The sequence below is a fragment of the Hippoglossus hippoglossus genome, chromosome 2, assembly GCF_009819705.1.
Source record: "Hippoglossus hippoglossus isolate fHipHip1 chromosome 2, fHipHip1.pri, whole genome shotgun sequence".
Lineage (NCBI taxonomy): Eukaryota > Metazoa > Chordata > Actinopteri > Pleuronectiformes > Pleuronectidae > Hippoglossus > Hippoglossus hippoglossus.
The window spans coordinates 7,331,558-7,595,961 of record NC_047152.1 but is presented as its reverse complement, the minus strand read 5'-3'; the positions used below and the strand labels follow the sequence as shown (position 1 = coordinate 7,595,961).

Sequence of the window (264,404 nt, the reverse complement as noted above, 5' to 3'; positions counted from 1 at the left end):
AGGTTCAAGGTTTTATTCCTGCAAGAAATTAACTTGTCAATCCGGCGTGTTTCCAAAAGGAAAAAATAACCACAACATTTCACTGAAAACTGTCCTTCGATTCTTCCCGGAGACAATTATTTCATCAGGGTCGCAACACTTGCTTCGCCTGCTCGGAGCGAGTTACGGCGACCGTCTGGATGTGCAGGCGTGTGTGGAATCTCTGTAATTATCTTCTGCTCCGAGGAGCCTTGAATGATTGTTGGTGTAAATGCAATGATGCACCGCTCCTCCATTTTCTATTCTTGCTCCGAACCGACGAGGATTCAGCTGCTTTTTCCATGCGCTCGCACTCTGCTCTGCAAAGGTTAAAGAAAAGACTCTGCCCTTCTTCCCCGGCACACACACACAACCATCCATTGCTTATTCATACACACACGCAGACAAGCAAACACACACACACACACACACACACACACACACACCGGCAGCAGAAGACGAGGGTCAAGGACAGGAGGGGACCTCAGAGAGACATTGTCGGAAGCTGATGTCCTCTCCACAACAAGCAGAGGCCGGGATGCAGGGAGAGGGAGGGAGGCAAATGAAAGAAAGCTATCAGCAGCAGCAGCTGGATTGGTTGTGACAAGGTAGTGATGGGATGGAGAGGCTCCACCAATATAGAAAACCCTGCCGTCAGCAGTTCTGTGCCTTCAGGTAATGGGCAAATAACATGAATTCACTTCCTCCCTGATGCACTCACTGCGACAGTGTGGCACTTTGATTCCTGCGAGAGTGCTTTCCTTTGTCGCCCTGCGAAGCAACAAGGGCTGGTGGGAGAGGCAGAGGCATCTGGCCGCATCGTTCCTCCCAGCAGATACACCTCGCTCTTTGTCTTCCTTACTGCCGCCGCTGCCTTGCATGTTTTTCTGCTGAGCATCCAAACTGAAAATAATAACCCCCGCTTCTGTTCTGCACTTCACAAAGTCGACATGAAATCACTCTGATTCACTTTCCACACCGCAGATGGAGGTGAAGCGCCTTTTCCCATTTGCAGCTACCAGCCGGGCTTCATTCAATTACCCGGTGGCATTTTCGTGACCTTGCACAAGATAGTAATGACCTCGTCGTCCCGCTGAGCTCGTCCTTTTTATTTTTTTCCTCCTTTTTTTCCAGGACACTGCGAGTCTTCCATCACGGCGTGGGCTGATGGATGCTTTGGGTGCGTGACCTCATGTTAAACACGGGGATGACAGAAATTCCATTATCAAGTCTCTGTTTGAACACCTGTTATTTTAATTGCTTTGATGATTTTTATACTTCTTGGAAAGATTGAATTCTAAGTAAACTCGATTTTTTTCCTGACAAACATTAACCAAACACAGACTCAGTTCGCTTCCTGTGGATGTGAAAAAACAAACCTCTGCTGTGTAATCACAAACATAAGCCGCAAATAAATTGCTGCTTTGCGAGTGACGACATGAGAACGGCTCTGCTGAGATGTTGTTTCACACAGAATAAAGCTGTGTTTAATACAAGTGGAAATCAACTACCGCAGATTATTGAAACAATCAGGTGCAGTCGTGTAAAAACTATAAACGGTTTATAAAAATCACGGCTGTGATGAGTGGAGCCTGTGATCAAAGTCCTGCGGACACACACTCTCGACCAATCACGAGTCAGTCTCATCTGATAATGTAAATGAGTAGTTTCACAGTCAAACTACCGAAGCTAGTAGTACAATGTGAACAGAGCCTATTGTGCAGTGCAGTTATGATGCATATAAGCATCACGCGTACATATATGTGTGTACATATGTGTATTACTCACAGTAAAGGTGGTTTTCCTTGCAAGGAGCAGCAACACAACTTGATACGATTAGCTCACGTGCAAAAACAAATGGCATTTCCATTTGTCGAGGTCTCATTATGACAATGTGTTTTTGCTCTGTTTGAGATGAAGCTCTGTCCTACTTCACACAAACAGCTGAAACTGAAGCTTTCGCAACAGAGAATATTTTGGGAAAAAAGCAGAACTTGATCTTTGACCCTGATGTACAAATGGTTGTTGATGCTGCTGGAGGAGCAGAAATTCACTCGCATGTCAAGATGCATGAGGCCACGACAGACATTCCTGACACTAACATGTCTATTCCCCGGAAATAGAAAGTTCCAGCAAAAAAGCTGCAAACAAACATATTTACTTGGAGCACCCGGCGGTTGTTTTTACTGTTATCGTTACTGGACCTTGAATCGCAGACAGTCTCTCACCTTGGTGCTAAAATAAGATCCCATAATTAATGAATGTGAACACAGGACAAAAAAAAAAACATCCAAAGTCATTTGGGGGGAGCTTCATGTTGTCCTGACACCTGCACCGTCCTCATGTCGAGGTCATTCTCACGCTGAGGAGAAACAAGCACTCACGTCCTCTCAAATGACGTATTCATGCGCACAAGTAAAACCACTTTTTCCACCGTGCAAAATGTGCAGCTATGCATAGAGTGATTATGGGATTATTTTCCATCATGTGTCCGTACATCTTCCAGTTTCTCAGAAGGAATTAAATACTAATCAAAGCATACGAGGGCCCAGTCACTCATTTGTCCATTTCCATTCAACCAGATACAATCTATACCATGTATTCATCTCCACATAGTAAATAAATTATAATTCTATTATTCCATTTTGCAGTTAGTTACCTATATAAGGAAATGAACAAACCATTGTATACAACAGTAAAAAAAAGAAGGAGAATTTGTTATTTAAATATCATTTTCAGTTACACAGGCTTCCACAGACGCATTAGATCATACTGGACATGTTATTCTCCATTTGTGTTGTTGACATTGTGCAAAGAGCGTATATTGATCCTAGAAATGCAGCTCAATCAATCAGTTTCTTCCAATAGGAATACATCCAATCAATATCCATGCTTTCTCCTTCTCCGCAGGCACAACCAGGTGCAGTGTTTATCAGAGAGAGACACACACTCTGGTTTTGTTTACAGTCACTCCAACTCAGCGAGTGGGTTTTTCTCAGTCAGCTCACATTAATGCTCTTAGATGCACTTCATTACTGCTTCATCCTCCTCACATTATACACACCACACGGCGTCAGGCGGCGGCGGCGTTACACGGCCCTGCTCTGATGAGCGGTGACAGTGAGTCGCACGCGCACCTACCCGCCTGACGAGCAGGGATGTGAGCAGCGACAGTCATTGCTGTGCTCCATCTAATGAAGTACAGCGGCTCGGCTCCATATTTAAGATGTCAGCTCGTCTGCTTGTGTGTCATCCTGCGACTAAACTGTTCTGACGGAACACAGAGGCTTGATACAGTGGTTGTGTGTTCAGCAGGGCTGCACTGACACCCTGAGGCCTCTGTGCCACTCCTCGTGCACACGCTGATGATGAAGTCATTCACAGCCCAACACATGCTCATAAATATGCAGGAAAAAGACGCAATGTGAAAAAAACCCCGGCAAATATCAATTAACATTCATATAATGAATAGTAATATTGTGTCCATGTGGTGCAATAAAGCAGCACACACATTGAATTCACTCGGAACTGATAAAGCTAAATCGTTTAAAGACAATAAGGGACCTTATCAACATTTTTCCAGAGTCGGCAGAACATTGGCTCCGTGAGATATCATTTTCAGCGTCCTGGGGGGAATATGCCTCTGTTCATGTAATGTTCGCTGCGACACTTCCCTCAAAGAGGCGGAAAACAAAGGCGGCCGCGAGAAAGGAAAACACAACTCGTGTTTCATTAAATCAGCGTGAAGCCAGAAAGCAATCAATGCAGAACACAACTTCACCATTTTCCTATGCAGCGGCTCAGAAACTGAAGAGGTGTTGTGATTTGAAAGAGAGCGAGTCATTCAGTTTGAGTGACGGCTGCTGCAGTGTGTACATGTAACTGCACCTCCGGTAATAATACGATTCTCACACATGGAAGTACAAACCAAGGTTCATCTCTTTGTTACATTGTTTACATTTGGTCTGGTTGGTTTTTGTTCCACGTTTTAAATTGAGGGGCGTCACCTACGTGGGCTGCATCAATCGATACTGGACATTGATTGGTTTGTAGACGAGCAGCTTCCACTTCTACATTCTATACCGACCTATGATTAGGAGTCACATCATTGTAAATACGCTGCTCCTCTCAGCGATCTGTTGACGTTGGGACATAATGGGTTTTTCCCGAAGGCAACAAGGTGGCAGCTTCTTCATGACGTGATTTAAAAGAAGTTTTCTGCACCTCAGAATTCACGTTTTTCCTCAAATCTCAAAGGAAAATGAGATGAAATCCAATCTGTGTTTGCAATTCTATATAAAATCCAGGATGACGGAGCCGTGTTATTATTGTCTGCACAGTATTTGTAATATTTCAAAGGCATTTCTGCTTTGCAGCGTTCACTGAGCGTCACAGCATGTGACAGCAGGCTGTGGAGACCACTGTGCTCCGCAGTGACACTCTGTCCCCTCGCATCAACAGCAATGTCCCCGACACTGACCTGTCACTGTCCTGCCTTTAACCACCTGCTCGGGGGGGAAACAAAGCAGCCATGACAACACCTGCCCACATCTGGCCTCTGCAGCCACCCGGCCACTGTTTTTACGGGTCACAAAATGATAGCTGGTCCTTTTTGTGACGGCACAGAACCCTGGCAGGCTGCTGCAGCGGAGCAGGGGTTAGATGAAGTGCTGCTTCTTGTGCAGTTACACTTAGGAAGCCACAGGAATGATGCTAACAATGGAATATTACTCAGTGGAAACACCCATTCATTATTGGTACGGATGTGGATTAAGGGGTGAATGCAAGAATTCTTTTTCCATTTACAAATATCAAATAACTTCCTTTATCCTTAATTATTTCTGCTGTAAGAACAAAACAATCGTGTGTCGGCCATTTCTACAAAGCCACATGAAACTTTTAAAAAGTCAATTAGTGCAGCTCTGATGTCTGCAAAGGAGAATCAAGGTGTATTTGTGTCTCATTCCTGCACTTTACCTCTCGTGTGGTATAAATAACTTCAGTGTCAAACACCAGGCACAAGTCTCCGACGCTGCCTGATCCGCCTCTTGTTGATGACTGCAGCGCGTGATGATGATTAAATTACAGCAGTTATCTTCATCATCGTCACAGTTGGCGTCTGCATTCATCCCCAGATTAAATAAATTCAAACGCATGCTTCGCAGAGATCAGAGAGAGTCGTGCTGTCAGACACACATGGAGAATCAGACGCCGGGAGATAAAAGTGTAAAATGATCTGATTTGCTTTGTAATGAACTGGGACATATAGAGCGTTGAATCTATCTCGTCAGGTTGTATCTGGAGTTACTGCCACAATCCTTCACATTTCTGAAGAGGAGAGAAAAGCAATTGCATGCATTTCATTTTTCTTTATGTCTGGATGCACTTTTCAGACTGTTACACCAACATTTGTCACTGAAAGTCTGCATTTAGTCCAAAGACAGAGTGGCAGTAGATGCCTTCTTCTTAATTACAGTTTTGTCTTTGCATCGTGGGAATAAATCATCAAATAAACGACTTGTGCAGCGGCGTGCTTTGAATGTTCATCCCACATTGAGTGGGAATAATAATCTCCAGCCCTGTCTTAGAAGCTATTAATAAACATAAAGTGCTGCCAGTGTTTACAGAGGAGGGTTCAGTATTCATCTTAGCACACAGAGGAGATTTCGGTTTGGGAAACACACTTGTGTTGCTGCTAGTTTGGGCCGACACCCTAACATCAATCTAAAAGTTCTGTGCTCACGAACAAAGTTAAATAAAAGACGTTGCGGAGCTGGAATCAGCAGTCGGCTGCACAACATCAAAAGATAAACTTCTATTATTCCGAGGCGCTGAAGCTTTTTCACTGCTTACATAATGATACTTGGAAATCGAGCAATGTGGCATAAAGTTGAGGAAGAATATTCGCTAGGATTACCTCCAAACGATAAAACTCTCAGGCAAACATTGCCAGTGTATATTTAATTTAAAACGTTTCCATTTGGAGAATGTGAGAGCAAACACTCTGTGCAGGCAGGTGAAACAGGACGGAGACAGAACGAGGGCGAAGTCTCTGGTTACACATTTAACATAACATAACTTGTCCTCTTTGTGTTGATGGGGTGAAGGAGGCAGTGGAGCTCACTTTGTGCATCAGTTTCACTCCCAGTTCTGTATCACTTCAGCCTCTGACTGCTACTTCAGAAGAAGCTGTGCGACTGGGAGAGCAGATTCAGCGATTTCACACGTCACTCGTTCGAAAAAGAAATTCATGAAATCTAATTTCCGAATCTAATTTCCTTCACAAAGCTCAAATCCCCCGGTGACTAGGACACATTAGACGGAGCCAAACCAGATGTGCAGCAGTGAAGGAGAAACCAAGGAGATTACATTCTCTCTGTGAAATTCCAAAACAGCATTTTAGGGAGGTATGTTTGTTTTGTTGCTTTGAAATCACTTTTTTGTATCTTAATGGTTTTGAATGGTAGTATTTTTCTAAGTTCTGCATCTGTCACATGTTAGAAACGTCATGTGGGAATTTTCTGGACATTTTACTTGGGGGGGGGGGGGGTTGGCTGGAAAAGTTGTGGAAAATGTCAGACTTGGACATTTGCGTTCTCACATATATTGCGTTTGGGAAAATGTCCAGACTTCAGTGTATGAGTGAAAGCAGCCCTTATGTTCTTAAAGAGTTATAATGTAGTACCATTCATGTTGGCATTGTACCAAGACTGGTGACTATATATAAAAGAAAGTTCTGAAGGTGATGTCTGAATCATTCCCCTTTTTCCTGCACTATATTTACTGTCTGCCGTTTTATCTGAGCGTCTGAATTCTGAAGGTGTAAATTTATCCCCTGGCGTAGCCGTGGCGATGGAGGACGACCACCCAGAGGTTTAATGCATAGCAACACTGGAAAAGAATGAAGCTGCAGTATCGTGGTTCTTATTCTCTCACACGAGGAGTGAGTGGAATTTAAACTTAGAACAGTGTGGTGTGTACAGTAAATAAGTCAATAAGTACATTTATTAAGTGGTATCTAAGGGCTCTGGAGATCAGAGCGACCTGCAGCTCTGCAGCCCTGTCTTCTCCTGCTGCTCCTCTCCCCTGTGGGACCCACTGGGCCAGTAATGAGTTTGTTATTAAAGACCGGTCGAGTCATTTAGTCTGACAAAGCCAACGTGTCGCAGCATTTTAGGAGAAACAGTTTAAAGGGCTGGTAGGATGAGGTGGTGGTTTTATATAAACTCCATCATGTACAACCCCAGATGCCAAAACACTGGAGGTGAAAACACCAACGTGTAAATCAGTAAGATGCTTAACTCCCACACAGCACCTGTTCTTTGACTCAGCCTATCTACTGGCTCACTGTTGAACAACCTCTGTGTGTGTGTGTCTGAGGAAATGTGAAGGTATCAATGCCTCACACACACACACACATATTCACCACAAGTCGCAGGGCGAACCTCCTCTCCGACTTAATCCTCGTTCGTTTGTCTTCCAAGCCACTCCGACGACTCTGTACATCTGCGTATGGGAGATATGCGGCTTGCTTTTGTTAAACCACCATCCTCTGTCTGGAACAGAAAAACTCCCCCTATTTGCCGTCCAAAAAAAACTACAAAACAAAAACAGGCTACACAAAAGCAAAGCCACAAAGCGCCTGAAGCATCCGTCTGGTTGCTTTTATCATGGAAAAGGCTGCAGCTGGACTCCAAAGTGATTGCAGACACTTGGACATTTCTGGATGACAATAGCGACAGAATACAACTATGTGCTGATTCTTAATTAGTCCTCTGCTCACACGGAGTTATAGTTCCATGGTGTGTGTCTGTATCCGGTCTGTCCTTTCACCACCAGGCTGTGCCACCATGTGAGCCAAATAATCTCATCAATTCTGCTTCAGTTTGCCATTGATGTCGAGGCCTGACCGGACTTTAATGTGCTCAGAGACTACAAGAGCGGAAAGACTTCCCACTCCTAAGAAAGGGCCCCAACATTTCATATATATCATGGATACAGGCCAAAAGAAATGGATACTTAAATTAAGACTTTGGGCTTTCTTCTCTTTGCGAGCCTTGAAATAATTAAGTTAGGTTATCAGAACCTTTTCCAAAAGCATATTTCATTGCAGAAGAAACAATTTACTGCTCTAAAATACATGCATTAACAACTAAATATCACTTTGCTAATGGATTATAAGACAGTGAGCACCTGGCTGCAGTAAAGCTCATTTATTATGAGGTAGCACCATATTTGAATCATTTAACACTGTAGTGATATTGCAGAGGGGTGTATTCAGTTTACAGTAGAGTGGAGGTGAGACTGTGTTTATGCTTTTCCCAGTCAGACGTCCTGACATGGATAAAAACACTTCATCTTCTCTCATACATGAAAACACACACATCCCATTACATCCCCGGGCCTTTCCGAGGACATCGTCAACAACAACCAAAGGGCAAAGTGCGTGTGTGTGTGTATCCACGTGTGCACAGTGCATGCATATGCGTGTGTGTGTGTGGGTAGAGGAGGACGTCACGTTTACACAATCTGACAAGTAAATCTATGGCGGAGGAAAAATGCTCAGCCATCGGAGTAAAAGTCTGCAGCCTCAGAATTTGAAAAGATAAGTCTTCTATAAAAAAACGCATCGCAGATATGACAGATCTGGGTCTCCACCAGTGTGGAAACAGTGAAGTCACAACAACTCGCTGTCATTATTTCTTCGCTCCGCGTCGGCGTCACAGAGTCGGTTGTGTTCAGGATTTTGGGTTTAAATTGGTCGAGGGGCTCCTGCTGTGTTTGGAGTATTTCTAGACACAGTTGTACTGCACAGTATACAGCACACTGCTCCATATCCAGCTTTGAAAACTTTTTCTTACGATTCCTATTTTAGCTTCTTCTAGTAGAGTATGAAACATTTATAATCTCTGCAACTTCCAACGTGCAAAAAGAAAAAGCCTGCTCTGTCAACAGTGCAGTGAAAAACACGTACACACACACAGACATGCGTCATCAACAGGACCCTGCACTATGCACCACATTCGGTCAGTGGGGCAACAGGGTGTGTGTGTGTGTGTGTGTGTGTGTGTGTGTGTGTGTGTGTGTGTGTGTGTGTGTGTGTGTGTGTGTGTGTGTCTGTGTGTGTCTGTGTGTGTGTGTGTGCAGCTAGTGTCCTCAGATAGAAAGGGCAGAAAAGTGACATATTTGGGTTATTGGGGTTCTGGATGTTTGAAATCTCAGCTGGAAACGTGTTTTTTTAAGTTCTTGGAGAACCTAAGATCCTCATGAGGTTTAGGAGATTGTTTTCCTTGCATTATCATTATGGGATGTTTAGTATATACTGTTAGAGGTAAGAGCAGAGGGGAATAAAGCCAGAGTTCCATTTCATTTTATGGTAAACGGTCTTAATAGTTGTCTTGATGACCATTCGCCCATTCCAACATTCACACAGAGCATCTTTGTGCTGTGGGATTAAACTTAAACTCTCCCATGATCCTCGTGAAATAATAAAACAAGCACCACACAGACTCACTGCTCTGTTTCAGATTTCCTCTTCAACTGAGTTCAAACAGGCTCTGATAAACCGAATTCCCTTTTGCTTCTTCAACTCCGCAGCACACTTTTCCAACATGTCAGCAAGTTTGCCCGTCGTCGCTCCGTCAAGAGTCACTCGAAAAACAAGCGTGCTCGCTAAATCCCACTGAGTGCCCCCCCCCCCCCCCCCCCCCCCCCCCCCCCCACTCCTCGCCTCAACAGTGTGTAGGAAGCGTGTGGAAAAACCGAGGACGATATAAGTAATGTGTCAAACCTGGAGTGAGATCAAAGCAGCCGAGCTGACAAAAAAAAAAAAAACCTCTTACACGGCAGCAGCAGCAGGTCGGGGATTTACATGTTATGCAATATGGTGGCTGTCGTATTATAAAACATCCCCTTAAGTTCTAAATTAAACGCTCCCCTTCGCCTTCCCTTGAACTCGACAATCTTCAAGAGGCCGCGTCGAAGGAAGGACTGAATCCCACGCAAATCTGCAGCCGTTTTTTTTATGGGATGTGTTTTTTCCACTTGCAGCGGTGCAGGAGTTTGGTGTTAATTGATCTTCAGTGGTGCCGCGGAGGGATTCTTTTAAAGCAATTAAATGCTTTTCAGTTCCTTGTCTGCAACTGACGGCTAATTGTGTTTTCATCGGAGGCGGGAGGGACGGAGCCGGGATGCACCTGCAGCATGTTTTAATGAGTCATTTTGCTGAGACGCTATTAAAGAGAGTAATCTATGGAGAGATGCTGCCGTCCCTTGATGTTTACCACCTCACCACAGCGAGGGTTTATGGAGAGGTAGAGGAAAGGATGCAAGGTTTTATTTTTACTTTAGCACACGTCACATGAGTTTCACCTCAACTGAAGAAAGTTTTTCCAATCGTTCCCTTGAAAAAAAACAAAAGCAAAAGTGCCCTGTCTGTTCCTGGAAGTTTGAAAAGCTTCAACTGACTCAGCACATGGACATTTTCTTTTACCTTTCACTGTGTATTATTAATGCAGTGACACTTGGTCATGTTTCGAGTGAGTACATTTACCAACCTGAGTAATATCAGCAGCTTCTGTCTGGCTGGAGTCGGACCAGGAACTCGATGCGGAGTAGAAACCATCACTCTGGTTCCTGTGAACTCAGTGGACAGGCTGCTGCTGGACGCGTTCATCACTCTGGTCGGAGGCGAGGACCCTGAAGCAAACACAGAAGCAGGTTCAGACTCAATAAATGCTGTAGTGCACGGAGGTCGGTTCACAGGAATCAGTCCAGGAGAAGCCAAAGTACCAAGAAATAGCAGATTGTCTCCTCACAGCAAGTTTTACAGCAGATTCCAGAGACAAGTTAATGTCGAAATAATTCTCAGCCTAAAAACTGTCATATGGCGACCCTTCGAAATGATCTGACGCCCCGTATGGGGGTCGGGGCCCCCAGGTTGAGAATCAATTTAGTTGGTAGCCTCCAAAAAGACGTCTTTTGCTTTGGGTGAGCTCAGTAAAAATGTAGCAACTACTCTGTCACCTGCAATGACTTTGGAGAAAGAAGCAATAGCAACCAAACGTCCAATCAATATCTAATCTACAGTGTGTTTTTATACTTTTTTTCATCAAAACACACTTTTAAAGGTCAGGACTAAAAGGGAAATGGAACAAGAAACAAACTGAACACAGACTCAAAAGGCTAAACTCAGAGAAAACACACATCACAGTGTCAGAAATGGAAATTTACACCTTTGCAGCGTGTGCGCAGCTTTCTTTTATCCTGGGATGTCGTCACGTCAGACGATCAATATTCTGTGAACTGTCTGTTCAAACATGTGTCTAACCTTTTCTCTGTTGTTTGTGAGAGAGCCGTGTGTACACTTATTCCAAGATCCTTTTTATATCATACATATTTTTCAGTTTTGTAGTTTTTTTTATATGACCTACAACTTAATCTTTCTCCAATAAATTCCATCAATCAAAAAATACTAAGAAGGAAGTGGAATTCAAAAACACAAAAGCAAAGACGAGGTCAGAAACCAAAACTTGATTAAAAACTGACAGAAAAACTGACGAGACGAACCTGCGACGAGGAAACAGAGACACGCGCTAACAAGACACAGGTGGAGGTCATCAACACAGGAAGGAAACCAGACGAGAATGGGAAGTATTGAGATATTTTTTTTAATTTAAACAGGAAATAATTAACTGCAAGTGAAAAGAATTAAATCCAAGAAATAAGCATGAGGTCAAAGTCCATAAACACAATACGTCCAACAAAGGATCCACAAAGAAGTGATCAAAACAGCAACACATGCTCCACAGGGGCAGAGACATGAAGAAAGAAAGAAAGAAAGAAAGAAAGAAAGAAAGAAAGAAAGAAAGAAAGAATGAATATTGATGTAAAAAGTCTTTCTTCTGCGATGGAGATAATGATTTTGTGATCTGCATCGTTTTGTTGGCTTACAGCTTTAAGGCTTGATTGAATTTCAGGAAACTGTCGGGCCTTGTCGGAGTTATGTGTTCCACCGAGTTCACAGGTTTCAAATCAAAGCTGAAAGGAGAGAACACAGTCTGAGGAAGAAATTGGTGTTAACTAGTTTATGCAGAAATGATCCGCTCATATCACATTAGATCGTGAAGCAGATCTCAGGTTTTAAATCGAAGATAGACCCCCGGATGTTTTACAGAGACGAGCCCCTGCTTCTCCATCCTCTGTGTCCTCTTTGAACTCTGCCAGCTTCGGTCCCAGCTGAGAGGAAGGAAAGACAAAAGAGAGGGAGGCCAGAGGAGAAAAGAGGAGGAGGGGGCGGCCGGTCGAGCTGGAGAGGAGGGGTGGGGCCCTCCAGCTGTTAAGGATCTTACGAGATGAGCTCAGCGAACACACACACTCACTCGTGCTGCGGCAAAGTCCCATTACACACAAGGTCAAAGTGTAAAGAAACACATTACTGCAGCTGCATCGAGGGTCTTTAAGTTATACATCCAGTGTGTGGTGTGGCGTCCTGTTGGCCTCGGTGACAAGGAAGATGGATGCTGGACTCATCCATGTGTTCAAGGTCTCTCTTCCCTGATCTCACATTTATCATACGTGCTGTTGTATCAATGTCAAATTCAAAAAACCTTTTCTTGTGATTATAAATGTGTTTTTTTTTTCCCGCAGATGATCAAATATTGATCGTGTGGTTCAGTGGAAGATAAAATGAGTCGAGGCAGGATGTGGTCAAACAGCTGTAATATGAGACAGGAGGCTGGAGAGGAAGTGGCGGCATTGATTCCGGTGTGTGTGTGTGTGTGTGTGTGTGTGTGTGTGTGTGTGTGTGTGTGTGTGTGTGTGTGTGGCAGTCCTTGGGTTTTAGTACTTTCCTTTATCACAACACTGACTATCTTTATACAAACTGATTTGATTCAATGCTTGAGATAAATATGAAATCCATTAAGATGGAAGATTAGTTTTGCCTTTCATAGAAAAATCTGTCCTGGGCCACATGAGACCCTGACATCCTCTGACCTGCTACAGTTTCATAACGAAAAGGATTTTAATTGATTTAATATTATATTATATTTAATATTAACACTGACTGCCACATTTTGACATTCAAATTACAGTGCAGTACAATAACAGCACTCACTGGATGTTTTATCCTGGGATCACAGTTTATTCCCCAGTTCCGATGTTTGATGTGAACATTATATAGATTCTATAAACGGCCACTACATGATTCAGTGTTTGTATATTTCCTTTACATCAGCAGCCTCCCTTCAGTATCTGAACCAGCTCTTCTCTCTGTTTCATTTGAGGGATTTGTGAATATGTGTCACCTCCACCGACACGTTTCAGGACGGACTCTCAGATCAATGCTGAATAAAAGATGATTTTTTTCTGCCCTCTCCGTTCCTCAAGGTCACATATCACTGCTCCTCGTGCTGCAGAAGCTTTACATGGATCAATGCAAAGCCAACATGGATAACTGCCTGGGTACATGTAACTTTGATCCATTATTAATAATGCTGAGGTGCAGCTTTTTTGGTGTGTTTTCAGTTTGCTCAGGGGAATCGTTTGTGCACACAGCAGAAACTCAACTACCAGACAAACTGTCCTTGGTAAAATCCCGGGAAGAAACTTTTACTATCATGATATTTTGGCTTTATATTAATGTATCTGTTGCAGAAAACCAAATTATGAATGTCATTACCCTGTCTGTGTGATGTAAAAACACATAAACTCTTCAAAATAAAAGCCTCCTGCATTCAATCTAAAAGATGAGTTGCTGTCGAAATATAATACAGATTGACTCACAGACCAAACACAGGTTCAGGCTGACATAGATGAGATGACAAAATACAAACCTTAATCTGTCCATCGTCCTGTCTGACGCAGGTAAACACACGCCTATGAATCAATCATCTGTGTAAACACTAGCTGAGGATTAACTCTGCCTGCAGACGCCCGTGTCAGGTAATTGTGTTGGCGCAGGCAGAGATAACACCTGAAGGCTCGCTGATGAGAACCACCATTATTTTCCCTATAAGAGAAGAGGAATAATTTGTTTGTTTTCCCCGCAGACTTCATAGAGAAGATGGAGAAAGCCCAGATCACCTGCATGTGAACGCTGCCGTCTTACGAGTCTCTGCAGTGATCGGGGAAGAGATCGAGATGTTTGTAGGGCACCACAGAGACACACACTAATAATAATAATACATTTAGGCTCATTCCCATTTCTGTTGGTGCTGGTTCGCACATGTTTGAAACTTTTTAAAGAAAAATAAATAAAAACACCGGAAAATCCTGTCCCTTCACAGCAATTTGGCACAGACCAAATGATGCACGGTGCAGCCGTTCTCCCAAGGACACACGGCAACAACACAGTAAAGCCATTTTTCATTTAATGGGACTATTAAGGTGCCTCTTTGAACGTTTGATATTAAAGCAATTTTACATACTGGCAGCAGGAGATAAGTGCTTGAGACGTAATGAGTTCTGTTGGCGGGAATCACATTGTGACTTCAACACACGGCACTTGGCACGTCGGCCGTTACGCTGCTGAAGCACACTTCAGGAACAATCTGGAGCAGTCAGATTCATTTCATCACCAAAATAAGTTGCACACAATGATGAACATTTACTGTCGAAAAACAAGTGAGATTAATAAAAACTAATACTGTGGCAAGAAAGGGTCTTTACTGAGGTCCTGGAGGAGGATTGGTCCACAAGCCTGAGAAATAGAAACATGCATGGAATTCATAATTAAAACTCCACTCCCACTTTAACACAACCTGAACATACAACTCAAATTCATACATATCCCATAAAAACCAAACCAGAGCATAATAAAAGTTAACAATAAATCCTTTGTCTCACGTCCGTCGCATGTAAGAAACGTCATCAACACGTCGTGAATCCAAACTTCAGAGCACGTCATGTTTCCTTAGTCGCTCCTTCACTGCTCATCTCATGTGTGTGTCTATTCTTGAATGACTTGCTCATGATCTTTCAGGTGTTTTCTTAACGATACCTGATTAGTCAACGCCGGATGTTCCCTTTTTTCCGTTGGGTTGTTTCTTAATTTTCCAGATGGCGTGGGAAATCCCCTGTGTTCGCCTTGAAATGTGCAGGAATGACAGGCGGGGGTCCAGTCTTCCCCTTGTTTAATTGAGTTTCAGGTTTTTTGGGGGCCCCCTCCTCGCCGGGCCTCTGAGTCATCCTTAACCTCGCGGAGGTTTAATTGCTTTTGGCTGTGGAGCACCTCTGGGAGAAAACTGGCTGCTGGACAGGATTCCTGTGCTGGGAGGTGCTCACACTCACTGTCACTGGACTGAAAGGATCATCCAGCGCAGAATCATTTTTAAATTATGTCAACTGGTTGATACACTGATCCCAATTTGTTTTAGTGCTACCAGCATCTCTTCATTCACATTAGTGTCAAATGTGTTAATATCGCCTCTCCGTCTGCTCGCACAACAAATTAACATTTCCCGCCCACATAATCCATCGTGATTACATTTACATTTGCTCATTTGGAAGTCACTTCCTCTCCAGTGGTACAACACTAGAGGTTCAGACGCTTTCAGACACTTTCAGACGCTTTCAGACACTTTCAGACGCTTTCAGACGTTTTCAGACACTTTCAGACGCTTTCAGACGCTTTCAGACAGGCACTGACACATTCCTGAAGTTTGTTGTCCGGAACTTTTCCTGCCAGCCCCCGAATAAAATGTCAGAGTGAGCCCATGTGAGAATACAACAGGAAAAATGTGTCGACCGTCATTTGAGCGACTGAGAACAGCTTAAGATAAAGAGATCATCATGTACAGAAGTGCATATGTTCAGGTGTTAGGGGTCTTAGGAGAGGAGACGCTCACGTCCACCATCACACAGCGTTACACCCCCGTTACATAGCAGCAGAACTATTCCAGAGCCCATAAACGTCGTCTTATAAATCCACTAATGACTAGCTGCTTGAAAAAACAAGCTGCCTCACTCCTTTGTTTGCCGATGAGAAAGAAGAGCCTTGATTTTTTTTTATTTTTTACTCTTAATGGCTCTTCTCTGCACCGACGCCAGGAGAGGTTCTCACTCAAAACAGACCTGATGCAAAGCAAAAGGAAGGATGCACTCTCTCTCTCTCTCTCTCTCTCTCTCTCTTCTCTCTCTCTCTCTCTCTCTCTCTCTCTCTCTCTCTCTCTCTCTCTCTCTCTCTCTCTCCCCTCTCTCTCTCTCTCTCTCTCTCTCTCTCTCTCTCTCAGTTAGTATGTGTGTGAATGTTTCTAATAAGGTTTCTAATAATAGCGTTGCTGCGGCCTCTTCCATTTCTGTGATCATCCTCAATCTTGGGCTTTGCTCACAGATGACTGATAAGTGAAGAGTCAGTAGGCTGCACACAGCTGATAAGACAAGTCGGCACAACCCTATGGACTCGCATCTAATCTCCACACAGTTTGATTCCAAAGGTTTCTGTGTGTGTGTGTTGGGCCACCTAACCTTCACAGATTCACTTCTATTTTTCCAAACCAGGCCGAGGAGATATTATCTTGGATCGACTCTCCAAACCTCTTTTACTCCAAAATTAGCGTTTAAACGTGTTTTTTCCAAACCCACTAAAAGAAGCGATTGACTCACTCACCAGCAACTGAGGCTCTCTCTTGTTTTCTGCTTTGCCAAATTAGCACATTCACCCGGGTGTCACGGTTCCCTCAGTCGTGATCGGTGAACCAGGGGAACGGCCCGGGAGTGAATGCCGATTGAATCCATTCAGACTGCAGACAAAACCACATGTTAGTGGGTTTCTTGACCCGTGGAAAAGGGGAAGCACACGTTGAAACAAAGGCTCCTGAAGATCAACAAACCTGCAGCGAATTGCATTCGCAGCTTCGGCAGCGAGCAGAAGGTTTAGCTGCTCTGATAAAGAGTCTGTTGTGCTTCCTGCAAAAAGGAAAATCTAGAACTGGACCTTGACAAGTGAGATATTTTGTTTTCTGGTGATGATGATGAAATCTGTGAGGGTGAAGAAATAGTATCACCTATTCTTGCATCTAAAAATCTTTAAATAATTCGGATTCTAAATGAATGCAGTGTGGTTTAGCCAAGTACGGAGCTAAGTTGCCATGGCAATCAAAGTAATCCTATAATTGATTTAGAGACTGGCACCTGATTGGTCCATCTGTGACCTTGGCAGGAGGTTGATTGGCTTTGTAAACAGTTATGCTAATGAGGCCGCGGCTCCACCCGCTGCTCCATCAGCACATAAAGGATCCCAGAGGAGTCCTCCTCCCTCTTCCTCCCTGCTGAGACTCCAGTCCCCCACAGTTTAGGAGCATGCGGAGCTGCTACTGCTTGTATTTGCATTTTCCCCGTAATGAACCCCTGAAATGATGCGAACGTGTATTTTTAAATTCAACGAGCGTGCAGACTGTAAATGATCATTCAGAAAAAGGCTTCTCCTTGCCCCCTTCGCACATTTAGTATTTGAGGGGCTCTCCGCTGAGCTAAAGCACCTTCATACATTACAGTCCATTAACAAACAGCAGCAGCAGGGATGTAATTGTGATTTAATGGCCTGAGACAGGAGAAGCAGCAAATGGAAAACACCAGGTTGATTAAGGAGGTGATAATTAACCAGCTACAAAATGTGCATGAATGATATGTTGAGATTACGTTTAGCTTCAGGCCGTTTCCCTAATCTTATAAAAGCATGAATTCCATATTTAGCGTATCTATTTCTGTGCACAACACGCGTTTGAAATCAAAGCAGGCTCCACACACACATGGTCACACAATGATCTCATGAGCTCGGGATGCAAACATCTGTAGCTTCCTTTTCAAAAACAAAACAGGACCTTCGGACATTTACAAGAAGAAGAAACAATGTCCGTGAGGATAAAAATGAGATTTTTATAGGAATCGAGTTGCAGCTCAGCAAAACAAACGCACTGCAGGGTTTCGAGGCACCGAGAGTGGCTGACAACTGATAGGCGTCTTTAGGCTCGGTGTAGCATCAGTGGCACAGCGGGGGGGGGCTCTGCGGTTGGGGAGGTGCGAGTGTGTGTGTGGGGGTGTAGATGGGTGGCGTTCATGCCAGGGACCCATCCAGAGCTGATTCATGCTAATCAGGGCAGGTGGGAGTCCTGGGTGCGTTTTTTTGTTACTGGGGAAGTAAACACACTCAGCAGGGGAGTCGCTAACACCACACAAACACAGACACACACACACACACACACACACACACACACACACACACAATGGCCTTGTTTGATGCTTGTTTCTATAGTCTTTAGGGGGTCCGACACTCATGGACAAACTGTAAATTAACTGATAAATAAACACACACCCACACACAATTTGGATTAGGTTTGTAAAATGGAGTATTAGGGCCTGAGACTTTGAGAAAAATAAAGTTGTAATATTACGAGAATAAAGTCTTAATATTATGAAAATAGTTTTAGGACCAAATCGAGGATCACAGGAAAAGTAGGGAAAGAAAGAAGGAAACTATTTGAGGTGTAAATTAAGCAGCTGTCCGGCCAGTGCCTGAGCGTCTGTGAAACAAAACACAAAAACTAAATCATTGGCTCCTGCTCACCTGCTGTTACTCTTCGTATAAAGTATAAAGGAGCCAGTGAGGACGCTCTCCTGAAATCGTGTGGGGACATGTGTTGAGTCAGCGAATATTTGGCCCCTGACCAAAAAGGCCAAGTCGGGGAGCAGATGGTCGGAGAGGAGCGATGCAGGAGGTCAGTGGTCTCCATGAAGCCCACACTGAGGATCAGGCATATGGCAGAGCAGACCCCAGAGAAGAGGCTGGTGGAGAACGATGAGAGAAAGTAGTTTGTCGGATTATAAAAAGTCAAGCATTTAAATGCAGTTTAACGTCACGTTCAGACGCCGAAGCAGCTCCGGGGCTTTGAAGTCACAACCAAAATCCACCAGAGAAACCTGGATGTAACGGCAAACTCCACACCTAATAAAACACGAGGCAGGGACGTCTCTGGTTTGTTTTGATCCACGGTGAAGTTCACCACAGAAAAGAAAATCCTCCGAGCATGAAGAGATTTTCCTGTCGTTCCCACAGTCCTCCTCCCAGCACAATCCCCCACGGTGGGCAGCAGCGAGCCAAAGTGAAATGAGTTTTCCAGTTTAGAGAAATAAGAGCTGATTGCATGAATGTTAAAGTTTAAAAATCACACACCAGTAGGTTGCACATTTCTTTGAGGATCAGAATCACAGTTTTTCAAGTTTTATGGTTATTTCACACTATAGATTTCTTTCTCTTTCACTTTACTTTGGTTCTATTTGCATAACTTTACCTTTTTTACTTATGACGAAAGCTGCATAACATCGATAATATCATTAATGCAGCCTGGAAACATTTGCATTAACTGCATATTAATGCATATGAATTAGCATAAACAGCCTGAATTCCTTTCAAATGTGTGCCAATTCTATATGAATTCCTTCTCATGTTTTTTATTTGAATATCCAAAATGTGCATTTCAGCATTTTCCCGTGTTTTCTTCTAAATATTGAGCAGAATTTTCTTGCTCTGCTTCCCAAATTTCAGCTGAAACCTTATCTGAGGAAAACCCCTTGTGCAAACCACAGCTCTGTTGCTTCGCCTTGTTGTGTCAGCATTTTGGATTAATCCACATTTTTCCCATGTTGCACCACTTCATTATGAACTAAAGGCTCGTCATTAAGCCCCAGCCGTCTGAGCGCCTCATTGCAAGAGGGAGCATGTTCCCCTCTTCATCCTCTTTTCTCCAGACCTTCACAGTCCTGCACAAGCTTTTTCTGCAAAAACAACCTCCATTGTTTCGCTTTCAGCCCGCTTCTATGTTACAGCTGTGCATGACTGATCGTCTGAGGCAGGAGGATTCAGGGGGAAACAATGCACCACCAGTGTAGACCTATTGATCCTCACGCTCCCTGTCTGTGTCCGTCCCAGCTGGTCCTGAAGGAAAATAGGGAAACTGTGGGTGGGGGGGGGGTTTGAGGTAAAAAGGCCTCACACACACACAGACATGATCAGACATTTACATCCAGAGTACTTGAGGAGTGTGTGGGAATATTCAGTGGGGGAGCAGCGGTGATTTCTGCTTCCCTGACACATAACAGCTCACTTTCCACCTCACTTCACCCGCTTCAATATCAGACGCTCGGCCGCACGTAAACACCAATATGTGCTTGATCGATTATCGCTCCCGCTCAATCGAGTTCCTGCTCTCGCCCCTGACACTTCATCCGAGCAATTTTATTTCTTAATCAAGATGAAAAAGAGCCTGTCACTCGTACAGGGACAGTGATGAATAGAGTCTGTCTCTCTCTAAGCCTGTTACGGCAGACGAATTAAGAAATGTATTTTCTTCAGCAGTGTAGAGTGGGAGAAGGATCTTTGGCGTAATATTAAAACTATTTATCAAAACTGTACATTGGGGAAATCTGGAGTGACGCTTCGAAATGGTCTTTGGATAGTTTACAGAAATGCCCTTTATGAATCAAACTCAAATAGGCAATCGCAGTGACAAAAACCGGAGCTTCTTCCTGCTGTGATCCACTTATTTGTCTGAAATTGAGAAAAATGTCCAATGAGGAACGACATCTTCACGCCTGGCAGCTCCGTTCTCCGGGCTCACAGTTTGTCACCTGTCAGATTAATGGAGGCAGGTGCAAACAAAAGAATACGATGACGAGATCCGCTAATCGCTTTTCTTTCCTTTCAGATAATTTCTGTCTTTTGGGACTCGGCTGCCGTGGGCCACAATGGAGCTCGACCTTTTCACATGCGGCAGATAGGAGTGGCTCCTTGTCACATTTCACTCACAGAAATGCCACCACTGTGTGTGTGTGTGTGTGTGTGTGTCTGCGTGTGTGTGTGTGTGTGTGTGAGATATGTTTGTGTCTGACTGTGGATGCAGTAGCAAGAACAAAGCTCGTTCTGTGAGTTTGTGCAAGGAAAAAGAAAAGCCGCTAATATCATGCAAACACTGGTGCAACGTTTATTATATTCAGCATGGAAAGATGGATGAGGCGTCTCCACTTCCTCCAGTTGTCACGTTACATTTCATTGCAATCCACGAGATACTTTGAGAGAATTAACTAAAGTCAGCCGGATTCAGCCTCTGCAGACCATGAATGTTTGTGAAGAGAAAATCTGCAATCTGTCCAATAACTATTGAGATATTTCATTCTGGACCAAAGTGGCGTATCGAGTGACATTTTCCTCCCGAGAGCAAAGCCACTAGCACGTCTAAGAAACACAGCTGCAAGTCATAAGAGCACGAGCTTGGGAGAATGGGGGAAATCACTCGCAGCACATCTGCAATCAATGGATTAGCTCACCTCTCTCCCTCATACTTACACAACTGGGTAAAATGAGACGTTACAGGACACTTACAGTAGAGGACAGGGAGGACTGCAGACATGCAAAACGGATTTTCTGCCAGGTCAGTCCACCCATGTGCAGGGTTTGAGACGGGTGTTAGTGGGATTCCTGCCTTATTACAGTATCTGGGTCAGGCTGAATACCAGTACAAGCTCAACCCAGTTAGGGTTGAACAGGCTCAGAGAGGCTGTGGGTCAGTGTCGGTCCACCACCGCCATTACAGCCAATCAGTGGGTTAAATGTTTCAAGGTGTAAACACATGTGAAAGAGCAGCTGCACGGTCTGACACGTCAGGATGTGAGCGTCTCTTTTCATTTGCACTGAAACGTGTCTCAATGTTTTTCTAAACCGTGTTTGTGGTTTTCCTCGTCTCCACCCTGCCTCATTCCCACAATGCATCTGAACAGGCCTCAGTGAACTTGCTTGGAAATCACCTCTGAGGAAACTATCTAATATACATGTGACAAAGCACAAGGACAAACCCGAGGTGCACGTCCATGAAGAACGTTCTCAGGCTGAAAGTGAACTGTGAGAGCTTATTTCTTGAACTCTTACAAATTTGATTAAGTAAAACTAATAAACTTGAACAAAGCATCGACTTCAAGGTCAAACCTATTATACATTTCCATTCTTTGTCTGTCCACTTATAAGAATGATCAAACTTCCTCATTAGAAATGAAAGAATTAAGTCTCAAATAGACTTGGATCAGATATTATTTCTTCCTCTATGCAGCCAGAATAAACACAATGGTGCATCTTTCCACTGTGACATTTATTTCCCAGCTGACAGCCCTGTTCCCCCCCCCCCCCCACCTCATATGTCTCAGGCCTCATGCATGTGATGAAGTCACCACATGATATATAGGTTTGCCATGTGAGAAAAAGCAGTTTGCATGCTCAGCGGGCCCCGGGGGGGGGGATTTAGCCCGGCCTGTACGACACCGTCTGCCTCCGGTGATACTGTAATGTTTCAAACCGCCGAGGAGACGCAGTCTGACTCACACAGAGCTTTTTGTTCCACTCAGTGGCTCCAGAATGAGACGTCAAGGACTCGAGTCCAGCTTGTTTTTCTGAAAGGGGAGAGACTGCTGACACACTGCATGTAAAAACTCTTTTATCCCGTTGAGTGTGGCACATTAATTCATGTCATTTATTTAACTGGAGTCTGTTCAAGTGTTTCAAGCTAATGTAACGTTAACATAAGATCTGGGTTAGGGTGTGTGTTGGTGAAGCCACCGAGACTTTACGCAATGATTCAAAGGATGAAGACAGAAACAGGCTGGTCTCAAATCAGCAGCAATCAAATCAGGATGAATGACTTATCTGCTTTTTGAAGAGCAGGGATCAACAGAGGATTTACAGCATTGTTGACAGGACTCGAGCTTATTCCCCACCCAAAGTTTCCAGACTCCACATTTAACTGGGTCGTTAAAAGTCTCACTGAACATGAAGTCCGACTCCAGGCGTGTCCCCTGTGTGGAAAATGGAAACTCACCATCACGGCTTTTACGGAGCAGGAAACAAACCGAGTCGGACTCACCTGTGCAGTCACGGACAGAGGTGTCCTTTACCCAACTGAGATCATGTAACAGGAAGGAAAACTAAATATTTCTCATAGAATCTTATGTTGCTTCATTTTTCCTTCCTTCCTGTATTTCATGACCATTTCTTCCTACCTACGTCATTAAGCCACGGTTGCAAAGCTCTTACTAGGAACATAGATTTGTGCCTGGAGTTAAGTTGTTTCCACCACATGTGCAGAAGCCCGTGTCTGATCTCTGTTGAGAGCATGTTTTCACCTGCTTCTAACGACTTGTATGTGTATTCCAGTTGGAAGGTGGAGCACGTCTCTAATGGAAGTGAATGTAGAAGATTAAAAGATTCAAGCCATCTCTTTCTATCTGAACTCAAACAAAGAGAAGATCCTTGGTTTCAGCCTCGATGCAGGAATTCAGTAGATCCATCAACTCTTCTTGAATAAATCTCGTTCTCACTCAATGACAAATAAAGACACTTTTCTTCAATTCCATTTGCATTTATTCTAAAGGGAAAATATATAATTCAATAAATATTGTCGCAACAACATTGGCAAAGACATTTTGAAGGTGAGATCAACATTCAAGAAAACATGACAATGTACATGGGAAGGAGACAACAGCTGAGAAAATAATAAAGATTAAAAAAATAAAAATAAAAAAAAAAGAGTCTGGCAACAGTTCACTGGCATTTGAACAAGCTAATTGGGAAGTTTTAAAAGTTCCATTAAAAGTGCATCAATAACTAGATTCAAACAGTCTGTAAATTGCACAGTTAAGACGAAAAACCACAAATTCAATAACGCTGGAGTCTCATTTTCTCATTTGTTGATTCGTTTAGTTGTGTTTCAAGTGGAGGCCCGAGGCTCGTGGAATGAGCACGTAGGAAAAATAAAATCATAACAGTTCACAGTGTTTATTCAAAAGACGTGTGAATGACTGAATATATTGATAACCAGTTATCAGAAGTTAAAGTTAACACTGCACCACACATCATATTCGGGCCTCCACCAGGTTTTTTTTTACGTGCATGAGTGAATTTACGACTTCCAGCAAATCCTTTGGAAAGAAATCGATGTTGCTGGGACTTTGTGCTGAGCCTTTACGAGGAGAAATTACCCAACGGATGAGTCAGAAAACTTCTGATAAACAAGTTAAAGTTCTTTCAGCTCAATCGCTCACTCCTCGAGAAGATGAGAACGGCCAAATTCAATGTTTATTACATGGACTAAAGGATTTGTTGTCCAAACCCTCGAGGCTCAATCCTGCCTCTTTGCAAATGGTTTTCAAGTTTCATGTCGTGTGTGGAGAACGTCTTCAGAAAATCAGCGCACATCTAAAGCTGTTGAGGGGGAAATGTCTGCCTGACGGGTACAAACGTGCAGTTTAAACCTCGGACAGCTTCTAGCTTCAGCTCCTCGTGGCTGCAACTCATCAGGATTAAGCTTAAAAATCAAACAATGACGCAGTTACACACCAATGACTTCACATTATACCGACAACATTTCAAAAGACAGGGGGACACACACACAGCGCCAGGATTCCTTCACGCAGCGCGAGGAAACGCCTCTTCTGGTCTCCTCTGCACACAGACAGTTACTACAGGAGCTACAGGAGCAGGGGTGAGAGTGAATCAGTTCCAAACCACAGTGACGACTTGTTGTATAAGCCCTCCGAGCAAAAAGTCCTTGATCCGGCACAAACAACAGCAGCTCCACTTTTTTTTTTTCTTTCTCCCAGGCATCCAAACCCCTAATCGCAGGCTTTGGTTCTCATTCAGAAAGATCACACGTTCTCAAACCCTTCCTTTACAAATGAATGCGTCCTCATGACATCACTCCTCCTGCTCATTTCCTGTCGGCGTGGAAAGCCTCCACCGCGTCCGCTTTGTCCTCCCAGAGGAAGCAGGTCACTTCCTGGAGCAGGTAGCCCTCTGACAGATTGCTTCCTTGTCTGATAGGGCAGGGGGCCAAATGGATTGGGACGCTACGACGCTTTGAGTTTTCGCCGGTGCAGAGTATTCCAGTAACATGTAGATGAGTTGAAGCTTACAAAAGCCCTCTCCAGACATATCGGGGGCCTTTAGCATGCAGGAAGGAGCGCTGCCCCATCGTTTCCTGCTTGCACTGGGTTCTGTCCTCATTCTCCTCAGTCTAATCCCCCTCAGTCTGGTCAGTCACATGATTGAGCAACTTTTGGCTTTGTCCTTCCGGAGGTCCGAAGCCACGGCCGCCAGGTCGGGCCTACTGGGCATGTGTGAAATCCTCTTGTTGGCACGGGTGGCTTTACTGCGCTTGACGTTTTTGTGGTTTTTGTTGATGCAAGCCAGCGTGGCCACGTGGAAAATGTCTCTGACGCTGTTCTCCGACTGCTGAGCCGAGCACTCGATGTAGGGCGCCGAGATCTGCTTGGCCATGCTGGAACCCTGAGGGGGGAAGAGGTCAAATATGGTCAACGCCGGAAGAAACGGATCGGAGGTCAGGTTAGCCGGGAGGTTAACACATTTACTGGCATCAACAATGACGAAAGGATTCCGGCTCTTATGAATCAGTTAAATTTGGCTTGAAGTACAATGAGCTGTTATTCATCAGAGATTACAGTCACACACACGGAGGTTAAACACTGTTAATCTGCCTACCTGGTCATAAGAGACTGGTGTCTGTCTGTGGTTGGAAAGCTCCACCAATGTGCTCAAGTCGGTGCGCAGGTCGGATTTACATCCAACCAACAGCATCTTGGTGTTGGGACAAAACTCCTGGATCTCCCCTTTCCACTGTGGAGAAACACAGAACATCTCAGTCATGCATCATCGTACAATGTTGTCTCCTAATGCAAAAGGGAAATTATCTGTCAATACATCAATATCATACAACAATTCCCAAATAAATATAAACCAGGAGTTTGAAAACTACGATTTAAAGTAATTCCGTGTTAAAAATGCATGTTCGTGTCACAAGAACCCACGAGTTCCAACCCCCCCCGTCACCCGCCTTCTTGAGTCCAAAGGTTAAAGCTGCCACTTCCTGCAGCCCCCTCACACATTGAACCCTGGAAAGGAACAACAAATACTCCCCACTTTTCCTCCCTGACAACAATAAACACTCTGTGATCGATGGCATTTCTCCAGGGGTCTTAATCTGAGGCTAGCGTGCCTCAGGACTCACTGGCTGGTCAGCGGATCAAGTTCGAGCGACATCCAAAGAGGAAGTTGTTTGGTGCAAATAAATACCATCGCTAATGCTAATGTACAGAGTCATTGTTTTAAGGGTGACCTCTGACTGACACCACATTAAGCTGAGATCACAAGTCTTGTGCAATTTCAAAAGACATGAACCACATGTTTAAGAAACTCCGAATCACTGCTAATTGTGTGAAACTGTTGTACAGGACGTTTGCATTTAGACCCACAATAAAGCTGCAGGACAGGTTCATACATGTATTTCTAAATGAGGTCTGTTTAAATATGACTAATTTAGGCTGTAGAAATAAGGCCAGGGACATTTTATCTAGTCATTTATTCAGTCAGCCTGGTAAGACATGTATTATATATCACATTATGTAAGATATCTATTAAATAAATGAAGAATGACCCGAATGGTCCGATCACATGGACGTCTGTGTCCACGTTTGTCAGAGCACATGTCAGGTTTGTTTAATTTCAGAAATCTGAGACTCAATCAAAACCTTAAACCAGTACATGCTTCTGACATGTGGTCGTTACAGACACCGCTGCGGTCATCAGACGTCCAGCGGCTCCATGTGAGTAACTGGTGGCTTAAAAACACCTCAGCGGGAGTTTGAGGAAGTGGAGAGCGGTGCTTCCTTCTCCCAGCTGCTCCGAGGATTTAACCCAGCGACCTTCCACTAGTCACACTACAACATCACAAGATCTGACCAAGGCTGCAAAAAAAAAAAAGATCTAAACTGTCGACTTAAACTCTTGATCCAGTTAAATGCAACATCCGATGAAATCAAAGTGAGCAGACTTTAAAGTGCAGGAGTGTTCGGAGCTTAAAGGCTGAGACTTCCACCAGAGGCTCGACGGATGAAGGAGTCAGTGAAGAGCTACAAACCTTTTTCATGACGCTGTCGAGGGTTTCCGGGCGGCTGATGTCGAAGCAGATGAGCACAGCGTCGGAGTCCGGGTAGGAGAGAGGCCTCACGTTGTCGTAGTACGGAGATCCTGAAACAAAGCGGGAACATCAGGATTTAATCTGGCGGCTCTTCCACAGGGACACAACACACCCAAGTTCATGCAACAGGACGTGTCAGTGACCTCATTATTCACTTCACCCTTGGAAATGAATGACCTGCGTGTAGAAATCACTGCTCCGCTCTTGACCGAGCTTCACTCGCTCCCACACACATCCGAAGAACTAGTTTCCTGTCCAGGCAACGAAGTTATCCAAATCCAATTTGCTACGTCGGGAAAAACCTTGATGTCAGAGGACATTGATCAATTTGTGTCACAAGTGTTTTTATGTGTCCCCTCTGTCCACGTATTGAAAAGCAAACTTGCTGCTGTGTTCAGGTTTTAAAGGAATGAGGTAGAAATTATCTTTGCACTTGAAAATGCTCGCCTTGGGAACGTGGAGATTTAAAACTCTGTGGCTTGTCTAAAAAGGAAATACCTTTATTCAAATGAGGGGCAGCAACAGAATCTACCGCCGACCACAAGATATTCCCTGAATGCATGAACACGGGCAAATCATTTCTTTAAACTCGCAGACGTTGACACTTCTCTGCAGCTCTGCAATAATCCATAGCAACCGGGTGAGCAAAACAAATAGCATCAGTAGGAACGATTATGCTGACTGCGACAAGATCACTTGTTGAAGAAAATCCTCTGCAGAGAAACAGAACTTCAGAGCGAGGAAATGACTCCCCCCTCAAAAATTGAGACCATGTGTGAGGGGTGACGCCCATCTTCCCCCCCCCCGCATCCCCGAAACCAGCAGACGGAAACATCTCCGGAGAGGAAGGGCGAGGAGGGGGAGGGGTGGCGTCATGTCAAGGTGAGTCAAGATCACATGACGAGCACAAGCTGACCACACGCAACCGGCTGCCAAGAATGTGGAAAATTTTGGTGAAGTGAAGGTTCCCCTGGGAGGTCTTTCCTAAACACAGTGTGGAGAAGGGCCAGGAATTCACCGTCACACACACACACACACACACACACACACACACACACACACACACACACACACACACACACACACACACACACACACACACACACACACACACACACACACACACACACACACACACACACACACACACACACACACACACACACACACACACACACACACACACACACACACACACACACCTCGAATGCTCCTAATCTAAACAGTCTGGATGGGAGACGACACCGTTTACACGATCCACGCTTCCTTCCAGGCCTGAAGCCGCCGCGCACAAGAAAGCGCGACGCGGGCTCATGCATGTACCACTCCTGCATAGAGACATCTGAACCGACTCTACGTGCATCATCACATGTTCCACCTGTGTGAGCCAGGATTGTGTGTGAGGTCACTGCATCACAACGCCGTGACAACAAGGTCCTAATAACATAAATCAACAGTTTCAAACTGCAGGACTATTTTATTGGGGTTCATCAGTTTTAGTTGTGAACCTAGTGAACTAAGTATTTCTTACATCTGGTTTTATGCAATGGTGAAATATAATTACATCTTCATTATTCTAGTAATTACATTCAAAGCAGAATTAATATTGATGTCCAAAGTGGATATTTAATGGTAATTATTGTGTAGCCGTCTACTTATGGTTATTATGACAGATCCGTTAACTGATTTCCAGTTTGTCGAGCGAAAAGCTAAGTCGGCTTTGTTCCGTGCCAGTTTGCAGCTAATGACCTTTCCAAAAAAGTGAAAGTCAGTTAAGTTTGGACGCCAGGAGCAGCACAGAATAAATTATCATGATGTCTTGATTGTAAACATAATGCATTTCACATGGGAACGCACGGGCTCGCCATTTCCCAGCCGCTCCTCCACTCCCTCCCCGAGAACCCCTTTGAAAACCCCCCCGATAGGTGACACCACCTAAACCTCCCGGCTCCACGCTGAGCGGCTCTCGCAGACGCAGCACAAGGCGAGCTGGAATGTGGGAACCCCCCACCCCCCCGCAAGAATGTATTTTTATGGCCGTCTCTCGACCGATCACAACCACAGTGCAATGTTTGATGTTTTTTTTTCACAGTCCTCGCTGCCTGGAACCAATCACAGGGGAAATAAGACCCTGCTGACATTTTTACAATGAATTGATTGTTATTAATCAAGCCAACGAGATGAAACGCACATATCGGTGTGTGCCGGCTGAAGCATGTGAGGTCTTGTCTTGTTGATATGTCTCCGAGTCGGAAATATTCCTGTGCATCTACCTGGAGATTTAAGTATTTATAGCCGCAAATCCTCTCAGTGCATCTATGCAAAACACTTCAAGCTGCACAACATAAACAGGAGAATAATGCAAATTGAGGAGCGTGTACTGAGATTTTTTTTTAATAGACGACATTTTCTTTCTCGTCTTGTGTTTAGAGCTGCATTAACCCTGCGTCAGAAACGCCGCTTGGAGGTCGTCTTCCTGCCGCCTGGAAAGATAAGAGGAAATCCCAGTGCTAACACCCCCACACACACAAAGACCTGGTGACTGTCATCTAATTAGCTCCCGTCATTGTTCTCCCACAGGATCTCTAAATCTGGAAAGCTACACACACCCTGTCCTCCCTCTCTGTCCTTTAAACGCACTGACACACACTCCCCAGGCCTCTCGCCCTTCTCTTACACATAGCCGCTGCTCGTGTCGTTCTCACAGCGACTGAGTGACGAGACAATGAAATACGAAGCTCTGCCAAGATGCAAAAAAACTAAAAAAAACTTCTTCCTTCCTGGTTTCTTAATGTGCTTTTTCAGGCTGGTTTCCACAACAGCTGGGATGAAACGCAGCTCTTAATGGAATGAAGATATACATGAAACATGTTGGAGAATACATTCTGCTCTATTCATGCCATGTGACTCATTAAATCAGAATTCCCAGATGTTTCCTGACTTCCACCCGGAAAAAAAAAGAGAAAAGAGAAAAGAGAAATTCCCTGCGGTTGCCGGCGCGCGATAGAGTTCTTAAGTATTCCACGATGTTCGAGACATCCCACTTTCTGTGGAAATCCTTCACGTATTAACGGCTCGCTGACAGGAAAATGTACTTTATCTCACACCGCCACATGCGGCCCTGAGGTACGCCAGCTGCAGCCGACAGTCTGGAGGTATGGCAACAGGTCTGCAGGCTCGCTGATTTACTGCATAGTTAACATTGCTGAGCTGAGGGGCGCTGAGCGTGTGTGTGTGTGTGTGTGTGTGTGTGTGTGTGTGTGTGTGTGTGTGTGTGTGTGTGTGTGTGTGTGTGTGTGTGTGGAGAGGCTCAGTTAAGCCTTCAGGGACACCTGTGGAAACAACACACGGCGACAGGCACGTCCACGGAGCTTCAGTATATAACATCGGACCAGTCAGAAGTGTTCCACACAAACAGAGCTGGTTTAAACTGAAATAATATGAACCGCTATCGTCTGGTGTTGCTGTGGTAACAGTCAGGTAACTGCCGATGCTTAGGGTTGTGTGATATGACCATAGAGTGTATATAGAGATGGACGACGTGTCCAAAAGCTTGTTATTGCACCCGAACCAGCCCTGTTTGATACATTGCTTCACTCTTGTAAGAGATACGTGTTCTGTGCAATAAGAGGTCTACAATCACCACTCAGATCTCACCCAACATCCTGAATTAACCCAAAACACAGCAAAGAGTCACCCAGACAAGCTGTGGAGGTGTCAAAGCCACACGGACAACAAAGTGAGTCAAGGACGACTCCATGAATGAAGTTCAACACGTCCAAACAGGACGAGCAGGTGAAAGTCAGGCAGAGGAGTCACAGGTTCCTACTCGAAGGACCGGCTGGATGTTAAATATGCATCATCACACAGTCCTTCCATGACATTAGCAGACAGGAAGCCCATTAATCCCTCCCAGGGTTCCTCTGTCCTTCAGCACGCACGTACGCTGTATCACCAGCAGTCAGCGCCGCCGTGATTCAATTTTCCCTTGGAAATGAGGTAGGGGGCTTTAGCGTCTCTTTCTCTCCACCGAGGATCTGGGGCCTGCTGCGTACAATAGGGGTCTTTGTGGAGGAGGAAGTAGAAACCTTTAGTCTGAGGAATGCCAGACATGCGGCTCCACTTCGCAGAGCCCAGAAATGTGATCCAACGCAACAATGGCCGCCGACACAGGAATGAAGGGGGCACGCAGTGTGGGAGCAGCAGAGGAGCTTGACAAAGTCTCATAACGAAGCAGCACATGCAACGCGCTCTGGAGACGACACAGGGAAATGATCTGGGACGCTCATTACGTGTCCTCCTGTGAAACTCTTTTATCTGAGTCCTCTTTTCAAAGTAGGTCGTCTTTTAGTTTGCAGAGGTAAATAAAAACCAATCCCACGAGGTTCCCTGGGATAAATATCATCAAATGAGATCCATGGGGTCCAACACACACACGTCTCCTTGGGAGAAGTTGATGTGAAAATGCCTGAGATCCTGTGGTTGAGATTTGATTACAGCGCTCACTTGTTCTGGCTTTGGAAAATTTCCAAAGAGAGTTGGAACAAACATCATAGACTGATGATTTCTGAAGGAAGAAAACATTTCCAGGAGAATGTGCAGTATGAACAACAACCTGTTTAATACAGACTACCACAGCTATATTAAATCAGCCATTTAAAGATGCTCTTATCCACAGACTGTATATAGAAATAGACGTCGACTATGCATCCAGAAAGTGAAGCCGATTCGGTGGTGTTGTTGTTTTGGAGATAAATGCACCAAATGGCACCAAAACAGCTGAGAAAGTTAGCAACTAGTCAGTGAACAGCTACAAATCAATTCAAGCCAGTGTACAAATCTATAAGTTGTAATAATTGTATAAATAAGAAGTTCTTAGAACTGGTTATAGATACAGCTTCTTAAATACTGAGCTGTTGATGCTCCGTTTGCTCCATAGCATTGTTAATTAAATATCTTTGTGTTTGGGCTATTTTGAATGTTGCAGAAGCAATTTAAAGACATTAGCGCAGACTTAACGAAGTAGTGATGTGTATAATTTGTCATTTTCTCACATTTTTGAAATTAAATAGTGAAAAATTAAAGTAGTCTGCCTGAGCTTCCTTCTTAAAAATAGACTCTGAGGTGCATTTTTCCTCTTTTCTCCTGTGGAAGAGGCAGGCAGGCGCTGAGCTACAGGGATTGTTCTGTTTACCTTTGCCGTCTTCCTACCCTCCTGTTTGAATCTCTCACACACACACACACACACACACACACACCTCTGCGGCTCATTCAGACGTGCAGGTAGGCGGGCGGACAACGTAAACCTGCTTCCTGTGCCGGCGAATGAAGTGTGAAGCATCAAAGGCTGCGGCCCGGACCCCGGTGGATCCCACCCCGAGGGCTGGGAAGCAGAGCCACGCAGGGTGGGGCCGGGGGACCAAATGGAGAGGAGCACAACTGGCAGGCATTTACCTTAATGACCTGAATTACTCTCACCACCCTCCCTTTTAACACACACACACACACACACACACACACACACACACACACACACACACACACACACACACACACACACACACACACACACACACACACACACACACACACACACACACACACACACACACACACACACACACACACACACACACACACACACACACACACACGAGGCTGCTCATTAGGCCACTCGTCACTGCAGAACAAAGACCACCACAGTGTCTGTAGGTGTGCGTTAGGGAGGGGGATGGCAGGCCAGTGTTTGTCTTCATGGCTGCGTCCTGGTCTTTGTCCGAGTGCATGCTGGGGTCACACACACACACCTCTCCTGCACACCTCAGGAGATAAGGTCGATGGTCGTCTCTACAAAGGGACTGGTCATGCTGAAAGCTGTATCAATCAGTCGTTGGGTGTGTCTGTGTGTGTGAGTGGGGGGTTAGGATTGAAGGTGGGTGTGGGGGGAATTGGCTCCATCTCAGTCCCACTGATCTAATAGGAACCACAGCCCCCCCCCACCCTCGCTGTTTTATGAAGCATAAAGAGAAAAAAGAAAAATGGCTGCAGGCGGTCTGCCAACACCGCACAATAAAACATAATTCTCACTCTGGCCGGTTCTCATTTCTTCCACTTTCCACAACACACACACACACACACACGGTGTCGGGGTGAAGGAATTTGAAACCGGAGCTCCTTGTTTTGCTTTTGCTTGTAGTGATACCGAGCCTGGAAATGAATTTCTATCTGCTGACGCATTTATTTTCATTTCCTCTTGAGGCAAAACCGAGCAAAAAAGGCCCAGAAATCGAGCTTCAAGGCGCTCGCTGTGATCGTGTGGAATCAGAATGTGTAAATGGATTGTGTAGGTTGTTTCTCCTTGGGAGGAGGACTTAAAAATGTGTCCTGCTGATCCTAGCACGCGAGAAAGAAAGTTCGTCATTCAAACCCCAACATCGCTGAGGAATTCCAGGCCAGAGACTTGCAACAGCTGGCTGCCGGCTTGTCTCCGCCCATCGCACCCACGACACGCACACACACACACACACACACACACAACATACGCCTCACTCACGCCTGACTGCTGTGCTATTCACTGCTCAGGCATTGATGGATGGGGAAAATGGGTTGTTTACACACACAGGGGACGCAGCAGCTGGTTTGAACCCAAAGTCCAACCACCAAGCGATTAAAAAAAAAAAAAAAATGGAGTTCCAGTCCACGTGTTGCACAACCAAACTTTCCCAAAAATCGCAGTGAGGAAACAGAGTGTGTTCTCCAGATGTGAGAACATGAACAGCCTCTATCATTAGCTCTGTTCTCCTGTTCCCTGCTTCAGCTGCTCTCAGCTGGGAAGAATTCATAATGAAATCCATTCCTCTCCTGCATTTCTGGGAACGCTGAGAGACAACACAACATTTCCATGTGGGTGAAAGGTGAGGCCTATACCTAATCTGAGGGGAAGTGTGCCTGGCGTGTAGCAACAGCGTCCTCAGACTAGGAGAGAGGATTAACCCAGCTTTATTGATTAAAAATGGGTCACAGATTAATTTCATTATTCATAAACGCAGCCCTGCGCCTCTCCACATCTCGTGATTCTGCCATTTTCAAGGGAAACACCCGAGTGTCAAAGAGGTGGTCAAACACGGGGTGAATTGAACCTCTCTGGTGGTTTGACACGTTATCAGCTGTTTGCATGTCCACAGAGGGGTTGTGCAAGCAAGCTGCGCGTTTGAACACGTCTGGACACTTCACCCTGAACTGATATCCTGGGACACACACACACACAAACAAACACACACAAACACACACAGCATGGAGCAGGCAGGGAGGTGACACATTGTGATTTTTTTACCTGAGGTGTCCCACAGGCTGAGCTCGATCCTCTGCGTGTCGATTTCGAAACTGGCCGTGTAGTTCTCAAACACTGTGGGGACATAGCTCTGCAGGGGACACGGGGACAGAGAGCAAGGATTATGGGAAACGAAGTGTTTAGATGTCAGATTATGGTTTTAATGGCTAAAATGAAGGTTACATGCAGAGAAATACAACACTACTTCAATTAGTGTTATTATTAAGATACATTTACCGTAGTAACACAATAATACATCTCTGCTGCCACTATTGGACATGCATGCATCGTCATTACTGAAGCATCTGACACATAAAGCGCCATGTGACTATATGTAGCATTAAAATCAGGTTTATTTGCAGCAAGGTCACTGGTGTGCAGGGTGCAGGGTATGAAGGGTGAGGGTGGGTTAGGGTGTAGGGTGTGTTAGGGTGTAGGGTGTAGGGTGTGTTAGGGTGTAGGGTGTAGGGTGGGTTAGGGTGTAGGGTGAGTGTGCTGGTTACACGGTGCAGGGTGTAGGGTGTAGTGTGAGTATATAGGGTGTAGTGTGGGTGTGCTGGGTGTAGTGTGGGTTAGGGTGTAGTGTGGGTGTGCTGGGTGTAGGGTGTAGGGTGTAGGGTGAGTATATAGGGTGTAGGGTGCAGGGTTTAGGGTGCAGGGGTCTCACCTCCGGGAAACAGTCCTTGGCGAACACGTGAAGCAGCGCGGTCTTCCCGCACTGGCTGTCCCCCACCACCACGATCTTACACTTCACACTGTGACTGGGATCCATGCCGGATTTTAGAGATGGCTTCTGACACGAGCGTCTCTCCTTCATTGATTTCAATCGGGAAAAAGTGTAGAAAAAAGGCAGTAATAATAAAAGAAATAATAATAATAACAGGAGTCCGGTCCTGATTGGTCCTGGGTGGTCCTGATTGGTCCAGATGTGGAGGAACAGATGTGGTTGCTCACGGCGCCTGTCCGGTTCTCAGCTGCTTCTCCCGGTGTCTCGTCCTGCTCTGAGCCGGTGGAGCCATTCCCCTGTATATATAAGCTTCAGCAGCCAATGGCCGCGGCCTCCTCCTCCTCCTCCTCTGGATGAAGATCCTCCTGCTGCCCTCCACCATGGCGCCCCCTACAGACCTAACACGTCTCTGTCACATAAAGAGCAAAGTAACATTATAATACACAGAAGAACAATTCAGAGTCTTGCTTTGTTTTTATTTGTTCCAATGTGTTACTGAATGTAAGAATACTATTTCTTATGTAAATTATAACATCTGTATTAGCTCAAATTAACATGACACCAGACGTAGTATTAAAAACCTAAAGCTTTGGCTTATTATTGGATTTACTAGAACTACTGTGTATTTATATCCTCTGAACTGGGTCAGGTTATGTACATTTTCAAATAACTAAAACTTTTAATTTGGGGCATCTTCCTCCATCTTATGTATAAATATGCAGTATAGGAGGAATACGACTAAATATAGAACATAGAGTACATGAAAAAGGATTATTTTATAAATACATCTGCATCTATGAGTGGTAGTGGTAGAAATATGTGAATGATATTTCTGTGCCTAACGAACACTCACAGCCCAACTCCTGTGTTTCCCATGTGTGAGAGGACTTCAACCAACATGGAGGAGGATGAAACAAAGCCTGGAGAAGGAAGAGTTTCTAAATCACTCGTGAACTATGTTTTATTCATAGAAGAATAAAGAAGAAGAAGGAGAAGACGAAGGTTGTAATGCTGCTGATTAACTGCTGGTTCCTGCACAATAGAGGCTCCTGTAACTCACCTGTGATCCCAGGATGATACAGCAGTGCAGCTTATTATCATCGCTCCCTGTGTATCATACACATTTCACTCCTCACGAGAAGATACAGACAAAGGGGGGAGAAATAGAGACTGGATTTCCCTGTGGGGTTGATGATTTGCCACAATCATCTTTTTTTGCATTTTCAGAGTGTGAACAGGAACCTCCCTGCTCCTCAGGCCTCCTCTCTCAGCCTCCGGGCTCCGTCCCCAACGCAGCATCACCTCTTATAGTATGAGAACAACAGCGTTCCGCATCAGCTCTCCCCTCTGCGACAGAGTGAGTGGACTGTGGGTGTAGCTGGCAGCGTTTCCACAGTGAGACAGCTCCACCCTGCAGGCTGTGTGCTGGGAGTCCCGTCTGTTGTGTGGGAGCTCTGCCTCCAGGACGCAGCGCTGCCAGGAGAGAAGGGACTGGGGGGGGGGGGGGGGGGGGGGGGGGGGGGGTTTACACACCACGGCTCTTTCTATCTGGCTGCTATCTCTGTACCATATGCATTTGACCTCATTCAAATTCTGGCTGAAACAGGAAGATTGTGCAGCTTTTACCTGCAGATCATTTTGTACATTTATCGTGTGCACGTGATTAATCGTGTTAATCTGATGCACTTTGTCTGATCTTCATGTCCAAGTAGACCTCGCTCGTCGATACTGAACAAGCTGCAGTAGAGGAGAAAGTGCATCCACATTACATGAGGTGTTTCCACATTATGCCTGAGCTCTTCCCTCATTTTATTCAGTCTGACTGCCTCTCTCTTTCTCTATGTGTGTGTGTGTCTGTGTGTGTGTGTGTGTGAGTGTGAGTGTGAGTGTGTGCACAGCCTGCAGCACTGCCAGTCTCACTTGGGTGCAGCCACACATTTGGGCCAAAGTGAGACTCTGCAGATTGACACAGTGCAGGAAAATCTTAAAGGGGAAAACGTCCACCTATTTACTGATGCATTACAATCGGCCTGTAAAGATTCAGCCAGGAGATTTCCTACATTTCCCATAATGCTGCACAAACACTTGCAGGGGGGTGGAAACGCAAGGAATTGGTTCCATTCCTCTTCGACAACATAGGGACAGAATAAACCAACATGGAGACATTAAACTGGTCTTTCTGTGATGGTGCTGTCAGACAAGTGCTGTTACCCAAATACTGTGCACAGTTCCCAGGATAGAAATACGACCACCACCTGTTTCTGGTCACATGGTGCTGTCGACATCCTGGAGATGTTTTTTAATGTACCTCCTCACACCAAAATCCTCGTCTCACACACTTCACACTTATTTTTTCCCTTTAGATGCTTTTTCACTGCAGGAAATAAAGTGGGTCAACACAACACATAGCTGTGTAGCATCAGTTGTGTGTGAGAGGTGCTTCTGTGGCGTCCTTGACTGAAACGTCGATGAGCTCGAGTACTTTATGTTTCCTTTGGGATTCTCTTCACCGCATGTGCCGCTTCCTACCACCTTCAGCGGCTCACACATACAATACAATGACAAAGAGATGCCCTTGGAAAGTCAGGGATCTCTGTTATACCTCTTGAATGTATGTAACAACTGTGGAGGTGAATTTATAACAACATATTTGTGAAATACTGTACATTTAAATGAAATTAATACAATTTAAAGCGTACACACTGTTGCTACTAGATAACTGGTGCCGTCCTAGGAGAACAAAGGGATGGATATTTTTACAGCTATAAATAATCTGAAGTGGAGCAATGCTGTAGTTTCCAGTGATAAATCCCCATTCCTGTGCTTTGTGGAGTGACCCATCGCTATCTGGAACAGTTCAGGTCTGGGTCACGCACCGGTGCACACGATTCCTCCTTTGCCTCGTCGCTGCAGCGATTTCCAGAAACGTTCGGCAATTGCACGGAGCCAATTTGTCAAACAGGTCGGAAGATGATTAAAAATGAGCAATGAAAGCGTAGGAATTTGACCACAGGTCCGAGGAGGTTTGCTTTTAGCCAGCAGGCCGGCAGTGCTGGAGGTGTGTGACGAGTCTAGGTCACTGGGTCTCTCCCTCCCCGTCCTGACGGCACGCTGCCCCACAGTTATCTCTGTCGACGTGCGTTCAATCAGCGGGGCGCTGACATTTACTGCTCGGGCAAATGCAGCACACGCTCGGCTGTTTCACTGGGAGAAGGGTTTCCTCGACGGTTAGTCACCGCGACTGGGAAATCAAGGGCAGTTCAGGGAAACACAGCAACAGCGATATGAACTGTATATTCTCACACTGCCTTGGCCCTTCAGTCCTAGTTTTACTTTTTAAATAAATAACCTTTCAATCACTGTCATATGAAGCTAATCTGTGGCCATCTTTAAAAAGAAGCCCTTTAACGGCTACCGTGTCCCGGCTTTGGCATTTGTGCTAAGGGCTTAAATGAAATCTTCAAAGCTCGTCTGTAAAATAAAATACATTTTGTTGAACAGGGGATGTCAGAGAGCTGCTTGCCCTCTCGTAGCTTTCTGCCTAACTACCTCAGCCCCCGGCCTTGATCTCCAGGCTGACAGCAGCGGGGGGGCTGCAGTCTGAAAGGACTCCAGAACGAGGAAGGATGTTATTTCACACCGGCTGGGATATAGTGAGTGACCCTTAATGACATACGTGTGTGTGAATATACAGGTACATGCAGATTAATGTTCCACCACTGAGTTTATTTCAGATAAACAGATATTTACAGATTTTTCTGATTGAACGGCTTCATCGAATCTTCCACAATTTCACAATAAAACCCTGTAGTTATGACATCACTTTGGTTTCGTGGCTATATATGGAGTTCAGTCACGTCAATGTGAAGAACATTTTGTCTGCCCGATGAATCAGATCTAATATAATAAATATGCAATGTGGACGGGAACATCACTGAACACATCTGGGAATATTTCCAAAATTCCTTTCAGCATTAAAAACGTCTTGAGGAGTCATTTTTCCAGTTCATCCTTTTCTCCTCTCGCTTCATTCACAGTGACGGAGAAGTTTAACACCAACAATAAGTCTATTACTTATTTAATCTGGGATATATTTCAGTGATGCTCCTTTTAATGTCTCCCGGCAGTAATTCTGAGTAACACATCCAAGTTCCCAGTGTCCAAACATTTCATGGGAGTTCACGGTTTTACCAAATACTTTATGAGTCACCTGGTTTTTTCTACATCAACATTACATCAGATGAAATGTTAGCCAGAGCAGCAGAGCCAGAATCCTTTCACAGGTAGAGCTGCCAGAACAGCTCATCAAATCAAAAAGAGTCATTCTTACATTCTGGGCTTTCTAGTGCATGAAACGTGGTAACTGACTGGAACCCCCTAATGAATCCTAATGAGCTTCGAACCCCCACATCCCCTCAGCTCACTAACACATGACATTTCCCTTTAATAAACCATTAGCGTAATATCCTCTGCTGAATACACTGCGGGGCAGCGAGGGCACGGCACACGCGTGACCATGCCCACACAGGAGCAGGAAGGCAATGACACGTATGACGGAGTACAGTAAGTCTGTCAAGTGTCTCCAGTCAGTCATTAGGTCTGTTCAGGCATGGATACACACACACTGATGTAATGAGACACAGTGGATGTGTTCAGTCTGTGAGTGTGTGTGTGTGTGGGCTTGATAGATTGAAGTATGAATCATTCCTGGGATGACCTGATTCTTCAGGGAAGTTCGGGAGCGTGTGTGTGTGTGTGTGTGTGTTTAGGGATTAATGGTGCATAAAATTCTGACTTCATTAGCAACTTCTTAAGAGAAACCACATGACGGGACAATAATCACATCTGTCAGTTACATGACGGGAACAAATCCTTAAATGACGACTGCGAAAAGATCATTAAAAATATTTGCATCTGTTTTTGTACCTGTCCTGATGATAGGACTGTAAATAAAGATGTACGACGCGTCTCCACTTCCTCCCGCTGTACAGAACTGAAGCCAAAGTATCCCAACGCTGGTGCCATTGTGTCATTCTTTGCACTTTTGGAGAATTAACTTTATTTATAGTCTTGTTTCATCTTGGAAGAAAGAGGTAATTGGTGAAGTCAGTGCTTCGCTCCTGCAGTCTGGGATCCAAACCGGCGGCTGCTGTGATCCCTCACCATCGGAAGTGTGCAGCTGCTGTGCACGGATGTGGGGTTTTTTTTATTACAGGAGCGAGTGCGGACCTACCGCAGCCACTGGGATGACTGGGATCCCATCACAGGAGCGATGCAGAGCTGAGATGGTGTGTGTTTGTGTGTGTGACGCGTGAGGTGGCGATCGGGGTGACAGCCACCAAGCAGCCTGTAGTGTCATCCAGCTCCAGTGACAAATGAGCGGCCCCATATGCGCGGCGAGGAGTTTAATGTCGGGACTGAAGCGCGCCCTCAGATTAACGCTGACACGACAGGAAGGGCTTGATGGGCTCTTATGGGGCTTTCAGGTGACGGGCCCGCTGGCTGCTGTGTCCCAGCTCCTCTCTCGAAATTTACAACCTGAATTTACAAGAGGCAGTTTTAAATCATCATGAAGACAATTGAAGACGAAGCCCATAATGTTGATGAGGGCGGTGGAGGTCTCTGGTAATATACTGGTCATTAAACCTCAAAGATCGAAAGGACACACGACCTCTAGATGACCTTATGGTGTTGTTTCTGTCACATTTGATTTGCTGATGAAGGTTTGTGGCTCCGACACTTTCGATAAGCCCTCGATCTGCATCCACGCTGAGCCAACCTCCTCAGATTCTTCATACTCAGGCTAAATATAGCCCCGCTAACAATCAGGCCATCTCTCTGGCCCATATACCAGGGCCTATATGTGCTAACTCTCCAGCAGACTGTACGTGAGAGTGCCAGACGAGGCTGATGGGAGGACTGAGAGCCTCTACAGGGCTGTGATGTGCTGAAGTACAGCGTGATGTTAACTCTTAACAGTCCAACAAACCACTGCAGTCAAAAAAATCTGAATTTTTCTGACTCCAAAAAGCTTTTAAATCCAGACGGTGTTGGAATAAAAGATTTAAAACTTTTACAACAGAAGTGATTCCCTCCAAATGTTTATTTCTGTTGAGAGAACACTGTTAGATCATCTGGGTTCCTCACAGTTAGATCACAGCCCCACTGAGCTTCCTAATAGCTCTGACTCCTCTTCTCTGTGTCAGCACCCTGAATGAGGTTCACGATGACGTCTGGGCTCAGCCTGCAGCCGCCCACTGGCAAGGCTCCGCGCTGTGGCCTGGCAAACAGCGGCAGAAGGCATGGCGACGATTGCCTGGTGTGGCGAGCTCGAAAACCAAAACGCTGCCCAAACCGGTGGAGGCAACAACAGTGTCTGTGTGTGTGTGCGTTTATCTGCAAGAACAGCAAAAATATCCCCCATGTTTATTTTAAAGGTCGGGACATCCCAGAGAGGAGTATTGGCCTGAGGATGGAAATCAAACAGAGGAACACTGACCCTCCTCCAGCAGCGACGGGCTGTGATCTATCGACTGAAGCTGAGGCCTCGTTGCAAGAGGAAAGTGTTGGGGTTGCTTCGAGCGACCGGGGGGGTGTCGGGGGAGAGAAAGCTCATTCCATCGTTTGTTTGATGTAGTGAAGCGGCCTGGGGTCTGTGTGGCCTGCTGTGTGGGTCGAGGGCCGTCGGGGCGGAGGTGTGCATGTGATGCAAGATGTAAAATCAAGGTAACACATAAAAACATCGCACTGAAAGGTAATTGTTTTAATGAGATGATGTGTCAGGTGAGATTTATATGAGAGGCAGCGTAGTGAATAAATCATACTCACATACTCTCACTGCACAGGACAAAGAATCATCTATCTGTCTATCTATCTGTCTGTCTGTCTGTCTGTCTGTCCGTCCGTCCGTCCATCCATCCATCCATCCATCTATCTATCTATCTATCTATCTATCTATCTATCTATCTATCTATCTATCTATCTATCTATCCATCTATCCTTCTATCCTTCTATCTATCTATCTATCTATCTATCTATCTATCTATCTATCTATCTATCTATCTATCTATCTATCTATCTATCTATCTATCCATCCATCTCCTCAGACTGATGAGATCACCGGCTCAGTTCGGGGCAGTGAACAAATAGACCTCATATCTTGCAGAGGTGGTTAATGCAGAGAAAGTGGCTTCCCATACGATGGAGTCAGCCTGAGCAAACACAGAGGAGCTCCCAGTTAAACAGGGGTGATATCACACACACAGCACAGCGACACATTACCAGTGCAGCCGAGAGTCGAGGGCCGAGGGCGTAGCTAACGGGAGGGAAATGTCACTTGTCTCTCCCCGTTTTCAGTCTGCCTCCACTTATAAAACCGCCATAAAACCAATAATGTCGTGCAGATGTAGACGTTTTTGCCCGTGAGCGAAACAATATAGAAGTCGCAGTATGTTGGGAATGTCTTTGATCAGAGCTTTATGAAGGAGACGGCCCCTTTGATGATTCCGCTGACATTTCCAGGAGACTTTAAAGACTCGAGTCGGGCTAATCAAATCAGGGTGCTCTCTCCCGCTCTGAGGTTAGGTAGCAGGGATGCGGCCGGGCCTCTGAGGAGCGTGGCTTTCTTTATGGTTTGGAAAGGAGGAGACGTTGTGTCTAAGTGCTTTTCGAACGAATGAAAAGACGTGTGCGACCTTTTACACTGTATGTGATTAGAGCTGCTTCCACACGTGCACTGAAGTCCGCACAGTTTCCGGATATTTTTCCAGAGGGGCTGCACGTGAGAACGCACATGAGACATTTCCCGCTACTTTTCCTTCCAGCCCCTCGAGTAAAACGTTTGGAAAATTCACATCGAGCGAGTGCACGTGTTGATGATGGAGGTGGAATTGGAAGGACACAAATATCTCAGGATGAAAAAGAGGAGCCATGCACGTAAAAGATGGCGTCAAAGGGCCGACGCATGTGCTGCAAACAAAAACACGTGATTTATACGTGCAGATATAAACGTCATGTCCTGCCTCCTGCATGTTTTGGACATTTTCAAGAGTTCATGTCTGAAAACGGCTTGAGATGCACATTTGCACAGCTAAAATATAAACTGTCCTTTCATATATTTACATATTATCATCACGTGTACGTTTTGCATTGCATATTCTGGTATATATTTATCTCTGACCCTCTGATTCTCATTATTTCTACAGTGGACTGTGGATACGGTTTTGTCCTCAGCATTTCCATTTCACTCCGCTGTCATTCATCTTCACCACGCTGCTGATTTCTGACGCTGACAGCATATAAATGCACTCATCACACACACACACACACACACACACACACACACACACACACACACACACACACACACACACACACACACCCGCGTGCCGACATGTCCTGCTAATGTATTCACAACCTTTTCTCACATGTTGTCACGTCTGTCCTCTTCATCTGTGCCTCCTCTCTTTGCCAGACTGGTCCAGACAAAAACTAAAAAAACACAGATGAAGCCTGAAGCCGTGAATAACAAAGGGATTCAGTTTACGTGATTGGCTCCTGTTGTAATTATGTAAATCCCTCCATTGTCAAGGGAACTGGATGTTTTTTGGGGGATTTTTCCTGTTTGCCACACAGTAAAACGGCTGAACTGAAGTAAACCTCGTGATTCTCACATAATGTTTATCAGCAGCAGTCTGGTGTCCTATCGTGGTCGGTACAGAACGTCTGGAGGGGATGTGATGCTGATACTGATGCTGTCGCGGGTTCAATTCTGACCGGGCCATTAAATCAGACTGGCGCTTCCACACAAATCACACAGGCCTAGTTTCTGCGAATCATCCGATGCCACGTGGTGTCACCTGAGAAATGTGTGTGTCCCTCTCTGGTGTCTTTTGTCAGTTAATGGAGCTGAGAGACGAGGGCTGAAATTGAGAGGCGCTCCCACCGGGCGGCAAAATCCTTCATATGATATTTCGGAGGAGCAGCAGAAGCTCGTGAACCAGTTTGACTAGATCCTCCACGGTATCACAAACGTTGTATTTTCTCTATACTAGTATTGCTTTCTCCAAAAAAGACTCAAAAGCAATTAGGAAAAATTGATAAAATTGTCCAAAGCACGTCTGAAAGCAGCACACCCCCAATTTCTCCTACAAGTCTCTTCCATCACATCTGCTTAATACCCATACAACATTTAGGCAGAGCAGTGTGTGTGTGTGGGGGGGGGGGGGGGGGCAACGACACGTATCCCTCATCACTTTCCCCTCTCGCGGCCCGGGTGATGATCTGTGAGAGGAATCATTAAGAGGCAATTTGTTACTACAGACACAGACACACACAGACACACACACAGACACACACGTCGCCTCAGGAAGGCCATCCATCACCAGCAGCCTCATTCCTCACTGTGAAAAAGACGCCGAGGCTTGTTGCTCGTCTGCCTGACCTCCGACCTCAAATACTTGTGAGCCTGCACATGAACGCACAAGTAGACGCTCGGAAACTCAACAAAAGGTGGTCGTGCGGTGGTGAGAAGCAAACAAGGAGAAACAACGTCTCTTCTTCAACGTCTGATTGTTGAAAGAAAGAAAGAAAGAACCTGGCCCAGGACCCTTGTGAGGCTTCGGGCCCCGGGGCCTGCACTCGCTCAGAAATTCATTTGTGGTCCAGTCACAGGTTTGATCCCCAGCAGAGCCTGGTGAAGACGCCTACCGCTGTTTTTGACCTCCATCATGAAAGTCACACGCGCTTAATATATTCAAAACGCAATTACCTAATTATACTTCATGCATAATGAGGAGACACAGTGAAAGGGGACGTAATGGAGGGCCGGAGCCGAGAGAAATAATTCATGCTTCTTGCTTGTTGACCCTCTTCCCTGCTTTAAACCCCCCCACCCCCAGTAAAAACATGGCTGATGGTTGAGGACGAGAGGGGAAGAGGGGCCTTCCTCCGTCCTATTGGATGTTTTCATTGTACTCCAGAGCCCCCCCCCCCCCCTAACAACGCCCGGTGCTGCAGCTCGCTAACCTCTTCCACTACGTTCCTATGGTAACAACCCAGGGCGTGTGTGTCGCCGGGGAGATGAGACGAGATTGTTTGTGTGTGTTCATTAGGTGTTTTTTTTTTTTTTTTTTAACCTAATGAATCAATTATCAAGGCTGCGGACGAGCTCATTTGAATAATCAGACCCCCCCCACCCCAAAAAAAGCATGATTTTACTGAGCAGCTTCACACATCACATCTCTCCCTGTGTGTGTGTGTGTGTGTGTGTGTGTGTGTGTGTGTGTGTGTGTGTATTATGGGACGTCCAACTGGCATCATTTGTCTGCCAATCTGCAGCCTGCTCGCCAAACCCAGCCGCCATAATTGCCTCAGTGAGCAAAGCTATGGCATCTACAGTGTCTCCTTTTTTTTAAATAGTCCATTATGTGGCTGAAAGTGTCACATCGCCCCCTACTGTCCACTGACGGTGCAGGATTCTGATTAAAGGAAAATGAATAAAATAAGTCACAAAAGCCTGAAAACTAATTTTCAAGTTATTCAATTATTAGTAATATAATAATAAAATAAAATAATAATATTATTCCTTCTGGCATCAGGATGTTTGTGCACACGCAGACAAACTTTTATCTTATTCTCTTTATATTCGTTGCAATTATTTCTAATTCTGACATCACAAATAGTTAAAGGTGTCGATCGTGGTTCAATACACAACAAACTAATATCACAGTTTTGTTAAACTTGATGTTCTCCACGGGAGGACGTCTGTTTTTCTTTTGTCAATCTGCCACAAAATATGCAATCAAAATAAATGTTGAACCCATGTGATGATGGAGCGAATGTCTGGACGACAGAATAAACAGGAAGTTGTGATATTGAGCAACAGGTTGGCGTCTCTCAGTTTGGTTTTTAATTAGCAGAGTCTTTGTTTTGAATTCAGATGTGAGGAGGTTAATGAAGACGTATCTCTGCTGCTGTGAGAACCTTGTTTGGATTAAGACCTGGGGTTTGAAAGAGAATAATTATCGATCCATGCCTGAACAAAGCTGCAGAAACAAAGACAAAGAAACCGCCCAGGAGGATGTTTTTTTAATTAAAATCTTTGTTGATTCTTTATCAACAGAATATTAATTAATTTCTAGAAATATTATTTGTGAATCAAATGAGTTGCTGAGATGCATCTACACACTTTTATTATTGTCAACAAAATAAGACAAATGACTTCAAACTGCAGGAGCTGCTGTTATGAATATGCAGCACAACAGCACCACCCTGTGCTCACTGATTATTACATCTATCTATTTCAGCTCCAGTCCCCCCCCCTTATAGAACAGGAGACTGGAAACTGAAGGTCTGACGAATGATTCTCTCCTGAAATCCTGTCTTGTGTTGGTGAAATATCGTCTATTGCTCCCTGGAGCTTTGTGTGCGTCCATCCTCTGTGGACAAACCCTTGACGAGACATTAGCCTCAGATTGGGGGGGGGATCTTCTGGGCCCGACAGTGGCAGTAGTGGAATGAAGCTGTCTCAACGTCTTGTCCGTCCTGTTCCTCCTTTTGCACCAAGATTTTTCATCTTATAACGATGCTTCCAAATCTCACGTGCACAAAATCTGACTCCACCCATCACTTCGTACACACGCATGTGTCCTTTATATTTCACCTCTCTACACACTGCAGCTTTAAGTGATTCCAATGGGAACCAAACACAGCAACATGTTTATTTAAGGTCTTTCAGGGTTTTTATTTCTAGTAAATAATATTAATAAATAAATCAAATTGTGACTGTGAATCCTGACCCCTGCAGCCATGAAGTACGCACATCCCGGCTCTTAGGGTTTTTAATTTTATTTATTTTTAAGATAATAAAATCTTAATACGAGATAATGAAACGTCAAAGTGGCCCCTCCTCTAAAAAGTTTATATTTTTAACGTCGATATTTGATCGTTCTTCACAGAGCAGTGGTTCATTTGTTTCCACGTTCACCTGAATGTGTTTTTCTGTTCTCACCTTAAATCTTGAACACTGGTGATGTCATTATTTTCTCAGACTGTAAATAAAGATGGACGACATGACAGGCCCCTAAAAGAGGTCTTTATCGCCACCTGGTGGCTGGCTGCAGCATTGGAGACCCTGCCTCCCTCATGTTAGTGGATGGGACATGGAGGGGTCCCTTGAGAGGTCGCAGTGATACACACACTCAACCAATCATGATGTTTCAACCCGTTTCATAACGTACATCATTACGGTATTAACTAATACTTACGAGCTGCACTGCAGCAGCAGGTGGAGGTTGAGACATTTTGGCTTCACACTTTGGGGCGTCGTCATGTCAGCCATCTTTATATTGTTTATTTTGTGTAAAGACGCACATATTGAGATATAGGTTGAAAATCCAGATGCTAATATTATATGATCTTAAATGGGTTTGATTAAATTACATGAATTAGCTTGTAGCCTGACTTTAGCTACAATACAGTTTTTGTACCTTGAGCTTTGTCCAGTGACGTAGGCGACTCCGGCCATGTTGGGGGGGGATGTGACCTCCTCGGCTCCTCTAGAAGTGAACGGTCAGCTTGTCCACCGTCTTTCAGGTGGGCAACAGGTGGTCAGGGACACCGGACACAAACCACCATCCTGCTACTGTCCCGGAGTCTGTCCCCATCAGACAGTTCACTCTGCCTGAAGATGTGTAATAACCACTGCAGTGACACCCCTTGGCCACTGAGAGTCTCTGTTTCCCCACATTTGACTCCGTCTGCAGCTTTAAATGCAAACTGGCTCATTTATGCAGCTGGAAATGAGGCTACAAAGAAAAACAAATATGTCTGCAATGCCCAACAGGCACAGAAACAAGCTGCACGGCAACATCCACAGAGAAGTTGCCTCATCTGATACATTTTGTTAAAAACATCCTCCTACAAGGAGACGTTCAATTAGAGCGTCCATTTGCTGGCTGTGAATTAATACTCGTCCTTTTTTTTGGGCTTTCAGAGAAAGTTATGTCGACACGTGTGGTGAAAACATTTATTAGAGTCGAACAAGAATAAAAAGAAAGGCCACGCCGGACACAGAACTCCTCTTATGAGTCACACAAAGAGGAAAAACCCAAAACAAAATGAAGTAGTGACAAACTCGATTGCATTTTTCTTGTGCATATAAACATTTTTAATTAAATATAAAAGAAAGTGGCCTGGCTGAGTGCAACAAACAGGTATGAGGGGTTTAAAAGAGGAGAATCCAGGCCCCGTCTGATTCAAATCAAATCTCCGTCCTTGATCGTCACTTCAGTGCAAACGCAACATTCACTGTGTAGAAACGTGATGTTAAATTATTCAGGTAGTGGATCTATTATTCAGTGTTTATTATTGTATGGGCTCACATGGTACAAGTGCTGCGGCGTGTTTTATTGTCGGGAGCATGTTATACAAGAGACGACACCCGTTCATGTGATTAACTCACTTTCAAACTGGAGCACGGCGACAAATTTACTGATCTAAGTCGATTAAATCACTTAAATTAATTGAATTCGATATGGAATGCGAAATTGAAACAAAATAATATCCTCTAATTGTCTAAAGCGGGCACAAAAACCTTCTCGAACCAGACTCCGGTTGATTATGTGTATGTCTTGCTGGATATGGTGCTGCTGTCACACTCGTACACCTGCTATGAGAAGAGCCACAGTGGAGACACAAACATCTTAGCTGGCAAATAAATCCTAAAGCTCTCTGAACACTTTTAAACAGCAAACTTGCTTTTTTTTTTTTTTTTTTTTTAAGAAAAGAGGAAGCCTCAAATTGAACTCAGCAGCCATTTTTTACTAACGAACCCCAAAGTGGTGGGTGCTGCTGCCTGTTTGGCCAGAGAAGAATTAAAAAGAAACTAAAAACAAAATAAAAAAAAGGAACATTCATTCTTCAAACATTAGATACTGTTTTTGGATTTGGACAGGGTCTGGGAGACGGTCCAGACTGAGGCAGCAGAGGCAGGTGGTTGGATGTGCGTTGATGTGGCGCTCCTTAGATGCACCGAGATCTCGGCGGCTATGAGGCGGCTTTCTCCCGAGTCGCGCCGCTCCCGCTCGTGTCTGGTGTTTATTGGGAGTTTAAAAGGAAGCCCGGGGGCTGCGGTGGTGGAGCGCGGTGCTTGGGACAGCGTATCTGGAGGGTAGCATGGCAAAGACAGAGTGTGATGAGGCCAGGTCTCTGCCGGGAGCGTCTCTGGTTGTGTTGCGCAGCCGGTGGTCCGACGGCCGCGGGATCAGTTCGCCCCCTTCACAGAGCTCTGCCAGGAGGTGGTTGGAGTCTGTACAGCTGATCCCCTCTGGAGGATCTGTCACTTCCAGGATGTGAGTGCTCACTGCAGACACACACACAGACACACACACACACACACACACAGACACAGTGAGCAGCAGTGCCAGTAAATAAAAACAACTGTCATGGGTGAAGAGAAAAATCAGACCTGCACCATCGGGAGGCTTCAATAAACTGCTGCAGTCGGCTTTTAAGTGTTTGGGTCGATCGGCGGTCAAACCTGTTGCAGCGCGCTCAAGCAAAATAATATAAAATATATGGTTGGGGTTTTAATGCTTCTTGGTAGATTAAAGATTAAAAAATAGATTATGTTATAAAATAAGAAATAACTAAGAGGCGGCTGCATATGAGCTCCTCCGTGTTGATGGCACTGGAGGGATTGTTGACGCGAGCACCTGAACAACGCAGGAAGCAGCTCGGCGAGTGCGAGAGAAAATTACGCCGCGATATTTGAAATAATCAGCACTTTTTCTTTCAGCAACAATACCGCCAGGGCTGCAGGTTGCACTGCCAGGTGTGGATTCTGCCCCGTCTGTAATTTATTCTGCTTACATTCACAAACACGACGCCTTCCTCCACGGCAACGGAGCGCAGCAAGCATATTCTGACACAATAAAAAAAAAAAAAACGTTATTTCAGTTAATCTGCCGAACAGACGACGCAGCAGCTGGATTTATCACGGGATTCGCTTTTTCTACACGAGTTTCCTTTTATGACTGACGTCTTCCAACCTGATGTTTGACAGCGCATCGCCTGAATTCCCGCACAAAACTAAGGAGGTAAAACTTCATTATATACAAGATTGATATCGGGCGCCTCTTGCCGCGGAGGAGAGGTCTGACTGCCGGCGACGCGAAGGTTCACTGAACTCAAGCCTCCCTCTGGACTTCCTATTACCTGCTTCACCTACACTGAGATCTGAAGACAGAGGTTTTCTGCTGGCCTTCCTCACATGACCGCTACGCCAAACCCCCAGTGGACCCTGAGGACACAGAGGACAGGTAGAGGTGGATTCGTGGGAGGAGCGGAGACCAGTAACATCATTTTATTATAAGATCCCATGTCTTAGCGATAGAAGAGGTTTGGTGTGTGTGTGACTGACCTGGTGTTTGGTCACCATGTGGGCAGTGTGGATCAGCGGAGGTCTGATGGAGGGTTTGTAATGCAGAGGTTGGCCCAGTAGAGAGTAGTGGGCTTCACCTGAAGGTCACAGCAATAACAAATAAAATCATTGGAATTTTAGCAAACAGGAGGTCATGTCTGATTGGCTGCCTTAGTGAGCGTGCACGCTAAATTCAAAGTGTTATGAGAGATGTTATCATCGTGAGCTCATGGTGATAATTTACGATTTTCTTTTATTTGCTGTAATGAAATCATTTTTGTGGGAAAAGCTTCCCGACGAAATATAATTAACTTGCCTGCGAACAGGTTTTTTTTCTGTGATTAAAATGTACCAGTGCAGACTCAGGATTAAGGCACAAACATAATTTCCTCTGTTTTTAATTAGGCGGCCATGTTGGCGAGCATGTCTTCTGTTGAACTGCGTGTGTGTGACTGAGTGAACTCGAGTGGCCCGACCTTGTCCACTGTGGCAGAAGGCTGTAGGGAGCTGCGGGTGGTGGGCCATGACAGGGATGGGCGAGATGCCTGGTGGGAGGAGCCCCTTGACGCTGGGCGGCTGGCCTGGCGAGTGAGTGAGCGCCGGGGACGAGCGCAGGCTGCTCTACGCACAACACACCGACGGGGGCGGCGGGAGAGAACGGGGAGAAAAACACAAAAAAACACTTTCATTCAAAAAAAAGCAAACCTCAGCTCCGGCTTCGTTCCACAAAGTCATTTTGTCGCTCGAGCCGTTGCTTTAATGCACCATTCCCTCCACATTAGTCCCACTAATGTACCATTACAACCTAATGCTAAGGACTATTTTCTCCTCATTTTCAGGTTGCGGCAGTGTTGACTTCATTTGCAGAGCCTGTTTACTCCGACATTAACCTAACTGGCAGCAGGGAGGCTGCTTTTAGCCCGAGGAGACGAGACTCAGTCATATACACACACATTTAACACTCTGAGGTCTGCATTGTCCTATGTGAGCAACCTTTGCTAAGCACATTTATACTTTAACTTGAAATGCTCAGGAAGAAGCTGAACCTCTGGGCCACTAATTCAATTAAATGTTTTCAAAGCCACAAGACAATAAATGAGGTTAAGAGGTTGTAAATACAATCCTATTACTTCGAACCATTATGGGAAAATGGCTTCACTGCATTTTGCGTCTCCTCCTAGTCTTTGCACTTGGGCAGCGTTTGTACCTGGGTGATGTCTGGAAGCGGCGGGAGCTCGGCAGGCCTGCGGCTGCGCTGGTTCTCGGGCCCTGGGTGTTTGTAGCCGGGCTGTTTCCGCTGGCAGGGGGAGGGGGCCCGGGGCTGCTGGCAGGGGGGCGCTGTCATTTGCAGCATCACCATGCCACTGCTGGGGGCCGGCGGCAACAACCCTACACACACACACACACACGTAAAAATAAATAGATGCAAACACAAGCTGTAATATGAAATGACAGATTTGTGTTTGACAAAAGGAAAATCAAGTCAGACACCTTATATAAGTAATTTGATTTAATTCATCCCCTCAACTCGTCAGCTATGCACCAGAGTAAACTCATAAACTAAATGCATTTGGGCCCAAAAGCTGCTTCTCAGCACTTTTGTTCGGCACCGAGCCTCATCAGTGAAAACTCTCACACCGTTAGCTGCTGAACAATTAGGCTTTAAGTGCCTAGATTATAAAAGGCACATCCGTGGTGCATTAACAGACCATTCCCCCTTTTCCGGCTAAATCCACCGCGGTGATCCGAGAGATCCAATTATCTAACGAGTTCCTGACGCATGGCTGTGAATAATGTGACTTTAAAGGAAAAGAACAAACACGTGGAGATGTGACCTCCTGCTCCGTGAACTCAAAAAAACATACAACACGTTTCCATCGAATTAATTTCTCTTTACATAGAAACTGGAAATCATATGGCAAACTTTACACAGCTGACGCCGCTGTTGATTTATGGAATAATACCTAATAACAGTCGCAAGGACAGTGGATATTTGGACTTAATCTGCCGATTATTTCTGGCCCCGGCGCAGCCAATTAAAAATGTTTACTGGTGACGCTGAAGGTAAGGCGGCCGTGAGACCTTCATCTGACCTCATTACTGACGAGCTGGAAATGATGGCTCCCTCCGCTGCCCTGCCGTGATATCAGACATGAATAATAAAGGTCATTAGTGAGGAGACCGCCCCACCCGAGTCTCTGGACAGTGATTCTGTGAGTCTTCTAAAGGCCAACACCGAACAGGCGAGACATTAAAACACTGTCTCATACCTCAAAAAGACGAATCCCTGCAAGACCCCATTCTACCACCTGTATTCTACACAATCTTTTACTAGTTTTGTTCTATAAACAACTGTTTAACATCTTGCGTTGTATATATCTTTGTCGTCCATCTTGCATTGGTCACAAAATACATCTAACTCAGCCAACATATCGTTATCACTTTATTGAAACCCTGACATATCAATACTGGTGTTGGCTTCAATAATCAAGTCAGGACATCACATCCATCATCTACTTATTATGAAAGTAGCTTGGACTGTGGAAATACTTTAAAAATTAAAAGGGATAAAGTTTCTGAGTGAAAAGGTTAATACCACATTTGATCACTTACATTGTTATTTCTTTAATCAAACATAATACAATTACTCCTTTATTCCTTCCATGTTACTTGATGATGGTGACACTGCCACACCAATTGTGTGTGTGTGTGTGTGTGTGTGTGTGTGTGTGTGTGTGTGTGTGTGTGTGTGTGTGTGTGTATATATATATATATATATATATATATATATATATATATATATATATATATATATATAAATACATACCTCTATTGTTTTCTGTCCTCCCCTTTTCCTGCATAACTAATATCAACCACTGAATATCTTTAAAAATAATTTATGAGGAGCTTCTTGTAAGTAGCTGTGCTGCCATCACATGATAAACTACACAGAATCTTCATTTAGGAAAGGAGGACAGTGGGGGAAACAATGAATATAACGGACAAAGTGAAAATGCTCATTTCACCACATGATCCACCTGCAGATGTTGGAATTTTACAGCTTTGGAGGCGAGCGTACCTGCGTACTGTTGGCCTGGGTGCTGCTGGGAGACACAAGGGGACTGGGACTGAGGGAACTGGAGCTGCTCCATCATCTGGGCGGGCAGGAAACTCACTGTTGAACTGTGAACGAACACACAGCAAGTTTGTGTAGTGTTCAGCAAATTAAGACTTTTAAAAGACATTAAATACTTCCCAGTCTAACATAATGCTCACATTTACGGCAGCCTTTACAAAAATCCCCTCTAAACCTGCACAGACGTGAACCTCCCGGAGCGGCAAGATCCTCGCGCTGCAGCTGAGGTATTAAATGTGAAATTTATCAGCGAAGTCCATCTGCAGAGTCGGCACGCTGCACGGTGAGCAGCCCGTCTGCAGGGACTCGTGTGCAGCTGGTGAAAAAGCAGGCTGCAGGTGGACGGTCGATCCTCGTGGGAGAAGAGGGAGCTGTTCCCAACGCTGCCGCATAAATCATCCACGACGACTGCCCTACTAACGCAGCCTCATTTTACAGCTGGGACAGTGAGAAAGTCACCTCTCTGTGCGCGCACGTGTGTGTGCGCGCGTGTGCGTTTCGTTGTTCTCCTGCAGGTGATGACTCCGTGCGCGCGGTTGTGTTGCTGTCTGGTGTTTGTGCACGCACCAACGTCCCAGTAGTGCCCCACTCAACACTATCCAGATTGATTGGGTCCACGGAAGAAGAAACTAATTACATGTTTTGCTTTCTGCGAACCAGTTCTATCAATCAGCTATAATGAGCGAGGGTACGGTGATGCCCACTTCTCCACAGCAGCAGCGGAGGAGGAGGACTGGAGGAAAATGACTACGGCTCTTCGAGAGGGTGTCAGAGTCGACATTCATCAGCTGCACGCAGACCCAGTTCGCCAAAAGCATCCTGGTAATAACTTCATTTTTTCCCCCCACGGTGAACAACGATGACCTTGGCTCAGAGGGGCTGTGGGGATTCACTCATCAGGCCTGTTATGTCTATAAATAAGAGGCACCTTCACAAGTGAGGAACGGCTTCAAGAGCCCGCAAATCGGTTTGTGGGACGAAGCCGAGCTAATAACTCAATGTAATCCCGATTAGAGCGACTTCAGCGATTAGAAGCTGTCATAATACAGGGACGGCCATAAATCAGAACAAGTGTATTATCAGTGTAAACATGTCTTAAGTTCATTTGGGCCGCAACAGAAAACTCAATTAATTTAAATCAGATGCTTTTGGACTTTAGACTGAATATTAAATGCGTCAATGTAAAGTGGGTTAGTACTGAAATCATGTTAACACCCAAAAATTAAGGAAATATTGCTGCTAACAAATTTCTCCCACGTATCAAAACAAATAAATAGATTTTGAAATGTCAGTATTTTATCTTTAAGATTAAATATTAAATGCAAAATGCAAAAGGATCAAAGCCACGATATCGCTTTGATAAATTCTGTCAAATTGGTCATAAAATAAAATAAAAAAGGAGATCAAATGATCGTCCTTCAGCCGTACCTCATGGTGGTGTGCTGGTTCGGGGGGAGCAGGCTGTAGTAGGGCTGCATGCCAGCAACAGCCATCGCCCCCTGTCCCGGCTGGCAGGACACAAACATTGGCTGCTGGTACGTCTGCTGTGGCACAGAAACCTGCTGCAGGAGAAAACAACACATTGTACAAACACGAATCAAGTGAATAACATAGAAAACTGATTTTATAAGCACATGGAGACATTTTAGATCAACTAGGAAAATATGCAACTAGATTTATTCAGGAGAAATAACTCAAGATGTCAATAAAAACATGTCTGTACACTTGATTAACCTTGTTTCTCCTTGTTCCTCTACAAGAACAACATCAGCCTGAAAACAGCAAATTTCATTCATAACTAAATGAGCTGAAAGCTATTTGGTGATTTTATTATATCTGACACTCAAAAGAAAAGCCTCCCTTTCTAAAACCTACCTGATAAGACTGCATTGGAGGGTACTGGACCATCATGCCTTGCATCTGGTTGCCCATATTGCTTTGCTGGTTGCCAGTGAGGGCGAGGTTGGGTGTTGGCTGCACGCCCACTACAGTCTGGTAGCTGGACGCTGGGTTTGGCATCACGGCTTGGTGCACTGGGGCAAAAGGAGAAAAGGCATAACGGCGTGACCGGATGAAAGGTGACTCTCGATTATAATAATATGAAACACAAAACAATGCAATACGATATTCAGGATTCATGTGCAACACAGCAGGAGGAGACTCAAGATTTTACAAGAAAATAAAGACATTTTGCTGTTAAATTTTCTTGTTAAAACAATTAGACTAAAGAGACATTAAATGAAGGAACCTGCAGCAGATTGAAAGATTGTGGAAGTCGGGACTTTGCTCAGGGAGTTGAGCTGTTACAGCTTAGCAGCTTTGAGGCTCTTGGAATAAATGAGAAAGTCAATATATTTGATTTAGCCTGTGGTGGCCTGAACATGCAACCTGAGTGGCCGGGCCACGTCTCTGCCTGGGAAAAAAAAAACATTCTACGAGTGATTTGGTCGAGTGGGTTAACACAAAATGGGGTCGCACTTCTAAAGTACTTCTTAAAAAATGCACTTAGAGCGCCCAAAGAAAACGTCGCACAAAAAGACGACACAAAGTCACACAGGTACAGCCATTTTACGGATTGGCCTAAAATGGCGGCGCCTGTTCCGAGCCTGAGGGGGTAGAGACGGACCCTTAAATGTCAAGGTGACAAAAAAAAGACATTTGAAAATAGTGTCCCTGGTGACACACAGATGTGGAAATCCAAGTGACAAAGGAGAGGACGTCCTTTTGTGAAGGTGTCTTTGCAGTCTGCCGCCCTGGGAGGAAAGTACAGCTAGACAATGAAAATGCTCCGCGAGGAACCGAGGGGGGGAGGACTATTTTTATCCACCCCGTCTCCCACCTTCACTTACAAACCGAGCATGAAATGAGGGTAATATCAAATGCACACAGTTTTATTCCGTACCAGTGGGCAGCAGATGAGGGGAGACTGGGCTGTCTTTATTTAGAAAGTTCCTTCAGAGGCAGGTAATGAGTGTCCGGCCGTCGATCACTGCCCTGCTTTTGGACGGGGACAGTTTGGTGCAGTTTCAGGTATTTGAGGCATCAGCGAGGACGGAGCAAAGAGTTTTTAAGTTACACAACTCCGTCCTCGTTCAGTGACAGCTCCACAGTTGGTCTCCGGTCATACAGACTGACGGGTTCCTGTACGTCCTGCAGGTGAGGAGTGAGGGGCGGAAAAAGAGACCGGTTCACTGTGAGATTCATAGAGGTCTCTCAGACAGCGTCCCGGCCCCGCATCCCGCCTCTCAGACTCAGGACATCTCACACACTGTCCATCCGTCTCAGACCAGAGATTTGTAACCACATCGTTTGTATATATTAATTATTGATGGACAATATTTATTGGATTTCTAGAAACTCGCACATTTCATTATTGGTTAAACCCAGAATCTGTTAAAAATAAAAGCCTCAAGATGTTTTAAAAACCCAAGATGAGGGAATTCTAACATTTAAGAACCACACAAAAAAATATCTGGTTTCTGACTATTTACCTGCATCATTCAACGCATAATTTATAGTGTTCAACCTTTGCATTTGTTTCAATCAATGCTTAAATCAAAGTATGAATTAAAATTAGTTATATTGGAAAGTTGGTTGATTTATCACTGCCACCTTTTCTCTCTAGCAATGGCTGATTCCACAAGTGCCTGTTCAAATAAAATTTTGTTGACATGTCATCATTACTTAAAATCAAAGCTGATTATCTTTCATTTTACAGTCGGTTTAAGTTTCATCAATTAAAATTTAATTGTCAATCTTTTTGATAATCTATTAATCATTAAAAGGCTTTTTCAGCTTGTGAAAATACGCTTCCCCTCATTTAAATTTAATATTTGGTTCTTCGACTGTTGGTTGGATTGATCCAGACATTCTGATGACATCCACTCTGGGGTCGAGGAAATGACGATGGGCATTTTCACGTCAAAGAACCTCTTAATAACCTCTAGCATCACATAATAGTAAAGGCTAAGGGAAGATCCGTCGTACCTTCACATTAAATATGAAAGGCTTTACTCAGAATGACCATGACTGAAGCCGAAGCCCTGTGGTGATGGCGACTGTCTGATGCAAGTGAGTGGAAACATTCGCAGGTTTCTCTGTGGACACCGACTGGGCCCTCAGAGAATTGCCGCTGATCAATTATTTATCATGTGTGCAACCCGTGCTGCCGTGTCTCCACCTTTAGATGGTCTTATATGTATTGTTTTTAATTATTGGAAATAACAGAAGGGAAGCGAGGCGCTGGAGTCATTTTTCCCACCATTTCCCTGAGAAATAATTGCTGTCCTTTGCCTTTGTAGGTCAGCTTCATTTGTCCGCTGTCTATTCCCTGGGTCCCCAGCAGGGAAGCCGCATTTGCAGCCTACAGATGACAGAATAGTGCCGCAGCCACTTAAAGAGACGTGTGTGTGCAGTGTGTGCGTGCATGACCGTACAAGCTACAACTGTACAAAGACAACATCCAGCATTAGGCAAGAGAGAGAGAGAGAGAGAGAGAGAGAGAGAGAGAGAGAGAGAGAGAGAGAGAGAGAGAGAGAGAGAGAGAGAGAGAGTGAGTGTGTGGTGAGAGAGAGACTGAGCAGGAGCTAACAATCTCAGCTCCTGTGGTGAAAAGGAAAAAAGAAAAGACGACAGAGAAGCAGAATAATCAAGCAGATGACTCCCGGGGAGACATCTGAACTCGTAAAAACAAACAAACCGGGAGGAAAGCAAGGGAGAAATATTTGTCCTTCACTAGAGCCGTCGGACTGCGGCTGGCGCAGCTCCCTCACGGAGAAAACAAATAAGGAGAGGAAGAACAACAAAAATGCAATCTAGGCACTCAAAGCAGGAGGTGAACAAAGTCTATTGATAACGCAGGGAAGGCCGGGCCTCGCTGTGAACCCCACGAAGTCTGGAGATTCAAGGGAAAGCTGCTTCCCCATCAGAGACTATGGATCTTATTCATTAAAATACCCTTTGATTTGACCAATGTAACTATTTCAAAGCTCTATTTAAAGCTGCGGTTCCGCAAAGAAATAAAAGGACGACCTGCTGCTTCCTTGGTTCCCCCGGAGCGTTTTGCTTTGCAACTCAATTTTTAATTGGATATAATGACAATAGAGGTGAAAGACAGACTTTTTGTAAAAAAAAAATGCTGTGTATGGCTGTGTGTAAAAATAATTGGACTTTCTAAAAAAAAAATCAAAAAGCAATAGTTAACATGTATTTCTATATAAAAAAAGACTGTTATTACCTTGTTGGGGCAGGTTTTGGCTCTGAGGGCAGTTATAGGACAGCGTGTTGACCGGGGGTCGGTAGTGGTGGTGCTGCTGCTGCTGCTGCTGATGATGATGGTGCTGCTGCTGCTGCTGCTGATGATGGTGCTGCTGCTGCTGCTGTTGATGATGATGCTGCTGCTGCTGCTGCTGTTGATGCTGAGTGGAGCAGTGTGGGTGGTGGGCTGAAGAGCAGTAACACATGGACATCTGTAGGAGACACAGAACACAAATTCAAGGATTGTGTAACACGTCAGCGGCCATTTAATCCATTCCCCAGCAACAAGAGAAACAAGGGATTAGTCATAAAAGCTGGTTTCTGCTGCAGGAACGACACGCGGTGACAAATTAGCACATTTTCAAACAGCTTTGGAGAGACCGCACGATTTGAGAAGCACAGCGGGGGGTCGGTACCTGCTGTACAGGCTGCTGGAAGTAAGCGTGCTGCTGGAGTAACGGCTGGTTCAACGTGGCCCCGGGAAAAGCAGCGGGGCCCGGTGTGGAGCTGGAGTACGCTTGGTTGAGGCCTGGAGTTGGGAGTGAGACAGGATGACCCTGTAGCACCCCTGAGTGTCCTCCTGATGGCCCTGCCATCATGTAGCCAGCAACCTGCTGCGGAGGGGCTCCCTGCAGCATCACAGAGGAGGGGTGGTGGTGGTACAAAGTTGGATAGTGGCGGTTGTCTTGAGCTGTGGCTCCGCTGTCGCTGGGCTGCTGCTGCTGCGTGAGAGTCATGTGACTGAACTGGGCGTTTAGGACGTCGGGCTGGAAGGAGAATTCAGGGTTACATTTCTGAAGAACTAAATTAAATCCAATTTTACACAGCAAACACAAATAAACACACAACACAAGCACTGACGGTGAAACCTGGGTCACAGTTTTTAACTCAGCGAATCAGCTCAGGTTATGTATCAATTCACTTCACCCCCCAGGGACAGTCAACTGATTTCTGAGCTAAGTGCTGAATCAAAGACATTTGTCCAATCGACTTCCACATGAGGATTTAAACAAACGCCGTGTTTAAATCTGACCCAGGTCTGCAGAGACGAGCTGACTCTGTATCGCCAGCGCTCGCCGGTCCAGGTCATCTGACATGTTGTTGGAAGAGTAGTGTTTTAGTCATGGATTATTCAGTGTTAACATCTGCTGATGAATTAAATATTAATGGGACTTTCGACTGGCATAATTAGTCACAGAGGCATGTCTTTCACTAAAACCAGGTCAGAAATGAGGTTAAGTGAATGCATGATCTATATATGTGGGTAATGGCTCCTGCTGGATTTAGATGCACCTTTCCACCAAGAAAAAAAATTAAAAATGGAATAGTTAATAGGAGAAATAATAGGGTCTGTATTTGGAAAGGGGAGAGAATGTTGTGCTTGATTTTACATATCACTACAAAGACCTTATTATACTAAACCTACAGTAACGAGGAGTCGACGAATTGATATACAAGTAAATTCAAAATTTAAAACAAACATAAAAGCCACGTAGATAAAAGTATGAAGACCTGGATCTAAACAGAGCTCTGAGTTTTTCTTAAGCTTGAGTAGAATCTTTCTGGGGTTTTCTAGAGAAACCAGTTTAAATTGAATTTCACAGCTCAGAGAAAAGTGTAGATAAACTCGTAATGAGCCAGGTCTGTCAGGAGATGGGACGGAGGAAGAATGATAAAACGGAAGAAGAAAAAGTTCTGTACCACAGTGTACTGTTGGTTAGGACAGATGGGCAGGAACTGAGAGGGAGGAAGAGGATAAGAGACCATTGGGTTGTGGACAGGCTCAGAGGACGGCTGGAGAGGACAGATCGGCTGAGGGAGGAAGAGGAGGAAGAAGAAGATGGACAGAGGGACAGGGCATGAGACTTGGAGGGTGTTGATAGTAAAATGGTGGAAGCTTCAACTGACCATTTGCTAAGTTGCTGTCGCTGCACATGTTCGATGCGCAGTTTACACAAAAAACGGGCAATTTTACCAGTTGAAATGGAAAGTGGGCGACCAGCTACTTTCGATTCCACTTTTCGAACTCAAAACTCGACTCGTCAGGCTGAGACATGGGAGCTAATTGATGATTGGACGATTGCCTTTTGGGGGAGGGGTTTTGGTGAATGGTTAATTAAACGGCTTAGTGAAGCTCCTAACATCCCACCATCAGCTCCAGTTTCAACACGATAAGTTAGTGAGGTTAAGAAAAAACACTTTTCAGACAAATCCCACGTTCCAGATTCCAGCTGGAACATTAAGCCCCACCCACTGACCTGGGAGTGCAGATGATTGGTGGTCTGCTGCTGGCCTGCGGCAGAGATTGGCTGCTGTGGGGGTTTCCCCTGCTGTGGAATCCTGCCAGCAGCGGGGACGATGCTTGCCGGGTTATAAAGTACAGCGCTGCCGTCGGGATGGATGAAAGGCTTGCCTGTTAAATGAAATGCATAAGGAGACATGATGTGAGCTGTGCACATACTAATAACTCAGCCTCCTCTAAAGGAAAACACTTGATTTATGGTGCTAGTGACAGTGCAGGACACACCCAGTGCACGAGAGGACACACAAGAGGAACTGGCAGCAACAGAAGTTCAGTTTGCAGCTCATGATGAATACTTTCAGATTCCTCTCATCTGTCCGATGCATTTTGATCAGCTTGCTTTGGTCTGACAAACCGAGTGCAGCCGCATGCCAACATGTAATTCTGTCCAGATGCCATAAAGTTTCATTGGGACACCAGATAATTAAAAGGACATAGAGATTTAGTTTGGCTAAAAATACTTTGATTTAATGCAGGAGATTGGGATTGGGTTGAGAAAACGTTTTTAATTTCCTGGTGATTTGTGATTCACTGAGAGAAGCACTGGAGGGACTTGATCACCCACCTGTGTGTGGGTTGACCAGAACACTGCCAGGTGGGATCGCTGAGGGTTCCAACGGCAACACGTAATAGTTGGTTGTGTCTATAGCTGGCGGCGGCTGCGATGGGATGCTCTTGATCATCTCCGGGTGTCCGGGGCCTCTGGTGTCGGCGGCCGGGTGGATTAATTGCGTGTTGAGGATGTTGGATCGGGTTGCGGCCGAAGCTGGGAGAGGCAGCTGGGGACGGGATATCGAGCTGGACGAGGAGCCGACGCTACTGCATGATTCGGAACCTGAAAAAAGCCAGAGCAAAAACATTATCATCTACTTCCTGCATTTCACAGAATGACAAATAATAATGAGTTTATTCATAAAGCACTTTTCAAAACCCAGCTACAAAGTGCTTTTCAATAAAAGATATTTAAGAAAGCTAAGACAATAAAACACACTAAGAGCACTAAAAACTAATGACATTATAAAACACAAAGAGGAAAATGAACTCAAACGCCATAAAGTTAAATCCCTGAAAAGCACTTTTAAACAAGTGGGTTTATTTAGATGAGGCAGAGTTTGTGCCCTGATCTCCTCAGGGAAGTCATTCTGCAAAGGCTCGGTCACCTTTGTTTTTCAATCAAAGGATCCACAAGCAACACGTCTGGGGATCTGAGGGAGCGGGACATACATGGCAGAAACAAATCTGATAGATCGCTTGGGGGCAAAGCTTCTCAGAGCTTTCTAAGTAATCGATACAAATTTAAAATCCTAAAAAATGCCAGTGAGTGAATTTATCCTTTCGAAGGTGAGCTCCTGTTACGTCTCACTGCCTGTTGCAAAAAAAGGTTACTTTAGGGCTGAGGAGGACAAGGCAGCACAGGCAAGTTGTCTCCTCCACTTATACTCCCAAAACACTAAGTGAGGGCAGCCAGCCACCTCGTAAACAACTTTTTAAAAGAGCTACTCGGCCAACAAGCGTAAATAAGAAGACGAGCCCACAGCGGAGAACGCGTTTCATCTAATCTCAGCCAATCAACTTACAAATGTATCATATTGTGGAGTAAGCACTCACAGCTGGGGAGAGGCCCTAACTTCATCTTGGTGACTCGCGTGGCACTTCTACATTATGCAGCAGCTCCTCATTGCCGAGTTTGATACTACTGCTGTTACAACACTTTTTAAGAGCCTCGTCCATCAGCGCGTTGCTGCGCGGTAATTACTCCTGACAGCTGTCCGGCTCCGGCGCCGGCCCACGGACTTTATTGACCACGGCAGGACAACAAACATTTGTTCTCATAACACCTCAAGTGCCTCGAATGGCAGAGGGTTTTGCTTGACAATGCAAAATGTACATTTCTGCCCCCCCCCCCATTTGTACAATAAAATGACTGAATTTTCCTCTTAACGCTGGGATGCAGGGTTTCTCTCTCTTGTCTGAGGAAATGAAAAGAGAATAGCTACACAAATCCCTCTGAATTTAGATTTACAATATAATCACCATCAATCATAGGCTAATAAAGCACGACTTGGTTTCTGTGTGGATGGCAGAATATCGTCTAATACTGTTGTTGTGGTTTAAACTCCCTCAGTAAGATATTTCTACACTGCTTCATTTCATTTTAAACAACCTGAAGTTATTCTGAGAACGTTGTCTCCAGCATCTTGGCAGATTCTAAATATTGTATAACGGCCGTGTGACGCAGCTCCACGTCTGCCTCACTCGCCTGTTTTCGAGAGCCTCCCGGTGCTCTTGCTGCTGGCTGTGCTGTCCCCTCGGACCAGGCCGGGGGAGATGCCGCTGAAGCTGCTGGCCTTGGTGATGGCGGGTCGCGGGGCGAGCCGGTTGGAGCTGTCCGAGCTGTCGGTGCTGCTCCACGGCCGAGGCTCGCCGTGCCGCGGCAGCGTTTCTGTCTCTGAGCTGCTCTGTCGGCTGGCGCCTGACCGGCCGGCCCGTAGCCTGTGGAGGGAAACCACAACAAGTTGAACAATTATTTTTATCAACAGTCCAAAAAGGCAGAAGAGTTCAAATGACAAGTAGATGAAAACTTAAGATTACTTGGAGAATGTGGAACAAGGACATTTTTGACAATAAACATTTATCAAAATAGTTTTAAAAAACCAACTATATATTGTATATTTCTCAATTTATGGCCTCAAACACGGTCCGACACATTCATCTTATCAAAACATATTAATCAATTCTTTTATAGATTTAACAACAGCATGACTGCGTTTTTACCCACAAAAAAAACACATTGATTTAAACCAATTCTTGATCAATAAAAGATGACATGTGGAGAAATGGTTTCATGGTCTAATTGGCCGGCGTTGGTCCGAGGAGCCTGTCCAACATGAAGAGGCTGAAGGGCTGAAAATCCCATTTCACAGAAGCTTTCTCGAGCAGCAGAAAAACAAATCCTCAGATCAGCACTCCTGTTCCTGAGCGAGCCGATTAAGACAGACGCCGATTCACAGGGTTCTCCCCCCCCCGCCAGCCTGCGGTGCAGTCTCTGAAAGGGGCTGAATGATGTGTGACGAAAGGGTGGGCCTACCTGAACATTTGCCGCCTCTGTTGGGTGCTCATGCATGCGTCTTCATCCTGCGCGCTGGAGGGAGGAGAGAGCTGTTACGGAACAGGCGGTGACACAATGAGACATCCACCATTTTAAAAAAACATGACAGAGCCGACGCTGTTCCGACAGGAAAAACCACACAAGTGATTCGTTTCAAAGTGAAGAGGTTCAAAAAGATGCTCAATTAACAATTCATGCAGGAGGTGAAGTGAAGCTGGTGTTCATGTGATCAATGCAGTTTAACAGCTTACCTTCTATCTAGTATATAGTGATCTACCTGTGGGGGGAAAGGAAAATTACAGTCAGTTAAAGAAGTTGAGTTAATTCAAAACATTTGAGGTCTTCTTAAAGCTACGTTTCCAAAAAATCTTGTGTCCTTATGGATTCGATTCTATAATATTTATCAATATATTTAATACATTTTACATTTAATAGCAGTTGCTTTGAAGCCAGTACAACTGCCTGCAGGTCTACAAAGGGGAGCTAACCGTCTAGAAATTCATAAATCCAGCAGTGGTAATTGGTAGCAAGAAATCTACAGAATTTGCACATGAATAGAAATGACACAAAGATTTGTGCAACATGGCGCCCCACCCCCCCCAGCCCGCCTACACTAACAGCTCTCACATCATGTGCAAATATCCTTTCTCTGGCTCGCTGGTACTCCTCCTCCCGCTCCTCCATCGATTTGCTCCTCTTGTCAGCTTTCAAACGCATTCGAATCTGGCAAGGACACACCACACACACACACACGCTTCTTTAGCAGCTATGTATGGGACGCCAGATTGTCCCACTCTTACCAACATGTCAGAAATGAAAGTGACAGCTTGGTAGAGAAAAAAAAAAAAAAATCCCCAACACCCACCGTGCTGTCTTCACGATCAAAGCTGGAGTTGTCTCGTTTGAGAATGTAGCGTTTCTGAAAATCGTCCGCCCTGTCATCCTTGATGTGCTCGGAGAATTTCTGATCGGGTCTGTCGGGGGGGGAATTCACAGGAGTTTTTAGTGGCAGCTTCATTCCAGGCAGATGCTGACAGCAACATATGCTAAGTAACGAGGAAGGGCTGGAAAATAACTCATCTGTCAACTGACTTTAGCAGCTAAGGCTACAGCACATTTACCACCATTTAACAGGTAAAATGATATTATTATGTCTCCTTCAAGTGTCTGATATGTTATTTATGCTCAGAGTTTGTAGGTGAATCAGGAAAGAGAGGCTCACATTCTAGTGTTGGTGGTTTTGTTGATAACCACAGATTTTCCACTGGGATCCACATTGTGGTCCATTCCAAAGTAGGCTGCCACTCGGTGTAACAGCATCCTATGGTAAGGCGTCATGGGTGGAAACTTTCTCTTTTGACTTCTAGGGAGGGAAATAGAAATGTTTTATGAAATTATGAAATACACCCATACAAGGCCAAACACTTGTGTTTAAATTAATATTTCTTACTCGTTATTGCTGATGAAGTCCAAGATGTCCTGTTCCAGTTTCAGAAGCATGCTCCGATCCCTGGAAAAACAAAACGTGTGAGCAGGTTTCTGCTGCCACACTAAAAGCTCGAGGGCCTTTCAAACTCATCAATGTTTAGTTACTACTCATAACAACAGAAAGGGCTTGGTCACACCAGGAAGTAGCACAACGACATTCATCCAGGAGTTCTAACAGAATGTGAGGATCGAGAAGTGGAGTTGTGTTTTAAAGTTGTGTGAGATTATGTGGCCTCAGTTTGTTGAAAAGGTGTGTTTCACAGTAAACTGCTGGTGTGAGCCTTTGGAGGGTCAGTGCTTGAAGGTTAATGTTGAACATACTTGGGGTTGCCCTTCAGTGTGTTGACCAGGAACTCATGGAGATCTATGCCAGTTGAATCTGTGTAGTCTTGACTGGAATCTGAAAAGAGAACCGTTTCAAGTGATCAAAAATAATGCAGCTCATTTCTTAAAAGCAGATTCCATGGTAATTGTTCCCTGCACACTAAGAACTTGTGCACACTACTGCGAGACAACTATGCTTCAAATACCAGAGAAGAACGCTGTGTTCCCAGTAACACTGGGCGAGGCAGATGCCTGTGAATGGTGATGTGGTGCAGTGATGCCAAATTTAGCTGCAAACTTGTAATAAGACCTACCAGTGTGAACAAAATGCACAGAAACCAGTATATAGCTGCCATTGTTTCCGGTAAATGCTCATTACACAAAGCTACAGCGGGCGAAGGGAAATCATTGTTTCCCAAATGCTCCGTATTGCACACTGACAAACATCTGCATTCGTGTGGACAGGGCGTAAAGAAGGAATCTTCATGAGCTCAAACCTCCTGATTTATCGAGCAGTTCCTCATCTGAACCTTCTCAATATGGTTTCCTCTCTATGAATAATAAAGAACTGTTCCACCTCGTTAACCCCCCCGAATTAATGATAAACTGCTAATGAAACGCCCGTTATGAATATTGATATGCAAATCAAGCAGCCTGTCATTCAGCGCTCTGTGAGTGACGAAATAAAAGTCACACTACACTTCGGTAAAAGAGAAACTTCACAATGTGACCAATACGCAGAAGGAAAAGAGAGAGAGAAGTGTGGCAGCTTGAATCAGCAGCAGTGCGCGCTGAGGTGGACGGGTAACGACGTTGACACCGGAAGAAAAAACATGTTCCCGTGTGCCAAACAGAAGAATAGGAGCCGTCAGTGGGAGTCGGGAGACGCCGGCGCTCACTCCCCTTCTGTGGGTGTCTGCTTTCTATAATTGGAGGCTGCCTCATCAGGAGTGTTGCTCCACAGAGGGAAGCAGACACCTTTATACGCCTGTGGGAATCTGTATAATTGCTTCACACCTTGAGCTTGTCGCAATTAACTGAATCACGCCAATTATCGGCCCATAATGAGATATCATTTCAAATGGAGAAGTGCTTTTGGTCAAACCGGAGGGCACGGCGCCAGAGGAGGAAAAAAAAAATGTTTAGGATCGGATTTTCCTCGTGACAAGGTAAAGGATGTAATTATTAGAAGGCTGTAATTTGTCTGAGTGACAAGGATTGTATGATAAGTATCATTAAAGCATTTGGCTTCATTTCCACACTTTGCCATCAGATACCCTGTCACCATGATATAATGGCTTATATGTATTACATTAACGGTGCACGCCACAATTTCCTACATATGAATTCCAAATTCTGGATGTAGGAAAAGCACATGCACTTTTCCAGCTGCTTTTTGGGAGTAAGCAATGTTTATAAATGAGGCCCCAGGTGCTTGTGATGTAAAGAAAGCTGAGGTGTTAATGGAAATATTTCAGCTCCCGTCCCCGCATAAGTAAATCAGTTTCGGTCTCATCAGGACTTTACGAAAGATTTTAACCGTAAAAAAATCAAACCAAACTTGTATAAAATAGATTTAAATTCATTTTTCACTGAAGGTTCAAGGACATGAATATGTTTAAAATGCATCGGAATGAGAAGTCAAGGTTACGATATGCAGGAAAAAATTCTAATATAGCAAATAGGAACCCCCAAAAAATCTACATGTATTTTGGAGAGGAATAGTGCAGCGTGGGTTTAATATCATTTCTCACCTCTCGACAGCCTTTTCCTCTGCGTTTTCTCAGGTTTGTCCACCTTGTCAGAGACGTCCTCTTTCTCGGCTTGGTCCTGCGTTCCTCGTTCTTCCTTTTCAAAGGGCTGGAGAAGGAATCCATCCTGTTCGAGGAGGGGGAAATATAACCAATTTAAAAAAGGTGCGCGTTTGGTGGAATGTGTGAATTTCACCAAGTCCAACAGTGTCAGCATTTTTGAGGACGTCAAAAGATAAACGTGACCCAGGACTCTTCTGATCAATGAGCAGGCGCAAGATATTAATTTAGAAAGGAGGTATTTTAATATGAGGCATTTCATTCTCCATGATCTTGCCTGAGGTTCGAGGTTAATTAGAGAATAGCTCGGAAAAAAAGAGGCCACTGTAAGACACCTAATAAACTCTCCTGGTTTATCTTCGAAAACCTGTTTCCTGCCTGGCAATAATGCGCCTGCGTCCATTAATTCCAAATCACTATGGCAATTAATCTGCCAGATTAGCTTGTTTTTATTAAGCCACCTGAATAATACATGAATCGGAGCCTGAAATCAAACAACACAGCATATTTTCATTTGATAAAACTTCAACAGAATGAGGAGTTTCACTGTAATCCCAAACCCAACTGCAAAAATAAAGAAATAAATTCAAGAAGATCAACTGTGCTGAAGTCGGGTCTGGATGCTTTGAGAGATCTATTAAAAATGGCCTTAGTTTACTCCAGTCGTTCGCCTCCTCTACCACACACACACACGAACACACGAACACACACACACACGCCTCAGAGCAGGATCTGATTTGCTTTTCAGGCGACTCCACAAAGCCTGAAAAGGAGAGCTGAATAGAGGAGAGGGGTTGCCGGTGCACGCTAAGTGGATTAAACACAACTCTGGAAAGCTAACATCAGAGAGAGAGTGTGTGTGTTAAGAGAGAGAAGTGAATGAATGAAGGCGTGAGAGAAGGGGGTGACCCAGTGGTTGGGAGAGCAGCTCAGAGCCCAAAAAGGTCACGAGTTTGATCCCGGTAACAGCTGCGGAGCCAGATAATGAGACGCTACGTTCTCCTTCATTTTAAGACGCGGTGATTATATGTGAAAATGTAATATGCTAATGAGAAGCGTGACTGACTAATTGCCTGAGCGAGCCTGGGAGAAAGTGAAAATGAGTCTAGGATTGCGTGTTGTGGAAGTGACAGCGACTTTGTATATGTGTGTGTGTGTTTTTCAAAGCAAAGGGATTTCTCCCCCCCCCCGCTTCTCCTGGCATGAAGCGGTGATGTTTGCTACTTAATGCCACCCTCGGCATCACGTGGACGCCGCCCGGTTGATGTGCAGCTGTTGCGAGCTGCCTCATTTGTTTCCTGACATCCATTTACCTTCAGATAAAAGAGGAACAGCGGGAAAATGATGGCCTTCTGAATACGTAATGAATGTGCTGTCAGTCTGAAACAAAAAAGTACGCTGGGTATTCAGACACCCGCGACTATTGGGCCGTTGATTCCAGCTGACAGCCCGGCGTGCATTGTAAGGGTGGTGGTGGATGTGGAGACGCACAACCTTTAGATCCATACAGGCCTTTTTTCCTCATATTTTGACAGAGGCGACAATGGTGTAAAATGGTGAACAACGGGAAATGTTTCGATTTGACTGAGAATCTGTGATCTTCCAGCTGCATGTGTACTCCACTAATGTGTTTCCCCCCCCCCCTCCTCTCTTTCTTTATTGCTTTACCTCATCCCCTCTAGGTTAGTTTGCCGCAGAAGGAGTCTCGACTCCGGGCCCAATAACAGTAGCGGGGGAAATATCAGGAGTATTCAATTAGAGCGCTCCACAGCTCTCTGTAGCTGACGTGTGGAAATTGTAATTTCCTGGACATGATTGATGGCAGTAATACAAGACGTCGTGTGAGTGCAGACGATGCGAGACTGTTGTGGGAATAACACCCGCCCTCTGGTTATGGAGCTCGGTGCTGACTGGCTGAAACGCCAGGAACAGACTCACCTGTGTGTGTGTGTGTGTGTGTGTGTGTGTGTGTGTGTGTGTGTGTGTGTGAAAGCATGCCGGGAGCTGTGCAGAGTGGCATGTAATGGACTAAGTTTGATTGGCGAAGGGGGGGGGGGCTTTGTACGGGCATGGGTGTAAAGAGAAGAGTTGAATTAGCAGAGTAACGACCGGCTCGCCGTTGGTGCTCCACGCTTTCTGTTTTGATGATGGTGATGTTTTCATCAGGCGGTCCCGGCCAGGTATTTAATCATAGCTGTCAGACGAAGGACACTAATCAAGCATCAGAGGTCTACCTGCTCGGTTATAATGAGCTGGAAGGGAGAACTGGTCCAGGGTCAGCATAACAGTGCGCTGCATGTGGGCCTGAGCTTAACATATTGGGCTGAGGTGTCGGGGAAGCAGCTAGTTCACACTGGGCTCGATGAGATGAAGGTAAATTGAAGAAAAGGAAACATCTACTAAATATGAACAGAGTGTGGTTTCAATAAGAGAGGTGCCAGAATCAAATATTCAATTTTTAAAAATTATTTTAACTTTTAAGAAATACTATAGGAGCTGAAAGGTAAAACTACCTTCACCATGATTCCCTTAATCAAAGGATTAAAGAAATATGGTTTTGTTCCAACTCAGCTTAGAGTAAAAAAAGGCTAAATAAATTCCCAATTTTTACACTCATACACATTTACTGTTGTAATGATGTAAAATTTATACATTTAATTTTTTTTACTTGCTAATGTTAGCATTGCAAGTTGTGGACGGTACAGCGAGAGCTTTACAGGCAAAGAGCCTGATTCTCTGGTCCTAGTTCTGCCTGTTTGACCGATAAGTAAACTGGAGCAATAGTTATTGCAATAGATGGCAGTTTCAACACAATGCATTGGAAACGGGGTTCACCAGGACATCTCCAATGTGAATGCACTCTGGGTATTTACGGAGACTGTTTACCTGAGGTGCTGCTGAAGGCTCAGGAATAGGGCAAGGGAAGGACTCTTCACACACTGCCAGGCTCCGCACCAGCTTTAGCCTGGTGTTGGACTAAGGGGGGGGGGTGCAGGTAGGTGGGTAAAGTTAAAACCATGCACACACTCGCACAACTGCATCAATATCATCACGCATCACAGTGACAAGCCAAAGTAAAAGAGAAAACAGCCAGCGAGCACAATCAAGTCTTGCAAGCAAAAATCATACAGATTCAATATTTCACATTTTTCGCTGACAAATCTTGTTCCACAGAGCTTTTCGCCGCTGAGATGCAGATCTGTGGCTGCAGATTCTCTCCGATAACTTAATCAGAACAATCTTAAGTCAAAGAAACGGAGTAAGCGTTTTCACATAAACCTAATCCGTCATATTTTTCCTGAGGGAACATCGACAGCAATGCAGCAAGCACACAGGATATGTCCATTTCAAACTATCTGTGTTCTCAGGCACAGCTCAGACGTCAGACTTCACTTCACTTAATGGCATCTCAATATATTGTACTGGAGGAATTTTATACATCCGCAGCAATGTGTACGATGACAACTTGCTTGACAGGAAACACAGGTACAACAACTTCCAACTCAATCCAAGCAAACAACGCAACCCAAGTGCACATGAGACGCGTTCGGAGCGTCCTCGCACGACATGCATTTCGAGCGTACCGTACCTTGGAGTACTTCACAGGCTGTCCATAGGAAGGGGAGGGGTGCAGGGAAGAAGTGCACAGGAAAAACAAATCAAACAAACCACAGAAGTTTGGAAGTGGGAAATGAGGATTGAAACTTTTTTGTAAAAAGTGGAGAAGTTTGAATTAAATATGACTGGCCTACATTTTGTGCATTCACGCACTACTAGCTCTGCAAAAGAGCAGAAACAATTCAAGACGGCGAAAAAAAAAAAACATCATCCCGAACTGCCTGCGTTTTAATGTTTGTTCCTAAAGTGAAACATTTTAGAGGCATTGATCTGGCAAAAAAAAAAAAAAGAAAGAAAATCCTCTTTGCAGCTTGAAATCTCAAGTTGAACATTCACAATTTCCTGGGAGCATGAATTAATTTCTGCAGAGCATATGGTACCAAAGCGGTTGCACTGTAGGGCCACTTTCTCTCCCTCTTTCTCTCCCTCTCACACGGAGCAGAAAACAAAAGCCAGACATTTGGCTGCGAGCGCGTCAGGTCAGTTCTATGCGCAGATCCCGGCTCCATTTAGCTGTCATGTGAATCAGACCCAGGCGCTGGGGGTGAGATGCAGAGAGCAGAGAGAAACCAGCCGCCCAACAGTGTGTGAGACAGCTCGGTGCCTCTGCGCTTTACGCACTAGTGGCTTTGTGTGTGTGTGTGTGTGTGTGTGTGTGTGTGTGTCTGTGTACGTATAAACAGAAGGTCTCTCAGTAAGTGCACAGAGGGGGGGGGGGGGGGGACCTGGCAGGAGCCATTTCAGTCTAAATTGTAACAGAGCCCAGTCCTCTGATTCCTAATCCCAACATGTATCCACACACACTCATGCACACGGAGCTCTGTCCTTCCCACCTGTCCTCTAAAAATCAAAAGGACAACCCCTCCCCTCCCTCATTGAGCTTGAGGGCCAAAGAACGCCTATAAAAAAACTGAAATGGACCACTGCTCGCCCGTCTCCAGCGCCTGTGACCTGCCGCACCCCTTTTCTGTAGCAGGTAATGTGGATGTGGAGGTGGTGGTGGTGGGGGGAGAGGACTGGGACCGTGAGTGCACGCTACACCGGCTAATTGAGTGGCGTGGGGCCGGTGGGGAATGAACAATGCCGGCAGGAGATAAAGGAATGGGAAAAAGGGGGGAGAGGGAAAGGGCTGAAGTCAGCAGAAGTAGGGCAGCCACCAGCCACCTGTCCTGCTGCAGAGGACGGAGCTGGAGGCAGATGGTGGCAAAGTCACCCAGTCCTTTGTAACCCCCTCCTTTCTCCTCTGTCGGAATGCTATTCTGCATCCCCCTGTTCCTTCTCCTCATTCCCTACCTCCTCCCTTTCTCCCACAATGAGGTGTTCAGGCGTTTAACCGTCACCCGTACGCAGAGCGGCAGAATTAGATTCACTTCCTCTGCGGTGAGAAATTACGATCAGAAAGGTCAGGGGCTTCAGAGCCGTCAGCATATGTTGGCATATCCCATGGACACGGTCTAATCATGCCAGGGTGCGATTTAGGAGAAGGAGCAGATGAGTGGTAAGTAGTTAGATAGCCTACATCTGGGGAGGTCACAAGAAACATCACAGGGGGCTCGGACATAAACTACGTCAATTAAAAGGTGAGAGTGGAGCTGGTAGTTAAAACTATATATTTTTGTCTTGAGAATAATGATAAATGGAGGAGGAATCAATCTTAATTCTTATTTTTCCTTTTGCTCCTGCTCCTGCTGACATTTTCTCCAACACCATCATGCTCCTCTACCTCCCTCCTCCTCACCAAACTCTCAACTCATCCCTCCCCTCCTTTCTCCTCCTGCGTCCCCTCCCCTCTCGACTGCGACTCCCCCATGCTGGTGTCATTCTGTTCCCCGGGCTAGCGCAGACACAGGAAGTTGGTCGATAAGCCAGGATTTGGGCTCCAGATTATCTGCTTGCCTGGCTCCCTCGCTCTGCCTGCCTCCAACCACAAGGCCAGATTGGCCTGAATCCTATTTTTAGGCTGCGGCCAAAGAGACAAGCCTTTTCCTTTCCTGGATTTTTTGTTTCCTTGACCACACTTGAGGAATTGTTTGGCCACTTTTGCTTTTTTTTTAGCGTCCATTCCTCTGTGGACTGAAACCAGTCTGCACAGGCTTTACTTTAAAAAAGGCAAATTAACAAGTGAATATTTTCTGCGGTCCCCAAGCACATTTGTTGCAGTGACATAGTGACCTAATTAATTAGCAATTTATTTGAGAGTGATCTCAGCTGTCCAGGATCCCCAGTAGAGTACTGCCTAAATGTCTCCCATGGAGGATACATGAGATTCACACGACCAGATGATTTTTACAACAGCAGCGAGGAGCCGCTCTCCCCCTCTCGCTGACTGACCTTGTGGGAAAGTAGAGTCGTGCGCCACATTATTATTTCAGTCTGTGCACACTCTACTTTTCAGGAATAATTTTGCCCGCTGAAGCAGCCGGGAGAATCATCTCCAGTGCTGCAGGTGACAGGAGATCCCGGAGGCAGTTTGTGTTTGACGCTGACTGTTACTGAATCTTCATGGAGACGAGTTTGGAGAAAAAGTGGAATTATTTGGTAAAGTGTCAACTGTCCTCAGCTCGGTCCGGGTTCGGTCAGGCTGCTGACATCTGGAACCCGACACTTGCTTTAACAAAAGTGCCCAATCATTCTGGCCAGTGGGACAAGGGACTGTCTTCAGAGTGAACATGAATCTCATTGAGTTGCAGGAGACGTCACTGTTTTCTTACCTGTGCGTCCCTTTTACTGTTGCTGCCCTGCTCATCTCTGCAGCTCTGGCTCGGGTCTGAAACCTCAGACTTGGCGGCGTTGTCGTTTGGAGACGACGCCGGGTCGGTGGCCTCGGAAACCTTCGTCGCTTCACTGTCGGCGGTATCGGACATTCTCATTGCAAAGTCTTACTGGGAGGTGCTGGCGAGTAGAGAGAACCTGAAAGGAAGGGGTATGTCTGTAAGGGGCCATGTTCTTGGAAGAAAAAGTTTGAGACTGCACTTGAATCGGAAAATACAGAGTGATACAGTACAAATATGACAAAGATATTGTTTTTTATTGAGGAACCATGTCAGAATACATAAGTTGCATGATAGTTTGTCCACCAGAGTTTATTTTTCAACTGTAATCCTGTAAATACAAGCATCACATTGCACATTTTCATAGAGTGAATCAGATTTATTGTTTCAGAAATACCACAACTTAATAACAAGCAAATTATTTTAGCAAATTCAGAATTAAATAGATTGAAAGGCACGAGTTAAAAACAAGTGTAAAAGCATCTTTCTGTGAGTACACAATAAAAAAATAACACAACAGACGTGGAGGCATCATCATCTTCATGTTTCTTCTCCTTGACGCTGTGACAGATGGAAAAGTTCAGAATTATGCACTTTTCTAATAAGAATTGCGTATTAATTGATAGCTACGACAATGTGGGCCTACATTTTGACAGTGGGTGAATCTATGTGGTCGGCATTAAGGTGATAAAATAGTTAATACATTGATTTACTAGCTGATAATGCAGAAGTAATAAATGAAACTTACTTGCTCTTCATTTGTGGCTGTCCACTTCTTGGCTTGAGGAGTGTTTAACATCTGCACGCATCCACCCACTGCCTTTTGAAAGAGGAAGCTATAATACTGCAGAAGTAAAGACACTGGTTTGCCACGAATTTCCCAGAGAGCAGCCGAGCAAATATGTTTGTGTCACACATGACAAGTGGCTGAGACTCTGTTGTTTATGTTCGTCCCTTAAGAGCTGAGACATGGAGCAGGAGTCGCTGTCTTTAAAAAACAGGTTCAACTAATAACTTTAATAAGGGCTCCATATGTAAATAGGATTCAGCCATTAACAGAGAACAAGGCAGCAGTGTCATCAACCCTGTCTGTGGTCGTCAGTCACTGGTTCTCTTTCACAACTCTGCAGCTGTTCAGAGAGACAATGGACGCGACTGGACAACACGCAGCAGGACGGTTTGCTCCTATGAGATCACACAGATTTAGATTAGTTTTCGTTTCCACTCCTACTCACAATTTATTAATTTTGAATTTATCGTCACTTGGTAGTAAACTGGTGTAAAATATGATTTGTTAGGTACTTTATTAAATTGTGTTTTCATTTGGTTAACGTCCCAAAAGAGATCTTTCTTTTTAATTCCTGGAACAAAACTATATTATAGCTAAAATCCTCAGTGTATATGTCGTAAACTTTAATTCTGCTGAAGAAAAGGAATAGTTTCCAAAATGAAACAACTTCACGTTGTTACTGAACGTGCAACATGATTTGCTTTGCACCTATGGCCTGTTGTAGGAATTATCTGTGTAATACTGTGACCTCCCTGTGTTGAAGTCGTGGTGCGAGTTCATCCTGCTGATATGCCCTCATTATGCAGTTAGGCCCCATGCAGTGAAACACACACACACAGACACACACACACACACACACACACATACAGACACACACGGAGGGAGGGCAGACATCTGGTACATGAGAGCTATGATTAATAGGTTAATTAGAAACGGGCTCATCAAATTCACTTTGTACATCAAAAACTGGATCCGCACATGACAGGGCTTACTCGAGTGTGTACGTGACTGGCTGCGTGTGCGTTTTCAGCCCTCGCCAATCAGCGGGGCCTCAACCCATTTGCCCGGCAGTGATCAGAGTCATTTTCCTATCTGATCGCTGAGCCGCAAAGTGGCCGGCTGAGACCTGATTGTTTATCTCCGTCCCAGAAGAGCTGAGACAGCGAGCGGGAGGCGCTCTCTTTAAAAAAGGTGGCATCCAATTCCTCTGTGTCGGAGCAATTGACTTTGAGTGAGGTCCGCTGCCTGGCAAATGTACCGCTCAGCCAATGCCGCGCGAGGCTCGGAGGTTAGCGCCAATGTAGCTTGGCGGTGGCGAGTCAGATGTTGAATTTCAATGACCTGTCAGAGGTTTGACAAAAGCAACACCAGCTGCTGCTTTACATTATTTTTACATTCTGAAAGAAAACAGCTTAATACTCCAGAGTGCCGCGCACGCCTCTGAATATTTAGTGTCTGTTGCTGACATTTTGATGAGTGAAGTCTCTCGAGTCACTCGCTTGAAGATTTGCAATATTGGACAGATATTTTCAAGAGCCGGGCTTGTGATGGATCGCTATTTTGTCCCTCACCGAATCATTCATTCTCCCAAACACATTTTATCATGAGACTGGAGTGTTGGACTACATTTGGCTCCGGACTTTGATGCATTCGAGTTTCACCGTCTCATCTCTCAAGGCTGAGGTAATTGCACTGTGTGCCTGTTTGGAATCCCTGATGTTTTGCCTGCATAAGTAATATGGATCATCATTTGATCCTTACTGTTACATTAAAGAAACGTCTGAGAATTTAGGGGAAGCAAATTGGTCCCTTATGAGACGGGAAACAGGCAGCAGCATATATTTCCTAAACACATACTGTATATGTAATGTGACATTATGGATTATAAGTGATGATCAGAAGATGCTGCAGGAGGGAAACTTTTAACTTGAGCCACAACCAGTCATAACTGACAGATCTGAATTAATTCCCACTTTCCTCCACAGGTTAATAAAGACACCGACTTGTTTCATTTTAACACTGCACCAAACTATTCCATTGGGGTCGAGAGTGTGTTAATGTTCAAAGTTTTACTTGAGTTTGAAATTAAAACCTTTCCATGACTCAATTGTGCAAATATTATGTGTGGTTTCCTTAAGCTGAAAAATACCATCTGATACAATGACAGTACATCCTATTATATATCGACCAAACATGTATATTTACTCAGTTCTCACATCAAAATGAAACCAAAGAGAAATTCAATCACATTTTATAACAATGTGAGATATTTTTAATATGAAAAAATGAATATTGTACCGTAACACAGCATTAAAGATAATGTCGGGAGAATTCTTAAAATATTATGCTGCCCAATTTCTATGTAGGTGTGTTTCTATCCACCAGTTTGTATGTGTGAAACTAAAACCTCCACTGAAGAGATGAAAATTAAAACATCCGATCTGTGGAGTGATGAGCAAACTGTGACCTTCTTCAAATAAAAGACATGAAACCAAAAGGGAGGTCACACTTTTATCATGTTCTCCACCATTTGAGATTTGACTGGGGTTCTGTTAACGTTGCTTTCTATCTACTGTGTCCCCTTCATCTGCTAAAGGTTTAATGACACCAATAAGACAACTACTTCATAACAGCAGTGGATGGAAATACACATAATTTCCCATTAAAGTGTGTCCTAGGAGATCATCACATTCCCTAAATATTCCCATCAAACAGAAACAAACAGTGGACGTACTTGATTCGAAGCCAGTGGTGGTTGTGGCGAAGGAGGATGTAGCTGGTGAAGTCGATGAGGCTGAGCCTATCGTTGCCATCCGAGACTTCTCTGGCCATGTCTGCTTCAGCTGCTCTGAACAGCGACCGGGGCCTCCGACACCCTCATGACCCCTGCTGACCTGTGGATGAAAGAGGCACGGGGTTAGCACTGTGGCGTCCGGGGTGACAGAGGTCGGAGGTTTGAAGCGCCACTGACAGAGGTCGCACACGGATTGACAGCAGTCGGGATGTCAGCAACTCTAATAAAAATAAAAAACAGTAAAAGTGGGGTGAGTGTGTATTCCTGGGCCTGTGCGTGCCGATGCGCCATTAATAATGGATGAGCGCAGAGATGGGAGTGCGGTGGAGGCAACAGGAGAAGGCACCCCTACCAACCTCGTAAAAAACAGGCATTAGGAATTCAGAGAGCAGCGGGGGGAAGATAGCACTTCTCAGCTGAAAATCCTCCTGCCATTTGGTGCCACACAAATTTCAAATCGTCTAGTGTGCAATCTCTGCTTTCCTGCAAACTGCTTTATAGCTTGACTACAGGGTGACACTGGCTGGGCAGGGCGGACAAATGGAAACACGGACAACAAAAGAGCTGCAGATAAATAGACGTATTGTTGGGACGAAATGTGACAATCAGATATTTTCTGTGCACTTCACTTCACAGTTCTGTCGAATGAATTCTACAATTGGTTACCAACCTCCTCTATATTGTGAAAATATGCTTGTAGTTGCCAAATGAGGCAGCTAAATATGAGATTAGGGCTGAAACTAATGATTTTTCGTTCAATACAGTGATCTCAGATTGTTTACTCCATTAATTCATTGATTTTTTGATCTATAAAATGTCAGAAAACCGTGAAAAGACCATTAAAATTTCCTGGAGCCCAAGTTTATATGAAACGTCTTGTTTTGTGCGACGAGCAGTCTAAACCCAAAAGATAATTAGTTTATGAAGCTATAAAACACAGAAAAGCTCAAAATCCTCTCAACTGAGAAGCTTGAACCAATTCTTGTTTGGGGCTTTTTTACCCGGGAATAAAAATTGAAAGTTGCTGATTCATTTTCTGACAAACAACCTATCAATGACTTACTCAAGCTCAGCATCAGATCGCTTAATACTGTTTATTCTCCTCCATCAAACCCGTGTCCAGGCTTCTCCCTGTCTCCCTACTTCTGTCTCCCCCTCTAATCTCCCGACTCAGTCAGCGGGCGAGGTGCCACGCTGACTCTGGCACCCGACGGTGCCAAGGCCTGGCTGCTGCTCCCAACATGGTCTTGGTGCGACCACCCCCCCCCCCCACCCCCACCTCCTGGTGCCAGGCAAAAAAGGTCAAGTGGAATCCCTGCTCACTTCATAATCTCCTTTCTCATGACACCTCCATTCGCAGCCAGAGCTGACTGCAGACTGAGATGCTGATGATGATGGGTGGGAGAGACGTGCCGAGGAACAGTCGCCATTTGGTGCATTGCTTTTGTTCGGCTGCCTCACAGAACCCAGAGTGTTAATGCTTAACGAGAGAGATAAACACAGATTAAAAAATCTGATTGGCATTTTAGCAAATCTGTGAGGAACATTTCTCCTTGGCTTCAGCAAACGGTCGAGTGCTGCCCCAGGCTGGATACATTCATCAAGATTACATCTGGAGAGTGCGAAAACTAGTAAATGCAGTTTGTCGCCAGGTAATCTGACAATGTATTTTTCTCATTTTAAGACAGAATCACCTCTCTCCTCAATATCTTTTCCCTCTTGTTATAAAATGCTCTTATCGCCACCACTTTGCTCTTTTCTCAACCTCTTATCTCGTTTTAAATGCAGCCTGAGCTTTTTACATCTTTGTTCATGTGTGACAGGACTATCGTCTCTGTGCAGCGGCTCGAGATATTTGCCCTCCTTGCTCCTGGTTGAAGGCACAAGTGTTGCCATTTTCTGTTGCAAGCTAAATGTCTGAAATGGAAAAATGTGTAATTTAGTGCCGCTCCTGCAGCTATCACACAGATGCACACACGCACGCGCACACACAAACGAGCAGAGTGTAAAAGTTGCTCTGACAGCAGTGCGGCTGAGTCTGGCCGTGGGCGCTCCAGGTTTTATGACCAGAGCTGCTGAGCGGACAGTGCAGCCGCGGCTTAGCTGGCTGGCTTCAGGACTTCACACTGAGCCTGTGTGTGTGTGTGTAGCATAGTGTAGACTGTCCAATGAATGCTAATGGTGCAAACAATGCCTACCCCCCCCCCAAAAAAAGGTTTTGACAGACACGGACACAGAGAGACATCACTCTCTGATTGATGCTCAACAGCCTCTCACACACACACACACACACACACACCCTACATCCACACAGACGTAGCAGTGAACTCGTAGTTACGCGCCGTCTGCCTGTGCGTATTGTGCTGTAGCTGACAGGGAGTGGTTCATTGGTATTACAGTCGCCGCAGAGCGCAGCAACCTTAAAGAGGCTCCCTCAGGCATCGTTCAGTGTCACACCGCCTCTTCACACCACCTTTATCGCCTTGCTCGATGGCATAGCAGCAGTAACACACAGATGCACATCAGACCTTAGCATTTGCACACAATAAAAATTCAAAAAAATGTATATACGAATGTATTAAAATTACACATATGCTCACTAAGATGAAAAATGGAAATAATTAATTGCAATCAATAAGCAAAATAAAGACCCCAATAAAATCTAAATACTCTAAAAATCATTAAGGCTGTTGCAGTAACCCTTCAGGCACACGTGCCCACATACAAGTGTCTGCACATTAATTCTTGGTGGAAAACGAATTCTTAAAAAACCCCACAGCGGGACGAGTCATTACGGTGGTCGTCGACCGAGCAGAGCTAATCATACACCGGGCTCTTAGAGGACCACTCTCACAGACAATTATGTTTGATGGCAAGCTAATGAGAAATTTCTCAGTCATTGTGAAGCGCACAGGAGCCTGCCGGTGATGGCACACAAACACACACACACTTTTATTCCTCTTCATACAAGCACAAACACACACCTGCCTCTCTCTCATTCTCACTGAAGCTGACCTTTCCCTCCCACACCTCTGCTCTGTTGTGTTCTGCTCAGCGCTGCGTGGATCAGGGCTCTTGTCTTGGTTATAACCAGCTCAACTGGAGGTGAAGGACCCTCAATCCCTCCCTCTATCTGCTACTCCATCCCCGGCTGTGCTCCTGACAGAACGAGGAGATGAGAGTCAAACGCGGGGTGGAGAGGAACAAGCCATCACCTTCACAAGCTCCTGAGTGATCACAAAGAAAATCCACCCATGATTTCCAAGCGTCTGAGCAAAGAGAGGAAAAAAAATGATAAAAAAAAAAAAAGGAAAGAAGTGGAGGCATCTTTCTTCATGCAGGCGCAGCTTGTGAGTTGGGAAATAATTCATGCTTTATTGCAGCTGATGAGCTTTCGCAAGTGTCACATAAAAAGGACAACGGCAGGAGCGGCGCCAAACATCTGGGATATTGTCTGCCGAGATGTTGAATACTAAACAGAGCTCTGTTCGCTACCGTGAGACAAAAGCACCGACACAAACACAAAAGGTAGTGCCATGTCTGTGGGTTACAGCTTTGTGTCACCGGCTTGCCAATTACCAGGCATTCTTAGTTTCTACAAACACAGCGAAGGCAGCCAAACATTTTTATGGCAACGAAATTGATTTCTGACTTGCACACGCACCCACAAAAAGACGGACAGAAGACAGATTTAGGGTAAGCCAGCCTCAGCAGAGTGCAGGACGTGCACCCTGGCAAATAAAATCAAGCATCAAATAAACTGTTAAATAGCTTGCTAATACTGGTTCACATTTGTGCTCGTGCAATAAAATTGATTTCCGAGTTTTGCTTAACTGAGTTACTAATCTCCCATTTTCTAGCCGTTTCCGCTAATTGCAAAGCAAGAGAAGCACTGACAGGGGAGCTATATAATTGCACCAGAAAACGATTAGTGCAAAGCCTATGAAATTATATCACTTTCATACACTGCTCGCCTCAATTTCAGGGCGACTGAGGCGGTGTCAGTTTAAGGAACCGCCTGTAATAGCTCAGATGGAATTAACAGAAAAAACATAAACAGGCACAAATGAGCCTCTAATTGCGCTGCTCTCTGCCTCCAGGTCACATAAGGCAGTGAGAGTGTGGTGCGGCGCAGCAGAAGCGCACCCAGCCAGCATTAATAAATTAAATTCACGGCAGAGCATGTAGGTAATCCATTACCTATCCCATAGGAGAGCTTCCAGGGGAATATCAATCTAGGCAATTAGAGGAGAAACAATAAACACAGAAAACTAACATGCAAGTCTAGCAGTTTTAATCTACGGAGCCTTTTGAGAGAGGAATAACTCAAAAAGTCCGCCAGAGTCATTAAAAGTCAATTTGCACACAACACCTGCAGAATAAACAGAGAGAGCCGGGGAGACGGAGGATGAGCTTGGCTGGAGAACAATGCGGAGCAGAGCCTCTTATTGGCTGATCTCGGTTAATTATCCTCCTAATGAAAAGCAGAAGCAGCTCTGGCAAACTGGAGGAGAGATTTTGAAAAAAAAAAAAACGCTCTGGCTCGGCTCAGTGAGTAGCACGGCACTGACAGCACACCACATCTCACGCTGGGCTTAGTTTAACAAGCCAAAGAAAAAGACGGCACACTTGCTTACTGACTTGCTACCATGCTGATGATGAAAAGAAACAGAAAGCTGCTGCAGAGGAGCTTCTCTTGTCACTTCTGAAGCAGCCGTGAACAGAACATGTGTTCACTTTGTGTGGCGACAAACAGCAGAAACAACAGCTTTAAAGACAAACACAATATAGAAACAGTAGACAATAGACAAAATAGAAATATTAATGGGAAATCAATAACCAGAAAAAAGGCATGTGAGGTCCATGCCCACTCTCTAGCAAAGTGGCTGGAAAGTGCAGGACCTACCTGCCCGGCAGCTCTGCCCTCCATCCCTTCCGCTACTCGACCGTTTAGTTTCCATTGTACAGGAGGCGCAAATGGCTGGAGAGGAGGCTGGAGTCGCCTCCCAGCTCGCTCCTCGGCAGCTGCCTGCTGCCTCTTGTACGCTCGCTCAACTGAGTGAGTGTGTAAGATGGGGAGAGGGGAGTGTAAAGGGAGAGGGAGAGTGGGTGTCACAGAGTGAGGAAGAGAGAGAGAGAGAGAGAGAGAGAGAGAGAGAGAGAGAGAGAGAGAGAGTGCTGCGCGAGCACAAGTCTACCTGCCACAAGCCATCAAGCCAGCCAGCCTTGGAGACAGCGCCAAATCAACAGCTGGCCCCTGTGTGATGTCAGAGCCTGAACAGCCAGTCACGGCAGCCGAGGCCGGCCGGCGCAACCGAGCGCTGACTGAACTAAAGTCCCCGGCTAAATGGGGCTCTTCATTAGCTACTCTGCTTTAGGATGGAGGCGGGGTGAGGAGGAGGAGGAAAGGGCAGCCAGCGACATGGGATGGATAGAAGGAGAGACTGGGAGGAAGAGGAGGGTAAAAAAAAAAAACCCAGGAGGGTGGGCGGTAGAGCGGTGGGAGAGAAAAGGCAAAAGAAAGGCTCAGAGGAAGCGAAAAAAGAAAGCGAAGGAGAAAGAGAGGCGACAAGCAGCGAGGAGGAGAGGACAGGGGGACAGGAGCGACATGTCCGCAGCCAGCTAGGTGCTCAAAGACCAGGTGGAGAGACGATGGGGAAGCGCTGGCCGCTGAGAGGCCGAGCTGTTCACTGGGCTACCTTCCCATTAAAGCTGGCACCCTGCTTTTCACACAAGGCTACAGCTAATCCAACTGACTTAGAGAGAGAAACACCACCTGAAATATGCCCATCACTGAAACAGAGAAGTGAAATACTGCGATGAACATCTCAAATAAGCTTATTGGTGGATTAAGACGAAAAACACACAGACGAGGAGCAACTGCTTTTTTATGATAAAACCACGCCCCTGATTCTCCTCCACATCATCCACACCTACGTTTAATGACTTTAGAGGATTTAACTGGAAAACAATAAGCGCTCATCGCCTCCTCTTGTCCTCGATTGGCCTGTTAATTTCATTAAAGATCGAGTGCTCAGTGTACTTGCGGAGGAGCGAGCATGGATAAGAGTGATAATTGGGCTCTAAAAATAATCTACTTCACGAAGCTTTCATCGCTAAGTGACTGACGGGCTGTCAAAGACACAGGAAGTCACACACAGGACCTGTGTGCAGCTGAAGTCTAGACTGCCATAATGTGATTGTTTTTGTCCTTTCAGTCACTCAGACTTTAACAGCAAACATAGTGGGCGGAAAAGTTCCTGCTGTCACTAAGCAACCAACACCAGGCTGCGACAACCGATCCAATCCTGCCTCATAATTGTACCATTCGTTATGCCAGGTCTCTGAAGAATTTATTATTGTGCTTCCTTAATCCCACGAAAAGGTCACCGATTGAACAAACAATTTATGGATAGGCGGATGAATTATTTAAACGGCCCTGACCAAATATTATGGGAAAGAGAGATTTTCACCCCCCTGGAAGGCGATGAATTATTTAGTCATCGGGCCACATCTTGGTGAAAGCTATTACACAGCATCCTCAGCCTCCATATCTGATAATGTCATCAGCTCCAAATACGGCCCCAACCTGTGTAATGAATGTCAACAGAGTCGCGGCTGCAGTGGCCCGAGCGGCAGCAGGTGAAACAGTTCCGGCAAACAATTATCGGCATTTTATTTAAAGCCTCGTGCGGCGACCACAAGAGAGCCTCGGAGACGCGATCCGACCACTTCATCACACCGCGCAGGAGAAGCAGCTGCTGAAACCCATCACTCTCCCATTAAGGACTTCCAAATGACTGCAGCTTTCACAAATATCAATTATGGTCACGGCGCTGCAATGAGGGCATGTTACAGTGCACACACACACACACACACACACACTAATAAAGAGTAGGATGCCGGACAGCACGGTTGCCAGCCCCGAAGAGACGAACGCCATCGTCTCCCCTCAGCCGCCGCATGCAAGGACTGAACCAGCAGCCACTCTCCACCCAGCAGGCTCCGCTGGTGCCTTGTTGGAAGACAATACCACTGTGCCCGCTCGGTCTCCGTAGTAAGTTTACACTTCCAATCTCGGTTCCGAGTGTGTGAGGCGAGAGCTGTCAGTGCATGGGAATGACGGTGGATGTGGGTTTCAGGTTATCAGGAACCAAAGTGAGCTGTTAGATGAATGATCTCTGGGCTTGTCACTGGCGTAAATGCTTTTATAACCTCTGACAGCAATCGAGTGGTATTGAAATAGTGCACGTGTCGATGTTTAAAACAAATATTCAGTAAAAAAAAAAAAAGAAAGGGGTCATGCAAATCAAATGATCAACAAAGACAGACTGCATCACATTCATTTCAAGTCAATTTCACAATTCATTTCCCTGCTATTGATCTTTAAATAATAGATTTGCCCTTATTTGGTCAATTCTCCTGCTTGGGTTCGCTTGAATAATACATGTTTGACTTTGGTGTGAGACGTGTTCCTCCACGGGTCCATGGGAAAAAAATAACCCGTTATATTATCAGTCACAGAGGAAGCAGACGTGCAGACAGTCGGTCGATGTTTGCTTTGCTTAATCCTGCAGAACAATTTCAAAATCAATTGGTCTTCCATAGATTTCGCTCGTCCACACCAGACTCCATTGCGAATTCGGCTATTTTACACGTTTTCTCAACATCGACAAACCCTCGGATCACACGCAACACGTCAATCTGAGAGTTTATTGTCCAAACTAAAATTCGGCTGATACCAAATTTAGCCAAACGGCGCATTAATCCCACGGCAGCTATATTTATCGCGGCGGCTCCCAGTCCACCCCAGTACACGCTACTCGTTGCCGCATATCGCCGGAGAGGAGCGGGCCTGGCAGTTACTGAATCACGCTGTGTTTTCAGCCGATTTATGGGTTTTCACAGACATGCAGCAGAGATCGAAAATGGCCGCTTGCAATGTGAACACGGCGTCTGCTTTATTTCTGTCCAGGAGAGAGCCACCGCAGCGGGGCTACGTTAGCGCAGGATCGGGGCTAAGCTAGCCGTTATCCAGCGGCAGCGTAGCCTCCTGCTAACGCGAGAAAAACGGCCCCACACCGGCGCCCTGAGCTGTCACGGGTGTTCGCCGCTAACGATCCCCGTACAAACGCGGTTAGCCCCGGGCCGATGAGTGTTGGACGGGGTGTCTGATGCTGTCTTACCGCGTTGGTTTTACAATCGGTGCACGGTGGTTGTCTCTACCGGGGGGCGAAGGGGAGAGAGGCGGCAGCGGCAGTGGCGTCCTGCGGGCTGGGGCGAGTGCGTCACCTCCTTCCACGGTCGACGCGGAGGAGGGTGTTGGAAATGTGTCACGTCGTGTCGCTGCCGGGTCGTCTCTCATTCGCACGCAGTTTCTCTGACAGTTCCGCCACGCAACGCACCGCACATCCCCCCCGTTCAAAATCACGCAAACACTTGATTCCTTTTAAAGGGAAGGGGGTTCAAATCAAACAGACACGTTGCAGACACCGATTTGCCGCGACTGCCCGGTGATACAAACCGAGTGTACCTCGAGTTTGCCGCGAAACTTTTCAGTGCGGTGTTTACACTCTGCAGGCTAACCGGGGTAGGCTAACCTCACTGACCAAACACTATATTATAATATATATATATCTGTACTTATGAGCTAACACAGCAGTTTTAAAGGTTTGTTATGTGACACGTGACTCGTATCTGCACAGCTCGACCCTGTAGTGTCACGTGTGAACACGCATTAGCATACGCAGCTAGCTTTCTAGGGTTTTTAATAGGGCTGACAGGTAGCTAGTTAGCAGCTAGCTAGCAAAGAGCAGAAAAGCGTTTCCGGTTTGAATATTAAAAATGGCAGAGACAGTTTAAAGGTGCATATGAGCTGAGTCCATCATTTTGAACACGAGTGGGGCTTTTATTTATGCTTGCAGGTCTATTTACTTCCTAGTTCTTGGTTGCTAGCTCTAGCTAAATGCTACTTTAGTTTGTTTACCATTGAATCCCTGTGTGTAACAGTGGAATAGCTTCTTGTAACTTAGGTTATATTGTAAATGCTGATAAATGCTTTTTTAAGTTAATACTTATCCATACATGTAGGATTAGTAAATTCCAGTTTCAATATATACAACAAGATAACTTAATATTAATTGAGTGCACATCTATAATTAGCCCAATTATACTTAAAAAAACACAAATACCTTACTGTTACATGATAGTAAACATAACCATTAAGGGCTGGGCAATATGTCAATATAAGTAACTATTGCAATATCATTTTCATCAAGAGAAATACAACATAAGTCCAATATATCGAAATAATGCTTGTGCACAATAAGGAGGTTTAACATGTGATTTATCTTCCTCAGATTAATAAAATGTTTTGCTGTTTATCATATGTTTGTCATTCTCTGCTCATATAGAATAATTTAAAACCACAACCTTCAAACACAAGCACAGAATTCTACACTTAAAATAATCAATAATGTGACATTTATCGTGACAATTATTGACATCAACTGATATTACATTTTTTATCTTGATATCATTCTTGGACAACACTAGGATTACTGTAAGCTTGCACTTCCTGACAGTGAGGATTCTGTGGGGTTGTTAGTGAACCAGATGGGGCAACACGAAGCAGGCGTCGCTGCTGTGACTGGAGGCGGCTGAGACAGGCAACTTTTACCATCTCATTTACAATTCTGACTTTCCTTGTCCACTTTGCTGCATCACCCAGCTTCTAATAATGGGTACTCCTGTCAGTGCAAGTAGGCAACAGAGCAGTGCTACGCACCATTATAATGAAACATGTTTAAACCGGTATGGTAAAGAAATGTGCTCTTATATGTCAAATAGATGCTGTGGTTAATATTCACGGTTCACAGTTGAACATAAACATGTACTTTTTGTTTTTTTTCCAGCTTAAAATCTGAGCCCAATGAAAGAGCAAGAAGCAAGAAGCTGATGAGGACTTACTAATGGAAATGGATGATAATGGCCTACAGACCTCTCACTGTGACACAAGATGGTCACAGCAACTGTCAGGCCTTCCTCCCAAGCTCCTGCAGCGCCTGATGTCATTCCAAAGAGAGGGCGTGGAGTTTGCCTTGTCGAGGAATGGACGGTAAGCAGCACGGCCGCTCATGTCGGTGACATCACAGCCTCGTTGTTTGTTCATCACATCGTTCGCCTTGGTTATGTTTTTGACGTTTTTTAATGTTAAGTTCTGTGTTAAGTTACATCTGACACTCAAAGATTGAAAATAAAGGTCAACTTGCATCTTGTTTGCAAAGTCAATGATGGCAAAGAGAAGTCAAAGACTTGCAGATAAGTAGATGTATTGTTCTTATTTGAGTGGCTCCATTTGAGCGCAGTGAATCCCCCCCCCCCTCTGGGTTTGCAACCTTACACTTCACCTCTGCAGAGTGTAAATATAGATTTATCGCTATGAAGATGCTTTTAACTCGGGCCTATTGTTGTCGTTACATAGAAGAACATAAGCTTTACTCCACATTCTTTACATTATACTTTACATTGAACATTTTTATTAGGCTTCAGGAAAACTCATAATGCGGCTTTATGGGAAACACTCAAAGTAAGAATAACTATATTCACAAAAAAATCCTGCAAGGCCACCTTCACCATCTACATAAAACACACTCATATTCACCAACCCCTTCTGTGTGTGTTGCTGTACTAAAAGACACTGAAGAGACAGGAACCTCTTTAGTTCTGTTGGTCACTGATGGGTTAAGATGATGGAGATGTTCAGCTTGTGTCCACACTTACAGAAATTCATCTGCGCATCCCTCTCAAATCCGTAGCGTAACACATTCTCCTCTCTATTGCCGCCTCAGTGGGTGATTTAGTCTAATAGAAAGGCATTTTTATGTAGATAATTTGCCTAATGGAGCTTTAAAGTAGGCAGCCCTACCCACCTCCATAGCGCAGTGGGAAAAATGTGATTTCCAGCCATGCTAAATGGCTCAAGAGGAAAGTAAAAAGTCCTGAGAGTGTGTGAATATATTCTAAATCCAGAAGGTCAGATAGAGTCCGATTTATATCTTCGAAAACAATTACCAGGCCAGTAGGAAGTTTCTGCGTTGCCCTTAGATCTGCAAGTGTTTGGCTGCGGTGAGTGTAAGCTGCAGGAATGCAGGGCCGGGACTAAACCATTTCCTCCTCCTCGTCCAGTCGATGTGCGCTTGGGTTCTCGGTAAGGTCAGCACAGGGGGAGCCAATCTGAGCACCGCCGCTGTGATGCAGAGCGGCCATATTGATTCAGGAACACTGGGAGGCACTGCTTTGTTGCACGGGTGGGTCAGGAGTCAATTGGCTCTAGCTGCACCGAGTGGACAGCCACCTCAGTCAATTGGCTTCAGTTTGACAGTAAGAGCAGTGGCCGGCGTCGCTTCTCTCTGGAGAACCAGCAGAAGTGGCATTAGCACAAGGTATTAGGGGTGGAGCAAGATCTGGAAGTAGAATGAACACTGTTCGACGTGTCCAGCTTATTGAATTACAAATATACACAAATGTAGAAAAAACAACTACATTCTGTTTTTACCAGTAGATTTATGTAAAGATGCAGAATCAAACATCGCTCTGATCAGTTTAACAGGGACTTAAATACAGCTTCTTCATTTCTTTATCTTCTCTGTTTTTCTCTCGCTTGCATGTGGTAATAGAAGCTCTACCTCTACAAACAGGTCAGGTTGGATGTGGAGGTCCTCACTCAAACTAAAGCTCTCACCCCAGAGAGTCTCCATAGATTTTAGCCACTTCAAGTCAAAAGTTTTATTCCTTTAAAATAGGAGAAGAAAAAGCTGCTTCTCACACTTTCATTTCACAAAATAATAAGTGTGGCAGATTTACTACTGGGAATTGATGGCAATTGTTTGAAACAATGGGTCCTTGGTCTCCGAAAAAAAAGGTGGGCAGCTCCTTATTACCAGCTGACCGATGGCCAATTTTGCCGGCAGATTTTATCTATTAATATAATAAAATGAATGTTTGCTTCATGAGCTTTAAAAAATGACCTGACGTGACTTGATGAGGGTCTTTAATCTGCATTTAATGGCTGCATGCACGATATTATGATAAAAGCATGTATTGGTAATCCACAAAAATGACATGTGCATGTGAATTTACAGAATCTTTCGTCGAGAGACAAGCTTTAAAAGCTTAAACACATGAAGCCATTTCAGGAAACCATCTTATCCACATTCTGGTTGCTACATTTTCTACAAGCATTAATGGGACATAATACAGCTGCTATGTTTTTATTCAAATGTAGCTCGCATTTTAGCAGATTCTTGTGAAAATGGTGGGGAAAAAAATGAATTAATGCAAAACACAACCCCTGATCCACATCTCTACCCGTGCACTCAGAGACAGACAGACAGCAAGCATGACTTTAGCTTAAACTGATTGTTATTGACAGTAATCTTGATCTGATGCACCCCGCTGTTCTTTATTTGTTCCTTCAGCGTCCTTGGAAAGAACATCAAACCAAAGCAGAAGCCGATTTTCTTTACTGATACTCAACAGACTCATTGCAAAGGCAATAACCTGAATAGACCTGAGTGCAGTGCAGTTTCACACATGTTAGATTTTGAGGAAGGAGTATAACAATTCTGGGAAATGTAGGATGACTACCTGGGGTGGAACTGGATGAGGCAGGCTGTCAGACAAAGAAATAAAAGTCAGAGTGCTTCATTATAAAATAACTCCTGAAATCCACAGAACGTCACAGATTGATGTTAGAGATCTAACGCTGTAGGAGGATCCGTGGGTGCATTTTCTCCTTTAACTCTCACCGTCATTGTGCTTTTTCACAACCGGAGACATCAAGCGTACCGAAGCAAAACATCAAATGTTGTTGCAATACTCACGGAGTCCGCCGCATCCGTCTGTGTAGGAGGGTGAGTGAGTTTTATGGAGTTAGACGAGGGATAATGTGGGACAGTTGTGTCACGGTATGATAATAAAAACCCATGAGAGGTGATTGATTGTGTTGTTTGGAAAGTTGGGCAGAAGTTTGCATCGGATTGCTAAAAAGCAGTAGTGGGATAAAATAGAGTACATTTACTTTGTTAAGCACACTTTGATCTATTTATTTGTACTTTTACATAAATTGTTTGAGTACTTCCGTCACCACTGTTTGAATATACCCAGGGTACATTTGTAAAATGCAGTACTCTGAGTGGGGGCTATATGTACATCAATTAAGTGCTGTTGTAAACTTCGATTAAGATGTCGACTGCAGCTGGAAGCAGAGCATGTTCAGCCTGTTTTGACTCATCCAGAATATTTTTCTAAATGACCGCCCGTGCTTTGATTGAATATGGCCTGCTCTCCTGATGCGAGCAGCGATCAATACGCACACTGTGTTGTCTCTCCTTGTGACGGTCAAATTACTGAGAGAACTCTATTCCAGAGACGGAGCTTGTCCTCTGAACACACACACACACACACACACACACACAAGTTCATGTATTTACACCACACTTGTACTCTCGCCTATGAGCCTATATCGATGACATCACCAGGGGTTGTGTTTTTCTTCTTCACGCTTTAGAAAGCTGCCTCCGAGGCCACAAAGGAAGTTATGGATCTGTTTTCACACACTGAGAAGTGACTAAATTGATCTGATCCTCATGTGTGGAATCAGCGGTGAGCCCCTTTAATGTACACAAAAGGAGATTATGATTCTTGGAAGGGATTCACAAGGATACAACAAAATCACATCTTCATCATTGACGTAAAAATTCGGACTATTGACCTTATTCTGAAGAGGACATTATTACGATGTTTATATGAGTTGCTAGTAAAATATTCCATTCATATTCCTGCATGGTCTGATAATGTGAGACATCAACATTAAATCCTGTTACTTGTTATCCTGAATTCATGCGTCGTCAAGCAGTTGCTAAAGGCTGTGAAAACATAATGAAATTAAGACATGTCTACATAATCCACATGTCTTCATTTGATTATTGATTCTGTAATGTCAGTTATGCAGCTTCCAATTAACTAATTAACTAATTAAAACCAAACTAATCATAAAACACTTCAACAAACATCAGTATGATAAGAGCTACCTGAAATGACGTCAGTATTTGTTTCTTCAATGTGTTCTTACATTTTTTTATCTGGTCCATGTCCTATCAGCTAACATGGAGGGACCTGTACTGCAGCCAGCCACCAGGTGGCGATCAACACGCTTTGGCAGTAGTTTGGCTTCGCAGTCATGTCGTCCATATTTATTTACAGTCTACGTGCAGAGTCTGACTGAAATGTTGTTTTTGTTTTGCCTATGAATTAAATTTGTCATTTGTATGATGAACATATAATTTAATGGGTAATTTGCTGTCTAATGAGGTTATGTATATTTTTGCAAATGTCTTCAATTTAGATGGTTGGAAACATGATGTATTTATGCAGATTATTTAAATGTCACTCTGTGGTTGGTAAAAGGTAGTTAAAAACATTCAAGACAAAAAATTGCTTGTGTGTGTTTGTGTGTAACAATTGTACATCATGCACAAAACTTTATTTTTTTGGAAAAATAGGGATAAAAGAGCTTTTACATGAAGTGCAGAAGAGTGGGCTGAAGTTGGGGATCTTCGATTGCCCCATATAGCTTTTCCTTTTAAAGTCCTACACGCTATTCAAACAAGCATTCATCTTCCATCTTCCACAAGCACGAAAGAAACACCAGCCAAAACCTTTCCTGCTAAAGGCTACTTTGATTTGATTTCAAGTACATTCACACCACACAGCAAAACTGCACTCTGAACCCAGAGCTGTGTGTGAGTGAGCTTAGTGAGTCCGAGCCGAGTGCAGGGGAGCATCCTTCGAGTCAGCCTTTTGTGCAGCGTCCAACCTCTGAGCCGTTTCCCCGCTGACCACGGTGCACCGGAGGTCCGGTCCTCAGAAGAGAACCGGAGCCGGGCTGGAAGATTGGGGTTAGACACGGGGCCACACAACACATCACTGTGCAGAGGTCGAAGCCATCAATTCATCGTAGCCAGCTCTGGTGGTGGGGGTGGGGGGTTGGGGAGCCCATTTTCCTGACACTTTGGGGCTTGTGGGTTTCAGAGATAACATTAAAAAGATGCGTTTGACAGGGACCGTGCCGTCGTCAGGCAACAGCACTGCAGCATCCTCGCAGTCTCAAACCGTCAAGACGACGCTCAGGTTATTTAAAGGAGGATGATTAATGTGTTGAGAAATGGCAAGCACCTGCCCCAGCCACACTCCCTCCCTAGTTTGTGGGTGTGGGTGTGGGTTGGTGTATATATGTGCGCACACACACACACACACACACACACACACACACACACACACACACACACACACACACACACACACACACACACACACACACACACACACACGCACCTGCACATATATAAGTTTACATGTGTGGACCTCCTTTTGTTCACGTGCCTGTGCATTCATTGTGTATTTTTTTGCATGTATTTTTCCTTTGTGTGCATTTTTCACACACATAAGACCCATTTGAGTGTGGTGTGTGTGTGTGTTTGTGTGTGTGTGTGTGTGCGTGCGTGCACACATTGCGCTGACTGGGCCGGTGTGCTGGCAATTAGAAAAACCACCAGTGGCAAGGTGCACATTAATCATGTTCCTCAGCTGAAAGAGAGAAATGGGGCGGAGATGGGGGGAGGAGGAGGAGGAGGAGGAGGAGGAAGAATAATGAGAGAGTGTGTCTGAGGTATTCAGAGCCGCTCTGTTGCACTATTTGCTCTGACATGATGTTGGAAGCGTTTGTGAATAAGCAAGGCAATGACAATGGGCCCAAACCCAGTGGGCAGAGAGAACCAGAGGTTGATCTATTTGCACTTTTTCCACGGGGACGACTCCAGCGGAGGGCATGTGTCGAGCTCTCATTGTTCCTCATAATGTGCTTCGTAAAGGGAAGTAGTTTGCTGCTCTGTGGCTGCACAAACATCATATCAGAGCCCGAGGTGAGCTGATGCTGTTGTCCTCGTTTGAGGTTCAATCGCAGGTTAATCTCACCCTCTTCAAAATATGAAAGTGAAGATATAAAAGGATAATCAGGATTAGCAGGGGTAGATCGCAGATTACATTTCTGTTGACTCATTAATCGATTAATTGTTAATTGCGCTAAAAAAACCTCCGTCGCTCGTGCTGCACCTGTCAGCAACACCAGAAGAATGTGACAGTGATTTTTGTGGGGCAGCTTGTCATGTCCTAAATTTAGATCATTAAAAGAAAAGAACAGTTTTCTGTATCATTTTAATGTTATTATCGTTTTATAATCGAGAATTAAACTGTGATTAGATGTTGCTCTGCATGAGCCACCATGTTACTTTCTTTTCCAGGTAACCGGATGAACCCAAGCGCAGGGAACACTCTGCAAAGTCTCTCCGAGGACTCTCAGCTACATCACAATCTGAAATATTCATTAGGAACAACAGCATTAATATTAAATAGCAGCAACAGTTCTCAAACTCAAACAAAGTGCCAGTGCATCCGTAAATCACAAGTGACAGACTTGAAATTTGTCCAAGAGTTAAGCTGATGGTATGTGTCTCACGACTTTTCACTGTGGCCAGGAAGGTTTGAGAGGTCGGGATGTGACAGGAGAGTTTTGGTATGAATCCTTGGACAAGCTGGGCATGTGTATCAGAATAAATGCCCCCCCCCCCCCCCCCCCCCCCCCCCCCCCCCGATTAATGCTGTTGTGCCCTTGAGCAAAGCCCTCATGCTGCGGGGGGCTTCTGTCCTTTAAAACTTTAAACTATGAACTCTGTCTTTTTATAGCAACTAGGATTTGTCTGGCCTACAAAGTAATTTCCTCGTCTCAGCACCCATCTGACAAAGTTTTCTCTGTTTCCTTTTGTTTTACAGATGTATGATTGCTGATGAGGTAAGCACACACAATGCTGGCTCAGGAAATCTGTCCCCCCCCCCCCCCCCAAAAAAAAAGAAAACTTACCTGAGACTTCGCTGCATGCCTTCCAAATTAATTTGTCAGCCCTGTGCAGCACTCCCACGTGCCTAATCAGTTTTGACACAAGACTCATTCTGAGACCATATTACTCTTGGGCCTTGCATCAGCTCGGCCGTCATATGCAATTTATCGCAGCGTCGGTGCGCAATTGACTTGTTTTTCTCTCCCCTTCGCCGTGTGTTGATTTGCTCGGTCCAGATGGGTCTTGGGAAGACGGTGCAGGCCATCGCGGTGGCATGCGCCTTCAGGCAGGAGTGGCCTCTCCTCGTGGTGGTGCCCTCGTCCCTGAAATATCCCTGGATCGAGGAGCTGGAGAGGTGGATCCCCGAGCTGCGGCCTGGAGACATTAACCTGGTGGAGAACAAGAGCCACACCATGTAGGTCATCCCACCGCAGCACCGACGCCTGCGCCAGGCCACACATCTGTAATGATGTGAAGTTGCCTCGTGGATAGATACAAGCTGCTGGGGTGGATAGTGGGAGGATAGTGGGAGGATGAAGAGACCAGTCCATGATTTCAACCTCAAAGTAACATCTTTATTTTGCTCGTTTTGTCCAATCATCAGGCCAAAAACCCAAATATTCAATTTACTATCATGCATGACAAAGAAACCGAGCACACTTGAGACTGTGAATTTTAAATTCTTCAGAAAATGCCAAAACAATTAGTCGTTATTTATTTTAAAATCATTCAAGGAGAAAAAACGATGCATTTATCGAGCAGATAGGGAGGCATTCTGCACATCCAGACCCAGAGCCTCTGTGGGAGTGCATACCAGGTCTCTTTAGAGCTCATAAATATGTGTGGGATATCAATGCAAAGTACATAATCCACAGGATTATGTTCATCGTACATAGGATTATCTAAGAGAAAGGCTGCAGCCATTATTTGAACTAAAGGGGAGGTTGTCCTCGACAAGGAGTGTGGCAGCGTTTGATGTCAGCACCTCTCCTGCTCTCTGCCTCCACACATTCGAGTGGTAATGATTTACCTAAAGAGATGCTATTAAGAGCCTGAACGTTCTTGGCCACACGGTGTGAAAGTGAGGCCGTGTGACAGACAGAAAAGTTGTGGCTGACAAATTAATCTCAAAATGTCCCACGGTGTCAGGAGCCAGCAGAGGCCGATGTGTGACAGACCTGACAGACAAATCATGTCAAGGCGTCCACTGCAATATTGAACACGAGCTGAATATATTTTTTTTCCAATGCAGGAAGTGGGAAAATGCTGTCGTAGAGAATTGAGACTCATTTTCTCAGCTGTTTATATTGGTTCAGGTTTGCAGCCTTGAAAACAGCCACTTTCATTATCTCCTCAACTTTCCCCTAGTTCCCTTAGTTTTTTTTATTTTTGAATGAAACAAACTTTCTGTATTTGTGGCATAGAGAGAGAGAGAGAGGGGGGTTAAAAAAAAAACCTTCCCACCTCACATCACAGATGGGGTGCAAAGAGGTTGTGAAAGCCTTCTGGGAAAAACGTGTCCTTGAACTGGATGTGTTAATGACTGAACAAGGAGGCAAGAAAAAAATTATGCAGCACCTCCTCCCTGTATTTTGATTCACTTGTTCTTATGTAGAGCAGGAATGGCACCTGAGGTTTATTTCAGCTCGGAAACGTGTGTGTGTGTGTGTGTGTGTGTGTGTGTGTGTGTGTGTGTGTGTGTGTGTGTGTGTGTGTGTGTGTGTGTGTGTGTGTGTGTGTGTGTGTGTGTGTGTGTGTGTGTGTGTGGCGAAGGCGAAGAATTTGAGCTTGACAGATGCTGGAAACGTTTTTTGATTTCTCAGAGATGCTTATTGAGTTTCATGCAGCTGAATGTCGCTTCTGTGTTTGTTTGTTTATCCGTGAATGTGTGTGTGTGTGTGTGTGTGTGTGTGTGTGTGTGTGTTAGCTCGGCGCACAACCTGGATAATATAGAAATTGCAGCACAGCCCAGGAATGGATTTCTTAAGTGCTCCAGAAGAGGAGATTTATGAAAAAGCAGCCGTCGCAGTCGGAGTACGGCAGTGTGTCCACATCTGTGTGTCTTCCTCGGTCTGCCTTCACATTCATCACGTCCACACAGCCATTTTCAAAAGTCTGCTGTACTTTGCCTTAATGGCTTTGTTGCCAAGTCAGTGAACACCAGAACTTCTGAGCAGATTTTGAGTATATATGTATTTAACTATTGATACATATATGTCAATGGTAACATGTTCTATTTGCCACAATATGACACAAACAAATTAGTGAACATATTGAGGGACGGGGGGGGGGGGCATGGTGGTGCAGTGGTTGGCACTGTTGCCTCCCAGCAAGGAGGTTCTTGTTCTGCCTTGGTGGTTCGGGTACTCCGGCTTGTTTCAGCTCCTTAAATGTGAATATTACTACTTGTAATACTTGTATTGTTGTAGATTTAATATATTAGGGGTTTGGAATACTGGTCAAACAAAACAAGCTATTTGAAAATGTCATCTTGGGCTCTGGGAATTATTTATTATCTGAGCAAATGATGAATCGATAAATTGAGAAAGTTAAAAGCTGACTAATTAAACAATTGGTCTTTGCAGCTCCTGATAAGCAACAAGTAAGAACAAATAAAGTAATGTTAACTTGCCATTCTTGTGTTGATCTGTGTGTGTGTGTGTGTGTGTGTGTGTGTGTGTGTGTGTGTGTGTGTGTGTGTGTGTGTGTGTGTGTGTGTGTGTGTGTGTGTGTGTGTGTGTGTGTGTGTGTGTGTGTGTGTGTGTGTGTGTGTGTGTCCCTCCAGGGGTATCAGCAGCAGCAAGGTGACAGTGTTGGGTTATGGGCTGCTCACCACAGACTCGCGCCCCCTCGTGGAGGCCCTGACCAGGCAGCAGTTTGCCGTGGTCGTGGTGGACGAGTCGCATTACCTCAAGTCTCGGAATGCGGCGCGGACGAAGATTCTGGTTCCGTTCATTCAGAGAGCCAAGCGGGCCATCCTGCTCACCGGGACCCCGGCCCTGGGTCGACCCGAGGAGGTAATAACACTGGATCAAATGGAAAGAGAATAGACGTTTAACAGGGGAAAGGGGAGTTGTTTTCTTTTCAGACTGCAGAGACCTTACAGATCCAAAATTATTTTAAACCCCACTTTGGATTTTTTTATGAAAAATCAAAGATGTTCTGTAGCTAATGAGGAAAAAAAACGACACTCAACAGATTCCAATAATACATCCTTGTGAGCCCGAACTCGGGAAGACAGATTAGTCGGCCGACTCAGGGCTCAGCTCCTGCTCTTAACAAAGGTGTTTCACTCCACGGTGCAGGTTGATCGCCATGGTAACTTGCTCCCGAGCAGGTAATACTCGGATCCAACATTCAAAAAGCCAATTAACTCTCTCTGGCATCACTTATCCTCAAGGATCCCGCGGACTTATTTCAATAACCTTTGTTGCAAAAACTTCATTTACAAAGCCCGATATGAACAGACACTGCACCGCAATAAATGAGACAAGTAATAAAAAGAAGCACACGGGGGAAAACTATTGAATTTAGAGACAATAAGAAGGGCTGTTCACAGGACAACGGTGAGTGGAGGAGCACCAGAGCCGTCCCCCTTCCCCATAATGATTTATTATATCATTTTTATATATGTTATATTGAGGATGTAGATTGCGGGCGTATTCCATCACTGCAGCTGCAGGGGATGAAGTGGACTTTGTGAATAGAAAATCTTTTCAGGCTCTCGATGTGAAGACACAATACAGCATCAATAACCAGTGCTCTATGACCACTGTGTCCTAATGACGGGGCACAGATGCAGCTTTGTGCTTTGGCATTTACACTCAAGTCATCCACTGCAGCCTCAGGAGCAGTGCTACTTCTGGCTTTTACTATGTTTTTCTGTTGCTTAAATCATCATGATGATAATCTGCTAAATAATTAAGGGTTATGCGTCGATGTATTTATTGTGTTTACAGAACAAAATATATACGGTTGATCTGAAAAACAATCTTTTATTTTTTTTCCAATTCCCGACTACTGATTGTTTTCAGAAAATTGGAACATATGCAAAACATCCTGTTTATGAATAGCTCTGCTCTCCGGTAAACACACACACACACACACACACACACACACACACACACACACACACACACACACACACACACAAGGCCTTGTAATTATTCATAACCTGCGATGTAGCTTTTCTATGACTCTGTAACTGTTGCACATTGAATATTATAAAACTTTACTTCTACACAAATTCCCAAGTCGAGAAAAGATGCATAAAATAATCATTCAGACAATAATAGTAGCTCAGGCCCCCCCCCCCCCCCCCCCCCCCCGAAAAACATTGAATTGCATCTTTAGTATTTTTTCTACAAGATTAATATTCATGATAAATAAGCAATAATCAAAGCTAAAGTTCCCAAAAACATCCTTGGGTTATGTTTCCAAAATTTTGTCAAAAAAGTCACTAATAGGACTGTTTGACAAATGTCGCTATTTTCTTTTAAATTGGCCTCGTCCACTGGTGGCCGGCTGCAGTGTACGTCATAAATCCAGCCTCTTCCTTATTAGTAGACGGAACATGGACCAGATTGGACTCTGGCTCCAAATGTTCAAGGTGTCAGTGTTTGTTTCTCGGATATTTGGGCTTTATTTCTGGTTAGTGGGAGGAAGTGGAGACGCGTCATCCATCTTTGTATACGGTCTATTGTGTGAACACAAAGGCCACACTGTCTACTCAGCTGTCGTCCTCTGACCTGCTGTAGTTTCAGAACCAAAAAATTGTCCTTGTTTTATATACCTTTATTTATCTGTGACCAGCACCACATATAGATTTTCTATTTTTCTTGCTATTTAAAAAGAGTAAAAATCCTATTTCAGCTCAGCGTCAACTTGTCCAGCTCCTTCTCTGAGGCTTACACACACACACACACACACGCACACACACACACACACACACACACACACACACACACACACACACTGACAATAGACCCATCTTTCATCGTCACTCTGACTATAAACAACATCACATTTGGTCTTTTATGAACAGCAGCGATGCAGCTACGTGTTTATTTGCATACAGAGCGGCGAAGTGAGATCCGATCGTAAGTGGTCACCGGAGACGCATTCTAATGATTCTATTGACAGGTGTGAATACGTACTTAGAGCTGTCTGCTTTTGATCAGATCACCGAGAATATATATAATATCACCAGAGTTATTCTTTAAGAACGACACTTAACGTTAGAATTAGAAATGGGCATTAAAACCTGTTTTAAAAAGGGGATTTAATCATAGGTCACGCTCTGGTATGCATACGATCAGGATCTTAGCAAGTAGTGTTTAAGTGTGAGATCAGGAAGAACAGTAATATGTTTTCATAAAATATTAAAATCAATTCTTATACTGACCGGGAGCCCCTGTGGAATCACAAGCGCTGGTGTGAGGTGATCGAATGTGTTCCAGATTCTGTCCCTGTTGTGCAAAGGTACAACAACGTTTCAGGATTATCATCACAGGTTTTGTGTTGACTGTGTTTAAGTGTCTGTGTGACACACGACTCAGATCTCACTGTCATCCCGCTGCTGTGAGGAAAACTTAATTATTGCCGAGACCCGATCATGATAATTAACTGATGAAATTCAGGCGGCTAATTAATTCCAAAATGAAGTGAAGTTCGTACTTGTAAGAAATCTTTAGAAGGTGTGTCGTCGGGAAAAGTGTGTGTGTGTGTGTGTGTGTGTGTGTGTGTGTGTGTGTGTGTGTGTGTGTGTGTGTGTGTGTGTGTGTGTGTGTGTGTGTGTGTGTGTGTGTGTGTGTGTGTGTGTGTGTGTGTGTGTGTGTGTGTTCCTGAGTGTGCGAAGATGTGTGTGTGATACATGCCATCTTGTCTTCGCCTGCCTGCAGTGGTGAGGTTAGTTTTTTCGATATCTCTCTCCCCGTCTCTGCCACTAGAATCTGAAACTGAATATAACATTTTATCATCTGCAGCACAAACCTGATAAGACCTGTCCCTGCCTCTGTGCCAGTCTCCTCATTGCCATCATTACTCACTGTGGCTCTGACATCGAGTTAGCACACAGCTCAGGGCATGGTGCACTGTTCATGATGTGCCCTCATTCCACCCACCTATTATATCAACAGTGTGAGGGGTGAAAATGCAAAGCTCCTGTTGAACAAGTGATGAATTTAGAATAGCGCTCTCACTGTGGCGGCTTATTCAGATCGCCCAGCCGATGATTACCTGTCATTACTCCAGAAATTGCTGCAAATACTCAAAATTGACACGGATCCTGGGAGCTTTGTTGTGGTGCACGTGATGCCGTCTGTACGTGACATGAGAAAACCACGTATGTCCTCTGACGACAGAAACCGGCAGCTCATAATTTATCGGTATTTCTAAATGAAGTCACGAAAAATGATCTTGTGATGACGCACAATTTTTTTTCCGTGTCAGCAGCGATTTAGCAGCAGCGCGTTGATATTTGATCCAATTTCATTTCCCTCTCAGATCCGTATCTGCCGCACCGCGGTTTGACCTGGTTAATTGGTGCTGACACAAATTACCACCCAGTCCTACTACCCAGGACTGGTAAACTAGGCGAAGGGCAACAGGACCTTGAATAGATTGCACACAAGATTTACTCTGTGACAGTAGACTAATCGTGAGCGCTGGTAAGGTCTGTGTTTCAAGCCAAAAAAAGGTTTTGAGTGATGGTGTGCTCTCACCTTTCACAAGCCAGAAGTTGAAAAGTTGGGAGGTAAAAACAGTCTCCATGATTTACTGCTAACTCTTCCACTTTTGTCTGGGAGATGTTTTTCAAATGTGTATGATATTATAGAAATACTACTTTTTTTTAAAGGGTCATCTTCTGGTACTGCGATCAGGGCGGTTGACGTGATATCACCATGACGATGTGAGCTACGTGGCGTGAAGCGCTCAGATCTATTTTCTGCATGTGTGTTTCCACAGCTGTTCATGCAGATCGATGCCCTCTATCCAAAGAGCTTCGGGACCTGGACCGACTTCGCCAAGAAATTCTGCAACGCCCGCTACAGGTGAACGTTCAGCACCGACCCACAGAACAACAACGTATATAACCTCATATTTTCCAATTGGTCTATGTTACATTTACTGTATCTTACAACTGACAGACCTTTCATTTAAATTTTGTTTATTCTATAATCCACACAATGATATATTTGATATTTTTCTGTCAGAAATGTACCTCTGTTTCACATTTTGGGGAATAATACACAAAACTCAGATTAAAACAATGTTGTGGTTTAACAGGGGGGGTCATGTACCAGACTAAGAATTAATTCATCACATAATCCCTTATAAAACCACATCTTTTAATTTTTAACACTTGCACAAATTCAACAAAATAAGACATAACTTTCCCCCTCTTCTTTCTGTCTTTATGCTAAGCTAAGATAGCCATCTGATGGCTCCAGCTTCAAGTGGAACTATCAATCTTCTTAATTAACTTAAATATATTTTCAAACTCATTTTCTCCAAGTGTAATACCTGATTTCGGTCTTTTCTTGGTGAAATTAGCCGAGTTTCATTAAACCTCACCTACCATTTCATTCTCAGTCTTTATTAAAGTGAGCATTGGGGTAAGGCGGACTCTACCTGAGTCTGGAGTGGCGGAGCTGCTGAGTAGGTTTGTTGTCGGAGCCAGACGGCAACTGAAGCCAAGCTTTAAATGCCAATTGGCTGCTGGTTGCCAGCGACGATCAGTTACATGTGTGAACAAACACATCAAATACATTGTTTTGGATGTCCATCAAAGTCAGCGGCTCGGTTGGGGATGGGCCCGACGCCATTAATGATAACAGTTTGTATATAATGGCACTTAGTGTGGCTGGGGAATACCGTTCTGAGCCCCCCCCCCCACACACACACACACACACACACACACACACACACACACACACACGGATCCATACAACAGAGGAATCACAAGGCGGTTCCATAACGTGTTCCTATTCCCTTCATGATAGTGAAGTCCAGGAGACCGAGCAGCAGCATCTCAGCTGCACAGGTCCTGGTTCAAATTCTCACAACCAGGCATAAATGTTGTTTTCGAAGGAGCGAGTCGGTTTTCTCTTCCTTCAGCAACTTCAAGTTTGAAAATCGAAGTGTGAAACAGTAAATTCTGGCAGTGCCTTGTTAACTTTGTCCACACTTCCAGCCAATATGGCAGATAACCAGCCTTTGTATTGAGGGCCAGTACTATTCTAAAAATCCGTTTGGCGGATAAATTGTGAAAGTTGCTGGTGAGTTTTGGGATGAACCTGCTGCTGTGGCCATTAGACAAAATAGTTTCCATTCTGCAAATTGCCCTTAAGCAAAAAGCTGATCCCCGGACTGCTCCAGCAGAGCTGCTCAGCGATAAACAGTGGAAGGCTGTTGTGCTACTGGGCAGCTCCCAGGTGGGAATGTTTATATGTGTTTAACTATTCCTTCAGGCCAGTGCTGTAAATAAGTATGTTTTCTTAGGAAGTTTGACTCTGTGAGAAACGTGTGTCTCTGAAAAAATAGAAATAAGAATGCCGGCTTCACCTCCCATTCCATGTCTCCCAGGTACTTTGGGTCTCGCAGACAGTGGGACTGTCGCGGTGCGTCCAACCTGGAGGAGCTGCACCAGCGGCTGAGTCAGATCATGATCCGCCGTCTCAAAGCTGAGGTGCTCACTCAGCTGCCCCCCAAAATCCGACAGCGTATCCCCTTCGACCTGCCCAAGGAGGCTGCAAAGGTACCTTTCTGATGCACAGACATTTTGTTTGTTTTACCCATTAATTTATGCTTTAAAAAAATTCATACATAGCCACAAGGATAACTTCAAAATGACCAATCTACTGTGACATCCTGATTAATTATGAAGACACAGTTTCATGCTGGTTGCCAAAATGAAATTCTGTGGGGTTCTCAGCACACGGGGAGTGATTCACTGAACTTTCCCCCACAAATCACACCGACATTTGCTCATTTGTTGTTGTTTGCCTCAGCTAATTTTCAATTCAATTAATGGTTTTTTATTCTTGTATCAATCAAAACCACCAAATATTGGGCTTCATGCAAAAATCACTTGCACAAACTATTTAATTCCTAAGTGGCACACAGCAACGATTTAGAAAACTTGTGTCAGTCATCAATTCTGAGTCATGCACAGACCTTGTCTGCTTTTCTAAGTGATAAAAAAACTCTTGTTTTGATTTTAAATGAATCTTCGTGCTTCAGTCTGAGTTTAAATGTGATTAGAGCTTCAGCAGTTACTCTATAAATTGATTAATCACACTATAATTATTATATTTGTTAATAATATTTTGTATTATTAATTTTGAATCTGGAATGTAAATATCAAATAACTGTAGTGGAATTTAAAAAGTACAATGTCTGTCACTGAATTTTTATTGGAATAGAAATATGATAAAATATTAAAGTAAAGTACTTTTTTGATTTATATTTTAAATCTATTAGCGAGTTTCACCATGGCAATCTTTTACATTTCAGTAGTTGTAGACAATTCTCTTTCTTCAATAATACATATGTCTCTCAGGGGAAACATGACTGATTCATTATGATAACTGACAAAGTAATATCACTGCTTTCCATTTCCACGACTGTATTAACATTTTCCAGTTGTTTCCAAGACTGATACTGTTTAAATTTGTTATGTTTCTATCTGATTTTCTGACACCAGACCTGAATCTCCACCCGGTTAAATCCTCCTTTCCTCCGGTAACATTGTTTCGAATCAAACTTACCCACAAGAACAGAACATTCTCATATGGACACAGTGAATCTGAAATATAGAAAAATAGCAAGATAACGTTCCTGAATGATTTCGGACATTTACTAGTATAAACAATTTACAAGTTATTTAGTTACAATTAATCATCTTTTGGCATCGCAGGCTGGTCCTTCTGCTTGATAAGAACTTGATGTTTTCTGTTTTCTCTTCCATTCACACATGATGGCTACTGTGTCCAGTGTAGAAAACTGTCGACTGCAGCGTCAAGATTAAATAACTCCCCATTAGCCCAAAGTAAGATGCAGCGAGATCCCGCTCACTGTGTTCTCCTTCCTCCATCTATTCCTGGATCTATTTGTAGATGGTGGAATGTCATGTTTCGTGTGTAGGTGTTCGCTTCACTTTTAGCCTCACCCAAAGTTATGGTTGCGGTTTCTGCCTCCCACGCCGTGCTGGATGCGTGGGAATTTACACGTGAATGCTAATGCGGCTCTGACCTGGCCTTCGCGCCTGTCGCTCTCCGCATCGGCTCACTGGTGTCGAGGCTACGAAGGGTTAGATTCCCCGCTGTGTGCGAGAATACGCCGAAGCATCCACGAAATAAAGCCCTTTATTATATTTTGTATCATATCAGCAGGAGTGGAAAAACACTGGAGGAGCTCTTTCAGCAGTAATTATGCACCGAGCCACCGTCCCAGGAAGTTACTCAGGAAAGTGATGATGCAGGATTTTACCCAAGTCTCCCTAAATGTTAAGTGACGCTTTAATTGGGGGCTAAATATGGTCAGTGTTTCTACATTGCGGCGCCAATTAGGCCACCGAACGTACGTGTAGAACTGTGGGAAAAGTTCATGTCATGTCGTGTAGCTCTCGCTTTACTCTCTTATCTGGAGCCGGCTGAAACAGCTGCGTCTGTTCGTGATCTCCTCAGAGGAGTGAGCTTAGAGATCATTTGTCTTCGGTTGAAAACAAAAAAACACCACAAAAGCTGTTCTGCTCTACAGTTTATGTTGTATTTTGTTTTTGCATGCATGTTTTTGTTTCACGGCGTCACAGCGACAATGGAAGGGGTTTGAAGAGATGAGAAAGGACGCTGTGAAGTGGTCAGTCGCCCAAATCTGCAACCAGGAAAATAGGAACAATAGACAACATAAAATACCGAGTGGACCTTATTTTCCTGACGGTATCTCCTGCGTACCAGCACCCCTCACCAGTTCATTCCTCCTATCTCATTTTACTCCCTAATGATGGCTTTTATCATCCGCAGCCAGACACTTTTTATGTCCCTCCTGCCCTTTACTTCCTCAGCCCTGGCCTTTTGTCTGCGTTACTCTAGTGAATATCATCGAGGGTGGAGTGTTTAGCCACTCGTGTTATTTTTCTTATTATTATTATTTTTTTCCCCGGCACTTTATGAAGAAATTCTCGGTTGTAAACTTTTTAATTAAGATAAAACACGGCGAGACAGTCTGAGCTGCGTTTGTGGAGGTGCTGCTTAGTGAAACATCTGAGGGAAGGCATAAAGGAAATGCAGCTTTTATGCTCCTTCGATATGATAATATTTATTCATCCCAGCGTCCTTGACTTTGACGAGGTTTGAATCCACTGAAATGCTAATTATCACAATAAGTGGTGCAGAGCTTCCACATCTCACCACAGTTGTTTCATGGTAGCAGTGTAGAACACAGGGAAAGATGCGGTGTAGTGAAACCCGCCTCGGTTACATGTGTGTGCGCTTGAATTAATAAGACTTCTCTCCTTTTCTCACACGTTTTATTTCCTCCCCTCCGACCTCCTTCACACACCCACCACGATGTGCATGTACTGTATGTGCTTCCTCACACGCCGCTGCCTCTTCCTTCACTTCACCATATGGTTCACAGTTCTCCGCCGTTTGATTTGCGGCGCTTTAAGACGGCGCTCGCTCCTGTGGAACTTTTCCACGTTTTTTTTTTTTGTGTGTGTCATCTTGCAGCCTGGATTTAGACAGATTCCATGCAGTGTTCTTGCAAAAATAGCCGTTAATGACAAACTGGTTTACTGTTAGACAATTTAATAAAGAAGACACGGGGGTTCATTGTCTTCCAAAGCACCTGAAATTATTAGTTATTGCAGGGAAATTGAATCAAACATACGGCATGCTGCTTTTCTTGTCAGATTTCTACAAGACGCACAATGTGCTGAAGCCTGCTGTTAATGAACTAACTTCTATATGAGGCCTGTTTTTATGATAAACAGGCCTAACCTACATGTGGACAACAACGCACGGCCTCTCCCCGCGCGTCTCGTTTCTGAGCACAACGCAGCATATGCTTCCCTTCGCCGGCAGCCGCTCCCACTGCGATCCTCTCCGCTCGACACGCCGCCTTAAATACTCCTCGCCAATCACCTTGAGAGCACGCGAGCCCTCTTTGATTTATTGTACCGGCCCGCTCGCTTCTCCATCTTCGACCCCAGCTTGTCACAAGAAGGCTATAATTGGGAGACGCTCATGACCCACCTAACACAGCAGCCCAGTCAGAGGGGGTGGCATCCTTGGGAATTCTCCCTCTCTCTCTCATTTTTTTCCCCCTCTTCCAGGGAAAGTAGGACACCCAGCAGCACCATTAATTGTTCTGCCCTTTATACCTCAAAAACAGTGGCGAACAAGAAAGAGAGTGAGAGAGAGAGAAGGGTGGATGAAGGAAGAAAGGAAGCAGCCTCACCGTTCTATGTGCTCTCCTTGTTTCCAGGAGGCCTCAGCCAGCTTCGCCAAGTGGGAGAGACTGATGACGGGACTGGGGTCGGGGGTCACCGCCACGGACACCCCCTTCACCGAGGTCATGGGGCTGGTCACACAGATGTACAAACAAACAGCCATAGCCAAGGTAATGGGAAAGCAGGTGGTCTCAGAGTACATCTTGTTTGAGCCCAGCCTATGTCATTATCCTCTGCAGTGTATCTTTAAGGCTGAAGTTCAGCTTTATTTTTCTGAATCCTACTTATGGTGTATCCAAGTATTTTCTATATATTTTATTCATGTGTGATAGAGCTCTATGTTTGTCCCCGAACTTGATAATTAAAACATTTTGAATTAAAAACACATCCGCCAGCCACACTGTTACACTGGCTGATGTGTTCCCTCATTAGCATGAACACACTCGTTTTAAATGAATCCTAAATGTCCTGCTGCTGTAAAAACTCACTCTAGCACCAAATGTTTGTCAATCCCTACCTGAAAATAGTAGTTTGAGTGATGTTGGTTTAAAACTAGTGTCCAACTGCTTAAGTGAGTTATTTCTCCATTTTTCCAACAATGTCACAGATATTTCTGACCCATGTTTTTAAAGATCTTCATTAGGAACCTGTGGGTTTGGTGCTGAGTGACACATCAACCCTCTCCTTTAAACTCCATAGTAGTTTGATGGTCGGATGCTGAGAGTTCATCTCAGGGCATTTGTACCTCATGCACTCAAACCTTTATAGACGGCGAGCTCCAGTCAAAGTCTAACATTAGCTCCTATCAGCTTTATTATCAAAGAGGCAGAAATAGAGTTGAACCTTTCAGCAGTTCAGAAAACGCAGGATTTTGCATCATTTCAGGGAGTGGGTTGGATCTCAAGCTTTGACCAGGGGGTTAAAGTGTGGATCATATTGAAAGTGAAATAAATCAGATTCATGCAGACAGGAAGAAAACATGTGGAAGTATAAGATGGACAAATAGATGGATTTTTGACCGGTTTAAAGAGGGAAAGTGATTTTCTTTTGTGTCTGCAGCCGAGTATCTGTAGAAAGTCCATGCATATTGGGCAAAACAAGGTGAAAATTAAGGTTGTAGATGATAGAGCACGAGACTGAAGTTTCCTCACCTTACAGAAGAGTTTCTCAATTTTTAAAATCTTTCTCCAAATAATAGTCAATAGTCAGGAAACAGGGTTTGTGTCCTGTAAACGCTCCTCCTGTTTAAACCGACTCTTCTGATTGAGTTTCCAATGGCCGTGATAGGGGGATAAAATCCATTAATAAAGTTTATCTGAAGTTATTTTCATTTTCCTTACTCTGTATAGCGGCCTTGGGTACCTTGAAAGGCTCTATATAAACCTAAGTTATTATTATTACAATGTGTGGCATCAGCAGTCTGGGGTTTGACAAATCTGATTTATATCTTCAGACGTTTTTATGCCAAATTCTGTTTGTGTTACTGTCTCCTATTTGTCACACTGACAGTTCATCAGGGCGGCTTCTTTTATTCGCCAGTAACCTTTGTCTGTTTGTCACAACTACAAACGCTCCCCAACTCAAACCATTTGTCATTACCATTTACACAACGCCCATAAATAACAAGGGGTGGCCCCCTGATCGGAATGTTTTGTTCTCGTTTGGTGATGATGTCTGAGAACTCTGGCAATCTGGGCAAGATTAATAATTCTGCAGTTTTCAAACATGAACTCCAGGAAATGTCTGACCCGTTCATGGTGCCCCTCCCATCGCCAAACTGGGAGAGAACAGGCCCCATTACATCATTAGCGCCATTATTGACATGTGGTCAGCAGATCTTCTCCGAGAAACGTTCCCTGTGTGTTAAGATTCCAAATATTCTTTCCTCTGAAAACACAAAACAACAAATACAACCCAAATAATAAAGCTTTAAATATGGAACGTATGTTTTCTCCATTTTCACAGTTCAGGAGAAAGGTGACTTGATGGCACAGCATCACGATCAGAGCGCTTGTCCGACCCCCTCGGGGAGATTTCACAGGAAAGCATCGCCATGGTAACAGGGCCTAATGGTCGCCAGTGAAAGCACTTAGACAAAGTAGGGAGTTATAACAGAGGTATTATTTAGTTGTGTCCAGCCCGGCATGATTACACCTTATCTCAAAGTTACACACCGCAACAGCGTCTCTGTGATGTTGTTGCTATGGAAACTCCGTCAGCTCTCAGCTTGAAGAGACTTGTTTTTTTTTTAATGAGAGAGAAATAAGCAATGTGGGGAGGTGGCCGGATGCATAGAGTATGAGGAAGGTTGGGATCAGAGCAACTGGTGACGAGGTTATAGCAAGTGTTCTCGTTTCCGCTTCCTTTTTCCACCTGTGGTCAGGTCCCAGCTTCTCTTATCTTGATGCTAAGAGGTAGTTCCTGTAGTTGAGTCAACATTTCCTCCAAATATCGTATCCCTCTCCAATCATCTTCCATGTTCCAGGGCTGGCATTCCTCTCAATTAGCCCGACGCCCTCAGCCATGAGGAGCGTGGCCCCTAGGTTAACGAAGACCGGAGATAACCACCGAATCCAATCATCGACGCGCTACTTGCTCAGCCTGCCTCCAAGCTTGGATCTTTTTTTGTGCCTGGCGTTGTTTGCTGATTGGATTTCTGCTCAGTTTAGCCTAACACCGGACCTCCTTTCATTACAAAGCCCCCCCCGCCCACTCGCCCACCTCAAAGCCGATACCGCCGGCCCAGCCTCATTTCCTCTCCTATCGGTTTTTAGAGTCAGGCACACTGTCTTTACTTCAGAGGAAAAAAATAGGTTCTCTCTTCTTCTCTTGGATCATCGGGAAGGGTGGAATGGTGTGATAGATTCACACATCTATGTCACTCTGACGAGCGTCACGGCCCCTGCCCGCCTGCCAGTCTGCCTTGCGACGGAGCTGCCAAACGCCTTTGGGGTATTTTTATTGCTTTACCCGCCAAGCATCTGCTCCCAATTACCCAGAGAGGACAGCTCTGATGCTGGACTTTAAAGCAAGCTAACGGGCCGCTTCAGACAGCCGAGAAGTTGGTGCACTAATTAAACTCAGCGGAAGGAAGCCGGTGAAGCCAGGCCGTCAGTAATGAGGACCCCCCAGATCAGAACGGGGTCGGCAGGCCTGGCGGAGAGATTCATTATCAGGCGCATTGGCTAATTATCAGCAAGGCAAAGCAGAGGTTCTCCCACCAGAGCAGGTGTGATGGCTGCAGAGGTTGTCAGGTTGCAGGAGGTGTGGAGATTATAAGTGTGGGATTCACACCGTGGAGAAAGGCCTGTCTCCAAAACCGTCTAGTAAGGGCTCTGTTCAAGTCAAATCAGACCTCGGTATTTCTCACTAGTTGGTGCTATTCTTGGGAGCTTTCTGGCCCGGGGCTCTGAAATGAGCCGAGCCCGGCTGCTCAATGACACGCTCATACAGCACATCCTCTCCAGCTTTGCAGCCGGTAGCGGCAGCGGCCACAGCCATCACAGTGTGATCGCCGGGCAGCAGTGCACGGTGAATTGATAGATACGGATACCTGCAGGGTACAGTTAACTCACTCGCACTTCTGCAGCTTCCGTGCTTTTTTGGGATTGTTAGCCTCACGCTGTCAATCAAGGTCGGACGCTTCGGCAGAAACAAGCGCGATGCTGTTAAATCGGGGCTGTGATGTTTATCAAGCATTGTTACCTCCTGACTTCATAAATAAAACAAGACTAACAGGTAGACCAAATGCCAGGCATCAATAAAAAAAAAAGGCTGGAGTGGAGCGCCTGAGAAGTAGGATGTTTGTTTTAATTAAATTAGAAAAAGGGCTTTATCTTTTCTTAAACGATAAATTCTGGGATTCATTAAATCGTCGGATCCAAAGGGGACATTTCTTGTATGTGGTGTCGACGACCCCTTCCCAGAGAAAAGGAGTGCACACACCAATCATATCTCCAAGTTGTGACTTATTGATTTGCTCTCACTATCTGCGAGCTGACAAATGCGCCCCAGTCGCTCTGTGTGCTCTATCCTTTTAAAGTCTGGATCCCTGGCATTCAATACTGAATCGATCACACAGAAAGGATGCCGCGGTGATTAATTGACTTCCTCACTGATCTAGCTGATTCCTCTGTGTGCGGTCGACCAGTGAAGTGATGGATTCAGTGGCTCCCTTTCATCTGTGTCTATTTCTGTATGTGCCTGTTTGTGTGTGGCCAGGCGGGAGCTGTGAAGGACTACATTAAGATGATGTTGGAGGCCGAGCAGCTGAAGTTCCTGGTGTTCGCCCACCACCTCACCATGCTGCAGGCCTGCACCGAGGCCGTCATCGAGGCCAAGGTAACCTCAGGCCGTCCACACGATACTGGATCCTCTAAAATACACACGTTAACAGAAAAAATGATTCACTGTACATTACGATTCAGCTTCTCCTGTTTTTATCGCTATGGTAACTGTCTCCAGAAGGAACAGATTCTTCCACATCACTCACACAGCCTCTGAAATCTTTGGTCTCCCCACCCCCAAACTTTTTGGATCCTAGTTAAAACCGTCTCTCACCATATCACACAGCCTCGTTCATCCCTTTGTCCATTTTTCATCCCTACTATTCTGATTAACAGGGAGATACAGGACGCTACGTCTTCATCAAGTTTCCTCCCCTCTGCCACAGCAGCTCTGAACACAATACCCTTCTGATTACAGGGACACGCTTATCTATTTATGGATGTGTGCGTATACATATGGATTTACATGGACCTTTCTATGTGTGAGTGTCTCAGGGAGGACGGATTTCTCTAAATTACCAATACGTGGACAATGCACATAATTAGCCCCCGTTTCACTGCTGGAACTTCACGACACATCACATGTTTCCATCGTGATGAATTCCTGGAAATAAATTAAAACTCATTTCAAGTTCCAGGTGCTCGCAGAGGTCGACCATAGCATCTGAACTAGTACCCCAAAAAAAGAGTATACAGTTATTGCAGTGGCCAGAAATAAAAAGACGACTCAAGATTATAGAACAATAAGGATCACAATGCACGTAGTGAGGCCATGGACTATAAATAAAGATGGAGGATGCATCTCCACTTCCTCCCTCTATCCAGGAATGAAGCTAAAATATCCGACATTCCAACATTTGTAAAGCCCTAATTCTAAATCTATAAATCTAGATTTGACAGTAGAGTCACTAAAAGGATTTGGTGATGAATGGATTAGCTTTGAATTTATTAAATTTTATGTACATGTACATTGATTTAAAGCAGGAAAATGTAAAATGCGAAATCAGTTTTAATCAGCTGAGTCAGAAAGAAATCAGCTTCCTGTTCCTGTGCACTTCGCCCTATACAACAAACTGCTCTTAAAAAGTTTCTTCTCACCTTCAACCTCCAAGACTGGGTAAAAAAAACCAGTCCTAGAATTCATGTTAGTGTTGCACTAATCACTTAGCAACAAGAGGGTTTTACATGCTTGATATTTCATTCTGGCACAAATGTTCATTTCTGTCATTTCCATTTAAGAGATTCGAGTTGTTTCCAGCTGCACAGACCTGAATTGGCCATTAAGGGTAACCTGGAAGTACTAAATGTGCAGAATGTGTTCATATTTCACTCCTGCTTCCTGGATAACCAGAGGTAATTGGGCCCTTACTTGATTTGTATTCCTTCGTCCATAGTCCCGCTGTGTTTATAAGTCAAATCCCTGCCATCCATGATTAACTTAGACAAAGTGCTGAGCTCTAAGTTAGGCTTGTGCTTCAGCAGGGGAAAACACAGCAGATGTTAAAAGTCATGAATTATTTACGTCTTCCACTTATACACTGAAGTCAGGTGCAATATTTAGATAATTACAAATTAGAATTTTTAAACACTGGAACTAAAGTTATTCTCTTAATCATCATCTGAGAGCGTCACGTTTTTTTCTTCTCTTTCCTCCTCAACTGTTCCTCCTCACTGGGAAGAAAGTAAACTTTACTTCCACAACTCATCTGCAAAGCTGCATTTCACAAGTCATCACAAGCAAAAGTCGTCGCTGGCAACCTGTGAGAGTTCAAGTGTGTGGTTGCGTACGTGTGTGGCACAGGGGTCGAGGAGGTGTTGACTGAACGCGGTGCAGCGGTACGACGTGCGATCGCACATTACTCCGTGACACGCTCGTTCTCTGGTTGCATTCGCACTCGTCAATTAACAGAGACGGGCTAAAAAAAGCAGCGACAGGCAGGGCGCCGTGATGAGAGGTTTGTCAGAGACGAGTGAACGCGCCGCTCCGATCGCATGACGCTGTCGCACTTTCGCATTTCTCACCAGGTGTCAAACGGGTTGGAAGGTTGTTTAGGGAAGTTGTGAATTTGTTTTTGAAACTAGCAAATAAAGTGCACTAAATACAAGACAAACAACTTTTGTGAGACAGCAGATGATTCTAAAATTTAGCTTTTCATTAATGACAACTTGAAGTTTGCTTTTATGATTTCATCTGGTGAAGCACTTTGCAATTGTTTTGAAAAGAAAGTGCTACCTAAATAAAGTTGATTATTATTATCACGATTAGTTCTGCGTATATATTTGACATTTTATTTTTTGCCCGAAATGTCAACCAGTCCTCTGTGGTCTCTCGCTCAGCACGGTTCTCCTTCATATTCATGCAGTTACAGTTACATTCACACGTGGGAGCGGCGCCGCACACAAACACACTCTCCCACCGAGGGCCACCGAGCATCTCTGCAGGAGCGGCGAGCCCGAATCAAAAAGAGTGCGGCCGTGCATTAGCAGCACAGTGAATGTCAGGTTCCAGTTCAGGTTTAATGATCATGCAAACCACCGCTGTCTTTGTCTGGCGTCACATAATGTTACAAAATATTGTGTTAGCGCCTCCACTCAAAGGAGCTGTTTTTATTGAACGCTACCGTTTCAGTGGTTTTCTATTCATTGCATTCATTCACACCTCATGTCATTGAAACATCTGCAGAGTGGAAAGTGGGATAAAATAGAAAAGCTCATCTCCTTTAGTGTTCCAGCACCAGCTTTTTAAATGGGGACAATACCATCCCTACCATCCCTCTCTAAATGTGGGAACGTTTAAATGGGAAGTTCAAACAACCTCAGTTACATTATCTACTCCTGTTATTTGCATGATCCTTCCTGAGATGCATGTGCATAAAGGAGAGAGGTTCACCCCCGATCACAGCCAGATCCAGGCCAGTACAGCTGCGACAAAATAATGTAACATCTCTCTTTGGCACAAAAGACCTTGTTTGTCCGGCTTTGAACATTTTGAATTATGTTCTTTATTTTGCTCGAGAAAAGGTTGAATCCGTAACAACTTGGTTTGGTGTCATTTTTCTGTATTTGTTTGTTTCTTTGTGTGTTAGCAGGATGATGCAAAAACTACTCAACCGATTTCCGTGAAAATTTGTGAAGAGATGGGACATGATAAAAGGAAGAACCCGTTAAAATGTTAACATCCAAATTCACTGTGCTCATCCTGCAATTGTCAAAGCTTTACCTGCTTTCTTTTGATAAGAGGCGCAAAAAGCTGAAAGCCTCTAAAAATCAACACCTCATTCACAGACCACCGTGTTGCAGGCATCACTACCTGGTTTCACCACTGTCATCCATCGTGAATTGAGTTTTCCATCTGTTGTCTCCGCTCCGTCAGGCCGGTTACATCCGTATCGACGGCAGTGTCCCGTCCTCAGAACGAATCCAGCTCGTGCACAAGTTTCAGAGCGACCCTCAAACCCGGGTGGCCGTCCTCAGCATCCAGGCTGCCGGCCAGGTATTTACTACACACACATTTATACATCTACATACTTTGTTGCTTGTTGATCACCTCAGTTTTTATCAATTCATTTTAATGTCTTCCAATGATCTTTATTCCCTTTCTGTTGTAACCACTGTAAATATATCCTGCAAATTCACAGCACTCTGAAGTCGCCCAGTCTTAAACTCCTGGAGTTTGTCATTGAAAAGTTACTGTATTTCATAAACAACAAGATTCAAAAGCGTTAAACAAAATGTAAATGTAAATTAGGTGCTTAATTAATTTGTAATTAACCGAAACCCATGAACACAACAGTTTCCTACGGACTGGCAGAGCTGCTCGGTCATTATAAGAGAACCTAATAAATACCGTTGTTCTGTAATGCAACAATAAATGTTCTAATAGAGTCATTTGCTGCGTATTAGCAATAATGACAACTGTTATTGGTTTTAATGAATCATAATCAAGTAGAAATAAATTGTTTTATTTACTCTTAATAATAAACTTAATAAACTCACTGACAGCCATTATTCTGAGTGACTGAATATGTGCAGATATGTGATGCATTCCAGCCAAAGGATATCGGCACTCGAAGCAATTAGCATCTAATGTTCTCTTATCAAACCGGATTTTTTAATCAAATTAAATTCCATTGCGGTGGTTAAATTATGTATTTTTGTTTTCTGATTTGAGTATCGTGTGTGTGTGTGTGTGTGTGTGTGTGTGTGTGTGTGTGTGTGTGTGTGTGTGTGTGTGTGTGTGTGTGTGTGTGTGTGTGTGTGTGTGTGTGTGTGTGTGTGTGTGTGTGTGTGTGTATGTGTGTCCGCTCTCCAGGGTTTGACTCTCACCGCAGCCAGCCACGTGGTGTTCGCCGAGCTCTACTGGAACCCCGGTCACATCAAGCAGGCGGAAGATCGAGCCCACCGCATCGGGCAGACGGCCTCGGTCAACGTGCACTACCTCATCGCCAAGGGCACCTTCGACACCGTCATGTGGTCCATGCTCAACAAGAAGGTGACGTGAGATGAACTGTGTGGCGGCAACAACCTCTGATCTGTATTTCACCAGTTAACTGTTGGTGTCACATTTAACGTGGATAATAAATCCCTGAAATTGGACGTGATCTCACTTTTATTGCTCCTGTATTGATCAGTGGCTTCAGTTTGTTTCACGGGCGATAAATTGACACAGCTTCACACACATGTCTCCTGTGTTTAGCTGTTTATAATGTATGCATGCATGGATAAAGTTTGACACGTCTGTGAAATTGATTTGCAAATAAGAACAGGCTGCAGGGATTTTAATTAATAATCATAGCTGTTATGATTTGTAATTAAAACTGAATTATTCCACACAAACGTGATGCAGCTCATTATAGAAGCGACTTTGATAAACAAGAATCTGAATTTTCCCACGTCGCTCAGGAAACGGTGACCGGCAGCACGCTGAACGGGAGGAAGGGGTACCTGAAGGCCGACGAGGGGGACAAGGACAAGTGGGAGTTCCTCAACTTCGCCGACGCGTGGACGCCGAGTGAGATGGTCCTGCCGCCGCTGGAGGGAAACTCAGGGGACGGGAAAGACGATCTGTTCTTTTCTCATGTGAGTCAGCGGGGAGACGTCATCACAAATGATTTTACCCCTCTTATGTTTTCAGTGCTGTTGTCCTTCTCTTCGTCTGACTGGGCAGGATTACTTAAAAACTACTTAAAGTGTATTGATCGCCCCCTGGTGGCTGGCGACAGTACAGGTTAAATACCCCGACCTTCTCCTTGTTATTGTGTAGGACATGGACCAAACTAAAAACAATTTTTCTCCAAGATGGTTTCAGTCATTTTAGGTCGTTCTTATCAAACTGATGTTTGTTCCGTTTGGTTTTAATTAGTTATTTGATGTTACAGAAACAGAGTGAAACATAATGAGACTGACTCACTATTGTATTTGGTGCTAATTACTTTTTCAGCTCTTCGTGCTAAATACTGAAAGTTTTCACTATACGGATCTTTAATAAAATAACTTTTACGTTCCATTTTGTCTTTATATATATCTGGAGACATGTACACATGTAAAAATCGTATTCAGATACACATTCACAAATCTCAGTACACAAACATATACATAGAGATACAGTATCACTTCTTTCCACAGACATTTGTGAATAATACTGTTCCAGTAAAACCTCCATACCTTAAAAGCTGAAGGAGCTAGAGTGTGAATAAATGTATATACTAAACATACCTTAAAAATCATGAACCTTTTGAAATCTAGGATTATATTTGAAGTTGAGTACTCGTGGCAATCAAGGCAAGTGGGTATTTTTCTCGATGACTAATCAGGAAAGAAAAGAGTTTTTTTTCCTGGAAACATTTGCAACAACCACATCAATCAAGACTTCATTTGTCCTGCAGAAGGCCGTCAGTCACTCACAACATTGACGTCATCGCTGCAAGAAGAAATGAGAAGTTCTTATATTACTGAAGTCAAGGGGGGGGAAAGATGTGAGGAACTTTGCTGGTATGACAGCAGGCGCTAACATTGTTTCTTTATGTCCCTTATTCACTGTAAGTACCAAATATTGTATTTAAGAGTCATGTCCAGTAAAAAATAGAAAAACTCAAGAAACAAATCCCCCAATACAATAAATGCAGGTAAATAAATAATGTCCCACTGGCACAATGTCCCCAGTAAGTTGTCTCCGTCCTCCTTGTCTCCTCCTGTGTCTTCACCGAACTGAAACACACAGTATGACATACTTCTTCTTCTGTGCCTGCTCCATATTCAGTGTCTGTGGAACCTACAGAACCTAAAAGTCAGGTTTTCTCCCTGTGCTGTAAATCTGTTTGAGAAATGATAGCGGAGGAATTGCCCCCTTTAAACTAAATGTTACAACGTGTAGTAAGTCGCACAATAAATTGAGGCTGAACCTGTAACTAACTGAATCTGAATATTCACCTGTCAGCTGCTGAAATGTGCAAAGCTACAGTGAGTCAGAGATCACTCGACATGAACTCCGGAACAAACTGCTCTGTGACAATGATGATAAAAAGGAATTCATCACCATGTTGCTTTATCTTAACTTTGTGCTATGGAGAGTAAAACTTGAGCTTGCATCTTTTTTTTTCGCAGTTTGAAAAAGACAAGCAGCATGACATACGCTCCTTCTTCTCCCCGAGCATGGAGAAGAAGAGGAAGAGAACAGGAGATGAAGAAACATCTCCCTCCATCTCTTCAGAGACGACTGACGCACCGGCCGGCAGTAGCACGAGCTCGGAGAAGAGGAGAGAAAAGTCCCAAACCGCCACCACACCTGACCTGGACTTCTCCCCACAGCTGAAGAGGCTGCGCACCCAGCATCCCAGCCCGAGCCCCAGGTCTCGGTTTGAGGGGAAGAGGAGGTCGGCGGCTGGGGGGATCGGCGCCGGAAGCCCACGCTCCCCGAGCTCCTTCATGGCCCCGCGGAAGCTCTCGGAGCCCGGGCCTTCGACTGGGACGTGGGACTGTGGGTCCTGCACCTACTCCAACAGCAGCCTGTTGCCTTACTGCGAGATGTGCGAGTTCCCGCGCTCTTCTTCTGCCGCACCAGGTATGATTAGGAAGCAATGAACAAATAAGGACAAATCATCTATCCTCCACTAATGTGTGTGTGCGTATCTGCCCGTGTGTCCCTCTCATTTTATCCTTTTTATTAATTCAAAAACCACTGTTTGCAAAACACACGAAAAATGACAATAATTCCATCATCTCTTGTTCTGAAATGCAGCAAACGAAGCTGAAATCCATTCATTGCATTATTTTCCCTCCCGTCAATATCAATCGTAGCAGTCTGTTGACATAATAGTTTTGAACAGCGTTACAGATTTCACCAGATGGAGATGCATGATAGCGAAAAGATGGAGGCACGCTTGCCAGAGTCTGAAATAGCTCTGTTAGGAGAATATTGTCTGTCTCTCGCTCTCTCTCTCTCTCTCTCTCTCTCTGCAGATGACAAGGACACAGCATAATTCTCACCTGTCAAATAGAGAGGGAGAGGGAGAGGGAGAGGGAGAGAGAGAGTGCAGGCGCCTTCTATTGCTGCGAACGAACTTGGGGAAAAGTTGAGCCGGCTCGAGCTGATATCTCTGACAGCCTATGATTGTATTTTGCAAGAGGGAGGGGAGGGAAGTCGTTCTGACCTGGCAGGCTGCAGGTCCACGCTCTTTAGATGTCTGAGATGCATCAGATCATCTCGGAAGACGTCTTAAAAAAAAAGTGTATGATAATTCTGATGGAGGTTCGGCAGCAATACCAGTGAGGCAGAGTGGGTTTTAGTGCTTCTTTTAATGCAGGCTGTGTTGATATTAGAAGCCCTAATAAGTCAGATAAATCGATATATATCTTCACACCTTGCTTCTGTTTTTATGGCCAGACCATTCAATACATATAAACATGACGTGACAACATGCAGACCAAAGCCCTGTCTGAAGAAAACAAAGATCTCAAACTATGATCTTGAAAATAGATGGAGGCGCAAAAACATCACAAAAACAAAAGAAAAAATTCTAATATTTACATATGAAAACGATCTTTCCTCTTCCCCCTGTTTACCCCATCTATCTACCTGTACAATAAACACTGGTGTGTTTGCGGCTTGGTCCAGTTGAAGTGAGGATAACACACTTAAAAAAACACTGTTCAGACAAGAATAAACACACACTCACACACTTTTCAACAGAATTCATCCCTCACACACACATTTCATGCAGCAGATGCTTGATAACTATTCGGCAATCACACCCTCTTCTTTGTCACAGGCGGCTCTCTGCATTCACAGCAGCAGGCCGTGTCAGCTCACTAGACGCAGGGAATTTAACAACCTGCTAAATCTGTAAATGACAGACTGTGCTGAAAAATAACAACTGTATTTATGGAGATATCTCTCAACTTGGCACCGCAACACTCGGCTGGTGGAAAATGCAAGAAAATAATCAGCTCAGAGCCCCGTAGCACGACTTGAGAAATGTTATCGCTTCGGGAGCAACAGTTTCTCACAACAGATGCAAAGGAAGCTGTGACACCGTGTCACAAGTCGTGTCACAAGTCGTATCACTGGTATTAGGAGGTGTTGCAGGAGAATCTGAAAATATCGGCACGTGACAGAACGTCAGAGCTTCGTGTTTAATGTAACAGACGAAAATAAAACAAACCAGCAGCTGTAGAAGAAGAATGCAGGAGGATATTGGTCTGTTTGTGCCGGAGGGAAATTAAGAAATTAAAAGGAAAGACAGATTTTTAATGATTTGATGAGAAAACGTTGGAGCTGGATGTGGGCAGGAATGTCAGGTTAGAGGACGGCTGCCAAATGTCAAAGTGGAGAATTGAGTCGCTGGAGATCACTTTGCCTGATTCCATTCTTGAAATCCATGATAATTTTCGAAATAATTGGTCTTAAAAAATCCTAAAAGTGAAATCCAAAGCTTGACAGCGCTGCCATGAGCAGAGTTGCTGAGCTGTAATTGGACACTTGCCTGTTTGAGTGGAGGAGTTTAGCAAATGGTAAAAGACGTTTATTTAAAATTTTGGAGACGTCCTTGGATAGCTGTCGTTGGACCATGCGATTTAAAAGTTGGCTTTTCTTTCACCATCACTTCTGATACTTGAATTTATTTTTATTAAATTAATTATCTGTGTGGCACAAGTTTTTACATTTTTAATAAAAAATTATCAATTTATTAGGAACCAATTGAATCTTGTGCTGCACTGTCGGTACTGTAATTACTTTGAATAAAGCTGTCGTGGATTATCGGCTCCTTATAAAGCGGTGTCTTTCTCATATGAAGAACCCAGCATGAGATCGTCTGGGTCACACCAACTGGAAAATGTTGTACAAAACCAGTTTGCGTTCATATCAGCCCAGTGCTTGAGCTGCAGCTGTGCACCCACTGGGACATTTTCCTGAGGAAGAGTTCAGGACATTTTGGGGAGAAACTGACTCGGACATTCTCGTTCCCACATACAACCTCTCTGGAAAATGTCAGGGAACTGTCCAGGCTTCAGTGCACGTCTGAGAGCAGCTCGTGCGACCGGGTTTACCGCCTCAGGTGGTTGAACCAGGGCTTTCGAGTTACTGTGTTTGCAGCTTTTCTATTTTATTTTATGGGCTGAGAGCGTGGGCATGGTTCAGTCCTTTGGCTCTTTCACCAGAAGACCAGCAATTTCTCTCTCGGCGACTAGTGTTCGAGGAAGAGGGCAATTTGGTTTTTCTCCTGGCACTCAACAACTCTCAGCCAGCACTCTGCCTCGTCCTGATGTTTAGTATGTAACAACAGAAAGGAGTTGAATGAGCACCCAGTGCTTTCCTGTTCTTTGATATGTCTTTGTCGCCGACTGCAGCTGCTTGGCTCCCTGCAGACTTCAATAAAAGCCTCTCCTGCTTTATTCAGTAGGAGGTTAAGTCACTGGCTCATACATGAACATGGGATCACAGGCTTTTCGAATGTATCTGTGCGTAGTAGTATGTTTGTGTGTGGGTGGAACCTTATCCAGCCCTTATAGACATAATGGGGCTCTTACTGCAGGGGCCCGGGACAAGGGGGTCGACTGGTGAAGTCGAGGCACGGCCCTGCAGGATTTCCCCCGTTAACGTCTTCCTCGGAGGGGACAGCTTAACACAAATTGAGCCGTCTCGCTCGGCTTGTTAGTGAAGGGGGGCAGCGGTGGGGCCAGGAGCCCGGAGACTCGGATGACATTTGAGGGAGCCGACTTAGAGGCTGGCCTTTTGAAGAAACAAGCCACAGAGAGGCGGGATCACTAATTAGCCCTCTGCGTCCCCCAAGTCTCACAACTTACTGTCTTGTTAGATTTCACACCTCAAGTTCAACAATAATGTGAAAAGGATAAGATTTAAATTTAACGAGGAAAGTCGGGAGAGGAAATTGTGCGGCGCTTCCCTCTTGAAGAAGTTTTTACTGACCGAGTGTGAAACTTACATCTGTCTGTTAATGTTATCTTAACATCAGTGCTGGTGCCTCAGAACATGACTTTAAAGCCCAATTTTAAAAATAATTTGAAGTCTATGAACGGTAATGGCTTAATCCCTGCATTCATTAACATTTTTGTGGCTTGGATTTCTGCTTGACCTTAACAGAATTACACCATTCTGCATGAATAAGAATCAGCAGGAGTGGAGGTGCAGAGGGAGCTTGATAGACGGGTCTACAAGGTGCCGTAAGCCTGTCCCCTTTTTTTACAAGCCAGATCTACGATTGGCAGTCGGCCATTATCAGCTGTTCGAGCAGCACCCGGGCGCACAGATGCAGCAGTCACCGATCGTTATTTTGTTTGTATTTGATTGCGCATGATGCAGGCGAGCAATTAACAAAACAATGTGACACAAGCATAATTCATTCTCCCAGCAAATTATATTGGCTGTTTGATCCGAGAGCTGGTGAGAGGAGGGGGTGGTGGCAGGCAGGCAGGTGTTCCATCTGCAGCTCTCTGCTTCGCTGCCGACATGCCACTGAGCAACGACAACAATGTTAACAGTGCACACCTCCAGTTAGAGGTCGACAGGCAGCCGTCAGCCTGCAGATAATGTGATGATTTGAAAAACACACCTTGGATAATGTTTAATGCGCACTCTAAATGATAAAGGTTAACATCCTCCCTAACAGACGTGTGTGTTTACACATTCCACGACATCCATGCTAATGTCTTTCCATCTCACACAATCACATCCCCTAAAATCGTCAGTAAAGGACTTACGACAGCTAATAATATCACTAATGAGCCATATTGAGTTTTACTTTCATGTCGGCGCTCATTTTGTCACACTGGCACACTCCTCAGATGATGGATATCTCACTCGGGAATGAAACTCTTCAAAGTCTGATTAGACTCTGCAACTCGGCCAATAAAGTGATCTTCATCTTTCTCTCCCTCTCTCTCTATCTCCCCCTTTTCTCTGCTGGCTCAGAGCCACCCAGGCCTCAGCAACCCCCCTCAGCCGAGAGGGACCAGACGTGCGTCGTCCTCTCCAGCTCCGACAGCGAGCCGGAGCTCAGCCTGGGAAAAGCCCAGCCTCTGAAACCCTGCAAAGACAAACAGAGCGAGGAGGAGGAGGAGGAGGAGAAAGGGAAGGATGAACTGCTGAAAGACAAACAGAAACTAGGAGAAGCAGAGGAGGAGGACAAGCGGCGGCTCAAAGGCAAACAATCAGCGGGAGAGCGAGGCGACAACGTCGCTGGCGGTGGCAGCTGCCTCCCCCCTGACCACACACCGGGTAATCCCACCTGCAATCTTCTCCTTTTCATATCTAGGGAAATTGACTGGTGCTTCATTGTCACCTGCCCATCTAATGCTGTTTAATATCATCACTTCAAACCAATAAGGGACCATATCTCATTCCATATGGGGCTAGGCGTTATTATTCTTACTATTATTAGTATCTAGTTGGGCATATTGCCTATTTCTGCACTCAAGAAGCTCCAGAGTGCAGCTTGTTGAATCAAGTGACCTGCTTCGAGTACCAAAATACACACAATGCTCGATAACTGTCCAGTAGGTAACTGATGAGCTCCTGACTGGCTGTTTTTAATAAAGTGAGCCGGTGTCTAATTACATAAAAGGCACAGGTTCCCGCCGTGCAACCTGTTTTCCCCGTCCACTCTGGTTATATGTGCACATGTCTGCGAGTCTCTGAGGGACGTGAAGAAACAAATTCCCAATTACACAGTGTGTAATATTGCAAATTAAGACCTCTGTGTTCAAGTACTTGTGTCTCGAAGGGATACACAAAGCAATAAATTGCGCTAATTACAAAGAACTAATTACACCGAGTGCAATATGAAGAGCTCTAAAAAAATTGCCAGACTAGCAGAGTCTAAGAAAAGCCGGTGACCTGGGTGTTGCCTCTGAAAGCAGGCAGACATTTTGGGTCAGAGTTATTGAAGGATGAAACTGAGCTGATAGCAGGTACTTAACATGGGAATGAATATTGCCCGAGCCATTTAAGTTTTAACAGGCAAGCTATCAACCCCTACTCCCCTTTAACTTCCTGAGATTAGTGTGCAACAACTTGGCACATTCCTTTGCCTCTCTCACACACACACACACACACACACACACACACACACACACACACACACACACACACACACACACACACACACACACACACACACACACACACACACACACACACACTTTGACACCTATTAGTGCCCGGAGATTGTCAAGTGTTTGATTTCATCATCTCAGTAGCTGCATTTTGGATCCCTCTGCAGCCCCCCCCCCCTGCAGTGCCTTGCGTCTGCCCACACTCAGGCCCCGAAAAACTCTATAAAGGTGAGCAAGAAGGCTTTTCTTTAGAATACTTTCTTAGCCTTTTTCCCACCAAGGCAGTGGGAGGGCTGGTTCTCAAATTTCTCCACATTTCGACAGCCAAGGAATCAGAGCTTCTTGGATGGGAAAACTGGTTTGTGAGGGACAGCAACTCTTTGCTGGTCTTGAACTAAGAACTGCTCTGAGGCTGGGAGGCAGGATTATTGTTACTATCTATCTATCCATCTGTTCGTCCGTCCATCTATCTATACATCCATCTATACACCTATATATATACATCTATCTTTACATCTATCTACTGTATACATCTATCCACCCATCTATACATGTATCATCTGTCCGTCCTTTAGCCTTGTTGGTGGTTAGTGAGTTTGTTAGTCACATGCCGTTGCCAGTCTGTCTCCAACAGTGTGGGTTTTAATATGAAACACAGCAGTTGTCCAGTAAAAGTGACCTATGGGGTCAGCAGCGGTGTCTAATAATTTTCCTCCACCTGCCTGTGGTTTTAGAAGGCAAACCGCAGCGCTGTCGGCCGCCCCCACCTCTTGATTGCTCTGAGATTACTTTCCTCACTGCACAAACAGGCAATCACTCCCGCTCCACCTCTCCGTCTCCCGCCCTCCTCGCTGTCTGTTGCTCCGTCTATCTGCATGAGCCAAACATTTTAAAAACGCGGATACACGTTTTTCTCGAATGTTAGTTCAAATGTTTCCAGCAGCATCAGCCGCGCCCGGGCGTCTTCCCGTTTGAAGAGTGTGGGATTTTCATATCTTTTTGTTTCGATCCTGCAGAAGATGAGATGACTCAGTCCAATTAGGCGTTGTTTTCTTTCTCTCACAGTAAAATAACGGATAATTCCCTGGGGGTGTTCTGAAGGCACTGTTCATACTGTGTAAGTGACAGTCTAATAAGACGGCTTTGTAAGATGAATTGCCCCCATTGTATAAATGGCCCACTTAATGCTGCTGGCGCGTTCCACCACTGCAAACTGGGGACGTAGTGGTGGTGGTGGTGGTGGTGGTGGTGGTGGTGGGGAGGCGCGCCTTCAACAAATATAGGGTGCACATTGCTGAGCTGCAAGGTTTCACAACAGATGAGGAAGGACAGATATATGAGATTTAGTGAAAATCTATCGTCCTGAGAATGTTTTGGTTCCAGGTTTGTAGATCTATACTTTTTGATATTTCCAGCAGCCGCACGTGCTGAGATCAGAACAGCGTGTGCCAGAGCCGGGGAAATTACACCTAGAAGAATAAAACTGAAAGATGTGGACGTTGTGCAGCATAGGTCAAGAGGAGGAAATGACTTGTTACAATGATCTCAGTGTGAAACAAAAAGATTTTTTAAAACCGTATTCCATCACAGATATTAGCCAAGTCAGTGGTGGAAGCTATCATCAATTCTCAAATGTGACATTTTAAATATGATCCACTTTTGAGTTTGAGGCTGTAACAGTGAAGAAGAAAGAAATGATTGGTATTAATCAGTGAATGAAGCAGGAGCAGAGGGGGTGAGTCTGACAGCAATAAATAAATGAATACAAAATATACTGTATTACGAATTTATCAAAAAAGACAAACATAACAGAAATATTAAAGGATGATAATATAATATATCATTGACTGTTAGATCATGTAGAGCTTCCCAACTGTTTAACAGCTGCACCTCAACATTAAATCTGTTATCTTTTCAAAGTACAGACTTTTGGCTTCATTTCTGGATAGTGGGAGGAAATGGAGACGTGTCGTCCATCTTTATACAGAGTCTATGGTTCAAAGCAGTTGTAATCTGGCTTTCTATATAATGCCATGGTACCTTAAAGTTCAAATGTATGGCTCATTTGGGCTGTCAACCTCGGGAGGGATATCTTTGTTCCAGTATGTTCCAGTATAACCACCATAGACCTCGTCCAGGTACATGGCTGCACTTGTTCCACGGAAACAGTCTTGTCCCAGACTGTGTCGCTATTTTACTCCATTATCAAGCCAAATGGACGCACAGACACACACGCACACACGCACAGACACGCACGCACGAGACAAGGCAGACAACTGGCCACACGAAGTGATTTAAGGCAAGTATCATCAGAGTGTTATAGGTCATTGTCTAAATGAAGCGTGGTCGAGCAGCGGCAGTCTCATTTCCACCGCCTGACCTTTTCTTGCTCGGCGCTGGCAGGATGAGCAAGCTACACAGCTGACATTAATGACCCGCTATGTCTTTTCTCTCCCTCTGTTTCTCTCCTCCTGTGACTGTCATTTTATCACTCTCTCTCTCTCTCTCTCTCTCTTTCTCCCTCCCTCCCTCCCTCCCTCTCGCTCTTTGACTTTCTTGCTGTTCTTCCTGTTGTTCAGCAAATTCTTGGGCAAACTTGTGAAAAATAATTTGGAAGGTGTCTGTCAAAGAAGTGGGCTGCAGTGTTACACAACAAAGTGCGACTGAATAAAGAGAAATTAAATTTCTGCAAACGTCCTGATCGCACTCAGGCAGGTTTAGAACAGGCACAAGTATCCACAGTGTTTAGATCCACACTATGTGTTGTGTTATCAAACTGGAGGGGGTGTTAGTCGATGACGTGACTTGTTGCCTTTGTCAGAAAAACAAAGCATGACTCTGCAAATGCACGGCTCATTTTTTTCCGCCTATTATTAAATCAGAAACCTGAAACTGGTGATCAGGATGTGGTGTGACTGACCAATCAGGTCCAATTTAGGGAGACATCCTGTCTGTATTCCAGTCTGCTGTGTGTTCGACACTGACAATACGGCACATAAGAAATGATTCCTGACATGGATACTGAGATAATTTATTTAAAAACAAAGAATAATTAAAGATATTAGTCATTTTAAGAACTTTTTGTGGACAGAAATTGAAAAAATATGTATTTGTGCTGCTATTAATTGAAAAGAACCAGGAGCAGTGAGTCGAGATCTCCACATGAAAGATGGTACGAGGGAAAATCGACTTTCATTTCTATTTATATGAAAATGTCACAGATAATTACTTCAACATTTTCATTTCATATTGTAATTATTTGATTCTCGTATCCGAAACGCATAAATATAGGATCACACATTCAGACCCGTAATGCACATGCATACTCATTTCACACGATCTGCTAAAAATGTCATATCTTCTCAATATTGTGTTCTGTGTAATTACATTTACAAGCTGCCGAAGTTTAATGTCTCTGCCACCCATTGCATCACCGGCCGAGCAAACACGGGCACCAATAAAGCTGTGAAAGCCAATGATGAGCCGATAATATGTGCTCAGTGCGATATTAATCAGCCTCTCCTCCTCCTCCCTGCAGACCGGAGAGCCGCCGCGTGTTTGTCTTCTGCTGCTGATGCTAATGACGACGATGAGGACAATGATGGCGATGACGGCAGCACTACCCGTCCCGTCTACCCGGGCTTGCAGTTCTGCGCCAGCCAGTACACAGACCGAATTTATCTTTACTCCAAGGTACTGCGAGAGATTGATTATGCATATTTAATCACGCTTGGACTCAGAGATGTTTTACTCATGCTGTTGTGAATAGATGATGCAGGAAATGCTGGAGATTGTGGGACACTTGGGGATTGTGTGTGTGTGTGTGTGTGTGTGTGTGTGTGTGTGTGTGTGTGTGTGTGTGTGTGTGTGTGTGTGTGTGTGTGTGTCGATGCCAAAAAGCAGCAATGTGGCAGTTTGGTCAATACCAGAGTAAGAAAAAAATCAAATCCATGGCGAATGCAAAATGTAATTTCGGCATTTAACGGTATTTCCATCAGAGAATAACAAAACTAGTTTGATGACGTCATGAAGCAGAGCGAGATCACTGGAGTCGTCTTCACCACGAGGTTTTAGCTGCAAATCATGTTCACAGATGAGTTGATTAATCTAGGTTGTATGTATTCTATCATTAAAAATCAAGTTTCATCACAGGTACAACAACTATAGATATAGAATACACATCTTTAGTCAGTGGAAAATTCCACATCTGCACAAGTCTGGTGCAATGATGCCGCAAATTAAAAAAACGTGCTTTTACCGTGCATTACCTACTATAGCTATGTATTTTTACATTGTAGGTAATGTATTATTTTTGTATTATATCAAAGCTGCACCAGGTGATATTTTCCTGCAAAAACCCAAGTCTGTCTCCAAGGTCTGTGTGATTTCTCCTTCCATTCACCGTGTATGCTTCTCTTGTGCTGCAGTGTGACACCCTGTGACCTGGTTGAGTTCACGCTATTATAATATCACGTGTTTTGGAACTAAATATTCTTGCAGCCATTTATAAAGAAGCCAAAGTGCAGAGCTATCCTCTGCAGTGTCAGGAAACAGGAGCTCTTTCTACTTTCTAAATGAAAGTCAGAATTGTCTGATGTGATAATCATTTCAGGTCTCAAGGCAGTAAGAATAAGTAAAGCTGCACAGGAAGGTGGAGTTTTGATACTTTCACCCTCCTTTTTGTTCCTCGCCAGCTTGTTCCTGTCATATTCAGCTGAACACTGAACAAAACATAATTAATTCCTTGTTTTTTTCTGAAAGGGGAAGTCTCTCTGAGATCAAGATCTCTTTGACAAGATTGAGCCGTGAACAACAATGCGGTTATAAAAGCAAGAGACGTGCTGTTCTGTCACACGTTTCCAATTAGCAAACAGGACGGATGTGAGAAAGTACACACAGACGTCATTAAGAAAGTCAAAGCTTAAGAATGAACGAAAATAAAGGTGATTAAAACACCTGGAAATTATTCCAAATTCAATCTGTTTGGCACCGAAACCAACTGTGTTTAATTCACACTTGAAAAAAGCTGTGCAGGTATAGGTTTAGCACTGTATTAGAAAAGATGATGAATAACCTCGACAACCTTGATTAATAATCCTGTCTATTGCTGCGGGAACAAAAACGCTGTCTGAGTCAGTTCAGATGTTTTTCTTTTCTTTTTTTTCTGCCTCCGAGATTGATCGGGGGCTGTTTGGTAAAAGAGGAAAGAAAAGCTCTTTGAATCCATTAATATTCTCTCATTCAATACAAGTGAAAGGTTTAGGAATTACCAGAGGATTACCAAAACGATCGCCAAACTTCTCCTTGTCTTTCACTTCCAAGCCTCCTGTTTTTATCAGCTCTCAGGGGAGACCGTCCACCACGAACCTCCGTCAATATATCTGGTCTTTTTAATAATAATTGAAATGATTAATCAAGATCATTTAAATTGTCACATGACGTCGGCTTGAGACTCATTTCTTGGCTCTTGGTGGATTTTGGTGCCAGTGGCCTCATTGTCCGTCTCATTCTTTCGATTGTTACCATATCTCCAAAACAATGTCAAGGTAGGAAAAACCACAACGGCCACAGTGGCAGAAGACCCCAGACCACAGAGGGAATAAGAATTACATCATAGATTTACAGATATCCTCGAACAAGCTTTTATTAATTAATTATCAAAGAGCTGATCGAGACAGGGCAACAAAGGCCCTGAGCCAGAGAAGAAACTTCAGAGTTTATCTTAAGTAAACTGCAGAGAGTCCCTGGCTGAGCGCTTTTGTTTGAAGACTTCAGGTATTTCCTTCAGATGATCAAGTAAAATGTCCTTTCGGGTGCTTTTGCCATCGAGCCGAGACAAACCATATAATTTAACCCTGGTCCGACAATGACTACACTTGTGAGCATTCTGCGCGCTGCTCCTGAGTGCCACTCGCCAGCAGACCTCTGCATCGATCGCGTTGGGATACTTAACACCCTTTTGTTTCATTCATGAGGGATCAGGTTCCTTCCCCACTAACGTAGATAAGAGACAAGATGGTTTTACATAGAGAAGACCAAAGCACTGAACTGACTCGCCAATGGAATATTACCCTGATGGCAATAGACAAGTGTCATGTACGCGTGGCTGAGACGATAAGCCGCGGAGATAAATGTCCCCCGCTGTCGTTTAAATGATAAACTGGAGGAATTCTGGCTGGAAAGCTGTCACGTCGGGATAATCCCGGACCAGCGTGTTGAATTCACACAGGGGGCCGCTCAGCGCACAATCAGGGGAAGATTTGTCACCGGGGATTGGACGAGAAATATAGAGAGTATTAGGAATTTTATGTCCGTTTTCTACACATCAAATTGTTGTTTTACTCAAGGAGTCAGGGTCCCTGCGTGCTCGGAGGCGGGCGGGGGGGGGTTCACATTAAGACGGGGAGGAGCAGATGGGTGAGGCTTACCACATCAGGATACTCCTCACACATGTTCTACTTCATTTGAAATCCTTTCCTGTGACTCCCCATATTTTGTGGTTCCCAGTATGACTTCACATATGACAAATATCACATATAAATATATATATATATATGTGTAGAATTAGCCACGAGCATCTAGTGAGTTGATAAGAGCCCTGGGTTTTAATAAGGTAATAAGTTAGTGGATAGTTTTGTGCAGAAGCTGGTGAAAAAGTGAAGAGCGCACACACACACACACACACACACAGACACACACACAAATAATCTTTCACTATCTTCACTTTGAGACATCTCATTAGTTGTGACTGCGACTCACTTGCATCCCATGTTTGCTAACTAGATCTTGCATGTGAGTGTAAACATGTGGCACATGCAGTTAAAAAAGAAATGGAAATGTGGGGAGAAGTGCTACATGCAAACATCCACAGCCTGAAAAATTAATATTACTGGTAAATAAACCCGACGGGAGCCCTGGATTGCACAAAAAAATGAGAACGACAACAACGACAAGTTATTTTTTATTATTTCTTTGAAATTTTTCATTTGTTACTTATTATTGAAGTTATTGTTACCTGATTTTTAATGACACCTTGTGTTTAAACACTCATGAGCTTGGTAGTGTCGACGGTAGTATTCCTCCTCTCAGTGGCACCAGAGCTTTAATCCTGCTCCGTGCTGGTGCAGCACAACCCGCTGCACCGGTCCCCTGACTCCCCATGATATTTATTTTACCATAATCCAAATAAACACGTGGGCCTCTGTGCACGGAGGGTGCAGCACAGGAAAAAAACTTCCTGATGTTGATGTGTATCTCCAAATCCACGTGTCGGCTGCCAGTAGGTATTAACCTTTCAGACTTGATCCTCTCTCCTGTCTCCTGCCGGCCCTCTTCGTCCTTCATCTCCATTCCTGACTTCCACAAAGTAGCTTTCACCTAAATTCACTGGTCAGCTTCCTTTTGTTGTGGAATGTTTGACTGTGGTCTGAGTGACGTTACCACTGAGGGTCAGTGGCTGCTTGTGCTTCAAATTGTCAGAAGTTAGCACTAATGAAGCTGTAATAGCTTTTTGCTTATTTTTCACAGGTGCATCCAAGCCGCCGCAGTATGATTATCTATAATCACAGTGAGGTACCTCAGGGTATATTGATTTTTTTCATACCTCTCATAATTTACATTATTTCTGGTACCAATACACGTATACTGTCAAATAAGAAACAGCATCTCCTAAGTGGTGTACATAATAGAATAAAGAGGAGAAAACTACAGAGAGATCATCGACGAGCTCCTTAGTTACCACAAGAATTACCATGGCAACCAATAAAGAATAAAGTGCGTCCAGATTACAGAACTTGAATGTAATTAGACTCGGCAAGTAAGTCATTAAAAATCTGATTGCTTTGCTGAAGAGACTTGTAGCGTCAGTACAAATTGAGCTACAGTGAACTGTGTTGCATGTAAAGGCAACAGCACTGGTGATGTAGCTTCTAATAATAGAGAGACTGCTGTTGTTCTACATGTTCCATACGAGCGTTCAGGCCTCATGTGCTGCACGCTGCTTATTACCAGGTTGCTCGTTGTGTGTTTGTCGGTTTGTTCGGTAGTTTTTGCAGGATTACACACAAACTACTCAACAAATTTCCATGCAAGTTGTTGGTCAGGTGTTTTTGCTCATTAGCCCAAAACACAAAGTATAACCGAGGCTGTACTTATTAGCTTTGCAGGTATTCGGCAATTTATCCATAATACTATTTATCTACAGGGGGACATGAACATTTGTGTCAAAGGTCATTCAGTTGTGAAGACATTTCACTTGAAACCAAAATTCTCAACCTCATGGTGGCGCTGCAGAGCCCATGTCGTATATCAATTAATGATTTAATACAGTTCAACCAAGTTAGTGGTTAAAAAACTTCTAATGCCTAAATTATACATGTTGTTAATGCTAATATTTTACTACAAATTCACAGAAAATAGAATTGCACTCCAAATAATTATTAAAAGTACACAATTATATATGTATAGGCTATATAATTTAAATACTGTGAAGTTGATTGGCCAATGGCAAGTCCAGTTGAGTCAGAGCTGCAGCTTGAGCTCAGAATACAGGGGAAACGCCCCTTTTAATTTCTCATCTTATAATTCTCTCATCCCTGTTTGACTCGTAAAGTTGATATTGAATTGTTAGCATAAAAAAAAGGCGTGTCTGCGATCGATCCATGTTATACAACCTCAATATTACCCTGACTCTTATTCTGGCCAGGCGACTGAAACAATAACTCTGTGTTGCAACAACACTGCGGCGTCACTCGCTCAGAAGAGACGCTGAACGAGGGAAACATGCGTGGTCGTGCTTGTGTTTGCTTTGATTGCACCAGTGAGTCAGCAGCAGCGTCCCACGTCTCACCAACTGTTTGGGCAGGAAAACATGAGGAGCCGGGCAGGAACCTCCAAAGAACACGGAGGGCCTGTGTGTGTGTGTGTGTGTGTGTGTAGTGTGACGGCGCCACTATGTACTTTCACTGCTCTAAAGAACCCCTGAGTGTGTTTTGTGGCTGTTCCTCTCTCTTTACTGTGCTAATGAGGTTATTTTGGCCCAAACTATTGTGCCTCTTTTCTATGCACTTGAAGTATTTGTGATTTTGCTTTAAAAAAAAAACTGACTGAAGATTCATCGCTGATTCGTTTTCCATCAACTAATCATCTCTGTTTGAATTAACTTTAAAGGCTTTAATTACCTGGTGGCATTTAGCTTCTAATGAATCTACAAATTATAAAATGATTTTGCTAATTCTCTTAAAATCAAAGAAAATTAAACTAATAGGTTTCATCTTTTAGTTAATTGTCATTTACGATTATATTGTCCATTATAATTTACACCTGTTTAATCAGAGTAGATGTTAAAAGTATCACTGAAACTGTCTTTATATTTGCTTAAAACTACATTACAGTGTTGTAAACATAAAAATAAATAAATTATACATGAGTCACCATTTGTGTGAATCAACCCCTCAGGTTCATAGCAACATTTTGTGTTTTTGTTTTTGTTTGGTGGAAAGAGAAGTTTGCCAGCATTAAAAATGCTCCACAGACGATCCAGAATAAATCTCAGACGATGATGGTGGTGTTAGCAGCAGTGGTGGAAACAAATCTCTCTGCTTAAGGCCGTCTTCTCCGTCCCTGTCTCCTCGTCTCTTAGGACGGTACCGCGTTGAACCTGAGCTTCATCCCTCTGGACATCAAACTAACCAGCTGGGACGAGCTGCCCGAGGCCTTCACACGGCGCCGGGAAAATCGAATACAGGTCTGTCCTTCCCGCCAGGCTTTGTGTGTGTGTGTGTGTGTGTGTGTTTTGCTGCTCATGAATGTGTGTGGGTGTTCATGTGGATCGGAGTGTTAATATGAGGGAGGTGCTCCCAGTTTAATGTGTCATTACTGTACGAACGCTGGATTTCACTTCTAGGTTGTAAAATGTGCCAATATCTTTCTTCTTCTGGTTGATTACAAAGACGAGACTGGATTGCCACTAAGTCGATCGCATACCAGACACACCAGACGACACACACACTCATAGATATCAGTCGTCTACATCTGCCTGATTCTTTTCACTTCTGCATTATCATCTTTCTTAATTTGTACAATATCGCAACCTCCTACACCGTCGCCATGTTTGTTGACGTCAGATACTCTTGACTCTGTGCTGCCCTGCAGTGGATGTAGTGCTTAACAACCATGCAGACTTATAGGATGAGAGTATGTGGGAAGGGACGGTTACATCGTTTTTTTGTATGTTAGCAGCATAAATGAGCCTTTAAAGTTAATGGGTTCTTTCTTTGGCGCGTACCTCCCACTCCCACCAGCTTTCAAGAAAATCAGTTTTGGCGTAATCCTGCTGACAAACAGACAAATAGCACCGACAACACAAACCTCCTCGGTGGAGGCAATAAATGCAACTGCATGAATCCACACAATTCCCAAGAAGACAGAAAATCCTGAATATCCTCCTGAGTGTCGTGGAAAGTTTCGGCTGCTTTGAGGACGACCTTAATTTACCTTAAAGATGAATTAGTCTCACTCGGATCCAGTGAGGTTGAGGCCATGGGCTTGTTAAAGCTAACAGATATATGTGTGTGTGTGTGTGTGTGTGTGTGTCACTGCCATGTGAATCTAATCACACCTCCGATCATGAGGAGGAAGATCGGGCAGCGCTGCACCGGGAGCCTGACAGATAGGTGGAGTGCGGCCGCCCACCTCCACCACTGCAGAGCCTGGAGGGGGAGCGGGAGGAGGGGTTGAAGGAATTATGGGTAAAGGGGGGGGGGGGGGGATAGAGGGGGCGTTTTGGAGGTCTGGGCAGCCAAGGAGACATGCAGAAGAAAAACTGCAGTTTTATGAGGGTCGTTAAAGGAGACGGCTCATCACCTCAAACGACCCCACACGCCAACCAGCAAATATTAAATCCTGCAATCCGCCGAGCCGCTGACAGACGCCTCACCTATCACGTTGTTTATGCTGGTTTGTTGAACAGAGGCGTGAGTTGCATCCATCCTCTGACCCATCACTTACGCCCCGTTACACTCCCATTGTCCATCAGAATCAATACTGAGCAGCAACACGTCTCGGACCGGGTGGCAGCGGCGCGTAAACTCAACTCGCACTCAGTGAAAACCACGGAGCCCGAGGCCGCTCGAGCAAACATCTCTGAAATAAAGTCATGGTCAATCATTATACAATTGAATAATAACAGAATAATCTATATTTCATTAAAACATGTGCTTTTTAAAGGAATGAGACAATGCAATCTGAGCTGCTATGCAGACTGTGCATTTATGTGCTCCTGGGAAGGTCCTTTTTCCTTGAATTGTCAAGTTGTTGCTCTGATTCTGTCTTTTCATGTGCTTTGAAATCGAAATCTAGAAAAAAAACCCGTTGGCTGGAAGCAAAATGTGTTGTATTAACGTGCTTAGAGCGTTTAAACAACACCTTGACACCTCTTTCCAATATTTGCATGATAACAGAGAGCAGAGAATAATTATTAGGTGTGACAGGTATATAAATATATTGTGTCAAATCGCCTCTGGCTCCAAATGTGCAAGATGGCGTTTGTATTTGGATATTTTAATAAAGTAAAAGTACAATGATGTGGCTAAATAACATATTTAATTGTTCTTTGACAACCTTGGAGCACACAGGACTGAGATATTTTGGATCAGGCTCTGGACACACATGTCAATTCATTGTTGGTTTTGTTCTTTTCATGGGGCAAGAACAGAATATCGCCACCTTTATTCTTTAGGAGATAAAAGCAGGATTAACATAGAACTCTGTACAGCTTCATAGAGCTAAATCAAAGGCTTCCCACTCTCCACCCACTCAATGACTGCTACTCACAAATTAACCCCTCTGACCTTTGAGAGGCTGGAAGATGGAAACACCTCCCACTCTCCTCCTCATGTCAGGACTTTTGACATCCGATTCAACTCCTGGACTTTTGCACAACCCTTTGGTGACCTCTGGAAACTGATCCCGTCTCAGAGTATCTCCAAAGCTTCTCCGTCGTTACTTCCTGTCAGGGAGACTCCAGGAAATCCAGTAAATGTAGAGCAAGGTTCCTTAAAGCTTTCACATGCAAACAGTTGCTCTTTGTGACGAAACTTTCCACTCGCAGTTCAGACTCGACCCTGGAAAAGATAAAGGTTTCAGCATGTTAGTTCCTGACAGAGCTCTCGAGGTGGCTTTTAAGAGGTGAAGTGTTTCTTAAGCAGGGAAAAATTGTGTTACTAATTTAAGATAACTTTACCAGAAGTGTTAAGTATGTTGTGTTATTTCTTCTCCTGCCTTTAGACTGTAACACAAACCACCACTTTACACACTTTAAACAATTATGCGAGAATCTGCTCTGCTTCCTCTATGTGTGTTTGACTCTTTCTACATATTCAATCTATGTCACAGATCAGTGTCTTAAAATACCCTCATTAATAATCATTAATAACGATTTCACCCACATCCCCCGGATCAGATCAGGCTTTTTATCGTTTGCATCTTCTTTTACAACGTCTCCCCCCTCCATTAGAAATGCCGCCGCTGTTTCACGTTTGCGTTTTAAGAGCAGTAAGTTATATTTCTGTCAAAAAAAAATGCATTATTCAACCGCTAAACCATCAACAAAGCAAGCCTGGCTGGCTTTGAAAAGTGTCTGTATAATGCATGCTGAGTTTTATCTTCACTGAAATAATCTTTGTGCGAGAGAAAGTATCATCCGTGGAAAAAAGAGACACCTCTCAAATGTAATATACGTAGGTAAATTGCCCATTAGGCCTTGGTGCTTGGTGAGCTATTTGTTATTTTTGCCAGTGGATTTTCTTTGAATCCTTGACTTGGCTGAGAGCATATACAGCTCTCTCTTGGTTTGATGAGTTTTGTTCAGCTATCTGGAAAACTGTCTCCGTGTGTGTGTTAGTGTGCATTTGTGCTTTATGATTGTTTGTTTGCAGCTCAGGTCCATTTTCCAAATTGAAAAAAGTGAAGAAATATTTTTTGCTTTTAAAGAGGCTCCAGTGTCCAAACTATCAATTTGCATGGAGGCAGAAGGCTGCAAAGGTTTGAGTTTCCAATTGAAATTGAGTAAAAAGTGAGACGTCGTGTCCTCTGCAGGTGCTGCGGTTCGTTCAGGAGTGGGGCAGCCTGGCAGCCATGAAGAAGAAACTGCTTCGTCGCAGCGGCCTCCTCTTCCACAGCCCCACGCTCGGCCTGCAGCAGCTGGCCACCGCCCAGCGCCCTCACTCCAGCACTAAGAGGTCAGTGTCACGCTGGAAACACGCTACTTTGACTTTCAAAAACTTCGCCGTGATTTACGATTCTGGTGCCGATTTACTAAACCCCCCATATCCCAGCAGCTGAAGCTTTATATCAGCTCTGTCATGCTACAGATTCAAGACAAAAGCAAAATCTGAATAAACGAGTGGAGAAACCGAAGGAATGCAGATGCTCCCACACAGGAGCACTGTAGGATTAAACAATTAACATCCAATAATGCTCTGTGGCATGTATGAAAATGCAAAGCAGGCCCAATTGATTCTGATTTTGTATGAAGGCGACAAGAGAGGCTTCATTGTCGGGGCTCAGATGGCAGAAGCTGCCGCCACAATGACGGCTCAACTGGCTGCTGCTTCAATGGGAATAATGACTGAAGTGACATCTGCATGTAGATCTAGTGAATAGATTCGGATCGAGAGTGATGTGGAACAGTAACATCAGAAAATTAGGTCCAGGAGTTTTCCTTTCACATACGAGGAACGAAGCAGGAGGTTGTGAGGGTCAGACACATAAAAGAAGAGGTGAATGTCTGAATGTCCATATTTCAGTGCATGTTTAAAATCAGCTATAGAGAGGATTTCATATCTGGCTGCGCTCCTCAGAACCCACATCTCACAGTGGTGAGAGTTCACTGGTGCAAAAACCACAGGCACTGGTCTGCAGGAAACATGTTATTCAGACAGATGAGTCTTCCTCCACCACGTTCTGGAGAAGTGGGCAAGTGCACGAGTGTCGTACCCCAAGAGGACGGTGCAGGCCTGAATGCCTGACCCCGACAGTGAGGGGCCCCTGTGCCTCTGTTGTGCTGTAGGGGGGGGGGGGTTGTTGGCATGGTCCACTTGCCCCCTTAGAGGTCACTGCAAATCAATATAGAAAGTATACAAAACATTTCATTTCCATCCTGATGGGAGGGGTCTCTTCGAGAATGACAATGCCCCCCCCATCCACGGGGCACGAGGGGTCAATGCTGGGGCCTTGGCAGTCACCTCATCTCACCCCCGTTGAACTCAATCATAGATGGTGTTTCTAATGAAGTATGGGAGCGAGCTTTATTAACAAGCAAGCAGAAATTAGCTCCAATCTGGGATCAACAGTTGTCATTTCAGACGACCAAATCTTCCCCCGTTATAATTCTGAATAAATCTGTAAACACCGCAGCAAGACATCAAATGTGTTTTTTTCCTCCAGGCCCGACGAGCAAAGAAATAATTTGACCTGGCACCCGACTGTGCCGGTTGAAAATAGTGAGATGAATTAATTCCCAACATCATGTCTTGAATTCAAGGGGAGGATGTGTGAGATTTCACAGAGGAACGAGCAGATTTGTACAAACTTACTGCCCCGGGCATCAAGGAAAGGCTCAATAGTGTGCGTTTGTTTGTGTGTGTGCGTTTGTTTGTGTGTGTGCGTTTGTTTGTGTGTGTGCGTTTGTTTGTGTGTGTGTGTGTGTGGGTGTGGGTGTGTGGGTGTGGGTGTGGGTGTGTGGGTGTATCAAAGGGTGTCAGCTGAGGCAAAAGAGAAGATCGGATGAGCGCTGTATATGTGCACTTGTGTGTGTTTTTTTTTTTTGACAAACAAGCATTGTTGCTGGCACACTAATTACAGCTGGCGTAGATAGAGGCAGGGAGAGTTTGCCAATTACAGGGTAGTCTCGTGGATGTGTGTGTTAGTGAGGGAGAGTGTTTCTCAACCGGGGGAGCGTGTTTGGGTGCATGAACCTAATCAAGGTGTGAGTGGGAGGCAATTGGCCCGGCTTGATTTGATACCTGTTTGATTTATTCACTAATCAGAACCAATCAAGCTCCAGCTTCTGCTCAGCGGGGTGATCTCGGCTCACCTTCGCAGCACCGAGACGCTCGGTTTTCAACCGCCTCAAACTTAATCCACTTTGCCCGGGTCTCCGACACTGTGTGTGTTTCCGTCATAAGCCACTCATGGTGATTTACAGTGATTTTAGAAGAGTTGAGAGGATTCTAATCCGGTTTGCTTCCAGCCTAAGCACGCGTCATTGCTAAAATTACAGTAAACACTGGGAATAAATGATTTATTGCTTCTATAATACGCCGTTGTTATAAAAACAGTTTGCACAAACAGTTTGGATAGGCTGAGCAACACGTGGGCTGCAGTAGTTTGTAACATTCAGCCAACAATTTACTATTTGCTCTATAATGCACATATTTGTACACTAATGTTTTAACTTCAACTGTCGGGTTAATGGTGATTTTATGTAATTTCCAATAAACAAAACCTGATTTTTTCACATCTGACATTAAACACAGTTCCTGTCCCAGACGTGTCTCACTGAGGACAGTTCAAGAGAGCAGCCATCAATCACAGCAGCTTCAGTTGGGGCCTGACCGGCGCAGCAGCTTGTTAGTGTGCTTTCACACAGACGAGCGGTGTCTGGCCCCGGTGTCTGAACTGCGGGCCGGCCTGGCCAGAGCCTGAGCTGCTGTCTGTGGTTCTGCGGGGCCGGTGGGTCAGCAACCCGCTGCCACCACAGCTCCGCATCAGCTCTCCTGCAGCTGTGCATCAAATGGCTCCCCGCAGAAAACCATGTCCAGATAATCCAGTGCAAATCGTGTCAGCTGCTGCGTTTTGTCGGAGCTGCTGCAGCCTCCGCCGCTTCTGTGTTTACATTTAATGCAGCTGTCAAAACTATTAAAAGTTATTTTCGCTTAAATATGAAGCTATCACCAGCAGCCAAGGGGTTACCAAGCAACAGGAAGAATTCTAAATTTGCTTCTTCATGCCGGCGACAGACACAGCCGGAGGAATTATATATTTTCAGTTTGTCCATCCATCCAATTCTTGTTAATATGGTATATTAGGACTGTGAGGAATGTATTTGTATCTGGTACTTTTAGCTTCACACTTAGCTCGTTAAATACTGATAAAAAAGCAATTAAGTGTATTTCCTGAGATGGCACATTTTTCTTTTAATGTTGCCCTGTAGAATTTCCTTGTACACAAACTAAATGTTTTTTTAAGCGTTTCTTCACGTTGTGTTTGTAGTGGCCAGAACTCTAAGCTTTAATGGACAATATTTAGCATTTTTATCAGACTAAACGTTTTTTTTCAGGGCACATAACATATATTACATGTTTATTACGATGGGAAAACTTTGCAGATGTCACAGAATATGCCTGGTTTCCCCAGAAGGGTGAACTTGGCCTGGGCCTGTGATTCTGGAGGAGGTTTGGATCATGCGCTGCAATAGGAAGGAGCAGCAGTCATCTTGGTTTACAGAATTACTGGCCAAGCCCCTAGCCGCATAAAAACATGCAAACACACACATCCACACGCTCCCAGAAGCGCAGTTGGACTCCAGTTTAGTGTAAGGTATCTCGTTTCATGCAGCCTCTGTGCTGGGACTGTTTGGAGCAAAGGCAGCTCCTGTGTTTGATGGAGACTTCCCTTCTTCCTCATCTCCCCTCAGCTTCCACAGAAATTTCTCCTCTTTGATGTGTCTCCCTCCTCCACTTTCTGCCTCCTGTCATCCATCTTCCCTTTATTTATTTTTTTCTCTCTACCTCCTACCTTCTTTCCACCTCCCTCCCAAAGAAAGTATTCGGTCCAGATGGAGGTGGTGGTAACGCATGAAAATGTCACTGCATAGCCTGCAGGCCCGAGTGGAAACTCTAAAAGCTGAGTTTAACAGTGGCAGTACCTTCCTGTTAAACTTAAATACCAGAGTGGTATTTCATTAGTAATCAGGACAGAAACACGAACCATAAGTGGAATCAAATGAACTATTTACATTCCACTTTCTTTTTTAATTAAACAACCACAATCAGCTTTTAATCGTTGATTTAGTAGAAAAGAGTATTAGGGTCATATTGAAGAAAACAATTCAAGTCCTGATACTATTTCTTAAACCTAAACTTAACACGATGCTCTACATTCCTCATTTTAACATATATAACGATTTTATTCTCATAAAATTACACCTTTTTACAACATTCATTCTCATAATCTATGTTTTTTTTTAGTGTTCCAGTGGCCAAAATACTCCATCGACATTTCCACTAAACATATATGTTTGTGATTTGATGTCAGTTCCACAAACAACCCTTCAGGAAAACGAGCCAATGTATTTCACACATAGCCACAGTCCATTTTTATTTGTCTTTTACTGTTTGGTAAATGTTCCTTCTCGGTTAAATTGTGTTAGATTTATTTTTCTACACGTCCCATCGTTCTAGGAGCTGTTCCAGGTATTGATTTTATTTCAAAGGTGGCAGAGCGACCGTTTGTGTGGCAGCAATAAAGTTTGAAACTAACTAAGCTCGAGAATCGACACCGCTGTCATAACAAATGTTTGGAAAAATAAAGCATGATTATCGATTCAAACAACAATTAGTCAACGGCTTTAATCACCTGAGTTGATTGTCTGTGAAATAACCCAAACGCTCTCTTCATCCATTTTTCTTTTCTGTGCTTTTTAAAGTCATTTTCTTCATGCGCTGCTCCCCTTGAGATTCTCTGCCATCGCTTCACTGCCAGCGTTTGTTTTATTTTATCTATGATGCCGGTGATTCGGTCACATTACTGATTTCCATAAATGTAATCCATTACTCTCTGATCAATAAGGTAATCAATAAGGTAATAAGGCATGTTGTTGTAATCCCTGCTGTCTTCAACCATCCACAGTGCTCAGTCCTCTCAGTCCCGATGTCATTACACATGTTTTATTACAGAGGTCACATTTTTTAATTAGCAAAAGTTAAGGGCTCATGAGAAATGCTGATTTCGTAATAGCTACTAATAATAAAAATATTAAACATGGAATACGATTGTTATTATAAAAAAAACATTCTCGTAAACAAATGGAATGAACCACGTGACATATTATGGAGTAAGGTTATGGCCCATGACTGGATATTTAGATATTCGTTATAACGAGGTGTTTATGAGAATTTAAAACTTTATACGACTGTGACTCATTGTGAGAAACTGAATGACTTGACGAGCCTTGAAATGGGTAAAAAGAACTGTTGTCATATATTCTTCAAGGGAGCTGATTTTTTTTGTCAGTTCTCTAATTAGAATAAGACTCATGCTGCATCTCTAACTGGGAAACGTCCAAATAAAAGTAACCAACAAAATATTCTACATAAAAATCATCACATAACCTGACTGACTGTCAAATTATACCTTTGTTGGACATCTATTAAATAACTATTAAGACTATGTTGCGTGTTTTGGTGACCTCTTTCCTCTTTGACAACAAAAACACCTGATTTCTGCAGCAGTGAGCCACCCGGACAATCTCCTGCTGTTTTCCTCACATGTGAAAGTCAAGTCTGAAAACGGCTGGACACTCTTTTGAAATGTTCAATGGTACATGAGGACATTTGGTCTCTTTTCTCCACACCACTAGCGTTTCCTTCACCCAGAACAAACAAGTCAGTGATTTTATATATTTTTTTCTCCCAAGCTCCTCTCCTCCTGTATTTCATGGCAACTCTGACATCCTGGGGTCATTTTAATCCTGCCCAGATTGACATGTAGTGTTTGGTGCAATTTTCAACTTGCACACCTAGCATCTGTATTACAAGGGCCATAAAAAACAGTGGCAGGGTAGATGGATTAGATTAGATGATTGACGATGCCCGTGGGGAAATTAGATTGCTGCAGCAGCAATAGTAATAGTAATGGGATTCAGCAGGAGGAGAGGACAAGCAGAATAAAAGCACATCAACAGAATAGAAAATAAGCCATGAAAGGAAGAATTTCTGCAGTTTTTGCAGAGACTGGTGCAAAGAGAAAGTTCATCGGGCACTGAGGCCTTTTGGCAGTTCTGTGGGTGTCGGAGAACTGAACCCCAAATCCCTGTTGTGCCGACAGTGTATGAATGATGCTTGAAAGAAAAAGTGCAGCATATAGAAGTGCAACTTGTATAAATACAGTCCATCGTTGGATGTGGGTTTACTGCAGTCCCTTAAATATTGCTAAAGCTTCATTAAGGGCCCTAACGTGTTGGTCTTAAAATGAGCTATGGTCAGCATTGCTCTCTTGAGGTAGTGGAAAGCAATTGCAAAACAAAAACCTCTTTTTTTTTTTCAACGGTGCGGTGTTTCACTGTTATTTTAAGGATGCATTAACAAGATAGATGATAACGCACCTACATAGGCAGGCACACGACGCATGCACACTCAGAGATACACAGAGATACTTGTGCTTTCACATTGCGGACAGCCGTGCAGCTACTCCCCCATGCTGCACACGTGAATCAGCTCTCTTCATCAAGCTCTTTGGTTATGTAAAATCCTCCATTCCCTCACAGCCCCATCTATCCCATCTCCACAGGTACCTCAGCAAAGATGAAGTAGCCGAGGCCTCCCTGAGCAAAGTCCAGCAGGAGGGAGGCAGCGTCCGACTGGTCGTGAAGGAAAACTTCTTCACAAAGAGGAGCTCTGCCTCCTCACTCACGCCACCTGCCTCAGAGAGGTAGGTCAAAGGGGCGAACACGTGGGTGGATGTTCAGGGCAGGAAAAAGGGGGCGAGCTGTGTTCACATCTTTGAAAGACTTACACAACTGATGAGAATAAAATCTAAACTCACCTCTAGCCTACACATTTCCTATATATATATATATATTCAAACAGCATTTTAACGGTTCATAAATCACGCCGAGGTGCTGCCGAGGTTTTTAAACATGAGGTTTCATGGTCGGCACATGAAGGTGGTTCGTTTCATCGCGCGGATTTTCTCTTTGGAAATCTGTGTATTCTCGTTTTCCTTCCCTCAGCTGTCTCCATGGAGATCCGTGTGCCTTGTGGGAGAGGCACAAAGGCCCAGTGAGTGTGTTAGTACAGTAAATATAGACCATAATACAATCTACTGGGAGAGATGGCCAGCTCACCCCAGGAGGGAATATCTCTATGGAAACCTGCAACACACACACACGCACACAAACAAACACATACACACGTACACACATGTGCACAACACCTGGTGTTACATAGAAAATGGCTTGAACTGAGGACCTATAAGTGCTATGCTAACATGCTGGCAGAATGCATGGAGATTTCTGTTACACATGAAAATATCTAACAAGACGTTTTCTTAAAGAAAATGTTGAGCAACAGTTGATATGTAAATCAAAAGCTAGCATTACTGCATATACGATTATTAGATTATAAGTATATAAGTCTCGTTGTCCCTGGAAAACAGTTTTTATTATTTAATTGTTTGCTAATTAAAGACCGAAATTCTTCTGGTATAAAAAAATATATATTTGTTTTGTTATAGGTTCGGTCATATTTTATGTTTTTGCATCACTGACTGGTGCTAAATTTACAGGATGATCGTTCTTTCTATCTTTTAAGTTTATTGATCTCTAAAATCTTTTCTGTATTTCTTTAGTTAGTTTTTCCCAATTGAAACGTAAAAATGATAAATGCCGCTCCCAAAATATTAGATGGAGGTTGCCCTGGAAAATTCACAGTAACACAACAATCATATCTCCCAAAATCTTGAACTTTACCTTTAAAACCTGGAATTTATGTGATGGGCAATTAATAAATCCTTTTTGCAATTCCTTACTTTGGGAAATATCCCTTGATTTTCCCAGATAATCCTCTCCTGCATCCTGTGTCCTGTGTCCTAGACGCCTCGCTGTGCACAAGAAGCGACAAATTAAAACCTGTAAAACAGACTCTGCCTCCTGATCAACAGCGAGCGAGCACTCCATAGATTGACAGGTGGACTTAGCAGCATCGGATCTCTTTCCCCCTCCGGTGCCTATGGTTTCTTCGGTATGAAGCATCACGGAGGAGCCGCGGTGGTAAACATTATCAGGCTGCGTGCGGCTGAAGGCATGTTGCATGATTCCTGGAGTTTGAAGTTGGGAGTTTTTCGGAGAGTTACCTCATGCTGCGCTTGCTTTGTGCATACATTCATTTAAATGGCTTTGAGGCTACATGCAAAGTACATATATTAATCCATTTTAATAGATACACGTTCTTGAATATGTTTTGATTTCTCTGACTTTATTGTCACAGTCACCAGCTCACCAAGTATTTCTGGGTTAGATATTTTCTCTCCTGCCCACCAATGCCTCCACCATCCTCCGTATGGGCACACCAGTAAAAAGTCTATTTCGGTCTCTCTTTCATCCACGAGACGTTTGCTGGCACAGCATTTGTCTCTTGGTACTTTTCAATTTTTGGTATCTTCTCAACTTTGAAGCGGCAAGGTTCCTTTTTTTAGAGGGTTTTTCTTCTCCATTTCAATGATTAAATCTCCCTCTGTAGCGCTCTGGCTCTTTGTTCCCATCTCTGTCTCTGAATCGTGAACCATGGGGAAAGAGAATTTAGTCCATCTGTCCTCTCCAACGTGGCTATAGCACCCTGCTGCGACGACATGGCAAATGCCCAGAACTGCTTTCCTCTGCCAAAAGGATGGGCACGCACATACACATACTTGAAATGTTCTGCGTCCCCATCACACACACACACACACACACACACAGCCACACACACACACACACACAGCCACACACACACAGCCATATGTCTCTCAACTCCCTCTCGTGTTCGCTCCTCTGCTGATGTTGAAAAAGCTTTGCATTGAGCCTGGATGTTTGCAGCAGTGAGGTCTTTGTCACGCAGGTCAAGGTAAAAAGAATCGTACTATTTGTACATCATACGAAAAAAGTTGCATACGTCGATGTGTGCTCTCTCTCTGCCAGAGCTCTCCCATCTGGCACCTGGAAATTCAATTATAGTCAGAGCTTTCATAGAGGGAGTAAATGTATTTAGCTGCATCTTCACCTTATCTCCTGTCAACCAGTGGATCTGAATAGTGTGTTCTGTCATATTTCCTGTCACTTAATTGCATTTGTTTAATTTATATTCTTCTCTACAGTATAATAACCGAGTCATGCCATGCTCACTACTCTGATGCAAAGAGAAACTCCAGCACGTGACATATAAAATACATCCGTCAGAAATTGAAGCATAGACGTCGAGAGACTTGTGGTGTTCGTCAAAATTCTGTAACACTGGATCCCACATTTCCCATCATGCAACTCACTAGTATCTTCAGTTAGTTAGTTAGTGAGTAGGCAGAATTTATTGTACGCGGGTGACTGACATCATCACAGTCGGACAAACTGGTCTTTTTAAACCGGCATCTCATTGGTCTGAAGTTAAGGTCAAAGGTAACAGAAGAAATCGAGCTTCCCCAGAGCGAACACAACCCTTTTGTTCTAATGTCTGAATGTAATCAATTTCTGTCCCTGCAGGAAGGACAAGGAGTCCGGTGAGGCTGCGGAGGCTGCGGAGGAGCAGGCATCATTACAGTCTGCGTATCTGCAGGCTGTGGACACTGAAGGTGTCCCCCTGTGTCTGTCCTGCCAGCAGGCCTGCTCTACCTCCGGTGGGGCCTGGGACACTCGATTCTGTAGCCACAGGTACAGCGACACTAAGTGCAGACGGCTCAGAGATAAATTAGACGCTTCTGGGTCTTTTTTTGTGTAGTGTTTTTCACAAAAAGTTTTAAAGAAACATGGCACCAACAATTCCTATAGATCTCAGCGTTCCCTGCTCGGAGCACCAGTTGGGTGGAACTTAGTGCCACAGGAGAATTTGGTCCTTGTCGATCAGAGAAGAGCATTTCTTAAATTAACTTTCTTAAACTTCCCTCTACCCGCTGTTCTCTGTGGCAAAGCCCCCCCATCTGGCACCTAGAAATTCAATTATAGTCGGAGAGTTTGTGCGCGAAACCAAACTGAAAAACACGACGTGCACGGCGTTGACTTCACCTTGGTTTGCTTTGAAGCAACAACTGTGTGCTGATGACTTAAGAACATTGCTGTTAGCAGATCAGACTGCAATTCTTCTAGTTATTTTGGTCCGCTGGTCTAATCCTTTCTTATCGTAGCTGTTTCAAGATCCTCGCTTCAAACTCACATCACCGTTATTATTCTTCCAGTACTATGATATTGTAAAGTGGAGGAATGCTGCAATGTCTTTCCGTCCTTGAGGAACAACACTGCATCACTTCCTGCTCCCTCTGAATAACATCTGCTAAATTCTTTTAACTGATAAAACGTGTTGCGTCTGTGCCTCCTCTAGTCTCGCTGCCTATTTAAGTTAGAAATTCAATTTCCTCAAGTGATTCTCAAGAGCCAAATTCAGGTCACTCAGTCAAGGTGAGACACTTCACTCCTCTGTGCCGGGATCTTATCAGAAATTAACACCGTTATCTCTGTGCTCCGAAGAGAAAAGATGACAGCTTTCCTGTGTTTATGAAAAGCGAAGAAATTTTTTTAGCTGTTAATATTTAAAAATGTGAAGGTTTGGCGATTTCAAATCCAGATGTTTTCCGTGTTCTCCCAGATGCCAGGAGGAGTTCCAGTTGCGCTCCAGCCAAACATACATGCGCTCGCGGGTGCTGGAGGTGGAGCAGGGCGTCTGTCAGCTGTGCGGCCTCCACGCCCACGACCTGTTCCTGAAGGTCCGTGACGCTCCGCCCCCCCAGCGCAAGGAGATGCTGGAGAACACTTGGCTCGCCCAGCTGTCACTCAAACAGGTCGGACACCAGCTCAAGCTCGAATGCCGTACTAGGGCTGATGGGAAATGGTGTTTCTTAAAGGCTGCTAAACAACCTTATGATTGTTTAATCCAGAAAATATCATCCTTATTTTCTGTCGTCAATATTTAAGTTTAAGTTTTTATATATAGAGATTTTATATATATAAACTTATAGTAGGTCCCTTAAAAATCTCTTAGGTCATTTTAGGTTGGACACTGTTGGAGGCATAAGGATTTGAAATGATCCACCATCTCACTAGAAGCTAAATACAAGTTTGGGGAAGCAGAACTTTACTTTCTCTCTCTCATTAATCACCGACCCCTCAGATTCACCCCGAGACTCTGAAAAGGTTCGAACCCACAGGTTGATAACCACAGGACATGAACCAGCTAACTTTGCAGAGTAGTTAAAAATAGCTCAACCACCTACAACAGTGCGGTCCTCCTCTCACATTGGTATTAACAGATAATAATGATTGTGTAACCACTTTATTGGATTTACTTCACAATACACACATCTTGAGTCTCCTGGTGCGAGAGCGAAATAACTGACAGGGAAAGACATTTTTTTGCCTTTGTGTTTGTGTAAGTGCAAAAAAAAAAAAAGAAGTGCCCTCTACTCTTCATCCCACCCACTCACACACATACACACACATATACACACACATAACACACACACACACACACGTTGATCTGAACTCCAAGGGGCCAGCTCCCAGTAAATGGATTGCTGGGCCCATTGATTTTTTTTCTCCCAGTGCCAGGCCTCGACCAGTAAGCCTGTTTGATTTGGTTGGCTGTTATCCTGCAAAGCCACCCCCCTCCCTACACACACACAGACACACACACATTCACACACATTCTCCTTCCCAGTGCCGGCGGCAGCAGCATCAGCACCAATCGATGCACCGAGCTTTAGAGGAAACAAACTCAGCCACATGATAAGATGCCGCAGCGGTGGAGAAGCCTCAAGATTATGGGCTCATTCTTTGGTTCAAACCAGGGGTTTTGGTGTGTGTGTGTGTGTGTCTGTGTGTGTGTTACAGCCTTTAGATGCCCATAAGCATAATTCTGGGGTAAGTCTGTAGTGGTGGTGAAGCAAGGTGCTTGGTTTTGGCAGAAAAGCAGGTTCATTTGACTGAAATGTGTGTGTTTGTGTGTGTGTGTGTGTGTACATGACCTCTGCCCCTGCGAGCACGCCTGGTCTTTAAGTCTTCTGGGATCAATTCCAGCTCGCTGCCTTAATGTCGGCAGAGTAGCACTCAAAGCAGGAAAATTGATTTCAGGCCCTGAACTCTTCCCATCAGACTTCTTTGTCTCTGTTTTTTAATTCTCTCATTCATCCTCCGCTCCTCTACTTCTGTGTTCTCTCCTTGTAGTCTGCATCCCTGTTTCTATTTCTGTCTTCACCTCTTTTTTCTTTTAATAGATCTATAAAATATAAGATTACATGAAGGACAACCTGTGGAAACCTTCAGTTGTCATCGAAACTCAAAATGTGTTTAGTTTGTCCAGTCTGGGCTACTGTAAAAAACATGGCGGCCTCCGTAGAGAGGACCCGCTCCAGATGTGTATATAAAGTATTTAAATATAAAGGAACCATTCTAGGGTACATTTTTTACAATTTTGATGAAACACATCACTAGGATTATTTTATATTCATTTTCTACCAGTAGATCTTACACACTGGACGTTTAAAGCTCAAAATCCAACTCATTTCATGTAATTCAGCTGCATGAGTTGAGAAAATTCTCAGTTTTCTCTTAAAAAACTTTCAAATTCCACCTGGATTACTCCAAAAAGTCCTGCAATGTGTGTATCCCATTGTAGCTCGTTATTCCCTGTGGTTTATTTAACCCAATTTCTGTCTTTTGCCTGATCGGCTGATTTAAGTTTCCCTACAGCCGCCCATTAAGTAGGCCAGAAACATTTTTGGGGGAGATTTATATGCCCGTACCTGAGGCATCTGTCGGTGACGAATAATTGAAAGTCAAAGTTCACTGTCATTGATTTGGTGCAATTATTGTTTTCATCAAGCGGACTTATCCTGAAAATCTCACAGGCTTACATTAATCTCAGCATTTAAACCTTTATCGGGCGGCCGGCGTCTACTTGTTGTTTTCATCACTTCCTGTCGTGGATTTGTGTTTTTCAACAAATCAAATCCGATCAAGGAAGTAAAGTCTAGCATAGATGGATGATTTTGGCAGTTTGTGATCACGTCCCAGGGTGGACAGTGAACCGAGATGCTCACCCCTTCCCTCTCTGTGTGCTTCCAGCTGAATGAGATGATCCGCGCCCCGGTCGAAGGGGATTTCTGGCAGGTCGACCACATCCGGCCGGTCTACAGCGGAGGAGGACAGTGCTCGCTGGACAACCTGCAGACGCTGTGCACCGTCTGCCACAGATCTGTACGTGCGCACTCCACATCGCTGCACCAACAACAGCCTCAGCCGCCGCCTCCACAGCCAAAGGGCTTAAAGGGGCAAAAGCAATTTATCCAACATTTAAGGTGCACAGTGCACGGACCTCTCCTTTATCCACGTTCAAGTCTCATCACTCATGTTGAGGATCATGTGCGATGGCAGTAATGTGATACATGGTCAAACACATTGATCAAAAGTTACAACGTCCCTCACAAAGCGATATTTTCTCTATAATAACATCACATGATGTGGTTGTGTGACATGTTGATATATTGCATTTGTAGCAACGTGCTATATAACTGTCTCGGGAACATTTTTCCTTTTTTCAGCTCCTCCAGTCGATATTTCATAATCACAGACAATTCACTCTCAGAAAAAAAAAAAAAAGGAACTGATTTGAGAGCAGAGGTTTCAAAATAAAAGCGCAGCTTCCATTGTAACCTTAAATGTGCTTAACTTCCACGCTAGAAAGCCTTTTTGTCAGAGTGGGTGTCGGTTTGTAAGGAGCTGCTTTATTCGTTGACGTTTATAAAGTGATGTGGAGAACTGCGCGTTCTGATAAGGGGATCCTCTCGCTGTTTATGCCACCGCTCAGACACTTTAATCTAGAGATGCTCAATATATTGATCTCACTTTTCTCTTCTGCGCCGACTGCAGATTTAACCTCTTACATCATGTTCCATTTTTTCTCCACAGAGGACGGCTCAGCAAGCCAAAGAGCGCAGCAGGATAAGGAAGAGCGCGGCAGCCTCCAAGGTTGCATCAGACATCAGTAGGTTCTTCATCAGGAAATGAAATGACATGAAGGTTTAGAGAGGGTTGTGCGTGTGTCAAATTCCCGCCGACATGATTTCTGACGGTTTGGATGAAGATGCATCGTGGTTCTTCAAAGACAAAACTCAGCAGAGTATCAGAAATGCCAGGAAAAGGGCAGATGTTCTCTAAATCCCCCTCTCTGCCTGTGCCTCACTTTCCGATGATATCACCGCCGTCCTGTCGGACTCAGCTGCAGGGGGCTGCTGTAGCAATGAAGAATTAAAAAAAAACAAAATGGTGACAACAACTTCATGCAAATTCAGCCAACTCCAGCTCTCGTCCCCGAACCGTCAAGCGCGGTAGTTTTGATTTATGGCGGCCCCTTTTGCTCGAGGCTGAAATGGAGCAGGTTGTTTAGAAAGATGCTGCTATTTTAAGATTTCGCAAACTTGGTGAAAGGAAGCGGGTGAGAGATGAATTGGGGGCTTTGTGATTAAAGCTCTACGGCAGAAAACGCGACCGAGCGTCCTCATTGGCAACAAGTGGCGCCTTGTAAATCTTTTTTGGAGGACAGCTGAACGCTCCCCGAGTGAAATAAAAACCTATTTTCATCTTGTTTCATGTTGTCTCCTTCTGTTCTTCAGGAGCTTTAACCACAGCTCGGACTGTAAATACACCAGGACGCCGGTTGCTCTGACAGGCTAGCAAATCGCTTCATCGCCTCAAGTCAGGAACATTATTGTCCATGTCCACGCATCTACCTCCTCTTCAGCTGTGCTTGATGATCTGAACAGAGCTAAAGTCAGTCAAGAGGGCTATGTTTAGAGAGACGGAGAGCAGAGTTACTATGGAAACAAGGCTTCAGGTTCAGCACTGTCGGGAATATTGAATCTGTTCTTGGGAGAGTTATACAATGAGCCAGACAGACATCAGAAACTCCAATCAATATCAGCAGGCTCCTGCGAAAATGAGGCCGTCACATTCCTCCGCAGCAGAATTTGACTTTCCCCTCTCGGCGTCGAGGCTCCGTCGTCCATGTCGCGGATGTTGTCATGTCACGATTTGTCTGTCTTGCTTGCCGTGTCAAAACGGTGAACTCAGCAAATCCCGCCATTGCGGGGAAGTTAAAAAAAAAAACAATAATTCTGGCAGGACCCAACTCCTCTCAGCCTATCAGAGCGCTGGGTTGAAACCACAGCTTCAAACTTTCTCAGAGCCCGTGTGGGTGCACGTGTGGGTGTATGTGTATTTCCCCTACGGCTGCTCCAGGTCTCCACTTAATAAGACCGTTGTTCCTCTCCTGTCCAAACCGACAAGCTTTGTGAGTAATGAACATCTCCCAGGCAGCCTTCCAACAACAGCAGGTTTCAGTGTCAGTCCCTGTCAGCAGCCAATGACTCTGATCGGCTGTTTTATTACACCCAAAAGGTGTGTGTGCATGTGCGGGAGACACAAAGTGAGCGGAGAAGGAAAGTCGGGAGAAAGTGTAGCCGAGTGTGTTTCCCTGCATTACACAAATAAGGCGTGTGTGTGTTTGGCTGAGGAAAAGTGTATTGAAAGAGGGACTGTTTGTCAGCCTCAGCCATAATGAGGCAGCGCCCCAGATGAAGACGTCTCATGTTCTTCCCAGAGGGTCTGCTGGGTAAAGAGCAGCGCCGCAGCCGTGTGACACTGTTTTCGTTGGACAACCTATCGGCCCAGACGAAAAACATTACCCCCGCAGGTGATGACAGTAATAAAGATGGACTCAAACACCGACGGACGGTTGCAGAGGTGCGTGTGTTTGCCCTCCGTCTACTCCGCTCCCCCCCTTCCGTTTTTAAAGTCAGCATCAGAGCGGAAACCCAACTCACTTTTTCCATCAAGTGCAATCAACGTCTTTGCCTCCGTGCCACTGCGGCAGAGACATTTCAACAGGTTACATAGCAACGCAGCATGAGGTGCGCGTCACGCGGCCCAAATTAGCTGGGCAAATATGTAGCGGAAATAATAACATATAGTTAGAAAATCACAGTGTAGGCACAGAAGAAAAGGAGGAGAAAGAAAAGAATGAAGGTCCAAGCAAAAAGAATTCACTAACAACACCACAGCAGTGAAGACAGATGAATACACCAGAAATTAATCTGGGAGACTCCAGTCCTGTGAACCCGGGAGCACTTACATAATTTGTCTATTATTTATATGAAGTATTATTGCACCAATATGTTATAACTCCAACGATAAAGATTGAGGTTTGATTTGATCATTCAATCATATTTAATAGATTTTATTTTAGATCCCTCTCGTAACTTGACACCATCCACATATTTGACTTCACCCAGAAATACGGCAGCTAACCGAAGATTACGCTGCTTTAACGGCTGCTTCACTACTATTTAATAACGCAGAATATATGAATATTTTTCTTAAGACCATTTAAAAACGCAGTGAGACGCAGTAGGGGCTACTTTAGCTTCCGTAATGTGACATGTCAGATGCAAGTTGGTGCAATTTTCCACATTTTGTGTCACACACTTCAAATACAAATACACAAGTGAGCAAGGAAACAACATGTTTAAGTAAGATTTACTAAAAACAACAGTGCCCAGCATTTTTAAAAATGAAGTATTACATTAATGACAGGTTAAGGAAGTCTTATTGAGAGATAGATCAACGCATTGTTGGTTCATTTTATCCCAAATGTCCCAAAAAAAAGAAGAAAGAAATTGAAGAGCGATGCAATACCTTGAGATGCCATCATCCGTTACACCCCACGTTCCTCTATGTGGGTCAGAGGACCTCCTGGGGCCTCGTCCGGGCTCATGGGGGTCCACAGCAAATTGAGAAATAGATTAATATCACTATAACTCAATTCCATTAGAATTTCCCCAATTAAGGATTTTTATATAACGTGGAAGAATAATTATTGTCATTGTAGGTTTCATTTTCAGTATTCCCCCCCCCCCCCGCCCCTTAAAAGGTTGAGCTGACAAAATGTGTCTTTTTAGGTGTCTGTGACATGAGAATGTGCAGAAGTGCTGCTCCAACCAGACAACAATTGACAGGATACTATACAAATCATTCATAATTCAATCATGATTTGCATTCAGACGGCACGGCGTTATATTTTGGCGCCATTCCAGTGGTTATTCCATTTCAACCTCGCCTGCCCCCATAATCTACTTTGGCCTTTTCAGCTGAAGGAAGCGCTTCTACAAACCCAATCTTGTGTGACAGGTGTGATGGAGAAGGGCCAATAAAAGCCTGCACAGCGCACCGCATGCGGCCGTCGGCTCTCCACTCCATGGCTGGATCCTGCTGTGGTTTGATTCCTGGCTGCCACACTCTCCGCTGCGTTCCCTCTGTGTCTGTGACCCTCCCTGCCCTTCAGCAAGGAAGAGGAAATAGACACGAGGGAGGCCATACCCTCCCCACTCTCCTTCAGGCATGAAAAACGGGAACGGCACCGTCTCCGTCTTGCACAAGCACCTCTGATATTCTGTCATTTGATGGAATGTGAACTGCGAAACCTCATTATAGGAAAGGAACGGACCTCCCGTCAGACCTCTGCGGTGCAGTGTCACAACATCAAGAAGGCTTGTGTTCTAAGAGGCTGGATCCATATCGTCTAATTGAACTGCGGAGTTAACATTTAGGAAGCAACTCTTGGCTTTAAACAGCCACAGTTGATGAGCGGCTTTTGTCTTTATTGTCATTTTATCTCTGGGGATGCTGATGAGATGATTAATCATTTCCTGCTGCAGCCTCACGCTCGCACGAGGCTGGCACCGCTCGAGCCGCAGAGCGCGACGCCTTAGGTGGAGGAAAATGGTATTATGGCCCAGGTAATTGGTGGAGGACCATCACTCATAAGCGATCTAATTAATCTCATTAAAACAGCCTCTCTGGTTGATCTTTCTCGAGGAGCGCGGCAACAAAAGGAATTTACAACGAGGTCCCAGGAGAAACTGCAGCTGAGGCACGTAACACAGAAATCGATGCGGTTCCATACAAACCGTGGCTGGCTATTTTTCTAATGTCATTCACAGTAGTCGGGGACGTGCGGCGGTAAAAGGATGCTTTCTCATGGCTCAGCTGGGGCTGGCTTTTGTCAAGTCCAAATTCTATTTATTCAAGATGGCTCCCCGGTTGTCTCCCAGGATGCGTGGCATGCTGCGGATTAAGACCAAAAACGCAATCAATTCACCCAGCAGGAGATCAGGAGAAATAACAGATAACGTTCTTAGCATAATTCATACAGTCCCCAATCTGGGCTAGGATTAATGTATGTCTTCGCGGCAGCTCGCGCTCATTTGTATGGCGGAGCTCGTGTGGGGCTAAATTGGCACTTCATGTGGCCCATTACAATCAGGCTTTGTTTGGAAAGGCCCCTGTGAGGGCTGGATCTGACCACATCGTTTTACAAGGGATGTGTACCTAATGCAATTAAGGACTGATGTGATCTCATCTGCATTTTATTATCATTAGGATCTTCTATTGCGCTTTGCAACAGGCTGTGTCAGCATGTTAATCTGTGCAGAAACAAAGGACCGGTGAGTATTTAATGACACAGACATAAAAACACAAATGTTTGCAGCGTTAACCAAACATACATGATTTAAATGTTGCCGTCGCGTGCACATGCCGCGCAGCACTTGACATCAGGGGAGAAAAAAGCCACAGTAGGCTGCAGTCTTGCCATTGTCCCCCTTCATTTACGCGGTGTTCAGATGATTGAGGTTAAAAATGGAAAGCCGAACAAGACGCCCTCCGACAACTTCTCTTTTCATGAGCTTTAAAAGACATCTTTTCATCTCCTTTCTCATTTTGTGGCCATTGATCAGCCATCTTTCATAGATTGCTTCCAGACATCTATTCAGCTGCTCCGCCGCTGCTCAGCATGCCTCCATTTCATAGGTCTTAATGGCAAGGTCTGGCTTTTGTGCTTGGATTAAAACCTGACTCGCAATCACATTAATCACCAATAAATTCACAGGAAATTGTTGACTTTGTTGGAAAAGTTCCGCAGCGTGTGCCTGATGCAAAACAAGGCAGGTTTTTTTTTTATATTTGGGGGCAAAACAGCGACTCTCTTGCCTCATCCAGAAAAATTAGGATTTTTTTTTGTATCCCCCTTCAGCACCGGAGCCAGAAAAAGGTCATGTCAGTCTTGTGACAAGAGTGACAGGTCTAGGGCATCATTACTGTGACTTGGAAGGTCTGTGTAAGCACCTTTGGTCACCTCAGGAGAATAGAACCCCACCACGCTGCCGCCGGCCTAATGAGCACGGTCAGCCCTGCATCTAATGAGGAGAGGGAGATTGCGACAGTCTTCCATCAGCTCTCTGCTCCCGCGGCACAACATCCCATAATGCCTTGAACACGCTGCGTGAGCGAGCGAACAGCGGCGGATATCCTGTCACACATCAATGGCAGCGGCTCGAAGGAATCTGCCAAAATGTCTTTCGGCGCAGGTTCAGAGCTGTAGAAGGAAAAATGTGACCATGCTCCTTTTAGGTTGACTTGATGTTTATCCACATTTCTACACATGTCAACAAGCTCCTGTGACGGCACGTCTGCAAAATCAAGGCACTTTTCTGTCATTGCGGGGAAAATATCCGCAGCCTCGCCTCCATGTGATGGTTTCTTTTAAGTTGGCAGGACTTGTTACCTTGTTCTCTACTGAAGAAGTTCCCAGTCCAACAGTTCTTTCAACTCTTAGAAATCTCCCCCACTCCTGATGACTCACTTTCGGGTTGTGTTCTCCGGGCTCTTTGAATTCCATATTAGAGTGCGTGTGTCGTGCTTTTTGAGACGCCGGAAAGGGACTTGGACCCGTCCGGCAGCTGAGAAACGACTCGCCTCCTCACACATGCTGCAAATCATCCTGCATCTAAAAGCAGAGCTGCAGGTTCGCTGCAGAAGTAGCTGCTATGTCCACCTTTTGAAAGGTTATGTGTTCACGAGGGTGTCTTAAAACTGTGAACATCTTTCGGTGGACAGATTGGCTTTGGACTCGGCAACAATTGATTTCGCTTTTGGTTCTGCTCCAGATCTGGGATTTCTGCCACTAGATGATTATCACCTTGTAGCCATAATTATAAAAAACTAGCGAGTTGATTCCAAAACTTGTGGGATAAGTTTGCAGAGGCCAAGGTTTTAACTCGAGAGCGAAGTGTTAGGAAGAATTTCTTTTGGGTGTAAGTTGGAAAGTTGTTGAGCGTCGGCGGAGGTTTTTCAGGCGCCTTGTAGTTTGCGAATGAGACCAATCAAATCGGGGGGGAAAAGGAAGAAGTCGCCCTTTTATTCACAGCAAACACAATTATTCACATTCGGTATAATTATAACGGTATTTAATTTATCAGCCGAGGCTTTTTAAAGCTCTGACGCACATTGTGGTGATGTCCTCCCTCCTTCGTACGATATCATCATCAGCAAATATTTAAAAAACGCTGAAGAGCAGGGTTAATAAGGAATGTGCCTTCAGTCAATTTGATATTATGAATTAACAATAATTAAAAAAGTACGAGTGCTACAAAGGAAAATGTGAAGCCAATCTGTCACAAGCCTTTCATCATACATGCAAATCTCCTGCTGATGCAAACCCACTTCCACCTGTGACCATGTGCATTGAAAGTTATTGATAAGTACTTTCACAATTGGCTGTTTGAGTGGGTTGCATTTGGCCACTCAACCATGAACATCTTCACGCCCACGCCACAGGTTTTTTTTTTCTTCCTTTTTTTCATATTCAGTTATGCCAGTTTCTCAATTACTGTGTGCGTGGGCTGGTGGAAGAAAAAAAAAAAAACGGGGGGGGGGGGGGGGGGGGGGGTGGAAGTTGGCAATAGCAACATCCACCATCAGCCCACACAGAATTATTCTATGTGATGATATAAATCTTGTTTAATTATGTGATAGTCGGCAGGTTCGCCAGCCGTGATGAAAGGAGCGAGGTGTTTCTGAAATACCTGGAGAAGCTTGTCAGGAGTGCGAGCGCTTCTCCTCCGAGTATAAACCAACCCGCTGTTTGTATCACATCAGTTTCCTGTTTTTAAGGTTGTTCAGAACACGTGATTGTTCCCAGATTCGTGTCAGGAGGTGTGTGAGACAACAAAGGTGCTGGGCTGCATCTTGTCACCAGACCAATGACTGGTCAGTTGTGACTGGGAGGAAGCTGTTGTGATCAGACTGGTTTTTGTGTGTGAAGAGGAAAAGGAACAAGTCTCTGTGTCTCTGTCTCTGGAGAGATTCTCTAGAAGGACAACGTCAATAATTCACCACTCGCCTGTATCTGTAGAATTCAGTATATTTAAAATACATGATGTCACCTTTCAACACTCACCTCAAGTTAAATGAGGCAAAGATCTTTATTGATTCATTGTAGGAGGCTTCTCTCCCCAGTCAATATATATATAATTATTAAAGTGTAAAGATATAGAAAAGAACAATCACGTAAAAAGAAACAATAAAAACTGTAGCGTATCTTCCACCAGGTGTCGTGTTAAGCCGTGTATTCCTTTTTGCGATGTCCTGCTAATTAACTATAAAACAAAAGCAGAACTACAGCCTCAACCGCAGTTTGTCTGTGACCACCGCTCTTTCTGTAATTTATCTCCTCTGATATGCAGGTATAGAAAGAAATTGCATTGGCAAACATCTTCCTTCAGACAAGCTCCTTTGTTCGAGGCTTAAGACGACTGTGACCTTGGCATCGTCCAAAAATATCAGGTTCAGAGCTGCGTTCTCCTCTTCTTGTGTTTCCGTCCTCCCACACACACTCATCACCTCTTTATCTCCCAAGATTTTTCTCCCTTCAGCCGTTTCTCAAACATATAAACACAAAATCCATGAAAGCATCAAGCAGGAAACAATTTTTGAAAGAGACTTCCATTCATGTCACTTCCTTGTTTAATTAGTCTTGCTCATGAGAGCTGCCCACACTTAAAGAACGACTGCACCGTCGACCATTTGATCCATGTCTCCGTTCACACTCGACTGCGGCGCATTTCTCTACATACTGTGCAGCATCATGGTTGTGTTCGGATGAAATTTTAATAATGTCTGCGGGGAGCTAAAGAGAAAAAGTGGCTGTATAGAGAGTGATGAAGACGATGCCAGCAGTAAATACAGCAATCAAACATATTCAGAGAAAAGGAGCAAATAAATAAAGGTACAGCATCGTTCTATAAGGGCACTGCATAAAGATGTTGTGCATAAATACACCCAGACACGCAAATATGCTCCACGAGCTCTTCATGTTGTCAGGCGTACTGTAACATATGTGCTGGAAGGAGTGAGCGAGTCTTTGTCGAGTTAATGAGAAGCTGATTGAAGAAAGAAAAGAGGAAGATAAGAGGACATGAAAAACACACTGGAGGAATTATCCTGCAGCAGGTGCATCTCCGACACACAAAGGATTAGCTTTGTCACAAGCACAAATGCAAAAAAGCTTAAATCACCACTAAGAAATGAGAAGGGGTGTAAGGTGGGAGTTGGTGTTTTAGAGGGTCCTCAAAAACCCCCACGCCAAGTTTGAGGTGGATCTGATGAGCGGTTGTTGAGCCGATCGAACGACACGCGGATATTTCTGGATTTATCCGTGGGATGTAAACGCTGTAATGCTCGACATTGTATTTACACACCATAGCTGAACAATGACAAAGATGTTAAATATAAAAAAAAGCAAACGCAGACACCTTCCGTGTTATGATCGTAGCTGCGTTTATTCCCACAGCAGGAATAGAAACATATAGATTTGAGTGTTTGTGTAATATATCTTATGAAACTGCAGTAGTTATAGAAGTGAGATACCATTACCGTCTCTCAAAACCACAGTCACTATTTTCATCTGCGCCGCTTCACCTTAAAATATCAATAAACCCTTGGCAGCACCCCCACTGCTTCGCCCTGCTGCTGCGAGCACAGGAAGAAGAGGAAAAAAAAACAGATTTCTATGCTCTGTCAACCCAGATCCAGCTTTGGAAAGCCTCAACACCTACCTTTCCAATTCAGCTTTCTCAATAACCAACTCGTCCTCCTCCTCACACTCCCACTCGGCCACATAATCCATAATGTTTTGTTTCGCGGTTACGCCGATGACACCCGGCTATATCTCCCACGGAAACCCGATGATCCAAATAGCACTTGTGTCGTGTTAAGCATCGGGCTTCTGAGGACTTTTAACAGCGCGGTTATTTTTACTAGCCTCCGCTAAAGCATTATTATGAGCAAACTAGGCAATTAATTTGGAGAATTAGGGTCAGCATGGCTTTAGAAAATCAGGTTAAGAAGGTTTAACACACATATCTTGTGCTCTGCAGATTTTTAAGAAGTGCATTCATGTGATTTTGTTTATTCTCCTTGCATTAAACATCAAAGCCCGTCTGCTTTGGACTTTATTTCAGCCTCTCGCAGATCGTTTTAAAGTGTGAAAGCTCTGACCTCAGAATATTTCTGCTCCGGACATTAGTTCTACCTGAGGCTGCTGCCACACAGAAGCCTCATGAAAACTCCTCCCCGACTCATTTCTCGCTTCTTAACTTTGGTAGCAAATCCAGGTTTACCTCCTTTTTTTTATATTGGTGATCAGTCACTGATTGTTACCGTGGAAACATAGTTCTGTGATTTTTAAAGGAAGCTAACCTTTTTATATTAAAAGCTTGCTACTGGAGGAGAGGAAGGGGAGATGTGTCGTCCATGTTTATATGCAGGCCCCCCGGTGGACACATTAGATTTCATTGTTGCTCTGTTTTGGTCTCCACCACCTCTTGAGGGATTTATCTGGCTCTCTAGTGGCAAGAAACTAGCTTGATACGATTAGTGTGAGTGATACAAATCATTAAATCTGCAGTGAAGCCAACAAAATTCGCTAAAAGACGCAAATACAATTATTGGGGTTCCTCACTTTGAGTAATCTAACACGACCTTTTGCTAAAGGTCAAGATATTTACAACTACATTAAGGGTCCGCTTCACATTGCTTTGCATAGATGATCCAAATTCTGGAATTTCTGGAAGATCTCCCACAAGCGTCCAGTTGAGTTGAGATTTGTAAGAGTGACGGTCACAGAGTGTGATTCATATCGTTTTCACATTCATTATAAACCCTTGAGTGAGGCCTTGAACCCTGTTTGGAAACATGTACACTCATGTAATTTAATTTAAATGTCTTTTCCTTTAAACAAAACAAAAATAACATGTAAGATTGTTGTTATTGACATTATTGTTAATCTTCTTTAGTTTTTCGAGGCGCTGCCGACAAAAAGCCATCGCGGAGAATAAACCGAACCATTAGGAGGAAAAATAATTATTAGGGTAGGTATTTTCTTGGTGTTGTGAATGCAGGGTCATTATGCTCTCCCTAATGAAACAAACCAGCAGAGAGCCTCCATCTCGGCTGTAGCCGTTATCATCGCTCTTCAGAGAATATAAAAAGGAAAACACTTCAGCAGCCGGCTAATTAAAACCAGAGAGGTCTGGATGAGGAGGCCAAACAACCTACACAGGTGGCAGGCACGTCACTGTGCGCGTGTGTGTGTGTGTGTGTGTGTGTGTGTGTGTGTGTGAGAGCTGCTGGAGCACATCATGTTTATGCATGTCTGTATGTGACTGTGTGAGTGTGGGTGTTTGAGGCAGCAGTTCATTCTTTTTTTTTTCTTTATCTGTGTGTGTCAGTGTGGTACATCTGTGAGTGTGAGTGAGACAGCAAAGGACGATGTTGAATGTGTTCATGTGTGTGTGTGTGTGTGTGTGTGTGTGTGTGTCAGAGGTGTATGATTGTTAGAGGTGCTTTCCATTCATTTTAATGGCTTCAGCCTCCACCGCTGTCGCTTCATTCTGCTGCCTCCACCGCTGACAGGAAGGACCCGGCAGCTTTCATCTGACAGGACCTTGCTCAAATAGGCCATTGGTGCACCATAATTAGTTCAAATGTTGAAGCTGGTGAAATATTGATGATTGGGGATGAGGAGGGAGGAAGACATTTCACATCAACTGTGTGTGTGTGTGTGTGTGTTTTTTTTTAGCCGTCTCTTTTTTAAAGGACAGCTGGTGCTCTGCGGTTCCCACCACAAACATGAATCTCTGGTGTTCAGGCCACGAGGGGATGCATTTGCATCGGGCGGAGAAATAAACTGGGGTAGTAAAAGGACTAATTTCAGAGGAAACTGTAAAATAATGTCTTGTTTTTCACGGAGAACAGCTGGCTACAGAGAACACCGCAGGTTCGTTTTTTTTAAACCATGTGAAAAACACATAACTTAGCACAGGTTGGAAACAAAAAGTGAACCGCACCACGAGGACAGAGGCTAATATATGCTCCTGCCAATCATTGGATATAATTGCGATACCATGGCATAATGGCAGCCAGGGCTCAGTCATTTCCCCCTCCGGCTGTATCTCAGGTACTTGGAGAGGTTTCCATCAGCTCCTGATTTTTCAAGAGAGACCTCTCAGACAGGAATGACAATGGACTTTCAGTGGTTTATAATTATGCCACTTTCCTGCAAAAAAATGTTGAGGGCATCATTTGCATTAAGACTCGTTCGGTAAAAGTGCACCACGCGCTGCCTCAGCAAAAAAAGGCCTTTTCGATCGAGGCCCCTGCAGAAAGTTCCACCACATTCCCTGGAACGTCTCTGAGCCTCGACCGTCAACCAACGATTACCTGAAGCTGTTAATTGGATGGATGGAGTCCAGAGTTTGTGACACTATGAGGCGACACATGTGAGTGTGGTTGTGCCCGTGGATCACAAAGTGGGCAGAGAACTACCTTGGATTCACCACATGAATCGCTATGTCCTCTCTTCAAGGTTATTCCACACTGTGTCTTGTTTGGGGTTGTTTTTCCTTTTTTTGGAGACTCCTGTAAAAAAAAAAAAGGGAAAATGATGCTGGATGAGATCTGTTCTGCTGGTGAGGCCAATTGTAATACTGCCATCTAGTGGGCATGAGGCGAAGAAGCAGCTGTGGATCGGGGACACATAAGGAGAAGCTGCAGTTTTGTGAATAATAGCTGATGTTGTTCTTGCCCCAAACAAAATCAATCAAACAAAGGCATCTTTTCTTTGGATTAAGTTTGCAACCAGTCATGTGGAGAAACATCATTCACTGGTTTCCTGCTGAAACATCATAATGGTGTGTGTGTGTGTGTCTGGGACACTCGCCCGCATGCAGCTATATATATATATATGTTTGTGTTATTAGAGTTGTAATTCGAGCTTGGATGGTGCTTTTCCTTTCAGATGGCTCTTAATTCTGGGATTTGTTGCTCACCAAAAGCCGCTCTCATATCTCTTCCTCTCTGCGGATTTTTTCCCCGAGCAGTAGGCTCCTCTTATTCTGCTTGAGAGGTTGCTGAAAATAAATCATCACCCTCCCACCAGTATGCGAGAATGTCCAGATGGTTGAATTTGCACCGACGTCCTCCTGCTGAATTTCCCCATTGTCTTCCACGCTAAAATTAGAAGGTAATACTTGGTGAAAACGCTGCGTCTGCTCTGAGGGTGCTAGTTAATTATCAGGAACTGGATTTATGTTCCACCCACAATTGAACACATCAACGGCGTGTTGTGTGCGAGAGTCAAAAGCTAAACCTTGAAAGCCCCTTGAGGTTTGTTGAAGGGACCAAATGGCAGGTTTCAATGTCACACGCCGTCTCTTTTCTGCAGGAGGAACAAAGGAAACAATGCCCTCAAGGTAACCCGGCGACTCACAGAAGATGATTACATTTTTCACCCACAGTTCCCACAGTGGTTGAGACACAAAATCCTGCTAAGAGGCAAAACACACAAGCCTGAAAACACTAATCTGCATATCCCGCTCATGCAGAAGCTCAGCATGCATTTCCAATCACGCCTTGTTGCTCCCATTTACATTACTAATTCAGAAGTACAGCAGCATTGCAGCACGCTGTTACAGCTCATCTACTTAATGCTGATAATGTGTCAATAACAGTCAATTAATCAATTTAATATATGTAAGCAGACAGACAACAGGAAACAACCATTATGTGCTTCACCTCGGTGAGAAGCAACCTCTTAAATTCAATGGGGATCAGATCCAGTGTTGAGGCTGGGATTAAACCACTTAATTTCTGCGTGCGCTGTGATTGCTGGGTTTGTAAAGGTGCTGCATTTAAGTGTTTTCTATTGTCGCCATAAGAAGATGGACGACACAGCTCCTCTTCCTCCCACTATCCAGAAATGGAACCGAAATATCTCGCACTGCCATTTGTAGCTGGAGTCTGCACGGTAACAGTCAGGGGATGGTGGACGTCCCATCCTGACTAGGGAGGAGGCAGGGTTTGTGACCCAGCCACCAGGGGGCGATCAAGACATTTTGGCTCAACAATATAAATGCTGCTTCAAAGGTTTGATCATTTCCAATGTTTCTTGATGAAAACCACAGTCTCCTGACCAGTTACAGGATTGATTGAAAATGGAGAAAGTAGTCCCCCCCCCCCAAAAAACTAATCTCAAGGTCTTCTCACTCGGTTATCTCTCAGGTCTGTGAGATAACAACCCCGCTGTCACCTGAGCAAACGCCAATTGCTTAGAAAGACCATGAGATGTGGTTGAAAAAGCTATTTAGCTATTAATTACTTTTCCAAAAGTGAGAATCTAGAAGTAATTCATCAAAATTGTTGGGTTTAACTTTGCCATCAGCCCATCAGTTCTGTTCTTGACCTTTGACACAGCAGTTGGACCAAAAGTTCACTTATACAGTAGCTTTGAACTGCAAATAACGACGTTAAACATCTGGGTGCACGTGATTGGCGTTTTCCACGACTTCAACACTTAAATCAAGTGAACAATAAGGAAGATGACGCTATTAGACCATCAATAGAAACTGTTAAAACCTAAAAGGTCGGATGTCTAAAAGAAACAAGAACAATAATTCAGGACTCACATCAGACACTGAAGCACAGAAAATCGCGCATGTGTAAAAATCACTTTTACACCTTTATTCGGGCTCCCAATACACAAATCCAGGATATGTTCGTCGGTACAGTCTGCTTGAGATCTCATGATACACTGAATGGAGGGTTTGGACTGATGCAAGGAACCAACAGCTTCTTTTAAATCTGAACTACAGTCCTATTTACACTATTTCATTTGAAGAGATCTTAAATTTTTTTTTGATAGTTCATAACATTTATCATACTGAATAGCGATTGACAAGGTACAATCACAAAGGCCTTTTTGCAATTTTAGCCGATATATTTTAAATGCACTTTCACAGCAGATGTAACGTAAACGTCGTGTGTCGCTCTATACCGAGTCTGCACATTAAGTTCAGGTGCGGCATCGCAGGTCCCCCGATACACGGCAAATGGAGTCGGCCTCACATTTGTGTTCGTAACTACTGATGCACTGTTTGAAAAGTAAGCAGACCATGTTCTCTTAAGACAGAAAGTTCTGCCGTCTTCGTCAGCAAAAGGACGAGGTGATACATCTCCACGGATACAGGTGATAAACCCAAACAGAGGAAGATTCGTTCTTATATCAAAAAAGTTCAAGACCTGAGATTTTTAGTGGAACACAATGTCTTAACATACAAAACAAAAAAAAAGAGAAAGAAAATCAACTGTAAACTGTCACAGTGGCTGCGAACACTAGCTATGTCTTCCCTTTTGTGACTGAAAACATGCACATTAAAATCATACGCTTGCATTAAAACAACGTTTCAAACTCAGCCGCATTCTTTAAACATCTCGTGGTTTTTCTGTTTTTGCAAGCTAGTAAGTACACAGCTCTATGCATATCATTTCATATTTGACAGCTTTAACACGAATCACCGATAATCAGTGTGGAGACACGACTGAGAGTGATGCACAATTCAAGATAACTTAAGACAAATAAAAATTTTAAAATTCTATTAAACATGGTAATACTTTAAATCGAGACAACACTGAGGACTCTCTGAGGGTTATAAGTTCACTCCTTGGGCACTTAGTAAAGAGTCCAGCATGTCAAAAGTGTCTTTGTAGTCAGTGTGTTGGCCGTTGGTGGTCATCATGCCGTTGGTTCCGTCATGGCCGTGGTGCTCCAGCATCCTGTGGCCGCCGTCGGCTGCGTAGTGGGCCGAGCTCAGGCCAGCTTTGGAGCTCCTGCTACTTTTGGACGAGTGGTGGTGGTTGCCGGCGTCGGAGTGAGGCCTCTTACGAGACGAGCTGGAGGTGCCGCCGTCGTTACAGTTGCTGCCGGGAGGTCGTAGAGACAAGGAGGCGGTGTCTAATGCCCCTCTGCCGTTCCCGGTGACGGAATAAGAGTGTCCATGTTTCAAGTGGCGGTGGCTGCTGTGTTCTTTGTGCTTGTCTTTCCCAGGCAGAGTCCCGCCCTGCTCGGCGCCCCCGTGGCGCTCTGATGAGACTTTGATTCTCATCTTGAGCTCCTCGCTCGTTGCAGAGCCGTTCTCAGCAAAAGAAGGAGTCAGCCGAGGTTTCTTAGAGCTGGGCTTGTCGCTCCTGCCCTCACCTGACTGGCGGGCCTGCTGTGAGCGTTTCTTGTGGTGGTGAGAGGACAGAGCTGGCGGAGGTGCATACATGTCTGCGCCCGGCTCATCCTTCCCGCCATTCTGCGTGGCCATTTCAGCCGCGTGTTTCTCTCTGTACTTTTCCAAAGTCAAGACTTTCTGCGAACGGGGACAAGCTGCGGCGTTCGCATCGAGCTGCTGCTGGTTTTTACTACTAGACCCGCCTGCAGATTTGTGTTCGTGTTTCACCAGTGTGAAGTCTGAGTGGGGAGGCTGGGAGAACTGGTCGTAGTTGCAGCTCTTTGACAGGTCGCTGAGCGGCTGGTAGTTGGCGTAAGGGGCTGCAATGGCGTTCAGGGAGGGCATTTCCATAGAGTCTGATGAAGACGTGGAGGGGAAGAAGGAGTTGGCGACACCAGAAAGGCCGTCTAGGGACGAACCCTGGAAGGCCACGTCCACTGCTGAGCCCTCCGTCTTTGGCTTCTTAGCTGCTTGAATAGCCTACAAAACAGAGAAGCACAGATCCACATTAGATATAGTAACACGTAATTTGTCCTCATCCTGGACCATTCACGCCGTACTGCCCTAATAAGTACCCTCCAGTTTCGTATCCTCTTCAGCCTGCTGGGCGTCTTCTCCAGGATCTGGAGAAACTCGTGTGTGAGCTCTGAAAGCAGTTGAAGACAGCCATGTCAGTGATCAGTGTTCTGTAACTAGGGCTCATTTTAACACAAGCTGTAGCTGAATTCAGGGGCCGCCTCCTTCAGTGGCGCAGCCGGTTCGAAGGCTTCTGCAAATGTGGTCGTCAAATATGTGTTTTCATCACCAAGCAACAGAGGTGGATTCCTCTCAGGCCCACCAACCCAAGATTCTTTACGCCTCTATGACAAACTATTTTCAAAGAGATAATGGCAGCAAGCAGCAATACGTCTGATGCTTACACTTCTAAACTCAACCAAAAAGCTAATGTTGAAAACTAAGGGACATTCAAACTTCCTCATCCTGTCCAGCTGCAGCTGTGTTACTCTGCGACAGCGATGATGACTCGACAAATTGGTGACGCACATCGTTTGAAATCCTCCATAGACCAGATTAATTTGATTCGGCCTTTGCAGCACACAAAGGAGGCAGACTGCAGGGGTCCCCCCCCCGAAGATGCTCTTACGATAATGTATTTACGAGGCAGAAAGGGGTTTTGTTAAGTCACAGTGACCTTGACCTCCAAAATCTAACCAGTTTATCCTCGAATCCAACCGAACGTTTTTACAAATGAAGAAATTCCCTCAAAGCGTTGCTGAGATTGTGTGTTCACAAGAAAGGGACAGATTGATGCACAACTCAAAAACATCCATGGAGGCGTAAAAAGAACAGAATAGAGGATAGAAGCTCTTACCGTCCAGCAGCTGTAATGTTACGGTGCGGTCCACATACTCCCACCAGTGTTTTCCATCTGTGGACACGGGGATCTCCCAGTTGGACCACTTGCAGGCCAGGTGGATGCAGACACACGCCACGACCGTGGGTCTGTACTGCAGGCAGAAGGTGGTGAGGTGCAAACTGCAGGAAGAGACAAGAAACACCGGAGGTAAAAAAAAAAAAACGGTCAGCTGTTTGCAGAGCTTTTGTACGAACACACACACACACACACACACCGAACAGCCACAACCTTAAATCCACTCACGAGTGAAATGAATAACATTGATTATCTTGATACAATGGCGCCAGACGGGGTGGATTACGCTAAGTAACAAGTGAACAGTTGGTTCTTGAAGTTTGAAACATGAGAAATGGAATAAGGGACTTATTATATTATATAATCTACAAAACAGCGGCCATGTGGGGTCAGTACCGACTATCGCCCAGGACAACCAGTGAACCGGTAAAAGACTTAAGACCCGCTGATGCACACAATATCAGGCAGGTGGTTTTAATGTGGTGGCCGACGGTCTGTATTACACATTAAGAGCATTTGAACATTCAAGTGAACAGGAGCTGAAAGCAAACTCCAATATTATTTCCAAGGATTCGAAGTTGAAAACACAATGTTCCATGAGCAAGATGTTATTCATCATCAGCTCTGCTCTGATGACACGTTGTTGGCAGCTGGATTCATGTTTCCTAATACTTTTGAATGTCTGACACTGATACATTTGTTCTGTTGTTGCCTGCTGACGTCCAACAGCAGAAACTGAAGCTACATGGAGCAAATCTCTTTTTACTATTTGGTTTTTGTGGAACCCTATTTTGAGGGAATTCATTATTCTAACGATCGTATTTCATGTTTATGCATCGGGCTCAATAAACCTAACAAGACGGTTTTCTTTCTGAAATTCTAAAACATTCAGTTTGCAGTAGTTTGGTATTTCACTGTTTTTGGGTGAAAAATATACACAAATTTTAAAAGAACTTTAAACTATACTTACCAAAACACTCTATAAGTTTAAGAATCTTTAGATGCAATCTATATTCAGGCTACCATTTCAGTGTTTTTTAGACATATGCACTCCGTACCCAACAACCTTGAGAGGTAAACAGCACCACTACACTCCACATAGTGCATTCAACCCCTATGTGCCAACACAGAGCCCTTGTACAATACACCGCACACAGCAGCCTGGCTGGTACTTCCCCACTCTGGGGGTTCCCAGGATCCAGACGCAAACAGGGCGTTGGACACAGGAAGGGGGACCCTGCAGGACAGGAAGCTATAGTGTGCCATTACAGTGCAAGAATGGGAACAGGATAATAACCTGTTGGTAGCCATAAAATAGGAAGTCTGTGCCAAGTCCTTGCTTGCTGTAAAAGAAGAAGAAAAGTGGGTATTAGAGCAGAATTCATTTTACCCATTACTGTTTATGAAAAACTAAATAAGGCAGTAAGCTAGTGTAGAGATATAGATGAAAAGCTTGGTTCTAAGGTGGGATCTGCACTAACATGGTGGCATGAAATTTAGCATTAAAAAACAACACCAAACAACATAGACTCACTGAGTAGTCATAGAAAAAATGGTTCTTAAAATGATTTCAAGTAAGAAAAGCAGAGAACAGAAGGTCATACCTCGCACTAGCTCGCAACACCTCACAACATCTGTGTGTGGATGATCAACTGTTATTTCAAACCCTGCGATGAGAAGGTTGAATGAGAAGCAGCATAAATTTGGGAAAAACAGCAGAATTCTGAGTCATACACTGTCTGACGCCCTGAAGCTTCGACTGGACTCACCCAGTGTTTGCAGCAGTATTGTTTCCAGTGCTGCAAGCTCTTGTGCCTGCTGCAGGAATGCCTGAAAAAGATAAATCAATGAGGAATTTGAAACCTGCTTCCCAACAGCTGGAAACGAGCAAATCAAAATCAAATCAGTATTCCTGCAAAATAAGGAACCGCACTGTGGGAAATGATCATTTCAAGGTGGTAGTCTTCGGCCTTAAAGGTAAACTGCGAGGACCAAATCAAGCGTTACTGGAATAATAAGTACCCACACAATTTAGGGCTGCAACTTATCACCATTTCAACTGTTACACTATACTTCAATTGCGTGATTATCTGGTGTCTAACACGTCAAATTGTGGGGAAACGTACAACGGTTGACTCAAGCCAAAGGAGATATCTTCAAACGGTTCAACCAGCTCAAAAGCCATCAGCACACAAAGTCAAATCCTCCAATGGGAAAGTAATAAACGATTATGTGTTTATCAAAATCATTGCCCTGTCAAACCAATAACTGCTCCACTGACGATTTAAGATATTGTTGTAATTGCAGATGAGCAAAAACGTCCGCATCTTAAGCTGCCGTCAAACAGGCACTGATCTCTGGACAATTTCCAGAGTGTCCCCTGCCGACCCCTGATTAAAATGTCAGGTAGCCCACCAGAGAAAAATACAAATATCTAGACGCACATGTAGAAGACGCTGATTAAGATATCACTTAGAAAAGACAAGAGATTTTTGTGACAGGAGCTGACGCTGTTGTTAATGTGCTGTAAACAAAAACACGTCATTCCCGCAGCAGTTTATAGATTACACCCTTCCTTCTGCACGCTCTACCCCGGCGTCACCCTTCGCCTGAATGTTCCCAGCATTTGTTTCTGTTGTTGGGAAAACTCCTGACCAAGTCAACCTCCTGCGGCATTCTTCACATGTGCAAAGGAAAGCCTGGAAACTGTCCAGACCAGTTTCTCCGTTTGTTTTCCAGAGTTGGTGCCTGAGAGCGGCTTCAGTCCGACTTTACTCACATTGCTCTTGGAGTCTGGGGCAGGCTCTTGGGGGTTAATGCAGGCATGGGCCATTTTAATGACAAGCTCCAGCTTCCTGGGCTGCTCTTCAACTTTAGTTGCCAGGAACAACGTGGTCTGCGAGATGATCTATTAAAAAACAAACCCAAGAGTTTTCACAAATGCTTTCCCCAGCAGTGGTTGCGGTCTCGGGCCCGAAACTGCTGTGATACTTACATTGCGATGGAATTTGGCGAAGGAGTGGATCATATAAAACTTGTGCATATATACTATAGCAGTGTTGATGGTTAGTTGAGAGCTGGGTTTCACAGTTAAGGCACAAAACAAAATCCCATGGAATCATTTTCAGTGAGGGGGCTAGAAAACATGGCACGTTAGCATCAAGCTAGCTTTGAGTGGACGGCTAGCAAAACGTGTACCCCTGTAAGTGAACACCGGGCGCAGGGTCGAGACAGTAGCTTCACCTTGGCCAACGCTGCACGACTCACTATTAAAAACAGTGTGAGGGTCGAACAACACGAACAACGTGTATCGATTATCCACGATCACTGATTTTATAATGACACACTGCTAACAATGGAATCTGCAGAGACTAAACAATAGCTACCAGAAGCCAAGCTAGCAGCCAGGCCTCGGTTCCTTTAGCGGGTTATAGATGAAGTATTACCAGGGGCTGGTTGTTAGTCCTGTTAACCAGGTGACAACAACACGTTTAAATGTGTTATAAAGCCTAAACGATTAAATAAAACAAGCCCTGTTGTTCCACCATTCCGGGAGCTAAAGCTAACGTTTAGCTAACCAATCTGAAACTTAACCCCCATTGGCTGCGACCCGTCGAGCGGTGTAGTAACCAATGTGTATCGCAGTGATAGTGTTAACGTTCAGCTCATAACGTGTATCGATTATCTGTGATCGCTGACATTACAACAGACACACTGCTAACAATAGAAGCTGCAGTCTTGAAGGGGCTACACAATAGCTAGCAGGTAGCTAAGCTAGCAGACAGGCCCGAGCGACCTTAGCAGGTAATAACATGTCGTGTTGACACATGTGGATGATCCATCTTGTCTGAGAGGATGTGCACGTGATGAAGAAACGTTTTAAACGTTCAGAGACAAACTGAAATACAACGAGCCGAGCCGTGCCGTTCCGGCCCCCGGCCCCCCCTGTGAGCTAATGCTAACGCCGGGCTAACCCCGCTAGCCTCCACGTTTCAGAGAGGATACACGTTGAGTTTCTGGCCGATGTCCTGGATCAGGTTGGCGGCTTGCTGGCGGTACGAGAGCTCTCGGTCCGCCTCGATCCCGCAGCGGCGAGACGGCGTGTTTTCCAGCTGCTCCCGGGTGAAGAGCCATTTCGTGGAGGGTCCCCGGTGCACCGCCATTACGCTCCCCCCAGCCAGGCCGGATGCCGCCAGCGTCTGGAGGGCGCTCAACAGCGCCGCCAGCGGCCGGTGGTGCGAACAGCTATTTCCAATTAAAAGCAAATTCAAGATTTTTATAAATACACAAAGCGGTAATATTCAAAATAAATAAACAAAGTACTCAATAATTGCTTTATAGATAAATAGATGCAGAAATAAACAAGTGAATAGACAATTGATTGACAAATAACTGCAGTTTGAGGGGGAAGGCTATTTATTTATTTATTTATCTTTCTATTTATTACATATTATTTTATTTTAATCGGACAAAGTTTGATTGTATATTATGATAGAAATATTAAAAATTAATACAGGATTGTAGATGTCAGATGTCCCGTGTTCTTTTCTATTGAGAGCTGTAATATACAGATTGGCCACTAAATGTCAGCATTGTACTTTGGGCCAGTCCTGTATTATCTGTCCTGTATTTGTGAGAGGTTACCTTTATCTAAAGTGTGGATATATTTTGCTGACTAATGCTGCTAAATGACAAATTCACAGTTTGAACATGTGTATTATATGCATGATGTGATGAGTAATTCGTATTTGATGCTAAATTAAGGCCCTTGATTAACTGGGTGGTCAGCTAACACTACAAGTCCACGTTTATTTTCACTATCTCAGGTTATTTTACATGTTTAACAGTAATATTGTCACTTTTTGAGAGTGATTTCAGAGGATTACTTGTTTTGTTGTGGAGCGTTTCCTCCAACACCATCAAGTGACGTGGTACTAATGCATTAACACTGAGTTTAAACTACAGTGAATGTACATGTTCAACACTTAAGCCAAATTTAGAGGCGTCACCCTTTAGTGCATGGATAAATATAGATATCAGTGTTGATCACAACATATTTTTAAATCTTGATATCATGTTTTGTCTGGATCACCAAAGACACAGAACCTCACACATCCTCCCACTCAATCACATTTGAATGATAGATCCTGTCAACATGGGGTTCATCCTCAGAGGAGTGTGACAGTGTGAGAAGTCAAGAAAGATGATGATGCAGCAGATGAGTTCAAGTCAACGAGGATCAACCACTGACTCACTCTAACTATTTCTCTCCACAGGTGGGGGACAGAAACGTCTTCCTGCACGTCCGCAGGCTCGATCCACATGTTTGCTGACAGATGTTTTCCTCGTGTGCAGCGCGTGCGGCTCCGCAGCTGTGCAGAGGTCTCGTGACCTCGGCGGGGATCAGTAATTAGAGTGCAGGTGTGTGTGTGTGTGTGTGTGTGTGTGTGTGTGTGTGTGTGTGTCACCACACTGTGAACTGTTGTTAATATGGACATGTGTGTTTTTCCTCTTCTGCTTCAGTCTATGCGCAACATCCTCTGTCAGGTCTGACAACACCTGCACACACTAGTTCCGGTTATTACTTTCAAAATAAACAGACAGTTTCTTCCACAGACATCTGAACTTCTAACTTGTTTAAGAAATATCCAGAACCTTCACTTAGGTTAGAAATAAACAAGCTTATATGTGAAATGAAGCAGTTATGAGTTCTGTATTCAATGTATTTGTAAAAAAGCAAAATAACAATTTTTGAAAGAGAAAACCACAATACATATAATTCATTATATTTAACGTAAAATACACAATAATAATCTAATTACACAAAATAAAGGCATTAGACGTGTTCTCATATACTTAAAAATTACAGAGAGAACAAAAGATACTAGACGGGGAGAGTATACAAAAGACAATAACATAAAAAGGGGGATTTGTACTATTACACAAAGATATTCAAATAAACTCCTTTTTGTTACAGGACCCAGAAATCAGATTTTTACATCTTTAATGAAAAGAAGAATTTGTTTTAACTAAATCGACATGTATGGATAAAAAACAATTTTTCTCCATCATCAGTGACAAAATCAATGGAAATGTAATTTGCTGTGTGGGGATTAGACGTTGTGTCTCACAGACTTTTATTCTGATGTGCACATCCTCTGATTTCCGCTCTCATTTCCCCTCACAGTGCGTAATTCGGTGGCACTGGACCCGCAGCCCCTGACAGGAGTCTCCCTCCCTCCCTCCCGTCCTCCCTCTCTGTCTCTGGGTGTCTCCCCCTGCACTTCTCGCTCAGGTGCGACATTCTTGCGGTGCCTCCCTGCCGAGAAGATGACGGACTCCGCGCCGCCCGACTCCACCGCCGTCCCGCACCCGGCTGTGGTTGTGGAGCCCGCGGCGGTGAACGGCCAGTGCGAGCAGGCGGACCCCCAGGAGCAGCAGCAGGAGCAGGAGCAGCAGCAGGAGCAGCAGGAGCAGCGGAGCGGCACAGAAAGTCAGGGAGAGGGTCTGAAGATGGACCAGGAGATGAAGATCACAGAGAGCATAGATGACAGAGGTAGGTGGAGCGGGGTCGAAGTTCCTCAGATGCCCAGAGCGCACAGTGCGCCCCGGTGCCATGGAGAGGGTCCTGATGTGCGTCCATCCAGATGTGCAGAAACATGTTCCTCCTATATCCCAAACTGGGAGAGAGGATGACGCTGTGTTGTTGTGGTCCACACGTTAAAGCAGAAGTTTGCATCCCTGCGTTCATGGCTGAACAAAACCCAGTGCTGTGATTAGGATTGATTTAATTCATTAGTGGTTTGCCTTTGGGAGGGAGTGAGTGGAAAGCCACAGGCGAGCGTTGTGTTCCACATCCAGAATATGACACAGAAAGAAGTGTGTGTCTGTGTGTGTGTAGTTCTCTGCCTCGACAACACAACCAGCCCATGTCACATTACACAGATCTGTATTTTAATACACAACTCAAATAATTTTAAGCCTCATGTGGAAAAAACTCAATTCACTTGTGTAAATCTTTAATGTCATATAGATAAATACATTTCATTATTATTGTAAAAACACAATGTGATTATTGTCATTCAAACCAATTCAATGGATGCTTACGCACAAATAAGCACAACTTCAAAAGTTAAAAGCAATAGTCGTATATATGTAAGTGTTAATCTAATGCAGGGAGTATGTTCACCAGTGTTTGGGAAAGAAGGTTTTAGCTAGATTTTTCTTTTATTTATATTTGTTTAGATATTTTTTACTCTGTATTGGTATCCGCCTTCAAAAATCCACATTGGGCTGGGCTGAGCTTCAAATGAGTGCTGTTGTAATGTGTTTGATGTGTAAATAGACAACTGCTTGATAACACTTTCACCATATCAGCTTTATGAGGGGATATGTCCTTGTTGTGCCAAAATAATCGGTTTACGTAGGCTTAAGTATCAAGAAGAAATATTGTCACGTATTTCCAAGTAATCCGCTGCTCTTTAAAGGTACATTATGCATTATTACGAGTTATTACTGGTGTTTATCAGTAGGTAACAGTTGTCCTGTGTTGTCGTGTGCAGGTCTTCTGGAGAGCAGCATGCGTCTGAAGCCTCATGAAGCACAGAGCTACCGTAAGAAAGCCCTGTGGGTGTCCTGGGTCTCCATCGCGGTCACCATTGTCCTCGCCATCGCTGCTTTCAGTGAGTAGCACCGTCACGTCTCATCTTTCTGGTGAATGTCACAGAGAGAAAGTGCTGCTTTTTACATTCCTGGTGGGGGTTCAACTAAATAAAGTACACAAACACAGTCCTAAGATAAACCGGCGCACGCTGTTTGGTGCTTCAGCTGAAGGACGGGTTTGTTAATTATTGTGACACCCTGTTGATCAACATGACATCCAGCAGCTGGAATAATCAGCAGCACTTAAGATGAAACCTGAAGGACGAGCAGTTGACACGGGAACACACTCCAGCACGCAGAGTCTCACACTTCACGCCGACGCCATGTTTCGTTCCCTTTAAACTTTTAGCCTCCCACTGTTCCCACTTCAAATGACCCGTCCAGTTCCTTCTTTCCTTTTCTCCCAACTATCACGGATGACGCCGCCCCTGAGTGCATGAGACTCATTCTCAGTTTCTTTGATTGTGTGGAACAGGCAAGAAAATCTCTCTTACCTCTCTTACATCATGTTTTCAGGTCCGCTCCGTTGTTGTGAACGTGATACCTCGAGAACTTGAGGGAACTTCTTCAAATTGTGTACAAATATTCACTAAGACTCACGGATTAATTGACTATTCATTAGAATTGTGAGGTCAAAGGTTAAAGGCTCACAGTTCACAGTGGCCTCTTCAACGTGATATTTCAAGTCTGCCTCCAGAGAATTTCTGCAAATTTTGCCCAGTTGTCACTTGGACTCAAAGATGAACTGATTAGATTTCAGTGGTCGAAGGTCAAAGGTCATGGTGACTTCACGCTAGTCTGGGAGAAAATTGTGGAATGAAGCTGCTCTGGTTGGCGCAGGGCGATGATTCTACTTTAGTCTCTGACATTAAATTCAAATGACATTAGACAGATTTGGAGAAATGTACAGATGAACTTGTGTCACAAAAACATATAGATTTAACAAGTTGTGCTTTAAATGAGAGTGTGTTGTGATGACTGGACTTTATGAGTCTGCTCTCAGAAATCAGTCACCATCTCATACTGCAACGTTAAACTGAAGCCTCTTCCTCCGCCTCTGCAGTAAATGCAAATTAGGACTTGACATATGCACAAGTAAGGAGGACAAGTTGTGCTGCAGTGTGGTTGATCACCTCATCGCTGGTTTACCGATGTGCAGGGACATCCTGTCTGCTCTTACTCACAAATGAAGAACTGCACTACTTTCAAATCACCTGCAGAAACGAGCAGAGGGTGAGAGCGAGGCAGCTGGGATGTGACCTGCAGCCCCACTGGGTCATTACTTTGTGTTTAGAACCTCTCGAGGAATAAGAGACCGATTTATCTGACTTATTGCTTTTACCTGAGTCAGAATTAGTGGAGTGACCCAGCAGGCGAACCAAGTGGAAGAACGGTGATACTTTTGTTTTGTAAATGTCAGCGTCTTCCTGTTCTCAGTCGATGTTGTTTCAAACATTAAACCCACTTCCTGTCTGATAAGGAAATGCTGGTAGAGCTGCAGAACACAACAGGCCTGTCCGACAACTTCTTTCTGCCCCTTGTATGTTGTGTGTTTCATATAATCCACAGTGAAAGAGGCTGATTCAGTGGAAATAAGAGAATCCTACACTGTTCTGCTGCAGATGCTACAAAGTTATGCTAAGTCAAATGGTCTGGGGGATGTTTTCGGGGATGACATCTCTCATCTGAGGGGTCGAGATTACTGAATAATGTTGTATTAGTTTAAAAAAGAAAGTATTTTTCAATGAAAGACTCAGAAAGGTGGACGGAGCTCTGCAGGGCGTCGGTGAAGTCCCCTCCACCTGCTGCTGCTCCCTGTCGTCTCTACGTGATGACAGGAGGATGGCCGCTGGGTAACATGTCCTGTAAAACATTAGCATTACTCAAACATGGAAAAAACCTGCTTCTACTTGAGCGTGGGTCTTTGTGTGTGTGAATTTTATTAAGGGCTGCCAGGTGCAGCTATCGTGTAGACGTCCTAGTTGACACGTTCATGGGAAACTTGACACACGTGAGCTGTTACTGTTCCACGCTCAGATGAGGCTGACGGATTTACGAGTGAATTCACATTCGCTTGTGCCGGATTATCCACAGAAAAATAGTAACATTGTAAATTAGAAGATTAACCACTTTAACAACAGTTACAAATAGGACTAAAATATGCACAGCTTCCTGACGGGAACCCGAAGAAGAGCAGTCAGTTCCTGTCTGAACCACAGACTGTTTATAAAGATGGAGAGCAGTCATCCATCTTCAGAACGATCAGAATCAGAGCTTGGCTGCATGTGACCCAGAGTCGGGTCCAGCTTGTGTTTTCTCCTCTGTGGAGTAGAACTGAGTGGAATGAACGTATGACTGACAACATAATCCCGCCCCCTGTAATAACAAGCACGGTGAGACAAACACCATCAGGCCACCAGCTGGAAAAACAACCTTGACAGCAAAGTGCTTCACTGATATGCAAAACGCAGCTCAAGAAACAGCCAATAAAGCTGCAGAGAACGAACGGTGTTTTATCTTCTTCCTCTCTTGTCTGTGTGACAGGGAGGGAGGAGGGGGGGCAGGGAGATGAGAGATCTCAACTGTGTGTGTGTGTGTGTGTGTGTGTGTGTGTGTGTGCGTGTGTGTGTGTGTGTGTGTGTGTGTGTGATAGCCCAGTGCGATGCTGGAGCTCCGTCCCAGCTGACACCCACCCAGCTTTCTTGGGAGCCAATTAGCCGTCGCTGTGCTCAGCTCTGACGACCGCGGAGCCGCCGCAGATTCACTTATACACGAGTTCTTCTCTCTGCTCCTAACGAAGGAGGTAGGAACGGATTGAGGAAAGGAGGGGAGGAGGGAGGAGGAGGAGCAGCAGATGTACTTTTCTAGTTGACATTAGAGGCAGATCTGTTGGGCGTTGGATATAAGATCTTTAAAAAGCTAATAAAAATCAATTCATACATTTTCATTTCTCACGTTTCAGTGAGTTTAAGACGCTGCGAGACAAACACACTCTCACGTCAGCTCTGGCAGATGCCTGACACCGGTGTCCACACAGTCGCTCCCTGTTATTGACTCTCATCAGAACAGCTGTCAGCCTGTGTTTGCTGTAGCATTTGTCTGCTCGCACACCGAGAGCTCGGGCACACAGGGTTTGCCAAGAAGAACGTCTCCACTCAGGATGTTTAAAGAGCATAGCCGACCAGTCGTCACCAGATCCGTTTAGATTCCATATGCTGCCACACAGTGTACATATGTGATGTATAGATATATAGGCTCTGTGGCTAAAACACACAAGTCAAATGCAACGTGGACACTCCTCACGGAAAGACGCCGGCCAAACGCCAGATTCAAACCAAGAACAGCAGAATAAAGGATAAATGTTATTTTATCACTTTCTTTAACATTGCCAAACAGGGCACTTTTAGACATTTTCACAGATTTCACAGAGAATAATTCATGAGTCTGCAGAGGGCTGGTCTGTGCAATGCGGTGCAGCTTGATTGAATTTAAGCAGGCGGCGCTCTGGGCTCTACTTAGTGCTGTTCTCGTTATAGCGTTTGCATTTGCGGGTGTTTGAACATATTATTTCCTGTTTTACTTTGTAGTTCTTTCCCTATATGTCCCCGGCTTGTTGTACTTCCTGCCTTTGTCCCTGTTTCCCCTCCTCTGTGATTGCCTGCTGATGTCTTTCACCTGAGTCCAATCACGTGGATTAATCACTGCCAGGTTCTCTGGCTCAGTCTGGTTCAGTTTAGTTAAAGTTTTCTGCCTCCATGGATGACAAGTAAGACAACTTTTGGGGTTTAAAGTTTCTAAACTTAATGTTTTAGTTTTGCTGTGTTTAAACCTGTGAATCTTTTAATTTGTGACTTGTGTGTAAGAATTACTGAACCAGAAATGTTTGAAATGTTTCTAAAAGGAATGCAAGGCCTGTACATTTATCACATTAGAGCTCGAGCTACAAGTCTGACCCAGTTCTTGTGTCAGCAGCTGTCTCAGTAACACGGGACATTCTTTGCCTGTATTGAAGAGCCCCAGAGCTTTCAAACAATATAGAATTTGTCATGGTGGTGTGAAAATGAAGTGTGGCACAGACCTAAATGTACTAGTAGCACCACAGTGTGACGAGTGCTGAAAAAATGAAACAAGCAGACAGAGATTCATGTTTTTCCCTGAACCACCTGAACTCAAGTTGTCTGTGTCTATGAAGCTTGGAGGAGGAGGAGGATGTGCAGGATATAGGATGATACCAACTGTTGCTTTTAACGTGTTTTTATCAATAATATGAAAGATAAATAATTCTGTTCATGGATAATTGATCCTCGTAACAATATTGGCTTTTGTGGTTTTCAAAACCGAACTGCACAGATTGTTTTTGTGTCACAGACGAGTTAGATTTACTGACAAAGTTGTTTCATAGATCATTTTACCGTCACTGTTTCCATGCTGCATCTCTGCAGATCTCTATCGCACTGATTTGTATTCAAGGCTCGTTCGCGTATGCATAAGTCTGTGTGTGTGTGTCTCTGCTCTGGTTTTGGTTGGGGCGATGGATGGCAGGGGAGGGGAGGATCGTACCTGCAGCCCAGAGAGAGAGACTGAATGAGGATGAAAAATAAAAGGGAGGATGGAGGAGGAAGCTTGAGACTTGAGGGGGCAGGTGTAGGAAAGAGGAAGAAAGGAGTTTGTCGCTCTTGCAGAAGAAGGAGAACGAGCAGCTACAGGGGAAGCAGAGGGAAAGAGTGCAGTGTCTCTGTGTGCAGAGCTGAGGCGAGTTACTGGCCCCCAGTGAGTCTAGCTAAAAATAAACCTGAGAGCAGAGGATTCCTCCCCTCCATCTATCAGCATCTTCCTCTTTGTCTCATCTTCCCTCTCCGCTCGTTGCAGGTGTGAGTGGATGATTCCTCACAGAGCGGCGGCTCAGTGTTTGTTGTCAACACATCTCCAGCTCCATTTAATTGCTGGAGAAACTAATTAAAAACAGAAAAGCAGTCGCTCGCTGGGATCAATGCAGTTTAACAGAAGAGGACTCGGCCAGTGTTTATTGGCAGCGATCATCGTGTTTATGACAGATCTAGTTCAGTAAAGTGATCCACAGCTCGTCTGTGTGAAGGAAGTGCAGCTTGATTCTAATGCTGGTTGTTTTCATCGATCAAACTTGGCACTGCTCTTGTTCTTGTTTAGTTTCCCACACGTCTTCCACAATTCTGACTTTCCTTTCACTTGCTTCACCGACGTCAAGTGTGAATAAGTTACAGCTTGAAAATATACAGATGTATATTGTGCTGTTTGACCGACAGTAGATTTTCCAGCTTTGCTACGGCGTCTCTTTCATAAAGACGTCCTGTTGTGAGGGTCAAGTGAGAGACTTTTAACATTTGTGTTGAAATGATCTCTTCCTTTATTTAGTGACAGGAAGTGATTTCATGTGGTCACATGTGCACACGTTAGAGACGCTGGTAGAGCTGGAAACGTGTAGATAAAATGTGACGTAACGTACAGAAGACAGTCACTGCAATGTGTTTTGATTAATATGTATAAAACAATAAAAGCATCAATCCCCACGGCCGTAAGAATGAAGTGATTATTTGTGTCTGTGTGTTATTACTCTTCTTTACCTGCACTGTGTACTTGTGTCCATTTGAACATTACTTGTACAATTTATTATGCAGCTTATTCTGAAAATATACTGATTTATATATGTATGTGTGTATATACTGTTTTATTCGTATATTGTTGACCATACTGTTTATATATACATTAATTTTCAATATCTCCTTATACATGGGTACAAATATTCTGTCTGTAGTAACGGGGTATGTAATGTACATATTGTCTGTGGTTTCACTTGCTCTGGTTGTTTTGACGCTTTGCTGCTATAACTTAACAAATGTTTATGAATGAACAGTAGATGATGAAACTGATGTTACAAACAAATCTGTGGAAGTTGAGTCATGTTTCATTCTCTCTCTGTTTTCTTTTGCAGCTGTTTCCATCATGCGTCACAGTGCTTCAGCTTTCGGATTCGCTGTAAGTCAATTGAAAAGATGTGTGACGCTATTTGCTGGAGTGAGGAGAATATTACATGTTTCTGTTTTTACTTTCATCTACGTGTAGGAAAGAGAAAAAGTTTATCTAACAAATTAAACTTAACCCTTTAACTAGAGCAGGGAAAGTGAAGTAGGGAATCTAAAAAATTGGCTCAGTTGTCAATGATCTACTAATAAGATGTTTTCCTTGTCTTCTCTCTGTAGTTCGATGCAGCGCTGGACGTGTTGTCCTCCGTCATCGTGTTGTGGCGATACAGCAACGCTGCAGCGGTTCATTCTGCACACAGAGAATACATGTGAGTACAACCACCGCTCAGCCACAGCAACAAAGAAATGAGCTCATCACCAGGAAGTGATCGAGATTCTGAAAACAAAATCAAGCAGATGTTGTAATGGCGTTAAATATACAGATAGTTATTAATATAATGGAATGTTATTGTCTGGTGCTTCTAAATCAATGTTCAGGCAGATCATGTTGGTGTTGCTTTGTTTCTACGCAGCCATCTTTAGTCTTAGAAGTATATTTAGAAGATTATTTGCAGACACCTGCATTTATCTGAGCCTTTGTTTAGACCCGTCAGAGCCAGTTGAATAAACTGAAAGATCACATGAGACTGAGTGGGACCCAGTTGTCCGTCACGTTATTTCCACTCAGTTGTATTCACCACGACGAGACAAATTCCAATCAAAAGCATCTTTTACCGAGTTAAAGAGATAAAAAAGAAACCATCTCAGCCCCGACTGAGGCAGTGTGTGGTAGCTTCAGTCTGTCAGCCGCCAACACACATTCCAGACGTGTGGAGGTCTCAGAGGAGAGACTGCTAATTGCTGCGGAGACGACGTACGACATCACGTCCTCTGGAGACGAGACACAGACGGAACAAGACATTAATTCAAACATCTGACAGGCTGCCGACGTATCAAATACTGGTTTCTATTTCGGAAGAAATTAAAAACACAAGCTTGCTTTTTGATCGATATTTATACATTTGAGTGTGAAACGTTCCCACTGATCCACAGATTTCTTTGTTACTTCAGCTGCTAGTTGGAGAATTTGGACATAAAAGGCTTCATGACAGACCCGGCCCATGATTACTCATTTTCTACATGAGAAGTTTAGAAGGAGAAGTTCTTCTGCAGAAAGCCTCAAGTCAACATCGACTATAGGTTGATTTAGCTTCTTTTTTTATATATATATCGTTGCAGGATTGTGATTTAGCAACTGCATTATTATGTCTGCAAGTACAGAAAAACAATTGCTGCAGCAGATTGTGTATATTCATGAATTGATGTACTGAAACGCACAGGAGAGAGAGAATCACCTGCACACAACTACAACACCCACACACGTGGCTGCACAAGTGAACAAGCACTTACTGTGTGTACATACAAACTGCATGTACACACACACACACACACACACACACACACACACACACACACGATAACAGCCATGTTGTGCTTCTGTTTTTCTTCCAGCACTTTCTCTCTGTTTGTTAACAAACAGAAGCTCCCGTCAGAGCAAACTAGCGACTCACAACCAGCGAATCAATATTCTTCTTAATTCTTTTATCCGTCTGCGCCTGATCGAGGGTCAGTGGTGGAGCCCAGGTAGAGACTGGTTGCCACGGCAACAGGCTCAACCTGTCAAAACAAGACAAATTAGTTTCCTAGATGAAAGCGTGGAGCTTTTCGAAAAAAGCACCTTCATTCACATGAGTGATGCTGTTGAGCAGATTTTAATATTAAAATGTGAAGTCGAGTTGAAACAGAACCTGAAATTATACAGGAGATATTAATGGTGGTTTCTTTGCGCTTCTGTTTTTCTTGTGGCGAAACGGCTGCACAGAGACGTCGTCATTTTTACATCCATGCTGGACAAGACACAACAGGGGGCGTGTGTGTGTGTGTGTGTGTGTGTGTGTGTGTGTGTGTGCGTGTGCGTGTGCGTGCGCGCGCTGCTGTGGACTTCCCAGAGTGATGTTGGGTGTTGCCTTGGTTACCTCATCCGGTCGAAACCCAGGATGCTGAGCGTGGAGCAGCCCTTTACACTTGAACACGCTCCTGTCTCCGGTCGCCATGCGTGACTGAGGCGTACGCTCCAATAGTTTCTCTTTCTTTTTTGGTCTCCCTCCGGAAATTTGTTAATTAGGTAAAGATGTTAAAAAAAGGAACATCTGCTGCTTCCAATAAATCTGTGCCGACCATTTTCCCTTTCTCCGTGTTGTGAAGTTTTGTGAAACTCATGATCATTTTAGGACGACTGGGGGAATTTATTTCTGTTGGTCCACTGGGCAAAGATGCGTGAGATTTATTCTTCCTAGTTTATAGCTCGATGGGTAATAAAATGCTCCTTGTTGTCCCTGGTAATTCAACCCACACTCTCTCCGATTAATTGAACCGTGCTCGGGGAATTTGGACTCATTACGTCTTGAACTGTATTTCTTCAACTCTGAATTCATCCCTGCAGGTAGCAGCTTTCAGTGTCGGGGTAAATAGTTGCATCAATGTTTTCCTCCATTTCATGCCGATGCTTTTTCTGTCTCCTTGCAGCACAGGTGACATCTTTTTGTTTCTCCTCCTCAGAGCCTGTGTCATCCTGGGTGTGATCTTCATCCTGTCCTCCCTGTGCATTCTGGGTAAGGCCATCCATGACCTGGCCACCAAGCTGTTGCCTGAAGTGGTAAGAATTTTTAACAACTTGAATTTTACACGTCTTCTTTGCCTCTTACGTGCATGAAACATGACGCACGTGTTTTATAACATTTCAGACAGTTGCACCTTTGTTTGTACTGAGGCTTTAATTTGACCTAGAACATTGAGTCAAGAGATAATTTGTCTGTAAAGCTGGAAATTTGAAATGCGCGTTTGAGAAATTCTTCCCCGTTTACTCATGTGGATGAATTGTTTTGATGTTTAAAATGGGTCCTTGGAGCCAAGAGGGTTCATATACATGTTCCATCGCAGTGCGGGGCTCTGACAGCTCCATCACTGTCAGCTGAACTCTCACTAAACAGATTTGTGCTTTTCACTGAACTCTGGTGAGTAATCAGATTTTTTTTTTTTTCTGTGGAATTTGTGGCTATTTTTAAAAGCCTGGCCAGACACTAACGACCACTTTGTCCTCATCTGCTTTGCTGTAATACCACCAGTGTGCCACGGAGCAGGATTTCACTTAGAAGCCCTTAAAAGGCCCGGCCGACTTTGTCTGTGCCGATGTCTATTAATACCTCGTCCAAATCTGCGAGTAGACGGCTGCTGACGTGATTTACATGAAGCTGCAGGTCTAACCCGGCTGCTCCTGTAGATCTGATAAGACGACACGTTGGATCTCAGCTGCAGCCACAGCTCAGTTGTTGGGGAACAGGTGGAAGGTTTCGACTCTGTCTCCTGAAATCCACTCTGGATGATTTGGTTATAATTAGGTTTTAAAACTGAGGCTGTAGTGAAGCATCTCGTCACACCTGCAGTCGTGAATCCTGCACATCTGTATTTACTGTAACTTTCATCTGGACGCTGTGGGGGGTCATACAGGTTTAGGATGTCTTGGTTTGTGTTGTGACCTGCTGTTGTTGAGAAAATCAATATTTATGATTTTGAAAATGGTTTAGTAGTTTCATCCTACATGCACACGTACTTTATTCCTCTTTGCTAAGTTCAAATAAAGTCAAATGTTGTTAGAAAGTGGGAGAATGGTTGAAGGATTTCTTCAATTCTTTAGTTTTCTTTAACATTAGTTTCACCTAAATGGTCAAATTTCATTTTTTAAAATCTATGTATTAATTGAGATTGTGTGTGTGTGTGTGTGTGTGTGTGTGTGAGAGTGAGAGTCAGGACGAGCTGAATGAATCGTGTGTAGCTCTGCTGCAGAATAAGATTTGACCAATTCAAGAGAAAGTGGTCTGAGTGATTCTCAGGATTCAGTCACAGTAAGAATCTGAGAAAATAAGGTTTCAAGCCCTTTGTTGTCAGATTGAATGTCTTGTTGTTGTAAAGTTTGTTCTGCAGTTTGTGCTGGAAATGATTCTTCTGATAAAAACGGGCACAAGTGGAATACGAGTGAAATGATTCCACAGCAGCTTCAATTGGTTTCTAACACAAACCTGATTTTCAGACTGAATAGATTCAGTTTGGTGTGAACGTGTAAACGTGTCGCTGCTGCTGCTGGATGAAGAATGTCTCAAATCTCCAGTGTGAAGACTCGGGAGGTTTCTCACTTCCTGAAATAGCTTTATCACCCGGTTGCCGGGCAATAGTCATCTCCGTAGAAACGCTTTGAGTACGTAGTGATGATGATGGGGACTAAAAATGGAAACAGAGATGTAGAGAAACTTACTTTGAATTGATGATTGTGTATTTGTACAATTTTTGTTTTGGGTACTGATTTAATTTACTTTTAAATTTAATTATCCCCCAAATATCTTGTGTTATTTCAACATGTGCTATTTAGAGTTTGTGAGGAAAAGGAGAACTGAGTCTGTGGTGCAGGAGGCGACGGCAGCTCAGTCTGAGGTGGGATTTGTGGAGTTTGGCATGAAAACCTAAACTCAGGATCATAGCTGGATGCCTTTTTTAATCTAACTTCCTGGATCAGCTGCAGAACCAAAAAATAATCTCTCCAGGCTCAAACCTGATTTAGTTTTCAGATGCGCTATTGATTTATCGCTCCAACTCGTTTCCCGTCTCTTCCTCTGCGGCTGCAGGCTCGAGCCCGACAGGCGGCCATCGACCAAGGAGAAAGAACATGAGAGCTCCGAGGCACAGATTGTGTTTTTCTGCTCCTACTTTATCAGACTGGTTTCTGGTGCATCATGGATGGAGATATAAATAGCGTGTGCATGTGATGCCCCCCCCCCCCCCCCCCCCCCCCAGTACCCCACAGTTGGAATCAAGGTTTATTTTCACCACCTCCCTCTCGTCTTCCTTGCTATGAAATGTTAATAAGGTAAGCGGCTGGATAAATATGCAGTGGTGAGACAGAGGAGGGAGGGAGGAGGGGAGAGAGTAACCTGTGGAGGATGAGGAGGAGGAGGAGGAGGGTGCAGACAGAAACACGAGGAGGAAGAGGAGGAGGATGTTTGTTTTTTTACACCTGAATGTTCTGACACCGTTAATCCTCCGAAGCCCAATTAATGTCATTTAGCGTCGCAGACATAGATTCACTATTCATACGAGCAGTTCAGCATCGGATTGTGAGTTTTTTCATATTTTTATGTAATTAGAAGAGCTGCAGTGACCTCAGACCCCTGAGCCAATGAAAGCCACTCATAGATCACTATACTACCTTTAAAATGAAACAGACTTGTTCTTAAATCTGCTTAAAGATTACAATTCTTTATTAAAATGTCTAAACTGACTGGGCCTACACTGTCGTTTTTTTTATTCTTTGTTTAAAACCCATAAAAATACAGTCAATTACTTTAATTAAGAATAAATAATACAACAAAAGTTGTAATCTGTACATCAATATTCAATATAATGGAAATAATGGATTTTTACAGGATTATTCATGTGCGCAACTATCTTGAATGTTAAGTTACATTGAATTCTACGTAAAAACACAAAACTACACATCCTATTGCTTTGTTTTTATGTATTAGTGTTTTCTTTTCTTTAGTTTCTTCCTTTCTCACTATTTACTCTGTAGTTTGGTGAATTGGATTTGATCAGATAATCCCAGTTTAATTTCACCTCACATTTAAAATGAATTTCCACTCGTCCTCCCCTCTGCTCGCTCTGTTTGCTTCCTCCAGGAAACTGTCGACGTCGTGTTTCTCACCTGACGACGTCTCCGCCTCCGAAGAGAAGAACACTTTGTACCGTTTTCACATTCTGCTCAGGGATCTGTTGTCAAATGTAAATGTCAAGTGCTGCGTTCATATTCTGGGCAGGGTTCGTTTGTCGTGACCTCTATCCGTCGTTCTCCGAGTACTGAGGCTGTGTGTGTGTCTGTGTGTGTCTGTGTGTGTGTCTCTCTCTCCCATGGGCCTGAATGTCTGCCCACCCACTTTGAATGTTGATCAGAGGGTCACTGAGGGGCTTCCTTACGATAACAGAGTCACAGCGAGCCATCTGCCACTGCCGCTTTCTGGAAGCAGGACTCTTCTAACTAACTTTATCTCTGTATCATTTCAATGTGATCGTTGAGTTTTGAGGGATGAATGATCCAGGTAACTTGCAGCCGTATAGAACTGCTGTAAATCCAGAATCTAAAGTGAAGCTGCTGCAGGGACGTGACTGTAAAATCCTTGTAATGACGTCAGTGCTCCTGAACCAAATGTGGATCTGCGTTAATGCATTGAAAGACAAACAAAGCTAAATCAACACATGCCATACCCAAACCAAACCTAATTCTAACCCTAAAAACTTGTCTTAATCCTCAAACAGTGCTCACAAAGAAGTACAAGTACACACACCTAATTTAATCCAACATAACTCCAAATAAAGTGTTGTGACATAAAACTAAAGAGTGAAATCAATTATAATGATTCACTTATTTCCCAAAGTGTGGCACCTTTACTACATTAGACTCAAGTGGGACTGAAATCCATCCCATCAGATCCAGAGTCTGTCTCTTGGCTGTGATGAATGAATTCATGAATGTATAATATTTGCAGAAGGGGCTCGTTTCATGTTGTGAGTCGCAGGTCTGTGCCGAGTGCCGAGGTTTCCTCCTCGTCTCCTCTCTGATGTCTCCGAGTTCAAATTAGCTTTCCATGGCTCTGAGGCCATAGTGCAATATTAATGCTGCCGCAGAGGCACTGAGTGCTCTGCAGCTCCACTTATTCCCCCCCCCCTGCCCGCCCGCCCCTCATCCATCCTGCTCCTCCTGCATCCTCCTCCTCGGTGATGATGATGGGTGTAACGGCATATTCTAATATTTTAGAACCAGAAGAACATGTCTGGAGGGTTGGAGCGTATTCAAACCCAGATAAATGAGGAGAGGATGTAATGGATCAAGATGAACCTGAGGAGGGAGAATAGATGAGGGATTGTATGGGGGGGTGTACGGCCATGGCGGTGCTGTTGTACTGAGCTGTGGTTGTGGTGTGTCTTGTGGAAAGTGATGGAGGATCTGTGGTTATCAACTCCTCTCTTCTCATCTGGATATTGACAGTTGAGTCAAAGGAAACTGCTCCGTTGAGTGAAGTCATAACCGTTTGCTTGATGCCAGTAAGTGACTGAGTCTCGGACTGGTGTGGATGAACCAGTGGTGTCGGACCTAGAATCAAACCCTGAGGGACACCAACCGAGTGACCAAGGCAGACAAACCCTGACTCTCGCTGTGCGTCTGTGTTTGTCTCCCTCAGGATGGCTTCCTGTTCAGCGTGTCCATCGTCAGCGGCGTGGCGTGCATCCTCCTGGCTGTGGTGAAGTTCATGCTCGGGAGGGTGCTGACGAGCCGAGCCCTCATCACCGACGGTGGGTGAACACACACACACACACACACACACACACAGACACAGACACAGACACACAATCTTTCACCCCTCTTTACCCTCAAGTGAACTGAGACTCACGTGTCCACTGAGGCCTCAACACAACAGGGGCTGAATTCCAACACTTTGAAAACCCGCTGACTTGATAACAAAGAGACGGCATCAAGTGTTTTTGTCTGTTGCAGGATTCAACTCGCTGGTGGGAGGAGTCATGGGCTTCTCCATCCTCATCAGCGCCGAGGTGTTCAAGCACGAACCCCAGGTGTGGTACCTGGACGGGACAATAGGGGTCCTCATGGGCCTCATCATCCTCTCATATGGAGTCAAGTAAGATCTCAGCTCTCCCAGTTTGAACTGAACTGGTTTCCTCAGGCTTCACAGAAACTGTCCTCACACACACACACACATCCTGGGCTTTGAATAAATTACAAGAACAATATTTGTCTAATAATTTCATGTTTAATTTGTCTTATATTTGTACGTCTGTGATTTTCACGTGTGATTTGTGCGTAATATAAGTTGTGTATTAAAAAATGTGATTATTTGTTTACACTGAAAGGTTTTAAATGTTGTATGTATGTTTTTAGTTGAGCTACAGGCCACAGCAAACAGTGTGGCAAAATAAACTTATAGTTTACAGGTAAACATGAGTTAGAGGAGATGGTTTTGAATATTTCTGTGTAAACTCTAATCAGCCACAAGATTAAAACATGTTGTGGCTGATTAGAGTTTATTCTTTATGAAATGTTATGAATGGATACATGTCGGAGTTATAAAAATGTCTGGTCTGAAGTTTTTCTCTAAAGTAAGTTTCCATTTCAGGCTAAGAAACAAGTTTTGATAAATCCCAGGAGGGAAATAAACAGTTATAAAGTAAATAACAGTAAAATCCGTAAGTTCCTCAGGAGACGGTTTGTAACTTGAGTCTTCAGTTTGAAATCATCGCTGCTGATGGGTTGAGATTTTATTTTTTGCCTCGAGCAACGAATAAAACCAGAAAAATGAATTTGTCTGCAGGGACCCAGAGAGGCACAAAGTTTATTTTATACTTTATTTAAAGACTCATGTTCCTCCTCTTCCTCCTCTTCCTCCTCAGGCTGCTGCTGGACATGGTTCCACGGATGCGACAAACCAGGAACTATGAGCGTTTTGAGTGACGGAGCAGAGATGAAGAAGAAGAAGAGGAGGGGGGGGGGGGGGATTGACAGGTCTGGGATCACTGCCCCCCCATGTCCCTCCACTGACTCTCAGGCCTGGAGGAGGTGCCAGCGACCTGAGGTTCAGGCCGATCAAACTCCTGTGGCACCTTTTTAAGTGTTTTACAATTTGCTGTAAATATAAATTCTTTGTCTTTGAACCGTGAGCAGGTCTGTTGTGTGTGTCCCCCCCCCCCCATCTGCACAGATTCATAAAGGCCACAGTAAGATGATGTACGATACCTCAGTTCCACGTCATTCCACTTTTCCCATGGTTTGTGTGTGTGTGTGTGTGTGTGTGTGTGTGTGTGTGTGTGTGTGTGTGTGTGTGTGTGTGTGTGTGTGTGTGTGTGTGTGTGTGTGTGTGTGTGTGTGTGTCAGTGAAGTGTTGATGGTGTTTTGAGGATGTGTCAACACACGAGGCCTCGCACGGAAACAAACACACAAACTGTCAGTGATGTGATTTCGCTGTCTACAGTATTTATCTGGAGTGACGTCGTAGTGACCTCATCATTAGCCTGATGACATCATCAGTGTACAGTCGTGACTCTACCTCCAGGTCAACGTGACACACGAGGAAAACACTCTGTTTACTTCATGTTAGTGAATGTACTTGATTGTACTTTGGCCTCTTGTGCCCCCTACTGACGAGTAGAGGCAACTGCATCTCTTGTATAACTTCATATGGGAGATGAAACGGATTCTTTTTAATTTTCTTTCAGCGAAGAGTTTATCAGAGAAACGATCTTTGTGTCGTGAGTCGAGTTAAAGTTGTTGTTTCACGTTCTGAGGTCAGAGTGCAGCTGGATGATCTGATGGGAGTTTGTTCTCTGTCTCTGACTTCAGATCAGATCCACAGTTTGTAGTTGAGCTGACTTTGCTCTCAACTCCTTGTTCTCGTTGTCACAGCAGCTGAGCCAGTTTGTGACGAATGGGTTTGTTCTCACTGTGGTTTGTGGATTTCTATTTAAGACATTAAAACAAAATGATCCATGAAAGGAAGAGAAAGTTCCTTGTTTGGATTCAGGTCAGATTCATGTGTAGTTTGGAGTTTGACCTCGGTGAGAATCGGTTTCTGGTGTTTTTCGACCAGAAGTTCGTATCTGTGATAAACTCTGAATCTTCTTCTTTTGCATCATCTCATTTTCCTTCTCACCTCCTTTTCCTTCTTTCTGTGAAATATTCCAATCTACTGTGACCGATTCCACTTTCCAGCAAAGTTAAGCTTCAGTTTGTCGTTGGGCAGGTTGTTGACGAGCTGATCGGACAGGAAGTGATCAGACTGTTGAGAGTTTGAAACCCGACGACTGTTGAATCCACTCATACGTTTAAAAGTTTCTGAGCCGCGACATCGTCAAACTTTGGCTTTGTCCCTTTTTCTGTGTTCGTGCTGTGACGCCTGTTTGACCACAGGCTGCGGAGACAAGTGGATATTTATCTCGTTGATATCGTGTCAATAATGTGACCGTAGCTGTTTGTTTGGGGATTTCAAATTCTTCTAATATCTGTGGAGTTCAACACGGTGACATGTGAAGTAATAACATGGTAATAAAGCTGATTTGTGTTCTTGATTTAAGACGAGAAGCTTTTTAAAAGACGTAATCATTGAGTTCTGGTGTCAGTGGAAACTAATCAGCTCAGATCTGACTTCAGTTTCCTCCTGTTTTAGAAGAGAAACTTTAAAAATGTGAAGAATTCCAAAGTTTGACGACACAGGCAGAGCTCCCCATGTGGCTGCAGGGGGCGCTGTTGCTCAGTAAACGTTGCAGAGTGTTGCTTTAAAACACGAAACAACCACAAATATACAGGAGCACATTTCTGCCATGAAAAGAAAATGAGAAGTGAAATTAGTCATGATAAAAAATAAAGATTCTCATAGTTTGTCTCATTAAATTAGGAAGTAAAATGTTTGAACTTGAGCTGCAGAGTTTTGATTTGTTTTTATCATGACTGACTTTTCTTTTTGTCCATCTGGCAGAAAAAAGCTTCCATACAAAGATTTAGAAAAACTACATTTCATAGAAGTTCAGCAGCTTTGTTCCTCCATGTTGTTTCTATAGCTGTGAGCAGGACGTGTTTCTGCCCTGAACTGTAGATGTGAAGAGTTTTAACGTTACAGAAGCTGTAATATATGAAATGATCGATGTGTAATAACACGTTTCTCTTGTTCCGCCTCCTCCTCCTCCTCGTCGTCTCTGACTCCAGAGCCTTAATCTGATGGAGGAGCTTGAATGTGATTGACAGGAGGCTGGTCTCTGGCTGCAGTGACTGAATGTACCTGTTTCTGAGACGCTGGTTAATACAGAGGCTCCAGCCTCTTCTGTTTGAATACAGAAGCTGACGGAGTTCAATTTGAGTCTTAAAGTCCGAGCACAGGAAACAGATGATGGTTCCAAGTTTAAATTATCAACTGAAGATGAAATTATAATGAATGAATTATAAAAATGTGTCTAAAAGTTGAATCTGTGCTCAGAATCAAATCCAACTCCAGCAGCTGGGTTGTTTGACTCATGAAACTCTCTCTCTCTCTCTGTGGACTGTACGTTTCTGTGCCAGTGTAAATACTGAATGTGAATCTGCTGTGATGTAGAACCAGTGTAAAGCACAGTCGGAGACTTTGATCACAGAAAAAGGTTTATTTAAAAATAAAGTTATATCCCTCTTTACTCATCAAGGACTGAAAACAAACCCGTTGTCGTTCTTCACCACGATCGTCTCCGCTCGGCTGTTTCAGACACTGAGGCTCCGGATTCAGAAACAAGGACTGATGCGTTTGTTCGACTGGAAATAAAGTTCTTCTCTTTTACGATGGAGACATTCGAGGTTAAAACAAACGGATGTGGTGAAGAAACTGACGTTCACGACCTTCAGTCAGCTTCTGGAAACCAAACGGTTGATAATGTGATCGACAGCGTGATGTAAAAAAAACAACAAATAAGGCCTCGGCTGCAGCAGAACATCAAACATCTAAAAACTCCGCTGATCTCAAGAAGCTTCGGTGGAGATTTTTCAATTAAGTCAAGAATCCATTAAAAGACCAAAACCAATAATGACCTGATCACCGTGTGTTTAAACAAGTTCCCAACAAAGTCAGTTTACTTGTTTGATTTAAAAACTACTTTCAGAACATTATGGAACAGTTTTAAATTGTGTTTAAAACTCTTCGGCTGGTTTTGGTCTTTTCCTGGAATCTGCTGACGACGATAAATAAACTACAGGAGCTGCTTGTTGTCGGCTCTCACACGTTTTGAGGAAAGAAAAGAAAAAACGCTTGTGTGTTTGTCACGTGCAGAAAAACCAAAGGAGTGAAACCGTGTTCAGTTTGGGGCGAAACAAACATTTAACATCTGTTGTACAACCGTGAAAATCTAGTTTAAAAATTTAAATCTCTATTAAATAATAAATCCACTGATCATATACTTTACCGATGATCAGCAGTGATTTGCTGAGTCATCACACTGAATAAATTAGGTTTGGGTCGATTCTATAATTAACACGTAAAAACAATGTGTATTAAATTAAAGTAAGAAAAATATAATCTTTAATCGTTGAATCATTTCACGTCAACAGAACAGATTTAAAGAAATGAGCAGAAGTGAGGAAACACATGTGACCACGAGAAGGCACATGAGACGCAGAGTTGGCGGCAGATCACATGACCTGCTTGAAAAAAGCTTATACAAAAAAATAAAGACACATAACACGAGTCTGGGCCGACGCAGTGAGAACATAAAGCTGGACGGTGTCTCTGTGTGTGTCTGTCTGTGTGTGTCTGTCTGTGTGTGTCTGTGCAAAACAAAAAAAAACAGATCGGAAATCAAAGTGCACGAGGCCGCTGCTGCCTTTCACAATAAAACAGGCCACATCTGTCTGCAGCTGTTCGGCTTAAAGAGACGAGAAGAAGAGAAAAGTAAATAAATTTAAGTTTCTACTTTTTAATTCTGCAGCTGAAAGTTTAAATCACTCGTTTCTGCAGCAACACGTGAATCTGTAAACGTATATTTGGGCGTAAATTCTGAAATTGACTAATATGTTAAATATATTTTGCAGATACATGAAGTGATTGTAAATACCTCTGTACGCTCTAAAAACTATAAAGTTATATAATGTGTACAGTGAGTCCTAGTTCTCAAACTTATGAAACTACGTCTCTAAAGTTTAATTTGTGTTTTATTTCTTCTTCTCGTCACATCTGGAAGCGGAACAGAAGCAGACAAAGCCCCCCCCCCCCCCCCCCCCTCCTACAGTTGAAGAAAAGCAGTTTTTTTTTTTATTGTCGGTTTTTTTATTTATTACTCTCCATAAATAAAAATCTATAAAAAAGGAAAAAACAAAATTAAGACGACGCCCCTTCTATAAATAAAAAACTAACGATTTCCAGCAAAAACCGAGATAAAGATCTGTATACAAAATAAATAAAAACCCATATGAACAATATACAGTGTTACTAATATCTCCTCGAACCTCTAATAGATAAACGTAGTGCACCTTTTTTTTTTCATTCACCACAAATAACTACAATTGAACTTTTTTTATCTTAAACCTGCAGGCAAATCAAGATCCTGACGATGACGCGGGGCGAGCGAGGAGGCGCGTGGTTTTTTGGCGCGTGGTTTGCGTTAGAGGGATTTACAGTTGCAGATTTGCTGTTGTGTGGTCGATGACACGAGTGCGTGTTTTACTTTGTGTACGTACGGACGCAGACGAACGTGTGCGACGCGTCTGGGTCTCACCACCGCTACCGACCACGTGTCTAAGTCACGACGTTCCTACGACTGCAGAGAACGAGCCCTCGCCACCTGGTGGGCGTCGTACCGGAGGACCGAAACATTTAAAATTCTCTACTGGCCACAAACACTCGCTCCTCTTGATACGTTGAAATAAGACGCCGACGGCTAGAAGGAGCGTGAGACTTAGCACCCGCACGTGGTCGCTCCCGCTCGTGAGGGAATGAAATCTGGAGGATGTGTCAGGAAACGCTAAAAGTTCCAGAATAAAAATCTAGATATCTATGTTACATGTCCGCTCTCGTCCCGTCCGTCCACGAGAGGGGAACAAGTCGGTTACAGTGTAAAACTGGGTTGTTTTTTTTTTAGCCGCCATTTGTCAGGCCCCTCCCCCTATGCGTGTGTGTAGATATGTGTGTGTTGGGGGGGGGCGGGCCTCCGGGCATGCCAGTCCAGTGCAAACCTACCTAAACAATGAGCAGTTTCAGATTTCAGCGGGGAGGAGGATGGAGGGGGAGGGGGCGGGGTCCAGGTGAGGTGGGCGGGGCAGCTGTCAGGGGGGGGGCATGGCCGTGCCGCCATGTTGAACGTCACGGACGCGCGGCCTGCGGAGCTGCAGCGTTTCCTGTTTGAATCCCTTTGTCGACTCAAGTCATTCCACTTCCCTTCCAGGGACCTGTGGCGCCCCCTGCTGGTGAATCTGAGGAGTGACTCGGCTTCAGAACAATGACGACGAGGAACACACACAGTCTCATGAATGTTTGTCCGCACACACACGGGAGTTCAGTGTGTGTGTGTGTGTGTTTGACAGCTGCAGGAGTGTGTGTGTCTCTCAAACACACTCACACACTCGTTAAGCTGCTCTCCGCCCTCGAACCTCGCCAGCGTCTGTGTCCCCCCCCGTCCCGTCGGCTGGTGTGTGGCTGCTATAGGCAGTCCTTACACAGCGCCACCTGGCCCTTCATGTAGTCGCGGCAGGGGCAGATGCGGCGCAGCGTCTGGTGGGCGCCGGCGCAGCTGAACAGCAGCAGGTCGGCCTGGAAGATGCAGTGGCGGCGAGTGTCGCTGTAGGCGGGGACCAACGTGTCGGAGCTCGACTCCACCGTCTGACAGTCCACGCCAAACCTGAGAGAGAGAGAGACACCTTTTGATGAGCTGGGAGAAAGTGTGTGTCTGCGCGTGCCTTTGTGTAGATACATGCATATCGTGTGTGTGTGTGTCCCACCTGGCCAGGTCCTTGTCCTTGTTGAGGTGCTGGAAGAAGGACGGCTCACAGATGAGCTGCTCCTCCTGACACACCTGCTTACAGGTGCGCCCGGGCTCGGCCTGTTTGACCTGCAGGGCGCTGAGAGGAGGCCACATCACCTGCCCGTGACAGAAGTCCTGGAAGAAAGACGAAGGAAATCAGGACGACTGCAAGAAGATCACAGGACAGAAAGTCTGAGCTTTGATCTCTGAGTGTGTTGTCTTGATTGGATTCAAGGGGACTGTCGGGAGGAATGAGCTCTGACTGGTTTATTATATTTGTCAGGCTCATGGGAAACTTTGATCGTTTATTAAATCTATTCTGAAAACTTTCTGATTTGTAATGTCTGTGATTTCTGATCGTTGTACATTCTGTTCACTCAGACACAAAAGGAAAATAAAAAATTCCTGAAAGTCACAACAAACCGAAGCTTCTATTTCATCCTCTGGTTCAGTAAAAACAAAGCAGCTTTCCAGGAAATGATTTCTTCAGTGTGTTGACAGCTGAGGTTCTCTTGTCTTTCAGAAGTTTATGGCTCCGGCTCATGTGTCAAAGTCTGAACTGTGACACATGAGCCGTGTTTAAGTCCTAATCCTGATCCTGGAGAGTCTGGGTGTTGTTTTCATTCTCAGTTAAACTGATGTGAAAGAACTTGACTAAGATCATGATGATTGATGAGTGAGGAGGAGGAGGAGGAGGAGGTACCTGGTTCTCGATGAAGGCGTTGACTCTCTGCAGCATCCCCTCGCAGGTGAACTCGTAGGGCAGGTAGGGCTCGATCTGAAAAACACACAGGGGTCACCATCAGTTTCAGGAGAGGACAGGAGAGGACACTCTGAGGGTGAAGCCTGACGGGTGGGCTTCTGAACTTCAGTTCGACTCTGGTCGACTTATTTCTGTCCCAACACGACCTGAACCTGATGTTTACCTGATTCCAGGCAGAGTAAAGAAATCAAGTGGACCAGCCAATGTGAGCAAAGCTAAATATCATCTCTGTACAGAGCCAAGTAGAGATGGTTTCTGTGTGTGTGTGAGTGTGTGTGTGTGTGTGTGTGTGTGTGTGTGTGTGAGAGTGTGAGCTCAGCCTGGTGAAATATTAGCCCGTGTGTCTGCTCTTTGAACTTCTGTCTTTCGACTTCCCCAGACTCTGATTTGCAGAGGAAAACTTCAAACAGAGCAGAGCAACAACTGAAACCTTTGTTGCTGCTCTAAGTCACTCGCTGCTTTCTCTGAGTGTGTGTGTGTGTGTGTGTGTGTGTGTGTGGAGGAGGGGGGGCGAGTCAAGCCGGAGCCTGGTAGGCTGCAGCTCGTCACGGATCACGAAGCATATGAGGCGGTGCCGGCTCGTCCAGTGAACAAAGCCATTGTTTCCGACCGGCTCGGCACCACCACACGAGGTCCGGGGGTGCAGCCTTTAAATATGCACGACCCTGGAGGAGAAGACGGAACAAGATCTCGTTCTTCATCCCTCCTCCTCCGTCTCTAGAGACACGTCCATCCAAACATTGTTTTAGTGAATTAGGATTTACAGTTTTTATAATCGACTCAAGTCAGTTTTTCTCGCTGACAGTTCACAGCTCAACTTCTCGATCAGGAGGATTTGTTGCTTTTCTTTTACATACGTGATAGAAAACAGACTTTATCTAGACTTTAAGAATTTCTGACATTTTAGATAAATGTCTTAAAACAGGAAGAAGCGTCCTGTGCCTCAACGCGGACGTTTCCTGGTTGAGATGTGTTTACCTTCTGGCTGAGGATGGAGTGGATGGCCTTCTCCACCTCGACTGGGTTCTCGATGTCCACGGTCCAGACGTGGGGCTCACCGATGTACACCTCGGCGTACGGATGCTGGGAGCTCAGCTGCAGAGAGAGATCCAAACAAACAACATGAGAGGACAGAGGGATAGAGTGTGTAGAGTGAAACCGTTGTGTCCTCCTCCCCCCCTCACCTCTCTCATGGTGGGTTTGCCCTTGAAGAAGTCGGTGTTCTTGCTGCTCTTTGCAGGGCTGAATTTGGGGTTGAGGAAGGCGCAGCCGTTGGCGATGGCCTCGAGCGGAGCGGGACCCTCGTACGGGAACGACAGACCCACAAACAACTGAGAAAGAGAATTTTTAAAAATCAAATTGTGTTCACGTGCTGGTTTTAAAACACTTTTAGACACAATTGACATTAAAAACACAACCGTCCTGCACTTGCTGCGTGTGGGAGCAGCTACGGAATTAACCCAGAACAACAAAGATGGCGTCAGAGGTGAAGAAAAGTTTAATGGCAGCGTTGGGGAGTTTCTGTTGTTTGCTGAGAGCAGCAGTTAGACCCTGTTGAAACAAACCTCCCGTGTTCTCAGCACTAAATAAGAGTCGAGGCAGCATTTTTTTTAAATATATATATATATAAAGCAGGAGGGAAAAACAAGGAGGATGATGGGAATCACTGCTGAGATGTTGGTTCCTCCCACCGGCCTGAAGACGTTCGTTAGAAAGGAAGTAACGTGGAAAAGGTTGGATTTAAAACAACAACTGTATTAACAGTATATGTAGAATATGAAAATTATAGATTGTCTCAAGTATACAAGGGGTCGATAGTGTTCATGTTAATGTGATGCATAATGTCAGGGTTGGTTCAGGTTTGAACACGTTTAAATTAAAAGCAGTGGAAACCCTGAATGTCCTGGGGGGGTCAGTGTTGTGTGAGCAGCTGCATCACATGTTTTAAAGCAAATACTATAAAAGTTAGTACAAAGCAAATAGTCCTGATGAAGAAGCTCATATTTGCGAGGCAGTCGGAGCTCGACCAGGAGAGAGTGAGACAGTCATTCAGGAACAGGGGGGGTGGGGTGTGGAGGCAATGTGGGTGGTGGGGGGGGGCAATCTGGACCAGGGGCTTATTTAATTGAGGGCCAGAGTCAGTCAGTAACAATGGCTCGTCTGTGTGTGTGTGTGTGTGTGTGTGTGTGTGTGTTTCTGCCCATAGCAAGAGAAGGGCTTCTGAACACAATCAGCTTTGTGAGCATCCGACTTCTTCCAGCAGGTGGCAGCAAAGAGCTTCCTCTCTCTCTCTCTATGTGTGTGTGTATAAAATGTCAGAAGCTCCTCACAGCTGAGAAACAGTGAACCAGCACTTACAGGGCGACCGGAGGGAGGGGGGGGGGTCAGCATTGACAGTTTCTAAGAGGCCTGTCTTCAGTTTGCCTCTTTTAATTAAAACTGAGATATGTCTGTCTTAATATCTCAGGTTGAAAAAGAGGCGTCATGTCCTTCTTCCTGTCTCCTGGACAATCTCCTGCTGAATTGTTCTTATGTAAAAGGTTCTGGACCCAATAAATCCTCACATGTTCCTGCGTTCGTGTCTGAACAGCTTCAGTGTCTCGATCATTCCTGTTCAACTTCATTCTCTCCAAATGGGACAGAAGAAGTTATATATATTTAACATACCATCGATCATATATTGATTTTAAAAACCTGCCCGGCTTCTTTTAAATTCAAATGTGCTTAGTGCCGTTTGAGATGCTGATTTCTGCTTCAGGTTTATTTGCCTTTTAAATTGTGGATGTTTGAACGCGTGTCCCAGTATTTCCATGAGTTCCCTCAGGAGATAACACAACCAGACGAAGAGCACATGCAAAGAGGCGCACACGTGTCTGCACCTTGGACTCGCATGGAAATTTAAGTGTCGCGGCAGCTTGGATTGAAGTTCGTCATGCAAACGATGATCTTGTAAATAAGTAGAACTGTGTGTGTGTGTGTGTGTGTGTGTGTTTCAAGCACCTGTTTGTTTCCTTCCGTGCAGAAAATGACGACAATAAAAAAGAAGTTATAACAGCTACTTGCAGACCTGTGGTTAATAGATTACATAGTCGGGATTCGGAGCAGTGAGAAAATGAGAAACACGTGGCGACAGTAGTAGATAATTAAATAAGTCGACTCAGGACGGACGTGTGAGACGGATGAGAAGCAAAGTATAAGAAATGAAAAACCTTTGTGTCGGTGTTCAACACGACACAGGAACAGCTCCGCTCCCCAGCAGCAGTCTGATCCCTGACGCTGACACAACACGACGCATCCGGGTTTATTTCAGGAAATTCAGTTTGAGGGAAAAATCAAATGTCACGACGTCAAACGGCAACAGGTTCGCCTGGGCTGCCATCTTTTTTTTTTTTACAGTGCAGTGTAGCTAGTTAAACCCCACGGGGCCAATTAGCGGCGCTTGTTTGCAGGTAAATGTGTTGTTTAAGCAGCACGGAGGGAAAAACACCTCCTGTTTTCCTTGTAAGCTCTCAAACAACAATGCGGTTAAAACGTTTGGGTTTTGTGGGATTTAATTGGCCGCAGCCCCTGTGGGGTTTCCACGCACACAACCACGTGTAATGAGAAGAAAACGCGCGTTAACCCGGCAGACTATTGCAAGAGCGGCGAAATCTGCCCTGTTCAATTCTTTATCCAGCGTTTGAGTGTTGTTTGCTTTGAGTCTCTCGTAAGTCTTCTAACCACTTTAATGATCGGCTCCGCAGCAGAACACACCTTTGATTTCTCTCCGACTCTCTGCCTCTAACGTCTACTGGGTTCTTGGTTTTTTTATGTGCTGGAGAAAAAGAGCTGGATTTTCCATCCCAAAACTGCTTTGTGGCTGAAGCGATACTTGATCTGAATCCATTCTTTTCCCTGTAAACATCTGATGTATGTTACGATAAAGGGTTTCTTTAAAGCTCTCTTGCGTTTCCTCTCCCTGCTCCGGCTCTCGTCTGATGTCTCTCTCCTCCCGCCCTCGCCTGGCGGGAGAGAGCATCTGGTTTCAGAGCGTCGACACGCTGACGCTCTCTTCCACCTTTCTCTTCTACAAAGGAAGAAGCCGGAGCTCAGACACCGTCTCTCAGCAGCGGCGCTAATGACGCCTTTCACCTTCAGCAGACGTCGCTGTCGGGTGTTTGACAACAATGTAATTTGAATTCCTCGGGGGCCGCAGCGAGAGCAATGCTCTGCTGTTCAAGAGTCTGGAGAGGTTTCTTTTCAAGTTTCAGAGAATTAAAAGGCTTTAAAACTATTCTTTTCCACTCTGACATGTTCGTTTCTCTAAGGAAAACAAAGCAGGATACTAACTTTTTTGGGACTTGGTAGCTTAAACGTCACCTTTAATGGGATTTCACACAGTTACCAAGTACATTAATCAACTTTTTTACAAGGTTCCTCTTTAAAAACTACTCATTAGCTCTGCAAAGGTCTTTTTAAATCAACCGCAGCGTAGCCAGCTTAATTAGCTAGATATTTATTGTTGTGTATAAAAGATGGTGGACGCGACTGCTCACCAATAAGTGAAGCCAAATCCTCTTAATCGCCCCCTGGTGGCTGGCTTTAGTATAGGTCATAAACCTTGCATTCTCCATGTAAGTGTTGGGACGTGGACCTAACTATTGGCGGGGCTATGGTTCCACTCCACTACTGGTCGAGGCTGGTGGTTAGAAATGAGCAGTGGTGATTGGTTGTGTCTGGACACAACTGTTTAACAACGATTAAACTGACTTTCTGTTTGTATTTATTTTTATTTTACTGGAGCGAATCTAAAACCAGTTTGAAGTAACAGCGCTACTGGCTTTCAGACGGCTCAGACGGCTCCGGCCCCGACACAAAGCGAACTTGTGTTGAACAGCTCACTACACATTCTGTCAACGTGAAGATTGTGCCTCGCCGCCGACACGTGTCCGTACGTCACCGCCTCTGGAGAGCTCGCTCCACGCTGTGCAAGCCGGGCCTGGCTGCAGGGTGTGTGTGTGTGTGTGTGTGTGTGTGGCTGAGCCCCTTGTCTTTGTGAATGAGCGTGGATCGAGGAGTGTCAGAGTCAGGATGTGAAAGGAGACGTACTCGTGTGGACTGAGGACAGACCGAGAGAAACTACAGCCACTCAGCTTCAGAAAAGAGACTCTGTTCACATACAGACTCTTTTAATAACCAGCATCTGAATGAGAATCTATTTTTCACTCTCTAACTTTACATTTGTGGCAGCAAGTGAACCATCGCTGTGTTTGGGAAAAGTTATATGGCTTATTAGGCAACTTAATACTATGTGTTCCCTTCATTCAAAGCAGGCTCCCCATTCTTGGCACATAAAGAGGCCTGTGTATATAAAAAAAGATTGTTCTCCTCTGTATTCTGCAGGTTTGCCGAGCCACAGGTTCCTTAAAAAAAATGTCAGGAAGGAAAAGCGTGGGAGTTGGTTTGTGGCGCTCATTGCTTTCTAATCAGCCCCGTGCCCTCACACACTTATATTTCCCCTGCAGGGTCTTTTTTTTTTCACGCGAAGGCAATTTACAGCCGGGTGGACTCACCTTGGTTTCCCGGAGAAGGAACTGCAGGTCTCGGCCGCTCAGTATGCCGTGGTTCTTGACGTAGCTCGGCAGGTGCACGGTGCTGGTGCCGTGCACGGTGCCGTGAACCTCCATGTAGCCGTGGATAGTGTCGAGGTATTTCTTCTTATCCTGGAACAAGCAAGGGGGGGGGGGGGGGAAGAAAGTAACAAGGCACATTTAGTTTTTCACTGGTTTCCTGGAAATCAGCCTCTGTGATTTCCTTTCATTAAAAAACATCACCTACGCTCGGCAAATGTAAAAAACACTTTGTGTTAAGCTGGTGCAATCCAGAAAAAAACATCCTGCAATGAAACCTTGAAGAAGTTTCTTTGTCTCCGAGCACGGATCAGTATCATCACTTTGTTTCGCGGCCTGGTGAACTTTTGTTCGAGCTACCTGACCGACCATCTGGCCACAGAGTTAAAAACAGCCCAATATGAGGAGCGTCAGTTCACACAACAGCCTGCTATTGTTATTAAACTGCACCTGATACGTGGCGCCCCCGATCAGAGAGATGATCAAGGCTTGAAAGGATTCACGAGCAAACTGCTTTCATCACACAGGAACGACGAGGTAGAGGACGAGGAGAGAAACAAAGAAATACAAAGCGGCTCTGCACTGATTTTACACATCAAGATAAGTTAAGTGTTCATAGTGAAAGTGAATCAGTGCCACACAGTTTAGTATAATGAAGCCGATGATGTCACAGCATGCGACTAATGACTATTGATTTGTATTTGTAATATTCTGATATTGTTCTATGACCTATTGCAACTCTTGTAATTGAAAAGAAAAAAGGTTGCAGTTTAATTGGGGCATTTCCGATGCTGGTATCGTAACATCTCTAATTTGCAATTTGTGAAATGTAGAATAAAGCTTTATCCAAAAAAGAACATTCAGCTACTTTGACCTCTGCTGCATCAAATAACTTATTTTTCTGCCCAATGTTTAAAAGCCTGAACAAATAGTTAACATAGTTGTAAAAATAGTGAAAATGGCTCATGGCTATGTGTGTGTGTGTGTGTGTGTGTGTGTGTGTGTTGTGCGATTTAAAATCATAAGTCAACAATTTAGCGGTCGGGCTAATAAATCTGTCCGAACGTTCACCTTTCCTGACTTTCACTGACGAGCTCACAGAAGCCCCATACGAGCTTCTTCTAAAAAGAATAATTCAAGTTAATCAGATTAGATGGAAACATAACTTCCGTAATAAAAGGCTTTTGATCGTCCCCACACTGACACTGTCACAGCGGCTCTTTGATTTTCCAAAGCGAGGACACGACTGCTTCATGAGTCGGCCCCGATTTGCAAACCATTCCCCCGTGTCTCCTGCTGAACTGCCATGCAAAAAAAATCTGTCTTTTTCACTTAGTTGTGTACCTGCAGAAGACCGAGCACTCGAGCAGCGCGCAGCACAGCTCGAGTGCTCTTAAAGCGGAGCCCTTCAGGGAAGCAGTATAAATGAACGCCGGCCATTTTCCCCCGTAATGACAGGATGCCTCAGAGGCGCGCTCACCGGTGTGCGCACGCTGACGTACACACGGCAAAACTATTGATCATAAACAGTTTCAACACTCACTGGGCAGCGAGGCCTCATTATTGTTAAGATGAAATTTACTTACAACTCCCCCACGCACCAGCTCTGCCTCTAGGACATTTCCCTGCTCAGTGTGTGTGTGTGTGTGTGTGTGTGTGTGTGTGTGTGTGTGTGTGTGTCCCTCAGTGCTTCCTTTTGGGGCTTAAATTTCAGGTAGCCGCTCGTCAGGGTCCCTGGAGGCCTGGCTATCAGATGCCTCCAGTCAGCCTGCTGTAACTAAAGCAGCCTGATGTGTGTGTACGGGTGTTTGTGTGTCTGTAGGTGTGTGTGAGTGTGTGTGTGTGTGTGTGAGATGAAATCCTAATTAGAAGGTGAAATCACTACCCTCTAATCTTTTCACTCCGGAGAGCTGAGCTTGGATTTGTGTGTGTGAGGAGGGATTTACAAACGAAGGTTATTGGCAGGTATCTGAACCACACACACACACACACACACACACACACACACACACACACACACACACACACACACACACACACACACACACACACACACACACACACACACACACACACACACACACACACACACACACACAATCCATAGATGGCTGATATCAGAAGAGGCAAATGAAAAAAAACAAGCAGAGACATCCACACTATAACGCGTTTAAAGAAATTCCTTCACTACTGATTCTGACAGTTTGTTGACATTAAACGTAGAATAAACAGAGTTTAGATGATATATAGATAAGCACTGTACTTTATCATAACATCTTGCTTTATCTTGAATTGTTTTATAATCTGACTCTGTGAAGATTTAAGGGTGGCTGGCTGTGGTGAAATGATTTTCAAGAGTGTTTGTGATACAGCTGCAGAGGAAAGAAACATCATGACTAAAGGAAGACATCATGAGGGCAGCAGGGTGTGTGTGTGTGTGTGTGTGTGTGTGTGTGTGCATGAAGGAGGAACATACAGTGGAGCGCCCTGACCCTTTGAGGCAGTTGCTACACAAAGCTTTACGGTCAGAGAACATCACTCGCCAGCTGCTCTCTGGAGTGCGGCGGCCTTCTCTCTCGCACGTCGACACTCTTGCGATAGAATAAAGAGAAGTAACATCAACATCGTACAAGTACAAACAGGCTGGGAGACATTTTAAATGACATCCCTGCGTGGGACATGTGAGAGAAGCATGTCTGCAAGGTGCATCGCCCAGATTCCCATCCATTGTGGATGTCAACTTGAGTTCTTAATCGCGTCTCGCCCGTCAGAACGCTGTGAAGCAGATGATGACTTCATGACTCTGCAACACTAAAAAGAACGCCAAGACTTGACAGTTTTTCTCCCTCGTGTTCCTCGTACGGCCCATTTGGATTTATTCATCTCCGCCACATTTGCATGTTTACGTCTCAGAGCAAATGGGACAGGCGATCCGATGGCGGAGAGCAGATCGATTGCAGCAGCAGCAGCACAGGAGCACGTACTGCACATGGGGGGGTTATAAAATGACTGCTTTAGCCGGAGAGGTTGATTGAAGCAGGAGAGGAGGAGGTGGAGGAGGAGGAGAGTTTTATGACCTTGTAAATCAGAGGGAATTTGTAAACCCCGGCGCAGAGAGGAAACAGCAGAGGCGGTGGCGGCTTTCTGGCGGCAGAGGGGAGGAGTGAGGGATGAGTGTCGGGGGAAGAGAGCTTACTGGCAGAGAGACACAACCTCCGAGACTCACAGCCAGGCAGTAAATGCAACACACAAAAAAAACACCCCGCTGCTAACTTGCAACTGATGCCACTGCTGTGTCTTAATGAGTGCTCGCATTACTCCCAGGCAACATTTAATAGGTTTGAAACGAGAGAAGCATTTCAATATATTTAATATTGAGTTAATTAAAGCTTTCGCATGTTTGATCAATTTTAATCTACCTAAATTAACAAATCACAGCCGCTCTGGGAGGCTGTGCAAAAAGCTCCGTGGGGCTTCGAGCTAAAATGCTACGGTCGTGCTCAACATGCTCACAATGTCAACATTAAAGTAACACTGTGTAACTTTACCTCTGACTTACTGAACTGAAACACACCTGAACAGGGGATATTACCCATGATCCCCTGCTTCCTGGACCAGAAGAGCTGTAAATAATCCACCAAACTCTGTTTAGACGTTATTTTAAGGTTTCCCAGTTGAATATTGGAGATTGTCACTGTTTTTTTTAACTGCATTACTTGCTGGGCTGGATGTTTGGCAATTTAAGCTGTGACAGTTTGGACCCGCTCACCAAAGTAAGAGCAGGCGCTCAGGGTGAGGAGTGGGAACGAGAAGCAGCACCTGACAGCTCGGGCCAAGTTAGGACAGAATTTTGAAGCGATATGTGGGTCTGGGTCGGGTTCGGTCTCCTCAGCTGAGCCGTCAAAGTCATTTTAAAGTTGCATACAGTTGCTTTAACACGCTGATGTTGTGCAGTGTATATTTGCCTTGTTAGTTTTCGAGCTTTCTCGTGCTAACGTCTGCCGATGTGCACAAAAAGAAAAACCTTGACAGTTCAACTGCTTTCAGATCTCACACTTCAAATGAAGCTTTGGCAAAAGTTCAGTCAGGAAGTTCTGTTCTTTCATGCTCGGCCTTTGTTTGTTCCTCAGCGGGTGAATGTCTAATATTATTAGCTCTTCTATTTTTTTCCCCTGTCACTTCCTTTCTGCCACATTGTCAAAATGTCGACATTCACAATTTCAGCGTCGCCACATTGACCCTGTTTCTGTGCACGTTCCCTGAGCCAATTAGTCCCCGGCTGCTTTCCTTTAAATGTCATTGCATTTCTCTCGTTCTGTCTCTCAGAGCATAAGATCCAGGACGTCTAGTGAGTCACAAATGAAAGTTTCCACCATCCATCATCCATCTGCAGGATCGACAGAGCCTAGACTCTGGGCCGATCCTGTCCCATCTCCTCTCTTCTTTAATGAAGATGCTTCTCATCGTCACAATCTAATCACAAAAACTTCTTTTCTGTTGTCGGAATACAGATGTATACTTCAAATCCATCGCTCCTTATCAAACTGACATTTAAACCTCTTACAGAGCTTCTATTTTAACTTCTATTTCAACTTATTTCAGTATTTGTATTTCCACTTCCACTACCATTTAAACCAACGATGTCATATATGCATATTTAATATCTTTGCTAGATATTAACTTTCAATTAATACGCCCGAATCTACTGTGTAAATACAGGCACTACTGTAGCAGGAGGTATAATAAACAGGTGAGGACTGGCAGTGTGTAAAAGGCTGGTTCTTTCTTTTGAATTCCCTTTATTATGAGGAGCTGTCGTGGCCCCCTGTTGTTAAATGGGGATCAACAAACCTGATATGTGAGCGTACAGCCTTTTTCCATTTTATCATTACACTTCTCTCGATATGTTCGTATAGGGACACGCGGCTGCAGGGCTGCGAGCGGATTCTGATGTCTCAGCGCTTTATCTTGACAGGTAGCTGCGTCAAAACACAGGGGAGGGGGCGTTTTAATGTTGCTTTACAGCTCATTTCTACTGAAACCATCAACTTCCGCCTCCACCTGAGACGCCGCGTTTAATACCAACACTGTCTTCCTTGTGTGCGGCGCTTGTGTTCCCTCTTTCATGTGCATTTTGATGCTGTACATCACAGAACGTTGTTACTCTTTAACTTTAATGTTCGTCTCAAAGAGGGATTGTGCCCTGCAGGTCGACAATGAGAAGTCTGCTGCAGGAACCTCGGGAGGCGAGAGGAGCTCTTTGCCTCATCAGGATGCAGGCAGGTGCGCTTGGTTTCGACTTACCCGACCCCTCAAACCCGCCTTCGACATCAAACATCAAACGCACCTCAGATCGTCTTCACATCTGAAATTTTTCCCCGACTGACAGACTCTGGGGCCCCCCGAAACTGGAAGCTTGTCAGTCAGGACGAAAATACACTTCACCCATTCATCTGAGACGGAGGGAAAAATCATGTCTCCGCACAGAACACACACACTTGTACATGCAGAGCACATCACACGCGCCTCAATGCAGCGTCAGTCAGCGATAATGGTACTAGTTCATTTTAAGTATGGTGATTTGCACAAGGGCACTTTAGCAATACTAATCATCTATCAGGGCTACGCGGTTCCCAGCGATCTGTACGGTACAAAAACCCTCTTTGACGACGGGTCCGTCTCCCCTGAGTGAATAATTGCAGAGGATCATCATCGAATGTATACAAATGATGAGAGCTCTTCAGCTTTTTTCCTCCGCTGATATAATGTCACGGTCACAGTTTACATCCGAACAGCTTGAGGCTTATTTATGCTGCCTTTACGTACGAAACGACATTTGTCAGTGTCAAACGCTGTAACCGTCACTGCCAACGTACTTCCATTAATGCTGGCATGGTTGTTAAGCAATGCATCTACTGGAGGGCAGCGGCGGGGTCGAACAAACATGTCGACGGTGGAGGGGATTGAGATAATGCACCTCTTTGTGTGTCTTGTGATATTCTTGCTGGAGCTTCTTTTCGTATCCTGAGGCTTTCAGAAGACGTTCACAGTTACAGACGAGATGAAAACAAAGAGGACGGACAGAAGGCTCCATCCGTTTCCTTTCTTTAAATAATTACGTCAAATGCTCAGGTTCTGTGTACGTCCTGTGCAGGAGCTGATACTGTTCATATGATCATGCATGGATAATTCTACGTACTAAATATTTCATAATCACATTTTCTTTAGGAAATATACGTGGTTGCAAAGATACTTAAAACTAACAGCTGAATTTATGATACATGTACTTGTAAATTAACAGCCTAATGGACGCACTGTAAAAAAAACCCCTAAAGACTCTCTGCCAGATCCTCTGAAACCCCCCCCAGGGGGACACGGGTGGTAAAAGAGAATCCAGAAGTGCTCGGAGTGCAGTCAGGAGGTGTTATTTATTCAGGGCCTGCCACGCCCCATTAGACACAACACTCAGAAACCTACTGGAGGTTGGTGGCGAGCCAGAGCATGTTTCTGATTGTCAGATAGCAGAGGAGGCGTGTGTGATGGCGGGGAAGTGGGTCTTTGCTGTGTGTGTGTGAACTGCCTGTTCCAAAACAAGACCTACAAGAAAAATCTATTGTCCTGGTTACGTCACGTGTTAAATCAAAACCTTGCGTTGCATGTACAAAAGCTGATGACACCAAGAGGGATCTCACCACTTAGTGATGCATTAACAATCAGGTGCCATAAAGAGGGTCCTTATTATCTAAAGCCTCATTATCACTAAATTTGCAAAGTCCTTGGTTCAGTGCAGTGTGAACAGACTCGGCCTAATTACCTGTTTTCACTACAATCTTAATGACGCCCTATACTGTCGCTGTTCTAATTCTGCTCAATCACTATTATGTTATATTTCCGTTTCCCCCCCCTCACACTTGCTGCCGCGCGTCCTGTCGTCCCCTCGTAAATCTGTTTTCACAGAGGCAGTAAACACGCTCACGTTCAGAGCGCTCGTCCTCGCTCTGCTCCATAAAACCAAAGACGGTGAAACACAACAGGCCGTTCGGAACCAAGGTCACTGTGAAGCCCTGCCAAAAGAAAAAAAAGAAAACGACAGTGACTTACGAACCAAAACGTTCTCGTCGGGTTGAACAGACAATTTGCCTGCTTTCATATCTCTGCTCCATGTGCTTTGAAATAGATATTAAATGTGTTTTCAGTGGTTCTTTCCTCCAGTGTGTTCTAAAGGTGTGTTTACGTTAAAGATCTACAAACTCCAGGCTTTCGTCTCCGCTGCTCGCTCTAGTTTTAACGATTGCTCCATCGGGTCAGACGAGCGCAGTCAAACTGAAGAAGGTTTAATGTTCAACTCAAACTCGGTCTTGAAAGAGAGGGATGAAACGCGCTGTTGTCTGCTCATGGGCCTGCGAGGGAGACAGTGTGGGACGGACACAACTCCCCTCCCTGCATATGCTAGCTCTGTGTGTGTTTGTGTGTGTTTCAGTGCGGTGTGGTTTGTCTTTCTTCATCATGTTCTCTGATCTGCAGCCAAGGGCCTACAGCGCTCTCTCTCTCTCTCTCTCTCTCTCTCTCTCTCTCTCTCTCTCTCTCTCTCTCTCTCTCTCTGTGTTCCCTTCGTCTGTCTTACACTCTGAACTCGGACTGATTTTATCTACTTTACTTTAAATGGTAGCATGTTGCTAGATTGTTGATAACCATCAGCCACGACCTGACAGAGAAGCAGGAGCGAGTTTGTATCGTGTGTGTGTGTGTGTGTGTGTGTGTGTGTGTATGGAAAGAGGCAGATCAAGAAACGACAGGTAGTCACTCTCAGCTTCCCTGCTCAACCTTTCTACACCTCTGACTGGGTTGCTATGGAAACCGCCGCCTCAGAGGTGGTCTGGCCATTTCTTATTTCGGGTCTCGCCATCGACACCTCCTCTTTCCTGCAGCAAAGCAATTTCACTAGAAAGTTTCACTATTTAAATTCACTAGATATGAATTCACAAATGATTCACTTGTGAAACCACAATGCGGGGGGGGTGTGGAGGAACCTTATTCTGGTAAACGGAAATTCACTAATATCAAGGCCTGGCTTTGAAAGTGTCTGAATTGAACACATGTAGACATCAGGATCGACAAAATAAAATGATATGTGGTCATATGCTGTGAATTCTTGTATTTTTACCTACAATTTCTGATTTCTGCACTTCTCCTTTAGAAAGCCTTTGCTGTGCTTTCCAAAAACCTGCTCACTGTTAATTACCTCACACTTGTTTATTATTGCACCATTTCAGCCAGATCCATGGACACACACTATGAGACTTTATAACTGGGAACCATTATGGTGGATGGAAAGAAGGAGGAGGATTTTACATGTGACACAAACACCTGGACTCACTGTTGGCAGTGTCATCAGGGCTGAAGGAGACTTAATTCTATTGCGACATATCAAACCGACCACGTTTCCAAAGTGTACGTCTTGAGGTCATTAATCTAATAACCTGATTATGATTTCATTGTGAATTTTACCTTGGTCTCCCTTCATATTTCAAATAGTGGATACATCCTTGTTTAAATGAAACCCTGCAAGTGTAGAGGAAGAGATGGAAGGACGGCCTGATTTAAAAGGAAGCCCTCCTTTTAAACTGAGCGAGCCAGTCAGCTAGTTATCACTCTGCCCCAAAATGGCCCTTTAATTAAAAGCAGGAGGTAATGAACACGCCTGGGAGTCTGATTAGCTGCTAATGCCGCTTGCTGTGAGTTGATGGGCTCCCTCGTCTGCCCTTTTAAAGCTACACTGAATGGAGCACTGCTGCGTGGGCTCTGCCTCGGTTACAGGAAGCCACAAACCACAGCAGCGCGGCTGCTACCTCCGGCTTAAAATACTGTAGCACCTTGAGATCCAGAGCCCGACGTGGCTTTGAAATTCACACTGTGTAAGGGTTCGTTAATTAATATGTTTTAGATGAGGTACATTTGAAATGTGTGTTAAAAAAAATCCCCTTTCCCAGGAAATAGTTCATAGATCTTGATAAAAAATAAGAATTAGGCATTTGTGCTTAATTTGGTTGCAGCTTGATTCAAATTACTAGGAATAAATATTTCCTTTGTTTGTTAATTTTATTATGATTGCACATAGTTACTCATTCAGACATCTGGTCACGACTTCACGCCACTCTGTTTATTATTTCCTGTTTTGTTTTGACATTAATTTCCCCTGTGCGTCCATTAGGGTCTTTTGTTTTATTTTTCCTGGCTTTATGTTTTGGTTCCTGCCGTGACTAGTTTCACCTGTTCCCTCTTTCCTCACTCTTCTCTGCATTTACCTTCCCTCAAACGTGTGTGTCTGCGTTCGGCTCCTTCCTGCCTCGTGTGTAGAACCTTTAAAGGAAGTCAGCTCGATGCGGAGTGACCCAGTATGAAACAAACACGGTGTCGCACCCAAAATCTCATCAAGGCGCGGGCAGTAATCCAACCGTCTGCGGCACGCCTAACAACGTGCAAATCTCTCCAAGTCTCTGAGTCGTTTTTTTTTTGTCTCGGATACAGTAATCCCCTGGTCTCTGTGCTGCAGCGTGAGCATGCATTTGAATATAGAAAAAAAACTCCATGGAGAAAGTGATAAGCTGAACTTGAGCAGAATTTAGCTCCTAAACCAGCCACTTATTAAGTTTCGCGTGAAAGTTTTACCCAAGGTTGTTCAAAGAGTTTCACTGCGGAGCTCTCAGAAGTTAGAAAATTGGTTCTCCTTGGTGCGCTGGTGTTTTTTTTTTTAGCATGCCTAGTGAAGTCTGTCACTTTCATCTTTAGAAGGAATATGTAAGTATATGTCTATATGTCCATTAGACGCAACTTCAAAAAGATGAACGTAGAGCTGTACAGGCTTTTCTCTTCTGGTGCAAGGTTAAATCACTTTGACTCGAAAAAAACACAATATCTAGGTAATAAAATGTCGCCGATGAGGAATAGGACAAAACCTGCGCTTTTTGAGAATGTAAAAAAACTACATAGACTCATTTCTAAGGATCGAAAATAAGCCTGAAGGAAAGTCCTACAATTCAAGTGTCAAATTTACAAAATTCCGCATGTACAAAGTTGCACAGTGTGTTAGTAAAGTCGTACACGGACTGATTGATAAGTTGGTGGCCTGAGGTGAAAGAAGCCGTCGGTGCAGTTCAGGTCTTTGGGTGATATTTGTCTTTTAAACTGAAAATTGAAAGTCAGCACTGGGTTTTGTCAGAAATTCTACAAAGCAGGGACCTGTAGGAATGTAAGAGGGGACCAAGTTCATTCTTCTATCTAACTTATCCATCCCCGCTCGTATAGTGCGTGCGTGCCGAGGCATAAAGGATCACAGTACCTTCCAGAAGTTGTCGACCTTTCCGTAGACGAGCGACTGGTTCTGCCTCTTGATGTCGTCTATGTGCCTGATGTCGCTGGCGTTGAGGTGCTGCTCCACCACGAAGCCCAGGAAACTGTTGTCCGGGGTGTGAGCTGCAACACAAACACGCACATCAATGAATAAACGGAACGTCATCCCCTGCCTGTTTGGGATTAAACAGACTGATCAATGCGTCAAAGGCCTAATTTACCCTCATTGTGATGCTTTTTAATGTGGTTTACAGCCAAACAGAGGACAAAGACAATAAGAGAGAAATAGAAATGAGAACAAAAAGATGGGGATCACCTCTTAGGGAATCAAATAAATGACTTTGGGCAAGATTTAATTAATTCATGCAGCACTGAAGCAAAATTGCCTGAACAGCATCTAACACGTGCTTTTTCACAGAATAAATCCCATTTTAACCTCAGCGTTTAACACACATCATAATTCCAGAGCGAGACGGCCACGGCTGCACAACACAGCTCATCGGGCACTCTGCGTTTTTTTTTCTTCTGTTCCCTCCGTTGACTGGTTACTATGGGAACCACGAGACGAGCAGGTCAAGTGTGGAGCGCAGATCTGGCAGGGCTCTACCTCACTGCCATCTGCCTCGTAAAAAACAAACGTGAGGACAAGGTTGTAGAGCAGGGACGGGGACGATTCATGAGTACGGAATCGAATTGATAACGATTAATAGCATCATTCAGGATGAAAGTAGTTCAGACCTCACTATCACCCCTCTTAAGGGAATGACGCAGGCTGCGAGGGAGGTGTTGTTGTGCACGGTTGTGGTTTGTGGTGGAGCCCCTCCCCCCCCCGGGAGCTGCTGTGGTCAGAGCTCACTTTTATTTATTTTTTTAACGCTGTTACCACAGAAGCATATGAAGCTCAAGTCAGTCGTCTCAGGATTGTAGATTTAGTGTCTTTTATAATGTATTATAGTCAAATCCTGTTCCTGTTTCACTCTTCCCAGCATCACAACACAAAGAGGAAGCTTTCAGTCGCTGTATTATGTGTGTGTGGGAGAGCACAGGAGTGTGGGAGTATCTGTGATGAGGATCTGGGTGAGGTGTCAGCGTGGGCACGAGCCAAATGCAGCAACTGCTCCTGAAATACCTGTAGTGTGTCTGTGTAATGCTGTGTGATTAAACAGGAACACAACACGGTGAATAGCTTGACAACACAACAGGTCGTACTGGTTTTCAACAAACATTAGGGAAGTTATTCCTAAAAGTACAGTAAAAGCTGAAGGAGTATTGTTAAAGGGACATTCTGCAGATTTTAAACAATGTGGAAACCTGTGGAAATAATATAATATTGTCCCCTGAGGCCCTGGAGGAGCTTTGTTGAGTTCGGGGAAATATTATTGTGGCCTAAGCTTGAGGCTTTAAATTTCAGGTGGACTCGTTTGTTGTTGTTTACCAGAAAGCGAGGGCCTAATGAAAAAAAAGATCTATTGAGCTGAATCGCATTTTCTGCTCGGAACAATCTCCCTGAGGAGATCCGTCTGGCAAACTGTGAATATCCTCTTTTTAAATCTCTCTTAAAGACACGTTTTTATAGCTCTGTTCCGTCTGAATTCCACCTTCAACTTTATATTTTCATTCATTTAATTACTTTTAATCCCGCTCTGATCTTGGCAACGACTCTGATCATTGTATAATGTTTTATTTTGTCTGTAACATTATTTATTCTTGTGCTCTATCGCTGTGTGATCTTCAAATTGCTTTTCAACTGTCTCCTTGCTTTCAATTCCTCGTGTTTATCTTGTTAAACACTTTGTCACCGTGCTTTGAAAGTTGCTATATAAATTAAGTTTTAACAATAGTTACATGCTGATAAAAAGAGTTTGCAGATGATGTGATTCTACACGTTGAAAAAAGAATAAGGGCCATTTATCTAAACTACTTCCACAACAAAAACAAACATGCCAGTACAACATCTGATGTGATTACAAGAGGCAGAGATGTTTCAAAGCAGCGTTGTGGTTTGGAGGACGCAGCACAAACACCCGTGTAACAAACTAACTGTGTAAACAGGACAGGCTGTTGATTAGTGTTTGGCCCTCTTGATGCATTTGGCAGCAGATGCCTTCTCTCCCACTAGAGCCGCCACTCAAAATGTCACTCAACTTGCCACACAGCTTCATTCGCCATTAGCTAACAAACCGCCTCGGAGGCCGGCGCCGCCCCGAGAAGCAGCTGCTTCGTTGCTCCTGACAAGCGTGCGAGTGCGAGGACAAGTTAGCGTAGTTATCAAAGCTCCTCTTTGATTGGGAGTCAATATTAGTGCGACCTGGTTGAGCTGAGGGAAAGAGAGGTGAAGAAATGTTCAGGAGGTGAAGAAATGTTGACAATACTCGACAGGGGACTTATTTTGTGCTCTTATTGAGCGTCCGAGGGTGAAATGTTCTCGTACAGCACCACGGTTTCCAAAGTGTTATCGAAAGTAGGCAGGAAGACAATTAGTCTTGCCATCTGTCTTTAGTTAAAACAACATAATTTATAACAATACTTCTTTGTGTTTTCAGGTGTTGACAGAGGCACAAATACAAAAACACCCGTGTATCGATTCAGATGGAAAAACGAAAAAAAGAACCCACAGCGAGTGGGTGAGCCGCCAGCAACACGATCCATCAACGATTTCCAGCCGCTATCAGCCTGTCACACCTCAGGGTCAATTGCATTTCTGGCAGAGCTTCAAAGAATAAATATGATCTGCTGCCATGTTTGACCTCTGACCACTATTTATCATTGGTTCCGTAAGGGATTAAACATTCATCCACGCACAAGAAGAAACACGTGCACGAGCAGAAACACTATGAAGCGACTGCTGCTGTGTGTTTTGAAAGACAGAGGAAAAGTAACGAGGCTTTCGTTGGCTTTCGTTGGCTCTCTGACATTTTATTGGAGCTTGAAATAGGGCGAGCAGCAAAGAGGGATTAATGAAAGGATCATTTTTCATAATCATTTTTTGTTTCCAAAAATAATCAGATAAAAACTCTGGATGAATCCATTTGCAGTCAGTGTCCACTAACTACATCAGACCTAATAGGACTTGATTCTCCGCGTCATTCCAACATACAGGAAAGCTTAACTGCATTATATTTCCCAGCACTCCTGATTATAAATGATTGGTGCTGGGAAAAACAACCAACGTAACCAAGACACGCAATTCCATTTAAACACAAAGCGTACACCAGAAACAACACTCGCTGCTCCCCGACTCCGAGACAGATTAATGAGGTCAATTTGGCCTTGTCTTGTCTTATTGGCCAGAGGCCACAGACTCGCATTTCCCACCAACCAGTGATTTATGGAGCATTGTCTAATCATAACAAATGGACCAATCCAAATGTGGAATAAATAACCGACGGACACCTGGTTTGTCTGTTGTTGCAACTACATTCAATAGGTGACTTGAAATATCGTTTTAAAAATGCAGGAATACAAATATTAAATCTTAAATCAGCTTTAAGGAAGTAAATAAGTTTGAGTTGTGTGCATACGTGCTTTATCATCCATTTTACTCTCAATGGGGTAATAATTTACAAAACTAACATCATGCTTTATTGAGGAAGACTTGCGATTAGGATCATAAACTCTGTATGAAAATATTTACTGACGTTATAAATCAACAATTTATATAAATCGGTGGAGTCGCTCTCTGCTGGTTATCGAGAGAATACAGGTTAAAGTTAATAAGTAAAAAATTACAAATAGACAAGAATGTTCTCGAGTAAAAGTACCACAACTAAGTTCTCTACTTGAGTAAAAGTAAGGATGTGCTGGCTGTTGAATGTGGCGCATCTGCTGCTGTATTCGCGGTTAGTTACCTCCCACCACTGCTTCCACATCGTCTTCACTTTGCGGAAAACAAACCTTAGCACTTCAATGACCTCGCAGGAAACTCCACTCACTGTAATGCCACACTGACAGAAATACCACACACTTCTACTGGAGTGTGCAAACACTGTCTGAGCCAGGACTGATAACAAGGAGAACCTCAGATTACTCAGTCAACACCCTTGGATTTGTTAATTTAATGCTCTTATGTTTTTATTGCATGGTTTTTAATTGTTTAGCCTCGGGATACGTTTGTTGTGCAGCACAATGCAGAGAGGGCAAGTGTCTCTCATCTCTCGTGCCTGGAAGTGATGCCACTCTGTGGTTTTAACACTCCAAACCACTGTGCACTTGTTGCACCAGTGATACCATCTAACCTAGCGACTCTTGACTGGATCTTGAGCAAAGGCCCCAGTGTGCTATGGGAGAGACACGTACCCGAGTCAGAGGACAAAGGGGCTATTGAGGTACAGTGGTATTCTGGATAGCGCCGGGCCTCCACTCACAGACAGGGACCGGACGGGTAACATTTCACTTTCTGTTGGCCACGGGGAAAAGGTCAATACCCCAGGGGGGCTGGCTCCCCTCTCTCTGTCTCCTCTGCTGTGCTGCCACCGCTCATCCGCCGCAGCCAGCGTGCTGGACTCCAGTTACAGAGTGATGCTCACACAGAGAGCAATAAAACCCTGTACGTCCTACATTCATAATCACAGCAAAACGAAGAGCTGAGTGTCTGACCTCGTACTTCCCCCTAATCTGCTTGATGATATTCCATTAGCGAACGGCGGAGCAGGATTTTCAGCCGTTTATGCCTCTTTTCCAATGAAAACATCTCGTTCGTAGGTGAAAATGTGAGACTTTACTCTGAGTCTGCCTCCGGCAACTTGATCTTATTTAAACAAGAGTGTGGGGAGCTTCAACTTTCCGAAAGAAGATGGATTTGTCACATCTTATACAGACTCCAATGTATTTGCTTGTGGTTCAACCACAGTGGTTTGGACCAATCAGGGACCTACGAGTGGGGAAATGCTGGCAGATACTCGCGTGTCTTGAGAGTGACGACAGTGAGAAGCAGCTGTTTGTTGTAAAAAAAATGGTGGCTCCTTAAAAAAGGTTCATATCGATGCTGCTGTAGCTTCAGTTATATGAGAATTAGAGCTGTCAATCTTCCTCTATAATCACATTCAGATTTCATTCCTTATTATTTTCAGTCTCCCAATGGTCTGTTGATAACCAGTTTGACATCAAACCAGTAACAGTTCATCTATCTGCAGAAAGTGTTTTTTCTGATGAAGGCTCTGTTTTGTTGGTGTGTGTGTGTTTGTGTGTGTGTGTGCGTGTGTGTGTGTTTGTGTGTGTGTGCTCTCCCCGTGGGGACAACACATGTGCGAGAGCTGCAGCAGATGAGCCCGAAGGCCGAGCTCGAACCGCCCAAGCCAACACATTTACCTCATAAATAAAAATACACATTCGAATAGTATTGATTTTCTTAACATTCAGATTATATTTGACTCCTGAAATCCGATCCAACAGCCCGGGTGTCGAGTATTTTTTCTTGAAAGCAGAGCGAGGAAACAGCACCCAAGGCTCATCTCGATCGTAAAGATGTTTTCTCTCACCTCCTGAACGACTTTGGCAACCGTGAGACGTGATAACAGATTCTCACAATCACCTGCTAAGTATGTTTTTTTTTAGAGTTCCTGCCCTTTTCCTCACAGTTTCCAACGAAGCCCTCCCACATGGTTCTGTGTAACGAACCAGCTGGTGTGTCATGTTGGGGGAACTTCATGATGAAAACATCTTTTGAGACTCCAGCACATTTTGGATGCATCAGGGAGCTTTTTCCAATTACAACAGCATGTGAAGTTCTCTGTGATGGTTTTCATTACAAAAACTGTGGAGAACCATTTTTTGAAATCCTGCAGACAGGCCTCAGTGGCACCACATTACTAGTCTTCTGGTGATTAGGTTGACAGGCGACTCACGGAACATGGTGTTGAACTGCTGCGGGTTGAGGTTCCACTTCCCCCAGGGCGTCTTGTGGCCCTTGGACTGGGCGTAGTGGGCGTGATTGAACTCCGGTTCCGTCCCGAACGAGTCCAGCACCCGCAGCATGCACCTGAGACGTCAGAGACAGACAAATCAAATGAGACATGGACGATAAGCTGACATCATATATTTCTATTAAGTTTGATCTTTCAAAATCAATGAAACCAGGAAGCATGACATTAAATCATGTCTACAGAGACAGAGTAAGTGTTATTGTTATTGTATTATTTGCTAGAAGACAAACTGTGCACATCCAATGCACAATATTTGAATTAAAGCCACAAAACAGAGCTTTTCCCACAAAATTCTGCCAATAATCTACAGAGACGTCCAAGAAATAAGACTTCGGTTAATTAACTTTACAACAGTTTAAACCAAACTCGCCTGAGGAGATGGACAATTAACGGTTTGGGAAGTACTGTCACTTCAGCAGATGTAATAAAGCATAGACTCACAATGACCCCAGGTATGTGACTTAAAAATTTAAACAAGAAATAAAACAATGACGTTTTTAATATGAGCTTCTGAACATGACATTTTAATTTGCTTTACTGCAGCAGAGAATATGTAATTTTTTATTTATTTGCCCGACTGAGGTCTGGTAACTTTCCACAACATTTGGAAACCATTCATGGACGAATATTCTTTGATATTTTATATATTCATAGGATTGATAGCGTTTTTTTAATCCAACTAGAAAGAGATATTTTGAAAAGACTGGATTAAACAGACACTTCTGCATTGGCTCTCTACACTTGTATAGGTGGCTTTTATACTGTGCTTCTATTCTATCTTGTTACTGTGTAAAATATAATGATAATTGATGAGTTTTTCTCTGGACTTTAATAGGGACACAGGTTTTATTTAAATGTGCTGTAAAGTTGCGACGTGGGGAGTAGCAGGAAGTAAAATTCGAATTTATTTCCCCCCATTAACAATGTAGCATGACTCACAGCTGGATCACTTCTGCAGCTTGGATCTGCATGAAACTCTCCCGCTTAGACTGCCGCTATGAAATATTAACAACTGTGTAAGGAAATATCTGGTTCTTCCTATTTAAAAAAAAAAAAAAAGTCATGAGAACCGGCCTGTGTGCACAGAGATAGACTTTAACTACCAGAAACATCAAATCAGCAAGTTTGAAGTTCTGTTACGTGCACTGCTGGGTCAGCTTGGGGGGAAATCGGCGACAAAGCTCCGTCCTCACACGGAGAGATAAAGGCCGTCTGCACCTTGGAGGTGTGAGACTGTGAATGAACATCATGTCTGACTCAAAGGTCACAGCACAGGATTAATTAGAGCACAAGCGGGAGAGGGAGCGGTATCTGTGCTGAGAGCCGCTCACTCGTGACCTTTAAGTCCACGCTCTGCATTCACCAACTCGCTCATTGTTACTTCTGTTTTCTAGATGCTGCTGTGATTGCGTCTGGTCCGGTCCGGTCCCTGGCTATTTACAAGTTTCATTCGGGAAGACAAAGGGCCACAAATTACTAAATCTATCGCTCCCTCTCAAGCTATTAATCACAGGTTTTCTATTGATTTGTTTCTACTACAAACTTACTTATCTCCGTTTGGTAAACTGTGACAAAATCCTTAAAGGATGAGCCAGTTTTTTTTTTTCTTGTCGGTAAATCAAGTTAAGAGATTCCTTCTTCGGGTTGAGGTGACATACTCAACTTTAATCATTGGATAAGAGGAAGTCAGGTGTAAAAGTCATGGACGCCAAGCGTATAAGCTCTCGCACACAAACGCAGCTCAAAAAAATCCCCCTCTCTCGCTAAGTGATTGTATCCCCGCCCAGGCAGATGCTGTGCAGCTGGCTGTGTGAACTGGGAAAGGCCCTGGGAGAGATGAGAGCTGGGAAACATGTTCACCAGGAGGAAACTTTACACTGAAAGCAGCATAACAACAACATGCCCACATGCCAACTGCACTGCCAAAACAACCCTCATCTGCCCCCGACAGATATACCCTAAACAGAAGGGGGTGGAACGCTGCCACAGACGTAACATGATTTAAATATGGCGGCAGCGAGGCACGGCGACTTGGTGGCGGCGGCGGCGGAGGTTGCACTTCGTGACACTTGCTGCGATATTGCAGTTGGGTGGGAGATGATGTTTTCCAATAACTAATAAACAATTCAGACTGTAACTGACCAGCTTCTCTGCTGCCTCAGTCGCCTCCCGTGTGAAATCAGCAGGAAATAGAGCAGTCCCATACGGACCATTAGGTAACTGTGATATCAGATGGGAAGTTGTGTGTTGTATGGCTCTGCCTGAGGGTCCATCACATGTCTGCAGACCCCTGAGGCTTCACACAACACCTGGGTGATAAACAGACATATGGCCTCTTCTATAAAAGCATTATATCTGAATTACTACCCCAACATTAAGATTTGCTTATTAAAAAAATGATTGAAGCTGGGGGGGGGAATATCATCTCTGGCACTGTCATCAAACTAACAACGTCTGTTTTCATTTGCCGTTACTTTTGGACTTTGTTTTCCAGTTGACAGACTTTAGCCTGAACTAGAAAGGCTCTCGGAGCCAACGGGTTATTTTGGGATGTTAAAGGATCCATCTGTTTATCCAGATCCGGTGAGAAATTTATTAGGTCCTTGGGTTATGCCGCACCCCTCCACAACATTTTATGGAGATCGCTTCAGTAGTTTTTGCGTAATCCAATCCCATCAGTCTTTAATTGAAGACGCATTTCCCAAGTTGTTGTTTACATATTCCTGACAAAGCTATTTAAAAATACTGTCTTCTGTATGATTCACAACTCGCACAACCACCGAAAGAAGTTGTTGTCTTAACGGCACCGCAAATAAACTAACGCAGTACAAATCCCACACAGATACACACACACACACACACACACACAAGCTACATAACACAGGCTGTATGGTGTCAAAACAAAGTGACACATGGTTAAGAAGCAAAATGACGAAATCAAAAAATCACGAAGTTGATGACTAACTTTTCATTTGTCCGCTTTCATTTCTGCATTATTGTTTTCAAGGCCAAACACTGAACCCAGTAGATATATGCTGACATGTTTTCTGCAGCAGGGCTTACACAGATGGAAGTGCATTGTCTGATAAGTTATTGGATGAAGAAAGGATTAAATGAAATAGAACAATCAGGGCAACGCTGGCTCTACTTTCCACCCACAACACAATGGTTTAAAACAATGCCATTCCTCCTCAGTGGTGCAAGACAGACAGCAAGAAGAATGGGCCAATAGCAAAACACATTAATCACACAAAGGCCTGGCAGACTAACTCTTTCCCCCGAACACTAAAAATAAATGATTACAAATGGAACGATAATGACACTTTTATCGTTTGAAAGAATTTGGGGTTTGATATGCAAAGAAATCCGGCACGCTCTGTCCGTACGGTATCACCCTGCCTTGAGGATTGAGATTCACAATAGGAACGGCAGGTCACAAAGGCAAGAGAGAGCCGAGTAGAAGCACACTGGGTTACATTTAGTGACAGGAGAAGAAAGAAATCTTCTCTCACAAGGCTCCTAGACAGCATGTAGTGAATTAAGTGCTCCAGCATAAGTGTCCTTTAATGGCAGGAGGAGAAATAATTCAGAAATAGCATCTGGACCTCACATTACGCTGGAGGCTGAATCAATTTCCTCAGGACACAAAGGCAGCGGATGCACTTTGAGGTGTTGTGTCGCAGACAAACAAAACCTGGTGACAAGCAGGAGGAACCAGTGGGGCCATTAGTGCCCCCTCAGACTTTCCTGTCAGTCGGAGCCGATGAGAGCTTTTCTCAAAACAAACAAGGAAGGCCTCATTCGCAGTCCTCAGCGGAGCAATCGGGGGCGAGAATAGACGAGGAATCGCTCCTTCAGCCTTTTGGGAAATGGTATCAGGAGAAAATAGAGTCATTGTCTGACCGAGTGCCAGACGAGCGTCAACCTGATGCCCTTTGCCCGCGTGAGAGAGGCTCAGTTGGCAGCCGAAGCACAAGGTTAAACAAGTGTACGAAATCGCTGGATTCACTGAGCGGCTGACGTAATGACATGAAGGGAAACGAGAGAAAGACAGTTACAGCACGAGGTGATAAACCATTGACGGACCAAACCCTGCTGAGCCGTAGCCAACAGCGGAACCTGGTGTGAAACTGCACAGGGATTTGAATGAGACTGTGCAGGCTCAGCAAAACCTGCCTGAATAAATGAAATTCATAAAAAGAAAAATGCACATTGTGTTGATTCAGCAGGTTTTTGCAACTGTCAACCAGCAAGTGGTTTTATCCTTTAGATAAATAATGTCCTTCGCAGAATTTACAAAACCCAAACTGGTTTGTGCTCGATTAGAATGAAATCCTCGTCATGGCTCAGAAAACCACCATTTTCCCAACCAGCCTCACAAAAACACGAATCCCTCGCGTGCAACAACCCAAACTAAGAATAAGAAGATAGTGTGTTCATCATACATTGAGAAAATAACTTTTGATGGACCGACTTACTGGTAGTGGACCCAGGAAGGTCCCAGTGTCTTCTTGAACTGGGTCAGTCCCACGATGTCGATGTAGATGAGCTCGACCACCTTGTCGCCCTGTGTCGGGCAACTGGACTTGTTCCCCATAACCTTCCGCATGATCCTGGGGATAAGATTAAAAGCAACTTTAAAGAGTTTGTCGGGGGAAACACAAACTTAAAGCACGTCGTGGCCCTCAGTGCGTGTGGTACTGACTCTTTGAGCTCGGCCAGGGAGGCTGAGATGCGAACGTCGTGGCCCAGCAGGTACAGCGTGGTGATGAGGTCACTCCACTGGACCAGTTCTCCCAGTGGGCCGCCGCTGAAGGCGTTCTCTGCGATCTTGAAGCCGGACTCTTTAGTCAGGAGGCCCAGGTGAACCAAGATCTGAAAGAGATGGGGGAAATATTTAGGATTTTAGTTTTAATGACGCCACAACAACACCAGTCCTTCTGTGAATTACTCGGACCAAATGGTGGACAAAGCATTCAAAGACACCGCACTGGTTTTGTGTTCGAACAGATATAAATCTTTTTCCTGTTTGGTGACGGTCAGCGGTTTCATGCACGTGCAGGTTTTCCCTGCAGGTTTTCTCTGCACATGCTGAGACAAACACATGCAACCGAACCGGAATCTGAACAACACACACGCACACAATAACAGACACATGCAGGAGGGTTTTTCAGTAGCTGCAGGGAACACAGTGTTCCACAGCAGGAGCAGGATGTAAAACCTGGGCTTTGTTTGAAGTGACCAGCGCATTTCTCATTGTTGACAGCCAGCCCCAGTCCCAGAGCAAACTAGTCAAGGATTAATATGTGAGGATTAATATCCAAAAGAGATTAGCGGCTGCAATAAAGTACTGGCTTGGAAAGTATCCGGAGGGAAACACTCGTTGATTAATTATAGATTTTTTTGTGGATTCAAATGAGAGCCAACGAAGGACAGGTAATATTCCACATCTATACAGATAGATAGATGAGGGGGTGTTCGTTTTTTTTTGCTTTGCTAAAGGGGCAAGCTGCTTCGAATCAGCACCGTGGTATCACAGGAATGTGACGTGAATTATTCACAAGACCAGTGGAAAGTGTGGAGTACATTATTCAGAGCTGGGAGCTGTTACCAGCTTGGGACACAATGGAATATCCATGTCAGGCCTCCCCCGCCACCATCTCCACCCTGAGCCAAAGTGAGCCTGTCTACAAGTGTGAATGACTGTGTGTGTGTGTGTGTGTGTGTGTGTGTGTGTGTGTGTGTGTGTGTGTGTGGAGAGGTGTGTCTGGTGCATGTGCAGTGTTTTTAAGAGGGAGATCGTTTTTTAGAAAGTTCCTGGGTAACATTCATCTTACTTTTAGGAAGATATCTAAAGACATTTCATCTTAACAACTTAATAAACTCAGTTGTGATTTTTCATTCCGATCAAGCTTTGGAAACAAAATCTATATTTACTCTTCAAACTGTTTTTTCTGTGTGTCGTTTGCTGCTTAATGTAGTAATCTGTCACATTTTTATTTGGTATTCTGTCATCGACCGATATATTACTTAAACCAAAAACTCACAAAAGCTTTTCATCCATTATTTTGAACAATGTGCCTAATAGTTCTTTTCCTGAATAAAATGTTCTGGCGTAGTGGAAGTGACACATCATTTTTCTAGTGGCTGGAACAATAGTTTGTTTGCAATCAGTAGAAACAGCTGTACAGCTAATAAGGACATGAACAGTGAAACAAAGGGACAAAGAACTTGCAGCAATAAATTCATCTCGGACACATTTCACATGATTTCTCTATCAGCGCACGTGATGCCCACCTTCTTCCTCCGACGCTTGGCCAGGTTCTGCTTGGAGGCCAGCGAGCGGATGGCGGCGACCCACGGATCGGCCATGCGCTTGATCCTCAGCATCATCCAGCGGAACTCCTCCCGTTGTGACATCACCCGGTAAAGCTCCTCGAAACTGGTGCGGAACTCGGCCTGCGCACACACAGAGAAACACCAAAGGTTAAAAAAAACGAAAACATTACTTTCCCTTGCTAAAGACGCAGTAACGATACGTTCTGCTTGTTAACCCGTTGCCTGTTGTGTTATCTTCAATCTCAACCTCCATCCCAAGGCGATCTTTAAAATTTTAATCCACTGTCATTTAAAATTGCAATATTGACTTCTGCAGTCTTCCAAATTGCCAGCGGGGCTTGGCAATTTCTTAGAGCGAGACCATTCGATTAGATCTCGGGTAACGCAGCTAAGAGCCTCTGCTCGAAATCAAACAGTGCATATTTAAGAATGAAAGCTTTATCCAATCTGACAAAATCTTATATTTAACCACCTGAGATTGGCAGGTGGGTTAAAAGAGATGGAGACAAGAAAGCAGGGCTACAGATGAATGAGAGGACGGATGATTTTTGAACCTTGCACCATCTGTCACCTTCTGTGTGGCCTATTTGTCCGAGAAGGTTTGTGACGTTTGAGTTAAAGTGGCTCTGCTGAGGTGATAATAACCGTCATAAACTGTCTCCCCTGAGAGCAAGACATCAGAGGAAGCTCGGTATAAATGTGGAGAGTAAAAAAATCTGCTGAATCCAGGGAGGCACAGACCTGTATTTATGGTGAGAGGATGTGGAAATAGCCTGATTATTCAGCGGGGAGAGGAGAGGAGAAAATAAAGATTTTTTTAGGCGGCTTTAGGACATATTTGGGCCCAGTTCATCTAAATGTTTAATAAGTGAGATGTGAAAAGAAAAACAAGTCACGCTGTGCACAACATCTTGTACTAATTCCTTCCTGTCTCCTCAGAGCGTGCGTTTAACTGGAACTGCGAGTACCGTGGTACAGAATGAGGAAATGAAACCGAGGCTACTTCTGGCCAAGTTCATAGAAAATGTCATAACACGCTCATAACATGACCTCATCTGAAAGCTGTTTTTATTTCTTCATTTCAGATTGAAAGGTAATTGATTCAAGGATTCACCGAGCAGAGAGCGGTGAGAGGGAAAGATGGAGCGAGCGCGGAGAAGGAGCGCCGCCATTACCGACTCCGAAGGTGTCTGAAACCAAGCTGTTGCGGAGCATTCGCATCCCTCATCGCGACAGGAAATCACTTCTGCAGACCGAACCTATTAAAATCCGGGGGCCGGAATTAAAATCTCCAAAGCCTGTCAAATGGCATCACGCCGCCACCACGCAGGGCTCTGTGCTGCCGATGCATCCAGAGGGAGGGAGGGGGTGAGGAGCGATTAATATTGATCCACCCTTTCCTAGAGGGAAGCGCGCGTGTGTGTTTTTTCGAGGAGCGCTGATACTGTGGACTGTGCACGAGCCTGTCAGCCTCGGAGAAGCCCTTTAAGTGGGATTTGAGAGAGCATTGGCAGGGATTGAAGATCATTATTCCAGATTTGTCCCAAGGTCCCGTCACTCCGGCTTTTTGTCTGCGGGATCTGCTCGACTGTTTCGAGGCACGTTGACACTGCCGATCGGCCTGTTTGCTCACTTGCACCCTTCTTCTTTTTTAAAAGCACAACCAGACAGTGGTTAAAGGAACTCTAAAACTATACTCTTAAACTCGTACGAAGGCTATAAGGCTTTCATAGTGAAATGTTCCTCTGTGCTGTCTCCACAGTGCACACGATGATGCAGAGGGACTTTATATAAAACACATGAAAGGGTTACTCTGGACAAACGGCAGGAACGGGAAGTAGTTACAGACGGTAATTGTTTTGGTGATGACACAACATGTGGGTGATTCATAGTATTGTGAAAGGGCCACTAGCTGTCTTGGTACAAGCAGCGTCTCGTGATGAGAGCTCTTAAGAAAGGCTTTTCGTTTCTCACCTGTCCCCTTCTGTCGATTTCTTCATTCAGGATCTTCGTCCTCCAGGGCAGACGGGGACACCAGTTCTCCACCTGTTAAACAAACCGAAACGCAATGTTTGACCACCGATTAAACACGAGAGCACACAGCAGGACAGTCATGGGTCATTTGATACTACTATGAACTTGTCTGCCGTCCAGCGAGGTCGGACAACGTCTGTTCAAACGTAGTATTCCCAAGAGTTCAGACACTTGTAATTGTCCTACGAAGCCAGATTTTGTATTTACTAAGACTGCATAAGTAAATGAGCACAGCAGCTAAATGAGACCTGCTGTTGGGCTGTTTTCAAAATGTTGCACATGTCTATAAAGACATTTATTGGAAACTAGAGTGTTTTTAATTGGAATATTGGCTATGAATAAAACGTGTGGGGAAACAATAAAAACTGATTAAACTTCTAACTTCTAAGCAATATTCTGTGGTTTTGTTACTGTCAATAAAACACCAAAACCACCGTGTATCCGTCCGTGCCTCAACCCGATTGGTTCCTTCTGAATATGTAAACCTTTTGGCTCACAAATAAATTTGTTTAATTCCCTGAAGCAGCTGGGCATTGTCGTTTCCCAGCCAAGTACTCCTGCATCGAGACCCTGAATAATACATATTCGGTGCTGGAGCGAGTGTTTCCAGCAGCAGGATGATGTATGTGTGATTAATTCGACTTCAGTGTGCACAAATACTGCAAGAAGAAACCCCATATGTGAGGGAATTTTAGTTATGAAGCCCAAACGATAAATCAGAAGATTGAACGAGTTCTGAAAAATGAAAATAAATCAATCCTGTAACTTAGAACTACAAATACTTCTGGCTGTTTCAATTTTATCTTTCTGGGTTGGACATTTTGCAATTTATTAAAAAGTCAGGAGGAATTTATAACAATGAGAGATTTAAAAAAGATAAAGAGGGGCAATACAGCACAATCTTTTAATATTGGAATTTGCTGCAAAATTCTTTAGCGTGTGTCCTTGAGGGGTTTTCATTGTTGGACAGTTTCCTTTCACAAATTAACAGCTAAAAGTTGGCCACGAATTCCACATACGTAATAACTGCGAAATCTAGCACCCCCATAAAAAGAGAGGAAAAACAGATATCGCTGAATGGACTGTGGCACCAATTTCAACATATTAACTTCAGCTTTCCCTTCCTCTTTTTGACCACAGAGCAGGTTATGGAGAAGTGTGTCTGTCTATCTCAGCAAGTAATAGTTAAAACAGTTCTGTCGAGGTGTCCGGAGACAAGCTAGGTGTGTGTATTCTCCTGCCCAATCCACAACACACACACACACACACACACATGCACACGCACACGCAGCGCTACTTGAGCCTTGACCTTCCACTGTTGACATCCATCATGATATGTTGCCCTCCCTGGTTCGCCCCTCTGCAAGGTTAACGCGGTGGTCTACACGTATGAATTATACATGGCGAGTGCTTGAGCTCGAGTGTCTGTGTTCTTAAGAGACGAGCCAGCGATGGATTCAAAGACCCATCACGGCTGTTTCTCTATGGAAATGCATGCATGTCGCCATGGCAACTGTGTGATCACATGAACAGGGGCGGATGCTGAGACGCGCAGAGGTAGATGCAGCTGTTCTGAATTTGAACTGTTAGTTATGGCAAAGTAAATCTGTTTGTTTCCTGCATGCACGGAACAGGAAGAAGAGGTTTTTCTCCTCCTAATGGATTTAGCTGTTGTCCGTTTTATTTTTATATCCACTCGGAGCAGGCCGTGCTTTCTCTGCTCCTTCTTTACTTGACTGTAATGCTTTCAGCTCGTATACAATATTCATACCAGGCCACTGATCTTTCCACAGTTGAAATCTTATTTTCTGGTTTTCTTCCATTAGCAAACATCTCTAAAAAAAAACGACAAGGACGAGCTTGCCACCGAAAAATGAAACACTCGATGAAACAACTTGTAAAGATATACATTTGTGCTGTGGAAGAGAGACTGTATATCAAACTGAATCGTAATCGTGGCTATGATCTACAAAGGATCGTTGGAGTGATAAACAGTTGCCTCGTATTGGAAGCAGAGCTGAGGATGTGAGCGTTTAAAGAGTGTGAAACAGCCTTGAAAGCCGAACGTTTTGTATTCACAAGGTGACGGGGATACGATCCATTACCAGATTGAATTTTAGCTGCATTTCAGGGATGAATAGAAGCCATTAAAAAAAGAAGATGAAAAGCAAACATTAAAACCCGTTCCCCCTCCCAATTTGATAAATTTCTAAATCAGACTTTAATTGGAATTAAGGACGTGAATAATTTCATCATTAGACGTGAATATCTGGCCGTGGCGTGACACGGGAGAAATCGTGCAAAATCGAGCGTCTCAAAGTGTCCCCACAAGCTTCTATATGTAAATGCTCATCAATAATGTACGAAGTGGCTGCTTTCTCCTGTTTCCCGAGGATGTGTGGAGACAGAGTCGTCTCCGGGTCCGGCCTCGTCGGCTTAAATGTCATCTCTTCAAGAAGTAGCTCACACCAGCCCCTCATCTCCCTCACCCACCCACCCAATCATCTCCTCTTTCTCCCTCACCGTCGTCTCCTACCAGCTCTAATTTGCTCTCATGAAAAATGAAATCCCCTCTTTCCTCTTGCTCTTATTTTTAGCACTTCCGTCTTTACGCCGTCGTTCTCAGGTTACAGGAACATTGTCAGGGCCACTGTGTGAAACATCAGTTTTTCTGCGGAGGGTGGACTAATTGCATCTTTTGTACCGAATAATAGCGGGTGAATGAGTAAAATGTTTAAATGCAAGAGTTCCCATTACAGTTTCACCTACATGGTTTTTAAGGTTTTCTGAGGTTGTAAACGTTTGTGTACATTTGTCTCGAACAGCTGTTGTTTTAATGTAGTCATTTCTTTTCTTAGATCACTTGTGGTTGTGGTTGTTGCTGCTGCGTGTTGTGTTGTGCTGAGCTGGTCATGCGTTTCCCTATGAACTGTTTATTCATTGCATCTGCCGCGCACTAGGTATGATTTGCCAAATTTCCACAAGTTGACAAACCATGTTGCACCAAGAGCGGTTGTGGTCCAAACCTGTGGTGCTCACATTGATCCTTTTTGTGGTTCATGTCAAAACTACCTGTTGTCTGCACCTCTGCATTGAACTAGCTCACAGTGAGTGAGGTTCCAGCCCCCTGTGGTTTTATACTCGCACATAAAATGCCTGTTAAAATATTGCCAAACAACATCCACCTGCTGCTGGTGGAAAAGCACATCTGTGTCACAGAGGTTCTGTTTGACTGAACAAGTTAGGATTGGTTGCATGTGAAAGTATTAATAGACTAATGAGACCATCTGTGCGATCTTCTAATAGTTGTGTTATAATTAGTTCTATTTTAACTCATCTTGTTGCACCATCTTTTTTTTATTTATTTTTTTTAAATGACCTGACTGGAGAACTGGTGCAGGTGTTTATCTTAAAGCCCAACTCATGATACTTAAAGGGAAATTAACTGAGCATTCATTTGCATTTTCTTTTGCTGATTTCATGGGAATCTCATTTTGCACAATATATAATATTCAATTTTGCACAAGTAGACCAATTGTGCACAGTAAAACATGTTTAATACACAGTGTTGTATTGTAGTCCTGGATTTTTGTGGGAGTATTAGCAGTAGTTTAGTCACAATGAACACGCAGGACTCACCTCACTGAGGTAGATGAAGTAGGAGCAGGTGGATCCATCCACGCCGTAGTTGGAGTAGCAGGAGTCTGAGTGCCACATCTCCTTCATCCACTGAGGAAGAGGAGGAAAAGGCAAGATTAAAGTCCGATACCTGCATACTTACTCACCCAAGCTTTAATATCAGGGGAAGTGCGTGAGCCCACAGTGTTTCGGTGTTGTGGAAATAAGAGACTATTGAGACCAAGTGAGGTTGTTCTGCGGCAGCTCTCTTGTGCATGTGAGGAAATAAATCAATGTAGACGTGGCCTTCTTGACGAAGATGGAAAAACATCCATAGAAATATGAGTTAATACAGGTGAAAACCATTGTAGAGGTTTGACCTTGAAAGAGAAAATACCCCTCTCTCTTCTGATTTGATCCCCGGCTGCCACGTGTCTGTGCCCTGACTGACATTCCAGTATACATGCAAAGAGAAAAGGCTATCAGCTAAGATGCAGAGTGACAGGTATCTGACTGGAGTACATCATGCATGCTGACTGACAGTAACCAAAGGGAGCGGCGCACGGGGAAATGTAATAATTGACTATTCCAAGCTGTTCATCGAGAGGGGACTTGGCAGACGGGCTTGGAGGAGACTCAGTTGGATGGGGAAGGCATGAAGATTGTAGTGTTTCTGTTGGAATGACAACACAAGAGCTCTATAACCTGAAAATGGATTTGTCAGATGTTGCAAAGTGAGCGGTGATGGGGAAACTGCTGCGGAAAACTAGTTCAGTGATTTGACTGTGGGATTGTGCAAGCAAAAACAGGTGCTGTGTGTGTGTGTGTGTGTTTGTGTGTGTTGCATCGCGGGGCACCCAGCTGGAAATGCTGACAGTATCGGTGCAGGACTGGAACTGGCTGAGCAGATGGTGTGTATGATATGGTCGTATCAGCTCCAGGGAGACACACAAACACACACACACACACACACCGAAGATCTGAGACATTGGATGAAGGTGTGTGTACATCTGTGTGTGTTGTTTGTGAGTGTGCACCTGTGACTCCGTTGGCTCACTAAGGCCACATTGTCCCTAAAACCCATGTTACATTCGGTCTTGCAGCCCAGACATGCACATCAGGGCTGTATGGAGGTAAATGAGGGTTTGTTATATTATTCTAACTTAGAAATTAAAAGATATTCCGTAGCGTTTGTTGTCTAAATTAGTTCTGTAGAGAAACTTGCACATGAGCACTGGCTGAGCAACGTGCTTTTCCTGCCAGTGTGGCTATGACTACAATTACTAGAACACTGTCCGCAGTAGTGTAATATTCATCATGATTGCTAACTTGAAGGGTTATAAAGTAGACTGGTCATAAAATCAGTCGTAAAAAGGTGCCACTTTTACCCACAGGCGACATGGGAGAGTGACAATAAATCCATAATGGTAAAGTCACAACAGAGAAAGGTCCTGGGCTCCTCTTTTCATTGTTTACCTGTCGGACCTGAAGTCATTACCTATAACTAATTCCTAACTGTAGCATCTCTACAGTAAGATGACACAGTGTAAACAGGTGCGTTCAGAATCTGTCTTTTCTGGTTTGATCAACATCCAACTGAAGCATAGTTTACAAATCAAATAGTCCACACCGCTGCCTTTAAAACCACTGCGTATCATATCAACACATTATATAGGTTAACTGAACGGAGGCTTCGCTGCTGTGGTGTTAACGTTGTTAAATACTGATGGTGATTTGTTTTTACATTTCCCAGCAGATCATTTGTCAGTCAAACACTGCGGCTGTGAACTGAACATATGATGCCATTGTTTTCTTTCTGAGTTGTCATCCTCCCGGCCAAGTTCCTCTTTTATTTACTTTTTCTAACAACCTCCTCACAGTCATAAACAAAGTGTGAGAGACAGAGACACTGAGATGGAGAGGCTGTCTTTGTGTGCGAGAGGGTTTGTGTGTGTGACTCACCTTGACCTTGCCCTCGCAGTGAGGGAAACCATCCAAGGGCGGCAGCTCACACTTCTCCTGGGCTCCATTTAGGAGGTCTGAAGGAAGGAGAGAAGGGAGGGGGGGAGGGGGGGGGGGGGGGGGGAAATCAATAAGGTCAGCTCCAAAAAGTCTTCCACTGTCTGTAGCTTTAACACAACATATTATTCTCACACTGGAGAACGACGCAGGTGTAAACTTTAACATTTCAGGAATAAGTACTTCTGTCCTGCGGCTCACGATGCCCCCCCCCCCCCCCCCCCCCCCTCGGGGGTCTGAGGAGTTTTAATAGGGAGGAAAAGCAGGTCACAGAAATAATTGCCGTCCCCGAGCCAAGATCAACAAGCCGGCATTCTTAGGTTGTTTTTGTGAAGCAAAAGTGATAACATTTCTTTGATGACTCAACATTTTCTTCCTCTGGGTCTGATTTAAGAGCAAGAGCTGCCTAATGTTTCCTCCAGAGAAATAACAAGGACACATACAAGCAGATACACAACGAGATACTGAAGGCTCTACGGCATGCGACACCATACATGCTACATCTATGTTTTAGCCACGCCCACCGCTTTTGGCATTCATGGCCCCCAGAGGATAGAACCTAATAGCTCTGCTGATCCTCTGATGATTTTTTAAGTCCCGCCATGAGGTTGACATTTGGGGCTTTGAGTGGACTTGCTAACTATTGGAGTTGATATTTTAGCGCCGTAATCAGGTTAAAACCTTAACAGACACTTTCCTGCTGCTGTGAACGCGTCTGACCCGAACAATCTCCTGCTGGAGGCTTCATTTGTCAACGGCAAACTCCAGAAAATGTCTTGAGCCAACTTGTGAGGCATTCATGTCTCAAGTCTTGTTAAGTTTGTGGTAGAATCTAAGAGCTTCAGGTCGGCTGCACCATCTCGCTGAGCCTTTGGACTGACAGATGAACACTGCCCATTACTCTGAGGTTAGGGATGACTGTCAGTCAGGAGGAAAACCTTTGTCTTAGTGATCTGCGACGGAAACCACAAAGAGCTTGAGAGCTGAGTCCACAGTGATGCAAACACGGATCGAGGCGCATTTATGAAATCATGTAACTGCAGCCGAGGAGGGAGTCACTCTGATATCTTATCCACGCGGCTTTCGATATCCCAGGAAAACAATATCACTGTAGGATTAACATTCAGGGCTTGCGCGCCCGGCTTCCGCTCCATATAATCACCTTTCTGATACCCCGTTCAGAAACGTTAACGTCATCACCACTGACCTTTATATCTTGAATATAAATAATGCATCGCAGTAGACTGCAGCGAATAGATAAAAGCTTTGATGCAAGTGGCGGACTGATGTAATGAGTTTGTGTGTGGTGTCTTAGGAGGAGGGTGTGTGTGGGTGTGTGTGGGTGTTTAGGGAGGTGTGTGTATGAAGCTAATCAGCGGCTGCAGCGCTGGGTCATGCTGGGTGGGTGGAGGTGGAGGGTGCAGCATCATGTCCATAGTTGATTCAGTTTATTTGCTCCGACAAGCTGCTCCAGTAAACAAATATGCTGCGTTTTCTTTCCAACCGTTCTTTCTGTGCTGCTATCGCCTAGATTAAAATGAAAAATATATTTCGCCGACACTCTCTGGTTCGCTGCCTCGGCTGGTGTGAGGCCGGGAAAGACTGAGGGATAAAAGAGAGGTGATGACCTGCCACAGAGAACTACGAGTAAATACATCACCAGTTAGATTGAATGCTAGCAACACGGGTTTCCATTCGCTGCTTCAGACGCCATCTCAGGAAGGAGAAGAGGGAGAACTGTGTGGGTATATCAGGGTTTGAGCTACAGCATAATGCGGCAATGCTGTTAACAGGCAACACGGTAGTTAATCAATGTTTAATTTTGTGAGTTGATAATTGAAGATACAGAATCCATTATATTTGTGTACAGGCTAAAGGAGACGTTTTCTATGTCCCACGTCTTCCAAGAGGGGTGCTGGAGAGAGAGGCAAAGGGATGTCCCAGAAAAACTCAGAAGTTGCTGTTTTGTCCCCTTGGTTTGTCCCACTTATCTGTGCAGTCAGCACTACTGAGCTGAATGTTCTGGAAATTACAATCCCCATTGCAGTAGAAAGATATGTTGATAAAAAGATAATTAAAGCAAATCCCCCTATGAAAACACATTTAAATCCACTAGATTCAGATCTGTATTTAAATCTGCATCAAATTGCAAACAATAGATCCCAGTCCCCAAAAACAGGCCTGTTTTTCCATCAGGATTCATAAATTATTCCCCAGAGAAATTGGTGAAAATGTCAATAAAAGACGTTTCTCGAAATGTTAAAGTTTCATGGAAATCTGTTCTCTGGTGTCGAATGCTTTCACATCCATGTTATGTCCTTTAGCCGTTTTTTTTTCTAGAAATCTGTGGTCATATCTTGTTTCTGTCTCATCAAACTACTAAAGTTGCCTTGAAAAAAACCTGGCTGGTGATTTGATGTTTGTCTTGAGCCGTGTACTTCAAGCGTAGAGCGTGTAGTGGTTGTTGTTGTTGTTGTTATCTCATCCTTCAGACGCTCGGCCATCCAGTTAGTTCAACAACCGACCAACCAACCAAACAAGCAAACAAGCAACTGGGCAGCCTGTCACTCACTCTGTCACTCAGCCAGCCAGCCAGTCAGTCAGCCAGCGGGTACCAAAGCCACGAGGCAAATCTTTGAGCTTTAATCAAGCAGAAGAAGCTGCTGCCAAGGAGCAACTAAATATAGCTCCTTTCATAATCAAACACAGGAGAGGTGCTGCTAATTCAAAAGGGAGCCAATTCCTCGTCCTTCACCTCCAACAAAGCAAACAGACTCAAATGACTTGTCCCAAAGAAAAGTCTAATCTCTTTCACAGTCAATCACTGGGTGGTACATACATTAGTGCAGATGGTTGAAGTAACACACCCTGGTCGAGTGTCGAGGAGCATCAGAGGAGCTTCAACTGACCAGGAGAGTTCATATCAAACCTCAGGCAAACTGTGCTGCAGCCTATTTGCTCTCTGACTTACAGTGTGACACTGACTGACTGATCAAGTCACAACTTGCTATGCAAACACAGGATACAAAGAAAAGGTGGATAAAAGGAGTGAGATAGCACAATCGAATCAAGGCAGACAAAGGGGTCGATTTGTCTGCACCACGAGGTACAATTAAAGAAATAGAGAAGCACAAGCAGAATATAGAAAATGATGAGTTACCAAAGACATCATGCCGACCTCCAAATCAAGGATGGTCGTGCAGATTTCGGGTGTGATCACACCTCCCACAGGTGTTACCGATTCAAGGCTGATCTGAAAATGATCCTTTGGTCTGAGGGGTTTATAGAAATAATCTCAATGTCACAGAGGTTGATATTTATCATTAGAAATCAAGGACACTCCGATCCAGTGGTACAGTATGACACGATTGAGCGAGTGAGCAGAAACTTGCAATAGCCAACAAGAGCACAATCTAACCGGGAAGTGTCGCCACCCAGATGATACCGAAACACTTTAGTTGAACTGTTGCAAAACTATTCATACGCTGCAACAAGTTGTCTTTCAACAAGTTTCTGTGAGTTCCCAAGTCCATGGATTAGCCAGAAATCATTTATTTCAACGGCAAGTGTGTGTGTTCTCAATATTAAAATCTGAACAATTTGTTATATCTGTTGTTATGTCTGTGGTGGCCCATGTTTTCAAAAATCTGTTTAAGTTCTGAACATCCTCTAACAGGCGTAAGAAGCAGCTTTGCGTGTACAGAGAAGTAGAAAACAGATGAGATCACCCCAGCATGTGTAAAACGTTCAATGGCCCCTCACAGCACTGAGGTCACCGTTAGCGTGCTGCTAGCACACAGCGTGGGCCATTGGATAGCCCTCAAAATAGCAATGTGATGTTACACCACAGGGTTATTTTGCCCCCCCTCTCCTTCTCGGGTGCATTTGTCCAACTCCATGAGGTCATCCCACCTTCAACAACTCCAGAATTGGATTGAGCACATCTGGTTTATGCCACATCTGGTTTCTGTTATTCTTTCTTTTTTTGCCTTCACTGATTTCATTAACAGGCACTGGACACTTTCATGCCTGCCTTGTTTGGTTCAAGCCCTCTTGACTTTTCGCTGGATTGCTTGCGGTCTTCGCCTCAGACGATATATTTTTGAATGACGAACTAACATCGAGTACCGCACCTGAAGCTGGTGATGCTGGTATTAATACGATAATAATCTTACAGTGGCAAACGGAAAGACGACAAGACGCAGGCGTCAGACACATGATCGTCTACAAACCAGTGGTAATTTGTCACTGCGTTGATTCAGCTGAGGAAAAAAGCCTGAGAGGGTGAAAAGTGCAGCTTCTGATCCACTGGCTGAGAAACACTAAGTTTAGATGCACTTTGCGAGACGAGCCAGAGGTAACGGTGTGTGAGTCTGTGTACATCTCTGCAGCAGCAGCTCATCAATTAGACAAAAGGCAGGCAGGCTGATGGAAGATGTCCTTTCAGCTGCAGATGGAGAGAAGATGGGCCGTTACCTGGACTCACCGGGTCAAACGCTGGCAAATCGTTAAAAGGAATCTATACAGTCGCCAGACCAGAGACTGTATATAAAATTGGACGACGTGTTTCTACTTCACTATCCAGAAATGGGGCCAAATGCTACAGGCTCTACAATGACATACGAGAATGAAAATTCAAGTATTAAATGTGGCTCCACCGTTTCATCTGACTCTGGCTCTTTCATTTTTATCATATCAATACTTTACGCTTAACAACTTGATAGTGTTGGACCAGAACCTTCAGCATTTGGATCAAGCAAGTGATGAAAAACAAGGTTTGTCAGATTTAGTAGCCGGCAGCTGTTATTTCAGTGCGTCAGATAGATTTTCAATAAACATTTGGGTAAATATAAGAAGCAGGTCGGACTCAGAGTCGGCAGATCGCCAACGCCAAAGGACTTGGAATGGGATCAAAACAATTAGGACAATCTTAATGGTATTTATTACGTAGGGTACAACAGGGAGTATGGAAAAAGTGTATGATCCAGTTATTTTAAAGGGACAATTAAGTGACATTAAAGCAAAAAATGTAGCTTGTCAAATTTTAGGATGAGGAGCTTTTTTTGGGCATCAATGAAAAACTGAATATCATGAGGTTATGTAACAAAATGAGACGTTTGAAGATGTCTGTGGAAAATCATAGCTGGCATTTAGCAGGATTTGACAAAACAATTGATTAATTGATGATGAATAATTACTTCCAGCCCTTGTGGAAATGTGCTGTGCACGAAAGTCTCCTCTCTCCGACATAATTATCGTTTATTTTACAGATCTCTTTCTCTTTCTTCAGTTTATTGGAAAATCAGGTCTTTTGTCCATGACTGGTTCCTGGTGGAAGAATGTCCGCAGTTTTCTAATTTGCTCCAGGGCAGGTTAGTGAAGAACTGAGTTAATCTTAAAGATGGCTGGCTAACCCACTGATGTCTCTGCAGCCAAGATGCATTAGTTGTGTTTTGTTTGTGGTTCCTCACATGCCCTGAAATACTTACTCCCTTGTCGCTGTTATCTCATCTGGGACGAGTGGAGCATGGAAATAGCTCGTGAGGAGAGCAGGGAATTATGTGACATATGTTAGAAGAGATAATGCGACATTGGTCAGTGTCTAAATTCAGCCCTGATCAAAATAGCTTACACAGCTTCCTATCTATACCCAATGCTTAGATCACATGGTGTGGATTTAATGTACATTTCAGATGAAACCTCCAAACCAAGTGGAAAACACTTCTCGAGGAACCCGCCACCTATAGGCACACAGCGGAGCAACAAAAACAACAGAGGGGCTTCCCACTGTATAGGACACGTGTTTGGAGCTGGTCAAAACACATGCGTCGCACCGCCTCCGGTCCACACAAGTGTTCCACAGCAAAGGCCCGGAGGCAGAAAAAAAAAAAGAAGGAGAACAGATCCAGATTTCCCCCCATGTAACCCCGCTCTCTGGCCCACAAAGTTTCCTATTTCTCTCCCCGTTCCTCTGCTGCAAAGTTCACAGCGTCTGGCTGTAATCAAGCCCTCTTTTGTGCGAGAGCAATCTGATCGGCCCACTCCTCTCTCTCCCAAAAATATCCGAGGAGCGAGATTTGGATTTTGCCACAGAGAGCAGCGCAAGGACAGAAGGCGGCCGGAAAATCTTGATTAGCTCTCATCGCTACAGAGCTATGACTAATGTTCCACTGTTTGATTCGGACAAACGCTGGATAGCTGTGGGTTTAAGCCGTGAAACGTGCTGGGCTTCCGTGGCTGTGAACTTATTGTGAGGAGACGCATTGGACTTAAAAATCAAACTGAATACAGCCTCATACAGGTTTTATACAAATGCTCCATTTCCCTTCGAACAGCTTCCTTTAAGAAAAACATTTTTTGGGTTAGCTGCTGGAAATATGCACTTCCCAAAAGTGAGAGAGTGGAGGCTTTAGTGTAACTGGCGAGCTCTGCAGTGGAGCTGAAAATATTCTCTGTTGTCATTAGAGAAGCAGCTTCCGAGCCACAGCGCTGCATAATGAGGAACCCAAAAAAAGATCAGTTTTTATTTTTCTGTAGGACTAAAACACGTCCGTGAACAACTGTGCGATTACACACTTGTTAGTCACCGGGTGCAAATCCATTTTTTGCATTAAACCCTCAGCTCCAGTGTGTGCGTCTCCATGTGCTGCTCTATCCTCTGATTCGCCGCTCTTTCCTGAAGAAAAGCGTTCTCCGAGGAAATGTAGCGTGAGGCCGGAGGTGCTGTGGGATGTTTGTGTGCATCACGTGCACACGTGAGGCTGTTTGCATGTGCATTATTATCTTTTAAAAGTGCCCAGGGAAATGGCTGATTTTTTTGGGTAGCAGGAAGCAGAGCAGATTGTATTCCTACAGGAGCAGGGCTTTGGCTTCACAGGACCAATACTGGCACAGCGAAAGAGGAGACAATGGAGGAAAGAGGATACAGAGAAAAGAGGAGACTCAGTGCTGCATACACAGAGAAGCAGAGCAGCACAGTATCCAGAAGACAGGGGGGAGGAGAAAATCTTTATTTCCTTTGCTTTGAAATGCTGGAGTTCTGAGAATAACACCCCCCCCTCCGAAATTGCACAGCATTTCTTAAAATTTCATAATCGGTGAAGTCTGTGCAAAACATTCACTGCATTGAACTAAGGCGAGAGGAGAAATGTAAGTTAAAAAAAAGCAGGGGCGCACGTGTCCCGACCAATGGTGTGTCAGCCCCAGATGTTCCTCCCAGCCCACCCCTGCCCCTTCATCAGCCGCAACCTCGAGAACGATGGGCCTGCCTGTGGGGGGGGGCGAGGAGAGTGTGTGTGTGTGTGTGTGCGTGGGGGTGAGGGTGAAGCGGAGTGGTGTGTGAACGTGAGGGATATGTTTCATATGTGTGTTTTTCCCCCGAACTGACCTAAACTCACTTTTGATTTTATCGATTCAAACGGTTTCACAGCCGATTACTAAGAAGCTGAATCTCATTCAAGTCCTGTTATGCTGCAGTTTGCTCTCAGCCTCTGTGTCGGGGAGTAAGACTGCAGCAGCAAAGCCCACGAACAAATGTGGAGTCCGATCTGATGACTACCACAACATATGCTTTTTAAACTACGGTAAAGATGAATGAATGGATTTCATGCATCATAGCTATTCAAGAAGTTCTTCTGTCTTCACTTGTTTGTGATCGGATTCCCGAGAACTCAGTAAGGCGTTGCCATGTTCTGTATGCAGTGCCAGGCAGGAAAGTTGATGAAAGCAAAACTGTCTGCAGCTTCTTTGCTGTTTGTTTACAACCCAGCTCTAAGAAGGCCTGATGCTCTCCATATGGGGGGGGGGGGGGTCTCCAGGGACCTGCCATAGCAGAACATGAGCTACAGAACTCACACACACACACACACACACACACACACACACACACACACACACACACACACACACACACACACACACACACACACACACACACACACACACACACACACACACACACACACACACACACACACACGTGGTTTTGCTGGGACGGATTCCTCACACAAACGAAAAAGTATGTCCACACATAGTGGAAAGGCATGTCCATGCGTGCTTGTTGTATTTCGGTGTGCATTGGCGGGAAAGTCCTGAAGACGCTCAGTCAGCGTCAGACTCTCGCATAGGCAGGTCAGAACAGGATGTGGTCGTGAGAGACACTTCCTCTCCACTATCGCGACATCAAACCTGTCAAAAGTCAAGTCTAGTGGTTAAAAAAACAGACTCATAATGTGAGTGCGGCAAGTTTTTTACTGTCTCGCTGTTGAAGCTTAAAAAAGGACAATGTGTCTCGTGTTTGACTGATTGAAATGACGAATCATAACTCAGTGATGTAATCGAAGACACTCTAAACTGGAATTACCGGCCTGTCTCTACCAACCAGTACAGTTTCAATCAACATAAATGTATTTCCCAGAATCATATGAGGTCACCTTACCAGCCAAATTCAAATCAGCTCACCCTCAAGTCTAAGTGAATGTTTGTGCTACATGTAATGAAATTCCCCTGCAGGTGATCCCGATACATCACGTTCACACCAAACCACCAAAATCTAATCTTTGTGTCCAAGTGAACATTTGAGCCAAATTCGAATAAGTTCCCTCGAGCCGTTCTTGAGTTATCGTGTTAAAAAGGGAAGGACGAGCGGACAAAGGCACAACTGGGCAACGTGATGCCTCAGGCCAAGGGCTGTTCACGGCACAGAGGCATAACAATGATTACCATAGCAACTCAGACCTGAACATTAAAGTTATGATGCAATAACGCTAAAATACCAAAAAGGAGGTAAGACATGCAGTTGTACGATTTTAATGTTGGCAGAGGTGTCCACCATCCCCCCCTCGATTCAAAATACCTTCACAATGTGTGTGTGTGTGTTACCCACCATGATTTTACTTAATTAATAACAGCCTCTGTATAAACTCTCTTTACTATATATATAATTAAATTGCTTGTAAACCGAGCTTTGCCATCTCCTGCTGCTTTAATTATACTGGCAGACTGTGGCGTTCATTGAGAGGCAGCCACAGCAGACACGTTATATTTCTGTAACTTGTAAGAAAACTTAAATGGATATAAAATCCCCCAAAATCTGCCCTGGTGAAGTTAATTGGTCAATATCTTGAAAACCCCAAAAACAAGAAATCAACCAGCTTTATGCAACTTTTAACGATCTTGGCTGAATGATCCCGACAGACAAAAATTTTTAAACGATGACAATTCAATCATGGCGGATTTTTTACGGTCTTTTTGGCCATGAATTGCAAAACCATCTCGCCAATTGAACTCGGAAACCATTCCCAGTTAATGGGCCAAGTAATAATGTCTCTATAGTTCACTCCAGCTTTAAACTGTGGTAGAGGAAAAACTATAAATATTATTACTCGTAAAAAATGATAATAACAGTAAACAGACACAAAAGCTCTTTGGGGCTTGAACCCAAGTTATTTAAGCTTCCAGTGAATATTCTGCTGTGTAATTTACATTAGCCTGCAGGCTGATGAGTGTCTGGATTCACGCTGGTGTTTTAGAGCGTGCAGGGGCTGACAGCATATCTCAGTGACTTATTAGCACCGAGTGGGTTCATGTGTATGTGTGTACTTTATTAGTATCGATCTGCAGGCTGAGGAGGTACACAGACCCTCCAGAACATAATGGAGAGCACAGACTCTGCTCTGAATCCAAGAATGAGGCCCACGAGGTGTTTTCAGTGTAAAAATGAATGCCGACTCAAAAGAATCCTTGAAATCCACCTCGTCTTCCTCCTCTGGGCGAGTAAGAGCATAGCGAAATATCTATAAAGCACAATAAAGGTCAGGGATTAATGACGTAACAAGTTCGGCGTCTGAAATTCTATCCTCGTCCCGTTCCTTTGTTGACATTAAGGCTTTGGATCTCATCTTTCACTGCGACTAGCAAACAGAGATGCAACGGGATCGATAGGTGAAAGAGACAAAGCAGCGAGGACGCCCTGAGCTGTGAAGGCACAGGTCCCTGTTTACTGAAAAAAGGCGGCTGTGTCACGGCGACTGAACACTGCAAATCAGCCGTGTGTCACCGGCAGTGCAGCAGAGATTGAGGGCACTTTGACAAGTTGAATTACTCACAAGGGCTGGAGAAATATATCGTAGCCAGTGACACAGCTGCAAGTAACCAGCTGACCATTCATTACGTCTGTAGTGGGGTGTCTTTGAGGCCCAGAGATGAAGCACCACTGTGGAGGTTGATTAGCTTCATCAGTGGGACACGTCAAGCCAGAGTATCACAGACTGCTGTTGAACAGAGTCCCATTTGCCTCCTGCTAAGCAGTGACCAAGGCCAGATCGACTTGTTTTCATCCAACAAGGGTCTTCCGTGCCTGCCGCCCTCGGCTAAATGCAATGCGGCACAAGGCCGAAGCTATTCCTGTGCACAGGCAGAGCTTGCGAGGCAGCGCGTAAGAATTGTGGTGTGTCAACACCGTTCCTCAAACAGTCACTGTGGTTTTCTATCTGCACACAGCGGAGCATGAGAGTAAAGCAATGAGAGAGGGTCACATTTTTTTTGTGAGATGAGCAATCAAAAGAATATGACGGTGTTCCACAATGTGTGCACAGCTGTCGGTTCACACCATCAGCAGAGTAGCAGGAGACTCGGTGGAGGTACTGTAGGTGTCATAATGACAAAGGTCAACATGCGGCTCAGTGTGAGGCTTTGTTTCTGATGAAATAGTGAGACAATCTATCTTCTTTTATCGGTAATAGATTCAAAAGACAGTATTTGGGGTGTACGTCAATGGCTTTAATGGCCCCTAGCAGTGTGTCAGTTGACAGGTATCCCAGCCCCTTTAGCCCGGGGTCAAAGAAGGACTCAGAATTCCTTTAGGCTGTCAGTTGAAATACAAGACAAACAGGTTTCATACAAGACCCTCTTCTTCTGCAGTAGTTTAATGGCACATTACTGGAGAATTTATGTCAACACTTGTTCCCTGTGTGTCTAACTCCTACTGTTTGCATAACAGCAGTGGATGGAAACATGCAATAATTCAATAAAAAACTGTGTGCTAATTCTGGATGGAAACTTCCCTTCAACCCATCCTCGACTCCGAGCCAGACAGAATAAAATCCAGGCACAAACTGTGAATACTAACAAGGCCCAGGGACGGGCCCTGACATGCCAGAGTCCTTGGCTAAAATGTATACAATTGAGGTGGAAATAACGCAGTCCCAGGGCTGCTGCTCCACTCCATCTTGATAGCAGCCTCTCTGAAAGGCAGGCATGTTCCCTCACTGTCCAGAGTCTTATCTCTGTAATTGCCTTACAGTCAAGGAGGAGCACTGGCGAAGCTGGCAACGGCGCTGCCTGCCACCCACTCCGAGACAGGAGACATGCTCCAGTGGAGACTCTGGAGTGCTTGGGGCCTTTATTTCATTGCCAAGAGAGATGTGGGTGCCACTTTGTCAGCTTGACCTGCATTCGGGATCCAAATGTTGCCTCTCAAGGTACCGCAGGATGTTTCGAGCAAACAGGGAGCCTCAGCTTTATTGACATGTGTCACGGATTGAGGCACAACTGCTACAGAACAGAGGAGCTCAAGCCAAGACTGCCTCGACAACAGTGTACGTGATTGGTGTCCACAGTGGCTGGATTGAGAGCTGACATTTACTGAGAATATTGTAGGAGAGGAAACCATTCTGTTGTTTCTGTCTGAAACCAATCCGAGTGAGATGCACTTAATATTACTGCTTCTACTGGTCCGACTAGACTTCCAGCCTGTCTGTGACACGTCTGTGACACGTCTGTGACACGTCTGTGACACGTCTGCGACACGTTGGCGAGCCTCTTGAATCTAGTCTCTGAAGAGGTAAATGACACATTGATTAATAGGGCAACTAACCACTGCTGTGGTTTAGGAGGTAGAACAGTTCGTCAATGGTGTATTTCGCTCCGATAACATGGCACAAAGACAACTTGCCAAAGTCAAACAATCCCAAGCTGACTGATTGTTTTAGCATCCCGATGCTGCGCTGGGTGTTTGTGAAAGGAAAACATTGACGTTTGATTTTCATGCGGCCTCACCCTTAGTTCTCACAAATCTTCCACACACCTGAAAGGACTTTTGACAGGTGTGTAGGAAGAAGAGACACACACACACACACACACAAGACAGAAGAGACACCCGCACACTGTGTTCCTTCACTTGCTCAAAAAAGAACATGTAATACATTCACTCTGTCAAAGAGCTTCAGATACTGTATGTAATCCTCATACTGCCTCATGTTGAAAGTCTAGCGGAGGCTCTGGTGTTAATTGTCTTGATAATGATCAGTCACTTCCACACACAGCTCATGTCCATTAATTAAGATAACTTCCTGTTATCCTACTGGAGGTTTTAAAAGAGGAAAACCTGACAAAGGCAGCGTCAACCTTTGATAAGAGACGGCAGCGCCGCAGCTTCCATGAGGATTAGATCCATTCAAACGTGACCCTGTGCGGCCCAATCGGCCTAATCCATTCCTGCATACATTGCTTCCGAGCACAGACTCCACATTCCTTCTGCCAAATGCTGCGCACGCGGCTGGGGAGCAGGTCCCAGCAGGATCCCAGTAAAACCAACACCTCACTCTCTCAACCGGGCTGAATTCATCATCGGAGTGCTGGCAGGAAAATCAATGAAAACTAATAAAACGGGTCATGCAGCGTGAACAGGGGCCTTATTTGAATTATGTCCAAGGATGCGGTCTACTCCTATAAAGTGCCTGCTGTGCACAGTGCAATACTGACTGACCTTAGTTGGTTTGATGCCTTGGGAATGTTACTGGCTATGGGGAATATGAAATGGCTTCTTCTATTTTTTTTCCTCCATTTTGTTGTTCTACAGATGATAATTGGAAAGTCTGTTAATAATAATTGTTATTCATCCTCTGCCTTTGAAATGCAAATGTGTCCAAGAGCTACAACACAGTACTTTTTTTAGACCTTTTACATACACACAAAAAAACGTAGAACACAAATTGCAAAAGCCCAAAAAGTATAATGTCTCCTTTAAGACAAATACTTGTGCTTTCCTTCGTTTATAACCTCACTGCTATACACACTCAAACACTGCAGACACAGCGGAACAAAAAAACACGATACATACCTGCCACGTTGACCTTCTCAGAGTTGGTGGCACTGGGTATGGCTGTGCTGGTGCCACTGGTCAGGTTTCCCCCTGTACCGTTGTAGATGTTCTCTACCTTTGACTCCAGCTTGCCCAGCCTCAGCATGATGTTATCCAGCAACACTGCAAGGGTCTTCTTCAAGTCTGCAAGAAGGAGTATGAGTCAAATCCATGGAGTAAAATATTAATAAGCTTTATTTCTCCAACCAATAACGAGAGAAATTGAACAATTTTAGCATCTGAAAATATGTGGTTTGAATTCCACTCTTTAAAATCTCAATATGTCACTTTTTACTTGTATTTCAGGTGCTTAAATTGACACAAAAACCTGCCCGAGGCTGCAAAAGATCCTTGATGAAATACTGCCTGAACTTTATAGATTCTTCTGATTGATTCCAATCAACCATGATTAATTATTGGAACGAGGAAGCGTGCCTGGAGTCTGGGGAAACTTGCTCGGCTACATCTCCCTCTACGACAAGTCATTGGATTGCAGGCTTCCGGCTTGAGGCTTATTTAAATGTAAAATAGGAGCCGCAGCGTCTTTGCGAGTGACCTTGCTGTTTAATTTGGGTCTTTGCATTTCTGTGGGCATCTTTCTGTGCACGAGCATGTTTCTGCATAGGACACAGCTAATGGCAGAGTGGGCATTTGTCTGACGCAGTAACCTGCAGCAACTACACTGACATTTAGAGAAATGTTAAGTTGTTTCGAGCTGCTGTACCTTCCACAGGCAGCATAACAATTATTATATTTGCAAAACGCCATTTCTCTGCAGCCAGGAACTCATCGTTTCATTAATGCATCGGCTTCTATTGTATGTGTTCAGAGCCGGACTCAGGGACCATCACGCTCGCTTTCCTCAGATGATGATAATTGCAGCTTGTCTATCACATACGAGCGCCACATTTTCCCTCACTGTGATGCATTTGACACGCCAGTTCTCATCACGTCAGAGAGATTGGCACGGGCACCAACAAGGCCTGGCACGGCGCACCAGCCCGATTCGTGTGAAGACAAATGCCAGAGCGTTTGTCTGATTTGGACGATCTGCGCGCGCCGGGAGGAGCTGATATACAGAAATCAGCACAGTGAGACCAGGGGGACGCCAGACGGGAAGCTCTGGGGCAGCGGCCGTGCCAAGCTATCGGAACAAACGGCACTGGGCAAGAAGAGTTGAGTCCAGATTTAACGCTCACCTCGAGGACATGGGCCTGCGTCCACCGAGCGGTATAAAAGATTGTAAACTTATTTGATATCTGTAGTGAAATGCGTTCCTTTCCTTTTCCAGTGTGAAAAGATGATGGTGTCTGTCTCTTTTTTATGGTAGTTTCGGTTTAAACTCTATCTTAAGGGCGATAATGACAACTTTTAGCTTGAGGCCCCACATTAGAAATGCTGCTGAAAATCCCAGGGCTGGTAAAAATACAAGATCATTTGCTTCAACAGACCCAAATGAGTTCAAGGTTTGTTTTTGCCACAAAGTAATTGTTCGATCTGAGGTTCCTCTGATTTTCTTACCCGCTGTGGGTCTGAAAACAAAATGTTCCCTTTTCCAATAATTAAATGTGATGTTTTGAGTCAGAGGCCTTCATTAGCCAGCGCATTTGGAAAGCATCCGTGGTGCTGGGAACAATACTTGTCCTCTTGTACACTGACACTGCTGCTGGGTAACCAGATGAGTAATAGCGCACCTAGGGACACATTTCTGCTTGTCTCAATATTTCTTAACAAGGTGAGGCAGTTGCAAAACAAATCCAGCAGCAGCAAACACCCTTAACTTCGCTTTGCTTTTAAGAATAGTGCCATGGCACGGCATCTTTCATTAAGGCCAAGACGTGACAACACTGGCATTCATCCCTATTGTTTATCGTCCTCTGTAAGGCAGCGATCTCCAAATCCGATCAATGTAATATGACATAGAGGAGACAGAAGAAGTAAGAGCACGCAGTGACCTTCCACTGAGGATAGCGCCAACAATATAAGCTCAGACAACACCCAGTCGTCGCTGCAGGGAGCTGGATTCCCCTGAGTTCTCGGTAAACAGCAGAGAGAACAAGTGCAATACGAGTCCACGCCACCGAAGAAATCCACAAGAGATGCTGAACAAGTTCTGTAACAGGATACAGTGACTTGTCAGGCCCAGCCACTTGGATCAGTTTCAGGATGGGGGTGGGAAAGGAAAAGGTTGTATCCTCGCTCTTCCTCATGTGACCTCACAGAGAAGGAGGGAGATGGTATGACAGCATCGTTTAAAAAAAAAAAAGGGTTCAAGTGGAGGGAAGTTGTCCACGGGCACAGATCCAATAACTCATGGAATCTGCTTAGTTGCTTTCAGATGTAAACAAAAGTCCAGATAGTGTCTTGAAATCTTCTGGAGCAGCTGTATGTGAGAGTCTTTCATTGTGTTTTGTTTTCTTTCGGAAAGTGCTCTATAAAAAAAGTTAGCAATTGTTATCGTGATAGTTAAAATAAATTAGGACATTTTGCCCCTGAGTTAAAAAAAATACATCACCTGATGAACCTTTCAAAGAAATTAGATTTTCTAAAAGATGATAAAAGTAATAAGCTCATGTTTTCAACAAAGTCAAATCCCAAAGCTTTAACTGATGCTTTTAAAATAGCAACTAGTGGGAAGAATTTAGGGAAAATATAGACAAAGCTTGAAAAAAACGTTGCCGTAAACATCGTAAATCATTTTCAGATGAACCTGTCTTCAACATCCAAGTCGCCTGCTACTCAGACGACATTTCATGCTTTTCAACAGGTTGCAAACATACAGTCCAAACAATAACACAACGCTCCAACTGGGCTTCAAACAGGCTTTCAGCAGATCCAATATTAAATTCACATGCATTAGCGCTTTATGGGTCATTTACGGGCAGCGGAGGAAAACCCTGTTTCCTCCTAAACTCATTACAAATGGCATCAAGGCAAATCATCGGCCGTAGAGTGAACACAGGGAGCGCCGAGGATCTTGCTGCCTCCCCTATCTAATCAAGCCCATGAAATGGATTTTGATGTGATATTGGACTGCGGTCAGCAGACTGTGCCGCAGCTCCAACAGCACGGTGAAAAATCAATCCATCATAAAAACGCAGCAACACAAGCCAGACAGGATGCTGTTCCCTGGAAACTTGGACTGATATTACAGGAAAGTCTACGGACATGGGTTCGGACCATATTTACCCAAATTAATCGCATGATTTACAGAAGGATAACTCGAACTATGCAGATATTTCTTTCCTCGCTTATCCTTTATTAATAATATTAGGCCATATCGAATTACACATGACTAATTCCGTGATTTAATATGCCAGATGTCAAGGTTTGCTTTTCAATAAGCAGCTCAGGTTTTTGAGCTGCTTGACATTTTCCACGCTTGCATAAACCCAAACACACGCAGTTTAATGCTCCTGCAGAGGAACGCCCTGTAAACGTAAACTCGATGCAAATACCGCACTGCTCTCTTCAAGTGCCCCGGCTTCTTTTCTTTCCACATTCTCAGGGAGTTGATTTAATCTCCGGGAGCTTTACTGTATCCTGTTGTTTCTCTGGGTATTAGAGAACAATCAATTCCCATCTCAGGTTTCTAATGAAGCCTCCCATCGAGCCATACGGGTCTATTAATGGCATGAATAACTTATCGAAGGTTCTTCTGGACCTGTGCTATTACATTATTAAGCTCCAATGTCGCTGAATCATTGTTAGATCTCACTGACAGGTTTTTTTCGTGAAAGCGGTAGAACTATTCCATCTAAATTTAAAAAAGGAAGGGAGAGAGCGAAGAACAGCCCTACATCACCACTCTGCTCTCTGTTCGTGGTCACATGATGATAAATGAAAGTATGGATCATGTAACACCAATTAATACTTTACATTTACTATATTAACAGCTGGCTAAAGCTTAGTTTATGGTTGCTGTTCATGACCTGAAGGCTGAAGAACTGATTCAGGTCAAGCTGGAAAAACCTGTATGAGGATACATAGCGAAAATACGTTTGTACAATCAAGTTAGTCATCGAGCAATTAACTCTAACGTCTGAGTGAGTTAGGTTACATGAGCCGGCTACTCACCATAAGCGGTCATGGTACCGACATAGGGCCCGTCCATGACGCTTTGGTTCTCCTCAGCCAGAGCTTTGATGTAGCGCTTGCTGAGGTCCAGGATCTGTTGCCGCAGCACAGCGCTGTTCTCGTGGCTGGCTCGCTGCTGGATGGTGAAGTGCAGCAGCATCATGCCCCAGATGAACCCGAAGCTGACCAGGAAGAAGCCCAGCTTCTGGGACGACAGCTTCCACAGAAAGGGTGTCGCCATGCTGGCTTCACGGGACGGGACGGGGAGGGGTTGTGGCGGGGGGTTGATCGGGGCCGAGGGAAGGTGCGGGGGTCAGGGGAGGAGAATCACGGGGGCAAACGGGTCATGGTCGTGTCAGTTGGTGTATCCGCGGTAGTTTTTCAGGGATGGGCTGCGGCTGGTGGGCCTCACCAGCATGATTTCTTCCTCTGACCCATCGTCATCGCTCAGGAGGAACACGAGGGACCGAATCTGACCTGTCGCATCCTGCAGAGAGACAGAGAGAGATGGAGGGAAGAGAGGAAGGGAAGAGAGATGCGTGGTTAGTTGGTTTGTCTGCTGAACACAGATAAAGAGGGTGTGCCTTCTCCCCACATGCACGTGATTACAAATACAAAATTGACAATCAGAGTGAGTCAGCACCAGCAGCTGCAAATCCGTTGATTTTACCTATATGCACCAATGTTTTTCAGCACAACCTTTTTTTGGTTCATGCTGTGATTGATGATCAATCAGCATTTAATTATCTGTAGGTCGACTAATAAAAGAATGACTTCTTAATTCAGTGTTCTTTCTCTATGTGAGATAACTTTGCTGTATAAAAACAAATATTTCTCTGAGGTTAAACTGTGATTCAACAGGATTAACTTCAAAGTGTGAGAATTAACTTCACAGCCAAAGTTCATTTGAATTTTGTTGGCCAACGGGAGGTGTCAGAGAGTGAGTACGGAACGGACCTCACGCATGTTACTTTAAGCAAAGCAGCTGGTTTATTACTGCAGCGGACCACACAGCACAGAGGCACACTGTGTCCCCACTGGAGGTCATTGTGTGCGAGAGATTCGACGGGATGAACGCACAGCGGTGACACCAGTGGACGAGACGGGAGAGGTCGGAGCGAGGCTGGGACAGGCTCAGCATTATTTTGTTCAAATAATGTAAATTTTTTACACATGGAAAATAACTTAAAAGCTATTACACAGTGTCACATCCAACTAAAATCTTCTCTTCTAAACTGAGAAATAAGCCCTGTCGGTTCTGGTGCTATAGATTAAGTGTTTCTTGTGACTTTCTTGCTAAAAAACAAAATTATAAAAAATGCTTCTATTCTGGAAGCAGAAGCGACACAGAAACAGCCTTGTCTCACTCAGAATGTGGGACGTCTATGATTGATGCTGCAGTGTGGAATTTATGCAAGAGAGTTTATAGTTCCCTGAGAATATAAACATTTTGAAAGTCGACAATCCATCTTCCGACAAGCAAGAACGCAAATTGAATTTTAAATATGCTCGTTCTATTCTTTTTTTACCCAACTTTTTTTAACTTTCAGCAGCCCTTCTGCGACGAATGAAGGGTTAAAAAATGGGATTGACCTACTGGTTTAAAACTGTGAGGTATCATACCAGATCAATCTTCCTGTCCCTTTGTCGCTGTCTTGTTTGAAACTTGGTGTTAGTTCATTGTACATTTTGGTCTAAAGTGTCATTTGGCTTCTAGAGTTTTCTCCCTTCAGGCTTTGTCGGTAATCCCAGTGAGGTGATTGCAACTTAATCTCAAAGTTGCAGTGAAAGTGAGGTTACAGCTATATTCTCTGAATCATATCTGTGGCTTTCAGGTTGCAATCGCAGAGCAGGGACTTTCTGGACCCACGGGTTTCCTGTGAACAAGAAGCCGTCTGAAGACTCCGATTAAACTGATGTGGTTGGTTGAATGTTGGGGAAACTTCAGTTAGATTTGTGAGGGATAACTTTTGTTTTTGATGCCAATTTTTGTAGTTTTGAATCGCTTAACTGTCTGGTCAGGGGTGGGTGCCTCCCTGTTTGGCTGGTGTCACATGGTCAAGGTTTGGGCCTTGTCACACATTGATTTAAGCATAACCTGACATTGCGTTTTACCTGCTTATAGCCACTATAATCTTCATTGTCTCCCTTTGAGTCCTACCAACAGTACCAGGGTTGCAGACGTGGATAAGCCTGAGGAAGGTGTTTGCATTCTGTCTCTTGCAGTGAGCGTTTAAAATGTCACAAAGCCTCAAACCCTTAATCACATCCTGTTACTTACACGTTGTTCTGCTGCTGCACCTCACTGTTTTCCATTGTCTCAACACAATCATTAAAGCTGCTTTAACAACGTGTTGCTTGTAGACGCACACTTGTGGCATCGAATACACTCATGTGCCCGTAAATTACCTATGTCAGCCTGCCATGGACTACTTGTAATAGTATCTCTAACTTTTGTGCTGTTGAAAATCAAGACATTGAGGTTTTTGAAAATAAAAACATAGGTTGTTTGTTAGTTCTTGAAAATACGGTGACACACTCGAGCCTCTTTCTTCCGTAAAGCCTGCTTGTTCTCATTGTGAAAACTTCTCTGTGTTGTAACAGTAATTAAAGGGATGACTTGGATTATTTGAAGTGTATGTGTATAAAGTCCTTAAACCTTCAGGAGATGGCGGGTGACACGCCCACAGTTTGGAGAGGCAGCCACAGTGTCGGAAGTAAAGCAATGTATATGCATCAAATAACTAATTTGTCAAAAAACAGTATTTAAGTATCACATATAAGCTTGAAATATTGTATTTTACACTGTCTTGTGAGTTCAGCTTAAAATAATAATTTAATACAACCAAGCCTCCAGAAAAGAAATAATTCATGTGAAGTGATAATTATAAGTAAAGACCACTTATTTAACCTCAAACATATTGACTGCACATAAGAATCTATGTTAATACAACTTAACCTGCCTATGTAAACGCTTCAAGGCAACACATTTCCACATGGATTCCTTGTCAACAAATTTGAGATAAAAGCGAAATGCTTATTCAACAAATATCACATTTCTAGACATTAGACTCTTCCCCTTTCTCCACAGTGTGGAAATCTTCATAGAGCTGTGAGGGGGAAAAACCCCAGCAGGCTAATTAATGTAGACATTAAACTGTAATACGCTATTTCCATGCTTGCTATCTTTATTGCTGATTGAACACAACGCTGGTATCAACACATTTCGCCCAAACCATCAAACCTTTGCCCATAATGCAAAACGAGAAAAAGCCCTGCAGCACTTGTGGGGCTGTTAAATACTTCATCAGGTCTTTACTGACCTCAAAGCAATAAATATACACACAACTAAATAATTTCCCCTGGCTTTAGGCATTGAGAAACAAAAAAAGGAAATTTCCAGCACGCAATCAAGCCAGAAGAAAATAGATGTTAGATGTTCTCTCATCTGCATTCTACTGCTGTTGTGGTAAATGAGGCTAAGTGCGGGGAGGGGATGTATTTTTGCAGCCTTGCATTTCAACTGCGGCTTTCTTATGCTCTTTCAAACAGTTTGGGACCAGTTTGCCACCGCAACAGATGCAAAAAACTTTGCAATAGACGCAACGAAAAAATCTCTCACCTGTTCACATTTTAATCATCTTTATCCGTCTTTTCCTGAGACTAATATTATTGCGTCTGAAGCAGAGCAGAGGTGGGTTCTATCAGTGCTGAACTGGCAGCAGGAAAATCAGCAGCACCTTCCCCAAGAAACACAAAAGGCAGCAACACAAAGGACTCTTTTCACCTTATATCCATCAGCCTCAGAAATAGGTCAGAGACAGCTGCGAGCAGCTTCCGACAGGGCTGGAATCTCACAGCAGGTTATGACACACCATAACCGTTCATTCATTCAAGACTAAGGCTCGTGCTTGTCCTATGTGTGGACAGGGATCTTTGTATACATCTCAACAAAGCAGGAAAATATACTAGGTCATCTATTAAGAAGGAAAAATGCAAATCCCCAAATCAACTCTTATTTTATTTGTGTGGAGGAAAAAAAAGATATTCTGTAGGAAATAGTATCTCTGCACCGCACTGTGAATTCATGAGACAAGCCCTTGGCAGTGGCGCTGTGCAATCTGCAGCGCTGATAACATCGGATGTCTCTCATTGCTTGGGACTCGGTTGGAGGAGGGCAGCAAAAAGGCTGGCAGAGCTCACTGGTTCGGGCGCCGACAAGGATGGGAGGCTGTGGGGCTGTTTATCAGAGGGGAACGCTGCTCAGACTAACCCTGCGGTACATCGACGTAAGAATCGCGAGCCAAAACCTACACGGAACACTGACTCAACCGTTTCTGAAGACACACATTCTCAAATCAGAGCTGCCGCTCTTGTCTGCCCTTATTTATTGTGCCTATCGGTCCTATTTAAGACAGAAACTGATCCCGCAACATCATTCTTTATGTCAAGAAGCTTTCCAATCACGCTATGGTCTATAATCTGCACATATAGAGACAATACACACGCAGCAGCGCATACATCTCCTCTCAGTTACCTCCTGGTTTCTAATTCAGGATCTTAATTTGTCTGGCAGGGAGCCCTCTGGCTCTCGGCAGCAGCGGCCCAGTGAAACTCGGGTGTGTTGACAGCCAGCTAAGGTTGCAGAATATATGATCCTTTGCAACTTGAGATGATAACGTAACAACCTGCTGAATGATTTTTTCATTGCTGGAAGAAGTAGCACATAAAAACCCTGCCGGTTCAAGAGGCGGTGGAGACGGAAACAATTGAATCATTCAAGCCTGGGAGAAATTGCTGTCCTCCCAAATCTGCTACAAAGGAGTTCTTCCTGTCGGGGGACAACCGAGCTGAAATTTCAGCTTGAAAACTGCATTCGTCTCTCGGTTTATGGTGTCGAACACTCTGTAGCGCCGATAAGCAGAGGCAGACATGAAATGAGGAGGGCCTGCGCCAACTGCCTAACAAGGAAATGAAAATGTTTTTGAAAGATGGGCTTGATAACTGTGACTGTGCAAAAAAAAAATCAAAGAAGAAAATTATGCTTATTTTCTACGTGATGCATCAATTTCCTTCCTGAAATGACAGATTTGGCTTTAATAAGTTTCCTTCCAGTTTCACAGCTTTCTCATTTCACACCTTGCATTGGTGACCTTCACAGGAGAAAAGCTTTTACCAGGATAGAGAGAGAATTTGAAGCTAAATTAAAAAACTAACAGATCTAAATGAGGTGCAAATGCAAAAACAAAATAACACACGTAAGTCCGGTGCAGCTAATTGCTTTTCTGTAGTCGCACAAGGAAGTCAAATGGACACCATCTGCTTTTAATCAAGGTGTTACAAGAAATGTTAAATACATATGGATCTAGAAGGTCCAGCAGATGTTTGGTCATTTTTCTGTCAAGAATGCAAAAATTCAAAAGGGAAAAATGTACCAATCAGGGGGAGGAGAGAAATTTCTGAACCTTACAGCACATCGACATCTGCGTTTTCTATGTCTAAGACACCTCTTTTTCATCCTGAGAGATTTGTATTCTTACAGTTTCACGTCCGTCACGTTCTGGAAACGTCATCAACACTCACTAGCTGTGAATTCTCCTGACATTTACCTCACATGGGCTCACTCTGACATTCTCCGGACATTTTACGAGGTGGCTGTCAGTTCTGCAAAATGTTTTTTTTTTTATGTTTTCACAGAAAGCCGCTTTGGAGTTCAGAGCATGTCTGGGAACAGTTTCATAGAAGACAGATACTAGGAACCAAAAAACAAAAGATTTCATTTTGTGGCTGGGAATTCCCTGTAAAGTCTATTTCTAATTTCCAAGGACTAAGCATTAACATAACTGAGTGGAGCCTTGTTTCCCCAGTTTCCATCTTTAAAAACACCTTTTCAGATTAACAAATACCTACAGGATTACTCCAGGCAATAGCAATATCCATGTTTGCAATAAATTGCTATCTGTCTTATCTTTCAGCAATCACGGGCCCTTGGTTCAATGTCCCTGCAGATGAAACTGGTTTATGGTAAAGTCGCAGGGATTCCGAGTAAACAATGATATTGCATCCTTGTCAAATTAATCATCTACGGCTTTAATATCTTTTCGGCACAGTCCTAATCACACAGCCTTTGACCTTGTTCTGTCATATGCTGAATTGTTAAGACCAGGCCAGATGGCTGAGCGAGGTAAGGGCTCTGTCCATTTCCTCTGCATCTGTGATTGAAGCTGAAAATATCTCTGTAAGTGTAGTTTAGCGGCAATTCCATAAAGGTGAAGCTGGACAGGGGAAAATCTATTTATGCCGACGCGATAGTCAAGGTCTAAAAGAGAAAGCGGTCTACTGAACTAAAATAAAATACGCTGAGAGCTTGTTGTATAACCAAAGAAAGTAGTGAATAGGCTCTAAATGTAGCCTCGCCCATCAATTATGGATCCCCTTTGAAAAAGTATCCACTCTTCTCCTGAATATAGAAATGCTTTCATATAGCTTGAATCCTCAGGTAAGGTGAGAGCTTTCTTTTGGTGGTCGCCAGCAGTCTTTTATTTTTTTTAAAGCTTGTCAAGGATATCATTATATCCGTTGATCAATGAAAATGATTGTAAATACACCCTCTTAGAAATCAGAGAATAAAGATGCCCTCGTGATTCCACAACTTGAATCAGAATCATCATGACTTGAAGTTGTTTTGAGTATCGGAGTGACACTGTGATATTTGTCTGCCTCACCCACGAGTTCATTGCAAACAGGAATACTGTGCATTTTCATATCCTACGAACTAAAGCCTGTTGTGACCTCTGAATGTGCTTGTGAGTTTGAAAAAACATTTCTGGCATTTGTAAAGTAAACATGAGGAACTGAACATATTTGTTTAGCTAATTAATGTGGGAAAATTTGACTTCAGCTATTGAATCTGTGAAGATTCTCAGTCATGCAGTTCAGCGATGGCAATTACTAGTCAACCTGGAAAAACAGGTACTAAGACAAGTTTTCCCCTCTGATATCTCGCTACCTACCACACCCTAACTCCTGTGACCTTAATGATACAAACAGAAGCAGGGTGAGGTATCGACAGCCATTAACACCTTGACTCAGGGGACCCCAACGACCCACCAGTGAGCGAGGAGGTTCGTGTTTAACACAACGGCTCTAAAGACAGGACAAGACAAACAAACACTTATCCTGAATAAATGGCCTAAATGTACTAAATGTACTAAAAAGGGAAAAGGCCGTCGACAGGGAAGAGGTTCCTTTCAGTTCCATTCTGTATTTGTGCTGGAATTTAAATTAACAAAAAAATCCCTTTTACTGATGCCATGACAAGCTTCCTCTTACCCAGACAATCAGGTTTTCATATTATCTTCAAATACTGTTTCAAAGCCAAATCCAAGAGAGAGAAATACCTCACTGCCAATCAATCCTCTCCCAGAATGTTAAAAGAATGCGGACACATGTGGCCCAGACCACATCGGTGTTATCCGATCTGAGTGCGTTCACACCTTTGTTTAGTTCTGTCCAGTTGAGATCGCATCAGAAAAACCACATGTTAACACAAGGTGTGTACGGGGGCCGAACTCTGTGCTTGGTTGCCTGTTGCATGGCGAAAGGAGATGTGATCCTGATAATATGGCCCCGCTCCCATGGAGACCGTTGTGACCCTGCATCTTAATGGCCTTCTTCATATAAGCCCCGCCTCTTAATTATTCATTAGGCCCTCCAGAGAAACAAGCCCTGCGGCGGTTTGACCACCTCACCTGTGTGAATCCGGCTTGTAACCAGATATGATCAGCTAACGCCACGGTGTGAGACACACCCCTCCTGCAGACAGGTTTGTCTAATATGTGAGGCACACGGATCGATGTTAATATGCTCTTTGTGGAGCCACTGGCGGCTTAAACAGCTTAAATAGAACCAATTTCACAGTTTAGTCACATAAACGTTCACATATTCACATGGATTTGTGAAGAGAATAACGTAAAATAAGGTTTCCTGTAACTTTTATAATCCATTAAAATTAAATAAAAACACCATATGTGATTTACTACTACTGCCAGTGGTGGGGAGGGTAAGCATGCCGGAAAATAAGTCAGCCAGGCTTTAGCCAGGGAATGAGAGTTAAACACTGCTCATTCACTTTGAATAGTGTAACGTCATGCGTGTGAGTCTAGTGTTACACACCCAGACAGGATGTTAAACCCTTGGTGCCATGAACACAATCACACAATTACTTCCAAGACCCACAAGAAAACGATATAATCTAATCTCTCTTTTTTCTTAATACAGTTTTTTTGTGGCTGAGGATGAGAGGAGACGTCGCAGATTTAAATCTCAAGGTAAACGACAACATTTTTGATTTGACGGGTTGAACGGTCGTGAGCAGTAAATTGGAGTTGCCCTCATTCATGGGCTCTCTCAGCCTCGTTATGTTCCACTCGGGAGCCACTGCTGAGTCACACTTAATACAGGGATTTTAATGCCCATTCATATTTTGATGCTTTGCGGAAATATATAGTTGATACAGGTGCAACCTGGCTTTCCTGTTTTGATATATTATTAATAATTGGGAAACAAATCTTGCAACACCACTGGCTTGTGCTCCAGGCGCCCCATTGTATATCTAATATAATATAATGCATATGGAGCTGCACACATCCATTTATCTGAGTGGTTTCCTATTTACTACCTCTCTGTGTTCCTGAACATACTGTCAACCAAGACGGATGTTTTCATGCAGGGTTTTAATCTCGTAATTACTCAGAGGGAAGTTGTATCAAGTCGTTTTATGCTGCATCCTCTTTTCACTATGACAAATCTGAAATCAGAACATGTGAATCAATGCGTGTGATGAAATCATCTCCTGTTTGTGTGCTAGTGCTCTCACAGGTTCGAGTCTACCTGCATGCCCCTGCCTACGAGGTTGGTAAAATCTTTATGGATGTTTTAGCGGCCCATCAACCCTGCAGGATTTCCCCCATTGCTGCCAATGGAGAAATATATTTGATTCATTACAAAACAGCTGTGGGGCAAATTAGACTATTGTGGGCCGCCACGGTCTGGGTAATTAATGGAAAGCACTGCTCCTTTTTAATTATCCTCCAATCCTTGTTTGTACTGAGTAATTGGAGCCATACCAATGACTAAACTTTGATTTTCTTTTCAAAGAAGCCCCGTGTTAATCCAAAGTACCAAGAAAGCAAAGGACAGGACAGTTTATCTTCTATATCTGACAGGATTAAAAAAAAGCTGTCTTTAAAACTGTACAAAATGGGAAGCTATCATTTCTGGTGGATGCACATGACCGACACTGCAACACTGACTTCACAGGATCTGCTCTAACTCTCCCCCATTGTTCTCTCAGTGAGACTTCCTTCTGTCTGTTGCACCAACAAATACAACTCAAGATCTTTGCATTGGATAGAACTTTTTATTAATTTTGTCACATATCCACTTCTATAAAAAAACACCTTGTACAGTTAGTAGTTAAACCTGCCACTACGTGCCAGACCAGACAGAGAAGCATCTGAACCATGACCAATGAGATGCTGAGGGTGAATGTCACCACTACAAACTTTGTTGTTACAATAACACAAGTTGGTCTCATCACGAAATGCAGAGCAACGCTGAATGAAATGAAAGCACCGAAGCACAGCACAGCATCTAAATCCTCTTCATGCAAAATCAAGCAAAAATATTTTCAGCTACCGCAGCTATTCTACAGATTAAACGCAATTGCGATGTTATGCAATGAGATGCAAACATTCCCCTCCGATATCACCGAGCCTGTGAGAGCTTTCACTGACTACACATAAATCCCCAACCCGCTGCACCGCACGTCGAACTCATAACACTCTCCCTCATATTAGACTAATCCTAATTCTGGTCTTCAACTCTTAATGCAAGTCCAAATCCTCTAAAACCCTTTAAAGGCGTCAGGAGTGGCAAAGTGTCCTCATTCCTTTTTTTTTTTTTTTTTAAATCTTTGTGACATATAACATAACAACTCCAGCTCCAGCAAGACAAACTCCAGGAAAATGTTCATTATAAGCTCAACGTTTAAACACAGTTGTTGCTGCGACACTGATGGTGATGACTAAGCCCAATTACTGACAGCGACAGGGGTTTACACAGGCTGGTATAGCTGACAAGTGTTTCTGTAACCACAGAAATACTTGTCATTCAAGAGTTTCTGCTTCTTGTTGAGAGAAGCAGCTGACAAGGTATCGGTGCTATATTGGTGAACGAACACTTTGAGAATAAGGTCGTAACTGAGAAGGAAGTCATAATATCAAGAGGATTAAGTTGTAATTTAATGAGAAAGAAGTCACAGTATTATGAGAATTCCTTTGCAATTTAATGAGAGCAAAAAGTCCCAACACAATTAATTCTAGTTATCTTCTGATATTCTCCCTCTAAAATTACACGTAGCCGAAATAAAGACTTTATTCTCATGATATTACGGCTTTATTCTCGTATTATTATGACCTTTAAGTGGCCCTTATACTCGTCGTAACATACGCTGTATATATGTCTTCTGAAAATCCCTAATCTTCTTCGTATTATTACCATTACTTGGTCCTTTTAAGCATTGGCCCGGATGTGAAAACAGCTCCTCAGGAGGATTCACTGGGCTTTTTGTGACTCGCCCGGCCGATGACCACGTCTCCCTCTGCAGCTCGAATGTACAGCACGGGGGAAAATGAGCGCTTTGCAGCTCCGGCGCTCCAAACAGTGGACCGACTGTATGGGGTGAATCATGTGTGCTGCCTGCTGGGAAAGAGGCTCTTCAGTGTGGAGGGGTGGAGTGGAGTTCCTGACTAACGTTCCCCCTAAAAAACGCTGATTGAACACATCAGTCTGACCTTATGTATACTTTGTAAGGACCCTGACAATAAATAACACCAGAAAATAGGTCACTTCTTGGGATCGCGGACATTGGAGATCAGTAACCAGATCGACTACACAACTAAGAAAAGGTGTGTGTGTGTGTGTGTGTGTGTGTGTGTGTGTGTGTGTGTGTGTGTGTGTGTGTGTGTGTGTGTGTGTGTGTGTGTGTGTGTGGGTGTGTGTGTGGGGGTGTGTTTGTGCTGCGAGAACAGGAGCCCTTTAATCACAGAAAGGCCACGTGTTCCACTTCCCTGCATTGCATCCATCACCACAGCCCAGTTCTCCTCGACCCCTCCATCCTCAATCCCTCCTTCCTCATCCCTCCAACGCCTCCGCTGGCTCGCCATCCGAGCCCACCAACACAACCCCCCCACCCCCACCCCCCTCCCTCCCTCACACACACATGCACACACACCCTCCAACGATTTCTTGCTAGTGAAGCATGCCACCGAGGCAAAGCTCCTTTTGCTCAGGATTTATAATCCCAAGGGCTCCGGCAAAAAGGCGACTGAAAGAACTCTTTATAAAGCCAGGGGCAGTCGGCGGCTCACCTCTAGATGGTCACTACACTCAGCATTTGCTCGCAGTTGAGAATCATAAACGGAAAGGAGAGACTTTTTTTTTTTTTTTTTTAACTGGGTCACGCTATATAAGATAAGGTTTACTTTAATGTACAAGAGGACACCCGTCGAAAACCGTATCACACACGTCTTAACAGACAAAGACGTTTTGACATCTTCCCTGAAGAGAGTGCAAACAATCACATCTGAAGCCGTTATGATCATAACAGAAGATAAATCACATCAGCATGTCTAAACCTGATGAGCCTACTAATGTCACAGAGTGGAAATTACCAAAGCGCTTTTCCAATGAACCAATCATCTCCTGACTCATTTCACATTTTTTGGTTTAACTCTTCCCGTGCGAATTCTGCAAGCAGAGGTTCGGTTCAGTGCTAAGCCGACTGAGTAGAGCCCATAGTGAGATAACACTATCAAATGTATAACTGTTATTTGTAATGTGGGAGTTATAAACTGGGCTATTAATTGTACTTAGAGATTTGATGGTTCTCTCAGATCACTCGCTGCCACGTTGAAATGAACTTCAGATGCTGTTATGGTTCCTAAATGAGGTTCAGCTCGCGCCGTGTTCAATGATTTCATTACTGGCGTTTGTTTTCCTGACATCTGAGGCCTTTCTGAAAAATGCTTTTCTTCATATTCGCTGCCAGAGCACGGGGGCTGGTGCTATTTTTCTATTACGTCCAGCTGTTGCTGTTCAGAGGGAGATAGCAGAACAAGGTCATCGGCATAAAATGGAGACTTGACCTCTTTATCTTAGGAGGGAGCAGCACACTGAACCAACCAAACATCCACTTAATTTACATGAGATGATGTTGGACCTGACCAACACCTCCTCTCTGGTTTTAAAACGCTTCTAAAGTCAATACAACATGCAGATATTTGACTATTTGTTTTGTTTTGTGAATGTTAACTAAAGGGTGTATATGTGGTCATGGTGCAGAGGGGAAGCGAAACAAGACGGAGTTCATTAAGGAACTCTAATGTTGCTTTATTTAGAATAGTACAGAACAATGTAGGTAATAAGTGTGATCATGATAAAAACGTTTTCCTTCTGGTTTAGAAGCTGCCTTGTTTTCTATTTGTTTCAACGGATGACGGCTGGTGTGGTCAAACAAGTCAGACTGGTGGAACGCACGGTTCTTCCCTTGTGGGTGTGATAGATCCCTGCAGATGATCTCTCCTCACGTATCATCTTTAATTTCGTTGTCACCATCAGATCCTGGATTACAGTGACCGAGCAGATCATTTTTGACCCCATGTTTCTGTCATACATCTATAATAACCAGGCTTCCACTCAGCTCAGGGCTTCCAGAAGAAGACACTGGTGGCCTGCAGGGGTTTTAAATCAACCCCCCCCCCCCCCCCCCCCCACACAACACGCAGCAAATCACCTCTGGAGGCTGCAACACGTCTCCTCAGGTACAACAAGCCAGTGGCTGGTTCTCCTCCCCCCCCCCCCCCCCGGGGGACAGAGCATCTCAGCCCGGGTAGAAGAAGAGGAAGGTCGCCTGTCAGTGACACACGGACGGATGCCGCTGTGATTACCAACCAGCCCCTTTCCCCTCCTCGTGTAGATAGACGTCAACCACATACATTAGCACACGCAGCTAAAAAGCGAAGCTACATCATGTGGAGCTAATGTAAACATGCACCTTGGTGGTGATGCTACATTAGCTCCTAATAGAAGTGTCACTTGTTTTGAGTGCTAGCTAAACCTGCCCGGTGGTAACAATAGGACCCCCTGTTCGCTGCGGCTCTGACCGCCCCCCGGTCCCCCTCGACCGGCTGGGGGGAGAGAGAGCCCGGCTAGCGTTAGCATGGGACCGGTTCCGTTATTACTCTTTCACAGCCCCTGCATTAGCCGCGTTAGCTTTCCTCCGCGGGCTCCGGGGCTCGCTCCGCCGACAACACACGCACCTACCGCCGCAATGACAAGTCGCCCACTCCCCGAGAAACACACACACAACACGGGGCTGGACCTCCTCCACCTCCTCCTCCTCCTCCTCCTGCCGCGGCGGTGTTCCCACTCACCTCGTCTGTAGCGGCGTGTGCCGGCGGCTCTCGGCGAGGCTCCACGGCGGGGACAGGAGTTAGAATCCCGGGGAAGGGGCTGCGGAGACGCGCGGAGCAGACTGCGGAGGAGACGCGGCTCCGTCCTCAGCACGAGCCTCAGTACGCTCTGCCCACCGGAGCTTAGGGACCGTGTGCGTGTTACCGCCCCGCTCGCAGCGCACAACCTCACTCAGTGGCAGGAGGAGGTGATTAGTACTGTTACAGTGCAAGTACTACAAATACTACTCATATTTACTATAGTATTAATACTTTCTTACTGCCGTGCAATGCAGAGAGATACGCTGTTTACTTTTGTTACCCCTCTACGTTTTTACATTCCCTCACTTTATCTTGAATTCAGGTTTTACATTTAAAAACATATGACAAGTTTACAAAAAATAATATTACTTTTACTTTGGGTAAAATTCTGCTAATATTGCATTTAATTATCAGTTATGTTATGTCAAACTAAAGCCTATATATTTAAATTCATATTTTACGTTTTTTCCCATCTGCTTTTTTACACTCCCTAACTTTACCTTTAATTAAGCTTTTACATATAAACATGTACTAATGGAACTAAAGTATATGACTTAATAATCTAGTGTTATAGTATAACACGTATTGGA

General features: G+C 44.3%; 6 protein-coding genes across 35 annotated transcripts; 2 read left to right on the top strand and 4 right to left on the bottom strand.

The window, feature by feature from the left end:
- Nucleotides 1-23,399: 23,399 nt before the first annotated feature.
- rnd3a (Rho family GTPase 3a) lies at nt 23,400-35,416 on the bottom strand. Its single transcript, XM_034611607.1, has 6 exons — nt 35,318-35,416; nt 35,048-35,283; nt 34,384-34,471; nt 26,991-27,100; nt 25,556-25,690; nt 23,400-25,342 (listed from the first exon to the last, which is right to left on the bottom strand). Exons 2-6 carry the CDS (start codon nt 35,195-35,197, stop codon nt 25,094-25,096), a joined length of 732 nt encoding a protein of 243 aa, XP_034467498.1. The 5' UTR covers nt 35,198-35,283; nt 35,318-35,416; the 3' UTR covers nt 23,400-25,093.
- Nucleotides 35,417-48,120: 12,704 nt separating this feature from the next.
- LOC117775239 (R3H domain-containing protein 1) lies at nt 48,121-86,664 on the bottom strand. Of its 21 annotated transcripts, none has more exons than XM_034608227.1 (28): nt 82,834-83,062; nt 77,868-78,027; nt 74,284-74,482; nt 71,544-71,561; nt 70,841-70,930; nt 67,898-68,021; nt 66,141-66,219; nt 65,782-65,841; nt 65,554-65,694; nt 65,197-65,305; nt 64,959-65,054; nt 64,583-64,608; nt 64,311-64,364; nt 63,483-63,715; nt 61,788-62,057; nt 61,179-61,333; nt 60,622-60,732; nt 59,337-59,687; nt 58,901-59,132; nt 55,540-55,697; nt 55,093-55,226; nt 53,608-53,711; nt 51,736-51,917; nt 51,005-51,149; nt 50,529-50,626; nt 50,324-50,408; nt 49,188-49,469; nt 48,121-49,148 (listed from the first exon to the last, which is right to left on the bottom strand). In XM_034608227.1, the coding sequence occupies exons 3-27, from the start codon at nt 74,440-74,442 to the stop codon at nt 49,216-49,218; spliced, it is 3,468 nt and encodes a 1,155-aa protein (XP_034464118.1). In that variant the 5' UTR covers nt 74,443-74,482; nt 77,868-78,027; nt 82,834-83,062; the 3' UTR covers nt 48,121-49,148; nt 49,188-49,215. The 21 variants fall into 21 exon arrangements, 16 of the variants coding, with proteins under 16 accessions (XP_034464118.1, XP_034464130.1, XP_034464137.1 ...); XM_034608239.1 differs by having other exon boundaries at nt 48,121-49,469; nt 58,901-59,033; nt 59,079-59,132; XM_034608246.1 differs by having other exon boundaries at nt 48,121-49,469; nt 58,901-59,003; nt 59,079-59,132.
- On the top strand, nt 84,858-174,393 carry zranb3 (zinc finger, RAN-binding domain containing 3). Of its 6 annotated transcripts, none has more exons than XM_034608157.1 (24): nt 84,858-84,984; nt 87,842-88,044; nt 94,818-94,836; nt 95,119-95,297; nt 97,668-97,899; nt 101,849-101,934; nt 103,469-103,640; nt 107,372-107,506; nt 111,558-111,677; nt 114,996-115,115; nt 115,935-116,114; nt 116,525-116,701; nt 118,226-118,682; nt 123,051-123,356; nt 127,731-127,885; nt 133,833-133,937; nt 137,288-137,430; nt 143,762-143,902; nt 146,703-146,870; nt 147,799-147,991; nt 150,273-150,404; nt 151,116-151,191; nt 173,360-173,504; nt 174,271-174,393. In XM_034608157.1, the coding sequence occupies exons 2-23, from the start codon at nt 87,899-87,901 to the stop codon at nt 173,491-173,493; spliced, it is 3,576 nt and encodes a 1,191-aa protein (XP_034464048.1). In that variant the 5' UTR covers nt 84,858-84,984; nt 87,842-87,898; the 3' UTR covers nt 173,494-173,504; nt 174,271-174,393. The 6 variants fall into 6 exon arrangements, with proteins under 6 accessions (XP_034464048.1, XP_034464038.1, XP_034464055.1 ...); XM_034608147.1 differs by lacking the exon at nt 84,858-84,984 and adding an exon at nt 86,410-86,517; XM_034608164.1 differs by lacking the exons at nt 84,858-84,984; nt 94,818-94,836 and adding an exon at nt 86,410-86,517.
- LOC117775332 (cyclin-T2-like) lies at nt 165,087-172,314 on the bottom strand. Of its 5 annotated transcripts, none has more exons than XR_004616248.1 (9): nt 172,089-172,308; nt 171,079-171,160; nt 170,863-170,991; nt 169,853-169,913; nt 169,688-169,750; nt 169,054-169,426; nt 168,024-168,187; nt 167,227-167,297; nt 165,087-167,131 (listed from the first exon to the last, which is right to left on the bottom strand). XR_004616248.1 is itself a non-coding variant. In XM_034608415.1 (9 exons), the coding sequence occupies exon 9, from the start codon at nt 167,000-167,002 to the stop codon at nt 166,085-166,087; it is 918 nt and encodes a 305-aa protein (XP_034464306.1). In that variant the 5' UTR covers nt 167,003-167,131; nt 167,227-167,297; nt 168,024-168,187; nt 169,054-169,426; nt 169,688-169,750; nt 169,853-169,913; nt 170,863-170,991; nt 171,079-171,160; nt 172,089-172,314; the 3' UTR covers nt 165,087-166,084. The 5 variants fall into 5 exon arrangements, 4 of the variants coding, with proteins under 4 accessions (XP_034464306.1, XP_034464297.1, XP_034464287.1 ...); XM_034608415.1 differs by having other exon boundaries at nt 172,089-172,314; XM_034608406.1 differs by having other exon boundaries at nt 169,381-169,426; nt 172,089-172,309.
- Nucleotides 174,279-190,970, top strand: LOC117775438 (transmembrane protein 163-like). Its single transcript, XM_034608570.1, has 8 exons — nt 174,279-174,639; nt 175,646-175,765; nt 181,714-181,757; nt 181,982-182,073; nt 184,364-184,460; nt 189,088-189,199; nt 189,402-189,543; nt 190,313-190,970. Exons 1-8 carry the CDS (start codon nt 174,414-174,416, stop codon nt 190,371-190,373), a joined length of 894 nt encoding a protein of 297 aa, XP_034464461.1. The 5' UTR covers nt 174,279-174,413; the 3' UTR covers nt 190,374-190,970.
- A 4,442-nt stretch (nt 190,971-195,412) lies between these two features.
- On the bottom strand, nt 195,413-263,902 carry mgat5 (alpha-1,6-mannosylglycoprotein 6-beta-N-acetylglucosaminyltransferase). Its single transcript, XM_034608379.1, has 17 exons — nt 263,755-263,902; nt 250,259-250,745; nt 246,161-246,325; nt 232,984-233,060; nt 231,043-231,132; nt 227,344-227,415; nt 225,328-225,489; nt 223,736-223,905; nt 223,509-223,643; nt 218,953-219,086; nt 213,099-213,232; nt 202,703-202,852; nt 198,335-198,481; nt 198,129-198,245; nt 197,091-197,165; nt 196,365-196,522; nt 195,413-196,264 (listed from the first exon to the last, which is right to left on the bottom strand). The coding sequence occupies exons 2-17, from the start codon at nt 250,497-250,499 to the stop codon at nt 196,066-196,068; spliced, it is 2,226 nt and encodes a 741-aa protein (XP_034464270.1). The 5' UTR covers nt 250,500-250,745; nt 263,755-263,902; the 3' UTR covers nt 195,413-196,065.
- Nucleotides 263,903-264,404: the final 502 nt, after the last annotated feature.

Coding starts and splice junctions, on each gene's coding strand:
- LOC117775438 (XM_034608570.1), top strand. CDS start 174,414: ATGACGGACTCCGCGCCGCCCGACTCCACCGCCGTCCCGCACCCGGCT. Junction 174,640..175,645: donor AGAGAGCATAGATGACAGAG/GTAGGTGGAGCG, acceptor TGTCGTGTGCAG/GTCTTCTGGAGAGCAGCATG. Junction 181,758..181,981: donor CTTCAGCTTTCGGATTCGCT/GTAAGTCAATTG, acceptor TTCTCTCTGTAG/TTCGATGCAGCGCTGGACGT.
- LOC117775239 (XM_034608209.1), bottom strand. CDS start 74,442: ATGAGAATGTCCGATACCGCCGACAGTGAAGCGACGAAGGTTTCCGAG. Junction 65,306..65,553: donor AAAACCACCAACACTAGAAT/GTGAGCCTCTCT, acceptor CCCCCCCGACAG/ACCCGATCAGAAATTCTCCG. Junction 64,365..64,582: donor CACTATATACTAGATAGAAG/GTAAGCTGTTAA, acceptor TCCTCCCTCCAG/CGCGCAGGATGAAGACGCAT.
- mgat5 (XM_034608379.1), bottom strand. CDS start 250,499: ATGGCGACACCCTTTCTGTGGAAGCTGTCGTCCCAGAAGCTGGGCTTC. Junction 223,644..223,735: donor TCCCTGGCCGAGCTCAAAGA/GTCAGTACCACA, acceptor TCTTATCCCCAG/GATCATGCGGAAGGTTATGG. Junction 219,087..223,508: donor CCTTCCTGGGTCCACTACCA/GTAAGTCGGTCC, acceptor CTGACGTCTCAG/GTGCATGCTGCGGGTGCTGG.
- LOC117775332 (XM_034608396.1), bottom strand. CDS start 172,246: ATGGCGGTGCACCGGGGACCCTCCACGAAATGGCTCTTCACCCGGGAG. Junction 170,992..171,078: donor TCGCCAAATTCCATCGCAAT/GTAAGTATCACA, acceptor GTTTTTTAATAG/ATCATCTCGCAGACCACGTT. Junction 169,427..169,687: donor GTGTTGCGAGCTAGTGCGAG/GTATGACCTTCT, acceptor CTTCTTTTACAG/CAAGCAAGGACTTGGCACAG.
- zranb3 (XM_034608157.1), top strand. CDS start 87,899: ATGGAAATGGATGATAATGGCCTACAGACCTCTCACTGTGACACAAGA. Junction 143,903..146,702: donor ACGCCACCTGCCTCAGAGAG/GTAGGTCAAAGG, acceptor CTGTCCCTGCAG/GAAGGACAAGGAGTCCGGTG. Junction 151,192..173,359: donor CAAGGTTGCATCAGACATCA/GTAGGTTCTTCA, acceptor TTCTCTCCACAG/GTGGGGGACAGAAACGTCTT.
- rnd3a (XM_034611607.1), bottom strand. CDS start 35,197: ATGAAGGAGAGACGCTCGTGTCAGAAGCCATCTCTAAAATCCGGCATG. Junction 34,472..35,047: donor CCAAGGACTGTTTCCCGGAG/GTGAGACCCCTG, acceptor TGTCCCCTGCAG/AGCTATGTCCCCACAGTGTT. Junction 25,691..26,990: donor TCGACAGCGTCATGAAAAAG/GTTTGTAGCTCT, acceptor GTTTCTCCACAG/TGGAAAGGGGAGATCCAGGA.